We start from the raw sequence: 244,064 nt of genomic DNA on the forward strand, positions 1-244,064 counted from the left end.
AAACTGTCTGACCTCAGCTTGAGTTTCGAGAATCGCAAACCATTTTCCATTTCCTGTGGGTTTAAATGTAAGCAGCAAGCAAAGCTCGCAAAAGTAGCACAGCGCGGCGCTCGTTTAAAGGGTTTCACACACGTACCGGCACAAACACACGCACTCATCATAGCCACAGCCACATCCTTAGTGAAGAGGAGGCGAGAAGTTGGATTTTAATCATCTTTAGATTAACTGTAGCTTTAGCGTGTGTCAGTACCAGAGAAAACCCCAGTGTGTGACTCATGTGAGAGATGGGCTCTTTGATGAAAAAAAGATCACCTCCAAGCACTTTCTTGTGCACAGTAGCGAAAGAAGATCCCAGTGATTAGTTTTTGTTCTTATGTAAAACTGGTGAAACTGCAGATCGCACGAGTTCAACCCCCTAAATGCTGGGGGTTCTGTAAATCTAAAGAGTTTCACATTCAAAAGGTATCGTTTATCATGGATTCAAAATTCTGTCTCCAGTTTTCATTACATGTGCACCGCAGGGCATCTCTGCACAACTCTCCATAATATGTCATGACTTGAATTTCATTAGATATTTCTGTTTCCTCTTTTTCGATTTGCTTTCTCTTCTTTTTTTTTTTCTTTTTTTAGAGAGCCATGTTTCATGTAAATTCTGATTTCAATATCCCTCCTTGCGTATAATGTAACCCGGGGCACTAATGTTCTCACCGTCGGGGCTATAATTGGAATATAAAGGAGCACAAGCGCGGTCCAGGAAATTCAGCCAACAGACAGGTTACGCTTGTGGGAACTGGCTGCCAGGCTGCTGTGAGGGTGACGTCAATGAGCACCCAGGCTGGTGGTCAGCCAAGAATAGCTTTGAACTAAAAAAACAAACACTGAAAAAAAAAAAAGGAGGTTGACTTGGTTTACGGCCATAAGATAGAAAAATATATCCGTTTCTTCTTTTTATTCAAAGATTGAAGCTCTACTGTTCGCTTTTTTTTTGTTATGCCTGCTCTCATGTTGGTGGGTATTATTGCGGCCCGGTGGGAGGATTTCGGCCTTCACACCGAGGGAGTGAGTGCATTAACTCTCCTGGAGGGAGGGATGGATGGAAGGATAGAGGGATGGAGAGAGGGAGGGAGAACGCAGAGACGATATTTGGAGTTCAGGGAAGTATCGGATCCTTCTTAAGTGCTCGTTCAGAATGCGTGCAGCCGGTTGAACTTAAACAAGATGGTCTTTTATCAAGATTTTTCAAATCCTCTCAGGCACTCTGCTAAAAGCTTGAAACACTTTGCCATGACCAGTTTTTTCGAAGCCACGTAACGTTGACAGATTCGAGGTTATTCTCGATTAACCCTCGACTCGGTGAGGGGCACAGGTTTTTAGTTTTTTCCTCCAATTTCATTTTTCAACAATACACACATCTTTCATTTCCTCTCCCAAATGAAAACGCTAACACCAGGCTTGCTCGCATTTGGATTTCAGAGCAGATCAATATAAGCAGATTAAGTGCAACGTTTTATTGTACATCTCCGCTGCTCTTTAACTCTCTGGGGGGGGGATTGTTCGGTGGGTTTCAGCTTGGTTTGCAACAAGTGGGGTAGGTGGCAGGTCAAGTATTTTTTAGCTGCTGGGAGCAAATGGAAAGATTATATGCACCAATGACGGATATCCTCGAAATCCAACAAAAAAACACGGGTGCTATTTTCACAGCTGAGGCTAGTGAGGAGCTCAGGGTGGGCGGTTATGTAACAAGACATGCCCAGGGCCCCGTCTCAAAAGTTCTCCTCTGAAGATAAAAAGCATGTGTGCCATCTAAATCCCCCACACATGGTTCTCGTATTTTGGGCGCACTGTCAGCTTCAGGCACTGATCTGACTGATGGAGCTCCCAGCGTAAATCCACCATGTTTCCCCTTTTTTTTTTTTTCCTCTAATGTTATTTCACAAGTGCAGCAAGACCGGGCAGGACTCTGACTATTTCGTGTGCAGAAAATGTGAGACGTCCGTCGGGTTGTGTAATTACTGAATTCCTAAAAAGGATAATCCCTTTTTATACTGTGTGTAAGTTGTTTAGAGCAAACACGCAGAAAACCATTCAGGCTGGGGCTCATTCAGAACAGTATCCAGTTACCACACATTTCTCTTTCTCTGGCTTCATTATGACTTCAAATCTGTTCTTCTTTTATAATTAATCATTTCACTCTCTTAATAAATATTGCTGCTTTCCCTTTTTTTTGATTTATTAAGTTACCTCGCAATATATCAGTCTCATATAAGTCCTTATCTGAACCTGCTGTATGCTGATATGACCTCTCCTATCTCCAGTAATATTCCTGGATAGGGGAAAGTACACGCAGAGGTTGGGTGTCTAAAATTATATTAATTTGTGTAGATGTGGATGCACTTTGTTCCTCCAAGCCAAAGTACACTAATGAGGAGACGGGCTGTTATGTAATCTCAAAGAAAGTAGAAGTAATTTTGGCCTGAAATCCTACTAATGGGATGGGTTGGAATTCGCCATTGTCAACTTTCAAACTCGGAGGAAGGGCGTATTTGTACGGATTAAGGTGCAATTTATTACGACAAGTTAAGATGAATAATCAAAAAATGAATGCGAGCCAAACTAAACTCCACTGGGTGGCTGTCCGTGTACATCTCTTTTCTTCGCGTCTTATCCTTGTTTTGTTTTCTCAATTTTCCTTCCTGTGCTTTCCCTCCAGCGCCGCCGGTGGTGAAATCTTCAACCAGTGCGTGGCTGATAACGACGAGGCCTTCACAGAGAAAGACGTGATCCGGCTGGCCAAGCAGATCCTGAATGGGGTGGCCTTCCTGCATCGAAACAATGTGGTGCATCTGGATCTGAAAGTAAGCGCACTGAAACGTGATATGACGATGCAGGACAGTGTATTCCCCCCCGAGCGGCAGACTGGGGGAGATATGATTTCTGTTATGCAAGCACAGCTCACTCAGAGTATTGTGACCTTGTTCCCACGGGGAGTGAGTCTGTGAAGGGACCTCGCTGCCCTATCATGTTTTCTTTAATGGGCCCTGAGGTAACAAGGTCGTCATCATTGACGTTTTCTGTCTCGCAAAATGAACCGGGTTTCTCGTTACGTGTTATACAATTCTTTGTGCTCAAGATTAAATGTTCAGTTCAAACATTCCAAGCCGATGGTTTAGCAGGACTGACGCTTTAAAACACTTTGGTGTTTAATAACACAGTGTGAGGCTCCTGTGGTCTGATAGACTTTGTGGCCCAGGCCTGATAGTTAGCTTGTCTTATCTCATATGTTCCAACCAACTGAGGCTTCAAGCCAGTTTGACCCAGAAAGAAGCACAGTTAAAAGTATACCACAGTATTTGCACACAAAAATGCATTAGGCACTTACTTGGCAGGAACACCGGACTGTTTTTCAGTCTCGTCTGATATGCTTAGCGGCTGATCTTAGCCCTGAGGAGCAGCAAGAACGCTGACTGACCAAACAGACCCCAGATCCTCTTGAGACCAGTTACCTCAAGCGCTGTGATGACCTCACATGTCAGACCTCAGGCTTCTTGAATTATCATCAGTCACATTAGGTTACTAGCCTCTGTCTAACGGGTGCGTGTTTCCACCTCTCCAGCCCCAGAATGTCCTGCTGACCAGTGCCAGTCCTCTCGGGGACATTCGTATTGTGGACTTTGGCTTGTCCAGACGCATGGACAACATCACAGAAGTCAGGGAGATCCTGGGAACGCCAGAGTATGTGGGTAAGTCCTGCTTAATGCCCAGTGTCACCTGTGTCATTTCTCATTGAGTGTTATTCATCATGACTAATGGGAGCCATGTGCTTTGTTGCAGCACCAGAGATCCTGAACTATGAACCCATTAGCACTGCGACAGACATGTGGTAAGTGTACTGGCGTAGTTAATGACACTATTTCCACTCATTAAAATGGATGCAATGCAGAAATCCTTTTAGTTTGTGCTTTACATCTTGGAATAAAGACATATTCAGGACAGTGACATCATCCCTCTAACACGGAGGCAACACTTTTCCTGTCTAAACCTCTGACTATAAGCTCATTTTTGCTTCATGACAAACCGCAGCATAGTGGAAGTCCGACACATCTGTTGAGCCACAAAGTGTCGCAATTCACATTCTTCAACCATCAAAAAAGACAAATTGCCTCATTCCTTTTCCTCCTCTCTTTCTATCAGGAGTATCGGGGTCCTGACCTACGTCATGCTGACGGGCGAGTCTCCTTTTCTTGGTGAAGAGAAGCAGGAAACATTCCTCAACATCTCCCAAGTCAACGTAGACTACTCGCAAGACACGTTTGAAGGAATCTCCTCCCTGGCTGTCGACTTCATCAAGTCCTTGTTGGTTAAAAACCCCAGGTGAGGCTCTTTGTTAAATGAACAGTGAAGATGATGAGATGCTCTGATTACGGATAAAACGGTACACTGAGGATGTGAGTCAGATTCACATCAGCACGGAAGTACATCCGCATACGTCTGAGTGAGCATGTGTGGTAACAAGATTTACGTCACTTGGGCGATAAGACGTTTCCCTTTTTGCAAAAGGTGGTTGCAAGCTCACCTCATTTTGAAAAACACGCCATTATCATTTTTCTGACATTTCCCCAAACACTGATACATCAGCTTTAAGTGTCACCATGTAAGAAAAGGAGAAGGTAAACTAAGCTGATTTCCAAAGGAAGCTATGCAACCATACTTAATTCTAACCCTAATTCTCCAACACTGAGCTTTTAATTTGTCACCACAATTTGTTGATGAAGAGTAGCAGCAGCCTCTGTCTCCAGTCAGTATCATTTAAATGCCGCAGATTAGTGGTGTCACTGGAAAAAGATTGACGATTCCCCAGTGTCTGAGTAATCGGTGAGAAACTGAGGGGGGAAAAAATCTTGGGAGCAAAAAAGTGATTTTATTATTTGTGGTTTTCCAAACCAAATGTTGAAAAGTAATATGGCTGACGTCTGAGTGAATCAAGAGATCCAGGCGAACCATCGGTTACATAAACTCCTCGGGAATTTCCACTCATCCACACTGTTATTTTGTTTGTGTGTGCAGGAAGAGAGCCACGGCAGAAGAATGCCTCAAACACCTCTGGCTGAACCCACTCCCCCATCCCCACTCCCACCCGCATCTCCACACCAGGTCGGCCTCGTCTCTGGACGAGCCGGAGACGAGCCAGTCCGAGTCGGAGCCCGAGAGCCCGGCCCCCTCCCCGGAGCTGGACTTGATCGGCTCGTACCTGGGGTGCCCGGGCCAGGGGGGGCTGAAGGCGGGCCGCAACACCTTCTCCTTCAGCGAGGCCCCGTTCCTCACGCTGCCTGAAATACAGCAGGAGCTGATCTGCTGAGTGACGCTCCACAGGATGGAGGGAGAGAGAGAGAGAGAGAGACTGAACATATTCAATCTCGACGGACGCTGAGAGCGAGTCAGCCTGCAGCTTCTTGGACTGGATGTGACACAGCGCCGTGCTGTATGGATGCTGTACGCCTGCTGCTGCTGCTGGCTGCTTCCACTGCTGTGACGTCTGTGAGCTGGGCTGTTTGATACCTCTGAGTGTGTGTGTGTGTGTCTGTGTGTGTGCGTGAGAATAATCCCTGCTACCGCGTGCTGATTTATCATTGCACGGCAGGGATGTGAGAGGAGTGAAGATGTGGGAGAAAGACTCATAAGGAATGTGTCGCAGGACTGCACTGCTGCCTTAAAAGTGACAGAACTGCTCTCAGCTTCCCACTGAGGCTGGTTCACCCCCTGCACGCACACTGGTTTCTCGTTTTCCTTTTGAAGGAGGAGAGGCAGCCTCCTGCCTCCTTGGGAAATGACTTCACTCACCGTGCACTCTCATCAAAACATGTTATGCTTCAGCTGACCCAGACATACCTTCTGCGATGAGTTCTCTTGAAGGAAGTGAGGGGTTTTGACAGATGGTTCTTCTTAACAAAGGAATTAAAAAAGCCAGCGCACATTAACTTTTTCCACTGTTTGATATGTTTATTTATAATGATTTTCCTATACCACTTCAGCCCCTTGACTATACAAAAGCCCCGTCAATGCAACAGTTTTAGGTGGAGATGGAAGCATTCGTGTTTTTTAAGGACAATCGAGCACTTTTTCATTTCGTGTGTGTGTGTGTGTGTGTGTGTGTGTGTGTGTGTGTGTGTGTGTGTGTGTGTGTGTGTGTGTGTGTGTGTGTGTGTGTGTGTGTGTGTGTGTGTGTGTGTGTGTGTGTGTGTGTGTGTGTGTGTGTGTGTGTGTGTGTGTGTGTGTGTGTGTAATCATAAGAAACCAAAGGCTCATCAAGCACAGTCAGCTGTCACAATGTACTGTACATATTCATATGTATCCACTGTTTTTGTCACACAACCTTTTTTGCTCACAAAGTGCCACGGTGTCAACCTCAAGTCTGAGTTAATATAATAGTTTTACTTGCATTTTGTTTTATTTTGTTTGCTATTGCACAAGTTGCACAAGTTTGTTTTTTTTTGTACTTAACTGCGATGTTGCCACTTGTTTTCTTGCTCTTTAATAACTATTGTAAAAACATCAGTCAGGAATGGCAGGAAAGCAACAGTTCAGTTTGATGTTTAGGATTGTAATAGATAAGCAATGACATGGTCAACTGAAGAGCACAGATTTGAATTGATATGTGATATGTGACGCTCGGGAGCAGAGAAATAGTTTTTGAATTTCTCAAAAGTACTGAAATGTATATTGTGAGTTAGTATTAAAATTCATTTGTAAGGATAATTGATGTTTTTTGTTTTGTTTATTATTATTTTTTTTACCAGTGTATGAATGTTAACATCATTATATCAAGTCTTATTTTGTACGTTAACTTTTACTTATTATTGTCTGCTCATGAATTTCAGGCAGGTTTGCACTTGTCCTTGTGGACGTTATGTTAAAATTAATAAATGTTGATGGCATGTATTGCAAAATGTAACGAAGAAAATCAAATACATGTGCATTTTGTATCAAACTAACGTATGTGTGTGACTCTTTTTTTAAAGCACCATTAGTAATGAAATCAAACCTTTGGGACCATTCATTTATTTTCAAAACCGCTAAATGGATCCACACTTGAGACGTGTTCATATAAAGTCTATGAAAATGACGTAGAAGAAAAATCATAACAACTTTGTTGATTCCCTTGCTTTTACTCTTGTAGTAGCATCATTGGGACAAAACTTTAAATAAATACCTAAATATGTGCAAAATTCATGATTTTCCCATCAGCCTCAGCTACGCTTAGTGCTAATTAGGGAATGCTAGCATTCTAAAATGCTAAACTAAGCTATACACTCGCTAAGTACCAGTATGTTAGCATGTTGACTTTAGTGTTAAGCTCAAAGCACAGTTGCAAAACCTCTTGGATGTGTCAGGTTCACTCACTGTTTACAAATGAAACTACAACCGGAATCATTCGATTTCTGACTCAATGTATTGCTGACAAATAAGCTTCCTTACAGACTTTATTTAAAAATCCCAATAGAGAATAACAGTAAGCCTACTTCTTAACATTTTTATAAACCTATATTCAATAGAAGAAACTAATCTTAAATGAGATTATCCTAATCACAAAATTGAGTAAAAACACTCAACTTGAAGTGAGTACTTCTGACAGCCACAAAAAAACATTTGAAAAAGTTTAGATAACATTTTCAGATTTTCTACTTTAGACTCTGGACTATATCAATAGCATATCAATGACAACCCTTTGGAGTGTCCCGGGCCCTCAGACTGGAGAGCATTACTCACAAATCATCATAAACCCCCCTCATGATACCAAATTCTCACTTTGACTGATGATCAACAGTAATACCTTTCAGTGTTTCTGTTCTGACGTTGATAGTTAACCTGTGTGTGTGTGTGTGTGTGTGTGGAGAAGCAGGTCTCATAACAAAACAGATTACCAAAGTTTGGATCATTTTCCTGGTGAAGCATCTGCTTTTCCTCTCACTGAGTCTATTTACAGAAACCGAGTATCATAAAGAAAATAAAAGCATTCTCTTGAGCCAGTCGTCCATAAATATTCAGGAGGCTATCAGAACAGGAAATGCCAGCATCCTGTGAGGAGGAACACAAATGTTTTCCACCGTAGTTAAGTGTCTGTCTCTCTCGTGCTGACACTCTTGAACGTGTTTACTTGTGTCAGGTTAAACAATATCCCTGCCTTTCAATATCCTGAATTCTTGCTTTAATGCGCTCTTCCGCTTGTTGTCGGCAGCGAGCCAGTTCAGCTGTGCCGTGGCCAGCCAGGAGAAAGCGGGGCTCCCCGCAGGGTCCCGCTCTGGTGGCTCTTGGCCGGACCGGCTGTTTCCCCTAAAGAAAATCCTGCTGCTGCATGGAGCAAAGGAATGCCAGAAATGTCTAGAACTGGCCTCCTTCCTTTTTTCAAACCTTGTCCTTTATGCTTCTCTTCCCTTCTTTCCTCCTTATGGGTTTTCTTTGCAGGAGGTGGATTTGTTTCCAAACTGCCGCACAAACACACACACACAGACATGAACATACATGGTCGTGGATGATTAAGTGGCCGTGTCTCAGAGGGATTCTCGGAATCAGTACATTTGACTTTGATATTTAAGGTGACCATTAACGGATGATTCAAGACAGATGTGGACTTAGTTCACGTCGTCTGCTGACCCACAGTGCACTGCAAAATCTGGCTTTGTAGCAAAAGAACACTTGCCTCCCACAGATTCAAACAAACACAAAGAGCCGACCAAAACTTGTTGTGACGTCCAGATAACCTGCTCTCAACATGCATGTGGATTAAAACTATGAGGTCTGGCTTAATGGTTTTTGAAGCTAACAAATATTCCTGTTAAGCTCAACAATGAGGCGCATTTTGTTAAAAAATCAATTTGTCTCTCTTGAGTTCGTGTCAACAAAGACTTGTTTTCCTTGCAATATCTAAAAAACAAGGCTGATGTTTGCTACAGGCACTTGTTTCATCTCACACTGACCCACCGCACATCCTAAAGAAGACGTCTGGTTCCAGCCGCCGCACTTTGATCGCCTGGAGTTTGTTTGAATCCTGAACTGGTTTTTTTTTGGAATGTAACCACTTTGGAAGCTGGAAAAGCTGTAATATTCACTGTAAAGGTCAAAACTATCAGAACATAACCGCGGATTGTTTGACAGCAGGGAAACAGTTCGACCGTGGCTTTTCCATCTATTGTACGTGCCACTAAAAGTTCAGGAACATGCAGTAAAATGCTATCATGACTGAAATTGAATTTCTGTTTATGTAAAGAACTTAAATTACTTAAACGGTCTAAAATAGAATTGACAATGGAAGATGATGACTGGGCTTTAAATCTCATAAAGCACCACACAGAGCCAGATAGATAACAATGGCAGTAAGAACTACAAATGTGATTTTTTGCAAATACCTGATGCCTGTGTCCAACCATCTTTTTTATTTTTATTTCTTCAAATTGGACAATGTGCGTAAATTTCACAGACATAGACAAGCAGGCTGGAATATGATAATTTGTTCTAATTATGGTACTTTGAGGTGCTCTCAGATACTTTGTGTTTTGACCTTTTCGTGATAACTGAACTGGAATTCAACCGATTTACGTTCCACTGCACAGACGCTCCGGTAAAGCAGTTTGAGGGTCTGATGCCTTGCTCAAAAGCACTTCTTTGAAGCATACACTCATGGATTTCTATTAGAAGTTGATCTTCGAGGCCGGACCGCTGCCTCCCTGAATGGCCTATACTTCCATCACTACAAAGACTTAAAGGGAGCGTTCCCAGCTCCTCACAGATGCTCCCCTGTCTCTCTCTCTCTCCCCATCTGCCTGACCTCCTGCTATGGTTGTCCCTCTCCTTCTTCTCTCACTGTCTTGTTTTCCTCTCTCCCTGTCTCTCTCACTCTCACTATCTCTAGATCTTTCCCAGTAAACCAGTTTTTCTCAGAACTATAGTTCCCCTCACACCTTACATAATGGAGGAAATTCCTTTACGCTTGTGTTTCTGATTATACCGAGAGAGTACACAGAACTCAAGAAAGCGTCCGAAAAACACGATCTGTCCTCCTGGGGTCAGAAACCCTGCAACCTGTAGCAGTCACGTCTTTTAAACATTCATCGTATACTGTTGATTCTTTCGTAAACATGACCTCAGTTCATTTCAACGTATGGCTAATGGAATGATTTTCATCTCATCCTTTTAGGAATGTGCTCAATTGGCGTCCACAACACTCTGACCTCTCAGTCACTTCTGCCAAATGAGCTCACTCATGCTACATTCCAGGGTAAAGGTTTGAACCCAAACCTTCACATAGATCTTTTACATTTCCACACTTCCACAATAAGGTTAAGTGAGTGCAGCGCACGGTCCACTGAGGCTTGTCCACTAATCAGAAGGCCGATGGTTCGAACACTGACTCCTCTGTTTGTCTAAGTGTCCTTGGAAAACATACTGAACCCCAAGTTGCACCTGATAGTTGTACTGAGTGTGTGTGTGTGTGTGTGTGTGTGTGTGTGTGTGTGTGTGTGTGTGTGTGTGTGTGTGTGTGTGTGTGTGTGTGTGTGTGTGTGTGTGTGTGCACCATGCAGGTGAGTCTCCCTCCCTATATACACTTGTTACTGAGAAAAGAGAGAAAGGAGGAAGAAGTAAAACTGATCCTGTACAACTTTGAGCTACAGGTACTTTACATCAGATCATTTAAGGTGAAGTTCAAAATGGAGCTGAAGGTTAAAATGGAGAGAAAGGGTGGAGAGGAAAGAACTGAAGAAGAAAGAGAAGAAGGAGAGGATGAAGATGTTCCCCAGTTTTCTCTTTAAACGCCGGATCTTGTCCTAATCCCCTCTCTCGTCCTTCCTCTCCCTCAACCATCCCCTCATCCTGACTCCCCCCACTCCCAAGCCCCAACAGTGTCCTTATGAAACCACATTTAAATTCATTAGATCCACATTTTTATTTGGATCTGCACCAAATTTCAAACCCACTCATAAATATCAGTCCCCTAATCATCTGATTTTTTCCCCCTCAAGATTCATTAATTATTATCTGCGAAATCAGTGAAACACATCCTATCTCACAATGTTAAAGATGGTAAATAATAATTCCTGGATCCATCTCCAGATCCGGATCTGCAGCAAAGTTTAATAATTAATAATCTCTGTCTCTTTGAATATATCGGAAGTTAGGATGGGAGTGTGTTTTTACCCGTTATATGTATATCTGTGTCTTTCAGTCACTTATGAAGCTGGTTGCTGAGAATGATGCTCTGCAAAAGAAGGCTGCAAAGTTTGAAGAGAGAGCTGGAGTATACAGTATTCTGAGGAGGAAGGTGGATGATCACAATGCAGCTCTGATCGAAGAGAACACAGCTCTGAAGAAGGAGGCAGCACAAAACACCGCTCTGGCTGCAGAGAACACTGCACTGAAAAAGCAGGCTGCAGAAAACGCAGCTCCAGATGCAGTAAACGTTGCTCTGAAGAGGCCGCTGAAGGATGAAAACGTTGCTCTGAAGAAGCACATGGACTCTACTGCCTCACAGCTTTGTCAGGCCAGAGTGGACTTGGACAACATGATGAAGTCTGTGGACACAGCAAGAGCCAGCGAGGAAGAGTTGGAGAGGGAGCTTGAAGATCTGAATACGGCGATGAGAACGACTGGAATTTGAAATTTGAAGCTCTGGAGGAGAGCTGTGAGAATGGGCTGAGGTACAGCATCCTGGAACAGGAGGTCAGCTTCAAGCAGATAGTGGATCTGAAAAACCAGATCATGAAGACAGAGGAGAAGTTGTCTACTAAGCAGGAGGACAAAAAGAGAGAAAGATGGACAAAGAAGTAAAACTCCTGATCCGGCAGTACATTGAGCTTCAGGTACGTTACATCAGATCATTTTAGATTTGAATTATGTGGATTGTAGATTTCTTTCATGGTTAGATTTTGAAGAAAATGCTGAAACTTATGTTGTCTCTGTCTTTTCAGCCTGACGCCTAGAAGCTGAAGGTCAAAATGGAGAGAAAGGAGAAGAAAGAGAAGAAGAAGCAGGAAAAGAAAGAGAAACAGGAGAGAGAGAGGAGAAGAAGGAGAGGATAAATATGTTCCAATGTTTTCTCTAACCCCTAACCACTCTCTCATCCTTCCTCTCCCTCAACCATCCCCTCGTCTTGACTCCCCCCCACTCCTTTACCCCTTATCCTCCTCCCTCCTCCCCCTCTCCTCCTTACCCCCCTCCCCCTCCCTCCTCAGACCTGTACACAGTATATACTGTGTTTATTTCTCTGCGAATAGAAAATGAAAAAGAAATGACAATGACTTTAATCCCAGTTTTCTCTTTTATTCAAGATGCTGGTGAGTAAACATTTATCTCAGTGATGAAAACTAAACATGTACATGTAAATAATTACATATAACAAATGTTGTTACATACGAATGTTGAATGTTGTGATGTTATGATGCCCTGCCTAATATCTTAAACCAGAGTGTCACTCAGTAGAGCTCAAACCTCCAACAAGGCCCAACAGTCTCCTTATGAAACCACATTTAAATTCACTAGATCCACAGGTTTATTTGGATCAGGTGCTGTGATAATCTTATGAGTTGTTGTCTGTCATCTGAGTATTGAGGTAGGTGGTTGTGGATGAGGGGCTGGGACAGTCATTGGTGTAAAGAAATTACGTCGCCATCTTTGGACATGACGTGTCCAACTGTGTGTGTGTGTGTGTGTGTGTGTGAATGAGGGAATTGAGCACATGGCACATAGTGGAATGGCAGTAGTGTAAAACACATTGTGTCGTCCATTAGACTAGTACATTTTATTTTTTCATATTCTTTTCTTTCAAGTGAATCTTGAAAGGATGAAAACACACAACTCTGCTCACTGTTACATTGTCTGGCTGAAATTCTCCATATTTCCTGCTTGCTAAGTTGACTGGGACACCAAAGGAAAAAAAAAAGCTTTTTCCAGAAATCCTTGCAAAGGACAAACAAAAAGCAAGAGAGAATTTCCAGAAGAGGCAGAACACTCGTAACCACAGGTAATATGTTTCTCATGGTGGTGCGTTCAGCGAGAGAGGAAAATGCCTTTGGTCAAGCCGAGCTATTTATTCTGTGCCTGGAAACGGTTGAAGAACAACATACGCATTCTAAACAAAGGGTAGCACGACCTGATGCTGCTGCCTGTTTTCCTCTGTCTGTGGCGACCATATCCTCCCTCGACGTGGGGGCACAACTGGAGCTCAAAGAGCCACACAATAGGCACACTGAGCCCAGGGAGAACTTTTCAACTCAAAAGCTATGTAAGAAATCCAACCAAAACAAGGGACACGGCTAAGTTAATCCTTAAAAGTTTCAATTTCACTGTGGGTAAGCTCATGGAAAGAAACAAAAACACTGCCAGCTCTGTTGTTTGGATTTGCAGGACGCAGTGCACACGAATGCCCACTCGCATGTACTTAAACTGTAGTTTATCCACACACCCACACACCCACTTGCCAGAGTACCCACAGTGAACTCTGTCCGCTGACTCGCTTCAAGCTCGGGAGGAGGTCCAGGTTTTCGGACCGACAGGGAACAGATTCTGGTGGTCTGGATCTTTTCGACCGCTTGATTTTCAACCCACAGCACTCTCCTTGTTTACTATGGTACTGGATTAGAGGGTTATTACTGCGCGCACACACACATACACACGCACACAAATACACACGTGTACCTACATGGATTCAAACATGTGCTCAATTGCAGGGATAAGTTAGGCCTAATTTATTTTGTCCGCCCTCTTTCATTATTACCTCTCTCTCTTTCTCCAAATTGATACAATACGTTTATGAAATGACATAATCTCTACAGCTCCTCTTTAGACATCAACATGTTGACGCATTCTGCTTTACTGCAGCATGACGCACTTTCCTTAAAACCCAATCAGTTTGCTAAAATCAACTCTGGCGGACAAAAGGTTTAGGAATCACCACAACAACGAGGGAAAGAGTCCATAGCTACATTTAGCCCTGTTTAGCTTGTTAGCATTCAAATATTTGATAATCGGCAGTGAACAAGTGCAGCCGAGGACGATAAGTCAGAGCTGAGGGGGGCCGAGACAAAGTTTATGCAATGACGTTATATTAAATGAGAGAACAGCGGTGCAACATTCGTGGATTTACGATTATTTCGTGTGAGCAACAACATTTTGCTAGAGTTTTAGAGCATTTTACAAAACAACAGACAGCAAACTTGAACATCAGGCTGGCGCAGCCTAGTACCATACTCAGCTATGAACAGTTCACACAGAACACATGGTTTATCCATCAGCGCCAAATGTTATGTACGTCATGCTCTACATCAGTGCATCCGATTGGCTGATCAGAATGTACACTGTTCTAAAAATGAATTCAAATATAAGAAAAGCAATGCTACCAAGCTACTCTGATAACGTTTCTCTACCTGAAATCAAACTTTAGAGAAAAGAAGAAAAATCTGAGAATCACCAATGTCTGCTCTGAATCATATTGGCAATCCAACTCGTAATTGTCAAGACAACCTCACAGTGGCGCTGGAGGAAAAGTCAGGGAAACAGTCTGTAGGTCTGTAGGATTCATCCTCTGGGGACCACGAATTAGTTTCCCAAATTTCATAGCAAATCATCGAACAGATGAGATATTCCAGTGGTGGTCTGCACAGTGAATTCAAGCACTTGTCTCGCTGGAGAGGTTGTATTTAGGAAGAAGGATTTGTCTGACACCTCCCGTCTCTAAAGTGTTGGCGGACTGAGCTGCCATTTTTTTAATTCTTCAGCAGTTCTGCATGTGTGACTTAATCTTGACTGATGAAAGAAGGAAATGTATTTTTTCTGGAACTTGGAGACTTTTGTGTGGAACGTTTTGCCTCTAGGAAAGTTTCCCGGAGCCAGGAAGAAATAATTAGTCAAAAAGTCAACTGTCACATCGCTTTAAATGATTGTCGCTTGTTTTTCTCTCTCTCTCTCCTCCTGTTCCTCCTTTTTTCCCTGGCCTTATGTGTTACGTAACTTTCTTCCAGAGTTAGGGAGATTTGTGCATGTTTGTGTGTGGGTGTGTGTGAGAGGCATTGCTGTCATATTTTCATATTGTCTGAAGCTTCCTGATGTAATCGGCCAAATCGGTGTCTGAAAAAAAGAGCCTGGAAACAATTGGTAGGGGTCAGACAGGTTGAGGGAAAACCGTTTGAGAAACAATGTTATCAGCAGACCTGCTAATAAAACCCTGATGGTGTGGAAAGGTACAAGCCCTTTGAGTAAAGAGAGACTTCCGCTATCCCAGACTCACCTGAACTTTCTATTAGAAGAATATATTGACCTGTCACTCATGACTGCATGAACAGTTTTACCTTCTCTGTCTGTCAGCCTTGATAATTCCTGATGTGACGGCTTGTGGCAGTCTCCTGACAGGTTTTATTTCTGCTGCCTTGCAGGTGGATGTCAGGAGGGATCAAGACCAGCAAGTACACATTGTCTCCCTCCCTTTTTTTTTACCATGCAAAAATCAAACAAACTGCAAGTTGGGAAGTTTTATTTTTAGCCACCCTAGCGGTGTGGTGCAAGGCAATGTCAGTCCAGCAGCTGGTTAGCCCTCATTTTGGTTCAGAGTGTCTGATCTGAAAAATACTATTGGCCGGATTCGCATGATCTTTTAAAATTTTTATAAACGATGAAAGTTTCTACATAAGTAAAAGTTCCCACACGTTGAATCCCAAAGACTTTGGTTATCCCCTGATGTTTCCTCAAGCACCATCATACGGTCCAAATTCAATTAATTTGAGGGGTTGATGATTTAGCATCTTCTGACTTTTTAGCTTGGCCCATATGTCCCATCTGCTAACATGGAAGAGAGGCGATGACCATCTGCAGCCAGCCACCAGGAGGCGATCAAGATGTTGTGGTGATCGGGTAACGCTCACCTTGTCCATCTTAATTTGTCGCGCAGACTGATAAACATGTTGGCGGGATTCCCATAAAATTTTGTACAAAATTTGAATTATTGGGAAATTGCCTTCGACACGCCAAGTACATGAAGACAAAATGGATCTTAATTGTGCAGAAAGATTTGACGTTGCCTCCGGAGCAGCGGTTGCAGTTTATACGACCCGGTTTTCTGTGCCTGGATCAAGAAGACAGCAAGGCCCGCCGCCCTCGGACAGCTGCAAAAGCATCTCTGTTATCCCAAAGAAAAATCGAGTGTAACCTTACAAGACACACAACATTCCTTTGGGCCGTTTTGTGCCAAACTAAAGTGCATTTAATATTTGCGCTAGATAAAGGAGCAAAATAATAAACTTGATCTCATAGGGGTTTGGTGCTTTGAACTGCAGAGTAAAAAGTCTCTACGTGTGTAAACACAACAGGATTTCTGGAGCTTTTACGCAAGCTTGCCCTCACCCGTGGCCATAGTTGACAGACACGCTGGGACATATCAAATTAAATGAGCTTCTTAAAAAAAAAAAAAGAGATAAATAAACAGCTGTATTATTACTCAGGGCTGTTGTGGTTAATAGCAGACCCCCCCCCCCTCAAAAATATACAGTGAACTTGTTCATCATGGCAGAGCAGCTGAAGGTTTTTATAGTCAGGCCCCCCATGGTGTCACCAGGATGAGGCGACTTTTTAAATTTTGGCTGTGTCCGAAATCACTTACTAATCACTATATAGTGAGTTCGTCATTTCGTAGCGGTGTCCGAATGCTGAGTGAACTTTTTTTATACCCTATATAGTGTTCTCATTGTTTCCCATAATGCATCATGAAAAATAGTGTACAGCCAATGGTCACTAACCGAGCAATATATACCATCATGCATTGCAAGGGCAGCAGGAGCAGTCTGACACATCTTACAAATGTAAATACAAAGAACATCACAGCACAAACTAGTTTATTTCTACATTTAAAGATGATAATTTAACATGTTTTTAACTCAAATACTAAGTGTAAATTAAACATTTAAAATGTACTGTGGGATTTTTCCACCAGCCAACATTGTTGAAGGTCATAATCCTGCGACAATGACATTACGTAGTGTCCAAAAGAGTTTTTTACTTTTCCCAATGAGCTCACTTTATCGTGCTCTATATAGAAGTCACTGTACAGTTAAAGTTTAGTTAAAGTTAGTTAAGTAGGTATGTGATTACAGACATAACCTTTGTGTTGGCAGTGACACCTCAAACAAATATGTACACATGCGTTGTATGTTTTTTCCATTGAACAAACATTTACTCTGTACTTAAGTGTGAGCCCAGGTGATAAAAGAAATAAACCGGAACCAGAGATTGCTGTACCAAAATAAATTTATTTACAATGCATGGAATTAAAGCCTTGCAATAGGGGGCTTAAATGCAGGTCAGAGTAAAAGAGGGATGTAGGCAAATTGCACAAATAACACAAAGAAATGAACAAACTTGCAGAATAGACAATATAGCCAGGTGACATGGTATGAAAATATGTCGGCAAATTATGAATAAACCACCAGTACATCCATAACGTGAAACAATTCAAAGCTAAACTTGAAACTAAAAAAACAGAATCACCATAATATACAAATGAAAACTTTTCAAACATAATCCATGTTAAATAAATAACTTGCTAAACAAAAAGGAACACAGTCCTTTTCCCTAGTTAAAGACATACAGGGGTGGGTATGAATCTATATTGATAAAATAGCCATGGTACATTAAAAGTGGCTGACAGGTTAAATTTGCAGGTGAGACTGCATAGAAGCATTTATGGCAAGTACAAAATTACCAGAAGACAAAGCATCATCATCGTAATAAATACAATCAGGGCTCACAGGATTTTATATACCGTAACATTTGTTCATAAAAATATAGGCCATCACAGGAAAAGTAATAATCAACACCATTCATACATCAAAACATGGACCTCCATGTCCATCCCAACATGTAAATGCACACATTCAAAAAAATACAAGGGACTGAAATCTGTTTAAAAGTGTTTCCATTATGTTTAAGCTCCTTTTTATGGCTGAAGGGCCTAAACAACCGCTTCAAGCCTTAGTCCCCCACTGAACATGGGAACTCTTAACAAACACATTTTGGATCATTTAACAAATCTTTTATTTCTACACTTTCACTTTAAGTCTTGCTTTTAAACACAGTTATTAAAAAAAGAGGGATCCTACCAAATCAAACACCAAACCAACGCTGACCTCATGTGTGCTCGATGCAGGAAAAAAGGCCAGGTGAGGTTCCCACCCCCTTTTATAGACCCCTCCCCTTTACCTGGTTTGCTGGACTTCCTGTTACCTCTCATTCCACTCAAGTGTCTACTACTACTACTCCATTACCATCGGATAACTTTACTAGTTACCTTACAATTTCAGATTGTTCTACAAAACATAATCACCAAACAAATTGTCCTCTTTAATTTTATGTAAAGATTATTTATTTCATTTGATTTTTTCATTTATTTGTTTATTTGACAGGGACAATGCTCATTAATCAACAGCCAAATGACTGTAAATGAGCTCAACAGGCTAATCTTCAGGCAGTCGGTAGTCTAATGTGCACATATCTGATTATCAACAAGCCATTTCTTCAGCTGACCAATAAAAGAACGATAAGGACTTTATTAGACTTTTGAAATCCCCATGGAGAGATTTCACAAGCTATTAAAATTCAATTTGAGTAAAAGTAATTAAAATTGATTTAGCCCCACCTTTACCAGCTTCAGTAATCAGATACATAATAAAACATTTATAATTTACATTGTTAGCAAAATACAACATCCTGCATATTGAATACTTTTAGTTTTGGCTCTTTCCATGCCAATACTTTTGAAAGAATAACCCTTAGAATAACCTGTGTTTACACTGTGCTATTCCCTTGAGTAATTCTTCCATCACTGCTGAATCATAAAAAAATAATACTGCGTGGAGCTGAACCAAACCCTTTCAAAATAGGTGGAGAGACAAATGGACACTTCTGTTGGGGTGTATAACTCAGCGGCCTGGCGACTGTGAGACTGAGGGAACCCAGGCAATTACAGCCATGTTAAAGAAAAGGACCATTATGTACAAAATATATAGCAGTCAGTGGTGTTACGGGTTATGTCCTCTTGGGTTGCCAAATAAATCTCCAATATCCAATTTCAGGCACAAATACCAGTAGAGCAGGTAATCAAAATACTTCAACCGTGGAGGACTGAAACACTGTACGTGCTTTTATTACAACTGGTGACATACAAGGGGGACTTTCATTTCGGTTATTTCTCATGGAGCGGTCACATATGCAGTACAACCTATTCAACAGTGCCACCAAGAGGAGAAATAAAACTGTGAAACACATGGTCCTCACCACACAGCAGCTGACTCACTCATTGCATTGGATCATGTAAGTGATGTGTTGATTCAACTCTGGAATTTACATATAATAAATATATAAACTATTTTAGTGCTTGTTGAATTTTAGCTCACAATAAATGATCCACTGCTGCATCTGAAGTGAACAAGGTTCTTGTTAATTCTACTCCAACACATGACAGTTCATTCTTACACTTTTTACTTGGAAAGACGTTATGTACGGTACAAAACAAATTTTGAAATACAATTTATCGAATAAAAAAAAAAAAATCATCTTTTCAATTTACTTGTCATTAATTGAGCATTAAATCTGGCAGCACTGTGAGGATTTTGACTTTTCTATTTATAAATTTACTTTTATTTCATTAGTTTTAAAATTAAGTAAAATTTTTAGTATTCTTTTTAATATATTTTTTGTCATTCTAATGCAGGTTTTTACAATAAGCCTGTTTAAATTCAAAAGAAAATATATTTCTTGCTGTGGGATTTTTTTGCACTTGTTTCAAGGAAATAGTTTTCAAGACCCAATTACATTATGTAACATGTATAAACAGCATTTAAGCTGCTTTTTCCTATGTAATGAGTATTTCTACTTTTGATGATGCGAGTACATTTTGCTGATAAAACTTCTGTAATTACACTTCAGAAAGATAACAGGACTTTTACTTTTTGCTTTAGTACATATGTTTGACCAAAAAATCAAACCAACACCAAAACTTTAACCAGCTATTTCTACTTTATTGACAAAGAGATGCACAATGACTGCCGGTGCTCGTTCATTTCTGGGGAATGATTTCTACTTGGTCATGACTCCTGTGTGTCGCTCTTACTCCCTTTCAAGCAGAGGAAAACACTTCAAACTTTGACATATGAGTGGAATTGAGAAGTAGGAACAAAAATCACTAGTGCTGACATAGTCAAATCCCTTCATTGTGTTCCGTTGTTGGAGGACAACCACCGACAGATTCCAGTTTATTCAGATTACTCAGCACAAAGGGCATCGACATCAGAGCACAACACAAGAGATGCAACTGTGAAAGAATCAACCGACATCCTGGTGTTTTGTTTTCCCTTTAGACCTTTAAAGCTCGATATGCGAGGTCAGTATACACTTTAATAGAGTTGTACTTGTATACCAAGAGAAAGAGACAATCTGCATACACCAACGTGGAAAAGAGTTCTAGCTTTTATCGGCATCATCAGTCAAGAAATTTACACATAGCTTCGTTTGTAATAATCAGTATTGCAACACTCCCACGTAGGAAAAATGCAGGCTTTATAAAGAATTTTGCATAAATAATAATAAACTAAATAAAACACAGGTAAAACAAAATGACTTCACTGAGACGAGACACATGACAGATTACAGCTAATGCTATATTTTTTTTCCTCTGGAATGAATGTATGGTAATTTCTGAGTAGGTGTTCCAGATTCTGCTACTGATTCTGAAAATGACGCGAGGTTCAAAACAAACGAAAGTCTGACAGATAATCTTGGCTCAAAAGTTGGGGAAACTGCTTCACTCAAAAATCACTGTTCAACACCACACAGATTCTCAGATGAGAGATATTAATTGAAGAAGAAGAAGAAGAAGAAGAGGCGTCAGGTCTCAGTCTTCAATCCTCCCGTCCAAGATGCTTTCGAAGGTGAAGGGGAGGAATTTGAAGCCCTGGCCTGAGTAAAACTTGTTCTGGAACTCCACCCTGCAGAGAAAATAAAGATCTGATTAAAAAACAATGCCCAGGAAGCCTGTCACACAATAACACAGTCAGGCAGTGATGACTTTCAGGTTGGGAATTGCTGAGTACAGGGATTGTAGCCGATGACCCTTGCTCCTCATTCCACAGTCTGCACCCACCTGCACCCTCTCATGTCTACAGCTCTGCTCCTGGACCCAGATACCTAAGCCTCTTCCACTCTGGAAAGTGATCGGGCTCTATTTTTAAAAAGGCCAATGCTAAGTGATGGCTGGTTGACCTTTTAACTGAGGAGCCACAGATACCTGCCATTCCATAGCCTGTCAGTTCTGTACATAACTTCCTGTGCGTTTCCTTGCAAAAAAGCTCAGATGGTGCCAGTGTTCAAAATGACAAATAAGTAATTCGTAACATTAAGTTAATAATTTTCAAGTCTTATCCGTGTTTGTTTTTAATCCCATAGATATAATTACATTCTTTTAAAATTGTAAACACTAGCTTAGCAGAAATGATGCATACACTGCAAAATAGTACATTTGATGGTTAAGTTCTCCATGATTCCTCAGCTAGTGCTTAAATCTTTTCACGTTTTCGGACATGAACTATGAAAAATGTCCATAAAAACACCTCTTCTTCCAGTTTTGCATCCCTTGTGTGTTAGAAACATCATCACCGCGCCAACTCGATAGCTGTGAATTTTCCTGCTGTATTCTCACATGGGCTAACTAAGATATTTTGTGGACATTTTACTAGTGGGTGGCAAGAAAACTTTGAGGAAATGTGCGGAGTAACTGACACTGAAGTTTGTGTTCTCACATACAGCCCTTCTGGAAAATGTCTGGACTTCATTGCTGTCTGAAAGCAGCTTAATAGAGATGAGCACTTAAAAGTGGAGAGATTTGTCCTTTGACTAATGAAAACTTAAGTGTTGTCCACCTCATCGGCAAACAGATTCTAAAAATCCTGCACAAATCATGCATCCAATCATCAAATTATTTCAAGAGCCATATAAAAGCTATGATGGGTTATTATTTCAGCTTCCCTGTGCTCAAAATTACATCCAATTGTCCTTGAAGCCCATTTGGTGAAAGCTGAATCACCCAGCATTCTTGTATAAAGGACAATTATAGAGGAGTGGCTGCAGCACAGGCATGCTCTGTAAATGTGCCAGTGGATTATGAACCCAGGATGACATTCAACAAAGCCAGACAAAGACAGTTATGAGGGGACAACAAAGACTTGTCTGTGCTACACTGAGGAGACTGCAAACACAACATAAATGGAAAAGACAACACTGACATGAGCCAAACATGTTCCAGGTCCCCAGCCAGGAAAGAGTTTGAGTGATGGGCAATGGGCAATGGGAGTTTTTGATTTCTAAATAGGACACAGCTAAATTGACTGGCAGACGATTAGAAAATGATAATTGACATCGGTCTCTAAAAATCCAAATTGGTCCAGCTCTACTGGATATTAGAACTACACAATCTATATTTTCTAAGTTCGAAAGTTGAAAGACAGAAGATTAAATGGTGACCAATTTTATTAATTCACTCATAAACAGAACAGGTTACCTCTCATTTGTATTATATCCATTTCTGTGCACCCTGGGATGCTCCACTGAGAACCAGTAAAGTTAAAAAACCTCTTGCCTGCAGATGGCGCTACAGCTCTGCAGTTTGCAGTGCTTACAGTCATGCAGCTCATCTTTAACAAGTTACAACAGAACAACTCCACAGATGTCGCACATGGAACTGTGATTGAAGTTTATATTAAATATGAAAATATATAATATACACATATAAAAAACTATTTGAGGACAAATGCAAAAGCTTACCAGTGCAGTCGCAGTGCATGCAGGAAGGCTGACAGACCCTCCATAATGAGGAGGATGGCAACTGTGAGAACAGCAAAGAAGTAAAAGACTATGGCCAGGAGGATGAAACCTGCAAGGTTGTTGGAAGAAAGGCCAATGTGCATCACCATGGTCCACAGCACCTCCGACAGCTCTGCACATGAGAGAACACACAGATGTCACTGCTCAGATAAACTTGGAGGTGCATGCATTTCATTTGAATGCAGACAGAGTTTATTTCCCTTCATAAAATGTCTGTGTATTGCCTCTTTAATTAAGCAAGGATAAAGGATGTGTACTTACGTGCATGAGCCAGACTGAGGGCCCAGAGCCTCAGATAGGAAGCGGTGTTTGAGATGCAGCCCAGGCAGTACTCTATGGTATGGATCGCCTGATGTACTGCGACATCCGCAAAGTTAAACTATGGGACATAACAAGACATCAAATCAAAACATTACTGTATGTCAGCATGAAACTCTGGAAAACAACATCTCTGGGTCCTGAGGTCCATACAGAAGGAGCCGCTTCATTGTATTTACATGATCATTCAGGTAATTGAAGCTAAATTAGAAGATGCACCGTCGTCTTAACACCCTGTGAACCCAAAGAACCAGCCGCTACCAAACACCGACTAATACAGACAGCAGAAACAGCTAAGAGCAGAAGACAGTGGAGGACAAAATACGAAGCGAGGGACAGAAAGGGACAGAATTGGCTCCACATGCACTTTGACAAGACAAGGGGATAGGTTGCAGGGTGGGGGTGTAGCACGGGCTCCTGTCCTACCTCTTCCTCTTCACGGGCCTTGAAAGCAGGTGACAAAAGGCAACTCTTGGTTATTGGCAGCACACAGACACACACAGATGGAGAGAAAGACATGAGTAAATAGAACAGTGATGAGAGAAATCCGTTACACACATTTAAATAGAAACAAGAGGAACCAAACATTAAAGAATGACACGTCTGCTCACACTTTAAGTCAGCGCATTTGGAGTTACACTAGAAGGGCATACCTCCATTATGGCTAAAACACCCTGTCTCGCAATGTTAAAGAAAAGTCGATTTATCCAGATCTGCTCCAAAATGTAACGGGTTCTTCATCGGGCCATGAAATTTCATCAGGTAATTACAGCACTTACACCTTACACTTACAAAAGTGTCAACAAATGTGAATGGATGGAAGAAACTATGAAACCACGTAAACATCAAAGACAGCATTTGAAATGACTAAGGAAGGAGTGAACCATATTTTAAAAACTGACACACATTGGAGCTCGTTAAACCTTCTCTTGTCAGACCAGACTTTAATCCATAATTGATGTTTTGGATTGATTTGACACAGTGGAAGTGGAGACGTGAGGTATCGATTTCTGTTTCCGACCATGTCTGAGTGACTGAATCATTCAAAGACGTGAGTAGATCGTATAACCTCAGTAAGTGTCGTTACTCCTGCCTTGTGGCCGAGAAAAGGAGACAATTTCCAAGGAGACGGCATTACAGACGAGTCTTTATTTATTAATCTTTTTACCTCAGGTTCTTCGTCAGAGTGCTGCGAGAGCTGGTCATGCTGGATGATTTCAGCCTCGTCCTCAGTGGGCCCGTTGCCCACCCTGATCCCTCCAAAGTTCTGGGTACCCTGTCACACAAGATGGGTAAAGTAATATCTTTTTTTTTTTTATTGTTTACTATATATTAAAATATTTTAAGTCGATGCAGGTCTGTTTCATCTTACCAAATTTTTCCGCCACAAGTACTGCCTCCGCAGAATCAGAGTTTTCACTATTAACATGCAGGGAACACATGCCAGGGCGATAACCAGTAAGAGTGATTGTACAACCGCCTACACAAAAAGAAAAAAAAGGACAGTGATTTTTCTGTGGTTCATTTGAGGACAAAAGAATGGATGGAACGTAACCAACATGTGTATCCAACCTGTCCGCTGTAGAGTGGTTTGTTACTGGGGTCGTTGTAGTTGAAGAGGAACATGTTGATAAAGGCAATGAGGAGACTGGGAGCATCCCTGGATGTGTGTACGTTGTATGCGATCCACTTATAGAAGATCAGTATCACGAGGTAGCCAAACAAACTGGACATGAAGACGATCTCCGGGATGAATCCCAAGTAGATGTTCAGGGGCTTCTGGAAATAACTGAAGAAAAACACAGACAGCCATGGCAATTATGCACTTCTTCAAACAGGAACAAACAACAAGGATTCATGTTGATGGAAAAACTCACAGGTGGTTGAAGAGACTGAGAGAGATTCCAAAGAGCATGTGAAATACTCCCAGGATCACAGACATCTTCATCTTGAAGGAATTCAGGAATGTCAGCTTGTTGGTCGCAATGTTCCATATCTGAGATGATCAAGTTACATAAAATGGCACAATTAGCAATACCAACAATTGTTAGATCACCATGATGTTACATGGCTTGTCTGTACAAAGCAGAATTATTGGAAAACATATTTAAATAATCACCGGATCGATGCCGATGGGGTATGGCCCCCTGAACACTCCATCTATCGATGGGTCCAGCTGCAAAACTTTATTGCCTTCAAGTGTTTCAACCCTGAACAGATGAAAACACAAATCAGATATCTGACTTGAACGGCCGCACAGCTACAACAGTCACTGGGTAATAGCACCAGTCAGTCATCGTCAGGGACACTTACGTCCAGTTGCCTCCTACTCGAGCGTCAAACATTGGCCTGACGCTCCAGCCAGAGCCGAACACGTTGAGGGACTTGGAGAAGCAGTCGTTGTAAATGATGCCCGTGTAGACAGAGAAGATTCCCATCAGCAGGATTATGTAGCGCCCTGCAAACACCATGCTGAACATCTGCCCCAAAGCAGAAGAAAGATACATCAACATATACAGTACATAAGTACTGAGATTGAAAAAAAGCTCTATCTCTGCAATCATGAGCATAAATCCAAAGAAGCACCAGGTCTTTCACAGCTCGGGGGGGGGGGTTAGTCTTTCACCTGTAAAGATGGTGTATGACTGGTGAGATGGGAATGACGGGATCCATACCTCATTATCGTTCTTATCGGCCATTAGCCTGCGCTCTCTCAACACAAGGTACAGGGCGGCACAGGTCATGAGCACCCCGTGGCCAAGGTCACCAAACATGACCGCAAAAAGGAAAGGGAAGGTGATGATGGTGTATGGCGCTGGAGACGAGGCGGCAGGGAGGCAGGCATCACATGAGAGGGAGGTGGTGTGGGGAGTGAAAACAACAAATGAGTGACACGCATTATGAAACACGTCACAACAAGGTGATAATGGATGAGGCGGCAGCTGAGGCCAGAAAGCCTGTCAGTGACTGGAGTTTAATACTGCAGGCAGCTGAGTAAACAGACCTTTTCATGAACAAAAACCTGCCTCAGACGACAAGGATAACGCTGAGGATCTAAATATGACCGGAATGACAGTGTGGCACGTTCTCACCAGGGTTGATCTCTCGGTAGCTGCCAATCCCATAGGCATCGACAATGTTTTGAAAGCCGGAGGTGAACTTGTTCGTCTTGTTAAAGGTGGGTGGGGTCTGCTTAGACTGCATTCTGTTGAGAATGGAAGGCACAGTGGAGCCGCTTTTTTCCTGCAGTGCAGAAAACAATGTCGCAAAAAGGCGTGGTTATGTCAGACATACATTTTATTTTAACAGAAATCTTCTTCCGTTCCTTTTTAATCTCATGCAACAAACAGCAATTTCAAGAGTGAGGAAGTTATGTGATCGGCACAACATATGATGGAGATATATTAAAATGATGCTCTGAGAATACTGACATCTAACTGCACAGAAATAAGAGATATCCTGCTTCTTTCTCACTTCATATGATTTAGGGTTTTACAGCCCATTGTTCCTTGGAACCAGTACCAGTGCACCCCCTCATGGCAACAGTATTTCCTGATGGTAGTTGCCTCTGCCACAGTCCAAAATTTATTTACCACACGTTTGAGAACCATGACTTTAGAGTTTCAATGTACTGCCTTGGCCTCTCCACTCCTCAATCAAGCACGTGCTAGAAAAACAAGCTCTTCAGTCTGGTTCTGTTTTATTTAAGTTAGACACAGCGAAGCTTGAATCTGTCTGAATGAATTATCATTATATTATAATTATTATCTAAGAAAAAAAACAGCCCTTTGTGTGACTGTGTCAATAAACTATGAGTTAAACTTAGTAAAGGGAGGAAAGTCTCTATTTACTGCTGCTCAGTTACTCACCGTCCCCCTGCGCAGGGCAAACTGGATGGAGTCCATGTCAGAGACGGGACACCACACCTCAGCGATCAGACACTTCTGAGTGACGTCGATGTTGCAGAGGTTGAGGGTGTGGTAGACGGCCTTCATCTTCCTCACCTTGATGAACCACACTCTGACTGTCTTGGCTGCAGCCTGCAGGACCCTCTGCCTGTGATCCTCTGTCTGGTTCAGCACCTTTAGGGACAGACAAGAGCCAAGTTGGTCAATGTCTGAAAAAATACTTTACATGGTTGTATTATAAGTTTGTATTATCAGATTTTGTAGCTTATTTTGTTGCATGACTTATGTGGATGTGTCTTTAAGGTGTTATTAAACATGAACTCCGGAACTTCCAGGGCTCAGCACATATCTGAAAGATCATTGTTATTGCTGCCTATCAGGGTCATCAGATCATTTTGATTTTAACAAATCAAATCATTAAACATTTGTCATCTAAGAATCTTTTTAAATAGAGTCACAGCTGTGCAGATTGTAATGTATACGACGACCAAAAAAGGCTATCATAAGAAGAAAACTAAAAATAGCAGCAATGAATAACACATTCCTCGATATTCATAGAAAGGGTTTACATTTACTGGCATGATTAGGAAACAGTAACAGGCCACTTGAACTGTGCTGTCTGCCCACAGGCACTGTTTTCCCTGCTGTCGAGAGGCTTAATGGGCCACACACATTGCTGACCGCTGGCCAAATAGCTCCACTTTCTTCATCTTCAATGCCATTCTGTCATTCCACGTAGCCCACGTAGCGACAAGCATAACACTGCATCCACAAACACCAAGACACATACATACATGCATACAGGAGGCATGCCAAGCACCATGTAACTGAGTCATACAAGCTGTTACGGAAATGGTCGGTGATCTCACAATATTTGAGGATATCCTACTTGAACAAACCTGACACAGCTGGTTGACTGAGTTTAGGAGCATATGAGAGACTTGGGCCAAAAACAGCCAATTTAAAGTCCCATAAATCATACAATCTAATATTTTCTATGGAGGTATCATTTGTGCAACATATATCTAATAAATGTACTTCTTATGAGAAGCATATCTGGCTTAGACGTTTGTCTGAGAGCAAAATTAAAAGAGCAGATCACTTCCTGTCTTATGTAACTTCCTCTACCGACTCACTGTGATGTAAAAAAACAAGCAGAAGCAAAAACAGTGTGTGGGTGTTTTCCCTGACAGTGCATTTACCATTTGCAGGTCATCAATGCGAGCATTCACTCCTGCTAACATCTCTTTCCTCTCCTGCGGTGTTTCTGGGCAAGGGTACAAAGTGGCTCTGAAGCTAAGGACAGATGAAGGATTACAGATGAGGATATGTTGGCTGAGAACACTTGATAAACTTGTTTTGTACAGGTGTAAAATGTTGCTGATTCACTCACCCCTCACAGATCTTCTTGACTCTATTCTTCAGCTGGTCTCCCTGGAAGAAGATGATGAAGACAGACTTGTGGACCTGGTCGCCCTGTGGGGAAAAGAAATTGGAGTTTGGTATCAGAACAGTGAAGCATGTACCATATCTGACCACGCTTACAGGCTACAAATCATTTTGTTTATTAAATGAACTGACCGTGGTCGGGTCCTCCAGAGGTTCTTCAATGTCTGCCTGCTTCAGGAAGACGTTTCCTCTGCAAACTCTCCAGAGCATCCTCTCAAATGTGGGGATACGTTCTCTGCCAATGACTCCAGCTACAAATCTATAACAAACCAAACATCACTTGTTACTAGTTCCCTTGGCTGGTATGGATAAAATACAACTTAAAGGCCCCATTAAATGAAAAAGTTCTAATCCTGTGTCTCTGTTTTTATTGTTATCGCTTATCAAAAAATATATCATCCCCATCTTTACTCTTCCACGATTTCAACAGTTTTTTAATTTCCATTAAAATTCCATCTATATCTTGTGTATTTTTACACAAAAATATGTGCAATATGTCCTCTGACATCCATCCAAAAATATTTTACATGGATGAAAATGTATTATATATATATATTAACCAGGTCATTGCGGTTTTCCCGACATTAAAAGACAGGTTGGGTTTGTTTTATCTGTCTACTAAAGGACGCTCTTCTTTATTCTGTGAATGTTCTGAAACGATTTTCACTTCAGGTGACCTTTGTTGTCTGTCTAAGCTTTCTGGCATGAGCTGGTGTGTGGGAGTTGATTGGCTGGTTCTAACAGTTTAGACACAGATGGCACAGAATGGAAATCACAAACAGAAAAGCTTAATCTTTTACATGACAAAATTCCACATAAGTGGACTCACCCCAGTCTGAGAGGAGTCCCTCTGATAACCTCACTGGGATCCAGGGGGGAGGCTGATTCCTCCAGTAAACTGGGATCCTCCATCTGGATGAAAGTCAGTTAAATCATCAGCTAGGATGGCAACATATTCACTTATGCCACAGCATTGCCAGACACACATACACATGAACAGTGCTAATATAATACATCTAATATACCTCAGACATTTCTCACATAAAGGTAATGAGATTTGGACAGAAGGAAGATAATGAGCCAGGGTTTGTTTACAGCAAAGACAGTGAACTTCACCGGTTAATGGCTGAACAGACACAGCGCGTTATTGGATTAATGATTCACCTCATTCTAAGCTCATAACAACTTGTAAAAGACCATTTGGCATTGTAAGTTCACACAGGTTTGCTTGTGAAGGCAGTGAAGTGGAATTGAAGTGGGGCAAAGGTGGAAAGGAAGGAATTTTACTTAAAAGACAAATGAACAGAGTACACTGTGCTGAGCCTTAATAAAGTGCTATACAGCAGTGCTATTACAGCTTAATAAGTGATGTGAATAGATTTGGTCATGTGAGCAAATAAAGAATCATGAGAACTAAAACCCTTTGCCAAATCAAGCAGCAATAAATGTCCCTTTGTGTGCGTGTTAATCAGCATAGACATCAGCAGGTATGCAAAACTGAGATGAGTTTCGGTTGAAATTTGTACCCGTAACCATAGATAACTAGACAAATCTCACTTCTCTTTCAGGCGACCACAACATTAAACAACTCTCATTGAAGCTGACCTCGTCGAAGAACTGTTGCGTGCGACGCAGAATGTGTTTGAGCTCTGTCAGTTCCAAGTAGTTCTTTTTTAGGGCCTCTTGGTTGGTGTTTATTTCCTTCAGCTCATTCTCGAGCTTCTCGTATGTGGCCTGTGGAGAGACGTTCAGAGAGGTGAGTAGCAGGAAGCAGTGGATGATAGAGATCACTGTTTATCTTGTAGAGAGATTGAGAGCAGTCACCTCCATGTCGATCATGTCCCTCGGAAAGGGGACTTCTGGGTTTTCTCCAGTGTCAATGATTTCGATGTTTGCCTTCTTTATTTCTTTCTCCACAAATCCTGTAAGTGAGAATTAAAAAGGTGAAAAGAAGGGTACAGGCGTGCATAGAGTTGTTTTATGCTGAATAAAGAATCTCTCCTTATAAGCATAAGGGGCTGCCTTTATGAGTGGCAGCAATTTTTTATGTCCACCCACGAATTCAAGCAAAAACACAGAAGCTTCTGACTGACAGGGGTTGGGGCTGGAGATGGGACTGACAGGGCTGGTAAAAACATAATTTATATCATGACTGTCCAGTGGCCCACCAGGATTTGTCTCTATATATCCATTTTGATCATTACCTTTAAGATACAAGCTACATCGCAAAGTTTCATACAGCTGCCAGGCTCAGGATGCGTCTAATCCTCCTCGCCTTGACATTTTTTATCCTTTCAGATCTATACTGACTTTATGTACGGCCTCTATGGAAACCACCTGAAGGAAATCTGTCAGTGATTGAGAGCTTAAATCTCAGTGCAAAGGCAAGTGCTCTAAGTTCACTTACTCAGTTTGCGATCCATCTCTTCACATCGTCGCACTTCATTAACAAACTTTCTCTGGAACACGTTCACATCAGGATTTAGCTGCGAGGAAAAAGAACGTAATTCAAGGTCAAGCAACACAACATGGACTGTCATGTTTGCAAAGAAATGACAGTTAAGAAATACTATAATTGTGCTCCAGTAACATTTGTATCAGAGTAGGTGTTAGACCAAGTACACACACTTTCATTAACAACCTAAACGGCTCCAGACCCTGTGACTAAATAATACAATAAAACAACCTTTCCATTGATGTTAGAGTATAACAATAAACTTTAAAAAAGGTTTAAAAAAACAAATTCTTTCTTAAGATTTAATACTGTTTTTTTTTTTCATTGGTGAAGTGTAACATTGATCATATGAATAAAACACCACTGTGGATGCACGGACCTACTCTTGTTAAAGCCAAACCTATACTCTAGCACAAAGCTTCTCTCAGGGCTCGTCAGGAATGGGCTTTCTCATGCGTGGAATGAGGGGTCAGCTGTGAGCACATGATGAACATGGTGCAGAAGGCATGCACTTTCTCAACAGTTTTACTGATGTGATCATCTCTACATAACCACAAAGACGTTACGCTTTATGCGTTTTATTCGGTAGAAAATGTCAAGCAGAATCTGAAGTAAATAATGTTTACACTAGTCAATATTACGCTATTTTTTACATTTTTAAAGATTCATTTTACCCCAATGTATTAGTGCGTTCTACTTATTCAAAATGTAAGTAGTCAAAAATCTACACTCAAAAAATATATTGAATGTCTAAAGATGTGTCTGTGGCCATTTTTTGTTAGTGGCCATGTGAGTGAAAGTAGAGGCCAATGACCAATATCGACTGGAATAATCAGCCGACTGATTTGTTGGTCTGTTTCACAAGTAAATAACTAAGGCGTTATGAAACAAGGCGTGACAGGACGGGATAGAGGTGGACTTACATCACGGAACTGCACCATCCCAATCTCTCCCAGTTCACTGACACAACAGTAGGCCGCTTCGGACTGGAGGAAGAGCTGAGCCAGCGTCATCTCCTCACTTCTGAAGAGTTCCCCCATGTTGCTGAAGGATGTGAGCCCTGCGCCGCCCTCGAATCAAGCAGCACCTCTAGAAAACATAATGTTTTACCGTTAGTGGTGAGAATAGAAACCAAACTCTCTTTTCAGTTTCGTTCAACATTCAACACTTTTCTCTATTTGGCACACGAGTGTCACAACCACTAATGAGGGAGGCCTGTGTCAGTTCTGTGTTAGTTTCGCACAAGTGTGAGAAGATGGCATGTGACTTTAAAAAAAAGAAAAGAAAAATAGAAAAACTGTATTTTAGCCTTCCCCATGCTGATCCCATGATTAGTACAGGAATGTTCTTATGCTTAGGAAGAGTTTGATCTCTGACATCAAAAGACCTGTGTGTACAGTGGATTTTTAATGTGGAAGTAAAGCACAAGTTAGTGATCCTGGTAGGCAGAATGTTTTTTTTATTTGAGGTAATACGGTGAAGTTTTCCCAGGATATCCAGCAACATAACCTCCTACTGTAAAAACCACCACACTGGGCTTATCTGTGGATCTGTGGATTACAAGGTAGCATGTGACCTGTAGCTCTCGTAAGCCCCGAGCACATCACGACTGAGTGCACGTCCACTGACCTGGCGCTATAACACAGGTTTACATTACCACACCATTACATGCAAGTAATGTAAAATGTAATGTTGGGAAGAACACATTTTGTTAACTGTAAATCTATAAACTGACACATCAGACAGCTACTGACGAGCTCAGCTCACTGACTGCTGCAGCTTCGCCTGTCAAAGCTGGAGGTGCTACAGAGCTAACAGCTACTGACACATCTACTGACACATTGATGCAACAACACTATGACACATCATGCTAATAACGTAGCATGGCAGAGACAGGGAGTGTTGGCTAATTAGCAGGCGTTAACGTTATTTATCTATAGTAACACACCATTGGGAGTTAGCCCCTGGTTAGCATCCTGGTGGAGCTTCAACATGGAGAACAAGATAAAATGCGACACAACTGGATTTTACTTAATGTGATGTTATTGTGAGATGTTGGTGGTGTCGGTTAGCTAAATTAGCTCACTTAAAGGCGTGAGTTGGCAGTGTAATGAGCTAACATGACGGCTAATGCTAACTTAGCGCACCTGCTCTGTAATATTAGACTGAACCCATTTCATAGCATGAAAGCGACGGTTTCTAGTGTCAGTTAATTGAATTGTTATTCAGCCATATTCTTCTTTTTTTTTTTTACCTCTGTGTTGTTGCTGTCTGGGTGCAGATCCTCTCTCTCCTCGTCTCTGTCACACTCCGACTTCCGCCCTGGTTTCCTCTTCTGTTTGTTGTGGACTGCTCGGTAGTCTGAAGAAAGAGGAAGTGAGGCAGACGCAGAATCACATTGAACACCAGCAGCTCCAGCCCACTTCCGCCGCTTTTATTTTGAAGGTCTGCACCGGAAACATCTATGTGTTTTTATTATGTCCGCCTTGATGCCTGCAGAGGTTCATCGTTTAACAGTGATCACGGGCATTTAGCGCCTCCCAGTGGATTAAGTGCGCAAAACAACCGTAAAAGTATCTATTCGGTTATATGCGTTTGGCATGATGAGTTGTTTTAGAGATTTAGGTGAAAGGGATATATTGGCAGAAATTGAATATAAAGAATTCCAGTGACATGTGTGTAATCATCTAAATTGTACAAATTGTTTCCTTAGAATGGGCCCTTTATATTTATTTTTCGAGCGGGTCCTCTATACGGAGGCCGCCATGTTTTTTACAATGTTTTTATGACGGCTGCCAGTGGTTCTCTTTCATGTTCGGAAGGGGAGGTTGAGGTGAGGGGTATTCAGCGGCAACATGCAACTTCACCACTAGATGTCACTAAATTCTACACACTGAACCTTTAACAGCTGAAAGAAAGAATAAGATGATCTTATATGATTCACACATACACACACAGCAGTACACATCCGCTAACCCTAGGACTTCAATCAACTTCCATCCATACTAAAAACGGAAGAAGGATCTCAGAGGGAATGGAAAAATATATATAATAGAATGATAATAGTTGCTTATCAATATCAAATCATCTTTATCATATTTGGTATATTGCACAGTCTTGGCTTGGTGTTAATTGTTTAGATTGTCATGTCATGTTATGACATATTTGAAATGAATTGGTTGAAATGTTTCTCAGGTAAAAACAAGTCCCTTGGTGTTTTAATTCTCTGGTTTTTGCTCTCACAATTTGAGCTGTCATAAATCACTTGTTAAACAAAGCACTGATATATGGAGGATTGCCTTCCATCACAACTTCTCTTTTCACATTTATATTTACAAATAAATAAATGTTTGAAGAAGCCTATGGTCAAACACTGTCACAAGTCAGGAAAAAAGTGAAAGAAAGAAAGATGACTATGAACGTTTAAGAGAGAACTTGTTACACTCACTCTTCAAAATGTGTTTTCCATGTAAAACTTTATCGCCTGGTTAATTTATTTTCTTTGATTATGATTATGAGACTTTTTTTTGGGACTGGAGCTCACCCCCTCACCGCTCCCTGTAAAAGAGTTGTGTCACGTATAGGGGGAGTCTGGAGATATGCTGCCCTGCGCATGGAGACACAATTGGGTGGAGCCCCTGCAGCAAGGGAAGCCGGGGAAGGGGGCGGGTGTAGGGAGGGAAAAGTTTGAAGGGGTGGTTACACAGGGAGCAGAGGCATTTGAGTCAGGGCACACATGCCTCAGCTGTGAGAGGCCCTTCTCCCCTTGGCTGGCTGGCATCCCAGAGCAGAGGCAGAGAGAGACAGAGAGGGTAGAGTGTGAGAGACGGAGGGTGAAGAGAAAGTTAAAGTGGAAATTAGACTAGGAAAAGGCAAACAAGTGGAACTGAAAATTGAAAAAGCGTCAGGGACTGAGTTTCTGTGCAGAGTGGCTCCTGCAGGTTGTTTTTCAGTTGTGTATTTTTATCTGTAGTTGGCGTGCAAGCGATTTGACAGCCATGGCAGGCACAAGTGTCATGAAGGAGCACACAGCCCTGGCAGAGGTGGCTTACGACGATGAGGAGGTAGCTCTGGTGAGTGCCGCCACGGAGCCGGCAGTAGATGATGATGATGATGACGACGTCCCCTCAGAGGACGGGAACCTGGTGCTGGTCTCCGGAGGCCCGAGTGAAGCCCAGATGAATGGGGTCATGGTCCTGTCCCTGCTCGACAAGATCATCGGCGTGGTCGACCAGATCCAGCAGACCCAGAATGGCCTCGAGGCCCGGCAGGAGTCCATGGAGAAGTCTGTGTCGACCATCCAGGGGGAGCTGACCAAGTTGTCCAAGAACCACGTGGGGACCGCCAACGCGGTCAACAAAATGCTGGAGAAGGTACGCAAGGTCAGCGTCAACGTCAAGACGGTGCGCTCCAACCTGGAGAAGCAGGCGGGCCAGATCAAGAAGCTGGAGAGCAACGAGAACGAGCTGCTGAAGAGACGCAACTTCAAAGTCCTCATCTACCAGGTGATTGGGGGAGAAATTACTGTGTGTGTGTTCCTGTACTTATATATTTGTGAGGACCATTTTAAGCATAGAACCTACAGAGTGAGGATATTTTTTGTAAAGTAAGGACATTTTTGCCAGTCCTCACTTTTTCAATGTGATTTTTGAGGGTTAAGACTTGGTTTTAGGCTTAGGGTTAGAATGAGGTTTAGGTTTAGGGTTAGGGTTAGGCATTTGTTTTGGATGGTTAAGGTTAGGGTTAGGGGCCAGGGAATGCATTATGTCAATGAGTGTCCTCACTAAGATAGAAGTACAAGCGTTTGTGTGTATTATATGTCTCATCATGTAATAGCAAATATTTGTTTGAGAATGTGATCATCAGTTTACATGTGGTAATTAATGTTAATGCGCTACAATGACACTCACAGTCCTGGCCGCATTCCCCACATTACAAAAGAAAGTTTTGAGTAAGTGTGAAATGCACCTGAAAAGCCATCGGACCCTGAGTGCAAGAATTTGACATCATCTCACCAGAGAGAGTCTGAGTCACACAGTCGCTGTGACACGAGTTGGCCTTCAAATAAAAAGAAGTCAATGAATCCTACCCTTGATGAATCTAAACTGCTAAATAGCATCACACAGAAAGAGGCTTGTGTACGTCAGCACAAAGTGTAGCCTCCAAAATGACCGTAAAGTTAAATCACCACAAACTGAGCTGCTGTGGAGCTTTGATTAATGCTTTGACTGCTGCATTCGTTTTAGCCTGGTGTTCCAAATAAACTGGCACCTGAGTGTATTTTCCCAGTGGTTCCACCTCGGCGGTTTCCATGACATAAATGCCGGGATCACTTTTTCCTGAAACTTGAATGAGGCTGTGATATTTGCGAGGCGTCCGACACTGCGCTCCTCTATTTAGAAGCTGTTGTGTAATCTGTGCTAATGCTCGCAATGGAGAGCCAGACTTCCATGGGGGAAAAAAACAAGGCAGGTATAGTGACCTCTCTCACTCCACAGGACTTCATGATTACCCGATGAAACTAAAGAAAGGCCTGTGGGCGTAAATAAAAATACAAGCCTCATAAACACTGGCATGATGGGGCCACTCGAGACAGAACCAACGCCCCAACCTCCGAGTGGCCAGAGGGCAGATAGTTGGCAGGCCCGCTCACTTGTAAGATGAAGATGGAGTTTTCATTATGAAGATTTCTCAGAAGTGGGACACATTTAAAACTCATACATGCGAGGAGCTCAGATCTGCACTTGAATAGCTAAAAGCATGCGTGTTCATATTGGGAGAATTCAACGGTAGTTAAAGAAGCAGTTCAGTCAATGAATGTCTTGGGTGGGCGGGGTAAGCAGGACACATGATTAAACTTGAGAGGAGTGGTAGGTTTAAGTACCACTGTGCATTTGAGCCTTGTTGAAGTGCTGTCATGTCTGGCTGCTAAACCTGCACAGCAGCAGGTATGCTTCGGTTTATTTTGCGCGTGAAAAGGTCACGTGTCGTTTGATCTGAAATTTGCCGGCATGAATCAAAGAAAATGCCTGTTCGTCAGCGTTTGCACATCACATCATAACATTTGCCATCTTTGCTGGCTGGTAAAGGGAAAAGATTTTCTTTAAAAGCGTTCGTAACAGTGAATCTTAGAGTTGCAAGCCTCTCGTGAGTCGAGCTTTTCTCGGTCTACACTGGCAGGCAGAAACTTTTTCACTTCCCCCTCCAGGGAGGTCCACAGTGGGAGCAGGTTTCACTATCGGCATCTAGCAGAAATCCAATCATCGACACTAAATTACTAAATTACTATTTAAGCAGGTGCTTCCTGCTGTTTAAGCCTCTGTACAGTATAAACCCTTTCACACGAAGGTCTGCAAGCAGTTGTCAGTGCAGGACTCTGAACATTAATGTAGTAAACAGTCTGCAGATTCGGATGTTGTTTCCAGATCTTGCGCTATTTATGAAGTTTGACATTTGAAGGCTTTTATTCTGAGTTTGGATTGTATTACAACCGGCAGAGAGCCGGCATAAACCAGTCCCTGTTTGTGTTATTGCAACTTGAATGCTCTTATCTCTGTCTAAAGTTGGTCTCTGTCACGTTTACGAAGCAGTTGTAAGAGCGGTGCACAGCTTCCATTCCACAGTTGCCGTTTTGGGCTCCCACGGTCTATATTTACTGCCAGAGGATGGCTGCGCCGTGTCCGGTTTAATTGAATGACAGACGGGCTGCTTCAATATTGGCAGCATTGCAAATCAACACTGGCTCACCGACAGGTTTCACCACTTTCCGCAGTCTGTTTGTGTGCTAATGTGTTAGAGTGGGATAAGTTTAGAATTAGGTTAAGGATGAGATCAGGGTTAGGCTTCTATATGGTTAGGGAAATAATGCAAGCTAGTTCAGTGTCCTCACAAGTTTAATTATACCAGTGTGTGTGTGGGTGTGTGGCCATTCCTCACCAGTACTTGCTTTCAACCACAAATTTAGTGTCAACTGAGGTCGAATTTGAGTAAGACAAGTGACTTTGTGAAGCCAACACTGCCTCTCACTACAGGTGCCATATTTTTTCTCTACTGTCACTCCGACTGCGAACTCTGAGAATAACCGCATACTTCAGGATTCTAGCAGGAAAGATTTTGACAGTGGTGCTTTATAATTAACTCTGCGATGTTGGTGGCACACAAGACCCCCCGGCAACAGCAGGGTGTGGCAGTCAACATGTATCAGCAGGGGTGGAAGTATTCATAACCTTTACCTAAGTAAAGTAACAACACCACAGTGTCGAAAATACTACACAAGTAGTATTACAGGTAAATAGATTTTTTACTTAAATAAAAGTGGATATTAGCAGCATGTCTAAAAAGTAAACGTGCAGAATGGACCGTGTCAGAATCATTTATATTATATTATGGGATCATAACTATTGATCATAGACTGTGTACGAAGATGTAGTCTGTTCAGTAGTGATCGTGGTGTGTTACCATGGTATCGAGACTCCACTGATACACGCGCTCGACCAATCGCAAGTCAGTCTCAGCTGTCAATCATGACCTGTCCCATCATTTCAATAGCCTCAAATAACGAATTAAAAGTAAGCTTATCGAAACATGAACACCTGAACAAACATCAGTGTGATAAGAGCAAACTAAAATGACAGAAAATGTATTTAACGTGTAGTTTGGCCACTGTTCCATCCTCTGCTGCACTTTTGAGGAGCTATCATGTCGTCCATCTTTACATACAGGCTATGTTATTGGTCAGTTTGAAGGTATCACCATTACTAGCTGGTAAAGGGGCTAATTTGAACTATTACTGTTGGGAAGCTTAATTAAATAATAATACATCCTGTTTCATTAGTGGATTATATTTGGTTAATGATTAAAATTTGTCTGCAAAGTAACTAGTAAAGCTTTTAAGTAAATGTGGTGGAGTTAAAAGTACAATATTAGCCTCCAAGTCTGAGAATAAATAAAATAAATATATTTGAGTAAAGTAACTTAAAATTATAATTAAAAGTACAGAACTTGAGTAAAGGTACTTAGGTAATAGTCGCATTTCCCCACTGCATTTCAGACATGCATGACAATATGTGGTTTCTCATGAACCAGCCTCCCTGTGATCCCACTTACACAGAGAACATTCTCACTAGAACCCTAAATGTGCTTCCTCTTGTTACAGTTAAAGGATTGTAATTACATTTTGGGAGTTTAGAATTTGAAAAGTGTGTGAGATACAACTGGGTGGTGTCTCTCTGCAGCTGTGACGCTGATCTTTTAGAATAACAAACCTCTGACTGTGAGTGTCCGGCTGCATGAGGCACCACCGGCCTGTCATCGCAGCTCAAATGGCGAGCGAGTCCTGTGTTGTTCACATCCCCTCTCATTGTGTTTCATATGGTATTCTTGTCCTTAATAGACCAATCCTTTCTTCATGAGAATCAAACCCAGCCATTCCAATTGAGCGCAAGTTTATTTCCTTATTTAGTCTCACTTTGGCACGCATGTGACTATTTTAGCCTCTGAGGCCTCATTGCCTGTTGTAGTGTTTGTTGACAGCAGAAATTGTCAGGAAATGAACCGAGATGGAAGCTGATAACAATAACAAGACTCAGTTCTGGTGAAACGGTTTATAGATGATACCGAGGCTTTTATGATGTTTGATTGTGGTAATGTAGGGAATATATATGTGTCGCTCAAGAGTTTTTTTTGTTTCCGCAGCAGCCCTATATTCCACTAAGGATGTTGAGTTTGTCTTTAGGGACAGCTAAAAGGTGTTGATTAAAATTAACTAATACATTTTCTTTTGTGGATTATTTTCTCAATTAATAAAAAAATATTGTTTTGTCAATAAAATGTTGGAAAATAATTAAATATCAATTCCCAGTAAATGTTTTCACGTTTTCTTATAGTTGTCCAACAGTCCACTTTGTTGTGAAACATCTTAAACATTGACCACCAAATCCACATTGCTATATCAGATAACAAATTATAAAATTATAAAAGAAGATGTAAGATCATTTTGTGTTTATCGATACTCGATTAATAATCAGTATTGTTATTTGCGACTTCAAACTGTGACTAAAAGCGACAGGGGTCACGTGTGTGTTTCATAATGCTCATTAACTGTTGGATTATGCAAATGAGTCCCGTTTGTGCAACGTGATAGTGTTTATCCATCCGAGTGTGAGACGGTTCTGCTCTGTGTCTGGAAACAGAGCGTTTGGCTGCCGCTCAAGGACATTGATATAGCCATGTGCTCAACTCTATCAGGAAGATGTAAGACTTCTCACTTTCAGTCTACTTATTCCACACCGACTTCACAGACCTTCCAGAGCTCAGGTTGCAGCCAACAAGCCACAGCCCCAGCCCAGGTTTCTTTAATGGCTACAGCCCAGCCCAGACTATGTGTAATAACTCACTTCCACTTTCTGCAGACACAGTGATCCAGCTAAAGCTTCTGGCCGCTCCAGCTCTCTGAATATTTGTTTCTAGGCACAAATCAGATCTGGGCCTCAGTACAGAGAAGGTCTAATCATGAAGTGCTTTGCCGACCCCTTGCAGGCGAGAGTGAGCAGCTGGGGAGCAGCAGAAGCACACGCCTGTAGCAGCACCAACTTAGAGTTGTGATTCATCCCGTTGGCATCTCTGTGCTTATCCTGCCATCATGCCCACTTGTTCCTCTCCCCTCTTCTCAGTTGACTCCCACTATCGACTAAGCCCACAACCCCCACTTAGGAGCGACGGTCACAGCTCATTCAGTACTTGCTTGCTTACGGTACTTGTTCACTATGTTGCCCTCCTCTAGTCTCCCCTCTCTCTCTCTCTCTCTCACCTCTGCTGCTCTCCTCTTTTACCAGGCCACTGGAAAGATATCTGGAAGGCTCCACATTTCACTATTGCATGTCAGCTGCTATGTCGAGCTAGCCAGTCCATTTCCAGTGCTCAGTGGTGTGTGTGAGAGCCACTGCGTGAAAAAAGTTGTCTAAAGGTTGTGCTCAGATAAAGGCATACATGATACAGAGAGACATTTCAGATATACAGTGTGTATTACAGTAAAGACTTTGTTGGAAGTAAAGATTGTGTACTATTACTTTCAGCCAACAATCATTCAGGACCAGGTATCAGAGAAAACAGCCAAGAGACCACAACCCAAGATTCTTCTGAAGTTTGTTTAAGGAATAGTTTGTCATTTTGGGAAATCTGGTTGTTAATTTCCTTGTCAAGAGTTTGATTAGAAGGGTGATACCACTCTACGGTAAATAGGAAGGTACCACAGGCAGATGTTCACATAGCATTATATTTTGTTAAAAATCTGTTAGACGACAGAAGAAATCATACTGCTCTTGTCCTGATATATGCCGTGTAACATAAATGGCTGAATTTAAAAAAGAGAATAGCTCAGTTTAAAGACATTTAACTTTGTCCAAACATTTTGTCTTGTTTGTTTTACACTTTTGCCCCAAAAGCATGAAAATGACCCTCATCTATCTTCATAATTACAGTGCAGATTTGATCTTCTTATCTAACTTATCTAATTGTATTTCTCGAAATGTTGAGCTATTCCTTTAAAATCAATCTTTTATTTCCTCTGAGCGTCCCATCCCTCTCATCTCATTTCATTCAACGGGGTTCAGCGACATCTTGGAGCCAGAACTACGTTTCTTTCGGCACAACTTGTCAAATCCTGATTCTCTGATCCTATCTCTTTCTCGTCCCCTTTTCTTTTTTTTTTGCAAAGTCCCACACTTTTCATTCATGGAATAAGGAACCAGTGAGTTCAACCCATTGCAAAAACAAAAAGTTTTAGGGGTTTGTTTGTATATCTTTTATATTTTGGAAAGATCCAAACCATTGTCCTTTCATTAAAAACTCATGTACCGACCAGCTTCCTCTGCCATTGTTCACTTTGCGTTTGTAATGCAAAGATGAATTTTCAAGCTGATCATAATAAAAATGTGTTTATACTAAAAACACCGACAGTTTTGAACAGTTATGGCTGTTGTAAGGATTGCTGTGGCCTTTCTGGTCTGGTTTATATTCACTTATAACACATGTGCACAGTGACTCACTTTTCCACATGGAGTGTGTTTGTGTTAGTGTGTGCGTCTGAGATATTGGAAGTGGATTTACTGATAGTGTTACTGTAGCCTTTCCCGTGCTGCTGTCATAAGGCTATAGAGCGTGTACAGCAGAAAGAAGATCCCTGCTGTTCCAGCACATGAAAACACTGCATGTGTCTGCGTACAATTTTTATTATTGACTATAAATAGATTTATATGATATGTCTGCTGTATTCGTTTTGATGGACCTGTAGCAAAAAGGCTTCTTGCTTCATTAATTTGTAATCTTTTTTTTTTACATAATAAGGAAATACAGATTTTAGCCCAAACTAAAACAAACTTGATTTAATGGGCCTTTTCACACTAGACATTTTCGACGTGTCGCAGTAGAAAAAGTACAAGTGTAAATAATAAAATGAGCAATGGCTGAATTCCATTTAGCTGCTTCATCTTCAGGGTCCTGGTGTTTTTCATGCCGGCTCAGTGACTCATGGTCATGTGTTAATGGGACAGAGCCAGTGTGAACGTTATGAGTAACCCCTGTACTTTTTCTACTGAGACCTATTCATACTTTTTCATATCAGCATGTCATGTTGGGTCTATTGGTTTTCCATGATACTTTCATACGTTTGGGTGAAATGACCGTGACACATTCTATGTGGTATTAAAAAGTTGTTCAAGATTTTAATTTAACTTGGATTGATGTTGGTTTATTGGTCTGTGTTGCACTTAAAAAACCCAAACTAGCACCAAGTGAGTCACCATCAAAACCCGCTTGTTGTTGGCATACACAAGCACATCTGCATGTATCCAACAGTCCAGCTGTTTTGCTGTGAGCCGTTTCTCCTGCTCCTCTATATTACATGTTCCTACCACTCCTATCAGAATAACTACATTTACATTCCCCGACGCCTGATCTCAGGTCGCAGCTGCCCTCCCCTCTCACCGCACATCCCCATCCCACCAGAGCAGACAGGATTTACCAGCTGGGACACCGATCAGATCGCCGTCTCGATTTTGAACGGTTGTAGTTTTCATCCAACTTCTTGGCAGGCAAACAGAAATGTGTCCTCATCCCTCACCACAACTCAGTGGAAGCTGCTGATTCTAAAAATTTGCAGGCACGCCCTTCATCTACAAGGCCGTCGCCAAAATAAAAAGTTGGCCTAATTATCTGAGTGGCTTTACTGTATTAAGATACGCTACTACTATTTTGCTTTTGATTATAAATACACCCTCAGCAGTGCAGTGGAATGGTGCAGTGTCCTGTTTCATTGAGTGGGTGTGCATTTAGGAATCAGCAGCACCAATTAACTGACTAATTGCATTTACACATATTTCCTGATAAATGTGTGTTTGACCATGTAGTGTCAGTTTTTGGATGCATGCTGTACTTTCCATACCACAGGTATCTTGTAATTTTTCAGTTTTTACCGAAAGTGAAAAGATTTCACAAGGAAATTCAGTTCCCAAAACAGTTCCCAGCTCAGTCTTTGCACAGTTTTTAACACCTGAAAACTGGAGGTGAACATTTAAAAACTGCTATCTTCGTACCACCTTCTTGAAAAGGGTTTGTTTATTTTAATAATAAAAAAAGTTGCTGTTAAAGCAGAATCCATACATGTTTCTATTAATATTCCTCACTTTTATTCCTGTAACCTAATACGTTGCGTGCGAAAGTGCAGTTTGGTGCTGCTCACTGCTCCTCTGGCAGCTCGCTGTTCTTGTCACTGACATGTGAGTTATAGGCTGTCACAGGGAGCGTGTCGGCGTGGAAACACCTCAGGATTAGATTTTGCATGCACAGGGATGTTTAGGATGTTTAAACTATTAATAATACAAATAGTACTTAAGTAATCTGTGGGTTAGGGTTAGAGAGGCGAAAGTTGAGGATAAATGTTTGACTATATTTGAAAAACGTATCCTCGTTTTTATATCGTGCACATTTTCTCTGGGAAGGCTGGAGTTCTTTTTATTGCAAGTTGATAATGAGGCTCCAGTCTTATGTTACAGTGAAACTATTTACACACCTGATAAACAAACACAGAATAAAACCTCTAAACAACCAGTCAGTTTTTCCATCTAGAATATCTCGGCCTCATTTTTCAATCCCACACAGACAACTGCTTATTTCAGAGCAAAGCATTGTGGGTGATTGGCTGCACGCCTTCTTTCCCATTCCAGGTGTTATTTGGCAGGAGTTATCAGTCATTTATCATTACATCGGCTTAATGTTACTCAGTAGTTAAAGTTTCCTAAAGCTGGGCCCAGTGCTCTGCTCACTTGAGCCACGTATCACATTACCCTTTAAAGCGATTATTTGTATTTCGCACGGTTTAAAAAAACATATACAATATCTGCAACATACCACTACGACTGTACTACTTTTTCTTTCTTATAATTAAATCAATCCAAAAATTGTATAAATCTTTATGCTCAGCGCAGTAGGACGTGCAAACTTGAGTGTCTGATTTGGCTGAAACTTCCTGTACCTCTCTAGTGTCAATATGGACGGGCCCTTCAGTGAAAAAAAAGGGATTAGTCACTACTGTGTATAATATGTTCCAGCTCTGCGGCTGCCGCTTCACACAGAGACGTCAGTGGAAAAGCTCATTTTCTATCTTTGCATGAGACTGACCCAGGGATTCCAGCGGTTTCAGAGGCATGGATGTGGGAAGGGTGAGCTGTGGAAAAAGGGCTTCCCCCTCGGGGTTCCTGTGTGTGAAATCACACATCACTGTGACAGAGAAGCCAAGGAACTCTCTTCCTGTGGCGTGCCCCTAACATGACATCGCCATGGTGGCTATGTGGTGTATACAGAGGCCTTCTCTTTGAAGGAATCTGTGGATAGACAGCGGGATTGGTTAATATTTCCGTCGCCCACGGGACATTTAATAATGTAGAATACGAGAGCTTCGTGAAACAGAAATTTGCTTTGTGTAAACTCCAATCTGCCTGAGGTTGTAGGCGGCTGGTGCAGTCCTCTGTGAATTGTGTGAGGGGGTGGGAGGCTTCAATATTAATGACCAGAGCACATTAGCGTCCTTATTTTAGCCTCCGAGCTCTCGTCAGAGAGCAGAGCATCCGGATTCTGGCCTGCATGCACAGGACTCGAACACGCAAACCTCCACCTCCGTTTCATTTCAATCTCTCAACCTGGCCTTGCACCCATCCCGGACTGGCACACGGGTCAGTGATATAACTCATTGTGAAGCTAAGTGCACAGCTGCAGAGCACTGGACAGGATAAGGCAGCTGCTCCTGTGACTCACCGACAGGCCTTTCATCACACTGCCTCAGAAGGAACGGTGTGTGTGTGCTTGGTCTACACACGCACAATCCTGTAGGTGGATTTAGGTTGTGAATGTTGTGTCGATAAGATTTCTTACTTAGACAAGAATCAGCATTGATACATTTCCTAGCTGCTGCCAATATTAGTTATTGATGAGCAGTAATTTGGGGAATAATCTGTTTATCGCCAAGGAGGTTAGGTTTTCATCTGTTTGTTAGTTAGCATGACGGACGATTACCATGAAACTTGTTGGAAGGATGTAGCATGGGTCAGGTAAAAACACATTCAATTGGTGCAGATGGGGATCAGGGGGCGGATCCAGGATAATTTTTTCTCTCTTTCTTTAACATTGTGGGAGTTTTTCTAATATTTCACTAATTTCATTGAGAATAATTCTTAAGAAAGATTTATGAAATAAATCAGACATGTTTAGGGGAGTGATATTTGTGTGTGTGCGCAATTAGGTGCAGATCCAAATAAAAATCCGGTGCTATTAATGTGGTTTGATAGGGGGACTGTTGGGCTCTTTTTTATGATAATTGCCTGTATTTTTTAAACCTTATATGGCTTCATATATAGAATGTGTTTAAGTCTGATTACTATAACGTGAACAGATTGTTATTTTAATGCAAGGGTTATTCATATATATTTGTATTACTGCACACAAACTGTGACCCACAAAACCAACTTACAATGAGTCGTGATGATAAAAGAAACACCCAGAGCAGAAAACATGGTAATTTGTGTGCAATCAGGAAACTGCCTTCTTCTGACATCTTTTTAATCTGGCTCAATAAAGTTACCTGCTGAAACAGCCACTTCATTCATCTATTGATGCGTATGGCTCTCATTGTGCATGAGGACATTTTTCATTATAAGAAACAATATTGAACCAGGTGGATTAATGGAAGCCTTGTAACTGATATAGAGACAGAGAATGTGATAGGGGAAAAAAGTGAAATGCCAGTGGCTTTAGTCAAAGCCGCTGTGTTCTATACACTGTGCTCTGTTGTCCATGGTTACAGCAAAGTCCTTTTAGGCAGGACTCCTCATTCTACTGCCGTCTTCACAGTTATTTCAGGATAAGGCCAGGTTCCTGTCAGGATGAATGGAGAGAGAGACATAGCTGCTCCTCCAATGGTCACCAGCGCATAAAACATAAATGTAAATCCAATACTGTCTCTGGTTAAAGCCTGAGCCCTTGTATGAGTCAGATAGAACATTTTGCAATTGATAATATTTCGACAACAGAAAAACAATGCTGTTTTACACAAACACTTTAAATCCAAGGATTCTTGAAGGATTGTTCTTCACTGTAGACTAACAAAATTATTTTGATTATTTTGATTATTCTCAATTCTGAGATGATGTCTCTTTACTTCTTGACCTGCTTCCTGCATCTTTTCCCTAATTATACATTTCTGGCTCTCTCGATAATAGCTGTTGTCGAAGCTGTTTACCAAACTCTCTCTCTCTTATCTGCTGGGACTTTTTAATTGCATCTCCTGTGTTGTGCCTCCTTCTGAGAGACTGCTCAGACAGGCGGCTCAGTGGAGAGACGGCTTGTCTGAACAAATAGAACAAATAGAGAGGTAGAGTCCCTGATTATCAGAAGCTTTTCCATGAGGTATGTATGATTCACGCTATTTGGAGGAAAGAAACATTAGCAACAGACCCTCTCATTGAGGAGAGCACACACACACTCACTGAGTTCTGACTTTTCCACTGCTGGTAAATGGAAGGAGAGAGGAAGGCAGCACAGAGACGCTAATGGACCCGACCATTCCTCACAAGGTTCTCTTGGTTTGTAATCAGTCAGGGAAACCCAAACAGGGTTTGCTGATATAATCACAATTTCCCCAAATACAGTAAAGTTTTAAGAATGTAAACAGCAAAATGTTCCAACAAGCAGCGTCTCTGTTTTCAGTTACACGTTCCCACGAGCCATGAGAGCCTAATAAAAGACTGTAAGGTTTTGAAATGTAACTAAAAAGTATTAGCTCATTACAGAGAGTAGTATTATATAACGAACATGATGCTGGAACATGTCGTAATTTCCCTGTGTTGTATGACTTCACTGCTGTTTCTCCGTTGGCTGTGGAAGTTTCCTGCTCCGGGATCAGAGCTGCCACTTCTTATGAAAGGTGTTCACAGTCTGGCTTCATGGAAAAAACTGTGTTTATGTGCGTGAGGTCGGACGAATACGCGTTGACATGAATACTCATACTTGTGCATTTAATGGTTACTTTCTCCACGAACATAACAGATGCATTTGTATATAAATATATTTTTAAAATGTAAAAGTAACACATTGGCTTTCCATTTTAGCCCTCCAGCCAAATTTACCCCAGAGCAGAAAACAAGCTTTGCCAGGGACATATGAGTTCACTTGAACAGCTTCCTACACAGCTATGGAGTACACAGTAGTTTTTTTATGTATGTCATTCTGCTGTGGGTACACATGTTTACTATGTGGGGCTTATCTTTGAAATCTTTTAAGTTTTAGGAAAATATCAGGTCACTTTTCAGGGCTTTTTGTATTTGCCCATTTCCATTTTTATGAGTCTACATTGTTCTGGTCATACATATGGAAAAATGTTGCTCACAGATTCCAAAATATCTCTCATCAATGCTACTGTTACACATCATGTCTGCAAAGCAGGTGCAGCATTTGTAATACGCTCAGAACAACTGACAGCCTCCTGTCGGGATATTGTTGTTGAGTTGTCAGCTGTTTATCCGGCTAAACTTCACCCGCCCATCAGAGACGGCGTGAGGAGGTGGTCGCCATGGTGACCGAGCGCTGTGTTTATCTGTTGCTGTGCAGGGAGAGGGGAGGGGTGTTGTGTGGCCGGGCTGAATGCTGCGGTGGCTGGTAGCCAGAGAATGGTAGATGGTATCCAGAGAGAGGGAAAGGCCAGCCCAAAATAAACCTATAGAGAGCAGGTCCACACCGCACGCAGCACCAGATAAGGAGGCACAATCTGTATCATGACAGGACTGTATGGCAATATTTGAACTGGCCAGGGAGATTTGCCACTCATGTGACCTGACAGGTGTCTGTCTGTCATGAATCAGATATCAGGATTAAAATCCTATTTGTTGTGTATTTTTCAACACTGCACATTACTGATGTCTTAATACAACAAACCGCACTCTAACAAGTTATTTATTGTTGTAGATTTAGCACATGAGCACAGCTGCCCTGATCAGTGAGGCCCCCAGTTTCCGTCTTGCATGGCCGTCCATACCATTTACTGCAAGTCATTCCCCTGATCTCTTTCCCAGCAATCAGTGTCTGTCCTCGTTGTAACTATCAAATAAGTGCCCTAACTAGAATGGCACTAGAGTACATACCTCTACCCTTCACAGTCCCCTTATGAATTCACTAGATATAGATTTTTATTTGGATCTGCACCAAATTTACACACACACACACTCATAAATATCAGTCCATTAGCTTGCATGATTTTCTCATCAGGATCCATGAATTATTCTCTGAGAAATCAAAGAAAATGTTGCAAAACGCCCTATCACACAATGTTTGAGAAAGTGGAAAAAAATATCCTGGACCTCCTCATCGCAAATAAAAATACTAAAACAAATAAACATTCTTGATATATAATCCTACATTGGAAACAGATTTTTATCAACTATAACCGAAGTATTTTCACCTGCGTTTTCTTCACATTTATCTCTTTCTTCACATTATAAGTCTTGATATCCCCAAAACTCAGACGTACACTGACTACCTCTATCTGTGTTGGCTCTGAGTGATGTGAATCTAATCTTTATCCTCAATGTCCTGCATGTTTAAATGGCAAATACCTCTATGGCCGGAGTCTCAGCATTTCAGGTTTTCATTTAAAAGTGGATACAGTCATCGTCTGTGTGACACACGAGATGATGAAACGAAGGCGAGGTGTTTAAATACAAAACAAACAATACAGCCACATAAATTAGAACCCGAAATGATTTCATCTGAAGAGACAGCTAGGCGTGGGGAAGGAAGAGTGATTAAATGAGACTGGATGATGAAGACGTGCGCTTGTGTCAGAGGTGGTGCGTTAATTCAAACTGTTGATGTGGCGATGGTGATTAATTTGACGGCATAGTGCTGCTTTATGAGGCTGTTTGTTTTTACAATCTGCCCAATGAATAGGTTGGAGACAAACAGACATGTGCAATGAGCCAGTACTGTAGATCTATTTCAACTGAGCATACTGTATGTGGCTCCGGTCTATATGAGGCAACAGGCACAGAGTGTAACCACATTAAGCCACGTAAGGTCAATACTGGATAAAAAGAAGTAGAGAGATAATCCTAACATTGGGAACCGTCTACCTGCTAATAAAGACACAGACATCGATCCAAGATATTTTCTTCCTTTTTTTATTTTAGAATGTTTTAGGTTATTTGCATTGAAGACCTGCTGTCTCTTAATATTTTAGTCAAACATTTTACTTATCAAACAAGTCTGAATACTGTTTTAAAATTATCTTCTACCAGGATAAGACTGAAAAAAATAATTTAATTAAACAAAAAGACCAATAACATTAATTCAGGATATCAGTATCATCAAACATTCACCAGTATAACTGTAGTTCATACTGTACAATGACATGGGCAGCTCCTGGTTACAAGGCGTTGGTGACTCAAACTCTATACTCTCTATAAAATCCAAAGAGAAGCAGTGAGGTGTGGCACCGAGGTGCAGCAGGGTGGGGCCACTAATCCCTTCAGGGGGGGTCACAGACATCCCGTTCCGAGGGATCACATTCTTTGCCTCGAACCTCTCCTCCCTGAGTGGATATCTGGTGCCACAGTGTGGAAATATGGTTGCTGCAGTGCTGATTGATTGGCAGCTGTCAGCGTTACAGCAGTGTAGTGCTGTGTGAACGAATCATGTTGTAAAGTCATGGAAAACATGTCATGGAAAAGCCTCTGTGTGAGAATTCAAATGTAAATTTGGCAAATTGGTTTGACAACATAGGGAAACGTTTCTATATCGCTGTATCTAGGTTTTTCATAATTAACTCAAAAATCCCCTTGTTTTAAAAAAGCCCTATTTAAATTAAGTTTATTATTATTATTATCATTATTATTATATTTGAACAATTGTGAAGTTGCTGTACTGCTTTGCTGTGTATTCTCAGCCTAAATTATATACTGTTCTAACCACAAAGTCCTTACAGACAAGTGAGAGCATTATAAATTATCGAACCTTTGTAATTCATAGATAATCTATGTTTTATTCGGACGAATAACCTAAAAGAACCTGAGAATCTTCTTTAGTTATCTTTTAGACTGGATGGAAGATTGTGTGATTTAAGATGGTGTAGAGAAGATAACAGCACCGTGGCAGGAAATGCACCTGTGGGCTTTAGTTTCAATATGACTGTGGAGCTGCAGATAGTATAGTTTTTCTTTGAAATCATATCATTTGGGAGATGTGTCATAAAATGCACACAAAACAGAGCTGTTGTGTTTCTTATTATTGTAAGTGTAAAATAAATGGTGATGTGACATTATTGGCACGTGGTAAACACCACTAGATGGCACTCTACACCAGCTAGTCTCACAGACTGTATCGATGACATCAATCTTTGAGCCAACATGCTCATATTTTCTATTTCATTTCTCACCCAAAGGCCATTGACTTCACTTTCTCAAGCTGATAATTTTCACATGACATATTAAATGAAATGCCATGATTTACATGAATCATTCAATACAATCTGTTTAGCATCATAAATGTTCATTTTGTAGTAAATGTCAAAGTGGAAACGTGATTCATTTCACACATTGTGATCTAACGTTTTCCTGTTTCCCTCCTAATTTTCTCCTGCAGGACCAAGTGAAGGCACCAAAGGCAACCAAGGGCAAGACAGCAGAGACAGCAGAGGCCAACGCAGTGGAGGGCCTTGAGCAGATACCCGAGGAGGGACAAGAGGGAGTCCAGGCCAATCTCAATTCAGACGAGGAGGTGGAGATTGAGGAGATTATTGAAGAGTCTCGTACCAAGCGCCTCCAACGCACCACCAAGCAGCAAGTGGACAACATAAAGAAAGCCTTCTCCAAAGAGAAAATGGAGAAGACCAAACTAAAGACCAAGGAGAACTTAGAGAAGACCCGGCAGAGAACCCGTGACAACCTGGAGAAGACAAGACAGAGAACCCGTGACAACCTGGAGAAAACTAAGCACAGCCTGGAGAAGAAGATCGGCAAACTCGGGACCCGCATGACGCCCAACCAGGAGCGCCGGGCGAAGATGAAGACCTCCAAAGATAAGGTCAGCAAGTCCCTAACCCCTGACCACAAGGTCTATGCTCGCTCCAAGACCACTGTGTACCGTGTGCCCCCATTCACCTTCCACGTTAAGAAGATCCGAGATGGGGAGGAGGAGGAGGAGGTGATGCATAACACGGAGATGGAGGAGGTGGCTGAGTCTGAGGGCCACCTGGGGGAAGAGGAGAACGGGCTGGGCGTGCACGTGGAGGTGGAGGAAGGGGAGCTGGTACGTGTGGACAGCCCAGAGATGGATACTCTGTTGGAGGTGACTGAGGATCTGGTCCTCGTCGAGACAGACCACCTCAAGAAGGCACAACGCGAGTAGAGAGATCCACCTGTGCAGGAAAAGACGAAATTACGAGGAAAGGAAAGAAGCCCTCATGAAGGAATGAATGAAGAAAGGAAAGAAGTCTCAATGAGTGAAAGAATGAAGAAAGGAAAGAAATCTCGATAAATTAGTCGAATTACATGGACACAATATTAGTTGTAGAGACATTCTAGACGTGATCACAATCTATGACATGTCATTTTTGTTTTCTGTTCTCTTTTTATTGTACCCAAAATGGATGACTTTCATATTTGCTCCTCTTTGGCATATAAATAAAAAAATCTATTAAAAAACAAAGCTTTCGAAACATGCCCCAGGCTGACTGGATATCTTAGACTTGTATGTTTAGAATATTTGCTGTTTGTTGTTGGTTTGATAAATTGAGGAGCGATACAGAAAAAAAAGTTATAAATAGTCTTTGCTATTGAGATGTAATGTATAATATAATATTAATCATGTATGATATGCACATTAATAGGAAGGCTAGCAGGAAGTTGTTGGCAAGATTTACACAGATCTGTGTATTTTTGACTTGGTCAAGCCAGAAAGGCATGGGAAATACCTTGAACTACAAAATAAGTTTTAAATCCTGATGGTTCAGAGTGAACAGATATACACCAAACACACACAACAATAAAACCAGGCACAGTTTAAATGTTGTGGCTGAGCGGTCGACATTCTTGTGATAGATTATTTGAATGATGTAATGTGCATGTGTGAAACTATTAAACTGAACACAAAGGCAAGGATTAGGACTGAGAAATAAAGAACTGAGAAGACGGGCTGAGAGGGAATGAGTTTATAAGAACATTACCCAAGATAATGCACAATGCCTCAGGGCAAAATATACTTATCCAGGCATCGTGTCAAATGTTAGAAAGTAATGTTTTGCTTTTACATTCTTTGTAATGTAAATTATAAATGTAATGTACTGAAAATGGAAGTGTAATATCTCTTAAATTGTATCAGAAATACTACATATTATGTAGGGAAATATCTCATGCTACTCTATCCAGGGTCAATATTTGGTCGCTCATTTCAGCAGTGATTTAACAAAATACTAAAAGCGTATAATTATGACATTCAGAATGTAACCATTGCTGTGATTTATCTTTACAATGCATGCTTGAAAACACTGTTCGATCATCTTTTACTGTAGCTCACTCATTCACCATGTCAAATTTCTAAGTTTCACAAAGCACATCGCTGCACAGGGAGGCACAGGAGAGAGAAAAAACAATTGCATTGCCATGGTTACAGCTCATCATAGTACATTTGCACAGCCCTATAAAAATGTCCCAAGGTAATTGCAGGCAGAAAAAAATATGGCCTGAAGAGCAAGATGACAGTTTAATGGCTGATTACGTAGCTGGAGATGGAAATGTCATTCTAAATGTAGTTGAAGGCAGACAGCACGCTGCCAGGTATTTATGAATGGCTCGGTACTTGAACAAATGTCAGACCAGCGCAACGGCACGGTCCAGTCCACAAATGTTTTCACAGAGACCAGGTGCAATCCTGTGTGTCTCCTCGGAATTATTAAAGGAATGTCCACTGTGACAGATAGCCCATGATTCACAAAATGAGGTTATTGAGGAGAAGGCGGCAGTGGAGGATTAGAAGAAGCTATGCGTTAATAGGGTTGTGATTATTCTGAACCCGATGATGGCAGTGCTCTATCGTTGCCACTTTTGAGCGTGTACATTAAACATGCAGGGCTACAGATGGAAACAAGGTGGTGGTACAGCCTCCATTTCCCCTTCTTAGAGACTGTGTGACCTTGATGTGGTGTAGGCCCACTGTGCAGCAGGGAACTCCATTAAAATAATCGATAGGCTGGGGGATGCAATTAAGGAGAGTGCTCCTTCTGAGCACTGAGCAGGGTATGAACTGGGCGGAGGACATTTTGTATGTGTGTAATTTTGTGATTGTGAAAGGTTGTGTGCATACTATATACCCACACTGATGCGGTTGTGAAACTCTCAAGTTCGTCTGCATTGAATTGTCGCCGGCCCGTGACATCACATAGGCTTATAATTGTAGCACATTTTTATTGATTTCTTTTTGACAAGGATGTGCACACTGTCTTGCACATCAAACATTGAAACACTTGTAAGATATCGGTGTGCCTCTTGTGTGTTTTTGCCACCTTGTACCTTTTTATAAGCTGCCAGTGTGCTGCTAGTGGGATGTAGGCGATGCTGAGCTAATACAGAAACATTTGAAAAAAAGATTATAGTCATTTAAATGAATGTTACATAATAATTACTATAGGTAGGTGTGATTAATTAAACCAGACGCTGGAGCTTGCCTTTTGCTGTTGTGTTTAATAAAAAATAAAAGCTTGCTGAATAATAAATACTGCCTTTTACTTTATGGGTCTTTTACCTGCCTGTGTACACACTACTTCAATGTGAGTTGTTATATTTACCCACTGAGAGAGGAGATATAGGTTATTGACCTGTGATTGAAGGGTGATCAGGGAAGATCAGCTCTGGTGTTATTAAAGTCTTGATGACGTCAGCGCTGCCAGTAACTCAGATGACTTCCAGGCTGGCTGTTCCGCGGAAGCACTCCTCCTCCCCCCGCGTGCTGCTCTTCTACCTCGCAGCCGCAGGGAGGGCGCGTCCGGCGGGAACAGCGCTACTGCGACGGCAGTAAACACCGCGTTCTCAACCAACCCCGTAGCGAAGCTCCGCCTCTCGTGCCCGAAAGAAAGATTTTGATTGGCCACACTAGAGTTCCGCACTACCATTAGCTGTCGGAGGTGTCAATAACCCGAGCTGGTCTGGTTTGTGTGGCCGGAAGGACTGCAATGTAGAGGACTGGTGTGAAGGTTCATGCGCGTGTGAGAGAAGTGTTTCCCGAGCAGGGGAGGAGAGGAAAATAGTTTTCGCCATTTTATCTGCGACTTTATCTTCAGTTTGTGCGCGTTCGCTCTTTGGAAAAGTCTCCTCGGTCGTCGGTGTTTTTTGAAGCGGAGCGGGTCGCAGTTTTCCCACGAAGAAACTTTGAAGGAGTCACACCGAGCCAGGTAAGCGAAGAATAAAAACCACTTCTGCTTTCTCGTCACTTGTTTCCCTCAACACCGAGGCCAGCTGCTTTTCATAGGGATGTCACAACGGACCATAGTAATTACATGGGAGTGCTGGGGTACAATTACAGCTTTGTGATTAGGTTATGAGTTATTCATGAGAGCCCGTCCTATGTCCTGTTTGTTGTACAAAGCGACAAAAGCTAATCGCTCTGCTTGCACGTCATAAACCTGCTAATGTCACAACCTCGTTCCTGGACAGTGGTTTTCTGCTTTGCACGAGTGATCTTGAACTTCCAGTTTGCTGATGCTCAGTTGTCTGTCTGTTGTCGTTGAACAGGACTGACGCCTCGCAATTATCACGTCACGTTGCATTGTGTTAGTTTTTACTCAGTGAAAACCAGGCCATTGTTTTGTGTTTGCCTGGAATTGTCACGCCCATCTCCCTCCTGCCAGCTGCAGGTCAACGTGTCTGACACTCAACACCTTTTCCAGGCTCACCTGCACTGAAGCCTCGTGTTTGGGATAAAAAACCGTGTTGACTGCAGTCACTACAGCTGTGGAGTCATAGTGATGTAACTCATAGCTCCTGTTTATTACATGTACACACCATGTGGAACGATCATTGCAACAAAAAAAAAAGGTAAATTTAAAGCTTTGGAAGCCAAACACAGCCTCATTTGAATACTTTGTTTATTGAGCTTTTTAGTATATTACATACAGAGAGAATTGGATATGGTATGATGGACATAAATCTGATCATCTTGCTCAATCTAACTTGAGTTCATGTCCAGCAAAAAAATGCTGTGCCTTCCACCTTCAATGCTTCAGTGAAGCAGTGTTATTTATTATTTTAATTCGTCTACGCCCTGTTTTGTTTTCATCTTTTGGTTGTTTTTGTGCCATGTTGTTGGGGGAAAAAAGTCAATAAATATGCAAAATAAATCAATTTCATATACAAAGCATGGCTGACATTGAATACAGACATTATAAATTATTAAGTATGCTTATTCATATTTTTTGTGGTGTGTTTACAGAGGCCACAAAACCTGATAAGTCAGCTTTCTTTTGTTTGCTCCAGGAAGTACTTACTGGAATATCAGTGATTTACATCTATGGAATCACTCATTGTCTTTGATGATTGGCAACCATTGGAACATCTGGTTTGCCCTGCACATGCAATGATGTTGTCCAAGTCTGTTTTTTAAACGATCTAATGGCAGTGGCGTTTGGTCAAACCGCTTATCTTGGCACATAGAGTAGTATTTGTCATTTATAATGCATGTGTGTCACCCAGACAAGTCAACATCAAAGAATGGGAACATCACGCTCATTCAGTAAAACATCTTCTGATGGGTTCTGGATCAACAAAACATGACAAAACATTTGTTTTTGGAGAAGTCTGAGGTTGAGCTATGTGCCATCCCAACCCTCACTGGCAAATATATCCTTTATCCAAAGCTTTTAGTACAGATATTCTCTTTTTCATATGTTTTGTGACACAGACAAGTTGTCATCGAAATTTTGCCTTTGTCATTTCATAAAAAAACTAGTTGTTTAGCTGTCACTGTGCATCATTAGTTCAATGCCAGATGTTATTTAAAGTAATTGCTGATTAACATGAATATCGTTATATCACTGATATGATTGTATGCACTGGGTCATTGGTGATCCTCCAGATTTTTCACAGAGATTTCATGAGCATATGTTGGAGAAGTCCAGACACTTGATGCAGGTGCTGAGTTTACTGGAAAGCAATTTTGTAATTCAATACGATACATGAAAAGACTTCAAATGAAACCAATGAGGATAGGCTATATAGTAAAAGTCACATTGTATCAAGAAGGTTTCAGATTAAAGTGAATTGACCCTGATTCCTTTTTTTTTTTTTATTGGCTTGTGTGGTTTCTTTGTGTGTCAGAGAAATGTAAAATGAAACTTAAAAAATCTACTCAAATCACTAACGCATAAAGCAGTTGAAGCCCAATTGAGATGATGAAATAATGAAAGGAATTCTCACAGTACTACAGTGACTGCTCAGTGATGAACCACCCAGTGTTTTCATGTGCCCAGAAATTCACACGCTGCTTTCATATGTCAGTGAAAGAAGAACTCAGTGCGTTTTGAAAGTGTTACTTTTATGGAACAATTTCAGTTATGTGTCTTGCATGCTCAAGAAAAACTTAACTTTGAATGTCAGTGTGTATAACTGAACTGAACCCTGACACTGAGTTCCCAGGTCAATCCTCTCAACAATCTTTTAGAGGATGGCTTTATATCGAGAGGAGTTCGTATTACTCTGCCCCACTTTATATACTCACTCTCCTGAGTGAGTATATAAAGTAATGGAATGAAAAGTGTGGTACATCTATCTGCGCTTTCTGTTAGCAAAAGCAACACCTTAGCTCCTGGAAACAGAAAGCACATTCTGGTTTATTGTCAAGAACACATCTGAGTCATCATCAACACAGGATCAGAGCTTTGGTTAAACTTGTGTGTCGGTCTTTGATTCTCCATAGCATCAGACATTGGATGACAATGCAGAAGTATCCAAGGTTATATAAGGGGCTCAAACAAAGGCTTCAGTTCATCATCTACTGGAAAGACAACTTTCCTTTGGATTTACTCACTGTCTGGGTATGTTTACTGTAGTCTCCAGCCCTCCAGAGAACAGTGGAGCCTGCTGTTGGTAAAATGAGAAGGCCAGAGGAGCCTGCCAGGTGGAACTGATGGATAATAGTCATTGTATTGACAATGCATGTTTCTCTTGTTACAAATCCATCTCAACCATAGCTTTTCAACACTTTAGACAAGGAAATGTGTTTTTCACTGGGGCAAAACCTCGGTGAAAGATCATTAACTCCCATCTGCTAAGGGAGTTGACAGCTGTTCGTGTAGGCCTCCATTTCTCGGTGAAGGTTTAGTGTTTCACTGAACAGGAAGTGACTGCACTGGGAGGGATTCTTTTCATTTTCAAAGAAAATACCAACCTAGCTATTTCTCCATCGGTATGTGTCCTCTTGCTTAATTTACAGTATGTTCTTACCCGTATCTGTTTTTATGTAGGTTTGAGGAGGTATATGTCAAGATGGCACAGTGGAACCAGTTGCAGCAGCTGGAGACCAGATATCTGGAGCAGCTCTACCACTTATACAGTGACAGCTTCCCCATGGAGCTCCGGCAGTTTCTTGCCCCCTGGATTGAGAGCCAAGACTGGTGAGAAATAATTGAATTCCTGTGATCTGTTATGCCCATTTCATTTCTCCTGTTTGTTATCATATGCTGCTGTTGTTTTATCTTCCACTCCCTCCAGATTGGCTGGTGGCCACTCACCGTGACTTGCTATTACGTAGAAAGCTATCATGTTTTAGAATCAATTGTCAGCCTCTTCCTTATCATGCCTTCGTCTAATCTAGCGACTCCATTACAGGGAGCTCATGCATATTATGTATAACAGTGCACCTGCATGATTCTGTTTAGAGTTGAGCTTTCTTCTGAGAATTTATCGGTTCAATGTTTTGAGCTATAGGGGATATGGGTATTTAGGTTGAGTGCATCTCGTACCAGCTCATAGCACAAACTATAAATCATCATACCCTGATTATCTTCTCCTCTCCTTTGACAAGGGCGTACGCTGCCAATAAGGAGTCGCACGCTACACTGGTGTTCCACAACCTCCTGGGAGAGATAGATCAGCAGTATAGCCGTTTCCTGCAGGAGAACAACGTGCTCTACCAGCATAACCTGCGCAGGATCAAACAGCATCTGCAGAGCAAGTACTTGGAGAAGCCGATGGATATTGCCCGCATTGTTGCCCGCTGCTTGTGGGAGGAGCAAAGGCTCCTGCAGACTGCCACAACTGCTGCACAGGTAGAGAAAGCCACACAAACCAAGCTTATTCTTTGTTATTTTTTGATAATAAAGTCATTAAATGTATTCTGAATGTTGTGTATCTTCTTCTTGCAGGATGGCCAAGCAGCTCATCCCACTGGTACAGTAGTGACAGAGAAGCAGCAGATCCTGGAGCATAACCTTCAAGACATTAGGAAACGAGTGCAGGTGAGTTTCCATCAGAAAATCACTGATTAGAATATTCGAATATGCAATATAAATAATTCTGAACACACTCTTAACTTGAAGTCTTGTCATTAATAAACAAATCATCATTTGTCTCTCAACAGGATATGGAACAGAAGATGAAAATGCTTGAGAACTTGCAGGATGATTTCGACTTCAATTATAAGACACTGAAAAGCCAAGGAGGTATATTCTACTTAATAGTTTTTTAGCTTTATCCTTGACATTAAACTGTAGGAAATGTCTCAATACTGTCTTAAATTAAGATTCATTAAAATGCCTTGATCAGCATCATCGTATACTGTAAAATAAATGCATCTTAATTTGTAACTGACCAGCTACATGCTCCCGCCTCATTCCAGAGTTGTCCCAGGACCTTAATGGAAATAGCCAGGCAGCTGCTACAAGACAGAAGATGGCCCAGCTTGAACAGATGCTGAGTGCTTTGGACCAGCTCAGGAGGGTGGGTCCCTATCACTTACAATGTATTGAGATATGTCAAAAATACATGAGAAAGAATTAAAACAGTTTGGATTGTCTTAAATGCCTTAAGTTTAACCAAGAAGACATCAACTGATAAACAAAAGAATAACAAGGGATCAAAAAAGTATCATAAAGAGGCTTTGTCCTTGTATGTTTGTGTAAAAGTTAATAATTGGCATTTTAGGTGTTAGGCCACCAATTACTTAAAGGAACAAACCTGAAGGAGGGGTCTGGACTCTGCACTGGTTGATTTCATATTTTAAAATGGTTTTTTTTGTCATCGTCTTTGCAAAAGGACTCTGTGATGATTAATGAAGAACGAGTTAGAGTTTGAGAATCAATATCATGCTTTTCAGAGGTAATGCCACCACTCACATTGCCCAGATAAATTATGCCACTGCTTAAATGGGCTGTCCTTCGTATCTTTTAGCAAATCGTGACAGAGATGGGAGGCTTGCTGACTGCCATGGATTATGTGCAGAAGAACCTGACAGATGAAGAACTAGCAGACTGGAAGAGACGACAGCAAATTGCTTGTATTGGAGGTCCGCCGAACATCTGCCTGGATCGCCTCGAGACATGGTAACCATGAATGCAGATTTAAAGCAATTTCCTAAGCCAGACGTCGGTCACTTCAATTATCAACAATCCATTAGTATTTTTATATATTTAAAAAAAATTAACAATACAAAAATGTGCGTTGATGAAAGCTTTATTTTGTTTTTTGAGCAATAACAAGTATACAACAGCTCAACATCTGTCTAGCATCTGGAAACATGAGAGTTGACTGAACTGAACTCTGGTTATTTTCTAACCAGGATCACATCCTTGGCTGAGTCCCAGCTCCAGATTCGTCAACAGATCAAGAAGTTGGAGGAGCTTCAGCAGAAAGTGTCCTACAAGGGAGACCCCATCATTCAGCACCGACCCGCCCTGGAGGAGAAGATTGTGGACTTGTTCCGAAACCTAATGAAGAGGTACTGCATTTGGTGTAGCTTCACTAAAAATGTTCACAGACAATGTTTCCTTTGTGTTACTATGAATGGAGGTTGCTTCTTTGGGAACCTAAAGAAGAATCAAAGTTTAAGGTTCCACTTTTTAATGATGCTGAGCTTTCAGCCACATCTCTCAGTCTGAATTCCCACGAATGAACTGGTTTAGATCAAGTTTACATTGTGACCATATGATGAATGTGATACACAGTCGACAGCTCAGGATCATTAGTATGTGGACCTTATATTCTCGACAACATGTGGTAAATCTCCTCTGAAACATGATCCACTCTGTCTTCTAGTGCTTTTGTGGTGGAAAGACAGCCCTGTATGCCCATGCACCCAGACAGACCTCTGGTTATTAAAACAGGAGTGCAGTTCACAAATAAAGTCAGGTAAGGATGCAGACTTGAAACACAGAAATATCAGAGACTGTGTCTTTATCTTTTAATGGAGAAAGATATTTTATATTTGAATATTTTATAAATACTTCCTTTGCTTTTTTTCCAGGTTACTTGTTAAGTTTCCTGAACTAAATTACCAGCTGAAAATTAAAGTTTGCATTGACAAGTGAGTTTTTTTCTTAAGTCTTTATCAGTACGACACTTTCATGATTGAAGATAAAGAATAATTTCTGCTTCACTGACTTGAACTGTTTATTTTCAGGGAATCTGGTGATGTGGCTGCAATCCGAGGGTAAGACTTTTAAGAACATTTGCTTTTTAAAGCCTGGTCATTTGCTTTATATTAGTTTAGAAAAGAGTCTCACTTTCTTCTGCCCCTTGAATTTTCTCAGGTCACGAAAGTTTAACATCCTCGGCACCAACACAAAAGTTATGAACATGGAGGAATCGAACAATGGCAGCCTGTCAGCAGAGTTTAAACACTTGGTGAGTTATGGAGGCAAAACTCTACATCCTCGGCAGTGATGAAGTTTTCTCACAATGGCCTGCTATGGAGATCTGACTTCCTGTTTTTTTTTTTATAGACCCTGAGAGAACAGAGGTGCGGTAATGGTGGCCGGACCAATAGTGATGTAGGTACTCTTCCTAACACTATTGTAACAATAGTGTAATTCAAAGCTAATTATTTTTGATTCAACTAAAATGTTGTGAGCATAGATGCATATGAACAGTCCACACAGTTTATTTTTCATACACTAGAGGTTCAAATGTTCTGTTTTCTCCAGGCCTCTCTGATCGTCACAGAGGAGCTGCATCTTATCACCTTTGATACAGAAGTCTATCACCAAGGTCTGAAGATCGATCTGGAGGTGAGTAGCCTTTCCGGTTTGTCATTCTAACTTCCACACAAAACTAGAAGTAAACTCAAAAAACTCTCAAAGAATAATGCAGTGCTCTGTTCTCTGACACATCATAGAGAAAGTCCTCAGACAAATGAGTCATCCCCAAAGTCTTCAGAGACTGTCATCGCCCAAGTTTCTAAATGAGCTGTTACTGAAAGATGCAATTGTTGCTCCTGACCCCAGTTACCCCACTGAGGGCGGAGTAACGGCACTGAATATTTATGCTGAAGCAACGTTTTATTCATTTATCCTTTTCAACATAATAATTTCTCTTATGGCGAGTTTCCCTGTTGGGATTAATAAAGGATTATCTTAAAACTAAATTCTCCCACAGACAAATGGTATATTTGTTGTGAATAGGGGCTCAACAATAAACTGCATCTTGAGCCATCTTCAAATAATGAATTTGACACATTATGATTTTATTTCAGTGCATTATGTCATTATCATTGTATTTGTTCTTGAGGGACCCATCATACTCGCAGATGTGATCCCAGAGCTCCAGATGCAAAATCATTTGTGGGTCGCTTAACAAAGCAACCCTTTCATAATAAAACATTTTGCACTAAGAACAGCTACATGCCTTGTACGAGTAAGAGCAGCATTAATGAGTGGATGATCTACTGAAATAGAAGTAAGAACATTTTAGTGTCATTGTGCAGTACTAAATGTTAGCTAGCAAATATTATAATTTTTTTTAAAGAAGGTTTACTGAAATAATTGTTTTCCTTCATATGTGCAGACCCATTCTCTCCCTGTGGTAGTCATTTCAAACATCTGCCAGATGCCCAACGCCTGGGCCTCCATCCTGTGGTACAACATGCTCACTAACCACCCAAAGGTAAGACGGCACCCTCTGGTGGAAAGGGGCTGAACTCTGTTGGTGGAGAATGTTACCTGGGCAGGATGTTTTGTCAAAGTACTCTGCGTTTTCTGGCGCACCTTAAAACGTATTCGGAGAATGTTGTGTTTTTATAATAAGCTGGCTTGGCTATGTCTGCACAGAACGTAAACTTCTTCACCAAGCCTCCAGTGGGAACATGGGACCAGGTTGCTGAAGTGCTGAGCTGGCAATTCTCCTCCACCACCAAGAGAGGCCTGACCATTGAACAGCTCACCACACTGGCTGAGAAATTACTAGGTCAGTTGACATGACTTAGACTCTCTCTAAAAACTTCACACATTGCACTGTTTCATATACTAATGTGATTTTCGCTTGTCCATTTAGGGCCTTGTGTCAACTTCTCTGGCTGTCAGATCACTTGGGCCAAGTTCTGTAAGGTACTTCACCTTCCAGCCACATATGCCTCAGTCCACCATATTGCCATTGTATTGAGTCGGTGCAAGTAATTTTTTCCCCTTCCTCCGTGTAGGAAAACATGGCTGGTAAAGGCTTCTCCTTCTGGGTGTGGCTGGACAACATCATTGACCTGGTGAAGAAGTACATCCTGGCACTGTGGAATGAGGGGTGAGAGGTCGTCCTTTGTTTACAAGTCAAGTCCCCGAGCACCTGCTGGAATCTGGCGTTTTTCATTGTATAGAAAGTGTTTTGGCATGCAGCAGTCAACACCTTTAGAATAAATGTACTATTTAAAATATTGATGTGTATTATTTGCCTTCCTGTTTCCCTCTACAGATATATCATGGGATTCATCAGTAAGGAGAGGGAGAGGGCCATTCTGAGTCCAAAACCTCCTGGCACTTTTCTGCTGCGCTTCAGCGAGAGCAGCAAGGAGGGGGGCATAACATTCACATGGGTGGAGAAAGACATCAGTGGTGGGAATTTCAATCCTTCTTTTACAATTTAATGATAAATATTTAAGACGTTTGGTTGTGACACTTGCTCTTCGTGGTGCGGCTACAGGAAAGACCCAGATCCAGTCGGTGGAGCCCTACACCAAGCAGCAGCTCAACAATATGTCCTTCGCCGACATCATCATGGGCTACAAGATTATGGATGCCACCAACATCCTGGTTTCACCTCTCGTCTACCTCCACCCCGACATCCCCAAAGAGGAAGCGTTCGGGAAGTACTGCAGGCCGGAGACAGCTCCTGAACCTGAGATAGGAGGAGACTCAACAAGCAGTAAGTCACTCTGACCTCTGTGACCTCTATGCATCTTACGAGACACAAGACACATGGATGTTATTTTTTTCATTACAAATGTATGTTTTCTTTTCCCTGACAGCTATTCAGCCATACTTGAAGACAAAGTTCATCTGTGTCACACCGTAAGTATCTGTCCCTCCTTTATCTTCAAGATTAGAATATGATAATATGGTCTGTAATGAGCACCTTGATAATAGGACAAGATAGTACAAATGTACATATAAGATCATAATGTCACAAAGTAACAAAGATGAAGGTTTGGCTGCTGTCTAGTCTGTGACGTGCCAAAGTAGAAATGTGTTCCAAAAAACGTTCTTATTTGTTACTGATATTAAAGAGACGGAATGTTCCTGCTCAAGATCTACACTTCCTTCTTTAAACTTACACTTCATTTACGACAAGTGTTGTCAAATGTTCAAAGAAAAGAGAACAAAGCTGTTTTCGCTTTCACTGTGAGTCACCACCATCATTAGAGGAACCATCCCCCCATTCATGTGAACCTAGATATATGCAGATTCTGTTCAGTTTCTGTTTAAGTCGATTGACGTTGGCACCTGGTATCAGGTTAGTGCCTTAGGGAGTCAGATGGGAATTTATTTCCATGCTGAGTGTGCAAATAGTCAAATCTTTATTTCTGTGGACCAGGGATGCGATCAAAATACAAACAGCAGTAGAAGAGTAGAAGACCATCTTATACCCTTAGCTTCTAACTGACACCCACTTTAAATTATGTTTCTATTATTTGTTGTGTGCTTTCAGTTGTAATCACATTTAAATTCAATTACATTGGTTTGGTCAGGGTCAATATGGCAAAATCATGAAAGGGCACAGAGGCTAAAACCGAACTTCATTAACAGTAAGAAAAAAGGTTTTGAATATGTAAATATAAAATATATAGACATTTTCAATTAAACGTATTTACGGATGCCAACATTTAGAAATATTTAAATGTAAGTTGTTAAACTACACATTGCTTTTCTTAGAATCATATAGTAGAGGGTATCTTCAGATGGATATTCATTGAGTAGCTGAGCTTGAATAAGAACTTGAATGTCACTCATTAGAGCCTATACCTTCAGCAAGGCCAAACACCCCTTAAATTCAGTCAAGCTTCACCAAATTGCACACACTTATAAATATCAGTCCCCTAAATGTACAGGAGTTGTTTTTTATCAAGATCCATGGATTATTCCCTGGAAAATAAGTGAAAACGTAAAAAAAAAAAACACAGCCCCCTGATCTGGATCCACACCAAAATGTATTGGGTTCATCCCTGACCCATATGACATCGTTCCACCAAGTTTTGCGGTAATCCGTCTGGTAGACAAACCTTCTTGGTGGAGGTACTAATAACTGAGGTGGGAGGAGGAGAGGGGGGTCAAATTGATAGTGCAAAGTTGACCGAGGTCAGAGGAGTGTGTACACACAGGCCAGTCAGCCATGTGTGCTCTGGTTGGTTTGGTAGAGGGTGTGGTAGGGTGGTAGGGTGGTGGCAGGTTGTGAGGTTTGCTCAGCGAGATCCTGACCTCTCTCCGTAGGTGTCCCTCCGTGTTCATGGACTTGCCGGACAGTGAGCTGCTTGGGAACGGATTCCCATGGTAGGAACCGAGGGGGGAAAGATGGCATGTAGGGCTGTGTGTGCATCATGTCACTTTGTCTGTGTGTCTGATGGGTGGGTTTCAGGGATATCGGCGCCGAACCCGCCATTTACATAATTACTGTCTGTGTCTCACAGCTTCTTGTCTCCTGGTTCTAATACAAATGCACCTCCCTACCATTCATTTTTATTTGTTTCAGGTCCCATTTTTCATAATTCCTCAATTAAATCCATCTGTATGGATTAAACATATAAATTCTGTGATTGTATCTTATTAGAGAATTCAGATATTTGTAGTGTTTTTGATCCAAATATTCAAAAATCAATTAATAATTTCCTAAGAAAGTAGACAAAGCAAAAAAAGCCATTTGAAAGAGGAAGGAAATAAAAAAAAAAAAAAGGGAAATTGCTCTTGAAAAAACGATTGAGTAATGGCCTGTTAAATCCACTTAACCCACCGCGCTAACCATCAACTGACATCGTAGAGTAGTCGTCATTAACATTAACGTGCAGTACCATTAAAACCTTGTTTGTCTTTGTGCTTCCCTCTTTTTAAAGCAGAAAACATCCTCAACATCTGCCAAGTGTTTCTTAGTTTTGTTGTTTGTCAGAGCCATCCCAGCTTTAATCTACTTTCTTTTCTTGGCATTGACTTTGCACACTGATGCTGAACTATCTTTCAGAGTAGGATGAGACTGATGGATTATATATACATATTATATGTGTATTATCGCAGCCTTTTGACTTAAGGTAGCCCTGCAGTCAGTGTGATGAAGACAAACACTAACAATCGTGTTGACTAACATGAAATCTGTGGCCAGAATCCACATGGAAGTGTGTGTGTGTGTGTGGTCATTGGTTCACCTTTTTTACATTTGTCCTCTTTTCATGTTTTTACAGCACAAATTCTGGAAACACCAGTGACCTGTTCCCCATGTCGCCACGCACCCTCGACTCTCTGATGCACAATGAAGTTGAAGCTAATCCAGGACATATGGGTGAGTCACTTACACACGTTACAAACATTTTTATTTATATACACGTGAGAAGCTACACTTACTACATGTCGAAACCCTTCAATCGAGAAAACTAACGGAGCGGAGAGGTATTCTGTTTTTTGTGTCGGAATCTGATCCAAGCCTGATGTTTTCCCCGTTTTATAAGCCCAGCCAATTGGACCCGACCTGAAACTGATTCATCCAAAACTTTCTTATCCACACTCTAGTTCAGACAAGTTTTTCAGATTGCTGTGCAGTTCACACTCTTAAGACTTGCTGTCTTGTTATCAGGAGTCTTTCAGATGTTATGAGTTCATACTACACTGATTGACTGGTGACAGGTGGCCACACATTACACAATCTTTTACCAGGAGAAACCCCCTGACTTGTAGGTCTGGTTTCTACCTCTTTATACCCTCTTCACCCCTTCCTGCATTCTGACTGGCTGTAGTTGCCTCAGATTCATTGAGGTGTTTAATCTGCTAGTCATCTAGTAGAAGGTCTTTGAAGACTTTGCACAGAGCGAATGGCGACTGGCTTTTGTCGACTAGTGAAAAATCGGGCCAGAGTGAACTTGTGGCATAAACAAATTTGAATCTTAATGTTAAAACCAAACAGCACTTCGATAAAGATGGACCAACCAAAACCAAAATTGTCCTCACTGTCCCCTCGGATGGGTCTTCAAGTGGGCTACAAGAACACACAGTACAACATTTCTAATGAATATTAATAGCTCATATTTTTATTATTTTTTATTTTTATTTTCACAGATTCGCTGACTTTGGACATGGATGTGGCGTCACCTATGTGAAAGATTTCTTTCATTGTTAGGAGTTGACGATTTCTCTTCCCTCCCTCTGTACACTTGTCCTGCCTGTACAGTTTGTTTCTTGTTTCTGTGTAAACTTTCACACAGTAGGGAATTTGAAGATCCTTTTAAAAAGGCATTGCCATTTTTCTTTAGCCTTTGACTGTATGTAGTGTGTGGAACTCTTGATCGATACTGACCCACTCACTGACCTTCCATTCAGTACTTCCCTCCCTCTTCACAGATATCTGGAATTGTATTTTTTTAAAACATCATACTGTGTGTGTCATTGACTCTTGAAGATGGTTATGAAATCAAGTGTTTTCTTTTCTTTGAATAAGAAATGTAATGAGACTAATTGTTGTATAAGCTATGCCGCTTTAGAAATGTATGTAGATGAATTTATTTTTGATGCATTTAATGGGTCTCTTTTACTTTGTCGTGTTGCGTTTTTGATCCCTGCCAAATGTAATATGTCACAGTTGTTCCAAAAGACCTTGGTTGCACTTAAAACTTAAAACAAAATTTAAAATTTGTTCTATTTCTCAGAGCAGTTTGAAGCGTTTTACATTTGTTCCCAGAAGGAAAGACGAGGAGTTCAGATACTTCATTAGTTGTTTAGTCGTGTGTTTCTTCCACCGTATTATATCGTGAGAAATTACATGATATGCCTCATAAAGTTGGTGCTCTGAAAACAAGTTTTTTTGTCATTCCCACTCAAATACTTTAATTTGTGATCCAGTGGACTGTACTTGCTTTTGAAATGAGCATTCTTGTCTTTTTTTTGTTTGGTTAAATTCACCTGATATGACCAGATATGTAAAGCAAATGATTTTACAAAGGGTTTATTTTAAAACCTATCATCAAAAGTAATCGTGGATAAGTGAGAACAATTTTTCACTTTATCAAAGTGTACACAGTAGTGTTTTTCACACAGTTGATTAAATCCACACCACGATTCCCTATTCAACCAAGAAATGTCAAGAGGTTTTCTGGAAACTACGCTGTAACTCTTCATGATTTGACAGATGGCAATAAAAACAAGTTGGACCTGAAAGTTTTGTCCCCTGTTATAATAGGGGTTTTTCTGGTAATTTTTTCTCACTCTTTCCCGGTTGAGGACAGCGGTTGTCACACATTGTTAACCCCTATGAGACAAATTGTGATTTGTGAATATGGGCTATATAAATAAAATTTGATTGATGATTGAAAGTATTCTAGTAATCTGTTGGTGTGATTATTGTCTCACTAAAAAAGAAATTGTTTAACAGTAAATTTTTTAACATGAAGATAATATACAAATTATTGTATTATCTATAAGGACCAAAAACTAAACTTATTAAACAGCCAGTTACAAACATCAAATTTGGCTGAACTCCGTTTACGCTCCACAGTCATGTGCAGGAAGAAGTACGATTTAAATGTGATGGAAAATGAAGTTCAAGTGAAGCAGAAAAAATAAAGAGGAAAAAGTTGTTTATTTTATTCTTGCAATCTGGAGCCAATCCCAGCTGACATTGAGTAAGAGGTCGGTGTGCACCGTGGGTAAGTCGCCAGCGAATCACAGAGCCGACATACAGATACAAGCAACCATTCAGGCTCATACTCACTGGTCAATTTAGAGTAAATCAGCTTTTAAACCCCTTTTCTTGAAGGATTTACCCACTGAGCCCAACACTATCATTATGAAACTATTATTTTGAAAAGGGGCTTTTTAACTAATATCATTTTGACATCTTACTATAGGATACATCTTTTTTAAGATGTAAATAAATGGATCTAATCAGTTTATTTTTCATTCATAACAGCAGAAATCACTTTCAGAATGGCACTTCATATTCAAACTGTTAAAGAATAATTACTCCTGTGATTTGTATGATTATTATTGTACCATCTATTAATTTGCATATGTATTTCAGGTTTGAGTGCACAGCTGCTTCTGAATGTTCCAGATTTATAAAGATAGAACTGAGAGATCATATGTATTAGATATGAAAAATGCTGCTAAATTGACTGGATGAGAAGTGACAAACTGAAGTGGTCAAACCTATTGCTCTAAAAAAAACAGACACTACAGAACTCTACCATAAATCAAACCAGAGGAAGTCTTTAATAATTGGTAAAAGGAATAGTTCAGCGTTTTGACAGGAAATGTTTTGAAATCACCAGTGTTGGCAGGAAACCAGTAACAACAAAGAGGAACGGTAAAGATTTAGGTCAAGCAATATGCGATAAATAATGTGAGAGCAGTAAAGGTCTCATCTCTATGAGGAACTGAGGGCCGATGTTCATTTGGTGTAACCTGCTGGAAAAGAAAGCTGAAGTTTAGTCCAGGAAATAAGACATTTGCTTAAATATCAATGTTAAAAAACTGACTTGATATGATGATCTCTGGGTCGTTTTCACATCCACATGATGGAAAATATATATTCGATACACACACGGCAAAAAAAATCAAATATAAATAAACTAGAGGTCCCATTTCTCTCTCTATGGTGGGTATGAACAGCAATTGAGCAGTGCAGAAATCAACCACATGTTCCTTTTATTCAACAATATAAAAGTAAAACTCATAAGTTGAATGGGAGCATGTGAAATGTAAAATCAGTGGGGGTAATTATTTGAAACAAGCTGATGTTACAGGTTGTTTCCCGTGGAAGTATTAATCACTGCAGTTTCTCGGATTTGAAACGTTACTGTATTTATCGATACATATGAGGTCATCTGTCATTCTACTTCCTGTTTTATCTCTGGTTTCTCACTGCCTTTGAGGACAGAACTCTCGACACATGATCCCTGGACTTCCCTGACTGGAAACCCCACATTACACATCTTCAGCTGTAACGTGCCACTGATAGGAACAGCAGCAGCCTGACTGCTGGGATTCCCATGAGCCCGTTTAGTGACAGCTGAGATAAAGCAGCTAAACAAACATGGGCAGCAAAGGAGGCACTTTCTGCACCGCTGGGTCTCTGCCTTGCTCTACACCCAGTCAGCCCGGCCTCTGTCTACTGTGTGTGTGTGTTTGTCTCGGTGACAGGAAATAAACACAGACGGGTTTGAGGGGATGAGTGGGTGTGGAGAAGATGTGCATCTATTACCATCAGCAGCTGCTGACTCAGCTGTCTGAGGAGGCAACTGTCACCCTTCAGCCCTGGCCCGCAGCCAATCAATCTGGAGAATCAATGAAACTGTGAGTGTGTGCGTGTATGTGTGTTTGTGTACGTGTGTGTGTGTGTGTGTGTGTGTGTGTGTGTGTGTGTGTGTGTGTGTGTGTGTGTGTGTGTGTATGCGTGTGTATGAGTGTTGGACAGAGAGAGAGGAAAAAGCTGATATAAAAGAGGGCCCTTCTGACATGGATGACATTTATTTCTCAGATTTCGGTCACCATCATTCAAAAGATACTCTGGACTTTGACCCTTTTCTGTTTCTTTGTGACAAATCAATAGTCACAGGTCAAAAACAACCCAAGTCCATGACTGCGTGTAATTCGGGTTATTCCCATTCTATGAGTCAGATAGGTTTACTTGCTATGAGCAATTACAAGTAACCTGTCTATTATGTGGTTTTTAATTCCACTACGTGTGATAAATAAGGGGACACAACAGGGACAACAAACAGGAAACAATCAACATGAGGTCACATGGTGTCTGTTGCCCTTTTACTTGTTTATTTGTTTTGTCCCCGGCAGCAATATCTGACTCTTTATTTAATTTGCTGGACGTGCTTCAGGCGCACAATGTCCTCTAGTTTATTTTGGCAGCTTTATCTTTAGTCCCTGCCACCTCAACCACCCCCTACACCCCCCACCCCCTCCCTCCCTCTCTCCCCCCCCCTTTTCATCTCACCTGATAAGGGTTAGACTGAAAGGAAATTGAAAAAACATTAATTACATCTCGTTTAAAAATAAACATTTTTCCTGTGCCCCATTAAGCGTTGTTTTTCATTAAACCAGAGGGTGTCGCTGTTGTCCAGATTGAGGGCGACAGATATGGGGATATAGTTGGAGATTCAATTGAATTGAATCGACCTGAGTGCACAGAATCAGAATTAGAAAAAGAATTGGGTCTTATTTCCAAGCAGGTTTACACATACAAGGAATTTTCTGTGGTGTATTTGTGCAAGTATAAGTATAAAGAATATAAAGAATATAAAAATAGGAAACAAAATTAAATGTAAAAAATACTATAAGCACCAGGGGATTGTGCAATACGTTGTAAGTAAACACTAGAGACTGAGCGCAGCAGACACGAGGCTCTGCAACAAGGGAGCAATTTCAATCTGATATGTATGTATATGTATTGATCATATCACATTATTGATTTATCTAAAGCAGCAGTGGTGAACGAAGTTTATTTTTAGTGACTGTGGTTCTTCTTGCCTGTGTGGCAACTTAGTAACCTATTGCTCAAAACAAAGTCAGATTCAACAATAAAGATAAAATATAATAAAATAAAACAAAATAGATCAAATAAATTAAGTTAAGTTAAGTTAAGGAAAGTTACGTTAAGTTAGGTAAAGTGCAGTAAAATGAATTAAATTAAATTGAAACAACAAAATGAAAAAATTAATTAAATCAATTAAATTAGTAAAGTAAAATAAAGTAACGTAACGTAACGTAACGTAAAGTAATGTAAAGTAAAACAAAATAAAAATAGAATTGTTTTTGCACTAAGCCTACAGAAATGTTGTCAGGGCTGTAAGTTGTTGCTGTATCTGATAGAAGGATGTAAAATGTAGATATTGGTCAAAAGTAAATCAGCAGAAAGTGTTTCTGACAGAGAGAGAGAGAGATAGAGAGAGAGAGAGAGACGCCGGAAGTGGGCGGTTTGTCAGAGAGAGAGAGAGAGAGAGCAGAGAGAGAGAGAGAGAGAGAGAGAGAGCAGTGAACTGCTGGAAAACTGACTGACAGAGAGAGAGAGAGGTAGAGATAGAGAGAGAGAGAGGTTCCTGTCGTAGGTCGCTATCGTCGCTGCAGCCTCTGCCCTCGTTTTATGAGAAAAGCACCGCAGCTCCCGTCGCTCCACAGAGGTAAGCGTGACATGCTGTGTGCGTGTGAGTGCGTGTGTGTGCGTGTGTGTGTATATATGTCTTTGCGTGTGCGTGCGTGTGTGAGTAAGTGAGCGTCTCTCGTCTCGTCCCACTCACTGTCCCTCCACCGGTTGCGAAAGAATATTCTGACAGCGCTTTGTAAACAAACTGCGAGTGTGTGTGTGTGTGGGGCTCCTGCGCAGCGTGCGCAGGAGCCCCACACACACACACAGGCTCACACACAGGCTCACACACACATGTATAAACCCATCTGTGTAGACATGTAGTTTCTTCCTCCTGTGGTGTCATGAAACGCTGCTGGATCAACAGGCAGCTCCACATGCAGCGGGACCCGTCGGACGCTCACAGGCTGCTGGCTGGTTGTAGCTGCAGAAGTTTGGCAGGTGATTGTGTGACTTGTGTTTTTCTGCTGTGGTCGCACACGAGCTGCTGCTGCTGCTGCACCTGAGCTGCTGCCCCCTGTGTGGATGCAGACACCTTTCCCCTCAACACTGCAGCGAGGAGTCCTGCACTTTGTACTCCCATGACATCTGTCTGACTGCGATGTTACCTCGAAGATAAAGACTTCACATGCAAATGATATCTTGCAGTTTGGAAAGTGGTGCCATGCCTGTTGGACCCGGCTAAAGCATTTCAAATGTCCTGTATGTGTCAGCATAAACACACTCTTTTTGGATTTGAATTAGAATTTACTACAGCCTGACTGACAGGGATTCTTTTGGGCTGATACTGATATTAAGGAGTAAAAAAAATACAGATATATCTATTTAAAAAAAAATGATTTCAGGATTTGTAAGATGTCATTATCACACTCTAATGACAAAGAAATGTTATTGAGGTTTGATATTTTACAGTAAAACCATAAACCTTATTAGTAACTGTAAATCAATAAATAAACATAGATACAACCAGATATGAAGAACTTGATTGAAGAGAGTAAACAGAAAAAAAGAAATAAAAAAACCACGATTTTTTTCTAAACACTGATACCGATATGTTGGTGAAAAGCTCATATCGCCTGCCTTTTACCGGTCAACCGATAAATTCCATCGGGCTCCACAATTTACCAATGACACTTCTCGAATTTATACAAGTACATTTAGTTTCGTTCCAGTAAATATATTTGTACACGACAAACAGCAGCTACAGTGATAATATACATTTTACGGTAATAATAAACAGATTTCTTAGAAAAAGGATGAACATTATAAGGAAGTGGGAATGATACAGAAAAAAAAAAAACCCACTTAAAATACAATAAGATGCTTTCAGGCACGTCAGGCTGCCGACACCGTCGTGAAGGATACAGTTGAACGAGTATCGGTGGCACGCTGTTTCATCGCGATCAGCTTGGTTCCATCTAACTTCATCGAGTCTAACTGTGCGTTACTGCGAAACAGAAGATTTCATTGTTTGTTTGCATGTGCCCTGTTGACGTGTGGTATGAAGAAGCATGAAGGGGAAGGTTCATGGAGGTCAGTGCAAAGCCGGCTCTCAAACACTCCAGAATCAAGACCCCGGAGTGGGCATCCCCTGTCATTTGCTGAACGCTCAGTTGCTCTGATGAGACTTTGGTTGTTTACCTTTGGAAGATTGCGTCTCGACGCCCACAGTCCAGCTGGCAGTGACTTGGCACCCCCGTTGCTCCTGGTAATGGAGAACTACATGTTGTGACAATAATGTCCTCCGCCTACTGTGATAATTTTCCCCCTTGAGGCTGCAGTGTGAAAAGTTTGGATGTGTTCTGCGGCTACACCCCGAGTCCTTTCCTCTCCACACGGCAATGGAAATGATTTGTTTGCGACACCTTTGTGTTTTGCTCTCAGCGGTGCTGCAGATAGTAGGTCAAAAGTCAACAATAATTTTTGATAATTGACTCATCAGTTGCTGCTGCAGTTTCATATGTTCGGAAATCCAGCAGCTGGGTTTTGGGACGAAGTCATTCCAAGACATCACAGTGAGCGAGGAGGCGACAGGGATTTTTCTTGACATTTTGGTTTCAGATTCTCTTCTTCACATCTCTTTGCTCAAGATGCTTCCTTCTCTATTTATCTTGTATTTCTTCTGTATTTACTGCACATCTGCTCTCTCTATCAGCAAAACATTTCAGACAGGAAACAATGGTCGGAGTCAGCATTTAACCCTGTTGGCAAGCCACCATGTTACCCTGCATACTCCCTCTGTCACCGCTGTGCAGGGTGCACTTGAAGGGAGCATTTTCCCAGGTTTCTGTGAAAAAGAGGTTCTCTGGTGTTGGCAAGGGAACATGGTGCTGCTGGCCCTGGCATGAATTGGTTGGCACAGTGTGTCCCTGTCACAAAGGCCCCCGATGCAGGGGGTACAGCAGCAGGGGAGACCGGGGAAAGCAATGTTTTCTCCAGGGTTCCTGCAGCTTAGGACAGATTTAAGATGTTTTAAAGTTGCTTTCAGTGCCACTTGGAGTAGAATGTACGACTTTCCGGAGCATTGCATGGACTAAGCCTCCTAGTCCGTCACTTAATTTGACACTGTGATCAAACACCACCACCAGTGTCTAAGCGCACACCCAGATCGGAATCAGCTTCTCCTGTTGCTGGTGTTGAAGTTGGTGTTGAGACTTGGTGGAGACTTCGCAGTTTCTCACTCTGCATGCAGGATTCCACTGCCTTGATTCCCATTGTGCAGAGTCTGAAAAACTTCCTGTACAGAATGCACAGTGTCTTGTATCCTGCACATTTCCTGGTGCTGGTTTCAGCCATCTTGCAGTGTATCGGTTGACTTGCCAACCTGCCTAGAAGCCAAGATACAAGAGTTTATTGTCATATGCACAACAATTACATTTAGCAGTTGCTGGCAATGAAATGCTTGGGTCACAGGCTCTCTTCTAGCAATGTAAACCATTTGCCATTGCCACGTGGTCACCTGCGCCCTGCGGGAATACAAGTTTACCTGATTTCTGTTCACGTAATTCACTCATGTTTTTTATTTTTTTTACTGCGAAACAGAAAGACTGTGCTGCTTCATTCTTTAATCAGAGCTGTAAACACTGACACCCACTGAGACACAAGGGGAAGGCAGAGTTCTTGCATAATTTGCGGAGCTCTATGCAACTTGCGTAGCGGGCATGTTGCGTGAGCTTAACATCACTAGCTAGCTGGCAGTGCAATTGCTCTGAGTATCCCGGCCACAAACCCAACACGAGTGTTGTTGGTTCCACTATCCTGATCTGTGGGACCTTAATGTTAAAGGCTTTCGGAAAATGTATTTACAATTTGAGATTTCAAATTTCAAAAATTTCAAATTTCTAAAATTTCTAAAAATACAAAAAGATTCCTAAAAATCTGACTTGCCATGTCTCGCAAAGACTGATTCAAGACCTTTTAAATACCAATTCAGTCCAATGCCTATTTTTAGATCCATGAATTAAATGGATCCGCAGGAACACTGTTATTCGACAAGCCCGCGGTGCCATGTGCTCACAGCATGGCATGTCCTTAAGCTTGTCTGTGCGTCTCACGTTTTCACTCGCCGCTGCCAGACGTAGGTGTAGGGTTCACTGAGCTGGGAAAGGCTGATGAGAAAGTTTGAGTACTGTAAGTATGGGGTGCAGGGGGGGAGGTTAGTATGGAAAAACCGCACAGGAGACATGTTCTTGACATCATGCAGCGATTAGAGTGGTGGTTTTGATATGAGTGAGCTGTGAGTCAAAGGTGTCAGCATCACCTACACACTAATGACTGTGCTTATCACAGGGCTTCCTGTCGCTCTGCACAGAGGAGGAGGGCATGAATGGATGAAAGAAGTTAACAGTAAGGAAAGAAAGAATATCCTCTGATTGCTTTCTGGTGCAAATAACCGTATAAAAATCATAAGTGTGAAAAGCAAACGGGGGCAAGTGACAGGAGGGACAGAAAAAGGGAAACAAATTCAAAGGGAAGTGATCAGGAAGCATGTGGTGACATGCACCCTAACCTCCTCCCCCTGTCAGTTGGGCTAACGCTAATCCACCGGTCACGTGACCATGAGCTTTCAGCCTGGTCTTGGCCAGTAGCTCTCTGATCCATCTGTCGAATAGCGTTGCTGATTGTTGGCATCCACAGCGTTTACTTCTGTCCCATGATCACTGCCTGCTTCACACAAGACTCAAATTTGATTGCCATCAGCGAGTTACCCCTGCAGGGTTTCATCTGCAGTTTCATGACGCGTTCCCCTTTCTGTGGCTGTATATTTCCCATGATCCTTTCTTTTGCCTCTGTCTCTCTCATTGTCTTTTATCAAATTTCCCTTCTCGTCATTGCTGTGAGTAAGTGGGAGCGCGCGCGCGCTCGGGGGGGAGCTTTGCCAACACTGAGAAGCATGATAAGTCCTTGGGTTATTATCTCAGTGACACAACAAGAATGGCCAGAAGACTCGAGGGCAAGTTTGCGCTGAGCCATATGAAGGAAGTTACAAATCAAGAGAGGAGAGTATACGCTTGAAATCCGATTGATGTTGCCAAGGGTGCTTCCCTTTTTTCCGTTGCTGTGATTTTAACTTGTGTACGGAGCCATCGGACAGAGGTCAGCGCAGAATAGGCTAAGAATTGAAATACGTGATCCGGATTAATCATTTTCTCATGTTGACACAATACTCCCCTGCAGGACTAAACACACAGCTGTTACATTTTGCCGCTGAGGGAAGGTTGCACCAAGCCTGACCCATAAAGCTCGAAATACCATACTTTATTTCACATCTGGAGGCTGCTTTCTATTATTCAGAAGCATGCATGACCTCGAATGGCGCTAAGTCTCAGCGATATTAATAATCTGCGCATCGTTATCTTGTTAATTCGTGAAAAACGGATTTCGGGAGCTCTCTTTGTCATTTAGATGACAGCAACTTATATCTCAAGACCTCAACTTTAGCTCCCAACCTGTGGCTGCGCTCAGTCCCAGCCGAGGGTCGGCAGCTCATAGGTTACTGAAAGCCAGCTTGTGAGCCACTGGCAGGTCGCCCTTTCTTTTCAATCCCTGGAGAAGTTCTGGGAGTGTGAGTGAGACGAGCAGTTTTTCTTCCTCCACGCTGAAGTAGCATCAGTGTACCGGAATCCTAACCTCTGAATTACTCCAAGAGAAGCTCAGTGACCGACAACCTTGGCCGTGCCTTCAAACTCAGGAATGTGGTGATATTTATGAGAGTTTAATAAAAGTATGGCTTAGCGTAGAATCTTGGATTTGTCATTCGGTGAGTTATTGATCTCCGACTTCCTTTTTAATAGTCGTGTTGGAAAGTTACACCTCGCCACTGCTTATATTTTTTATTAATGCCTCAGGCCGTGAGTCATGCTTGATCTCTCATGCATGAATTATGTGAATGAATGGCTTCATCGAGGCCTTGAAGGACATTTAATCATGTGAAGTCGTGAATTTAAAAAAATGTGGGAAACATATTAAGTTTGTTAAGTACAGAAAATGTGTAGGACATATCTTTGGCAGTTGTGCAGTTATCAGTCCCCGTATGACACCTATAGACATTATTGCAGCTGCAAGACGTACAAGCTGGAGCTTATTGTTTCCTGGGGATTTGGGACATGTTAGCTTTGGCATATCTATAGCACTCGACTCTTTGGGGTTCATCTTTGCAGATTTTGGAAGTTATTCGAGGGTTTTTCCACATTTTGCTGACATTGTTTTTACCATTAAGCCTGTGACGTGTCTCTGTCCCAGTGTCAGTGCATCATTCATAATTACATGTGTCAGCAAGATTAAATCTCCATGCCTGAGAGTACGTTCTTTCCAAAAAACGACCTCATGTTAGTTATTGTAAGTATTGTACATAAAGAATGGGCCCTTAGAGACAGGGTTATAACAACAGGTTTCAATGTGACACCAAAGTCTAACCTTGTATAACCTGACCTGCTGGCCTACTTATGAAGTCAGTGCACTTCGTCACCCAAGGAATGACCTGGGTGATGCATTAAGAGAGCGCTGCAATCAGCAGTCAGTTTCAGTTTGACGGCAGCCTTTACAGTAACACACACACACTGTGGCATTAAGCACGTTCCAAGCAATAGCACCATTTAAAGCAATTAAGAAAGTATTTCATCTTTTGTCTTATCATAAAGCTGCAAACTCTGCAGCTGAAAACATTATGCACTTGTCCTTAAATGTTCCCTCTGAACCCCTATAGGTTGCTTAAATGAAGTAAGGAATGTGATACTGTGCATGTGATTTATTTACATTCCCAAATGTAAGGTTTACACTGCGGCTATTTCAAGCACAAACAGTCTGTGTTCCAATGTATTTCATATATATATATTTATTTAAAACCAAAGTTTGCACATAATGTACTACAGCTGACAGTATGAATCAAGTATATAACTCAAGCTCCTCTTTGTGGCTGTGCACACCATAGTGCATAGTTCCCAGGAAGGGAAGGGCTGTTTTGGGTGGAGACTGGTGTCGACCCAGCATGAACCGACTGAAACAGTATGTCCTGGCAACACAGATACAGATGTATCAGCAGCAGGTAGAGAGGTGGGATCCCATAGCTTTAGTCTCCATCTGTTTGACAGCCTAACACATTCAATCAGAATGTGAGTGTAACCTGAGGATAGTAACCGTTTCCACTACTGCAGGTGGAGGAGAAGCCGAGAGCAGACAGGACAGTGGCCCACAAATCTGCCAGTTCTCACTTTGTTGTCAAACAAGATTTTGAATCACATTTTTGCTTTTTTTTTGTCACATCAATGTCTCTTTAAGAACTCTAACTCGGCTCATCGTGGGCTAGTTCCTATGTAGGTGCATGCAACACGAAACAGACCCAACATGTATCCTACAAGACTCCGCAGGAATACAAAGTGTCGAGGCAGTTCTCGTTGTCAGTGCTCTGCTTTACAGCAGATAAGGTGAAAGACTTAATGTCTAATGAGGGGTGTGCAGGCAGGGGACTCATCAGGAAGAAACTCATGTGATCAGAGGAGGAAAACTCACAGACGATGAGCGAGTTAAACTAATAGAACACAATCCCATAATGTGAAATATTAACGAGGGTCCTCGGCAGGATTAGTCCCCTAATATGACCAACGAGAAGGGCACTCGAAAAGCATATACCTCCATCTCCGCATTTTAAAGAAAGAGAAAAACTATTCCTTGATGGGGCCTGTTATCCAGATCTGCTCCAATATTTAATGGCTTCTTCCTTGGGTCATGCCCCACCCCTCTACAACATTTTATTGAAATCAGTTTTGGTAATTTTTGCGAACATAAACCTTCACGCTGCAGGTAAATATGCAGGCAGGCATGGTTCTTTACCTATTGTATGACCTGTGACATTTTTACTTCAATACCTAAGATATTTTTTACTTCACCTCTACCATCTCCTCCACCTCAGCATCACCTCCTCCTGCCCATCGCAGATCTTCTTAAGATGGAAGGTGAAGGGGGGCACAAGGTACACGGTGGTCTTGGAGCCAGTGTAGAATGCGTGGTCAGGGTTGAGGGTATTCTTCATCTTATCTTTGAAAGTCTTCCTCTTTGCCTGGCGCTCCTGGTTGGGCGTCATGCAGGTCCTGAGTTTGCAGCTCTACTCCAGGCTGTATTTAGTTTTCTCCAGGGTCTCATGGGTTCTGTGTCGCGCATGAACAATTGGTAAACTACAATAGCAGGAAGGTGTTTCTCCGCCAAGGCCCGACAGTCTCATTAAATTGAATCAAGCTGTGCTAAATAATACACACTTATAGATATCAGTCCCTTAAATACGCCTGCTTTTTTCATCAACATCCATGAATTATTCCCATGGAAATTGGTGAAAACGTAAAAAAATGTCCTATCTCACAATGTTACTGACAGTGGGAGAACGTGTTCTTCTTTAACCATATCCTTCGATCTAAGTTTTTTTTATCCATCCTGTAGTTTTTTTCCTTAATCCTGCCAACATAAAACAACTAAAGAAAACATAACCTCCATGTTGGAGGGAAATGTACAATAACACATTATAAACAACTGAGAAACAATGGTCCAGGTTGATGTTAAATCTCACCATATAATACATATGTAATGCTCTGTGATTAACAACATATCTAAGCTGCTTACAAAACCCAAACATGGGGTTTATGCCAGGCTAGTATTATTTCTATGCAGTGCCTTTTTTTATGTTTTACTTTGACGGGATAAATCCTACTGTGTATATATACTGATGAATGTAACAATACATTTCCTCAAGAGTCTAAAAATTACTGGATATCTGAGGCCAATATTGTTTTATTATCTTTTTTGTCTAATGAGTTTGAACATGAAATACCTCACAATTTATTCCATGCAGGACACTTTACATTTTGAATCGTAAACTTGTAAGTCAACCAACAATCGTGACACTGTTTCCTGAATGACCTTGAGCGTATCTTTGGCATTTCAGTACTTCAGATATTGTATCGTGTCAGAGTCTGTGACCTCCCTCCACCCTCCTGCTGACCTGTGCTCACTTACACTTTGCCAGTAAACACTAATCACAAGTTATTAGGATCTGAGCAGGACTGACGTTTGTTTGATTCGCTCCAGGGTTTATGTTATGATGAGTATGTGTTATTTAAACACATTGAAAAGAAAGTTCAACTTTTAGTGCGCACCCAACACACACAACACGAGATGCGCACATCCAGGACACCAGTGTTTAAGTGACCGGAAAGATCCGGATTCTTGATTCGACATCGTCGATTGATAACTTAATAAATGTGATCATCGGTTTTGTGTTTGAAGAGTGACAGAGATGGGTAGAAACACACACACACACACACACACACACACACACACACACACACACACTAATAGAGGAAACACAAGAATACTAACCTAATACAATCCAAAGCTGAAAGCTCTTCTAAATCATAACAGTCCCATCCTGTTTACTAAGCTGGTCAAATATATCCTGTGCCAAAAGTTTAATATTTATTCAAGGATACTGTATGTGAACTGTCAAAAGGCGCAGTGAAAAATTGTATGTGCACCTAGTGTATATTATGTGCTGCTGCACCTAAATGAAAAAGTTAGGTGCACCAGTGCGACCAAAGTTAATGCGGAGCCCTGCAGCCTTGTTGAAGCTGAGCACGTCAGCCCTGCTGACTTATTGGTCAGGATCTAATTTCCTCAAATGCAATGTAATTTTGCATGAACTTCTTTTTGGAGAAGAATTTGTAAGATTGTTTGAAGACAGAGATGACGAGGGCCGGGGAGACACAGGGTCACGCACAAGGTTAACACGATTATCAAGTTCTGTTCATTGTTATTTACATGGAGGACAGGAGAGTTATATGATACTGAGTGTAGATGTAAGTTTAGGCCCTTTAACCAACACCAGTTCCTCTGTTATTTTTGCATAACAGCACTGTGGCTAAAAGCAGTTTTTGATGTAGAGTCTGCATAGAGACACTTTAATTGAGCCGGATGAGAGGTAGCTGCTGCACGCTCCCACTGCTGTGCTCAAGCCTATTACAGGCTTACAGCGAACGAGACGGGCTGGAAATGGATAGCTCACCGATAAATAAATATTTCTGTTTGCAGAGAGAGATCGGGGTAAAGATAGTTGCTCTAAAAACAGACAAACATGCTGTCAGTAAATGAAATAATGCCGCTAAATGTACATACACTACAGGGAGCTCTGTGTATGCACATGGGACGGGGAACATAAACAACGTAGCTCATTTGTTTGTGCCGCCATTATTCATGACCCTTGTTTCAAATGCATGTGTGTGTGTGTAACATGTAAGAATGTGTTTTGTTCAGCTGGATTTAGGTCATGGATGCTCCTTTGTGTCTGGTGAACATCTGTGTAAGATTAATGTAAGGAGCATGTGATGAAAAAATAATCATGAAGACATACAATTCTCAATTATTGATCCTTATGTCTCTGCTGTTTGGTTGTATGCTGGATTACACTGCACTGGATTAGAGAGGAAATAGGGCTGGAGGAGCAAATGCACAAACAAGCGCCTTATTTCTCCCTGCGTTGATATTTTAGAAGTGTGTGTGACGTTTTGCACGCTTCATCCTCTCCAGTAAAAGAACACCACAGGGACGCGGTGCTCTCTATCTGTCTCCTGCTTGCTCACAGGGGCACTGGCGGATTAATGCGGAGTCAGTGTTTGGATTTGTGGAGCTGTTCTCCCGTATCGATCCAGAGAGCTCATCTGTGCCCGCAGCAGCGTTTCAAAACCAGCCCACCACTCCCACAACAAAACAACAAAACCCTTATTTTGTTTTGCTTTGTTTTAATAGAAATACAATAGTTGCAAGAATGGTGTTTTATATATTTTTTTAGGTAGCCACATTCAGTGTGTTCTAGATGGTTGTATATGCATTTTCAAAATGTTTGTGCCTCAGTGCAAACGTGTGCACGTGCTTGTTTAGCGTCCCTATAATAAAGCACATGTTAATACACAGGTCTATGATGAGGTCTGAGTGTTATAAGCATGTGTCAGACATACAGTTACATTAGGGATCCCTCTCTGCATCTTTGACAATTAGATCCCATCTGTTGCTCCCTTCACTGCCTCCTGCTTACCGCTGTGAGGCATTGGGCCACGTGAAGCCGTATTCAGACATGACCTGCGGGTAAACTCCGAAGAATTGGCTGCAGAGTTTGCCTTTCACACATGCACAGCACAGCGGGTCCTCTGCACAGACGCGTTCACAACAGCAACAAATCCTCTGGCGAGAGGTGGAGCAGCCATCTGCAGCAGGAAGAGGCAGCAAGTGACGTATCAACTCCGCTGCAGAGGTCATGTGATCTTCTTGACAACACAGACACCGGTGCCTGCTTTTATCACCACAAACTCTCTCGACATCGTCGTCAGTGTCTTCTACATGTATGACGCCACTTTTCCCCCCCGGGAGATATTTGTTTTCTTTTTGTTTTTGTTCGCGGCGAATCCAGTTGGGGATCCCCTGTTGTGTTCACACATCATCTTCTCCTGGATTTCTATGGACATTATACTAGGAGGCCAGGCAGAGACAGTCTGCAGAGTTCAATGCATGTCTGAAAGCAGCTTGTGTCAATCACATGTTCAGTTAAATATATGCTGAGAGAGCGAGAGAGAGGAGGGGGTGTCCAACATTGTGTGCATTTGTTGTTGTGTGAATACACTGTGCAACATCTTCATGGCTCCGTGGTGTGTTGGATTACCATCAAACCTCATTAGACACATTTTCCACTTTCACATGATCTGATGCTGCTTCTCTTTGTTTTGCTCACAGCAAGACATGAGGCAGCATGTGTATAGACTGGTGAATAATAAATGGATTGAAATTGAAGTAAAAAGCACAGTATGGTTTGTATTGTTGTTTCTCATGGGAAGCATCGTTTGTTGAGCTGCAAACTAGAAAAGCGTATGGAAGTATCGTTACAAATAGGATGGATATTAAACATTTTTGGGGCGGAGGTTGTTAGCAGCGTCACCTCACAGCAAGAAGGCTCCCGGTACCGTTCCCAGTACGGCTCTGGTCTCTCTGTGTAGAGTTTGCAGTCTCTGTAGTGTAGGCTGTATCTGCCCCTGCAATATACTGGTGACCTGACTCTTCCTGTGACCCTAAAGAGGAGAGATGGATTTCGATTTTTGAATAAAAGAATATCTCTTTTTCTCTGATGTAATATTTTATTCCTCTTCCTATTCCCTTTCCTATCTCTTGTCTAAAAACGTTGCCAACTCTTGTTGTGTCCCAAATCAGGGTTTGCGTCCGTCGGATGGACTAATGAAATGAGACGGTCTGGTCTAGGGTTTCCTATTTGTATCACCAGCTTGTGGTGCACTTACTCGGCTTCTACTCTTTTCTATTCTATTCTACTCTTTTCTATTCTATTCTGTTCTATTCTTTACATGAGGATTCAATTGTATTTTGTCTTTTAGCAACTAAAAGAGTACTACCAGCTGGATTTTATTGCTGTTATATTTCTGCAAAGTGGACTCTCCACTTAAGTTATTTCCTGATTATTAGTGAATGTACGAATCTGTGATTAGATTGTGTCTGAGGAGCTATCGAGGAGGCGGGCAACTTCAGAGCAGCCTTTTCATTTTGCATTACCTGACCCCCGATCCTCAGCAGCAATTCATGGATTTCACATGAATACACAGTGAATCAGGAAAGCATCTCAAGAAGGGAGAATTAGGGACGAGGCTGTAGCACGCTGTGTTACTTTAGTGTTTCAGGCTCAGTTTATCCCTGTGCTACTGCCATAACTACACACTCTACCATGCACTATCATAAGGTCAATGCCTTTGTTTTCCTTGCTTTGGTGTGGCAGTTTCTGAAGGATGGCCCCTCTATCATGATCAGCTCCGCCACACCCAGCAGCCAACCTAGCAACAGTATGACATTCAGATCAATGCTCGATCATGTATTAGCATTATGTTTAAAATTAATATTATTTAATCTTGACTTTGTTTACTGTGTAAACTGTGTTACTGATACACTGTATATGCTAATTTGTCATTTGTATTCTGTTGGTCCATTAGAACTGAGGGCTCAACAAACTGACATCCAGAAAACAGTGGACAATTTGTCTGTGGATCAAATTAATTTCAGTGGAATATCTGAGATCAATGGATTTTGTATGGCAATAAGGCAAAACCAAATCAAAACACTTGTAAATAAAAACATCCACAAAGCAGGAGGGAGACAATACTTTGCATGTGCTCATAGCGATGTAAGCTCCGACACTTCCTGTTTCTCATATTACTGTACATGTGCTGTACTGTACATTCCACCACTTTGCCTTTTTGGTAAAATGGTGCTTTCCGATACCACCCACCACTGTAAACAGAGACAAGGTCCCTGACTGACGTCATGTCAGCAAACCACTGTGGTGCTATCGTGTCCAACAAAGACGACTTGGTTTGGTTTTTCAATCTGACTTTGGTTTTCTCATAAACACAAGTTAATTGAAGAAATCAATTTGCCATTGAGAAAAAAAAAAAAGAAAAAAATGATTTCCATGAAACTTAGTGGAAGGATGTGGTATTTGTCAGGGAGGAACCCAGTTACATGCTGGTGTGGATCAGCGGGCGGATCCAAGATTGCTTTCACTTTCTTCAACATAGCAAGATTTTTTAAATTTTTATTAAAAACATCATTATAGTTTTCCCACAGAATAATGCCTAAAGAATTATGCATATCCAGGGAACTTATGTCTATGAGTGTGTGAAATTTGGTGCAGCTTGATTGAATTGAAGGGGACTGGCCTTGGCGCGGGTATGTGCTCCACAGAGTTAGATTTTGCTTTTATTTTGAATATATTTTTACTCTGAAGCAACTGTTGATAATCCTGCTTATGACATATCATATAGTCTCTTCTTTGTTTATTGAACTTTCTATGGCTTCAAGCCACAATGGGGAGTTTCTGTAATGCCCATGAAGGAAATGAAAGAGAAAATAACTTGTATGAAAAAAACCCGGGGATGATTTCGTTATAAGCCACAGAAATGACTAGAACAGTCAGATAGTTTAATCAAGGTTACTTGATGCTCTAAGTTAAAGGTTCTTTTATTCTAAAATAATTATTTCCCCATTGAAACCGTGAAAAGATGCTTTTACCCAGGTTCCCAGCACTCAGCTCTGGACACTGTTAAAGGGGACATAGCATGCCCATTTTACCACAAGTTGATATGGTTCCTTGGGGTCTTAATGAAATGTCTGTACATACTTGGTCAAAATACCACAAGGATCATTTAAAACAGCACCCTTTTACTTCCTGTATAAAACAGCCCTCCACAGAGCGACCTGTTTTGACTGCCTGTTCCTTTAAATGCTAATGAGCCAGCTCCCCTCCCCCTCTCCCCATGATTTTAAACGATATAAATTACATATTTTATATGATATAAATTATCAAATATGCATCCCATACTTTGTATTCCCTTGTTGTCCTGGAGTTTTAATTTTCCCAATCACATAATTAATGCCCTCTCTGCCCATCTCACTACAAGCACACAAGCAGACAGACAGAGAGAGAAAGAGAGGTGGGGGCTATGAAGACCATCATTTACCCCGAACCCCGACATTCAACGGGTACAACAACAAGCGGAGAAAGCAGAATCGCGGGGATGACCTTATATGTACAGTCTATGGGGCTGACCAGCGGAGAAATGCTCGCCCTGCGGTGTGAACAGCCAGGCGGCTGGGGCGCGGCTGGAGAACGGGCGCTGCGCTGCCTCGCAGCGGCACTTCCGCTACCGGTGTACCCCGGCGAATCATTTTGTAACCTCGGGCGGAACTACTGTAACCCGCGGAACTACTGTAACCCGGCGGAACTACTGTAACCCGCATACAGTAGAGCTGAACATCATGGAAGTCTTCCACACAGCTGGCAGTGGAAGATCACAGAATAGCGCAGCGCTGCTTCAAGCTGCAAGAGTCGCTTGTTGTTCACACGGACGAAAGCATTTCTCCGCGCTGGTCAGCCCATAGACTGTACATATAAGGTCAGCCCGCGATTCTGCTTTCTCCATTTTGTTGTACCCTTCCGTTGAATGTCGGGGTTCGGGGTTACAGTAGCGCTTGAACACTGCGGAAGTCCTCCACACTGTTGGCTGTGTGGCGCTGACACAAATTCCCCCAGCTCACTTGACGTGGGAGAGCGAGCGGTCGCTCCCGAGCAGCTGCTGCAGCCTCCCAGTCCCAACGATCCAGACAAATGCCACATGCGAATCTCGGCTGACCAGCTGGAGAAATGCTCGCCCCGTGTGAACAGCCCGGGCTGCGTGCTTGGGAACGGGCGTTGCGCTGCTCGCAGCCTCCGGTGTAAACCCGGAAGTACCAGTGTGGGGGACGGGACGGGACGGACGGGGTGGGCCAAGACCTGTAGGAGACTTCCAGTGTATTGTTACGACAATACCCAGGAAGCGACCGAGTCGCCAAGCATGACGCTTGACTTAGGAGGAACTATAAATAAACGCCATGAGTGTTTTTTCCCCAGAGTTTTTGGGTTGGTAGACATGCCAGATACCCACATTAACCTGTAGAAGCACTAACAAAGTGGAATTTGATGCTATGTCCCCTTTAACAAAATCAAAATCAACCCCCGTCCGTCAGAAGGGTGGGTGGTGCCGTTTTCTAAAGGTGGAGTTGACCTTTTGCTAGAAGCACTGAGCTGGCCATGATGGGAGGGGGAGACATGGAAAGGGGAGCAGGGAGCAGGGAGCAGGGTGCAGGGGGGAGGTGGGTCCAGAGCTCCAGTGACTGTGTTAGAGACTTGTGTGTGAGAAACTGCAGCTTTCTGACCTCTGACACACGACAAGCTGGGAAGATCAAAAGGGCGTAGCTCTCAAACGCGACCTGCATTGGTGTCAGGAGCAATGTCGAGGCAAAAGAAGGAAAGAGAGACATTGAAAGAGAGGAACAGTAAAGTGACGCTAAATTCAAATGAACAGGAATAAAAATGATACGTGAAATTCCTTCCACTTTGTAGCAATGTAACGTGAAGGACACTCGGAGAGCGCTCGCCTCCACCAACAGTCCCCTTATGAAAGCACATTTAAATTCACTAGCTCTATTTGGATCTGCGCCAAATTGCAGACACTGATAAATATCAATCTACAAAACATGTTTCTTCATCAAGATCCATTATTAATCGTTTGTGAGATCAAAGAAAATGTTGAAAAATGCCCTATCTCACAATGTTAAAGAAAAAAAGAAACGATCCTTATCTGGATCTGCACCAAAATGTTATGTGTTATTTCGCTGACCCAACAAATAAACAAATGAAGACAAAACCCAAACCTCCTTGGCGGCAGTAACAACACTGCTCTTCCACTTAACTAATGTCATAAGACCGGTTTAAAGATGTTGAAACAATACATAACCCATATTTGCCAGAGCACCGTCCTTTCCATTGACACGTACGAAACACAAACACGCACACACACACACACACACACACACACATACACACTCAACAACACACACAACTCTCCTTACAGTCTCACACCATGTTGTGCCTGAGTCTGAGAGGAAATGGATGAGTCCTTTAGATTACGGTTAATAGCGTTATGACATTCTAATAAACGTGAATTAGGTGTAACTTTGAATCGATTTCTCAGGATAACTGTGTTAGAGTTAGGCTAATTCATGTAATCACATGTACACAAGTGTCTGGCGCTGGTTTGACTAATATAGCTGCACATCCCGTCTCTTTCCAGCTGATGAAAGGCATTGATTGGACGGCCTGAATGTGATCGTTCTTCTCATGGGTGTGAGCTCACGCAGCGCATAGTCGACTCCTCCCGACTCCTGCACACAGCAGGGCGACCAATGTCCACAGCAGCCAGGGGTACATGCAGCCAGATCCTCTTACCATACATCTGCAGTGAGGTTGACTGTTGCTTTAACTTCCTGACACTAAGATAAAAAGAGCAGAAAGAATATGACCTGCCAGATGAATGAGATTAGAAAGGAGCGACCTAGTCAGAACCTCCTGACCTCCTGACATTTGAAATACAGTAACATTGCGTTCTGTCAGCCGGCAGATCAATAATGATCCGTCTTTTCATCCTCAGTGAGCAGTGTGAGGGTTTTTTTATTAGATCCACCACAGGACAGGCAAAGTCTTGCTCTGAAACCTGCCCCCGGCTCTTTCTTCAGCCTCTGCCGGCCCGGCTCCTCTGAAGCTCAGTGAACTGGGCTTAAGGTCGGTTTGTAGCCGTTTCTGCTCAAACTGAGTTACTATTGAAAACCCTTCAGGAGTTGTGTTCTGCTGTGATTGGACAAGTTGTGAACATGAAGACGTGGGAAGTGTGCAGTGTCTTTAGGATTACACAAAATTATTTAAATGTTAATCAGTAATGAAAAAGAAAATTATGATAATTAATGAATTTATTAATTGTATTAATAATTTGAATGCTAACTGATTTTTGTATCTATTCAAGTTGTGTTTGAACTGAACCTTATCAAACCTTTTAACAGTGATTTGGGGATTTTGGGATATATATATATATATGTATGTATGTATGTAAGATGTTATTATCCTTATATAATATATTAAAATATATTTGAGGCTTGAAAGTTTACAGTTTAACCATAAACGTTATTATGAATAACACAAATACAACCAATAAGACTTAATAATAATACACTTCAATAAGAAAATTAACATAATATTATGCATTGTTTATTCTGTCCTTACTCCAGTCAGGCTCTAACATACATAGACATATTCACATAAAGCCTATATGTGTTCTATATAATTGTCACTAAGCAGCGACACATTCTGAGCAGCTGTGATAGTGGTGCACATGAGTGGACACAACACTGTCGTGTAAATCCCACAGGACCCTCTCGTTTAAGTAAGATCACAAGGCTTGGCTTTTTTTCAGAAATATTGCCACAGTAGTCACAAATTTGTTATTAAATATTGTCCTTATTTCCCAAAATCAAAATTATGCATTTAGTGTACATGCATATAGCTTTTTACACTGGACTTCCAGAGGCCCACCCATGAAGGTTCATGTCTGCCTGCTTACTTTCAGACCTGGTCCAGTAGTAGGTTTCATCTCCTCCTCTCTCTTACAGCTTTTGAAAAATCCAGGCTCTACATTCTGAAAGCCCAGCGTTTTTTTTTAGGACCTCCACGTTTGCGCCTCACACAGAAATATGTAAACAACCCCCTCATCCGGGGGCCTCATTACAACTGCTTATTGCCTGCCCCCAGAGACCCCCGACATCCCCTCCTATGCAGCTTCTGTGTGGTGTCTCCCCCCAGCCCGATGGTCTCGGCTGGAGACACGGGAGGCCCCTGTGATGTTTGTTCACTTGTCAGATGTCGTTTAACACGCTGTTTGGTGAGACAGCGAGGACGGCGTTAGAGCGATGGGGTGAAGTGACGGGGGAAAAGCAGGGAGGTCCGATGGTTCGGGATCAATGAGGATGTTTTCAAAATGAAATGAACCCAAGAAGGTCAATACATCCACACTCTCTAAGGAGACCAGACTATAATTCATCATTTAATCAATATCGTATATAACAAAACGTAGTGTAGAGTGATTCTGTGTGTCAGGCGTTAACTCAAACACTTGCTTTAACCGCAGGAGTTAAGGAGCATATACATTACGTCAGCTTATATTCAACCTCACAGGCAATGGTCGCACAAGATTGAGTTGACCACATTCTTCATGTTCTCTGGTCAGCCCTGACAAAAGGTACCATAGGCAGAAGTGGTGCACCATGAAAGGCTATAGGTGCTGCTCACATGTTGGTAATGAGGCGGTTTACCAGAAAGACACTTACTGCTGGGTAAGGTCTAACTATGTGTGTACTATAAAAATGAACTATTATCAAGGGATGTGATGTTGAACAATTCTGCCTTGTCCCTCTCATGTGACGAGCCTCCATATCGGTTCAAACTGACCATCAGGATTCTTTAATTCTTTAATTCAGGGCAGATTTTTGTATTAATTAGCATTAATCCAATAAATTGTGTTTGGAATGTTTTAAAATGATTCTAGACTCAATACCTATAGAAACAAGTGTGGTAACGGATTATTTAGCAATGTTATGTTGTTGTATGAATTAGTTTGGTACAATTGGCATCTTATACTCTTGTTTGGATTTGCACATTATTATGTACCCAGACACATAAAGATATCAGGCGCACTTCTTTAAGAGTCCTATTTTTATATGAATTACTAGACACGGAACCTTTATGACCTTCTGATTTCTCAAAATCTTTCCTTCAAATGATTTTCACAAAGCCGGTGTAATGTTTTTGCGAGGAATCTGACGATATCCCATATTTTACGACAAAGGAATGGAAGTGTTTTTCTTCTGTGTGTCCTCTGCTGCAGCAAATGGGCTGAGCTGAAATGTTTACCTGTGTTTGTGTGTGTGTTTTTGTGTGTGTGTGTGTGTATGTGTGTGTGTGTGTGCGCCAGGTACCAATTTCTCTTGGTGAGTGGTGGCAGGGGGCCGTGGGGTCCCTGTGGCAGGGCCTGACTCTGAACAATAGCTTCAGTGCTAATGCTTTGCTCTGCTTCACTAGCTCATGAAAATAATTTCAGCCCCATTAAAGATAAACATGTGTGATCTGGCATAAATAATATTGCTGAAGATTTTCTGCTTTGTCTTCCCGTGTCGACTGTGAAGATTCAACGATCATATGGTCAGGCAAAATGCGAAATGCAGACTTTTCTTGTGGCATCAGGGATCATCCATTCCACCGAGAGTGGCTTGATGATATTGAGTGAAATTCTAATGCTGAGGGATATGTATGGATTATCTAATCTTTGCAGAGGACGTGCAGAAACACCCAGTCATGCTGCATGTGGAGAGGACACAGCAGATGAGGTTTAAAACCATCGTGTTGCCAAAGGTCTGTGCAGATTAGAGTTCCCACTGCATGTGTTTGGTTAAGAAGAGAGAGGGACGGGATGTCACGACAGTTACCCCAAATGCCCTCAACTAACACATGGACTGGTGAACTTATCTGTCTGGCTCCGTCGCATGTTCTTTGTTTCCAATTCATGCCGTATGTAGGTTAAGCTTCTTGTCGGGTGATTATTTTGCGAGTTCACGAGCCTCAAGCCTTCTGATTGTTGCACGTTGTCATCCCAGAGTTTGTTATTCGGACAGGGGGAGTTTTTTTCTGCTGGTTATTTATTACACAACAACAAAGAACAATAAATGCTTTGTCAATTAACAAGCATCGAGATGTTTGACTGGAAAGCAGTCGTTTAGGATCACAGCAGCCAGATGAATCCGAAGTCTTTTAGGGCCAACGTTTAGATGTGATGGTGTGACGTCTTCAGAGACATATTTTTTTTTAATTGATTTCACGACTCTGGCAGCAGTTTCACACTCAGAATCAAGGAGAGTGGTGCTTTTATCAGTTCAGGTGTCAGATGGTTTCATGACGATGTTTCTGTGAAGGAGAGCACTGTTAATCATTCATCAGGCAGGCCGAGGGCTGGCTCTTTGTTTGTTGTTGTTACCACCGCAAAACCGATGTGGCGGAAGTACGACAGCAGAAACGATATGAAATTAATCAATCTGTGGGATTAAAAATCTAAGAATCTGCTGCTCTCTGTGGTTTTAGCTCAGAGATAAACTGAATGTCACTGGGTTTTTGGGCTGTTGGTTTAACAAAGTCAGGCGTTTGACGTCATGTTGGACACTTTTTTTTGCTGTTTAAGAGCCAATGATTAATCAAGAAAAGAGGTGGAAGATGAATTATCACAAGTTTAGAGGAAAGTGTCTCTGTGCTGCAGTGATGGGAGAGTCATCAGATGTCTGTTATTAACGTGCGGGGAATTGTTAAACCTATTATGTGGTACTGCACTGCAATGGGCACTTATGTAATATGGAGAGAAATTATGTATATCATCATTATTAATTTGACTTTAGAGAAATTTACTTTTTACCTCTGCCGAGGACCTTGGTGGGAGGGTGGGACATGGGCCAGGGGAAGTTTGGGGCGGAACCAGACAAACGGGCCGATCCCAGTCATTTTCTTTTCACTTTCATTAGCGTTGTTTTAAAAAAAAAAATTCAGATAATCATGCATGGACCTTGTTTGCTCTTTGGTGCAGCTTGATTGAATTTACAGAGACTTTCCCTGTTGGCCCTTGGTGGAAGGTATATTACGTACATGCGCTCTACTGATTGTTGTCTGGTTATCTTTAGGTCATGGTTGAAAATACAGGAAATGTGTACAACCTCTTTAATCACTGGTGTCTTGAGATGCATCTTTCGCTTTGGATAAAAGCGTCACTCCTTCTTTCCAGTATTAGGTTGATTATTTTAAAATCAAACACTGTGCATTTTGATTAAGAAGATGAAAATGCATCCTGACAGTTCATCCTGACTGAGCACATGGCTGCTGTCTGGTGGTTGCACACTAAAAGGTAGCAGGTTGAGCTTAAGTCTGTTTTTACAAGTGGACTAACACTATCTTGAGCTGATGTCTGATTATAGCAGACTGCCGGACAGTGACAACTGGCTACCCGGTCGTCCTCCCAGTGTGTATCTCTGGTCGGTGGGTTGTTCTGGCTGCAGGCCTGTGCCCCATAGTGGCTTCACTCCAGCAAGCCGGCATTCCTGCTGCCGCGGACTTGAGCTTGCAGGCCATATCCACATTTAACACTCCCTCTGGGCCCCCACATTATATAATGTCACCCACTGGTCCTCTGTAGTTGACACCAACACGCACGGATGCACATCTACATGTGGAAGCACATTATCAAATACACACACACACAGACGTGCACTGTCGTCTAATCCTTGTGCATGCATGAATGCAGATATGTGTCATAGGCCAAATTCTATATCCAGAAGCGAACAGAGAAGCTCAGTGTGTCGTCAGTGTTACCGACAAGTTAGACAGAGATGAGACAAATACAGAAGTCAATTATTTTTGGGGATTTGTCACCAATCATGGATTTCACCAGATATATGGGGCTTTTAATGTCTGCAGCTTCAATTGATAAAAAGAAAGAAGTTAAACTGTTTTTTTTTCCTGCTCAGTCCTGAGGGGAAGTGGGGAAAAACTGGTTGAAGCAAACCATTAGTGCTGCCTTTGTGTTTTTCATTTATGCCAACATGAAAAGTCAAAAACCCACTGGAGATAATAAGTCTGCTCTATTTTCCTTCTTAATTACAAATTCTGATTGATAACTCTTTTTGTGGTGCGTTTTAGGACACTATCTGAATTTTTAACGGAGGAAGCAGCCAGAAGAAATGACAATAACATAATTTGACAAAACCAGCGTTGATTGAAGTGTGAGTCGCTTGTGTCACCTGTTTGGATGATTTCTGCGTCTGTTGCTTTATGGTAAACAAAAAAATCCCACAAACACAGTGATTGGTTGCTATTCTACTTTTGTGTGCTTATGTTTATTTATGTCAATATGTTTGCAGACAAAATCAAAAAAGATGTGCATTCACTGTAGCCAGGCTTATTTGTAGTAGTACAGCTGTGCACCTCCTGTACAATATGAATGTTGCGCTGCACTTGAACAAAGAAGAGATCCAGCCTCACATCTGAAAGTATTTTAAAAAACTGCATGGTTTCCTCTTCACATATAGGCTGCAGCCTTTTTCTCACCTCAAATAGCCCGACTTTCTCGCAGGCGTCTGTCCAGATGGTTGGAGAGCGTGAGCCGCGGGAATAAAGCAGATCATTGGCTGGTCGAGCTCTGGCTGGAAGAGGTTTAGGGCGGGGTGGTTCGGAGGCTAGCAGGCCAGCTGAGCACAATGAGGTCACACTGCCAGGGACTCAGCGAGTGCACAGAGTACAGCAATAGCGATCTGCAAGCGGCATTAATTCCCTCCTCCCTGCGAGGCGCTGAATGACACTGCACAGTGTGTTTATCTAACCATGTTGTGAATTAATCAGACAGTTGAGTGCAACGTTCTCAGGAATACTTACTCATAATGCTGTTTTATTCAAAACTACCTTAACAAAAGTGGCACATTTCCTGAAGTATTCTTGGTATGTGTGTGTGTTATAAATGAATAAGGATGTTTTGAGTGATTCTTCTAGACTTAAAAAGTCACTTGGTGGGTTTAAAAAAAATAATCAAAAGATATTTCCACCTCTCTCTACCAGGCCAGCTCCTTTAAATAGGCTGTTGCTCCCACAAGGTTGTAAAAGGCCACCATTGCGACATGTCATCACCAGTGAACTAAGGTGTCTCTGTTACCTAAATAACACTGAAATTACTTCTGCAGAAAGTTGCATGAAGGGACGGCCGCGTGCTATCATGTCCGACTTGTGAGTCCCGAGCTGTGGCGCACCAGAGCGCTTGTCAGCGATGACACACAAATGGTTGTTTTTCAGGCTGGGCAGCAGCGGCGGGCGGGGGGGTGCTGTCACCTGCAGTATATTATGACTCCCTGATTGATCCCACCTCATACTGACTGCAGCTCAATTGCTCACGCAGACAGCTCCAGCCAGTGACGCAGAAAATAGAAGATTGTTACGGGGGAAGCGAGGGGAGGTACAATAGGAGGAAAGCGGAGGCTCCGCAGTTGGTCCACTGTGATCGAGACAAAGATTTTCCAATTCAACCTAAGTAACTTCAACCTCAGCCTTTTTTTTTCATTTCACCCTCCCCCCTCAGTGTAGTTTACTCCCCCATAGAATGAAAACAAAGATGGACGATGCGTCTCCACTTCCTCCCACTATCCAGAAATAAAAGCCAAAATATCCCGGATACAAATTCATTGTGCTGATGGTGTCATTTAGAACCAGAGCTTGCACATGGAGACGGAGCCGCGGAATCGAAGTCCCGCAGATACATGCGCTCGAACAGCTGCGCATCAGTCTCAGCTGTCAAACATGAAGTTTCCCCAAGTTTTTATAGCAGCAACTAAGGAACTAAAATGACTCTCAAAAGATAATTCAGTAATAATAATTTAACTCTATAAAAAATACTTTAATCATCTTTGCTATTATTATGAATTATTTGTCTTGTCTCCTTAGTTACTGTTTTTAAAGCATGAGAGCAAGCAGCACGTTTCAAAAGTGTTCACATCAAAGATTTTGTTTTCTTATTTCATAGTTTCTTCCTCACACCGTGTACAGATGGTTCATTTCCATTGGTCGCATCGTACAAGAAAGTAAACAAAAGCAGGAGTTCCCTCTCGGTGTTTTGTTTGTGCGCTCCCTCTGACAGTTTTAGCAGCCTCACCATAATAACGTGCAAGTCCCACAACCCCAGGGATGTTACTGTGAGGTTGTGATTGATAATGATTATCTCTCAGGAATGGGCTACTAGCTTTGCACTGCTGACTTTTTAACTGTGTGCCGCTCACACATTTGTACGTGCGCGGAATGTAATCATCTGCGTTCATATCTCCCTGACCATCAGCTCCTCCTCTCGTCTGTCACTACCTGGTCACTGCGGTGCAGAGGTTTTCAAACTGTGACGCCCACTCATTTGTCTCACTCATCAAAACATGGTACGCAGTTGCAGCTGCAGTGACGGCTGCAACAAGTACCTTTAGCACCTTGTTGCCACAACGTGCACATATATTTGTACTCCTGACACATATCTCGTAAAAAACTGTTGTTTGCAAATGAACATCCACTAGTGCAGTGTTTGTTCTAAACATGCCTGTTTGGAATGGTCCATTTGCTCGGCCTGTGCTAATGCTGGTTGCGGCCATCTTTCATAAACTGCAAACGTGCAAGCTGCAGAAAAAGACTTGGCTGAGAGTTTTACTTCCACCTTGGAGGTCATGTTTTTTTTAAAGCCCCCTTCTATTGGTTTGTTTGCATGTTTGTCAGCAGGATGACGCAAAAAGTACCAAACAGATTTCCACGGAATCTGGTGGAAGGATGGGACATGGGCCAAGAAAAGACCTCATTTACATTTTCTCCTGCATCCAGCATTTTTTCTTAGATTTCATTTTTCGCCAATTTCCAAATAATTCATGGTTCTTGATGAAAACAATCAGGCATATTTAGAGGTCTGATATCAACGCGTGTGTGCAATTTGGTGCAACTTGATTGAATTTAAAGTGACTTTTGAGCCTCGGCGGAGGTACAGTATGTGCTCGACAATTCTGGTTAAGTTTGTTTTCCTCAGAATCAGAGCAATCCAGGGATGGTAATCTCTATATCAGTTGGAACGTTGCAAACCGTAATAGTTTATCTGCAATAAATTAAAAGTCCCTTTTGGCAAAAACAAGCTAAAAGGGTTCAGCACACTGCTCCTTTCGCTTTGAGTGATTTAAGGTGAAGGAAATACTCTGGTGAGTGTTTTGAGACTTTCAGACATTCATTCGACGTTTCAGAGAGTTGTGTACAATATCAACACAACAACCCCCCACAGGCCTTTTATCACCTGTGTGAAAACGGCCTTATAATGCCTGTCCGAGACGGTCTACTTCTTTTATTTGCAGGGGCTCATCATCACAGCCAGAAAACAAACAGTAACCTCTCGCCCCCGCTGCAGCGCCGCGGGTAACTGGCTCCCTGGAGGCCACTCTTACGTCTCTGGACAATTACATTTGGTCTGTCAGTCTGAAGAGTGTCTCGGGGTCTTTTTATGTGTGTGTCTAAGAGAAGAACACAAACGGCTAAATTAGAGCTCTACTATAGTGAGATTGCCACGGTTGCTGGGACTGACTGAGGTGTGCTGTTCAGTCTGCAACAACAAGGGGTGATCATTATCCAGTTAATTGTTATTTAAAAAAAGACGTTGACATTTCAAAGCATTAACAGCTGCTGATGATGTTAATATGTGGGGCACAAATTAGTTTTTGATTTCAGTCACTTATCATTTTGGTTGCGGCCTGCGCTTTTAATTTGAAAGAACTTGCATCACGTCAAAAGTTGCCAATGTAAAGGTTGACTCAATTAATGGATATTTAGCTTGTTATCGATATTTCTTTGGTTTTATTTTTCATTTTCATTATTAGAAATATATATATATTGACTGGCATCCATACTGCTACGGCTGAAATGGAAGATATAGTTATCTTTGTTAAATGTGAGGCGAGTGACTCATTTCGGGTTGACAGTGGCTCTCGTGCTACACGGTTTTGTCATGCATCAAACTGACAAGCAACACTCTCTGTCCATTTACACCCCCAGCCCTCTGGCCCTGGTCCTTTTTAACACATTTTTTCTGTTTGCTTTCCAAAAAACATTAATAACAAGACACTTAGAAAATATACCGTAGCTGTAGGCAGATGTTCTGTTTCATTAAATGTGTTTGTTTTTTTCAAGTGTCTAATTTTCATTCATTTATCTCACTGCCACTTCTCTTTTTATTCCCCTTGGTCATTTTCCTGTTTTATTGGCGTGTGAATGTGCACATGCAAACATGTTTTTTTTTTCTGACTTGCCTTGAGCATTGGCAGTCTGTCTGCTGTGAAAAAATATGCACTCTCAAGTCAACACTGGACTTTAGCATTGAATCAGTGACGTGTGGTGCACCAGTTTCCCCTCAGTTTGTTTTGTCAAGTTCAGTTAGAGATTTCCTGAATGTTTCAGAATTGCTTCAGTCCAATTGACATTATATTTCTTACACATTTGCAAGTTAATTTTTTTTATTTGTGATTAAAAATAATATTTGTAATTCTAACTTTGTAGCTTCAAAAACCCATGTAAATCCTTAGATCACTGCACGTGACAATATCTGTAACAATGTTTGACTGTCATACGGTGGATTTTCCCTTTTTTAAAGAATCACTCACGCTCTCAAACGTCACATGTCACATGTTTGTCATGTAGATTCTTTTAAGAGCAGGGAAAAATCAAGAGGCCCCGTAACTCCATTAGCTCACAAGCTGTGTCTAACACGACCAAACACACCCAGACGGACACAAACACACACTCACACAGTCGGTGCTCCTGACTCCGGCACAGTTTGCCTGATGGTCAGCCTGCACAGTCTTGATCGATTTTGTCCTTTCATGACAGTGGTGGCTGGAGAAGTAGCTCATCTTTCTCATGTGAGGACGTGGTGGTGACAGCCACTCCGTGTTTGGCGTGCTGTGCAGAGAAATGACGACAGGAGCTGACGCTGATCGCAGAGGCCTGCAGGGCAGAGTTCAGCTCTCAATGCGATTTCGCCATCAAATGTGTTCCTTTTTTTCTTCGTGTTAATTTAGTCTTGTGAGCCATATTTAATTAAAGTTTTTCCACATTAGTACGTGAGGCACGATGCGAGCCGTGCGGCACCACCTGCACACGCCAACATGTGCATATGCGCACACACACATACACACAGGAACACATTACTGGACTAATGAGCGATCTTCCTCACGTTGACAGCGTGATGGGATGTGGGCTGGAGCATAGCAACAGGACCTCCGGGCAGGTTTGAAAGCACAAAGCCCCTCTTGTAGCCGTCTGTCCCTCCCTATTAGCTCCTGGCACATTCGCTTGTCATGCGCTCCTCTGTGACAACGAGTCTCCCCTGTCTTTTTTTTTCTTTTCGATCATTCTTCGATTTCATGTATTCAACGTGAATCGTTTGTCACATTTGCTCGACTGTCTCCTCTGTGCCAGCATGTTCTCCACGTCGACGCCTGAGGAGCAGGTCAGTAAAGACTCCGACCTTTGTGTGCGGTCAGAGACAAACTGAAGTGCAGGTAGATGTTGCACAACTGGTCCAGCTGCTTTTTAATACACATAGAATCTGCTGTGAAAATATTCAAGTGAATGTAAATGTGGAATTCAAACAATCCCATGTGTGATTCTCTAGTGGAGAAGTTGACGAGTTGTCGATGTACCCGGCCTGTAGTGTTTGCATGCAGGGGGGGGGCGGGACAGTTGTCCAGATCAGTGGTGGTGATGTAATGTGGATGTTTGTCCTGTCTGGGAAAATGTATTGCGTCCCGACTGCTGCTCTGCATTTCCAGGTTTGTTTGTACCCATGTTCCTGCCGGGCCTCTTGACCCCAACTCGTCTTTCCCGACCCCCCGTCCTGATGTTTAAACCCTTCTCACACATGGTCCCTGTCTCGTTCCTGCTGCTTGGGGGTTGGTGTATTTTTCTCTCTGCGGAATTTTTTTTTTTTTTTTTGGATGCCACCACGTGGGCATGGACATAACACAGGAAGTGAGATATGGGCTTGATTTTACACTGAGATGTTATTTATATATGCTGCCTCAGAGTGGGTGTGATAATGCATTGCCTCTGTCATGGAGCAGCTGGACTGTGAGAGAGAGACAGGGGGCATGGAAGTGTAATAGCTGGGAGACAGGGGAGAGGGCAGACAGTGGAGTCACTTGTTTATTTTCGGCGCCCTTTATTTAGACAAAATTACGCTATAATTCGCAAATTGTTTTTTTTCCCTGCTGCCGATCTTCTCGCTGGGCAGCATCAAGAGTCAAACTCCTGTTTCTTAGTCAATCTTCTCATTTCTTTCCAAACCATTTTTCAAAATAAATTATTCCAAAATACAACAATTAGCCCTGGGACTTGGATCATTAACACCGTGAACTAATCAGAATGAGGTCAAGCTTCAGGCTCCAACTTATTCAATTTCAGATAAACAAACACGACTGAGTCACAAAATATACAAAATGTGTCTTTATACAGATTTTTGGAATAGATTATGCGGCTATAACTGATTTTCATCCAGTTTTAAAAAATCTGGAAACTATGTTTTTTTTATCAAGTTATTGTTGATTGCACAATCTTCTTATAATTTACAGGAAGAAAAAAGTAACTAAAATAAACAACCTAAAATGTCAATGAGCTGCCTCACACCAGTAACAACTTTCTCATTTGATCAATTATTTTGCATGTCATTGACGTCATTTTTATGACACTCTGTCTATACGTGATATTTCTACCGATCATATAGCACTAAAGATTGAACTCAAAGATTATTGTAAGCTTTGATAGTTGGACACCCCACACAGAATATATTGACAGCCATAAACAAGCACAGACAGTATCTTATGAACAACACGCAATCACAGAGGTTGCCAACTTCCTGAACACAAACTATAATGTTGGACTGCACCAAAACACAAAAGAGGATCTGCCCAGCTCTTTGTCATCCTTGTTTATCCTGTATTACATGGACAGACTAAATTGGTGAAATTGATGGAAGGAGAGATAAAGACAATAAACAAAAATAGAAAAAATACCAGGATGAACAGGTCCCATTTCCAGTCACACACATTCAGTGAGAACAACAGGAGGCGACCGAATCTGAGGATAAATTGTGAATCACCACTCCCCACAGTTTTATCTCTTGACTGTCAACAGCAGCTGGCTCGGACTAGAATAGACTTGAAGTGACTCAATACAAAATAAATAAATAACTTATGTCTGATTTAACTCAAGAAAACAATGGGCCAAACGGTTGTCGTGTGGAATGCAGATGTTTTAACAGCCACTGGCTTCACTTCATGTCAGTATAATGTGAAAATCCACCGTCACAGAATGGATCCATGTTTCATGTGTGAAATTAAGTTATGAGAAAAAGCTCTGAATCTTCCAGATGATTCACCAGTTGTCAGTTGACAGTTATCACGTCCACAAGCCACCAGAAAAAAAACCTGTTCGTGAATTGTAACGCTAGTCTGCACAGTTACTGCAGCACTTCATTATAACTTCAACAAGACCTCACAGTGACAAAATGTTTGCAGTGGTACGTTTTGTCTATTTCAAGTAAAGTTTAAAGAAGTACAATTCTACCTCAATTCAACCAAAATGCCAAACACAAGGTTAAAGCCAGGTTTTTACTATCCAATTGATTGGCAGATCTGTTGATTTAGTCTAATTTATTAGTCTAAATTCATGTCAGTAATGTTCTTAAACATAGGATTAATAGTATTTTCAGTTTAAAAGAAACAGCTGTTGATCAATGAATGACCGGTGAATGACAGATAAAATCTATCAGCCTTTCACCGACATATGGATATCAGTGTTTGTGTTTCTTGATATGAAAACATTTATTTTTCAAAATTAACAAAGGTGTGCAAAACGAAATCTCGTGTTAATGTTTTCTTTTTAATTATAGTTATTTGTAATCAAGATGGTGGTTTACTTGTAAAATATCCGGCCTGATATATCAGTTCAGACATGTTTTTCTCGAAGGCCATCGGCATCGGCCCCCTGAACATCCATATTAGTTGAGCTCTATAAATGACTGTCTTTGATTTACTGTGATGTTAAAAGGCTGCGGTCATCTGCGGTGTTATGCAAAAATTTGAATGAAACACGCAAAGACACAATGAAACCATAGCTGCAGCATCACATGGCGTGTTGTTTATGAGCGCCCTTTTGATTCTGGTGTTGACAGGGCTTTGGTTTGAAGGGGACCGGGGAAGTTGGTTTGAATGGTGGGTGGCACTTGAGTTTCCTGCTTACGTTGATGAATGACAGTTTTGGTTTTTTTTCTCAGAGGAAAGAGTGGGTGACACGCGTTTGTGTTTAATCTGCTTTGCTCGTGTAGTAGAACGCGCCTGGATATTTTGAGACCGAGCTGGGCTTTAAAACACACTCGTCACAGGCTGCTAATACCAAGTTGTGATTGCTGCAAGGTAAATGAAGACAACAGAGACAGTGATTGGACAGAGTTCCTGCGCACGCACACACACACACACACACACACACACACACACACACACACACACACACACACACACACACACACACACACACACACACACTCCATGTCTCGATGACCTCAGAGAACATTACAATGACTTACATTGACCCCCTGGAGATTTACTCTAACCCTAACCATATAGTTACTACTGATTTACCCTAATCCTCCTTACCCTAATCCTAACCATAATGTAACCCTAACCTAAATTTGACCTTAACCTAACCATAAAACATGGCTTCACCGTAACCATTTCATGATTTATGTTATGGGGACTTCTATTCTTATTGAGGACAAAAAGCAAGTCCTGTAAACAGGTTTAGGTCTCCACGACATGAGTAATACCTGGACCACACATACACGCCCACACACAAACACACACGTACACATCCTCTCCCTGTTTCATAGTTCACTGAATTCTCTGTATCTTTCACATGCAGAATAATCCACTGAGGGTTGAAAAAAAGTGATTTCTTCATGTCCATTTCTCCAACTTTCAGCGCAGGAGGTCTTGTTCTTATCCTCAAAGATTGGACTCGTAGAAAAAGTGCTATTCAATCCTTTCCAGGAACCAATGAGATGACAGATGTGTGTCGGTGTATCAAAGCTTGTTCGGAGTAGAGTCACAGTTTGCAAACTCATCCCCCAAGTTGCTCAACAATTGCATAAAATGATTTTTGGTGCTTTTTAAGGATGACGACAGCGCGTGAACCGCTCGAGATGAAGGTTCGAGTCACCGCCTGTCAACCGCCTGTCACCGCGTCAACTGCACAGGCACAGAGAATGTTACAGATAGGCTGCATTTTTGAAGCCGTGCCATTGATAACATTGAGGAATTTGTGTTTTCTCAAGAAAGCGAGTTTACTTGGTGTGAACTGGTTTGGACCTTCCCCATTGACGTTATGTTTTCATCTGTGATTTATTTGTTTGTCTGTTATTTAGCAGGATTATGCACAAAAATACTCATGGACAGATTGGCATGGAGCTTGGGGGAAGGGTGTGGTTTGGGTCAGGAGAGAACCCCATTACATTTTGCAGCAGTTCCAGGATTTCTTTTACACTTTCTTCAACATTGTGAGAAAGTTCTCTTTTTTCTTTATGATATTTATGAGTGTGTGCAATTTGCTGCAGATCCAAATCAATATCGGGTTCTTGTGGTTACATATGGGGACCGTTGTTGGGCCTGGGCGGAGGTATGTGCTCTTCTGAGTGCCATTTAGCATAGTTTTGTTAGGTTTCGTAAGCTTTAGCTTGGGAAGAGTGAAAATGAAGCAATCAGGCTTTACTTTCACTCTCTGGGATGGTAACCCTGTGCAGCCTGAATTAGGACAGGGGTTTTGATTTGTTTTGTTTTTAACTGTTGCGTAATGCTAGCTGGAACCCACTCTCCTGTTTTCCTTCCCAGACGTTCTCCACTCATAAATATGCCATCATCCTGCACAGTGGGCGAAAAAGAAAACCAGCGCAGTTGTTCCCCTCATCTCTGCCAACGCTGGGTAAAAGGGGGCCGAGGGGAGAAAACAATTTTTTACGATTTTTTTATTTAACCTAATGTTGAACTGTGTGTTGTTCGGCAGTTGAGAAAATCTGAGTCAAACACAACGTGGATTCATTTCTTTAAATGGCAATTTTATCAGTTGAAGTGAGTGAGTGAAGTGACTGAGTGACTGACTGACTGACTGACTGACTGACTGACTGACTGACTGAGTGAGTGAGTGAGAGACTGACTGACTGACTGACTGACTGACTGACTGACTGACGACTGAGTGGTGAGAGACTGACTGAGCTGAGAGACTGACTGACTGACTGAGTGACTGAGTGAGAGACTGAGACTGACTCACTGACTGAGTGAGTGACTGAGTGAGAGACTGACTGACTCACTGACTCACTGACTGAGTGAGTGAGTGAGTGAGTGACTGACTGACTGACTGACTGACTGACTGACTGACTGATGTGTTGGCAGTACATATGCGAGTGTGAGAACAGCTTTGGAGATGCAGCCAAGGTCTTCTCTCCCTCTTTTGGAAAAGAATGGCAATAAAGATAAAGGAGAACAACAGCTGATGATCTCTGAAGGGTGAGTCGAGGTAAAAGTCAAAGTTTGTGTGTGAGAGACAGAGAGTGGACAAAATACCAGCAACACCTTCCAGTTCTGTGGTCCGACCAGAAACGAAGGTCTGACAAACAACCACAGAGTTGAGTCATCACCTCCTTGACACCTGAACAATATAAACTTCACAAATGCAGCGTTAACAGGAGGGCAGTTGTATTTAATTGCGTTATATTGCGTCATTATTCCGCCCATCTTCGTCCTCCTTTTCCTTTCAAGTATCATCACTCTGTTTCCCGAAAGCTGAGCCTAACAGTTTGAGTTGTAGGAAGAGAAACACATTAGGCATCAGTAAACCTCAGTGAGGATGGTGCACTTCTGTTTGGTTGTGTGTGTCATGGCTTTTTATAGACACTTTCACTGCTGATATCAACTATAGCCCGACCCATTTATCGGTTGGCTGATAGGAATCGGATGAGGTGAGCCTTTTACAGATTTATCGTTATCGGCGTTTATGTTTAGCAATATGCGCTTTTTATGTAAAAATAATTTGTATTTATGTTTACATTTACACAACAGAATATGCTTATTTTATGATTTTTCATGTTCTCTATATTAAATTGTATTTGGGATTTCTTTTTATTCATTTTTTATTGACAATAAGACTTATTTTCCTATCTGTGTTGTAAAATATCAAGCCTCAATTACATTTCTTAGTCATAACTGTTTAACCATAAAGAAAACACAAGTACAATCAAATGTGTACAACTTGAATTAAGAAAATAAACAAACATCCATATCAGGCCCATATCGGATGATATTATCAGCCAACTGGTATATCTATATATATTGACTGAAATATTATTGGACATTTTTACTCCTAATATTGATATTGGCATCGGCCTCCAAAAATCTATTTTGCCCGAGCTCTGGTATCAACAAATGTTTTGATCTACTGACTAGTAGCTTCCACATTTTTCCTTTCCCCGTATTATGTGTTTTCTATCTATTTGTTTTGTGAAAGTGGAGTCACAATATCATCAAGCAGGTCAGTATTTTGGTTTGAAATGAGCCGTGGGCTGATGTGGGCTCTATAGAAGCAGTGTGACCTTGGGGCTGCTGCGGAGGTCATAGGCAGCGAGTCACAGACAGGACCTTGACAAATTCCAGACACAACCTCTAAACTTTTAGATTAAATTCTTTCCCTGTTTGGGATTTGCTGCGGAAAACGAGGCAGCGCCGAGCTCATCAGTTTTTTTTCAGGTAGCGAAAGAGTTAAACTGAACAAACACAGCGGCATGGCAGAGAAAAGTAGGATTGAGCCAAGGAAGATGGATCCAGACAGCAAAATAAAGATACTCACATATTTGTCTGGAGACTCCTGCCAGCATGTGGGATCCTGATGTTCAGTTCCTCCGGAGTCCAGCCAAAGATGAGAGCTCTCTCAATGACGATAAGCCTAACTTCATAGACTTTGTGTGCGTCAGGATGAAAGCGATGGCGTTCTGTCAGGCTGTTCAAACCATGACACTTTCCAGTCTCTCCATCCAGCCAAACACTTTCTGTGTCCTGAAAACAAGCATGGGAAGCAGAGCAGGAGGAATTAGTGGAACAAAACACACATTTTCACTTGATACAGACCTCTGCTTTTATTTGGACATTCCTTTTACCCCACACATGTTTTTCTCAGATAAATTATGAGAAAGAGATACAAAACAAGGCTTTTCTTATTTAAGCTCTCTTGTTTGTGCCAATACTGTACTCACCAAGAGGTCATGTGGTTACTTTGCTAATGGAATAAGAAACATGGGCAACCATGATTGTCATCCCCTTCTCTCAAACTTATTTAAAAGAAAAATCTGGGTTTTTTTTTACCCAAATTGTTTGTTATTAGCCTTCACCACAGTTGGATGGTTCAACTTAGGATCTGTTTCTATTAAAACTCCACTTTTTTTACACGAAAAATCAATGTATTTGTTCTCTAACAATAGAAAGGAGTATGAAATAATGATTTAATAGCTGTGGTCCAAATGATACCCGTTAATCAGGGGTCATTCCCCATTTGCCATGTTCATAAAAGCATTTTTTATTGTTTATGCCTGAATCAAGATAAATACAGGGTGTTTAAAAGGAGATGGGCTGTGTGATTTAAAAAAAAAAGCGGTTGATTAGAGTAGGCTGGAGATTGCAGAGGGTTTTTTCCTAACGGCTCCCACTCAGCCTCGGTCCCTCACTGGGCAGGAAGTGTGAACATCTGTAACAAGGTCTGTAAGTAAAGATGGACGACACATCTCCTCTTCCTCCCATTGTATAAAATTGTACAATATATCCCAGATACGCGTGTTGCCAACTCGCGCTGGTGATGTCATTTGAGGCCAGAGTTTCATGACCTTTCAGGTTGTTTTTATAGCACCAAATAACAAATTAAAACCACACTTACCATAAAAATGAATATATATCGGTGTGATTAGAACCTAAAATGTATCTGTCACATACTTTGACTTTTTAAATTGGTCCATCTGCTAACATGGAAGAGGGTTTAGGACCTATACTGCAGCCAGCCAGTAGGAGGCGATTAAGATGTTTTGGCTTCCCGTTTAGGGAGCTTCCATGTTTTCCATCTTTATGTTCGTGTCTATGATTAAAAACAACAAGCCGGCGTTTCATGAATTATTATCTCTTCCACTTTGGATAAGCTTTGATTAATGGTGAGAGAGGACACAGGGCTGAAACAGATACAAATTTAATTGCAGCTAACCCAATATGAATTCAACTTTTGACCCTCAGTACTTGCTGTAATTTTACACAATCACATCTTTGTGTTCCTTCAGTTTTTGTTTTTTTTAACGAAAGTGTGTAGAATATCTGTTCAGGTATTTATAGCTTTTAGGATCCTGACATCAGTTCTTTTCCCACAAATGGCTTTTTAATTGCAGCACTTCCCAGATCCCTTCATATCATCACTAAGAGAGCGTTGCCTATTTACTAATCAGTGAGGAACCAAAGGTTCATGAGTATTTGTCCATTCTCATGAATCATGTTATTTTTTATTGACGTGTCCAAAACTAACGGAATAAAGAGAAATCTGTTCAGTGGACTTTCCCTTTCACCCTTTTTCAGCTCGCCTTCAATCTCTCATGCTTTTTGTCAATGCACCGGTCTTGGGGGGAAAAAAGAAAGCTTCCTCAGAAGCACCAAAGTTTGACTCACTTCCTCCTTCTGCTTTCTCCCTCATGCTTTCTCTCTCTCTCTCTCTCTCTCTCTCTCTCTCTCTCTCTCTCTCTCTCTCTCTCTCTCTCTGTCTGTCTGTCTCAGGTTTGTGGTGCTCCTCTTTAGAGTTTCCTGCTGTTACATGGTAACACAGAGCTGAAAACAAGAGGTAAGCTGGATTTTTTTTTTGAGTTGGCAGTAATGTTGGTAAAATGGATTACGTGGAGAAGAGAGAAAAGATAAGGGGACTCTTTAGTTGTCACGGCATTTCTCAGGTTCATGCCAGGATGTTTGGATGTTGTGGTTAGTGACAGTGAAGCAGATGCTGGGAAGCATCTCGTTCTCCCGGTGGAGGTGAGAACAGAGGTGTTAATGACGGCCAGCCTGGATCCTTCACCCTTGAGAGCTGTTAAAGAGACAGACAGATTTGATAGCACACAGTTTCTCCGTCTGTCTTTTGGCTGCACAACATAGTCTTTAGCTCCCAGCATGCTCTGCATTAAAGGGGGATGGCACTGACAGACAATCTGCCACCCGCCGTGGGTGTCGCAGAAAGAGGTTTCATGCTCATCCTGTTTAGTTCCTCCTCCAATCAGCTGACAGTTTGGGCGATGATGCCCTCGCAGATAATGTGCTGGTGAAAAACACTCAATTTATTACTTTGTTATTTTGTTTGTAAGCAAAATTACATAGAAACAAACAGACAAGGTTTCCACAAAACTTGGTGGAAGGATGTGGTATGGGTCAGGGAACAACCCGTTAGATTTTGGTGTGGTTTGATTGGGGTTAGATCCAGGGATTAATTTTTTTCACTTTCTCAAACATTGCGAGATTGCGTTTTTCAACATTTGTTAATTTCTCAGAGAATAATTCATGGCTCTGAATGAATACAATCAGTGGATTGAGGGGAGGGGAGTGTGTGAAATTCCAAATGGCAATTTACAGGCACTGTTTGGCCATGGCAGAATATGCGCTCTAGTTGTCTTTTGAAAATATATAGTGAGTTTGTCGTCTTATGTCTGTAATTTTACTCATTCTAAAAACAACTCAAAGATAAATGAGCATTAAATGTTGTTTATGTGATTTTTCAGTTTGCCAACTAGGTAACTAATTTACTAATGTGATTAAATTATAGCCTTAACGAATGGCTTTCTCAACACAAGATGCTCAATGACCATTACTGTGCAAAGTGACTTTTTACTTATGACCGTTAAGAGTCCCTTAAAGTCATCGGCCAGGCAGTCAACAAACAGTTTACCAGAACAATCTGTCAGGATTTATGGAGCAAAGCTTGTTGTCTGTGGAGAAGTGAGCCACTCGTACAACTACTAGCAGCTCACTGAAGTCTGCGCTTTAGTTCCTCAGTGGATAAGATGAAGCTGGAAGGTCAAAGGCTGACGTTAACACTCAGGGTGATAGTACAGGGGCATTAGCAGAGGCTGACAGGATTCAGTGTCTAAGGACGTGAATACCGTAAGGAGTGGAATTATCTTTCTGAGCTCATCTCACCTAGACACACACTTATGTAACTCAGTAGAGCGCATATCTCCGCCAAGGCCCAACAGTGCCCTTTAATTCAATCAAGCTCCACCAAATTGTGCATGCAACTAGATAGTCTATGCTCGATATGCCACATTTTTCTTATCAAGATCCATGAATTAAAAAAAATTTAAATTGTGAAACAAAACAACAACCCTGTTTTGCAATGTTAAAGAAAGTGAAAGAAATATCCTCAGGCCAAAAGTTCTTTCCTGACCCAAACCACATCCTTCCACCAGGTTTGTGATAATCTGTTTCATCCCTCTAACTAACAAGAAAAAAGAAAAAAAACAGCCCCCTCATGAAACAGCATTTAAATTCACAAAATCTACATTTTCATTTGGATCTGCACCAAATTGCACACACTCATAAATATCAGTCACCAAAACATGATGCCTGAATTTTCATCAAGGTCCATGAATTATTTTCTGAGAAATAAATGAGAATGTAAAAAAATTAAAGTCTATCTCTGAATGTTAAAGAAAATTGAAGCAAAACAACCTGGATCTGCTCCACTGTTCCTGGAACACACAACACACCTTTCCATGAAGTCTCTTGGAAATCCATCTAGTTGTTTTTGCGTAATCTTGCTAATTAGCAAACAAACACGAACAAAGGCAGATGAAAACATAAGCTCCTTGGCGGAGGAGAATACAGTGGATGTACCCACATGCACGCAGCTATGAGGTTATGTGATTTATGCCAAGACATGCACACATGCATATGGTCTGCCTGGTGACCAGATGAGAAGAAAGGTTAATGACAAGGTTTGAGGTTTTCATTCAATTGATTTATTGTCCAGTATCATTAGACTGATAACTAAAGCTTATCTTTGCAACTCATGGGATCCTCATCGATTTGATGCAGTTTCATTCTGAGTAGGGAAGCAGCTTCCTGTTTTCTCTTTTTATGCAAGACCCATGACAATGTCCCAAATTACTGTAAACTGCAGTTACTGACTAGCTCAGAGAGGAAATGCACGTTTAAAGTAGGAAAAGGAAACATCCCTCCGAGATTGGCATTAGCAATGTACAGAATGCCTTGTGGGTATTGTGGATATTATGAACTGGAGTTATGATGAGTGAATGAAATGAGCCACAGAGAGAGAGAGAGAGAATGAGAGATGAAATGAGACACAGACAAACGAGATAAAGTAGATCAACTTTCTGTTCTGCTATGTGTTCACACACAAAAGATACACACACAGAACAATGTACACAAGCGCCTACAATTACACTCCATGCACGCGCACATACACTAACCACACACACACACACACACATATATAAACACATTCACCACAAACTTCCCGCGTACTCATTTTACTCAGTCTTTTACTGACAGTGACTGTGCCCCTTTTGAGAAGGGGTGAGTGGGTGTGTTGACTGGAAACCGGCAGCAGTGACCCAACAACACCAAGTCCTACCAACCAACACACAGCCACACACAATGTAGAGCAGTTGTGTGACATGTTGAGAGGAAAGACGATCACGACCGGCTCAACCGCTGCAGTCATGGAGGCGAAACCTTAAACATCCGTATGTTGTAGGTTTCGTTTCCCCAAAGTGTGTATTCTGTGTGCGCCTGTAGTGGTTTGTCACAGAGTCGGCTTCGGTTATTTGTGGATTCATTGTTGATTTGTCAATTCAAAGTAGATTTCCTTAAAGTTAAAATGGCAGTAACTTCTGTTTTTTTTTTTTATTGTAACATTTCTCACAGTGAATCAGTTGACTGTTCGCTGAGTTCTGCTTCCCCTGTCACGCTTCCCATGCTCACACAAATTCAGTTTACCAGATCAGCAGTCCCCTCATTGATAGAAGTCCCCTTCACATACTAGATTTTTTTTCACAAGATGCATTACATTATTCTCTGAGAAGATTTAATGGGTTCTTCCACCAAGTTTCGTGATAACCCGTCCAGTAATTTGGTCATATTTTTAAAAACAATATCACACAGATGCAGACAAAGAAAAAAACGCTGTCAAACTGAGTATTGTATTTTATAATAAGCATGTTTGGATGTCTTTGCTTGTGGTCTGTGGTCTCTTTTAACTTTGCAAGAGAAAAAGCTTGAGTTAGGAGGACTAACCAAAGTGTTTGTACGGTAACGCATTGGCACGCTTAACATTGGCTGCGGTTGCTGGAGTATAAACTTACCCCAGTCTAATAAAGATCAGGCCAGAGCTGCTAATGTTACCCCAGACTCTCACACCATCCAGGACTGGCCTCCAATATCAAAAAAAATCATGCACTCTTCTTCATGTTTTAAATTTTAGAATCGTCATCTCTTCAACTATACAATTACATTGTGCTTTTAAAAAAAAAATGGGGTAAGTGTTGAAAAAACATGAAGGCGTTGAAGTGTCACGCAGGTCCGCTCAGTACTGGGATATAGTCGAAGGGTTGCCAAATTTAAACCTACTTTCTTTCCCTGACATCTCATATTGGGTTTTCTCCATATATAACAACCCAGTATATAAAGTACTGGAGAGCTCTGTGAGCCAGATTTAAAAAAAAAAACATGGGGACATCTCTTTATTCCAGACCTTAAGAATGACCATCTTTGTAATGATCATTCCATACTGTATCGATTTTAAAGTTTCTAACTGTTGTGAACAGCCTGGAATGGCTGTTTCTGGATTGGGAGGAAGATCGTCCCCATAGACATCTGAGTAGTAATGGAAAACGTCTGACCAGAACTTGTGGAGTCTGCTGCAAACCCAGACATGTGAGCCAGGGTTCCATTAGATTGTTTGCATTTGATGCAGAGTAGAGATAAGGATGTGTAGAATGAGTGTAAGTCAACCTGTGAATAATGTAGTCTGTGTTTGACCTTACATTGAATTAACTGATGTCTCGAGTGTATGCTAAGAAGACAATTAGCCCATACACCCTCTGAGACTTCCACTCGCATGTCACTCTCCCAGGACGTCCTCAGATGCTGTCAGTCGCGACTGAAGTTCATCAGGAGAATTATAAGTTTCCAAGTTTGAAATATTTCCTCTGACTTAGTTCCTGATTTGCAGATACCTGATACATTGTTCGTATACAAGTCATCTACGGTAGCGAGACCTTTCCTCCTCCAGATTAAAAACAACAGCATCTAGTTGTGAACGGAGAAATGCATAATTATAACAAATGAGGGATAAAGTAATAGTGTTTGGTAAATTGAAAACTTTCTTTATTTGATTGGGCTTCTTTTTTTGTTCTAATCTAAATTGTTATTCTAAACATTAATTCAATTGAAAAAGCATGTGTTCCCTATGATTTGATGCTTGAGCAAGCTAGTTTTTAAACCATTCTGCATACTCATACCCACAAAACTCTTTGGACACCAGGCGTCTCTCTTTCTTCATCTCCATGTAAGTGGCCTTGACAGGTGGAGAAATCTCAGTCTGTGAAACTTACAGAATTATTTCACATTCTGGGGCTTTGGTTGTCTTCTCCTCATCCCCTTTCATTGCATCATCTCTTCAAACTCCATTCCCTGCTCTCTGATTTACAGCCAACCCCCTTTTTTCCGCCCTCAGGGTGTTGAAGATGGCAGTGTGGATCCAGGCCCAGCAGCTCCAGGGAGATGCTCTGCACCAGATGCAGTCTCTCTATGGTCAGCACTTCCCCATCGAGGTGCGGCATTATCTGTCCCAGTGGATAGAGGGCCAGCTCTGGTGAGTTGCTCATCAGTGCAAACAGAACGTGCACGTCTGCACAGTTATGCCAGCGTATGCCCCAACAAATATTTGTGTTGCGTGTTTGCCCGTGATAGCGTATTCGGCGTATTCGTCCCATTTCTTTTCTCTTCCACTTCTGTTTGTTCTTTTCAACACATCAGAGTCACTAACTATGTGCATGCATTTATACACGTCTGCTTGGCTTGTATGTGTCTCTTAGGGATGTCATAGACCTGGAGAACCCGCAGGAGGAGTTAAAGGCCAAGCGCCTGCTGGACAGTCTGATACAGGAGCTGCAGAACAAGGCTGAGCACCAGGTGGGAGAAGACGGCTTCCTCCTCAAAATCAAACTGGGACACTACGCCAACCAGCTCAAGGTGTGTCTCTTGGAAATATGTCTCAACCGCCATCAGAACTAAACTGCACAACAATATTTATAGCACCTTGCTAGATTTATCCTTTGACTCGATGCCATTGGCCAACGAGCAGAAAAAGTGCCAGCGTGTCCTGTTCATACACGGTGTTTCACTGAGAGGCTCTTTACCTTTGGTTTGCAGTCAGACAGGACAACTCTATTGGGCTCATATGGCCAAAGTTAGAACAAAAAGCAAACCATGCTCTCAGGTTTTGTCAGATTTATCAGTGAAGGATAAATTTCCCTGGAAACATGAAAAACAAATCTGACATTAAAAAATGTTGCCATAAAAATATCTTTGATGTTTGATGGGTCTTTGAAAAATGAAGAAAAAAAAAAAAATGCAACATCACGCACCTAGAGTTTATAAACCAGAAGCAACTCCAGAGGGACATTTAAAGAAATGAGATCATCTCTGGCTGTTGTCGTGTTTTCAGCAAAACACTTTTGATTGTTTACAACGTGACAAGATGTTAAGCAAGTGGTTGGAAGGCACAGCTGCTCGGCTCAGACGCCTCCCTTGTCATGGTCCTGAGGAAGAGCACACACAGTGAGCAAAATGTTTTAAGAACAGGTTGTATCCACCAGGAGAAAAACAAGAGGACAGCTCAAGTGAGGGCTTTGGTAGCCGGCCAGCGCTGCTATTTATGATCGAGGCTCCTTGCTCGCAGATCTGTTTGTTTTCTCCCATCTGCCCGAAAGCCAGCCAGAGAAACAGGGTGAGAGGGCTGCTGAGCACAATGAAACTGCAATCCTGAATTCCTACCACACAGCTTTTTCTTGTTTTCATCTGTGGTGGCTTATATCACTTTCCAAATGCTGGCGCTCCAATCTAGCCTTAAAGAGTCCTAATAATGCAGGCGAGCTAAATACTGTTGACGCCCAGTCATCTTTGTCTCATAACTTGTGGTGTCACCTCGAAAAACGTTGTGATTTATAGACTTAAAATGCAACTTCATTTTTTTTACTTGAAGCAGGAAACAACAACAATAACTGACACCAACGGTATTTTTTTTAACTGAAAGTGAAACTGCAATTTAAACTATGTTACTATAACACATAAACCACTCGACTTTGGTTCTGTGTGTGTGTGCGCTTGTGTGAGAGAGACAATGTGTGTGTATGCTAATGAGTCATGTCTCTATATAAAGTGTTGAGCTTCAGAGATGGGTCTCATTAGGCTCATCTAATGGGTTTTAGTGTGTCTGCGCCGCTGGCCCCAGAACTCAGCGAGCTTCCTTGATGCGACTAAATTGGCGAGTGCTGTCTGCACCGGCCGCTCCACTCTTCAGGGGCTAACCGGCCTTAACACGGCACATGTGCTCCTTGTCTTTCAGAGCACGTATGACCGCTGTCCTCTGGAGTTGGTCCGATGCATCAAACACATCCTCTACACGGAGCAGAGGCTCGTCAGAGAGGCCACAAACGTGAGTACGGTGCATGTGTGCGCTGTAAAATAAAGGCTGACACCTGCGTGCACACTTCTGCAGATCGGTCCCCCGCGCAGACATCCTCACCGAAATATGAACTTGCAAACACCTTTGACTTCTCCGTGCATTATTCATTTCATAACCTGCACAAGGCCTGCAAACACAAACACAAGCACCACCACGTGGTGACTGATTCAGATAGTGGGTGAATGTGTAACTAGCCTCCGTTTCCCCCGTTTATCTCCCAATGTCGGCAGATTCCGTCGGATTATTATAAATGTGATATCTACAGACACTCCCACTTATTCAATCATGCCGGAAAATGGCCTTGTAAAAGCGGCCCTTTGTATTTCTCCACTGCAAACGCTGCAATATGGAGGGCAGTCAAAAAATGGAGGTTGAATATTTCATGGTTATAACAAGCACTGGGTTATAAAACCATAAAGCCAGCAGTGCGTAAAACATCTGACTCTCAGCAGCTCCTGGGGTGAATTGATTTCCAGTCACAACATGCCTTTTCTATTAGTGGAATGCATATTTGGGCTGATTGAATTCCACCCTGTTAACTCTGAACCTTAAGACACCATAGTGCTCTTGTTCAGAGCTTTAACTGACCATGCAGGCTGCCTCAGTATGATAAGCAAATGCATTTCCTCCCTCTCTATTTGCAGTGTTCCCACTTTGCTTGTGGCCACTGGGGATTTTCACAGTCAAATAGCACCACCGCCACGCACAGGGGTCAATGCATCATGTCCAGCTAAATTTTGTTTCCCTGCTCCATCCCCCAGAGACGAGCTCAGCTTTCTCCTCAACAGCCATTTCGCTTAACAACCATCATAAAAATAGGATGACAGACAATTCAAGCAATTTACAGCTGACGCACCGTCTGATGGAAAAACCAACCTTATCAATTTCTGTTCCCTAACTCGTCATTTCCTCCACCTCTCCCCCTCCGCTCGCTTGTCTCTCAATCACGTTTTTTGTAATTGACAGTCGAGCTCTCCTGTGGGCGGGATGATGGACAGCATGTCTCAGAAATACCAGCAGATAAACCAGGCCTTCGAGGAGCTTCGCCTGATGACCCAGGACACGGAGAATGATCTGCGCAAGCTCCAGCACAACCAAGAGTATTTCATCATCCAGTACCAGGAGAGCCTCCGCATTCAGGGTGAGACCATCGAATAGTCCACAGACAGACGATTTGTCATCAACAGTTTTTATATTTTCATATCTATCAAAGTCATTTACCACACATGCCAAACGATTTCTGCTTGACCCTTTTAAATGTGCACATTTGTGCCTTTTCTGATTTTTTGTGTTTTGTGTATGTGTTTTGCTTCAATATAACTTGAACAAAAACAGCACTATCATCTGGGCAGTTTTCAGTATTGTGAGCTAGATTGAATAATTGATTGATATAAAAGATAATCAAGGCCCAACAGTTCCTTTAATTCAATCCAAATTTTTTTTCTTCATCAAGTACCATGAAGTACTCCCTGGGATATGAAGAAAATATTCCTATCTTGCAATCCTTATGAAAGGGAAAAACTAAATTTCCGGACTCACCCACTGATCCAGATCCACACTTGAATTGCATTGGTTCTTCCCTGACTCAAACCATATCTTTTCATCAAGTTACATGGAGATCTGTTTTATTGATTTTGTGTTATCCCGCTTACAAACAAGCAAACCAATCAACAAACAGATAGGGGTGAAAGCATAACCTCCTTGGCGAAAAATGTTGGTAAGTCCTAAGTAATTGGTGTACAGCTCACTGACACTGTGACAGTGTCATGCTGCTTCAAGCAAAAATATTTTTTGAATAAATCTATGAGATATCAAAGTGTGAAATTGTATATCCATTTGACAGCTCTCTCTCCGCAATAGAGAACAGAAGAGCTGGAGCTTCTATAACACAGCAACCAGCATCATATGTGTCATCACTCAGAACACGGCACCTCGCTGTCGGCTGCATTATCCTAAAAAAATGTTATCCTGAGGAAATCATTCTTCTAACTGTCTAACTTTTCCCCACTCGTTCCCCCCCTTTGGGTGGCATGAACCCCACCCCCCAACCCCTCCACAGCTCAGCTGACCAGCCTGACCACACTGCCCCCTGCTGACCGACAGCTACGGGAGCCCGCCCTCCTCAGCAAGAGAGCCACTGTGGAGGCATGGCTGACCAGAGAAGCCAACACACTACAGAAATACAGACTGGTACGACGTGAATCTCATTGTGTATAAGTGCATGTGTATAATGGCAGTTTTTGATTGTATGTCAGCCGCTCCACAGAGTACAAGTAAATACTCCACAGTGATTCCGAGGCGTTTCTTTGTCGCTCTGGGCGCAGGACCTTGCAGAGAAGCACCAGAAAACGCTGCAGCTGTTGAGGAAGCAGCAGACCATCATTCTGGATGACGAGCTAATCCAGTGGAAGAGACGGCAACAGCTGGCGGGCAACGGGGGCCCGCCGGAGGGAGGCCTGGACATCCTGCAGTCCTGGTGAGTTTCTTTTCCACCTCCCACCAAGATCACAGCCACAAGACTCCCCTCACAATACAAAAGGTCACAGGTTTACAAGCTTGAAATTGACTACCACTGGGTTTATTTGGCTCCTAATAAGAGAGAGACAGGCAGGCATGCGATGACATCTTGTAATCCCTTATTATCCAACTGGCTGTGTTCTGTGTTCATCTGCCTATTTGTCGGAGCAAAAACACTCCCTGAACACACATTCAGGGATTTCATTGGTTCTTTAAACTATCCTGAGCTGTTTTCTGACATGAACTCCGGGGAATGTCCGCGCAATTTGGTCCGGACTTTCTCCGGAGTTTGCCTTTCATAGATGATCAACGCAGCATGAGATTCTCTGCTCATACGCGTTCACAGCAAGTATTCCGAGTATTCAGATGAGGGGTGGTGCAGCATGACGGATGCAGGACGTAACGTATTAATTCCGCTGCGGCGATCATGTGTTTTTCTTTACAGGACATCGACAGCGGCAGCAGCCTCTATCACCAAAAGCTCTCGAATCTCAATGTCTGTCCCAGTTGACATCTTCGTTGGTGTCTTCTACGTGTATAGCGTTGCTTTTTCAACCTTAGATATGAATATTATTTTTGTTATTTTTACTTTTGCATCTGTAGCGTGTTTGCATGCCCACTTGCTGAATCCTGCGGAGAGTCTTGCACTGTTTTCTCACATGGGCTCATTCAGACATTCTCCAGAGTTTTTACTAGGGGGCTGGCTGGAGAAACTCCAGAAGAAGTACGGAGCCTACGCTGCTGTGCTCCGTTGTAATTGATACTGTTATTATGGACCTTCTGCTGTAAAAAATCTGTCTTTTGGCCTAATTCCTATGTGTGTGTGTGTGTGTGTGTGTGTGTGTGTGTGTGTGTGTGTGTGTGTGTGTGTGTGTGTGTGTGTGTGTGTGTGTGTGTGTGTGTGTGTGTGTGTGTGTGTGTGTGTGTGTGTGTGTGTGTGTGTGTGTGTCTCAGGTGTGAGAAGCTGGCAGAAACTATCTGGCAGAACAGGCAGCAGATCCGGAGAGCAGAGCACCTTAGACAACAGCTGCCCATTCCTGGCCCCATTGAAGAGCTGCTCAACGAACTCAACAGCACTATCACAGATATCATTTCAGCATTGGTTACCAGGTATGTGTGTGTGTCTGTGTGTGAGTGAGTGAGTGTGTTTGGAGTCAGTCTCAGCCGTCAATCATGACATATCACTCCGTTTTTACAACAACAAATAACTAATTAAAACCAAACTTACCAGAACATTTTTTATTTAAACATATGTATCGGTATTTTTGTGATGAGAACTACCAAAAATGACAGAAGCCGTCTTTGAGAAAAGGTTATTTGACGCGTACTTTGACCTTTTATTTGGACCATGTCCCATTCTCTAACAGGGAGTAGGCAGGGTTCATGACCTATACTAGAGTCAGTCACCAGGGGGCGATTGAGACCCTTTGGCTTCATTTTTGGGGAGCTGTCATGTCATTCATCTTTATAAACAATCCATGTTTGAACTCAACAGAAAAAGGTTCCCCCAACTCCCTCAGAAGCTCCACCCCTGAAATGTATGGATGCTTATTGCCATGGCAACACCACTGGGCTACCTGGAAAAAAAAAGGGAGAACTATGTCGGAATCTTATACGCTGTGGTGTTGGAGCTGAACCGAAACATATAAGCACAACATCTAAAACACAACGTAACAATAATTCAACTATGCTAGCAAACTTGTGTATCTCTCCTTCTTGACAATGCGATTACACCTCAGCATGTTAGCATGATTTCCTTTCTCTTGCTCACATTCCCACATCTTCCCTCTTTGCCCGTTTCTTTCCCTTGTCCTGTGCATGAGCATGAACACTGATTGGCTGAGATTGAGTTTTTCAGCTCAGTCCAAGGCACTTTGTCTGTTTCCCTATTCACAGAGACAGGGCTGTATAGGGAAAATGTATTTTTCCTCAGCACAGACACAGAATGGACAGAATTTGACACAAAGGTGTATTGGATTGTAATCACTGTCAATACGTATGTGTGAGTGGGGGGCGTTGTGTATATTGAGGCATCGCCCTTTCCTGCAATCAGTGCTGGCCTTTATGGAAGCAAGTCTGACTTACACAACTTTTGGTTGCGTTTGGAGGCAACAGAGCGAGAGATATGATCTGTTGCTAAAATTAAATGACTCAAGCATCAAATTTATCCATTTCTGGATTAAGTCCACATTAGGGGAGCAACAGGATGTGGGGCTGTTTGTTTGTCTTCTCTGGATTCAACGCTTCACTGAATGAGCAGCGGGGAACATTGAATAAGTCCCTTTCGAGAACGAGCCGTCAAAGTTTCAAGAAATTTCAGTCCTGCTTGATTTGGTGGTAACAGAAAGCGCAGGTTATTACTCACTCAGTGTCTGTTGACTGTGCAGCCAAACAAACATTGCTTCTGTTGAAATCAGTCAGAAATAATGGCGAGCACAATCTGTGCGTGGTGTGAGTAATTTTCCATGCAGCAGCAGCAGTGCACATGAAAGTTTGCTGAGGACTGGAAGGTGCGCCTGCAGCTCTTCATCTAACAGCTGGATGTGGCTGATCCTTCTTTTTTCTTGGCCCCCTTTTATATTTCTCTATCTTTTGCAGATACAGTTTTCATTAACAATATCTTATACATTGTTGTTTTCTGTGTTCTATATAACGAAAGCTTGTCGTTTTGGCTGATTTTATGTGAATCCTTGGCCGCAGGATATGTTTGGTTTGCATTAGCAGTGATTGAGTGAAGTTCTGATCCAGTGTTTAGTATAAACCATAAAGAGTGAGGCTGTTATTAATGAAGTACGCTGCATTTCATGCTGCATCGCTTCCTGTGCGTGTCAATGCAGTTATTATCCAGCACGCGAATGGCTTTCCCCACCACTAACACTGAAACCTACCACTACTTTAGAGAGATATTATACAGAATATAAACACTGTCCTTCTTTGTCCTTGGTCTGCGTTAATGCTCTTGAGCTACTTTAGAATTATTCCTTGTCATTAGCGACCCCTCTTCAAACAGTTCTACAATATACTGTCTCTTTGTGTGCTGGGCCCTGTGTGCAGAGCTTTTCATGAAGTTAAAACACTTTCTGTTGATTCTACCTGGTTCATCTGCAATGTAGATTTTATTTTTAAAAAAAAGGAAAGATGAAACTGAATTTTCTATATTATTGTTCACTTAAATGGTTCATTTGTAAATTTAAATGATTTCCGGCGAGTTCAGAGGTTTGTTAAGCAATCGACACAATATTCAGACCCAAGTTCACATTTTTTCAAAATAAAAGCTCTGCCATTCAGCTCAATATGAAGCATTGCAGCAATAAAACAAATGTTGTGGTTTTACTGTCCGTGTGGTTTTACTGTCCGTGTCAGTCCGATATGGTGAAAAATAAATAATCATATTATCAAAATGATCCGTAAGAGATTCTGACCTGAGGTTTGACCCAGTCGTCAACCACTGCTGTAGTTTGTCACCAACCTCTGCACTGCACTTCTCTGGGCCTTTTACAATACACATGCCAATTGTGAAGACAGACTTTAGTGGAATTACTAGGTAGATTATAACTTTGATTATGTTGGCTTTGTGTTTATTAAGATGCAGGTGAGAACTACCATAGTATGAATGTGTCGAAATACCCTTCAAGCAAGTTTAGTTGCAGTATATTAAGTTAAAATGTGTCCTGTCTAAATGTGTTGAAGTCTGAGCCCTTGTGTTAAACCAAAGCAATTCCTTCTGGGTCACCAGACATCACATTTAAGACATTGCGTCATCCAGCCATCATTCAAAATCTGCAGAGAAGGATGAGGAGGGTGAAGGAGATGAGTCAGGACTGAATGTAAATGTGCCCCCGAAGCAAAGGATGGTGGTTTAATGCACCTAGAGAAATGTGCAGAGACGCAGAACATGCTGTGTGCCAGAGATTAAAATAAAGTGAAGCAGGCCCGTCCAACATCTAACATGCAGTTGTCTCACTGCATCATTTCTGGACCCAGCGGCACATCTGCCAGGGTCTTTAAGCCTTCCACCGTCTCTGAGCAGGAAGTAATCTGAGGTTTCTGACAGCCTCCCCTCCCACTCTCCAAGAGGATTGCCCCTCTGTGGACCCATAACATATTGAGAAGCAGTGTCGCTGTCACAGCGATTTGTTATTGACTGCAGACGGGCCTGTGACCAGACCGTAATGCACCGCTATCACGCACCGAACTAACACAGGTTTTCTCAACAACATCCTCCATATATTCTGCTGAAGCTCGGCAGGTTTCAGGCAGGGAATGTGAGGGTTTTGTCTCCTCGACACCACTTAGTCCAGCTGCAGACGAGAGGGCTTGAAGGGCTCATAACAACAGAGTGTGTTTGTTTCTGAGCTCCCTCTGAGCCCGCAGGCTTAATTATTAGGTTGTGTCTGCTGTTACCTCGCTTTGTGCTCTTTGTGGGCTAATGTGGAAATCAGGAGACGGTAAAGCAAACTAACATCATCAGAATTAAATAGCTGTTTACTCTGGTAGTTTGCTGAACAGTGACTACTTTCATGACCTTCCGCTAATGCACATGGTTAAAGTCATTTTATAAGGCAAATGTTCAAAGACCTAAATGTGCTGGTGCGGAGACCTTAAAGGAACCCTGGGTTTTTCATCTCTAGCAAGCGGGACATTTTTCATTCAACATTTCACAGCAAAATGACTCCATCTCAATGGTGTCGGTTTTTTTTCTATATTGTAAACATACATTGTTTGCATTCAGTTTGCAGCCTTTTGTTGCTGGGCTGTAATAAAACAATATAAATAATTATCGCAATGAAATTCTCATCAAGTCCAAAATATCGATATAATGCTAATGTATTGTTGCACGGTGAGGAAGTATGACACAAAATTGATCGACCTCATATTTGTAAAGTCTCATTCTCTGCTCACAAAGAAGAGATTAAAACCACAAACTTCACTCAGGAGCAAAGATGAGTCTTTACACTTAAAATTCAATTTGTTGTGATTTATTATCGATATGGACCAATATTAAATATTTTATCTTAGTCTTTAATAAGATACAGTCCTTATTGAAACAGAGGTTTTATTTGGAAATGTGTGCAACATTGTCTTTAGCTAATATCTACCACAAAAAGGAATGAAATGAGCTATTAACAATACTATTTTGCATATTTTAAGCTGCATTCATTCGTTTCTGAAATACGGGGTTTCATGGTGAGACTTCAACTTACCATGTAATATGATGTGCACTTGAACTAAATGACTTTCTTCTGTCTTCTTCTTCGTGTCTCCACAGCACCTTTATTATCGAGAAACAGCCTCCACAGGTGTTAAAAACCCAAACCAAGTTTGCGGCCACAGTACGACTCTTGGTGGGGGGGAAGTTGAACGTGCACATGAACCCTCCCCAGGTCAAAGCCACCATCATCAGTGAACAGCAAGCCAAGGCCCTGCTGAAGAACGAGAACACAAGGAAGTAAGTCCACTGCTTTGAAAACAAAAAAAACACAAACGATTACAAAGGACACTAGATTTTCGGAGTCATTCATCTGCTACTTGGCAATATTAACAACGTGGTTTATTTGATACAGAAAATCAATTCTGTAGCTGATGTTTCGGGGAGTCACGCATGTCCTTTCACATTGTAGAGGCAGCATGTGATCCGTCTGTTTCCCTTTTTTTTTTTGAATGAATATTTCTTTTTTAGTATCCCCACTTCCTTTAGTTGGGACACTGCATTGATCTCCCATGGCGCCATTAAGACAAGAAGTCTAGGTTTTCTGCAAAGATGATTGGATCCCAGGATGAACTCTGGTCCAGTGCGTTTCCAAACCTCACCGCAGAGACATTGCTGGAACTTGAACAGTTCCTCCGAGGAATCTATGGTGTGGATGCAGAATCCACATTTAGCCTGTTCCGCAGCCTCGGTCCACATTCCTCCTGGCTAATAGAAACCTTCCAAGACTGTAGGTCAATCTGACAGCAAGTAGTAAAATGAGGGAGCAATTCAACAGCTCTGCCATCATCTGCTGTTTGTCATCTGAAGCACTTGGTGCGGCACAGATCCACAGCCCAGGCACATCTGCTCGCTGTTTTGTCATGTAGAGAAGATACAAAAGGTGGTTGTTAAACTCTCCACTTATATGAAAAGAGGAGTATGAACATCATTTCTGTGCCGAGTGTGGTTTTTCATTCCGCTCCTGGCGTCTAAATGAGAATCACTTTTGTTTTAATTAGTTCTGGAAAGAATGTAATTCTCAGCACAGGGAGTGTGTCACAGCAGCAGCTTATTGACTATTTGATCTTCTTTCTCTTTCAGTGACAGCAGCGGGGAGATTCTCAACAATAACTGTGTGATGGAGTACCATCAGACCACAGGCACTCTCAGCGCCCACTTCAGGAACATGGTGAGTGTCTGCAGCGAGCAGAGGGGTTTACTCTTCCAGAAGCTACAGGAAATGAATTGACTATTATGTCCTTCATACAGCAGAAAGTGGCTAAAGAATTCATTTGAAATTATATCAAAGCATACATTTTATATTACAGCCTTGTCCCCGTGTAACAGAGTTTTAGAACACCTCAATTTGTCTCGTTTTCTTTTAGATTTAAAGTTTAAGAATTACAGGTCCACTGAATAATCTTGAACTGGGGTTTAATAAAAATGTTTAGGTCACCAAAATCTGAACAATCATACATTTCAGAGAATTTGGGGAATAAAGATATGATCACACAGCTTTTCTCAATTCTTTCTCAAAATGAGTGCAAACAATTCAGACAGGTTATCAAGACAAACTCTGTCAGTTCCTATAGATGCACTATTAGGACAGTATATGGTGCAGGACTTAGTACTATTGCTATCAGAATGGTGAGAAAAAGGTAGTAAAAGGAAGACAGGTCAGGGGTTCGCGTATCCTGGAACTTCTGCAACAGCATTTGGACACAACAGCATTTGATTTTAGTATTTATTGCCAAGTAGGTTTACACCTACCTGGAATTTGCCTTGGTATATAGGTGCATACAAAGAACATAACACATAAAAACACAATAAGTACTACACATAAGAAAAAAATATATACATTATATTATAGAAAATATACATTATAGAAAGGACGTCACCAATGTATTTGGCTGCTCAATCATTTAAATTAAATTTATACCAAAAAACGAAGAGTCAGTGATTCCTTTATTTAAAATCTCCAATCATTTATTTGCTCTATGCTTTAATTTCAGAAATACTGAGACATTGAATTGTGCAAAATTTAATAAAAACTGTTAAATTTTCTTCGGCATGCAAGATGTAAAGTAGGTCGCTTTTAAGTGAGGTAATTACTGATCATTATGTTCTTCAGTGTTATGGAAATGTATGGTAAAATGCTCATATAGTTACAATTTATATATAATGCAATAAACTAGAATGGCTCTGAGGAGAGCGTATCCCACTATCAAGGCCCAACTGTCCCCTTATGAAACACAGTTTAATTCACTCCATTCAGATTTTTATTTGGATCTGCACTAAATTGCACAAGCTCATAAATATCTGTACCCTAAATGTGCCTGATTTTTTTTTTTTAATCAAGATCCATGGATTATTCTATCGGAAATAAACAAAATGTTGTCAAAGAAAGAAAAAATAAATAAAATGTCCTGGATTCTGCCCCCTGATGTGGATTCACACCAAAATGTAAAGGGTTCTTTCCGGACCCATACTACATCCTTCCACCAAAGTTAGTGGTAATCCGTCCAGTAGTTTAATACATAATCCTGCTGACTGACAAACAAACGCAGATGAAATCGTAGCCTCCTTGGCAGAGGTTATAAAAATGTATCCACTTGGGCTGAAATATCTGTACTTGTAAATGCAGTAAAAAGTAATAGTAATCTACAGGGATCTTGTAGGATTCAGAAGCAAGACAGTTAAGATGCACTGCACCACCCAGGGTCATTATCTCGTGATAGTGCAGTGTGGGTAATTCAGTACAGTATGTGGTGCACATACATTGTAACTCAGCGGTTCTTTTAGAGGATCAGTGTATCTGTAGAGCATCCCTGTACATCCCACAACTTGTTTACAACAATCCCCTGAGCCCTCCATGGATTATTTACATTTCAGCCCTGTTCTGTGACTCAAAAGTGAATTATGCATGTGCGTACCATACTGTATCTATGATGTGTGTTTTGTCAGCCTCACTACACAGGCAAAATGTGCAGCATATACCTGATTGTTATACACCTTTCATGTAGTCTTTGAAGAGGATCAAGCGATCGGACAGGCGAGGGGCCGAATCTGTCACAGAGGAGAAGTTCACCATCCTGTTCGAGTCCCAGTTTAGTGTTGGAGGCAATGAGCTTGTCTTTCAAGTGAAGGTAAGAGGGTCCAGACAGACTGGGTGGGAGAAACAACTACCTCAGTCTTGACACACACACACACACACACACACACACACACACACACACACACACACACACACACACACACACACACACACACACACACGTACAATCCATTTGTGCTCCTGCAGTAACAGGAATGTGTACGTTTGTAAACCCTGAGTCAGGAGACCTTGAGCGTCCACTGTTGTTCCGCCACTGCTTTTATAATGATGTTATAAAGAGCTCCCCAATGAAGGCCATGTCATTTATGTTCAGTATTTATAGATCCTATAGCTTTCTTGCACTGATGCCCCCCCTCTCTTTCTCTGAACAGACGTTATCACTTCCTGTGGTGGTAATAGTTCATGGTAGCCAAGACAATAACGCCACGGCAACAGTGTTGTGGGACAACGCTTTTGCAGAGCCGGTGAGTAAATAATTGCTTAATTGTGTCTGTGTTCACAATTTTTATTTCGACATGTGTCTAATGTATCCTAATTATGTTGTTGTGCATGGCTTTATACATGAATATTGTACATTAAAAAAAATATATGTGTAGTGCTGAGCTACAATGATAAACAATTAATTACTTAATTTATCAAATATAAATTCCAAATATTTATATGTTCCTGTTTCTCAATGTTTTTTAGGTACTACATTTCCCCATCAAATATATAATAATAAAACATTTTTAATATAGCAATATATTTGTTTTACATTTATCCAAAAAAGTTACAAAGTGCTTCACTAATAAATACACAGTCGTAAAAGAATAAAAACACTAAACGTGTGACTGAAATTTTAGCATGACCTCCCATAAGAATAAAAAACACTAGCATTAGGTCGAATCAGTGAATGCAGATATGATAAAAGTACCTTTTAAGCTTTGATTTAAAGGAAGCAACTAACTCAGCCTGCTGGATCTCCCCTCGGAGTTCTGTCCCCCTTATTCTTCAGTCGAGAGCCTGGAACAGTTCAAACTTCCAGAGGATCTCAAAGTACGAGCAGGATTGTATGGGGATAAAAGATCAAGGATAGAATGAGGACTTCTCATTCTATCCTTGATCTTTTATCCCCATACAATCCTGATACCCCATACAGACCCTTGAGAGCCCTGTAAGTGTTTAAAAGAATATTAAAATATATTCTAAAAGGTCTTGAAAGCCAGTGTAAAGAGGCTTAAAACGGGTAAATGTGTTTAAAAAGCCTGGCAGCTGAGCTCTGTACTGTCTGGAACCGCTCTTCAGATGATTTGTACATGATTCTGCAGAGTGAAGCTCAAAGTTAGAATAACACAATAGTGAGAGAAGGTAAATATGTAGTAATCCCTGCAGAATCAATGAAGCGATATAAAAAACATTGCTACTGTGGGAATAGCTGTGTTCACTATGTGCTCGTCTTTGCACGGTTTATCTCTGACAGTGTTTTCGCCTTCTGCTGCTCCCTTGCTCCCGTCCCTGAAGCTCGTGTAAATCCTCCGCTGTCTCCCTTGTGTCCGCAGGGACGGGTGCCTTTCCTCGTGCCAGACAAGGTGCTCTGGCCTCAGCTGTGTGATGCCATCAACATGAAGTACAAGGCTGAGGTGCAGAGCAACCGAGGCCTGTCCGAGGAGAACCTGGTCTTCCTGGCTCAGAAGGCCTTCAGCAGCTCGAGCAACAACCCTGACGACTACCGCAGCATAACTATGACCTGGTCACAGTTTAACAGGGTCAGTTCCAGTGTCTTCTTCTCCCGTGGCTCTCCACAGCCTCTCCTCCGTGAATGCAAACACACAGCTCCTATAAGGATCATTCTATTTGCAATCATCACGTTTTTATCATGCTGCACTTAGAATGTGGTTTTCTCCTCTTTGCATTTTTTAAAAGGCCCACAGGCCAGTTTTAGTAAGCCATTTTCACCGCTGCGCATGTTCTCGACAGAATAATTTACTATCGGTGGATTATTCACACATAGAGATATTTCTTGCTCCATTTGCGGCGTCCCCGCTTCCCTATTCTGCAGATTCTGCAGTCGAATTGAGTGAGAACGCCTCATTGGCAGCCAGGTCTTTATCTTAATGGACCTGTTTGTCCACACACTGAAAGGCTGGAGGCCTCGTTTTCTGGCTCGAAGCAGCTGGCGATGGCGGAAAACGCACTCACATTCACCACACACCATCGGTCTCATTAGATTACAGGGACATCAAGTTTCAAGCGCTTCACAGACTTGTGTACAGGCTACACACACACACACACACACACACACACACACACACACACACACACACACACACACACACACACACACACACACACACACACACACACACACACACACACGTTCGCTCGGTTAAACCATAAATACAACTAGGATGAGGACATTTTTGTTTTTCTCTGTATTTCTGGACTGGGTGGACATGATATCGTCTGAACACGTCTGTGCACTTTTTAAATAATATTTTTTCCCCTTTTCTTCTACAGGAAAGCTTGCCAGGGAGGAACTTCACATTTTGGCAGTGGTTTGATGGTGTGATGGAACTCACAAAAAAGCATCTTAAACCACACTGGAATGACGGGTAAGGAAACTGCAGAGGGATTTTTTTTCTTCCTTTTTCTTGTCAGCTTCAGTATTTGGCTGAAATGTGAGTCAGAACAGAAAAGTAAAAGCACTACCTCTCTTTTTTCATTTTGACAGCTGGAGTGAATGCTCCATGAAAGTATTTTTTTTCTCCTGTCCCCATTTTGTCAGTCTCGAAAACGCAGGCAATGTTTCACTTGCATGATTTTCCACGGCACCCTGGGGAGCCGCCTGGCCACTCTCGCCAGTAAACTTGGAGTGAAACGCGCTGAGGGGGAAGCACAAGGCAAATTTTCTATATGTCTCTCCCCTCTCCTTTTTCAGGGCCATCTTGGGCTTCGTGAACAAGCAGCAGGCTCAGGATATGCTGATGTCCAAACCCAACGGTACTTTCCTTCTGCGCTTTAGTGACTCTGAGATCGGAGGAATTACAATAGCCTGGGTGGCAGAAAATCCTAATAAAGCAGGTATGATGTGCAAATGCTTCTTACGAATTTAAAACAAGTCAAGTTTATTTATGAAACGAAATAAGACAAAATAAAAATAATGCTGTAATGTACAAGGTAAGGAGACTCAAAAGCCTGTGATAACATGAGGGTCTTCAATTTAGTCTTAAACAAGTTTACAATAGGGAGCTCTTACTTGTAAAATGCTGTAAAAGTTATTGGGCAGCTTCAGCGAACTTGAGATGTAATTTTCTAACTAAATCAACTGTCACTATCTGTCAACCATCTTTTGGCTAAATTAAAGCTGCATTAAGCGATTTATGGCCACTAGAGGGCAGTGAGATAAACTGTAAAATGAGTATGGCAGATGTTGCCCTGTGTTTATCTTATTGAACTCATCTCTTTTACATCTGAAGAAAATACCTGTAATAAATCCTCACCTTCAGCTCTGATTCTGGTTGCCAAAAATGTGTAGTTCTCGTTAGCTTGGTGCTTACGATGAGCTTAAAGCGACATAATGGACGTCAAATACAGAAATGTAACCCTCTGCCAATTGACATCTGGCTAAGTGGCAAATCTGGCAAAAATTATTGTGTTATTTCTTGGTCCATTTCTCATCCTTCCACTCGTTTTTTTGGAAATCTGCAGTGTAATTTTGGCAAACAAACAGACAGGGGTGAAAACATAACCTCCTCGGAGATTAAAACCACTGCAGTAAAACTTAAGAAACAATTTGCTGGAGGAAAAAAAGATTGTACTACTATTATTGTAATTATACTGACTCTGCGGTGGGGGCGCTGTGTTTCTCCAGGTGAGAGAATGGTTTGGAACCTCATGCCCTACACAACCAAAGACTTCTCCATTCGCTCTCTGGCCGACCGCATCAGCGATCTCAATCACCTCCTGTTCCTCTACCCCGACAGACCCAAGGATGAGGTGTTCTCCAAATATTACACCCCGCCCCTCTGTAAGCAACCCTCTGTTTGCATTGGCTGTATTACTCTCAAAATGTCATATAACGGCTGCAAAGCCCCCACGGTGAAGAGATGTCTTCACTGCTGTAGAATAACTGCTCCGAGCCGCCAGTCATTCTCTCTCCCTGTGCTTGTTTGTTTTAAAGCTAAAGCTGTGGACGGCTACGTGAAGCCGCAGATCAAACAAGTGGTGCCCGAGTGAGTATAAAGCTTCCTGTTCATCTTTCCTCTAGCTCTCACTCCCCCCCTAACCGCCAGTGGGGGTTTTTTCCCCCCTCTGTGGCAACATTTAGAGTTAATCACTAAATATTGGAGCCTGAATTCAGATCAGCTATTAGTCAGCTGTTACAGTTGGAGGAGGCCAATTAAGGAGGGCCAGGGTTCCTGAGAGAGCTCGTCTTCCGCTCATCATTAGAGTTAGGCTTGTTAGTTAGCGAGCCCTGCTCCGTGCCTTTCTCCGTGGTTGCTTCATCCGCACCACGGAGAACGGCCATAATGATGCAGCAGGGCCTGGAAAACACGCTGAGGTTAGTTGCTTAGGCAACTGATGAACATAGCCTTTTATCGTGTGTGTGTGTGTGCGTGTGTGTGTGTGTGTGCAGGTTTGCAACAGCCAATCCAGACCCATCAAGTGGGAACCAAACCTACATGGATCACGGCGCATCGCCAGCACCTGTCAGTCACCCTCACACCTATGGCATATACCCACCTATGTGAGTCCTTCTATGAGCTGCTCCGAGTGAGCGTCTTTGTGTCATTTGTCCCGGTAAAGAGTGTATTGTTGCTTCTGCTCTTTTTTTTTTGGTGATGTGCTGCCAGCGTGTCTGAATGTGGGTGACTCCTATCTGTGTCCTGTGTCAGGAGCGACTCGATGCTGGACGCGGACGGAGACTTTGACCTGGACGACACCATGGACGTGGCGAGGCACGTGGAGGAGCTCCTCCGGCGGCCCGTAGAGAGCCAGTGGGGCGGCCAACAGTCATGACCCTCGGACCCTTTTAACCTGCGACAACACCAAACGAACCCTGCCTCCCAACTTGCCCCACTCGCATTGACATCTCTCATGGTTTAATTCCATCCACTGCTCTTTTGTTTCTGATAGCTATAATGTGAAATGTTAATAATGGTTGTGATCTTTTTTTTTTTTCTTTCCAGCATGAGAGCATGCACGTCAGTGACTTCTCTTAGTTTTGTTTGTGTCTTTTAGTGTTTGTAAAACAGACTAGGTATAAATGCAAAACCTACAATGTTACAGTATTGTGAAAACAGAAGAAGAAGAAATAATGTTCATTCACATCGTGCATGCATCTCCGGTTGATTTTGAACAGATTTAAACAATATGCTACTGTATGAAGTCCTTTTAACAGCTGAATGTTTTTATTTTGTTATATTCTCTTCTTTGTAAATGGGTTATCAGTATTTTTAAAGTGACACGGAGCTTGCCCTTTGACAAAAAAGAAACTAGTGAAGAAGTTTCACTCTAAACAACACGATCTGAGTCACTGCTCTGCAGAGTTAGTCGGTTTTTCAAGTCTGTGTACACTAACCTAAAGGCAGAGTCACTCTCATTGCGACTGACAGCACACACATCAGCACAGCACAGCACAACACGGTGCACACAGACACACACACACACGCAGTTGGGTCGAGTGTACAATGTATTTGTTCTGATTTTTTCACCAGCTGAAATGCAGCAGGGGGGGGGGGGTCTACGCTCCTCCCTCGCTCTCACAGGGCTATCTATCTTCTGTTTGTACACAGAAATGCATATTGAAGCATTTACCCGCCGCTGCCTGCTCGTCCTCTCAGGTCCCTCCGTCCCCCTCATCAACGCTACCTCGCATCATTCTACTGACAGTCATTGTTACTTTCCGTTGTTGTTATCTGCCACCACATCCACACCAGCAGGTACGGTCATCGTTTTTTTGGGGGTTCTTGTAATTTGCGTTGGCCGTGCGTGAAGACGTCCCCCTCACTGACTCTGTTGGCTGGTTGTTGTTTTTGTTTGTTCGTTTTTTTAATGCTTGAAACCACTCACCTGAAGAAAGTGTCATGTCCGGTCGGCGTGTTTGACTATCAGCAGGCAGGGCTGCTCCCTTCTGACTTATCCGCCTCTCTGTAGTTGAGTCACGGCGTCAGCAGCTGAAGACGCGGGGACATAGATAGATAGATGGATGGATGGGCGCAGGCTTTGGATGCTTGCACACTCTCACTAGTCGCCGGGCCGCATTTAGAACACGAGCCTGTGGAGTTGAGTCAGTCCACCTCTTCGTCTGGCTTTTGGTTTTGTTCGAGATTTCAAGATTAGTGTTTCATTGTGCGTCACCTGTTTGCGCTAGTAGAAAATGCTGAGACTATTACCCCCCACTGCCTCCACTTGACACAAACACACTCGCACACAAGAACACTCACTAGATTGCGTGTCATTGATAAAAAAAAAAAAAAGCCTTGCACCTCAGGAAGAAATCGCTTTGCTCAGCTGATGTATAAGCCAAATAGAAAATGATCTATGTGCACAGAATATATATATACACATTTATTTTCTCTATCATAATTCTACGTTGTTCTAATGAATGTAACCCCTCCGCATGACCCTGTTGAGGATTTGCATACAGACAACTACCCCCCCCGGGTCTGAGCAGAAGTTTCATGTTGCCAGAAGCACCAGTTGAAAACAGGACAAAGAGCAACTGGAATTTAGAGAAGAATTGACGACGTACTTTGGGTTTGTCCGACAGACATTACATCACAGTATTTAAAACACATCCCCCCCCCCATTTATTTTCTTCTTCTGTCTCCTACTTCCTTCACTAGTTTTTGAAATCTCAGCCTACACTTCTTGTGATATATCCTTCATTAACATAATCCGTCATTCATTTTTTTTTTTTCTTTCGAGCTTTGTTCCACTGTAGACTGTGTACTTTCTTTCGATGACGTAGATGGCGCTGTGTGCTGTTTGATGTATGTACCATGTTTCGTGGTTCGGGTTTATCACTTGGGAGTTTTTTCCAAGAGAAACAGCTGTTGAGTTGAAAAAGAAGAAAATAAAGTTTTTATAAATAATTTCAACTAAGCCTGTAGAAGTACGGACGATCTTGATGTCACTACAAAATAAATGCTTCTTTTTTTTTTTGTATGTGTGCAGTCACCATCCACAGAGTGAAGGGCTTGTGTGTGTAGTAGAGATTTACATTATAAAGGCATACTTGAGTTTCACCATATATACAACTACACAAGGATTTTGTGTTTTAACATATCACCTATTTTTCCCTTATGGTAAAATGTACTATATGAGGGTTTTCATATCATAAATGTTGTGCTTTGGGTTGAAGGAAATGTCTTTTACAGTTGCTCATCTTGCAGAGAACCCCTCTGTACCATCCCCAGTTATACTTGATGTGGAATTTAACATTATAGGGTTACCTTAAAGGAATATGTCACAATTTTTTTTTTCATCGCTTATCTTTTAAAGTCGTGCCACTTGATATCTCCTCTGGTGTCAGTCGCTGGTTTCCTGCCACCTTTGCACAACATGAAGACCAACTTGCAGACTACGGATGTCTCGTGACAGGTAATGGGTAGGAAATAATAGAAATGATTGCCAAGCAAAGTAATATTTTGTCAAAGTTAGTTATTTTCTCAGAGTTGCAGGTGTTCGTGTGCAAATTGAAAACTGACATTTGAGACTGGGGTTTTGTTTTAAGATACAAATGTGACATTCACTTCTGAACACTTCACTCTCTAATCTATGCATTTGCACACAAAGCCACTGCAATTATTTTGCATCAGACAATAATGATTCGAGTGGATTTGCATAGTGCACTAACGTAAATGTAAGTCAAGGGTTGTACAAGGATCATGGAAACTGAGTCTGACTCTGCTCGAGGTTTCTTCCAGTTAATGAGGTTTTTTTTTCTCTCCACAGTCGCCAAAGTGCTGCTCATTGTTGGAACTGTTTGGTTTCTCTATAAATTTTACCGACCTTGATACGTTATGATTTGGCTCTTAAAATTGAACTGAATTCAATACCTTTTTATTTTAGTAAATCCATTGCCATGGAGTTTGTAAAGCACTTTGTAACCTTGTTTCGATAAGTGCTATACAAATAAAGTGATTATTCATTATTATAAAAACACATAAGATCACGGTATAATTGATATCACATGTAGTAAATGATACAAGCTGAACATTCACAACCAAATCTTTGTTCAAACCTGGCAACTGTAATATTTAAGTGTAAGAGAAGAATTTGAAGCAAACCTGCATATTAATAATACTTATTTATGAGGAAAGGCCAAAAGAGGGAGCACGTCTGTTTGGAAATATGTTTTTAAAATGCCTCAATGTGCTCCTTGGCGCAGGGCTGATACATTTAGATCTTTTTTCTGCTTCTTACCACATCATAGCAGCACTCTTCACTTAGTTACGAATTGTCTTACTCAGCTCATTTCTGCCATCTAGTGGAGATAAGAAATACCACAGATTTGTTTTGTTTTTTTAACGTGTGTTTATTTGAGCTGTGGTTTAAAGTGACTGCCACTGATCTGCTCCGTGTCATGCCAGGGAAAGGTGACAAGAAAATCTAATTTGCATGGAATTCAACAGTCATTCCTTATATGATTTTCATTATCAGATCATACCTCAAGAAATCCATTGGCTGAGAAAAAAAAGATTTGCAGTTGAGTTAAATGTACTTCATACTCACAAGTCAATGATTGTAATCCAGCATATTCCTGTAGGGTGCTTTTTTGAAGAGCTTTGTTTTGTAACACGAGCATTAAACCTGCATTGAAGCTTTGATGTGAAGCATGACCAAGTGATGGCTGCTGCAATTACTGTGGATGTATGTAATTAAAGTGAAGAGAACCATGGAAGAAAAGCTATAAAAGGGATTTTGAAGATCACTGCAATTTGTGTTATACATTAAAATGTTTCAGTGTCGAACATTTCCTTTTACTTGGCTGTAATCTGGATGATCCACACTGTGTAAAGGCTATGATGAGGCTTTGTATTGTTTGAGCGCAAACGCAGCCTGATCACCACCACATTTATTTCTCCAGCATCTCCTCTCCCTAACACAGAGCTGTGTGGTGGTGAGAGCTGGTCAGTAGTTTAAGGATCTTATTTATCTTTTTGGATCCTTATTTAAGGCAGAAATCAACATAATTTATTAAAATTTTGAAGTTTAAAGATCCCAATCCCTGTCAGGAGAATGCTACAATCAAAAACCCTATTTATTTCATACTGAGCAATGCTAACAGGCCATTATTTTTGAAAAATATGTCCTCCATCCTCACTATAACCCGATGATTATGTTTCCAGCTAAAAGATGCCCCCATGCCTTCAGTATCTTTTTTGTATTTTATCTAACCTATTTCACCACCAGGTGTCAGTGAAGTCCAATGGATCAGACTGACAGCTCGTACTAAGTGGGCAGACATACTAATGGTTTACACATTATGAAAGAAAAAAAGCTCAAAGAATTGAGAATGTAAAGTAAGTTGTTAAATGGTGTAAATATAAAAAAATGAAGTTATAAAAGGCACTTTTTTGATTTCCAACTTGCAGCACGTTGCTTACACATGTAAAACACAATTGCCTGAGGTGCCATGGTGTCCTGCTTTCGCATGAACAGAAAAGAGCTGCACATTGATGAAATATGTTAAATATGTATGTGTAAAATGTAAAACCATACATTAAGTCTGCGAACCATTTAATAACTGCAGGAAATAAAAATTTGCCAATCAAATCGATTGGAGTTAAACCATTCTGTAAACTGGGGTCTAATGGAATAAGGTATGGATGCAAAATCAGCATCATGCAGTGATACACATCTTTTTTAGTTATAAACTCAAAATGTAGGCTGAGAACAAATCTTCCACAGCATCACAAAACATTTATTAGATCCCGTTTGTGCTAAAACTTGGTCCTTGCATTATAGGAAAGCTGTCAGTCAATAGGACTGTGACTTTAATAAAGAGCAACAAAAGCAGAAAGGTTCTCGTGGGGAAGGATTTAATCCACGGTTTCTGTTCCTGTTGGGCCGATGATCACATGGGGCAGCACAGGAAGTGCGGTGGCAGATCTCAGGAAGACACACCCATCTGCTCCCCAGCTGTGAGCAGCAGGAACTTCCTTTACAGATATCGTCATTCAGATTCAAATCATTCACACATGAATCAGTCAGATGCACAATCGGGTTCTCGTGGTTTTAACAGTTTTTGTAACTGTATCTGTTGGACACTTTAAATGAGGAATCAAGGTGTGAGTGAACAAATCCACTAATATTTAGCTTTCTATGCAAATCTATTGGGGTAACAAATTCTGAACCTTTGACCGGTTGACCCTCTCTTCCTTTTTCCCCCCTGCGGCCAACCGGGATTTGGTGACTTGATCAATTGGCAGCAGTCAACACAATGACCTGGCTTCTGTTGATGCACCCTGCATGGTGGGAGGAAGGAGCCGCCAGAGGCCTGAAAGTGTGCCGACGCAGATCTGTTGGCCTCAGACCGTCGGTTCCTGCAGCAGGAGGGAGCGGTGCCTCACTCTACATAGACATCCTGCCACTGGAAACTATAGCAGACCTCAATGAGAAAACAAGGTTGTTATTTAAGAGCGGCGTTGCCGTTCCAGTGCTCGAGAGCCTCGGATGCAGCCCACACTCTCTCTCTCTCTCTCGCTCGCTGTTCTATTTTAGCTGTTTTTAGCCACAACAAAAGTTGTGTTTATGTTGTTACATCAGTGGGGATCCAGTGACTCATCAGGCCCTAATTTCGTTGCCGAGCGAAGAAAAGTTCTAGAGTGCAGCAGATCACACAGTGTATGTGGGTGCATCGTGGAGAGGCCCCTTTAATGAGGCAGACTGCGGTCACATCTTGTGTCCTAATGTGAACTAGTCTGAGCCCCCCCCTGCCGCCTCTCTCTCTTCAGTTTAAGTCCACATGGAGCCGATGTTTGAGTCTGGCTGTCGGATGGCTTTTCACATTAAAGCGAGACAGCTTGGCCGATCGAGGAGGCTTTTAAACACAGAACTTTTGCTAAATTATTTCTGAGAATGCATAATGCATGACCCTGAGAGATCATGGGACGAAGAGGAAGAGGAAGAGGAGGGGGAGTGTTCATCTCTCCAGCCTCCTTTTTCTGGACATTTACTGTCGTCCATTCCCATGTCCCCTTTCGCCTCTGTCCCAACAAACATACAGAGATTTCTGTCACTTCTCTGTCCACCCACGTGTCCGTAAGCTCCTCTCATTCATAAGTTCGGATGCGATTAAGAGACGCTGTGTTTTGTCTGCAGATTAAGCCAATTATCACCACCAAGGTCTGTGAAAACATCCCCACATGGCAACACCGGCCCCCTCCAATAAGACCCCGAACTTCTGTCCTGCTATCACACACACAGTGTACAGTAGATTGCTGTGTGCGCCATGTGGGTGTTTGGATTAAGAATATCCTCGTTGTTTGCAGGATTTACATGAGGGGTAAAAACAATCCAATAATAGAATCAAGTCTGTGATGTAAATACAATGCTGTGGCTCTTATTAGTCTGACTATACTTGACCATTATAAAGAGACGCTGCACACGATCTGTACAAATTGACGGTGATTTAATTTGCCTCCTCGTTGGGTTATAAATGTGGTTGCATTATCCCAGTTTATTGGCCATGTCCTGTCTAATGATGTGAGTTGATCTGACTTCGAATGTTTCGCCCTCAGAGGCACAAGCAGATGCTGAGGTTTATGGTGAATGAAACGGGGGGGGGGTCAGGTGCCACGCACTGATGTGGCACGAGTGCAGTCTTTCTACTTTACTCTGAATGCAAGGATTTATATTTTGCAGACTCTTTCTTTTTTATCTTTCCTCCCGTTGATTGTCTTCAAATCAATACCTAAGCAGAGGGGTGGTGAGGTGGAGGAAGAGCTTCCCTGCATCTTTGACGAAGATGGATACTGAGACAATACAGTGTCAGTTTATCTGCTCTCCTTTGGGTTGCAACTTCTCCTCTGAGCACATTTGGCAGATGAAAATATTCTCCTGACAGATACATGCTTAATTGTAAGCATTTGTCTCTTCTGTGCCCATTGAGGTCGAACAAAGATGAAGTTGCGGCTAAGGTTACCATTACAAGAGATGTGCTCTCTCAAATGTCAAGGATAAAGCTACTGAGTGTGTACTGTGAGCTTTTTAACGTTCTGTACAATTCTGCTTCAAATCACCTGGAGGGAACAAGGACACACTGGCAGATTGCTGCATAGCACCTGCCAACGTGCAGCTTCAGACCTGCAAACACAGACAGGCATGTTCCAGTCCAGCCTGCGGTGACTATAAGTAACAGCTGCAGCAAGCTTGACACTTGTGCTGCTTCCAGGCAAAAACTCGTACAACTTGGAAGTTTTTTTTTAGCTCATTTCTTTTTGTGGATTTTGGTTTTAAGTTGTAGGTAACCATATTCACCTTAGCTGAGTGCAAACCATATGTCTTAAAATACAAGGGGTGCACAAGCCAGGGGCAAAAGAATGCAATGGATGAATAAGTGAAATACAAACACACACATATCTGTTGTTTATTGGTTTATTGATTGGTTTGGACATGTGGCCTCCAATTAAGATGATTAATCATATAATTGCTTGTATGATGGTCAGAGGGGTTGTGTCGGGTCCTATTATTTTAGAAAGTGAAAAGCTAAACTTAGCTAGAATAGCACACATAAATGCATAAAGGCCTGATCTAACAATGTTAAACAAAGTTTAAAAGAAATTCTCCATCTGCCCCCTGATTTGGATCTGGACTGAAATGTAATGGGTTCCTCTCCGATCCGTACAACATCCTTCCATCAAGTTTCATGGTAATCCATCTTGTAGTTAATTCTGTGTAATGCTGGTAAGTAACGAACAACTAAATAAAATACTGATTAAAATGACTGTAGTGAGTTGACACAAGATGCAGCTGTAACACACTTTACCTGCAGGTGGCGCCGCATCAGTCTGTACTTGACGGTAGGGGGATGCAGAGCTTAACTACTGCTGCTGTTAGTGGGTTTTTTACAAGCAAAAGTCAAAGATTCAAGTTTTGCAACGATTTTAAGCGAGTTAAACGGACTCTTAGTAACATTTTGTGAAAAGTGGTTTCTTCCCAGGAGGGCACTAGATTTGGTCTTAGTTGTAAAACTAGTTGAATCTAACCTAACCCCTAATCCTAACCCTAACAACAGAAAAAACCCAATAAAAAGCCTCCATAGTGCTTGTGTGGTGTCATCCAAGTGTCAGTAAGCCCCGGCATTCAAATTCGACTCGAAACGGCGTTTTTAGCCTAAATGTCTGTTATCCCGCACACAAGCTCTAGCAAGACCGCTAGCATCGAATGTCGGAGCTTATGGACACTTCGATGACACCACAGGAGCAGTAGGGAGGCATTCGTTTTTTTTTCTGTTTATTTGTTTGAACGAGTCACCCAGTTACTTCAATTGTATGGGATTTGGCTGAAACACTGTTTACCCCTGAAACTCCAAAAGTGTATCGTGGACTCAAACACTTCCCCCCCCTCCATCGGCAGAGTGGTGAGTTGATAATGAGAACGAATTTGGAGTTTCTCAGACTTTAAAAAACTCTTTTTGGAGGCCTGCTTGAGCTCCCTCTTGTGGGGAGCCCGCTGTCAGCTGAGCAGTTCATGAGCTTTACTTTACATTAAAGATGATGTTGATGTCTTCTATAGTAAAACTGCATAGGCAAAAAAATATATAGGTGAAATATTTGACGTGAACTCACTGACACTTCCAAATATAGTAGGTTTGCGTGGGATTGCGTGGGTAGTGGTTTTGATTGTGCACGCACGCGCTTGCGGATTCATTGCGATTGCGCCCTCACAGTCTTGAATTTGTGCCGCGGATGCACGAGAGAGAGAGAGAGAGAGAGAGAGAGAGAGGGAGAGAGAGAGGAGAGAGAGAGGAAGCTCTGCAAAAGTGTTGGAGACGCGGGGCGATGCGCGCAGCGGAGAGTCCACAGAGGAGGACGCGGTGAGACAAACACCTTTCTGAGGGACGAGGAGACGGCAGCTCGACCAGCAAACCTTCATCTCAACTCAGCATTTCCACAGTTTCTTCTCCGCGCTCCGAGCTCACGGCTCCAGAGAAGCTCCTCGGAGAAGGTGGGACGCCCCAACGTGACCGACGGCTGCCCGGCTCCAGACGCGACCAGTCCGTGCGCTCCCCCGGCGGTGATGGACAAACTGTGGTGAATCCGGCGAATCCCGCGAGTCCGCCGTGCCGCGCCGTGTCGAAATGGGCTGTTTTTACCCCGCGGCGGGGAGGGCTTTGCTGTAACACCGGCGGAAACATGGCAGGGGTACACACTTCAGATGCCGTGTCGGGACATTTTTTGGACCATGCCCCGTCAGCTCAGGGCGCGACCAACGCGGCGGGGATCACCGGCGACGCGGCCGCGCTTCCTGCCGCCGGTGCCCGCGCGTACTTGGAGGTGTCTGCCGCTGCCCAGGGCTGCGGGGCCGAGGGAGTTTACACCAACGGACGGTACCGGGAGCTCGGCAGTCCGCGGGTCGGGAGCGGCAGCCGCGATCCTTCCGCCGACAGGAGTCAGGGAGCTGGGAACGCACCTTGCGGCATCATGAAGGTTGGTTGATTGAAAACACTTAATTCTCCCTGTCACCGGTTCTCAAGGTGACACGAGACTGAGCCACAACACAGCAGCGATGAGCTGTAAATAAAACCCGCAGGGACCCCAACCACGCTCCAGACACTTTCCTCCGAGTTCCAACCCCAGAAATATGACAATAAATCTGCTTTTTATTCTAACAACTCTCCACAGAACTTTATAAGAGAATTACCCAGGATTAGACTTGATGAGTCCACAGTAACAGAAATAGACCGTAATACACTAATCAAGTAATGAAGGATTCAGCAAATCCACTTTATTTGGGCTTCACATGTGGACCATCCCGTGTGTGTGTGTGTGTGTGTGTGTGTGTGTGTGTGTGTGTGTGTGGAACTGACTGATGAGCTGAACACTTTGGCATGAGGTGAACCAGATGTGCTGCAACAATCACCCAGAAGACTCCGAGTTATTAAAGTTCCTTAACTCCGCAGACAAGCGCTTCTACTGCCAGTGTAACACCAGTGTGGTTCAATGGAGCCTGGCAGGCTGCATAATAATACAGTTATGCCACAGCACAGGAGAGTAACACACCAATGTTTGTAGAGAGTTGTCCTGTTTTCTTTTGCTCTTAAAGTGACATTTTAAAGGGACAAATGTCATCAGTTAAAGTAGTTTTTATAGATCTCGTGACATTGGCTGTGGTATGTGTTGAGTTGAAACACCCAGAGTCACATTTTTAACTCTAAAAGAAGAAGTAGGTCTTGGTGAAGCAGTGAAAACAGAATTGGGTGTGTGCTTTGACACTCAAGCTTCATATAAACCTGATTTGTGGACCGTCAGTAATGGCCAGTATGATTTTTCAAGCCCCAATTATGGCCCCCATTAGTGGAGGTCAAGTGACTGGTCTTCCACACACTGACACGAGGGGAAATGGCAAAGTTGTCATTGTTTTTTGTGCTTTGTGATGCACAAGAACGCCTTGTTTTTTTACAGCCCGCTGTGCAATCTGTCAGCGTTACTGCCTGCATCATGGGGTCCTTGGATGGAGACAGAAGTGTTGCGTAGGTGCGACGCACTGGAGACCTGCGTTGTGTCATATCAGAACCTAGTTTGCTTAGCAACTGACACAAAACACTGGCTAAACCCCCCCACCCCCCATTATTGGATTCCCTGTGGATGTGGGCAAAAGCACTGCACTCTGCCACAAACAACGTTTACATACATGGATGCACAGTCTGCTGCTGCAGTGTTGACAGCTCAGTGGAATCCCCATTCACTGTGTTCATCCCGAGGCTTCTCCGTGGCATTTACTAATACGACCAACATTTGCTCTTCATATTTAAAGAAAAAACAACAACAACTTTGAAATATCATATGGTCTGAAAGCTATAACGCCCCCCCCCCACAAAAACAATCAGTCCAGCTCTGCCAGGCTCATGAGCAGAACATGACAAGGGGGCTGGAGGGGATTGTTCTGTCTAAATGTGATTGATAACAAGTGTTCGAAAGGCTGCTCCTCAGAACACCGTGTTCATACGCTGTTAGAAAGTGATCCCGCTGAGCTTCGCCCGCATTGTGCGAGCAAATTCTAACGTCTCTTCTCCTTGAGTAACCAGAGACTGGCTCAGCTCCAAACATGCATTCATCAGTCTAAGTCCACAAAGAAAACCCCTGTGCTGTACCTGCGGCTGTGTAGTTTCTGTAGGTGATCGTAACACACTGGAGGGAAATCACCTGTGAGATATATTTGGAAATTCTGCGAAATCCGCCTCCTGCAGGTATTTGAGTGTCTTCTCACCTCATGGCTCCCGAGTGTGTCTCTCTACACTTGCATGTGGTGGTGAGACGTTATTCTTTCTACCGAGAGGTGCTACGACATCCGCGAGGTTTTCCAACTCTGTGCACGTCTGTTGAGGCGCAGAAAAACTTGACTGTGCACAGTTTGTCGAATTCTCTTCTTTTATGTTTATAGCTGAGTGCTATAGAAAAACTTTTTAACTGCCAGTTTTTGTTTGAAATTTGAATCCACTCCTCGACATCCCTCCCTTCTCAGTGCAGCTTATGTGGAGAAAACAACCCCCGAAGAAATACATGATATTATTCCAATCCCAGCTAGCCCACAGCAATTGCTGTGGGCTAGCACAAGCTGCTCTCTGACTTGCACTTAACTCTGGATAATCTTTGGACTTTCTCCAGAGTTTCTCCTCCGGATTATGTCCTAGTGAGCTCTTGTGAGAAAACAGAAGGGGGTGTTCTCCAGAGGCCTTACCGTGAGCGGGTGGGCGTTTTGTTGACGTTTCCAACACGTGACAGATGCAAAACTGAAAAAACCCCAGAAAGAATATGAATAATTCTGTGCCAAACACATGGAAGACACCCACCAAGATGTCAAGAGGGCTTTTGGTGATCAGGGCCGAGGCAGGTGTTGATGTGCTGTTAACAAAAACATGTGAACTCCATGACAGAATTTATAGATCCTGCCTCTGCCTGCTGCGCCTCCCCGGAGATTTCTGTGTCGTTATGAACGCGTCTGACCAGAGAATCCCCTGCTGCACTTTACATATGTGACAAACTCCGGAGAAACTCCACTCTGGGCCCCGTTGTTCAGACATTCTCTGGAGTAAATGTCTGAAAACAGCTATAATCAGCCGTTATTTGGTAATAGTCTGCTTTGTCCACCCTGTTGCAACGTCCCTGCATGCTCTAGCTCCAGTACAACCACCCACCTACCCTTGAGCGGCACTTTGCAGTGTGTGTGTGTGTTTTGAGTGGAGCTCTAAAAGGTGAAGGGGCTAAGGGTCCAAGGGATTGGGGAAGCAAAGGAGCAATTACACCGCTGCATTACCTCATTAGCTTGGCCCCTCAAATCTTACAAGAGACGAGTTTGTGTGTCCGTCCCTTCAGCGGCCATCCAACTGCGTCCTCTAGTCTTTTCCTCGTCGGGGTTGACAGTGTCGTGATGGAGCGCCCGCAGAGTGGCTAAAGGGGGGGTTGTTTGCGATGCAGCCTTGTTATGTAATGCTGGACTGTGGACAGCTGCAAGGCCGGCTCCAGCCTGGCTGCTGGGTGGAGAGAAGTGACAACCGGCACAACTAGAGAAGCCGGAGCAAACTGAATTTTTAACACTTTCCCACCTAAACAGATTCTCCAAGGATTTCCTTGCATTTCTCCTTTTTCTCCTTTGTCGTCTTTGTTCTGTGTAGTCCTTCACCTCAGCTGCAGTTAAAAAGCTTTTATTTTCAGAGCTCTGCAAAAAAAATAAAATAAAAAGAGTTCATGGTTGGGTTCAAATGAATTTTAAAATTCAGTGTTGCATCAGCGATATAACACTGTTAATGGCCATTGGGGACAATGATCAATAAAGATCACATGCTTATTCCTGTCTTTAATTCACCTCTGCACTCCTCCTCAGTGATTGGCACAATATCAATTCACCCTCCCGTTCATGACCTCATATAATAGATTTGAGCCAATCTGACCCAGTGTGACCCCTTCATCAGCTCAAGACTGTGCAGCGATGCTTAATAATATGGCTGACATATACGACTGCCTCTTTGAGCCAGTGACAATGAGAACATCCGAGAGGAGGGAATTAGTAGAGGTGATACTTTGACTTTTCAAGTTTTGCTCTTCAGGTTTTCCCTCTTAGATTTAGTTCAGAGTTTGTGAGGCCGGTCCCGTTTCCTGGTGGACAGAACAAATCCTGGCTTAAATAGAAGGAGTCAGACTTGATTGTGGTTCACTTGCATCTTCTGGTCTGCATCTGGTAACATGAGGCGTTCTCCCACATCCAAACTGGCCACAAACAGTGATGTCAGAATAGCCCAGGCACTGAACTGCTTCCAATCTGATAGTCATCCTCCTCCACCCTCTGACCATATAAATAGAAAAAGCAGCTCAGTACTATGACCACCTCTGGCCCTGATAACAGCAGCAACACAGAGGACCTACAGTGTCCCTCTGTTAAAGCTGACCAGTGACCACACACACACCACTGACATCCCATAACAGCCCAAGGTTAATGGGTGAATAGTCCTTTTTATGGCGGATTCAAGTTCATCCCACATTTGGTTCATAAAGTTTGATATCTGGGATGATGGCCAGGTCATTAATGTCTTTTTATCGGAATGTTCCCGGGATCATTCCAGGACGGCTCTTGCACCGTGACAAGGTTCATTGTCTTCTTGGGAATATCTGTCCCCCTGAGGGTCCACTTTCTCATCAAGCCACCCATTTGTATCATGATGTTAACTGTCATAGCAATCGTGCCTTTTTCTGTTGGTTTTTCACATGCAAAACAAGTATGCAAACTGCCTGCGTCTGTGTATGTACTCACACACAGACACAAGCAAACAGAAGCTGAGAGCCCACTTCTTCTGCAGGGCATGTTGTTTGACTTTCGATGCAGAGTCCAAATCTCCTTCATGAGCCCCTGAGTGTAGTGGAAACCGCTCACAGGGATCACGTCTGTGCCGGTCACATTGATCACTGAAAGCATAAGATTACAGCTCTGCTCGCTGCTGTGAGCGAGCAGGGACGATAGTTATGTGCTGTTAAATTCTTAAAATGAGGAAAATAATAGCTCCGAAATAACTCACTTAGCCACACTGAGCGCTGGGAGGAAAGTCACATGCGTCGTACACACACACACACACACACGCGCACGCACAAACACAGTCAACGTGGAGAGCAGGCAGGGACAGTCGTTACTGACTGTGACAGTCAAGAAACCTTGTGCAAATAAGAGGCTAAGCGTGTTACAGCTTGTCGTAGTAGGCTTAAAGCCATTGTCAAATTTTTTCCCCCCTTATGTTGTCGTGCATGAAAATATCCCAAATGAACACTGTGAGCAAGTATTTAAACTGCATGTACACAGGAATGATTCTGTCCCAGGCTTTTTGTTCACTCTGATATTTGTTACTTTCGCTAAAGAACACATAAGCTGATGATTTGGTTCATTTTGCTCGGAAAGATCTGCAGATGTTCAGAATCTGAAACATCCATCATTGACAGCCTCTAAATTCTGCCCAACACAAGATCCTAGAGCACAATGTGGCACCATCACGTCTTGTTTTAGTTGACAAACACATCAACCCCCCCCCCCCCAATATATTAAATTTACTGTAATTTAAGACCAATAAAACCTGGAATTATTTTGGGCATATTTGCTTGAAAATGACTGTTGATTATTCAAGTAGTTTTTTTTTAATTTAAGATATGTCTAAAAATAGTCACCAATCTATTTCAAAAAATACTTTTCTGGTACACACGCTGGTTTGTACTTCTAGGCCTTCTGTTCAAAAGTGCTAATTTGCAGTGCTTCTCTGTGGCATTTCAAAAGTTTGCTTGAAACCTGTCTGACACCTGGATAGAGACTTGGCTTCAGGGGATCTTTCAGACAGAAGCGCAGTGTCTTAGATTTCTGCCCCCTGACGGGTCCCACTGTCAGGCTGCCTCTGCTCCTGGCTGTTGTTTCCCTTATGTGAGATTTGCCTGATCCCCTTGAGGACTGGGGACGCTGCAGTACAAGCCCGAACAAATAACACTGATTACATGTTGTGGGATCATCAGAGATGATGATGTGGTGGTGATGAGAATTGGAATAAGAGCCTATCCACGCCTCACTGCTCTTATCACCGGCTTTATGTAAAGTAAGAGCTCCCTCCAGAAATTGAATTTAAGGTAATGGAATTTGGGTCGAGATCCCAGAAGTTTGACTAAATTGCACTTCTATTTTAAGGATTTTTAAGAACGCGAGTAATTCCCATTTGTCCTGCAGCAGCACCCCGCACCGCATGCTCGGATATTTTTGGAAAACAGAGATCTGCACTGCGTTGAAAAGGAGGCAGCAGAAGATGTGAAGTGGTGATTACAGGCATCTGGGGCTGCTGAATCATCGCCTGCTCTCATGGCTGGCTCTCTCAAAGCAGCAATCTGCAAAATACAAACATCTCGAAGAGGCCTCGTTGTGTTTGAATCCACAGCTCAACGTCGAGCGGAAGGCAAAAACCATCGGCTCTTTTATTGAGGTCAATCACCCAAAGAGAAACACTAAGCTCAAGAGCCCCAAAAGCATTCATAGAACAACTGATCAGCATCTAAATAAGGAAGAGCTGTGAACTTTGCATTTTTCAAATGTATTTATTTTGCTTTTTATTTCAAGGTTATTTTATAGACTCTCTCTTGTCTCCCGAAAAATGTGTTTTAACTCGAGGCTGAATCACAGATGGAAAAGACAAAGAATCTGGGGAGAGGGAAAAGTGAAAAAGTGCAGAATCGTAGTTTATTGGAGAAATGGAAAATCTGAGTTTTTGAGAGATGGATTTAAAAAAACATTCTGCAACAATAGACAAGTAACAGAATTTTCTCTCTTTATTCTACATCAGGTACAATATCAGTCATCAAAATCAGAATACAATAATAGAAGCACAATGACAATAGAAATAGTACTAATAAAACAATAAGACAATAAAGCACTGTATGCATTGGGGCATGGATACCATGTGATTGACAGCTAGTGCCGTCCAATGGGTGTAGGTCGCAGGTGTAGGTGGGAGTGCAGCATCCTCGAGCTCTCAGTCAGGCTCCACCCCTCGGCTCCTCAAAAGATGGTTACCTCTGTTTTCAAAACTCTAAAATGGTGCGTGGCCAAAATTTCAAACCCGAGGTTTCAAAACAGCTTTTCACAAACCAATCTGAGACGTTATGGTTGGTTGCCATTTGTTCAGGGCCAGAATATTAAGTTTGAGTGCGAAAAGTCTAAAAGCAGTTCTTCCTAGATCCTCTTTATTCTAGCAGCTATTGATTCCAGCCAGTCCACAGTGCAGGGTTGTATAGAGAGTTTAAATATAAGACCAATAGTTGGAGAAACATTAGCAAACAGCAAAGTAAGTACTCCTGCAGCTCTGAAAAGGATTTGGTGTAATTGACTTTCCCCACAGACCAATACAGTTTACTTTGTCCTTGCAGCCTTCAGTCTTCTGTTTCATGGGGGGGTGGGGTTGTCCAATGCTGCCTCCAAGTCCTTCATCCTGCTTTATTCCCTTAAAGGATAACGACTTGAGCTGGAACCTCAATTAGCCATGTGTCAAATTGGGCCCCAGTCAAAAAAGAGTTCCTTGAAACAAGAACAATTGATTTGATTGGACAACACCAGGGTGTATTTTGGGTAATGCCTTATCTTGATGATCCTTGCGGGAGGGGCGCAGCAGTGATGGCAACCACAGCGGCTGCAGGGTGCTGATGTTTACTGTGTGTGTGTGTGTGTGTGTGTGTGTGTGTGTGTGTGTGTGTGTGTGTTCCTCGTGACAGGGAAAAATCTTTGGGCACAAGAGCCTGGGCTGGACTTTGGATTGAACAAAAATGGCCCAGAAGAGCTATTGTCATCTCAAGGACATAAGAAAGGATGAGTAATATTCAGATTTGTCGGGCTGGATGTTTCCCAGGTTCATGTCGGCTGTCAACAGGGGCCTGATGGATGAACAGAACAATATGTCAGTGAGAGCTGCTTCACCTGGCTTTGCTCGGACTTTACTGTCATTTTCTCTCGATCACATTTTCTCCACTTTATCGATGCGCGGTGAGACAGGAAATGGTTTTAACCGTTCACCCAGAGGAGCACTGTGTTACTAAGGGTGATGAAACAGTTTGAAATGATGTCAACGTTTCTTGTACATTTGAATTCAGTGTCACAGCTCGAGAATACATCATGTCTGAATGACACAGGATGGAAACTATTATCATTTGTTTCCTGACCACTCCAAATTTGGGGTGTGCAATTTTCACAAGCCTTTCCTCAACTTCAGACAGTCTCATTTGAAATAATAGCTTATTATTAAAATCATCCAATACTATAGTATCCCTATCTGAGGTGCATCAGCACATCCAATAGAGTGACGAGAATCTTAAGCTTGAGCGTCAGAAAACTGTACCTGAGTCAGCTAATCAGTTCTTTTGTAAACTCGGGGCATACACGACCGTATTGGTAAAACCTCCAGTAATACAAGATAATCTTCAGTACACTCACTGAATGTTTTCCAGCGTGACAGATAACAGATTATATCTCAGCAACATGAACTTGCAGTCCTTTCAGAGACTGTTAGCTCCTCTCCAAACTCACTCACCGTACGTGTACAGAATCTGTAAACATCAGAACAAATGAATCATCAGCAGCAGCAAACATTACATTCTTCGCTTCTGCACACTCATATTCGTGTTCATCTTGCAATCGTCTTGTACGGGAACAAAATATTTTTTGTTAGCAGATTGACTCATCCGGTGTGGAAAACGGCCCCACAAGAAAACGTGCGAGTCACTCAATCGGAAACTCTCTCTGCTTCATGTTCTGCTCTTCGTGTCCTTTTTCTCTGGAGCACTTCTCAAGTCACAGTCTCACCTATTGACTTTAGTGTGTGAACATATATTTTCCCCTATAGGCTGCAGTTGTGTCAGTGGGTTGTATATGATGGGGTATAGGCACGGTCGCATTACAGCAAGAAGGTTTCTGGTTCAAATCCCGGCTCGGCTGTTTGCATATCCTGTGTTTGTGTGGGTTTTCTCTGGGTAATCTGACTTCCTCCTACATGTAGCTTGGGGTGAGGTCAATTGGATATAGTCTTAAGGTGTGAATGTGAGCTTGAATGGTTGTTTCTCTTAAATGTCAGACCTGTTATATGCTGGTGACCTGTCCAGGGTGTGCACCCCCTCTCACCCAATGTCAGCTGGGATTGGCTCCAACTCCCCCATGGCCCTTAAAGGATAGACGCTATCGATAATGGATGGATGGTATAAAGTGGGATTGGAAGCTCTTTCTCTGAGCCTCAGGTTTCAAATCTTGATGCATTACAGACGTAATAGTGAATCCCTTGTCTTCCCAAGGTGATCCCACAGAAAGAAAGGAGCCACGTTTATTTCTTTAAAAATGCATCTTAAATCAAAAGAGTAGAAAAGGCAGGAAGACCCGTGCCATGTCCTCAATGGTCTTTTGTTATTTCCTCAAACAGCCAATCTGTTGGTCTTGACCCTGCAGAAGGGAGCACACTGTCTTCATGTCCGTATCATTTCTTTCTTCTGTTCCTCCTCCCGCTGCCCAGGGTGGTCTGGTGCAGTTATCTCTGTGCCTGAGATCTGAACAAGGAGAGAACAATTAGAAGAGGGAACAGTGTGATGGATGGATAAGGACAATTTTGTGTGTGTGTGTGTGTGTGTGTGTGTGTGTGTGTGTGTGTGTGTGTGTGTGTGTGTGTGTGTGTGTGTGTGTGTGTGTGTGTGTGTGTGTGTGTGTGTGTGTGTGTGTGTGTGTGTGTGTGTGTGTGTATATGTCTCTGGCTTTCCCTGAATGTGTGTGGTCATTTTCCGTTGAGCCTCTCCGGTATAGAAAGTGACAGTAGTGAATGTTAATGCTGAATACAGCAGCCTCCATTGGACATTACTACAGCAGCTCTCCTCACTGAATCCCCTTGACAACTGCGTCCTGGGAGAATATGAGGCCAGAGAACCGCCGGACGAAAGGAAGGAGTGGATGCAGCTTCTGGCCATCTGACCTCGTGCGTAGATTTGCATCGAGGTATGTCAGAGCTGGTGAGATGTTAACACATCACAGATATTATAAGGTGATGCAGTATGCTGTGTTTGTGCGTGTTGCATTAGCCAAGGTTTGCTCTGTAACTGAACACACATACTGCTGCACTCTTTGGTCGTATCTCACCACGGGTCCAAACGCAGCGGTTATGCAAGAGTGTATAAGGTTGTGTTTGGAGGTTTGAATTCCCATAGGCTGGAGCAGAGACTTTTTCTTGTGGAGCTACTGGAGAAAAAAACCCTCTGGTTTTCTTGCACTGTGTGGTTTCTTCATTTTTCCTCCCTTGCCAGAGTGGATGCCAGTGTTGTTTCAGGGCTCTTGCTGCTCCCGCTTTGCTTTCATCTTTTCACGGCGTGCTTTCCACGCTTGCGTTCCGTCTAACCTTGCACTGCGTCAGGATGCTGTCATCCACCGAGCTCAGCCTATTTATACTTTTTGTAATCGTGGGCTCGATTCGTCGTTCGCCCACTCTGAATGAGGCATTCACCCGCTCTAAATGACAAACTACACACTATTCTGTTTTTTTGGGGTCTAAAAATCTGAAAAGGCAGCATTTTCACGTTGCTGTTGATGTTGATCTCATGAGATTAAATTAGGATCACGTTGCAGTTTCTAGTCACATAACAAGCAGGGCTTCATATTTTGTAACTGTAACACAGTCCACTAAAATTAGCCAAATATTATTGTCAGCATTGAATGTCTGCTTTTATTTGTCATCATGTTTTTATTATAGTTTGATCAGTTTTAAATTGAAGTGAAATTGGTCGGGCTCCCTCTAGCTCACCTGGTAGTGTCCCGCATATAGAGGCTCAAGTTGAGGTTTGGTGATGACCCACTCTTTGTTCTGTGTCTTCCCCTATTCTCTCTTCCTGTTTCGTGCTTAATCTGTCCTGTCAATAAAAGCAAAATAATATCTTTAAACAAGTTGGTGATTGTGGTCTTGTATTGTCAGTTAAATCTAAGCTTTTTAAGTCATAATCCGCAGAAAGAACGAGCTAGCTCATGAGGACTATTATCTTTTTAGTCAAGGTTTTTGTATATCCGAATGCTCATGCTAAACTAAGATGGTGAGCACAGTAAAACACAAGTTTGTTAGCATGTTACCAGGCTGACTTCATCTTTTGGCTCCGAGCGTTGCTGTGCTGAAGTGAAGCCTCACAAAGACACAAGCTGGGCTCGGTTGTAACTGTGAAACTCGATGCATTGCAAACGGATGCAAAGTGCATGATGCATCGTGTAGAAGTCATACTGAGAAATCTTGCTGCTAAAATGTGATGACACCATTTCTAATGTGCGGATGCAGCAGTAAGGTCTGATTGACTATATCCTGTTTTTTTTAAGTTTTATTGTGACAGATACAGTAGATCATGGATATTTATAAACGCCTTGGGCCAGTGTGCATGAAGGAGCTTGTTGTCTGCAGGGCTATTCTGTATTTCTTTTTGCCACTATGGTTGATTGTCGCCAATGAGGATTCACAGATGGTGCCATTTTTCTTCTTGGCCTGGCACAGATGGCAGGAGATGAGGAAACGTTGGGCTTTTAGCTCATGAGCCGAGTATGTAGCCTAACTGATTAGAGCGGGATTTGATGAGCAATTCAATTGTCTTGACGGATTCAACGAGTGACTGGTACTGTTTTACTAATAATATAATTCATGCATTTGGTTTTATTTTAAAATTTCAGTTGTTACTGATGTCCTCCAGACAGCAGCCACTAGTCGCAGGTTTGCTGGTCCATCATCCTCTCGGACGTGAATGCCCCGCAGGGTTGTCAGTTTGGCGGTTAGCTCCGGTGGCTGCACACACCTGATGCACCTTTATCGATGAGCCAGTCTTAAACCACGACAACCGTACAACCTGACCATGACACGGAATCAAACAGAGCCCAGACCTCTCACTTTCTGCCTCCATACTAGCAACTGTTGATCTCACATCCTGCACAGATGTTACTGAGGCCATGTGCTTGTTTTAAAGATGTCGAGCTGCTTGTTGTGCCACCATGTCCTCGTTCATACTGCGTGTGACCTTGTGTGCATTGCCGCCGGGTGTCTTTCTGCAGGTTACAGTGCAAGCACGGACATGTCACTCACACATTCCACTAATGCTGTAAACTAATGCACACATACTCACTGCTTCACAGAGAATGCTTTGTGTGCATGTGTCAGTGTCATTTGTGTGTTCATCTCCTCTGGACGGTGCACGTGTCTACATGGTCTTTGTGCTGTATGTTTGCTGCACAGCACAGTACGTGTAGTAACTGACAAAGAGCGGCTTCACTCAGCTTTAAAAATATATAGGATCTGCGTTTTTGGGGTCTGGAGGATTTGGTGCACGGGTCTCATGCAATCCCAGTTTTCTATCTGCTCTGGGCCTCTGCTCTGCCAGAGCTCAGCAAGTTGAATGTTCTGTCTATCAGTTTGTATATTTATGTTTTCTCTGAAGGTGTCGGGGGGGACCAGGCTGGGCTTTGCTGTGACTTTGAAATGAGGGATTTCACGTGTGTTCTTTGTGGGGTCTTGAGGGAGACAGAACCTGACTTTACACTGTGGAATGTGATACTGTGCTATCAGCTCTGCCCGGGGCTAGGAAAATAAGGGAGGGATAAATGCATGAGGTCGTGATGACAGATGTGGAGGTCACGGATGTCATTCTTCTTTAAGTATAGTTAAAGAAGATTCAAATAAAAACATTTATTTGAACCATTCCAAGTTTGGAAATACCCATCTTCTTCAAGTTCAACCTTCATCATATTTCACCTAATCTTTTTTACAGAGCAAAGCAAATGTTACTTTCATGTAGAAGCTTAGTTAAATAGCAAATATGGAATAAAATCAAAAGTCACAAACAAAAACAAAAGTTTTGCCCTCCATACAACTGCATCTGCAATAAGTGATATAATAATGAAAGCAAACATTTTAAAATGGGCATACACCAGAGTTTACTACGAAAAACTGAAATGTAAGATTTGCAACAAGTGCTACATAAAAAAAAAAACTCCCCAACTCCGGCCCCTGCAACCATAGCAACTTTGTATGTTGAGCAACCCAGAGTGACAGTTGATTCTGGCTAATGCTGAACTATTAATGCACATTATTTCCACCAACTCATGTTAATTTCTGCTTCTATGGCGGTTGCAGCTCCAGCTGAGCCTCTCAGCGAGAAGAAAGCACCTTCAACACAAAGACGGATGGAAAATAAGTCACGAATAGAGTTAATAAAAGTCGAGCAGTGACAAAACAAGCGCCGAAAAGAACCACATCCTCTCAGCACGGTAGAATCCCTGTGGTTCAACTCGCCATACCTTCGAAAAAACACAACTATTCATTTTTTCATATTTTGTTGGTACTAGACTGCCAGACATTTTTGATAAATGTTGACTCCAAGTTTGGTTGTCATCCGGTGGTAATAAGTGAGGACTGGATGTTCAGCTGAAGCCCTAACCCACAAAATAAAAAAAAGATTCACAAACACATGGTGGCACTCAGAGAAAGCATCAACCTCTATTTCTACATTCACCTCTACCAAGGCCTGACTGTCCCCTCATGAAACCACACTGAAGTTCACTTAATCCAGATTTATATTTGGATCTACACCACATTGCACACACTCATAAATCTCTAATTCCATCAATGACAATACTGACATCTCTGACTGAATTTTATTTCTATGAATTATTGATACATTTTTTAAGGACTTATCTATTTATGTTTAATGTTTGGTTTTGTACCTTGTATGTTGTTTGTTCTGCTGCTTGTATTCTTTGTTTCTCAAGTGGTTAATGTCGTCAGAAATAATTATTTTAACAAATATCAGTCTTCTAAACATGCCTAATTTTCAAGGTAATCCGTCCAGTAGTTTTTGCATAATCCTGCCGACAAACAAACAAAAGCAGACTAAAACATAACCGCCTTGGTGGTAATAAAAATATTCTGTGAATCAAACAAGGAGGATTGGTCCTTATAAAGAAAATGTGGTGGCAAACAACAAGCTTTGTCTTGAGATTTTTTCAATCTAATTGGCAGCTGATATACTTTCATATTTAAAAAAAAAAAGCCACAGACACAACTCAATCTGGAATCAAAAAAACATTAAAAGCAAGTTTTTTATTATTAATAATAATAATAATAATAACTTTATTTGTATAGCCCTTTTCAAAACAAGTAACAATGTGCTTTACAACCAACAATATGACACAAACAACAATCAGAACAAAAAATACATATTATTATTATTATAGAAATAAAGATACAGATTATAAAAGCAAGAGACATCACATGGCCAAATCTTTTATAAAAAAGATATGTCTTTACAAGTGGGATAAAACGGGTAAGCCATTCTGCAAGTCCAATAATAAGTCCCTATCATGTCAAGGTGTCCTTTCTATTTGACCACCTTATTCCTTATTAATGGCACTGTATGTATAATGGCGGATTCCAATTAGCCTGAACAGACAGAGCAGGTCAGTCTGAGTAAGCGGGTACAGCTTCTGAGCCCAGGGTGACCCAGTAGTCAACACCTCTGACAGCGTGTGGGAGAGGAGCACTCGTTATCATGAGCCCTTTTTTTAGATGGAGGCAGAGGTGTGTTCACTCACAGTCTGTAAAACTGGAATCCAATTTCGTTTTTTTTCTCTTGATGTGTGAGATTGTTTTTTTAAATCCTGGTGGCTGAATGCACACTAACCCAATTGGGGACAAGATTTACGTCCCCACGGGCCCAGGGTTTGAGGATTTAGGTTACATTTAGAGGAGGGTTAAGAGTTAAAATTAGACGTTTAGCTTAGTTGGTTGTCCACATGGGGATAGTGGGAAAATTGTGCGTGTCTGTGTGCATGCTTGTCTCTGACCAGTAGTCCTGACTCTGAGTGCATGATTTGTATGAATGTGTGAAAAGGTTAGACATGCGACAGGGAGGTTTGGTAATCAAGGAGAATCGAGGTCAGTGTGTGCAGCTCTGATTGTCAGCAGGTTGGCGGTTGCTAAGAGGTGTGGGTGGCACACAGCATGCGCCCAAAATAAACACAAGAAACTCAATTAAACTAAATCAGAGCGCGTAACAGTGGATTCCGAAAGCGTCACATCTGAAACACTTATAGCTGTTAAAGTTGGATTGTGTTACACTGGGAACTTCAAATTAATTCTTGGTAGAGGACAGCTTGTTTATAAACAAGTCTCGTAAATTGTCTTTGAAAGAATTAAATGTAGCCATATCTTTTCAAAGGAGAAGATATTGTTGAGCGGACATTAAGGTGTTCTTTTAAATAGGGAAAACTGATTCAGATAATTGAGAAGAGAAGGTGTCTTTAGTTTGGATATTTTTGGGAAACTAGCTTGTTTATTGCGAGTTACAGGAGAACAATGATTTCACAAACATTTTGCTTACCACTGAATATGAAAAACTCAGCACTTATATCATAGATCACGTCCCTAGGACATTCATGGTCACAAAAGTGACTTATTGATTGTTTAGACCCTGCGGGGGATAAGGGATGTGGATTGTTGGGGGCAGATAAAATAATGATAAATTGGCAATTATTCCTAAGATGTCACTATCAAACCCTTATGACAAAGAAATTTGATAAAATGTAGCAGTTTAACAATGAACAATGAGATAGGGCGTTCTTCAACATTTCATGGATTTTAATAAATATCAGGCATATTTAGGTGACATTTATGAGCCAAATAAAAATCTCGTTCTTGTAAATTTAAAAGTTGTTTTATAAAGGGGACTGCTGGGCCTTGGCGGAGGTATGCGCTCTACTTAGTGGCATACTTGTTAAAAATAATTATTTTAAGAAAACTTAAATAATTTGACTTTATTTAAATAAACATTTCAAAATGTCATATTGTTTTTATATTGGGTTATTTATCTATTTTAAAAAAAATTATCTCATGCATATATTTTCAACCCTATACACATTTTTATCACCCAGACAAAATCTCTAGCCCTTGCAGCAAATGGACATACATCTCAATAAACACCGCCTATTGGCCATGTCCTGGATGTTAAATGCCCCGTGCTGGACCAGCAGTTTGGGAATAACACACAGATCAATGTCCATGTAGCTCATCAGTGGAAAGATAAGAAGAGTGAGAGAAGAGGAGAAAATCAGCCCGAGAGGGTGAGAAGTCTGAAAAGGCAGAGCTGGACAAAGATGGCGAAATTAGCCGAAGTGAGAGGACACTGTCTGTTCCGCAGCTACACACCATTAGCACCTTCAGCTGGCTGTAATGCTGAACAGTCTTCTCCCACCGGCTCAGTCACGAAGCAGGGAGGATGCAGGCAGAGTCAGGGAAGTGAGGCGCAGATGAAGGGAGAGAGAGAGAGAGAGAGAGAGAGAGAGAGAGCGAAACCATACATTTGCATGCACATGCTTCAGTGAAGCCACGAGGGTGCTCCTCTTCCTGCCTGCCTGGCCTCGTTTCAGGCCTCGTCTCTTCATCCATGAGAGGTTTGAAATGACAGAGGCGGATTTTCCACCAGATGTTTTCAGACTGAAAAATAGTACTTGTGTAAGGACTGGGTGGATCCTGTTTGCCTTGACTGTGTGTGTGTGTGTGTGTGTGTGTGTGTGTGTGTGTGTGTGTGTGTGTGTGTGTGTGTGTGTGTGTGTGTGTGTGTGCGTGTGCGTGCGTGCGTAAGCAGTTGTTATGTGCCATCTTGAAGCTACATGTAATAAGTGGTTCGTCAGACAAAACAAAACTGTGTCTGTCCATCTGATTGAGATCAGTTACAGGGATTGTTTAGAGCCGTGCATGTGGGTGTGTGTTTTATTTTCTTAATTAAGTGACACTCTCTCACTCGACTGATGATTGCTTTTATTATCAATTAAAGTGTCAATCATTTTCTTGATTAATTTATTGAATAATTGCTGCTTCCAGAGTTCCAGAGACCAAGATGACATCAAATCTAATGGATTGATCTGTCTACCAAGTCAAAAAAAGAAAAGTTTAAGTTTATATAAAGACAAGTTAGTAAGACATTAATTAAATAGTATTAATTGATTTAAAAAAATTGGCTGATTCAATTTTTATCGATTGACTACCTATTTGACAAATTGAGTTTGAAGCAGTGAAGTCTGTGTTCTTGTGCTTTCAGGAATCCTAGTCTCACTTCTCTTTTTTTCCCCCTCATTTGAGTTTCTGTTTTATTCCAGTCACACGCTTTACCCTCATTGTTTACCCAACAGGCAGAGTGAATATCCACAACCAATTAGAAGCCAGATCAGCAGAACTCCCCTTCCCTCCATGGACTCTATGAATTCACACGCAGACCATTGCTGAAAGGACTCGATCTTAATGAAATAGGCCGTTGTGGCATAATCTTATTCTACAGCATAGTGCAAACAGCAGTGCAGGAGAGCTGTGAATGTATTAAGAAACATTTTAGCTATAAAAAATGATAGGCAGAGATCTGGACAGAGTAAACACAGTAGGCTGTGAGTGCACCCTTATCTCTCTATATCAGCCATTTTCTAAGAATTTCTATAAATGCATCAGGTGTTCGTGTTCATGTTTATCTAATAAAAATGTATTTATTCAGTTCAGAGTGTGTGTGAGTGTGTGTGTGTTTGCAGATGAGCCAAATAATCACAACTGTTGTTACCGATTGAAGTTCAGGGTTCTGTGAAAAATAGGGGATATTTCCAGGAAACTGCTGAATCTGGTAAACACAGAAAAACAGATCAGGCTCATCTAATGCATGTCAGTCATCTCCGTCACCCCGGGGAGTCGGTATTCACACTGTATTCAGACACCTCATGCTGAGACTGATAAAACTCCCTTAGGTTGTGCATATGTGTGTGTGTGTTAAAGGGCTGGAAACAGGTGCACATCTCCTGTTTTGTTCATCTTTGTTTACATTGCTTGTGGCTGTGTGCGTGTGTGCGTGTGTGTGTGTGTGTTTATTATTGTTTATACTGGGGAAGAAGTGTGGTGCTGGCGACAATGTCGGCCCCCATAGTGCATCCTCTCTCTTACCTGCCACTTAACACCGCAGACTCCAAAGACCCATAGACCCGTAATGTGTGCCTGTGTGCTTGCTTCGCGGAGCGGAGCCACCTGCTATCACAGACAGAGCAGATGACGAAAAACAGTGGAGATGAAAGGATGAGAAACAGAGGTCTGGTTATGGATGCAGGGGAGGAGGAGGAGGAGGAGGAGGGGGAGCTGGAGCAGGTGATGGCGAAGATAGAGAAGCGAAGAGAGAGAGAGATAGCTGTCATAAGCCTGGAGAGGTCAAGGTGAAAGCTGGAGGGAGTGAGGGGTGTTTACGTGGCAGAGCCTGATACAGTTGGATGGTGGGGGAAGACTTCGGGGAGGAGTAGGACGGTTGACGTGATGGTCAGCTAAATCTTGAGGCCGGCCGGGTGCCATTAGATAAGCAGTTAACTGCACAGCAATCCAATTAGAAGCTAGTTTATCAAACCGTGATGCTTGAAGCACTGGAGTGGAACATAGGTGAAGGCCAAACCTGCACATCCCAGGGCAATTTCACAGGCATACATTCAGCCACACACACACGCACATGCACGTGCACTGTTTGCTAATGTGGTCGAATGCATGTCCTTGTAACAGGATGTGCCACTCCTCCCTCTTCTCCTGCTCAGCCCCTCCCAGCCTCGCCGCCAGACAAGAGAGAGACAGATAGAGGGGGGAGAGGAGAGAGAGGATCACATTTCCTACAGTCAACGCTGCATAGGTGATGTAGGAACCTGGCAGCCGGCTATCAGTCATGAGCATCTTCCAGCCCGGCCCACACCAGTCACCTCCACAATCTTCTCCTCTACCTCAAGTATTGATTCTCAGACTGACAGGAGTTGTGATCGCCAGCTGAGAGATGCAGTGGCGTGGTTTTCCTGCCCTGCCTGGTGATATACGTCTGTATGTTATGGCTGTCATGTATGTAGGGCCATTAGCGTGCTTGTGGTATCAGGTCAATTGCTACATCTCTTGTTGATGGAGCCCTTGACTGGAAATAAATTGAAACAGATGCCTGCACTGTGGAAATTTCATTGACCGAGCCGGGGCCGTATACTTAAGTATATCCCTGCAGCCCCTGTATTGGGGGTGGTGGTGGTGGGGGCATGCACACCTACGGGACCCCAGCTTTTAGCAATGCAAAAATAACAGCACGACAAACCCTGTGTGACTGATGTGAAATTGTGCTCGACACATCACGCAGTACACGTACACTGTGTATGCCAGCAACAGACACCACTACACAGAAAAACAGGTTGAAAAAACACTAGTTATTCCCAGAAATGACACAATAAACAATTAACAGTAGAATTTACGGCCAAAGCTCCTAAAAATAACAACAATGTCTGGAATGGAAAATCCTGCAAGCTGTGAAAATTGCAGGCCATCACATGATAACAGGTCACTATTAGCTTAATAGCCCGCTCACAGCTGAATAAGTGGGTCCTTGCCGTCTTCGAAAATATAAACCTGCGGCACCTGGCAGCTTGAAATCTATCGTTCGCTTATAACCTTTCCCTCGGTGATGCTGCATCTGTGCAGATGATGCAGTTTACTGTGATAATGTTGGCGAATTTGTAATTTTTAAAACAATTAGTCTGGCAGCAGTTGATGAAAGCAGGCTTCTCACGTCTCACAAGCGACCGTTTGCCAGCTGAGACGACAACTGTTGGTGGCAGACTTTTAGTAGCTTGTTAATTAAGCTTTAGAGTTTCTTTTCTAATTTAATTTTGTTTTTTTCTTTCTGGCATTTTAATCTTTTACTAGTGGAGTGCCTGTTATAAACGTGCCTGTTTGGAATGGGCTGTTTGCTGGTTGCAGGCTTTTCTCTCTGAAACTAAAAAAGTGACCGGCAGTAATTGAGCCGTGGCGAATGCACACTCAGTCCACAGATTCCCGAAGCTGCACCTTTGCTGCTACACAAAGAGCAGCTCACTCCTGAAATGGAGAATCAGCTGTGGTTTGTTGTCTTGAGCAACAACATCACTTTTGAGATTTTTTTCAAAATGCATTAATAATGAATGTAACAATACATGTGTTCTACAACAGACAGACAGTGATTTCTGGAAATAGTAGATAAAAACAGGAGACCATTCAGGCCCATGGTTGGACTTGACTTTGTCTTAAAACGATAATCTTACACAAGGGATCATGTGTAGTAGCGACTTGAAAGCAGCTGCACTTACTGTCTTGTGTATGTGTTGGTCTGAATGACACCCACGGGTAAATCTGAGGGCACCTTCTCGCCTGCTGCATATCAATGAGAGTCATCTCTCTTCACTTTCTTCACATTTGCAAGGTGTTTGATGGAGGAGACACATAATTTCATGCCTCTGGTCAAACACCCAGTGTGTGTCAATATTAGCATCAACCCCCAAAAAAAACTATTCTGATTCATTCCCAGAAGGCAGACTGGCACTGCCACCTGACTGCTTCACCCAGTGACTTTCCACTTTAGTCATCCATCAAAATCCATCACACCGCCGATTGAAGCATCTGCATCAAGCATCAGCTGCAAGCGTACGTGTGCTCTACTGTATCGTCGCTCATATCTGCGGTGAAAAATGAACCTGTAACGATACCCCTGAGCTTTGTCAGGCCTCAACCAGTCATACTTGCAGAGCGACTCCCACACGCTCTTAATAACGGGGAACAGGCCATTACATTAAAAATAGCGTTGTGGAGTCAGGCTCTCCTGAAACTAGAGATCTACAAGCTAAGGGTATCATGCATTTCAATAAATAGTGTGTGTTTTTAAGAAATGTAATAAGTGTAAAAATTCACTTTTCAATTGAAGTTTGTTTGTTCGGCAGAGTGCGTGGTACCAGCTAGAATGCTGGATAGATTCATAAGAATGAACAATCAGAACAGTCACCACAATAGCTTTCAATTTATTTTGGGCTGTTTTGTGTAACTACAGAGTCACGGCTTTGTCTGCTTCAAGAGCATATGACGGAAAGTGAAAGAGGATGTGCGACTGAAAATTGTCTTTAGAAAAGCAGAAGCCGAAAGACAAACAATCAGCCGGAAAAAGTGTCGAGTCGGCCGTATTTGCTTGTGCATGCTTTGTCTGAGCCGAACAGAAGGCGGGACATCTGTGAGGTGATGCCTCATGAGGCTTTCTCCCTGCATCTGGTTTTATTTTGGAGGGATGAGGGACACTGCTTGGAAGGGAGGGAAAAAACTAAGGGACAGGTGGACCTGCGACCCATGTCTTTAAGTGAAGAGAGTTTGCATGTTCTCCCTTTGTCTTTGTTGGTTTTCTGTGGGTACTCGGGCAGACAAGATAATCTCTGATGTTAATGTGACAAGCAAATGTCCGAGTTAGAGGTCAGAGGTACATTCTCCCGAGTTTCTCCTGCCGGCCCCCTAGTAAAGACTCTGGATAATGTCCGGGTGATGTCATGTCTGTCTTGTTCTGAATGTGTCTGAGTGGAGAACCCCCTGCTGCGCTCTTCCTGTTCTTCATGCAACCTGATGGAGAAAGTCTGGACCCAATTGTGCGAAACATTTTCCAGACTTCATGCCTGAAAACTGCTCCTGTCAGTTCTGCGATACACTGACGACCTGTACCTGTCACCTAATGTCAACTGGGATTGGCTCCAGCATCCGGTGACCCTCAAAGAATTAGCGCTGTAGATGACGAAATGTTTTTTTTTTTACCAACTTTTGTAATATGGTGCAGGCTTTGGTGAATATTTTCACCTTGCATGCTCACATCACGCTGACTCAGCATTCGGAGAGAGACACAGAGAGAAACAGAGACGCTCTGTAAGTGCACTAATGGTGGCTCCTTCCTACCCTGGATCCTCACTCATACAACAGATAGAATTTGAAATGGATCTTGACAGACTGTCGAGAACATCAAGTGAGTGAGGGAAAAAGGTGCGATTTCAAAAGATTATTTTATTCCTTTTCTATCTCTGCTCCGGCTATGACCCCTCAGCACTCTCATCATCTGCCCTTCCACTCACGTCTGAATTAGCGACTGTTACACAACACAGAGGCAAAAACACCCACAGCTTCACCTACCTTCTCTCACACTCCCATCAACCTTTTGTATTGATTCCCCTCTGCATGTTCGCTCAGTTTGTTCAGAGTTAAAGCAGGATGATTCATGTCCATTGTTTTCTTTCATGCATCGCTGGTGCACACTGACACCGGTGTCCTTCAGGCCACCTCTGCACTGCTCAGGAACTGAATGTACGAGAATCAGTGAGTGGTGAGCCGGGCCTCGGTCTCACCCACATCTTTTTTACCTGATCATGATCATCATATATCTAGCTCATAGAGACTGTAGAACAAATGTTTAATTCTGAATAAAAAATGTTAATTAACTATCTTATAAAACGTTCAAGGCTATTAATTAAGAATTTTTATACTAATTTTGTGAATAACTGAATTCCAGTTCTGCTTAAAGCCTGTGCCAACTATTAAAACATTTTTACTTTACATTTTCCTCTCAGTGACACTTTAAACTGGTATAATAGATAGACAATAAAAGAAACCTTAGTAACCATTAATCTCTTCATTATCTATACAGACAGTCCCAGCTGACCTTGGGTCAGTCCATCACAGGCCCGACACACAGAGACAAACAACCATTCATGCTCACATTCACACCTAGAGATATTTTAGAGTCTCCAATTAAACTGCATGTGTGTGGACTGTGGCCCAGAAGCCCAGGAAAAACAAGAGACTTCACACAGAGGCGCGTTGTTCGGCCGTCAGGTTCAAACTCAGAACGTTCTTTGCTGTGAGGCGACAGCGCGACCCACTATACCTCCATGCCGCCGCCCCAGTGTCAAGCAATATAATTCAGTCGGACCAGAGACTACAAACTATTGTGCAGGTGCACATATATGCAGATATGTACATAAAATATGCTTGTCAATATTTGCTTGGTCACAGATCTGATAAAACATGTATTAGTGTCATTTAAGTGTTACAGACCTGGACCAGCAGTGGTTGCTACTAGCAACAGGGTGTTCAGTTGACTCATCACTCCCCCGTTCTCTGCACCCTATATAACAGACACTCAAAAGTGAGAAGTAAATTACAATTGTATTATCATTTGGTGACAGCTGCAGAGGCACAGCAGTTTCAACATGTTTCCACACACTCACATTAAATGTTGGACAGTAAATTTAATGCACCATGTCGTAAATAAGATGTGATTTCAAACGCACCCCAGCTCATGATGGACAAATAAACCAGCTCTTATAATGTTCACTTCTGTCTTGTAATACATTTTACCGGCCGTAACTGCAAAATGCATTCATTTAGCAAGATGGCAATATACTGTGTATATACAGCATACAAATGTATGTGCAGTATATATAGCATAAATTGATGTATGTTAAAGTCCTTTTTTTTTTACAATTTAAACCAAATATGATTCATCCCTCTCATCCCTAGAGTCTATCATTATTATTTACTAGTTTGATTAATAATACAATTTTTTTTCTTTTTTTCCTTATATTTAACTAGTGATATGATTATTTTATACTTTTTAATAGATATGATTATTATTTTTTTATATATATATTTTAATATATGTATATATTTATTTATTCTTATTCACATGTTGGCGAATGGCTACTTCTTCTGTGCTCAGAATTGGTGGACGAGCTCTACGTTGCTGCTCCTTCATTTATTTGTTTTTCCCCTCAGCAGAAAAACCCTCAGTTTGGACAACAAGTGTATTTAATTAAAAGCATCTATACGGCATCAGCAGGGTTTTTCAGATGAGTCGGTCTTTTCATTTCTCGTTCTGAGTCACTGTTTCAACAGACCACCTACTGTAGCACAGTATGCAAACGTTACGGCTGCTTCAGCTTCACAGACCTCAACTAAATTGAATCAGCTGCTGTTGTAACCTTAGTCATGGCCTATAAAACTGCAAAGGAGCTGTACATTGCAGGTTCTGACATTACCATCTTCAGCTCAGCCATAGACTGTAAACAAAGATGGACATCGCGTCTCCACTTCCTCCCACTGTAGCCAAAGGAAGCCAGAATAATGCAAATATGGGTGCTGCCATCTTGCGATACATGTGCTTAACCTGTGGCGATTCAGATCAGCCGTCAATAATGAAGTTTCTCCCCCTTTTTTTATCGCATTAAATAAGTAATTAAAAGAAGAACAACCTAAACTGAAAGAAAGCGTCATTTATTTGACTTCTACTTTGACTTGTTAGTTTGGTCCACTCCCCATCCATCAACATGGAGGAGGCAGGGTTTATGACATATACTGCAGCCAGCCACCAGGGGGGATTGAGATATTTTGGCTTGACTTTTATGTCGTCTATCTTTATGCAAATTTGCAAATCAACATTCATTACCCAGATGTTGCTCTAGGCTCTAAAGAGAAAAGTGAAATATTGACTTAAGGTGAATAAAAGGATGCTGAATCCAGTTTCACATTATTTGGGAAGAGGTGGGGGTGTCATCTTAGCCTGCACAGAACATGCATTGTATGAGCATCAATAGGCTGGGCTTCCTTGAGAAAGAAAGGACAAAAGCTTTATCTCGACAGGCTTCTCTCTTCTTGTGACAGAAAAAAGCAGACCGAGCCACTTCAGTGCCTTCTTGACCCCTCTTCTTACCTCATCTCCTGTTTCCTAAAGGTTCACGGCCAGTTAGCATGTATTGTGTATTGGACTCTGCCTTGTGATGTCTGAATTCAGGCTGTGATGGGTTTAGCAAGATGCAGGGATTCTCCAATTTGAGGCTCCCTGCCATTTGTGTGACCTTGTAGTCTGTGGAGCCAAAGGAATAACCCTCATACGCGGCATATTCGATTAAGTTGTCCCAGTCTGTCTCTTTTGTGAAATATATTTTAAAACGCTCTCTTGTCTGAAACATCACTTTTCCATGAGATTGAAACCTTGTAATACCAACACACAGCCTGTCGACACACCTGCCTTATTGTATGCATCAAAGCGTTTTTATACGTCACCTGATGAGTTCTGCTATCTGCTGCACCTCTGAACTCCATCAGCCAAGAAAATCATGTCGGAATCTCCCTCTATTTCTGACATTATCCTTTAATGAATGTGTTGACATCATGCAAAAGAGAGAAAGAGAGAGATAGAGAGAGAGAGAGCCTTCTGTATTAGGTTTGTCTCGTTCCCTTTTCCTTGCTCATAATTTCCCTCTTATCGGTCACAGACAGGTTTGTGAATAAGATAAAACGCTGGATTTCAGCTCTGCCCAGTTTCCCCAAGGAAAGGTCACCGATGATTAATTTCAATTACTGGCAGTTGATTGTAATCTCGGTTCAAACATAGTCAGCCGCATTTTCATTGATAGCATTAGGTGCTCGTGAGAAAACAAAAAACCAGGGTGTGAAGGACAGGGGTCAGAGGGAGCTGGTTAGGGTGTGAGCACAGCTCAGTAGGCCTCTCTGAGTGGGGCGAAGATTTATATGAAGTGAATCTGTATGTGGTATTTTGCTTCCTGTTTATCTTCACAGAGTCATGCTTTGACATAATGTTTGCTCACTGATGACAATCTTATAGGATTATACAGATGGTTGTTTTTTTTCTGGCGTCTTTATGTTTGATCAGATTAGCTGCTGAGCATTTGCATTATGTGTGTGTGTGTGTGTGTGTGTGTGTGTGTGCGTGTGTGTGCGTGCGTGTGCGTGTGTGTGATCTAGGTGTAACTCATGTTGTGGGGACCTAAATCTGTTAACACAGTCACTTTATGGAGACTTGTCTTCTCCAGAATGTTTTCTTTCCACACAAGAGCCTTTTAATTAGATCATTCAATTGTAAGGTAAAGTCTAAAGTAAAGGTGTGTCGCTCAAATAGTTCGGTTAAAGGAGCCATGATGCTTTATTAGTTATATAGGTTTCTTATGTATGTAAAAGTTCCACAAAACTAAAAGCAATGGTAAGTCTTAGGGAAAATCAATGTAATCCTCTGAAGTCCCAAATCTGCCGCTTGTCTGTCAGATGCCCTCGCGATGCAAACCTAAAGGGAAGCAGAGAAATAACAGAAGAGCATACGAAGGAGGCCTTGCGTACTTCCTCCTCAGGTTCACTGCAACCGTCATGTTGTAAAACTTGGTGTGGTATTATAATCACCACCTCGCTGCAGTGTTACAATACTGTTAAATCCCTGCTGCACACTAAGCACACTGTATAGTACAATAGTGCAGAGCTGGTGTTCTCGTAAATGAGTGTAGTAAATCAGCAGGGATGCTCACAGATGCAGCATGTTAAATCGCAATAAGCCCTCTGTACAGGAAGTGACAAAGGAGCCTTTACGTGTACGGCCCTGTAATTGAACAACTTATATTAAAAAGTGCGTCTGAAGAGAAATAACGTGAACACAAGAATGATAACAGTCATATTTAGAAGAGCCTGACTGATACTGATGTTTGGGAGTAAAGAAATTCCAATACTGATAAATCTGCCGATTCATATATATAAAAAATATATTCTTAAAATGTAATTAAGGCCAAATGTACAGAACTTGCATTAGGAAAATATACATTTTTGTGTAAAATGTGTAAAGCATACAGTATATTCACACCCTTTGTGCAAGGTTTATTCTGAAAAGTAAAAATTTGCTGTATTTCTGCATATAAACAAACGTAAACTCCGATTTGTCTGTTAGAAGGCTCAGAACTGCTGATAGTTTGGGCTCTAAGCATCCTTCACATGGGTCCATTTAAATCTAGACAAGAAATGCCAAAAGGACAGAAGGAAAGGAAGAAGGAGGGAACGTCAAGGGTGAGTAGCAGATGGATGAAGAGAGGAGTGATCTCACTAGCTGTGGTTGTATCACCACTGTATGAGCGGTCAGCAACTCTAAAAACCCTCCGCACTCTACGACTTTAAGGTTTTTCATTCACAGTGTGTGTGAGCATACATTATATTTATATTTTTTTTTATGGCAAAAGAATTTCCGCCCATTGTTAAATGCAAAATTGATGTTCTCAGCCATAATTGAGCTTGTCACTGCAGAGAGGAAATAGTTTATTCTAATGAATGGAGCTTTATGTTGTGTGTCTCTGTATCGCTGCATCCACTGAACCCACTCCCCCCACCCCCAAGCCCCGAGCAGCTGTTCTGACCCCGGTTCTCCTCCTCTATGCCCTTGTAACTCCCTCACACACCCACACCATCATCCACTCTCTATTGGAATTTTTTTTCCCTTTTTGTAGGACACTGAGAACCATTTTCTACACTTCCCCCCTCTCTCCATAATTAAGCAGATGCCCAACAAAAGTCGTTTTTGTCCTTGAGAGATGTGGGTAATGCTTTCACTTTGGGCAACGTTTTTTACCACTGAAATAAGGCCTCTGTCTACGTGCTGCATTGGATTTCACGTTCCATCTCTAAAGAGACTCAACGTAAATGTTGGTGCAGAATGGCAGAGGGGTGCAGGGCAGCTTGGGAAGTGATGGTGGTTGGTGCTAAAGTTGTCCTCCAGGCAGTATCTGGTCAACAGGTCGTATTGCTCCCTACAGAGAACGGTAATGATGGCTGCTGAGGGCTCTGCACTGCCAGGTCCTCCTTTTAAAACATTGATGTGGTTCTGCTGTTCAAACTACTGCTTCTGTGGCTGCTGCCAGAATGCGCGCAACGATTTTTGGGCTCCGCAGGGAGCTGTAAAGTCAACCACATGAGGAGATAACACAACAGAGAACCAAAATAGCCTAATGGCGCTCCGCTCACTTATCAAACTTATGAAACTCGTTAGGTGCTTCCTCCCTTTGACACAGACTTCAGCTTCTCTCTGAAGCAGTCATGTCGAGTTGATCATTTCCAAGACAGTTCTCCAACTCAGAATGCAGACAAACATGCAACTGTTATAAATAACCTCAATCTGACACTGACTCTATTTGACACAGCCAAAAAAAAGGCAATAAACAGTTATTTTCCAAAAAGAGACTGCATGGTGAATTTTAGATAACAAAGTCTCTCTGACTCTTTGAACAGAACCCTGAGATGGTGGATCTGATGGAGCCCAGTCCAGAGAGGATTGTGGCTGAGACAGTCCGCAGATTGGATTCTACATCCCTGAAAGCCCCGATAAGTGCCTGTTGCAGTTTTTTTTTTTTTGTGGTTGTTGTTATTATTAGGTAACCACTGAATCATCGGTCCTCAACTGTGGTTTTGTTGTGAGGTTTGAAGTAAACTCTCACTTATTTTTTTTATATATAGGCTATAAGCAAAGTGCAATTGATCTGCATCTAAGGATGAAAGGCTGTTCTTGTTCTTCAAAGCAAAGGTCCGCCTCGCAATTCATTGAACTGGGCAATAGGAAAACAAAAACGTGAGTGATGTTGCTTGTTTATCTGCTCTTAAGTTGAATTTCTACCAGAGTGAGGGGATTGATTTTTCAGCCTATAATGCGTTCATAGCGCTTCTGCAAATATATGAGGCGCCCCAAGTGCCCAATTCATGAGGTCCTTGCGGTGTGCAAAACGCCTACTGCCTATAGAAAACAAAAGATGCCTCCCGCTGCAAAAACTAAACTGCATTCTGTCGAGGCCTTAAAAAGCAATTTTTATACCAAAGAACTGTGGATCATGTTGCATAAGATTATATGTTCTGGTTGTTTTCTGCTTACAGCATCCCCACAAGCTGAGAATAACAATCTGACCTGAGGAAAAGAAAAGAAAGAATGAGACACTGTACAGAACTTGCTTTAGAGCAAAACAGCAGAAGAGTTAATACCACAGATTAATGGGAGGATGATCCCTCCGCTTGTCCTCGATCTTCTTCTCTTTGTCACCTTCACATGACCTTTGGCACAAGAACACATTCTCGCCAGGAGAGATGAGTCCATGTCTAACATGCTGCTCTTGGCTTTTTTTGTTAAAACTGGGTCAGCTTGTATCAAGGCCTGGATATCAAGCAAGGTTTTCTTACGCATCCTCATCAGATTCACCTCCCCTCCTGCTGTGCAGTTCTCTCCTAGGGAATCCTCACCCCCTCTTCTCAGGGAAGGAGTGTGGCCAGACCTAAAAATAGGAACTGCTGTTCTCCTTCCTCTTACCCTGCATGCCAACCGCCTTCTTTCTTCCTGATGCATGTGACCCCCCCAGTTTTGTTCCCATTTTATTCCTCTGCCAATCCATCATCAGTATCAGTCCACCATGCCAGTGCAAGATGGAGCTGATTCTCGTCACTGCAGCGCTGCCAGTCAGGATTTCCATGCAAACGCCAAGGTCACCTTCAACCAGAGCTCTTGTGCAGAGTGAAGCACTCTGCTCCTGTGTCCTCCACCCTCCACCCTCCCTTCACTTTGCATTTACACAAACACACCCACTTCCTCCGTGTCCTACATTTGTCATCAGTACTGCAAGAAAAGAGCTAATGAAACTCATCGCAGCAGCAGTTCTGCCCGTTTCCAATCTCCACTCATGCTAATTATTGCTAGTCAGCGTTAACCGGTGCTGTAAGGCGTGTTTAAATCAAATGTGTAGAACAATTACACGTCACAGAAATACATTATTCAAATCCTGCATTCAAAGTACACATTGTGCAAAGTGGCACATGGTACTGTTGACTTCGTTATTTTACATGACATAAATAGATTGTTATTACTGATGCATAAATGGGTAAGCAGCATTTTAGTGTGTAGTATAGCAAGTGGAGGTGGAGCTAATTCTATCTATTGGTCTATCTATAATGGTGGATACTATACATGCTAATTGTGGGTTTTTACATTTTAATTAGTATTGAACATGTGATCACCAAATTAATAGTATAAAATTCAAAAAAGGATTTCGCCAAAACTACTCTATTCATTTTCACGAAACTTGATGGAAGGATGGAACATGGGCCGAGAAAGACCCCATACAATTTTTGCAGTGATCATTTTCCTTGAACATTGAAAAATAATTTTTTGATATTTTCAGTTTTACTAGGGAATAATTCTTTAATCTTAATGAAAAACAGTCATGTCTAGGAGACTGATACTTAAAATGCAGTGCAGATTAAAATAAAAGTCAGAATCTGGCAGATTTTAACTATTGGGCTTCTTTTGGAGGTATGCACTCTACTGAGTGTCATTCTAGTTCTATCTGAAACACAGTGTAGAAATTTAAAATGCTGTAAAGTGGATATACTCAAGTAAAGTACAACTCAGAGAACTGATGTACTCAGTTACCTTCCACAAGAAGGTAATTTGGTCCAAATATACTAAGACAGTGAACCTATTGATAAATGCTTATCTAATAGTAAAGCAGAGGAAAGGAGCTGCATAAGAAGGTTCATAATGCTGCAGATCAGAGCGGGTGCAGATACCACGCACGAGTTCTCCTTTCTTTTTTCGTCCACTGGCACTGGATCAGCCAACGAGTCGGTTTGCCAACCTCTTGACGAGACAGAAGGAGCCCAGCCAACGATCGGGCTCACAGGGATTATTTATAGAGTTGAGTGGGCTTCGCGGACACAGTCGTGGAATGTGTCAGAGAGAAAATGCATCATTGATCGAAAACCTGCTCAGAGATGTTAGCCTTATTTTTGCCAAATGCAGAGCGAACACGGGGGTTTGGGAGAAAACAATCGCCTTAAAGCGAAGGCTCTGTGTGTGCTGTGCTATAGTAAGCTCGCCTGCTCTTCTACCCACACACAGTCCTCTGCACAAACACAGGTGACTGGACTGAACGCTTGCCAATTTGATCCTCCTTCTGTTTCTCTACTCCAGCTTTTTCATAGTTTCTCAGCTCTGGGCATTGAAAATACTTACATGGTAGGTGTATGGAAAGTGAGTGTGCTGCACATGGAGGCAGGTGTGTACCTTCACAAAATTATTTGGGCAAAGCGGTGGGTGTGTAGGTGCACACAAGGAGGCGTTGAATAACGTAAAAAATAACCTCTTCTTTTAGATCTTGAAACTAGAGGTGTGGGTGTCGATTACAGTTGTGAATTAATGTACACCTTTGAGGAGACAAAGACGGACACAGTATCACATTCAAGGACAGGTTGTGGTTGTGGTTGTGTATTTGTGTTTGCGTGATGGTCTGTGAATGGGCACATCTGTCAGAGGACAGTGCAGAATCTCCCCCTCTCTCTGGTCCCATTGAGGGAGTCTAGCGGAGAGGTGAGGTGTAGCCTTGGTGGAGGAGGGGAGGGGAGTGCAGCAGAGGTGTCCTGTACTGCAGCAGCAGCACAGCTCTCTGGTGGCACGCACAGGCACACGTCTCTCCCCCGCCATTCACTGCAATGCAGACGGCAGTCAAGGTTATGCCTGTGCAGCCCCACATTGTAGGAATGAAGTATTGAGGATTCTGGAGCCGGCGATCCGAGAGACGGCAATTAAGCTTCAGGAAAGTTGTGGCCTCTATGTCTGGTAATGATTTTATTCATAGCCAATGAACCTTAATGCATAGACTTGCAAACAAGTCCGTCAATAGTACCTGATGCTTGTGGGGCTTTAAAGACTGCATTATGTTTCTTTTAAACTGCACAGATGATAGGGCTGGGAAGAAAAATTGATTTACAATATTTTCTAACGATTTCTGAATCAACTTTTTTCTTCCTGAATCGATAAAATTCAAACAAAGTTGCTTCATTTGCTTCCTATTGCATAGGCAAAGTGGAAAGAGCTGTTTTGCTATGTGACATCTTACGTCATCATGTTTCAGGAAAATAAAAAGCAGATGCAAGAAAGGAGAAAAGGGCGGACACTAGTTTGATAAGCAGGAACACCTAAATATAAATCAAACTCAGAAGACTGACTGTCATCTGATGTGCATTGTTTTTGCAAATATAACTCATGATATACAGTCGCAATTTATCGTAATATTGATCGCAATACATTTAGGATCACCCAAGTATCGTAATAGTATCAAAAAAGGAGTTAAGCATAACATCCCAGTAACATCTGGCGTTTATTGCTCCTGTATTTTCTTGTGTGAAGCACCTTGTAAGGTTCAATAGAAATAAAGTTTATATTTATCATAACTGATAACATCACTCATATTTCCCTCATTGTAACAAAGTTACCTTGTACTCTTGTGGCAAGCTGTTATTTCCTACAATCATTGTGTCTGAGGCTGGGGTTCAGCACTGCAGAGACGTGTGGCACGGGACCAGCATGGTGACATTTGTTGTTAACCAGCCTCCCGCTCATCCTCAGCTTCCTCCGCCTGGCTGTAATAAATATGTCAGTCTCAGCCACTCTGCGGGCCACAGGCTGTAAATATGGTCAGTGCTTCGGAGACGTCCCATGCAAAGTTTTTGGTGGGAAGGATCGGAGATAGGTCACATCTGGCAGCGCTGCCGCTGAGACATTCTCACGTCTTGTTCAAAGTGAGCTGCAGTCTTAAGCAGACATATTGAGAAGAAACCAAAGAGGAATGCCAAACTCCCACATCCTGTACATGTCCGTGTGTGTGTATGCTTGTGTACTTCAACAAATTCCTCTGGCTTCTCCTTTTGTTGCGCCTGACGCTCAGGCAGACCATTCATTGTGGGCAGGTTCAAAGCAGGCTGCCTCTGTCAGATGTTATTGAGGAAGTGATAGATCATTTCCCACAGGGTGGAAACGTCCAGCACGCTGCTAGTCAGACCTTAATTGTTTCCCAGTATCAATCTCATCTCTTTATTAGTGTTGTATGAAGGCATATATGTCAAGAAAGAGACAGAGAGAGAGAGAGCAAGGGGGGGGAGAAAAAATAAATTATTTCAGGAGCCGAGAGACGCAAAGGTTGAGTGACAGAGAGGGAGACAAAGTCGGAGAGCAAACAATAGCAAGAGAGTAAAAGAACAAGCAATACAGAGAGAGGAGAGGAGTGATGACGAGACCCCGGTGTCAATGTGCCATTGTCAACGCTTATCCTTCCACCAGTCATCGGTTCTGCAAACACACTGTCCCCCAACATCCTTCATATCTTTGTTAAACACGGCCAAGATCCAGTGCCTGTGGCTGGAGACCATTTTGGGGAAATGAGACAACACTGTGGTAATGAATGTAATGAGAGAAATGCTCTGAGACGAGACAGCGCTGTTTAATTAAAGCAATGCAGACCATGGTGGAGTATTAAACGTAGTTATGTCTCAATGAGTGCCTCCAGCAGTGATGGCTGTGAGAGGCTTGGCACAGGGCTGTCAGCTTGTTAGCATACGGCCGTTATCAGATAAAAAAAAACCCTGCATCTCAAATTTAAATAATTTTTTTTGATTTGATTTGATTTGGAAGGTAACACAGCTGTGTGTGTGCTGTGAGATTCAGTCAGTCTTTGGCTCAGGGAAAGCAGCACGCTCGGCTTGGCTTTAGGAAAGACGACGGATACCCTTAAGTAAGAGCTACCTAAAAGCATTTCTTATTAGGCTACTTTGCCTTATCTTCAATTATGGAGAAGTTTGATATTCCTCCATATCTGTCGTACTTGACATATGTCTTATATTTTAAGAGTTATTATAAGAGTCTTAAATTTAACTTGTTGAAACCTGGAGCAACCCTGATTGTATGATGTTGAAAATGCAAACCAGCCTCACTTATCTACCACAGGCGACTTATGCCCAGTCTCAATTCCTCTCCCTTGGCCCTAACCCTAAAATATGAAGAACCACTTTGCTGGGAGTGTCCCCTCCAAACGGAGCCACAAGGGAGAGGACTAGAAAATCTTCCCTTAGGAATTGGGACATCAATCGATGCATCTTCAGCAACCAGCCAACGTTATTACCGTGTCAAAGAATATCAACCAACATTATAATAGTGACACATCTGACAACTGCAGGACAGAGGGGACAAATTGATCTATTGATCAATACAAGGTCAGTCGCGTGTTTACATCGATTATTTCAATGCAACATTAGTCCTGTCTATAGAAACTTCGGCCCCGCACTGAAAACGTTATAATATGAGCAGGAAATGCTTTTCATATACGGGACAGGGGAGTAACGAACGTCTATTTTGCAAGATAATACTTTTGGATTTTACCCAAAGCGGCCGGCATGTTGATTTGCTTCTTTGTTCATAAAGCATTGGGGAATTTCCATCTGGACTTTAGTTTTTAGGGGGGTCCTGAATACACTACGGTTGAAGGGGTGTTTGAAGGGCTAGATGGCCACTACCCCTAAATCACAAAGAGAAATGGGACAACACTACCCCTTCAATGGGTTTCATGTTTGCCCAGATAAAATGAAGCTGTCCCTTTTTCATGTTCAAGAAGTGACTAATCCAACAAAAAAATAAACAATTTCATCCACAGAAGCAAAGCAAATACTCTCTTGTCCCTTTTTTTGTGCCTTCAGTATAAAGTGATCAAGGAACAGCTAATCTGCTTGTTATGAGGTTTTTTCTTCCAAAACGCTCAAGCTTTTTCTCCATCACTCAGAGACCGAAACACCACGGTGCAGTGGTTCAGATTGCAGCTTTGATGCTTTAAGAGATAAAGATTTTTCATTTGACAGCAGTAGCAAGGGATGCCATTTTGTGAAGGGTCTTATGCAATGTGTCTGAGCAGCTGCGTGCCTTTTTAGATGTCCGGGTGCCCCGAGTGAGAACTGAACCCTGTCGTCTCAGGGGGCGCTGGAGTCTTTAGAGAGCTGGAATCACAGACCATATAAAAAGATGGATGATATAACAGATCCCAAAGGTGAAGCCAAATCATCTTCTGGATCATCTTAAAGGAATAGGTCACAAACCTTGCCTCCTCCATATTAGTGGATCTGACTTGGGCTAAACAAAACAAAATTCAAAGATTATCATTTTTCAGTGGAACCACAATACCATGGCTCCATACCATTTTTGGCAAAATTTCTTTACAGTGAGAGGAAGTGAATATTCATTGTCCATCTTTGTATACATTCTATGGTTGGATAAGTCAGAAGAGGAGATGTAAGGTAGAAATCCTGTAGATGAAAGAACCTTCAAACATCCTCAGTTAACCCCGGGAAAACAATCGTCAGGAGATTTTAAGGAATCCGAGGACAGACAACCCCTTCTTGCCTCCCCCTCTGGATACAAGGATTATTTGGCTCTAATTTACCACCAGCTTCTACAGAATTACCAACATGACCTGACAGGAACACAATCACCCAGAGTGATTGGAGGCTGAGATTAACAGTTGACTCCTTGCTCGATGGAAGAGCATGGCCACCGGCTGATAAGAGAGCAAGCTCACTTGAAGTGGATGTGACTTGACCGTGCAAAAGAATCTCTCCGTCACCAAGCATGCACGCGAGCACACATGAGCCCAACCTGCAGAAACTCACCTGAACAGAGCTCTCGAAATAGGATGTGCGAGAAATAATTGGCCCCATTGGTGACATGAGGTTATGGAAAGCATGAGGAGAGCAGCCGGGGACAATGAGGTTAGCGTGATAGAGAGGCCACAGGAGAGCCTGCCATTTGTGCCTGACAAGTGTGTGTGCATTTGTGCATGCAAATGTGTATTGACCTCAGGTAGATTAGTGATTTGATTTATGACCAAATTCCTAGATACTGAACGTATTGATCGTATTCCATGATTGATTTTCTAAATAAATGTACTTTAAACATAAATGCTTTGTGACTGAAGTATCTAAACTGGAGGGTAGCACTCTGTGTTTTTTTTTTCTGTGGTTCCATAGCTCGATAGCATTGACCTCCCTTCTCTGTGGGCCAGTAATTAGTGAGAGTGTTTGGTGCTCTTTGGTTTTTGCAGAGTTCTCTCAGGGATTTCCACTTATAATATGAGCGCAGAAAGCGAGTTAACACCCGAGCCGGGGCTTTATGTTTGAGGCCCGGTGATTGTTGTGCACAATGCACCACCTGGATGAAAATGTAAATGCGCTCGTTCGCCGGACACACACTCAATTCACGCATCTCACATTCCCTCTCAGACCTTCGATTTTCTCGCCTATTCACACATTATGTTCGTGTTCTGCAAAACCCGCACTAAGATGGTGCGATGAGTTGCACGATATGCGGCTGAGACGAGTGCTGTGGGAATTTAAGCAGTCGCCCACATGAGAGATTACTGTGACAAACGATGACAGGCCCAGCTTCTCTCCCCCTCTGACTCTCTTTCCCTTGTCTGCCTCACTTTATTCTCTACATCCCTCCCTCGGCTCCCCTATTTCCAAAATCTGCATTCACTTTGAAGATGCTTTATTGGCTTGACAGATAACAATGCCATGTTGCCAAGGCGAAATGAAACTGGCATCGCATTTATCTCTCCATCCCTCTTTCCCATATGTAAATTTAGTTCCTCAATTCAATTTAATTTGCTTTATTGGCATTAAGGTTGCACAGCATTGCCAAATCCTCTAAACAAATTAGGGCAACATTAAGCTCATTAAATATAACCTCTTTTTCAAGTTCTATCAATCGTGCCTTCTATCTTTCTTTATGAGACTGTAAAACCTTAGCATAGATCCACTTTACCCCTTTCTCTCCCTTTCTTTTTCTCCAGATGTATCCCTCCGTGCAGTTTTGGGTAGGAGAGTCTGTTAGAGACCGAATGACGTCTGCCCTGAGCTGTGTGTGGCAGGATTCAGATGTCAGTTTGTGTAACCATCTTGGATGCGGGAAGGACGAGGCAGTGTCGTGCCTCTGGGCAGTGGTGGGCAGCCTAGACTTTTGGAGGGGAGGCGGGTGGGGGGTGGGTTGTTCTGATGGTGACCTCACACATACCTCATCCTCATGTAGACCGGAGCTCACTGAGCTATGACGTCCTTCAAGGCAAAAGCCAGAGTTCTCAGATTAGTCACGTCGGGGGCTTCTGCGGAGAATGGTGTTCAGTGCATCTTCACTTGACCTTCACTTGAATCTTGCCCTACCTTGTTTGAGAAGATTAAGGAAAGCAAAGCACACTGATGTGTAATAAAACTGTCATTTCTTTAGAGGGATGGAAATCTAAATTGCAGAAATGATCTAACATTGGCAAAGTAAATTATTGCTCCATTTTGTATCCAAGTAGACCACATTTACAGTACAGCCTTCATCATAATGTTATTCCTTCTGCCAAGAAAGAAAGAAAGAGTTTCACTGCTGTTAGCAAGATTACGCCAAATTTACAGAACCGATTTTATTGAAACCTGGTGGAAGGGTGAGGTATGGGCCAAGCAAGAACCCATTCACTTTAAGAGAGGATTTAATAAAGGGGGCAGATCCAGGGAATTTAGGAGGGAGTGATCTTTATTTATTACTGTACGGTAACAAATATTTAATCTATATCAGGGAATGGATATTGTCTTTAATGTCAGTAGTTTGCAGAAAAGCTCTGTGTACATGAGTTTCCTTCTAGTTAGTGAGACAGAGTAACACCTCACCATCAAAACAAAGTAAACACGGCTCTGTTACTGTGTGGTTTGATTTCTCTGTGTTTTTCATGTCAACATGTGCATTGATGTGGCTTAGCTGTCTGCCAGGATGTTCTGTGTGTTTGTTGACATTGATCCTATGATCCTCCAGGACACATACAGGCAAACAACAACACACACACACACACACTATGACTCATATTTTGGAAAGTTGGTCATCAAGAGGGCCTCGGTTTGTTCTGCTCTGTTCTGTTCTGTCTTCGCTCCCCATTACCCATGGTCCCCGGTTGCCTTATTCACCGTTTCACATTGCACACACACACACAAATGAAACAGTAGCTCTGTGGGCGAGAGCAACTGAGCCGTGCCTGAACTACTTTCTGCAGACCTGTTTTAGAGTTGAGATATGATAGGAGCAAGGAGTAGCTAGTGGCAGGCGGCCAGCAGCACAGCCGTGACATGGAGGTGGGTGGGTTGGAGATTTTGGTGGAATGGGGAGGAAGTGGGTCAGGGTAGTGAGAGAGGCAGTATGTCGAGGGTCCCACAGGAAGACCTCCAGGGGAGAGAGAGTCATCCTCCATGTGTTCAAAATCAGGTTGAGTAGCTCTGCACTCTGGTCATACTAACATTTGACAGTCCTGTGAGACACACACACACACTCTTTTTAGCCCTGAAATGTTGTGCTGCAGTATAACGTTGTGTTTGTCAGTGTGTGTTACAAAAAGGCAACTTGTCACGCCACCACATTAGCAGCCAGAGCAAGACTTTTTCTTGTGTTTCCTGACATAACAAGAGATCAGGCTGCTGAGTAAGCCCCTGGGGTTTTTGGTCGGGGTTACACATACATACTCACACACACACACACTAATGAGATGATAGACATTATTCTTTCTAAGACTGCTGTATTCCAGGACACACTTGGGTAGTACAGGAAAAGCCAAGAGGACACACTTCCTATTTACATTGCTTTAAGAGGTGACCATCCATTGTCTATCCCACTTATCTTTATACCGCAGGGAGCTGGAGCCAATCCCAGCTGACATTTGGGCAACAGGCGGGTCACACCCTGGACAGATCACCAGTGAATCGCAGCGCAAACATATAGAGACAAACAATGATTCACGCTCACATTCACTCCTACAGTCGTTTTAGAGTCTCCAATTAACCTTACCCCAGTTTCCATGTATTTGGACTGTGAGGAAGCCGGAGTAAACCCAGAGTAAACCCACACAGACACTGGGAGAACATGCAAACTCCACACAGAAAACCACTGCACCACTGTGCTGCCTAGATTTAACCATCTGATTGGAAATATAATTATCCTAGAACTATACAAAATTGGAAGTCTATAAAAAGAAGCCATGCCCTTACCATTTTAAAGCATTATTGTTTTTGCATACTCCAGTCAGTGGTGCACTGCAGTGCAACAGGCAACCTGAGAGCTCATGTTGCATTAATTGCCTCCCCAGAGTTGAGTTCTTCACGTCTTGCGTTGAGTTCGTCCCGTTGCCCAGCCTCTGGTGTGACAACAGTGATGGGAGGTAGAGTGTGTTTGACATACCTCTGCCCTTTAGAGGATGTTGGGGGCCTCGTTTCACAGCCTGCCTTGCCCCAGCAGTTTCACCTTTCCATCAGGGAGTGTTTGACCCAGCCTGGGGCAGCCACTTGTACGACAGGAAAGAGGATGGGGGTAGGTGTGGAGGATCACCAAAATACCCTCACATCATCGCGGCAACAGCAGCAACAGGCAGCCGAGCCAGAAGCGCACACACACACACACACACACACACACACACACACACACACACACACACACACACACACACACACACACACACACACACAGGAATACTGACATCTCTACCAGGAAAGACCCCAGGGGCTGTAAAAAAGTGGTGAGCGTGTGACCCAACCATGCTCAATCAAGGGAAAAGTGACGGCTGCATGTAGGAAAATATAGACTCTATATTTTTTTAAATAAGCCAGAAAGATGTGTAACAGAAAAGATTTAACTGAAATAATCATCATGACTAATTCATTTTTTAACCTCTAGGTCACCGGTGTTATGATTTTAAATTTAAATTTCAATAGTGTGTGAAATGAGCCCTATCAAACCCACAGTTTGCCTGCTTGGTTATGATGAAGAGGCTGAGGATAGCAGCATTTTGTCTTGCCTGGTGGTCCAATTAATTGTAACAGCATGCTAATGGGACATGAGATTACCCCTCACACACTTTGACCCTCTGTGGCTTCTACTTCCCTAAAGAAGGCCTGGAATCAACACACAGACCTGAACAGACCCCCATTCTTACCACTGCAGTGTCTGCAGAGTCAGCTGAGCTTTCTACACATATCCCCAATATCCCAGTCAGTGTTCATGTCCATCTGGCTGATTTTGCAAATCAGAGGATAGATCAAATGTGTTTTTGTTCTGTTTTTAAAAAAATAGACCTCTTTGTTACCTCGGTTTCTAGGTTACCTCTATTCTCACACATAGGGAGCAACCCAGGTAGTCCCAGCACCATTGGACACAAAACAGCATCTGTTGCAAGATCAGTAAAGGCACTAGCTGAAAATTTCAGAAGGTATTTTCAACCATATTTATCTCTGAAGAATTATGTGGATTACGTGATGTGGAAAATATCATGATGAGTACTTATGTGTGAGGTAAAGAGATAGAGGTCGTAAAACAAGGGCAAAAAGCAGAGAGTGATGATCATGTCTTTTCTTCAGCTTTGCATGAAGTGGCGCTCATTAATTGTGATGAGGTGCCAGGCGTCATCTGCCTCTGACCGTCAGGTGGAAGACAGATGGCTCTGAGGTGTTTCACTGTGGCTAGTGTTGAACCACGCACTGGGGAGATCCATCAAACCTGTACAGGCAGTCACTGTCTACGGGGGAAGACATACTCTCTCCTTCATAGCCTTGGAGGCCCTTTGCTCTTTGTATCTTTCTTTTTCTTTGAAACTGAAAAAAGACCAAGAGGTGTGGAACAAGAAAGAGTATAGAGATTACTCTGCTTTACTTACATTTATTTTGTATTATAATCTAACATCACCACTGTCATGTCACCATTGTAATAGTTGTTCACAAAGAGAATATGTGATCCCTCTGAGTTTCAACAATGGCAGTCTACAGTCATTTGTGGAAAGGTTTAGATTTGATTTTAATGTAGTGTTCTCTGTGGTATGCATTCAACAAGCCCATTTTCAAAGCCTATAACCAGGGCATCTGCATTTATGCTATCCAGCTAACCACAGACTTGTGTGGAAATAGGACAGCACTGTCTTTCTGCTTTCTGCCAGCACGGCTCACAGACCTAAAAGCTGCAGAAGTTCAGCCATGTCATGGCATGTGGTGTTTTGAGCATCTATTTTAATACTTTCACCAGTTTGGCTCTCGTCTGGGTCGTTGTAGAGCGACGGTCTCCTCTGAGTTTCAACAAACACTTCAATGACCTCGGAATTGGCTGGCCACCAATGCATGTTTCCCACATGGGTCTCCCACATGGTGAATATTTATCCAGAAAATCTCATTTGCAATTATGAGGTAACATGAAACCGGTTTTAAAGTTCCTAAAACTGTTTTAGAGAGATCACATCGATGTGAGTTCAGCCAAACCGAGACAGAATCTCTAGTTTTGTACACCAAAATTTCCGGCAGAAGTCCAGTTTTAAAATGAAACAGGCCTCGTGCAGTATACTATGATTTGTCCCAAGGGAATACCCCAGAAGGTCTCTGCCTTTAAATGAAGTTATGCAAGTTTAACTATAAGCAGAATAATTAGACAAGGAGAAGCAATTTTTAAATGAGCATAAAATTATTCCTGAGGCCATCGGCCTGTGATGAATATATTATGGGAAAAATCGGATCATCTTTACAATTTCAATAGTCAAATATCACAGAAGACACCATATGGTGCCCACTCACCACTGTAATAACACTGCTAATGGTAATAATATAGCACCTTTCAAAACAGTATTGCAATGCTTAACAAAGGCAAAATGAAATAAAAACAAAGCCACACCACCATTAAACCATCCAGCAAATATAGGACAAAAGCAGGAAAATAAACAAATAAAACATAGTGCAAGATGAAACATAAACATTTATAAAAGGCCTTTTTTAAAAAGGAATTCATTTTTTAAATGTTACTGATTCTGTGAGTCTCACAGCCTCAGACTGGGAGCTCCAGAGCTCAGGGCCCCTGAGTGCCAAAGCCTGGTCACCTTTAATCTTTTGCACTTGAGAACATCCAGAAGGCCTCTTCCTGAAGACACAAGGATGCACACTAGCTCATAAGAGAGCAGCAGTTCAGCGATACAGTCTGTCAGTATTGATTTAAGACAGCTAAAACAGGAGTGATATGATGTATGATAAGCCAAGCAGTTGCATTTTGTAAAAACACCACTAGCTGTTTGCTCTAGCTATATATTTGTATTTATTGCAATAGTCTTTTAGCAGCATAATAGCTTGTATTTGTATGTAGGGTTTTTCTATAACAATTGAATGTATCTGTCTTTGTGTAAAGCTGCTCTCTAATCTATCTCCCTCCCCTTCTATACACAATTGTTTTAGCTGCTATTTCTTGAATTCAGATAAAATCTTAGTCTAATCAAGAACTATTTCTCTTCTCCATCACCCCCATTCTTTTGTTTCCAGGATGGTTCCAAACAGAGGCAGGTGAGGAAGAAGACGGTGTCCTTTAGTTCAATGCCAAATGACCGCAAGATCAACAGCACAGCTGCTTGCATGGCCTTCATGATGGAGGGTTGTGAGATGAAGAAGGTGCGCTCCAACTCACGCATGTACAACCGATACTTCCTGCTGGACCCAGACATGCACTGGCTCCGCTGGGAGCCATCCAAGAAGGATTCAGAGAAAGCCAAACTGGAGATCAAGAGCATTAAGGAGGTCCGTTTGGGGAAGAAAACTCCTGTTTTGCGCAGCAATGGTCTCTCAGATCAGTTCCCTGATGAATGCGCCTTCTCAATCATCTATGGGGATAACTATGAGTCGTTAGATTTGGTAGCCAGTACGGCAGACGTTGTCAGCACCTGGGTTATGGGCCTGAGGTATCTGGTGTCTTATGGCCGACACACTGTGAACATGGTGGAGCCCAGCCAACCGAGTCTGAGAACCTCATGGATTGGCTCAGTATTTGAGCTAGCAGATATGGAAAAGGAAGGACACATAGACATGTTTAGGGCCACCCAGATAATCAAAGGACTCAACCCTGGAATGAAAGAGTCTAGGATAGAGCTGAAGTTCAAGGAACTCCAGAAAGCTAAAGACCAATACGGAGAGGCAATAAACATGGACACCTTTGTGGAGGCCTACTGTGAGCTCTGCACACGGCCAGAGATTTTCTTCTTACTGGTGCAGTTCTCAAGTAACAAGGAGTATCTGGACAGTAAAGATCTGATGCTATTTGTTGAGGTGGAGCAGGGTGTAGAAGCTGTAACGGAGGACATGTGCAGGGATATTGTTCATAAATTTGAGCCATCCGCTGAAGGCAGGGAAAGGAGCTACCTCTCCATTGATGGCTTTACACACTACCTCCTCTCCTCCGAATGCCACATCTTTGACCCCCAGCACAAACGTGTGTGCCAGGATATGACCCAACCTCTGTCCCATTACTACATCAACTCCTCGCATAATGCCTCCCTTTTGGAAGACCATTTCTGGGGTTCATCAGACATCAGCAGCTACATCCGAGCTCTGAGGATGGGCTGTCGCAGCATTGAGGTCATTGTATGGGATGGCCCAGATAATGAACCCGTGGTGTATGTAGGTAGTTCGGTTGCCTCACAGCTTGCTTTCTCTAAAGTCCTGGACATTATAAACCAATACGCTTTTGAGACCTCTGAGTATGCCCTAATTCTCTGCCTGGTTGCCCACTGCTGCATCCCCCAGCAGAAGGTCATGGCACAGCATGTGAAGAAGATTCTTGGTGATAAGCTGTATGTTGAACCCCCCAACAAGGAGGAAAACTACCTACCCTCCCCTGAGAAACTCAAAGGTAAAATTCTACTCAAGGGTAAGAGGCTACCGGCCAGCAGCACTGATGCTGAAGGGGATGTGACAGATGAGGAGGAGGGTCTGGAAATGTCTCGAAGACTTGGGTCTGATGAGAGGAACCATATAAATGGCTTGGGCTTCAAGAGACTCAGACTGTGCAGGGAGCTGTCTGATCTTGTATCTCTCTGCAAGTCTGTCCAGTTCAGGGACTTTGAGTTCTCTAAGAGGGACCAAAAATACTGGGAGATTTGTTCCTTCAATGAGGTAGATGCAAACAGGTTTGCCAATGAGTTCCCAGAGGAATTTGTCTGTTATAACAAGCGCTTTCTCTCCAGGGTGTATCCCACACCTATGAGAATTGATGCCAGCAACATGAACCCCCAGGATTTCTGGAAGTGTGGCTGCCAGATTGTGGCCATGAACTACCAAACCCCAGGCTTAATGATGGACCTCAACCTTGGTTGGTTTCGGCAAAATGGCAACTGTGGGTATGTTTTGCGACCAGCGATCATGAGAGAGGAGGTGTCCTACTTCAGTGCCAATGCCCGAGACTCCCTTCCTGGGGTGTCTGCCCAGCTTCTTCACATTAAGGTCATCAGTGGGCAGAATCTGCCCAAGCCTCGCGGCTCTGCTGCAAAGGGTGATGTGGTGGAACCCTACATATATGTGGAGATCCATGGCATCCCAGCTGACTGTGCTGAGCAAAGAACCAAGACTGTGTCCCAGAATGGCGATAATCCTATTTTTGATGAGAGCTTTGAATTCCAGATCAATTTACCAGAACTTGCAGTACTGCGCTTTGTGGTGCTTGATGACGACTACATTGGAGACGAGTTCATTGGCCAGTACACCATCCCATTTGAGTGCCTACAGCCAGGCTACAGACATGTCCCTCTACAGTCTCTTACGGGAGAGTTCCTACCTAACACCACCCTGTTTGTCCATGTAGCCATCACCAACAGGAGAGGTGGAGGAAAGGCACATAAGAGGGGTCTGTCTGTCAGGAAAGGTAGAAAGGCGCGGGAGTACACCACCACCAAGACCACAGGGATCAAAGTAGTAGATGAGCTCTTCAGGGCATCCACCCAGCCCCTCAGGGAGGCCACAGACCTCAGAGAGAATGTGCAGGTAAGGAACTACAGACTTACAGTATTTATGAGAGATTGACTCAAAATCATTGATGATATTTTTTCTGTTACACTGGGTTATATGGAATAGGATTTTTCATTTAACCTTTTTCCTTTTGATTGCCTTAAACTGCTTTTTGATGATGGGGTTTATCTTGGCATAACTGGCCTGCTCTATTCAGCTGTCGTCGATACCCATTTCCTAAATTTGTGTATTTTGTTGGATGTTTGTATGTGAAAAAGTTGTTTCTTTAAGAGTTCCAAACTGATGTAACTGTTTCTGATTGGACTAATTTCACTTGCTCTTGTGGATAGGGGCTTGTCTCTAATTGTGCTCTATTAATGTTGCAGAAGAGAGCTGTAATAAAGTGACATTGCTGTACAATTATAAGGTTTATGAATAGTGTAATCATTAATGAGGGACAATTACTGCCCCGGGGAGATGACTGGGTTGCTAGGTACTTAGTGCTCTACTCCTCTACATGAACAAATGAAGATAAGTAACCATGGAGAATTTTTGGCACATTAAAAGAATCAGAAGTCTTTCAGTGCAGTTTATTATTTAGTTTGTGATGACTGAAGGGTGTGATGCAAAGCTTTTCTCATTTTCTCGCCCTTCAAATTAGGGTTAGGGAGCGTTTTTCATTCGCCGTTGTGTTTCTTGGTTGTCAGAGTGGCAGGCTTGGTCTTGCTCTGATAGTTTTCTAAATAAAATAAATCTTGCTGTGTTCATTTTGAACTGTTGACAACAATGCTCTGTCTACTCGGAAAAATGTGTCAACATAATCGCGTTACATGTAAAAGAGATCAAAAGTAAGTAGTATGTAAATCTGCTTTGATCTAACAGTCAAACCCCCAAACAAGCTTTTTTTCTTACTTATTTAAGAATATACTTTAAACAGTCCTCATATAACATTTCAAAATACATAATTGCTACTGTGCAAGTATTAAAAAAATGAGGCAGTAATGTAAAAGAATGAAGGAAGAGATCATTATTTATTTTACCTAAAGACTGTTATAAATACAATAGTAGAATATAAAAAAGTAACTTGTCACAGTTGAGTAGACAAATTTACATGAGCATCACATGAAGTGATTTCTCATTAATGTAACAAAAACCTTTTATGTATTTATAGTTTGCTTATAAACACATGTCTCACTTAAATATGTGTGCTAATGAGTAGTTGACAAACCCCTGATATCTCACCAGTCCCCTGCTGTCTTGTGAATGATTGACTGACACAGGCGTAAAATCAAACAAATGTTAATGTCTCATGTAAGGAGACATCAAGAAGCCACATATAACTCTCCTTTTCATTAATGTAAGTCATAAATACCAAGCTCTGTCCATCTGTCTTTATTGAGCGGTAACTTCAGTCTAATGGCACAGCAAACAAAAGACCAGACCAAACTCAATGAGATGTGATAAGAGCTTCTGCGGCTTTTTGTAAAGCATTTTTCAGTCGTAGAACTGGGCATGTTATGATCATTTTACTCCCCAATGCCCCAAGAAAGAGAGAAACATCTTAGTGTTCTTATGGGGAAAGTGATCCTATAAAATTCATTAGAGTAACATTTTCAAATTACAGCCTGATTAGACTCTAAGAAGAAGCCAATTTCAGGAAAACTGTTGGAAATAAAAGTGTGAATACGAGCAACTAATGAACAATCATTATGAAAGATAATGCTGTGGTACTTTCTGGCCGAGCCAAAATTCTTCTTGTTGGATTATGCCTAGTTTGTGACAAATGGACACCATAGCAGTTTGATATCAGATCCCAATCTTTGCTCGGATGTGATAAGCACAGAAACATTTAATGAAACATGGCTCACTGTGAAGACAGCCCTGTAAATCTGACACAGACTAATCAAATACATCTTAAACGTCTGTAAAACGCTTATTTAAAATGGAAATAATCAGACATGTCATGTGTCACAGGCTTTGAATCGTCTCATAATAAATGGCTTTAGAATTCAATGCATAGGCCTTGATGAAAAATGTCATTGGGTGGACAGATGATTAAATGTGAATCAGTGTTTTCAACCTGATCAAACAGCGTTGAATCCAAACCACACCACCCTCGTGTTTGAAATGGAAATGTTTCTTTTTGAAATGAAGAGATCAAAGTTGAAGGAATAAATGAAAGACGTGAAGTTAAGAGGAAGGCTATGAAAGGGATAAATAAAGGTGGAATAAGGCCTTTGCCTTTTAAATGTAAAAAGTGTTGTGAAAGCTTTGTGGAGGCTATTTGTGTGGAGCCTGGTGTCGTGGATCCAGAGGGCAGCAACACGGCCTGGGGCCAACCTCCCACAAGGTAGCAACCAGACCGGAAACCTCTGAATCTCTTGACTTGAAGCTAAGACTCTGCATTAACAAGAGATAGACATATCTTTCATACCCAGCCATCCATTCATCCATCCATCCATCCTTTATCTTAACAGCTTAAACTTTGAGGGTTCGGGTGGGAAGGAGCCAATGCGAGCTGATAGTGGGCAAGAGGCAGGGCAGGACAGGTCGCCAGCATATTCCAGGGTTGACTATATTTATACTGACTAGCAACCATTCACACCTACAGGCAATAGAGTCTCCAGGGACAAATGTTGCCATATTGTGCATTTGGAGCCAGATTCTGCGCATCGAGGGGTTTGAACAGTGATGTCCTATCAATACACAGACTTAACCAGTCATGAGTCAGTCTCTGCTGCCAATCATGACATTTCAGCCCCTTTTTTATAGCATTAAATAACACCAATTAAAACCAATTAATGAAGTGCTCAATGAACACTTGGACATGTGAGAAGAACTACCTATAGTTGAGTAACATTTATTTGACATGTATGGTTCGAGCCTGGAGCCGTTGTGTTGTTAGGCGACAGTGCTAACCATATGCCACCCATCTTTTGTACCCTTGGTAACTTAAATCTATCCATCCTGAGCCAGGAAAGCTGTACGTACACACACACAGACACACACGCACACACTTTAGATGTTGCCGTCAAAAGCATTATTTCACCTCAGCGAGCTCTTTTATGATTCCTTTTATCCTCAAGCAGCAAAGCATCCAGGTGGCATGCTTTGAATAACCACTGAAAGAAGAAGTCCATTTGATTGTTAAAAACACTGAGGAAATCCATGAACACTGAATAGTGGGCAGACATGATTGGTTGCCATGCCTCGTATGTAGAACTCCACAACAAATCAATTATTTCTGCAGGAGAGTGTGTGCTGCTGCCCGTGGACCTCATAAAGTGTTGATGGAGCTAGAGGAGAGTTGCCCGCCTGGAATTTATTTTTTATTTGCTGTAATGTGTGAGTGTGCCATCATGGGTCCATTGAGCACGACTCAACGCTGCAGGGAGAGAGAGAGGTGCACAGATAGAAGAGAGAGAGGGGCAAAGAGAAACAAAAGCAGTGTTGTAACCGGACACAGAGCTCTCATTTGGGAATGTTGGAAGGGGAGTAAAGTGGGGGGAAGGGAGTAATTAAAAACACAAGCCTCTCATTGGCTTTTGTAACGCCATGGGTTGGAAACAATATGGCTTTTATGCCGCAAAAACATTTATGCATGTGGTCCCTCACACACATGCATGCAATTATACGAGGCACAATGAATGCTAATGACTTCAGCTCAGACCACACCGAGACATAAACACGTACGTGCTCACAATTCGCACACGGCCATAGTCACACACCGGCACGTATTCCAGAGCCTCAGAGCTGTCCCGCTTCCACCATTGTGTTCCTCCGCGGCCGTGCTCAACTGCCCCAAGAGGTGTTAGCTGTAGCTGAGGTTCAGCATACAGATGACGACCGTATCCCCTGGCCACCCTCTCGGCCTACAGGAAGGTCAAGCCTCGCAGTGACATCCTCTCAGGTAGAGAGAGGGCGGTTGAGGGGGATTTTCCTGCCGAGCTGGAGGTCTAGCCCCGGGAGACAGCTGGTTCCCACACTGCAGAGTGTGTGGACTGATTCCCAAAAACCAACAATGGCTTGTTCTCTCTCTTGTACTGTCCCCTTTCTTCTCTTTTTATGCTTTCTTACCTGACCCCATGTTTCCTCATCATCACACTCACTCTTCTCCATGTCCTTGCAGTTCTGGCTCATCCCAGATTTCTCTTTTCCACTGCTTTTTATTTTTTTGTCTTTCTCCGTCCCTTTCTCGTCTCCCAGCCTCCCTCTGTCACACTCGCTTTTTCATGCTGTCACTTAACCAAAGGGTGCTGTGTGAAAAACCAGCTTAAATTCCCATGCTGGCAGAAGAATGAAACGCTGTGTGGGACAGTTGCCTGGTTGCTGGAGCAGCGGACTTTGAACTCAGACGTGCAGAGACTGGTCGTGTTGGGGCTGGAAAACAGACAGCAAAGGCGGAGACTGAGCCAGAGACAGAGAGGAAAACTGAGGCTGGCAGAACAGTTGAGATTAAATTGAGTTGCAGCTGCTCTTGAATATGGTGAACTGACAGTACAGTCATTTAAGTTGATGGTCAAATAGCCATGTTACCGTGGAGTTTGCAGGCAGATGCAGTTAAAAGAAATTCTTAAATTGGGGGGAGACAATTGGTTGTGAACCAACTTCAGCTTGTTACACGGCAGTGATGACATTGAATATATTACTGGACTGGAATAAATGGAAGACATAAACAATTGGCACATATATAAGATGAGATAATGGTTTCTGTCAGGGCTCCAAACCTGAAATCCACTGCCTTTTTTTTCTTTGAATTTCAAAACGTACCTACCACCCCTGTCTGTTTGTTGGTATGTTAGTTGTTGGTTTATTTGTTAGCAGAGTTACACAAACCGATTTTCTTGGTGGAGGGATGAGGTCTTGTCCAAGAAAGAATCCATTCAATTTTGGAGCAGATGCAGATTAATGGGTGGATCCAAGAGTATATTTATGTATTTTTGAATTCTTTACTTGGTGTTATGACAAGTAAAACATTTAGGTTATCAGGCCCGTCCCTTATTACTTTTATATTTCTGCTAAAAGAACTAGACAATCATGTGTATTGTTCAGCCTTAGGTTCAACTCAGTGCCATTCTAGTTTTATTCTCTGTAAAATGTTCAGTTGTCCATGTAGAAACTGGAACATATTAAGAAGAATGCTTTGTACTTACTTAATATTTAATGAATGAATGAATAATATAAGGTGAATGCAGTCATTAGGTAGGAAAAAGTGTGAAAGAAAGGTGAGAAAAGAGAAGGGGAAAGTAAGAAAGTGAAGGATGAGTGGAATTACATTGTGGGAAACTGATTTTGACCAATTTTACTGTCGCCAAGAGAAACACTCTCTGCGATCTTATCTTGTTTTTGGTCTGAGGGGAGTATCATGAGCACTCTGATTAAATCTCCTCACTCAAGGTCACAATACGTGTCGTTCCTTTAGGACCACAATCACTTCATTTGCCAAGTACAATAACTTTACGGGGACAACAGACACATTTATAATATTTATGTCAATATAAGCTTTCCGCAGGAACTAGGATCCTTTGCAGGAACTAGGCATTTCCACCTCAGGGACCAGAGTCTAAATTTAGTTCCAGGGAAATCTTTTTATCCACAGAAAAAAGTCCCTGCTCAGTGGGTTGTAGTTTACGAAAGTACAGGAACCTTTGGGGTTGGACCTGGAGCACTGAAGATGCCTGGTTGGTCGAGTGCTCCAGTGTTTATCTCAGCCGATCAATCTCTGCAATAGCTCGTAAAATCTGTTTCCTTCCTTTAAGTCTTGCATGTCAGGTGTTTAGACTGCACTTTGTTACTGGTGCTCATCTCTTTTCTGATCAACAACAGCCCAATTTACATCACCTCCATGTTTACAGTTGTTGTAGTTATTTATTTAAACTGGAATATTTGAATTGTCTTTTTTTATTTGTGCATTTTTTTCACTGCTCGTGTTTTCTTCCCAGAATGCCATGGTGTCCTTCAAGGAGCTGTGTGGCCTGACCCCCGCGGCCAACATGAAGCAGTGCATCCTCACAGTGTCGAGCTGGCTGATGAACAGTGAGCGGTCACTGAGGGTAACGGTGGACCTGAGCGAGACCTACCCCACCATGGAGGCTCAGGGTCCTGTACCTGAGCTGCTGCGTAAAGTGCTCACTGCCTATGACATGGTAAGTGACCTGCACACACAAGAGAGGGTTGTACCAGTATGTTGAAATGTTCATACCACAGTTGAACCCAAAGGTTTGTGTCGCTAAATATGAATTTTGGAGTTGACATGAATAGACCTTGAACAATATGTTTTTTTTGGGGCCGATGCTGGTACCTATAGTAAAATAAAATAAAAATTGATACACTAATATACATTTTATTACTTGAAATTTTAAAGTTTAACCATGTATTTTTTATTATAAAAAAATACTATAAAGAAAAAGAAAACTCGAATACAACCAAATTTATCTAACTTTTAAATAACATAGAAAACTAGAATGACTCTCAGAGATTGCATATCTCCGCCTAACAGTCCCCTTATGAAACCAGATTTAAATTAACTAGACCTGGATTTTCTTTTATTATCTGCACCAAGTGGTACACACTCATAAATATCAGTCCCCTAAACATGCCTGTCTTCATCAAGATCCATGAATTTTATCCCTGGGAAACTGGTGCAAATGTTGAAAAACTTCAATGTTAAAGAAAGTGAAACAAAACATTCGTGAATCCGACCCCTGATCTGGATTTGCACCAAAATTCAATGGGTTCTTCCTTGAACCATACGTCGTACCACCAAGTTTCCTGTCCAATAGTTTTTGTGTTTAAATCAGTAGTAAAGTATAAGTAAATGCAGTACACATACTGCTGAGGTTGAATAGGAACCAAGTGCAGACACACAGGGAGGCTGGTGAAACAAAGTCAGATTCATTGAATGTATGATAAAGAGCGGGCTTAAAGGAGGCGTGTGGGTATGCACGCAGGCAGCAGGTAACAAACAGCAGACAAGTAGCAAGCAAGGTACTAGGGAGGAGAGGTTACAGCATGAAGAGCACACAGGGGACATTAGCAAATGAGACAAATGAGAAACGGTTCCGGTGATCGGGAATCAGGTAAGCAGGTGGGTCTGGGAACAGAAAGACAGGCTGGGGACATGTGGTGCGTGGGTGGAGCATGACAAAAGACAGAACTGTGACAGGAATCATGAATATTACACAGGTCTTCCTTTGAGACAATAACACTCTTGTTATACTGCGTAGCATCTCACTAAATATCTACTTCAGATAAAGATTTAAAAAAAGCACTCAGCCTTTCAAGTATGATATCGGAGGCTGTCCTGTCCCATGATGCTGCGATAAGCACTTCCTGCTCTGTGCAGATTTCTGTAGGTGCTGTGCTTACTAAAATAAAACAGAAAAAAAGCCCACAAGGCAGATGGTTATCTTGCTCCCTCCCTTAATGGTGGATTGTTTAACATTTGATTTGCTGGATGTGTTTTTAAAGGCGTCTCAAACCACCTATTTGATCAGTCAGATTGTCAGCTGAGGCTTCTCATTGTATAATTCACACGTCCCTCTCCATCCTGCCTCCTCTCCTACATGAACACTGCATTTTTCACCACTTGACATTGGCACGGCCCAAAAGGGCCTTGGAGGACTCTGTCTGTAATTAGTTATCACCCGCTGTTTCTACTCGCCTCTCCTCCTCCTTTGTGAGGCTTTGTGGGAGCTGAGGGAGTGGGTCACTAGCGAGGGCACGAGGTTGCTGCGCCCGCGCTCCTCCTCCTGCCGCCGACACCTACAGAGGTGCGTGACATCAGCGGCGGCGCAGCGCGCGGCTCCCAAAACGGACCTGCTCGGGCTTTTATGAAGCCCTAACCATGCAGGAGGCTTCCTGGCGCTGTCAGAGCAACTCTCACGCTTCAGTCCACAGTACACGCTTTCTGGGGACAAACTGAACTTCACGCCCAGAAATGAGAACATCCCATTCTACCCACATTCACACCCCCTAATCCCCCCCCCCAAATAACACTTGTCGTCCATTTTACCCTGATTGGGTGTTTGGTAGTTATTGATAAGGATGATTAATAGGGACATCACAAAAATGTCAGAAATAAATTCTTTCAAGTCTTGTCGCTCTCCCCTGTCTGTTCATTTTCCAGTGCATAATAATATTCCTGCACCTTGTTCTCTCTCTATAAAAGGATGCACGTACATTAAACCATAGTCCTGTCCTGAGGCTCGGGTATGTTTGGGTTCGTGGGTTTGTGTTTGCTTCCCAAAGACTGGCTTTGTTGGCATGCTCCCCACTCTAGAACAGATGACCCAGTGTGTGTGTGTGTGTGTGTGTGTGTGTGTGTGTGTGTGTGTGTGTGTGTGTGTGTGTGTGTGTGTGTGTGTGTGTGTGTGTGTGTGTGTGTGTGTGTGTGTGTGTGTGTGTGTGTGTGTGTGTGTGTGTGTGTGTGTGTGTGTGTGTGGATGCTTGTGACCTCATAGCAACATTGCTGCCAACACCAGGCCATTTACTGTAGCGTATCAGTGTGCAATGTGTGTCCTTACTCCCTTTCATGTGGCTGTTATAAGGCTGAGCTGAACATAAGGCCAGTGAAGCTCATGTGCACAAATACACGAAATGCGCACAGACACTGATGTTGTGTGTTTGAATTACAATCGTACCATGATCTTTAAATACAAATGTACCAAAAATGCTTGAACATAAAACAGCAGTTGTTCATGTACATAAGAATTCTGTGTCCATTTTGTACATACACTTGTGGTAATCTTCACTGTAGTTTTTTTGTAACCCTGCTAACAAACACACAAACAAACAAACCGAGACAAAAATATAACGTCCTTGTCGGAGGTAAAAAGAGCTTGGACTTCTTTTTAAACTCATCATTTGCAGCAGCCACAAAGGAAGAAATCCTCTACAGTAGAGGCAGACGTGACCAGAATGCAGCGTCGCTTCAAGACAAGCTGCATTCAAGACTATTCTCTTTTTTCAATGGAAATATATGTTGTTTGTCTTACTTCCACTACTGTTACCACAACGCCCACCTACGCATTCATCTCACAGTTCTGACGTCTATTCTGCGGAGGTTAGGGAAGAGATTCATGGGAATGTAGATTCATCAGATACTTAATGCATTAAACATCAGAGCTTCTGCATTTTTATGATTTTACTTGAGGTTTCAAACGTCCCCTTGAGGAAGGGACCGTCTAAACTGAGCTCACTTTACAAAACTGTCTGCACTGAGACCAACTCTCATTAGGATAGCAGAACAAGAAAAGGCATGCACACGCACGAACACACACTCACACACACACACACACACACACACACACACAGTTTGTGCAGAGTCCACTTCCTGTCTCCCTGCAAACAGGAGTGTGAAACTTCATTAGCTTCCTCCTCGGCGCTGAAGGGCTGGTCCAGCTGCTTCTCCTCAGCCTGTGGGACGATGTTTAGGGCTCAAACTACACCACAGCGTGATGGTCAGATGCAAATGTGGGGGTGAAAATAGGAGGCAGCATCTCTCCCATGCTTCCCTTTTTTCATTGGTGGTACCAATACACATGTCAATTCACTGCAGATATGCCTGGAGTTAGCTATAAATCTCCATCACACCATGTCGAGCAGAGAAGAGAGAGATACAGACATGCACATGTACAGACACATGCATATATAAACAGACTCAAACATAGAGATTTGATATGCAGGGAGGAGCTGGAAAGCAATCAGGCCAGATTGTTACACTATACTGGTATGTCCAGGCTTGTGGTACAAGTTGTACAAGAGAGTGAGGATGCTGGAATAAATATTGAATGAATAAGAACATACTGTACATAGAGAAGTGGTTTTATGTCCATACACTGAGAGCACATGTTCTAGAGCCAACTGATTTATCGACCTATATGAGCCTTTTACATATAAAGCATTTATGTTTGCCTATATCAAATTGTTTTACAGAATAAATGTTCATGTTTATGTTCATCTACTTCAAGTTGTATATATATATGGTTGACTTTGTGTTTTATTTCTATTCATAGTTAATTATAATAAGTTTATGGTTAAACCCTAAAATATATAAAGCCTTAATTACATGTCTTTGTCATAAGGATTCTATAATAAAAAATGAAACATTGCCAATTTTCCTCTGATATATTGGTATTGGTAAAAAAAATTGTCCTATTTTAATATCTGTATCAGTATTGGCATCGGCCCCAACAATCCATATTGGTTGAGCTTTAATATGTTCAGTATATATTATCAGTTAATACAAATTTAAGGCCTAATTTCCATTTTGCAAACCCATAATGTTAAACACTATAAACTGACTGCTTTGGTTTTCCCTATGAACATGGCAAAATAAATCCCTGCTATGTTGTTTGCACGCTGGCTTAATTGGATTAAGAAATCAGATAAAGACATTTACATGACAATACCGTTTCCTTAAACCTGTGTAGGATTAATTGTTAATGTGTCTGTAAACATAGCAGCTAAGATCTCGGCTCAAATGGGCCAAAATGAGGCCTGGCTGTCGAAGGGATCAAATCTGTTGGGTTCTACGGGAAAAACGCGACAAAAGAAACACCTCTGATTATTGTATGCGAAATAACTTTGCCCTGTGTTTGGCTGGGCCTCTGCTTTGCTCTCCGGGATGACTGGTGCAATGCTGAGATGCAAACTAATCCAATGCAAACCTGTTTTTTATAGATGATCCAAACCAGCAGAACACTGATCGAGTCGGCTGACGTGGTCCACGCCAAACTCACCCAAGCACAACGGGCAGGTACGTTTCCTCACAAAACACCAACGCTCCTCCGCTGCAACTTCCCATCCATCACTAGTGTCATTCATAACTGGATGCGTAATCCAAGCTGATAATCTTTGGTATTTATTTGAATGATATATAGGTCTGAGCTTATTCTGTTTTAGAATCTCTCATGACATTTCAGAAAATCAGCAGCAGCATCAGTGTGGAACAAGGCAGGGTAATCTAGATCTGTCTGCTACTGTGCACAAGATGACTCACAATTCAAGGACAAGATTTGTGTCATTCAAATTCCATTATCTCCCTCACTGGCATTTCTTACTTATTTGTTTAAGAGAGAAATAAGATCCTAATACACAAAGCAACCTTAAATCAGTTGAGGAGTCAAATATTTTCAGCTCCTCTCTTTTAAGATTAGAGTGGCTCGGGTGCTATTGTGCGTAAATCTGCGTGTAACACATCTTCTTGCCCTAATAGAGTGAGTGTAGTGTATCCGCTCCTTCAGCATCTCCATCAAAAACAGTGGCTGCTGGTGATAAAGCAGGCCATCATCATTGAGTTTGCACTGTGTCGTTATCATGTCAGTGGGAAGGTTAAAAAAAAAGAGGCTTCATCCACACTGCTACGTTTTTCGTTTGAAAATGCATCGACAACAGGCATTAGCCTCGGCTACCAGTGCAGAACCCAACACAGGGAGAGGTGGGGATGAGAAAGAGGGATCAAATTGAAAAGGCGTTTCGTCATTGTTTCAGAGATTTTTTTTAAAGGCCGTTTGGTGTAAAGGGTCTGACCTTTTAGTTGAAACTGTAAGATTCACTATAATAAGATCATCAATAAGAGAGAGAGAATCACGGAGTCCTGTGGCTTGTCTTCCCGAGCCTCTTTTGCATTCAGCACTAATTGTCCCTCATTTGCTTTGCTTCTCTGCCACACATCAGTGCCTCCGCTGAAGAACTCCTCAAATAGGAGCACATAAGTTGAATACCGACATCTTCATTTTGCATGTTTGTGCCTCATTGTAATGCTGTAGGCACATAGTATGAAACTGACAGATTCAGGCCTATAATAGACCTCACAGCAGTGTGTGTAAACGCGGGAAGCCATTTGTAGTTTGTGTGTGTTGTTGCTTTGCATGATAAACCCAAAGTAGGCAGGGGAGGCTCGCTCTGTGGCACATGCCAACCCAATATCCTGAGGCTGATAAGCCAATTTAAAACCACTATACCCAGCTTTGCTCCCTGGCTTCCCACAGAGGCCGGCATATGCACTGCTCCCCCTCCACCCCACCACAACCATCCTAGTTGATATTTGTGCTGTGCGGTTACCCGGGGATGTGGGTTGAGCCGTAGGAGCCTCAATCACAAAGCTGTCCCCCTGGCTCCAAGGTTCCCGAGCTCGGAGCTGGAGGCATCTTCAAACGCGTCGAATGCAGAGTTATGCTTAAACCCCACACACAGCCGCGACCACACGCTCAGCAGCGGCAGTAGCTGGATACCAGAAGGCAGTTGCTTGGCTAACTGCTGCCGTCAGGTGAAAACCTATCAAAATGTCAACAATTAAGGAACCACAGTTGGAAAATCTAAGTACGAGCTGTAATTAAATGTCTTTTGAAAGGGCTTCAAAAGCCCGAGGGGTTGAAGTATTTTCTTCAGGGGCATGTCATCCTCCAACAGAAGTGAAAACATAGCAATTCCTAAATCTCGAGTTACCGTAAGAGCAGCAGCCTTATGTAAGAGCGATACAATGAGACGGAGGGCTGCAGCGACAGCCCTGAGGGGCCTCAGCTGCAGGCCAAACATAGCACTTTCCCTATCGCCTACTCCCACTCCCCTGCCCCTGGCACTAACACGCACGCCTCGGTCCAAACCACCGCCATTCTCAAATATACATAACTTGGATGTCCGCTCATTCATGTGTCCAGACATCCGCTGTACGTTTGATAGTGATAAGTGAGGCAGAAGAAAATAATGAAATTAAAAATAGGATGCACAGATAGCAGCCGTTTCTCTGCCATAATGTCGCGTTACAGCCGACTGCCAGAAGAGCAGATGCCCCAACGCTGTTTGCCAAATTCCAATTACTTACCTCTTCATGTATAAAAGAGCTATGAAATGTGACCTATCGCCTCAAATAAAAATTGGGAAATAACATTTTTAAACTTTAAATTAAATGTAACCTTGTAGGCCTCAGGGAATATAAGTTCTGAATTAATATTGGCTCATAATACAGAACAGAGTGACTCTGACAGCAGTTCTTCATAATTACACTGCGTTTTCAGGCTCATGCACAGTTGTCACATCTCAGAACTGCCATCATTTTACCTCGCTAATATATAACAACTACATCATCACACAGAGCACTAAGTATAAAATACTGTCCATTTACGAAGCACATATAAATTGGTATCTGTGCTTGTGATGCATGAATCCAATTTAAGAGGAATTTCAAGATGGAAGAATTGCTTGATGGAGGAAATATGTCAACATTTTTAGATCTGCGATAATAATAATCTCCCTCCAGCTCTAATAGACCAATTGTTTTTCGATATGAATTCAGACACTTGTGTCCTGCTTCTCCTCTCAGCGTGCTTTCTGTCCTCTCCATCTGCTTCCTGTCTCCTCAGGTCCCTGTTGGTCTGCGTATGTGCTGCTGCTTTTCCTTGCATATATATATTTCACAATTGTCCATCGAGATTCAATTGTAGTTATTTACTGCAAATGGAAAACCTCCATCTAGCAGTCAGTATGTTTATTGAGTTATGTAAGTTTTAAAAAACTGCTAAGCTGCTAGAGACCGGGAATTATTCATTGTGACAGCGCTTCAACTTGACCTCCATGTTGCTGAATGTGTGACAGATAGAAAGGTTGAGAGGGTTGAGGAAAGCCACTTCAATCTAATTTTACGATGACAAAGTCAGTGGATCTAATAAAACGTTTCACCTGTCTCCCTGCACAAAGGCTACAGCGCGAGCCGTCCTCCCTAAATAGGTTTTCTCCCTTCTTTTCTGTCGTCTCTGTCTTGTTTAGCCTGTGTCTCAGTTCATTATGAGCGTTTCTCATCCTCTGGAGAACGGGACCAAAAAGCCACGAGGACATTTGGATGAACTCGTAGCTCCCCGACCAAACACTGCATCGTTCTCGGCGGCTCGGAAGGCACGAGTTTACCTCTTTTGACAGACTGACAAGCTCTGAATGCTCCCATCAGAAGGCGACTCGCAAGCCCCACGAATTTGTACAAACTGACGTTGACAAAAGCAAAAAGGCTGAATCGCAGACAGATGATCGGCGAGTGGGGAAAAAAATATGAGGCGCGAGATGGAGGATTTTGCATGGATTTTAGGGTTTTGTCTTTATGATTGATCTGAAAGCCAAAAGGTATAATTTTGATGTAATGGCAGTGTGAGAAGTGGGAAAAGGTGCTATTAGAGGACGGGCTGTCAGTATCAGAGAGGGAATGTGGGATAGTGCGTGTGAGGCCTTTGATTGAACTTGACACTTTAGCCCCAGTCATTAAAAGTGTGCTGTGCTCATCAGCTAAATGCTGTTGTGACAAATCCATAATCAAAATGACACGCTGGTGGCGGTTCTGAAACGAGGGACCTGAACTAACCTCTTACCTCCTCACTTGCCTCTAATTCTCAATATGAGCAACAGGAAATTGACTGGCACGTCGGCAGATTCATCGCTCGTAGCATTGCCAGAAAATGTGGATGGACAGTTTCGGACCGCTGTGTTTTTTTCATTTCCCAGCTGCCCCCGCCTCTGTTTCCTCGTTTCCTTCCCGTGTTTAGTATATGCCCAGTCATTATTGCAGCTAATCAGTTTAATTTGGGCAGTGAGGCTGACGTGTTGATGAGGATGGAGAGGTGCTTGATGATCCCCCCCCCTGGGCACTATTGATAGCTCTGCATCACACACACCACAAATAGGGGACCAGATAGACAGCTGGGATGCACACACTGGCACCTCCAGATGCTACCACTGTGTGTATGAGTGTGTGTGTGTGTGTGTGTGTGTGTGTGTGTACAGTACACTCGACACTGGCTTATGTGTATACACAGATCGAATCTATTTGTGCATGGAGAGCACAACTCCCACTCCATCTCTTAACCAGCCTCTGCCGCACTGGCTTCTACAGCGTTCAGTGGATTTCCTTAAGGAAGTCTGTCATCAGAAAGCTTCACAGAAAGACTGAGGCTATAGTGCCTCAGAGACGAGCAATGACTCAATTAAGCCATTTATACGACATCTCTGTGCTCCTGCGCATCTTTAAGCATTTCTCTGTGTTCAGTATGCGGTGAGGAGGGTTGGGTACCGAAATCTTTTCCTACACGGCCGGTACCTACTGGACCGGATCACAATGCAGATTTCTGTGCCTGAGCTGTTCCCTGCTTACATGCAACATAAACCTTACAGCATGTGCATAGTTAACAAGACACTCTCTACATGGCTCCGGCAGCACGAAACATTAGCCTCCAGTTACCTAGTAGCTACCTGAAACTCGAGTCGAACACAACAGCAAAAGCCTGAAGCTAAAGGGTCAAAAGTGCGGCTGAACTTCGTGCGAAAGAATTCCAATGGCCGAGAGCGGGGAGCACCAGCTTGTAGAGTTGGTTGGCGGTATGCACCTTGTTGTTTGCGATCTGCCGGTAATTTGAGAGAAGAAGAAGAAGAAGGAGGAAGGGAGGAGCACAACAAACTTAATGAAGAAACTGGTGATGCACATCAACCACAGTGGGGTGTCCCTGGTCCCAGCAGTTGGGAGACAATTGAGTATCAAGAAACTAAAAACTGTTATTCAGGGGTCATTTATTGTAGTTGGGGTAGTTTTTTATATTGATTGTGTGAATTTGCTATTTAAAGTTGTTAAGAGTTTTGCACTTATTTGTATATTCAAATGACGTATACTATAAACTATTAAAAGTAAATATGTTCAATTTCAGCTTCCAATTCGCCATAGCAATAAAAGACCCATTCTTATCGTTGACCATTTGTTTTGAGGCTGTTTTGAAAGGAAACATTTTTTGGGGGGCCGTTAAGGCACCGGAACCGTTTTGAAAGTAACTTTTTAGCATCGGTATCGTAATAAACCCAAACGATGCCCCACCCAACTGTGAGGCGTTCAGGTGTCCGGTCTGAACGTGGCCCTGCATCCAGCCATGTTAAAACAAAGAGGCAGATCCACTGGGTTTCGGAGCTGCTGCCTCCCTGCAAACCTGACTGTGCTTATTTATTGATGCACAGACTCCCTGACCGACCACTGTGTTAGGTATATGGTTTGAGGCCACGCCGCTCCATCACCATGGAGATTCAGGGGATGAAGACACCTCCCTCCCTTCGTTCCTCCTTGGCTTTGTGCAGTAATTGTTGCCCGGGCTCACTGGCAGCTTGAAAATCCCCCTCTCTCTTTGCAGCTATGATATTCTGCTTGGGCTTTGCAGTGTGTATGACTCGACATATATCAATGAAACACTGATCCGACTGTATCTCCCTCTCACCCTTTCTCTCGTCTTTGGTTTCATCATTCCTTTCCATCAGATCCAGCTTTGAGATTCTGTTTGATTTTGATTTTGATTTTGATTTTGATTTTTCATTTATTTACCTTTCTCTCTCCCTTTATCTGAGCATTGTGTGTTTGGAGTACAAGAGTTGCAGCGGCAGCTGTCATTACAAAGCCAAAGCCCCTCTCTGCTCTATGCAGAGACTGTAAGCCCTAACTGGGGCTTTGTGTGTGAGTGTATACTCACAGGGGACATATTGTTGTCCCCTTCGTCTTTTTGTCGATCTAAGCACCAATTTTTTCTCTCTCCCTGTTGTTGTTGAATGTGCTACGGGGGCTGCATTCAGTTTTTTCAGTTTATTAACTCAAAGTTCACTTTTAGTGACAGTAAAGAAAAGCAACCGTGGAGGGAGGAAATGCTTAATAATTGGGAAATGAAATGCTTGAAGAGGCTGTATTGCGACAGTCCGCCTCTAGCTAATTTCATCCCTCATTCAGCTTTGTGCCGGCCTCACTCCCCAAGTCCTGTGATCACAAACCCGCCTTGACTCGGCTCTGCACCAGCAGAGGCCCATACACCAGATTACAAGATCAAATCAGCCCTAAACCCTGTTAACACAACTTCCAGCCTTAGAAACAGACATTCTGCACTGGCTCCACATCATCATTTATATGGAAATGAGAGAACAACAGGGGCCCGGGCACTGATGCGCACTGGGGGCCAGGGAGGATGTTTTCTGAATTTACTGGTTGACCTCTTGATCCTTTTTAATTGCTCTGCAGATTATTGGGGGAAATTAGTTTCGCGTAGTGTCAAACATACAGTTATGTTGAGGTCAAGTTCCGGAGGGGGGGTGAGCTGCGGAACATGTATGAAGCACACTCTCACGCACATAATAAATAACAGGCACACAAAGAGACCCGGTAAAGAGATTGGCAGAGGTAGGCGTCATTCTAGTTATGTATGAAACTGCTAATCAGCAACAGCCGTCCTGATCATTCTACTTAAGCCCTTGGTTTTGTTGAGTAGGAGACAGTGTGACTGCACTGGTAAACAGAGAGAGCATGGCGTACTTTTACAGCAAAAAAAAAGCGGAGCATTAAATATTAAACCAAGAATTTGTTTTGTTCAGTATAATATAGCTATTATGTAAGGATCTTGAAGTATTTTTTCACAAAAGCAAGCTAGACAGTCTGCCCCTGGACTGAGGTCATTCTCCGGCTCCCCAATGAAAATCAGTTTAATTAAAGACTTGACTGAAGTTGAGGTGCAGTAAAGTGAAGTTCATCTGCGAGTGTGTGCAATTGAGTGTGGCTTGATTGAATTCAAGGGGACTCTTAAGCCTTGTCGGGGGGGTATACAATCAACTGAGAACCATTAATTATTTTAGAGTTCTTGATTCAACTGTGTGATCGTTTCTGAGGCTGCGCTTGTGTTGCTGTTGAGCCGTGTTGCATTGTACAGAGGTGGCAGACACACGCTGAGTTCTAAAGAGCGGTGGTGCTTTTTGTAAATGACTGCGTATCGTGTTTTGTCGGTTTCTGCAGTCATTCAGTGCTGCGGTGGCGTCAGGTCAGTTGTCAGGGACGGACTGACAAGCGGGCAGATACTTACAGCTTTAGGAGGAGTGTGTTCTTAAAGCCCTGAGGATTAGTAATGGTCTAAATAAATGAAGCCAGACCTACACATAGATTAATTAGAGGTTCCCCTGCGTTGCACTTCCTCAATCTGACCCCCTTATAGTAATTCAACCTATTGAATTGCGGGACATTCACCTGAGGAGTTGGCTCAATGCCTTTTGTTCTGCTGGCTTTTGTGTTGCAATTCATTGCTATTTAATGATTAACTACTGTAGTTAATGTACTGGAAGTAGAATAAGACTGGTCTGCAATCATTTATGTTTTATGTCTCTGCATTTTCGATTTTATGAAATGGCAAATATCAATGACCTCTGTAGACCTCTATTTGACTTTTTACTTACAACAAGAACAGCAACTCTTAAAAGATCATATCAATTCCTAACTCTTCTAATAAGGTTCAAATTGAGTGCTTTTCCCTCTGTATGCTTTGTTTTTCCTCGATGAAATTATCATATTCCATAGTCCAATTTATTTATGTGACATTGAAAGACACGATGACTTTCCGAAATATATTTTCTATTAAAGTTCTGTTTTACACATATATGTCACGTGTGTCTGTGTCCAGGTCTGGATTTCCATGAGGACCTGCATCGCATCGGAGCAAAGGAGGGTCTGAAAGGCCGCAAACTCCAGAAAGCCATGGAGAGCTACGCGTGGAACATCACTGTGCTCAAGGTGAGACCAACTGAACCGTGCACTCACAGGAGGTCTTCATCACAACAAATACCCCCCATAACTGCACTTTATCTCCAGTGTGTGTAATAATACCTTTGATTGATGTCAACATGTGCGATTGTATCGGAGACTATAACGAGCTGGATAAGCAATCCTCAACCCTGAGATTAAACTACATGGTGTCTTAAGAAAGCTCCCTGGGCTAATAGTGTTTTCCTCCTCTGTAATCCCTAAATCTCTTAATTAATTGCTGCTGATTCCAAGAACTGTTTTATTTATTTGCTTATGTAACCATCTTGACAAGATACGATAGGATTGCTCACACAGACGATGCTCAGCAGGATGCATTCTTGTCTCTGCCTGTCCCATGACACGGGAGATAAGGTTGCCTAATGCCTTCATCTTATTGGTCCAATGTAGTGAGACCCGTGCTGCGCTGTGGGCCTGTTTGGCTAAGTAAGGACAGAGCAGCTGGGGTATTTTTATCTCATCTCATCACCCTGAAATCATTTGGTATTGAGTGAGGAAGCTCCCAATTGGCTGAGCTTTCCACTGGAGTGTCAGCTCAGGTACACATCTGATTGCTTTGTTCCTGTTTCATGTCAGCCTCATCAAAAAGCACCTAAAGCTAAGATTAAGGGAGCACCTTGCCGTTTCTGTCAATAACAATTACTCTGTTCTATTGCTAACCTCTCCTGTTTTGATTACACGATTAATAGTTTAAATATTTGGGAAGCTGTAAATGACAAATACCCAATATATTAGTTTTTAAATTGTATGGCCATTCTACTTGTAGATCAGTGTTAAAATATAAATATAAAATACTCTCCTCTTGTTATTCTGGAACTATTAGAGTCGCTTTGTGTGCACCAGCCAGATTAATTTGAATTAAGTAGCATAACAGGTGGACACCAGGACCTAATCCCAATGTCACCCCAACTCCCATCACTCCTAAACCCACGCCACTCCTCCCACCCCTCCCTTGTGTCCAAAAACACACATGTCCCTCTGTTGTGCTTCTCATTTTTTCAACTCTCTACATGAAGGCATCTTGGCGTCCACATAACTCCTCCTCCTCCTCTTCCTTCTGCCGTTCCTTAGTTGTAATCTGTGTCTCATAGTGAACATTTGGTGGGAGCCTGTTGCCTGTTTGCCAAGACTGGCAGTCGTGCCCAGTTATTTCACCGGTTAGTGTCTCCGGGTCCTCAGCGGGTGGGGAAGCGCTTGCTGCTGTGATAGTGGGGAACTGAGAGGAAGAGAATCTGAGAGTCTTCTCTCTGTCACCAGACGCCTTCTCTGTCCGTACGTTGACAGTTACAGTTACAGATCTGAGCTGCCATGGTGAATGAGGGTGTTTTGCCCAGTGATACCGCCCCGTCGGCACATTGAGCCTTCCTGTCATGAGAAAAACACAAGTCAGATCAACAGGAAGAGGCTTTGAAGCAAATGTCAACCAGAACAGTAACAGGCATCAAAAATATTTGCTGTATCCCAAATCAACCCCAGTGTGGTTTATATTTTAATCCGAACGAGTACAAACCCCTTCAATTGAATCAATCTGCACCAAATTGCACATACTCATATCAGTCCCTTTAATATGTCCTCTTTTTTTTTTTTTTTCATCAAGACCCATGATTTATTTTTGGGTAAATTGGGGAAAATTACAAAAACAGTGCAATGTTTAAAGAAAATCTAAATTTACTTGGTTCCTTCTTGACCCATGTCCCATCATTCCACCAAGTTTCGTGGAAATCCATTCTTTAGTTTTTGCGTAAGTTGAAAAACAAACAATCACACGACCAACAAACAGACGTGTGTGAAAACATGACCTTGGCAAAGGTAGTTAACAGTTGTTTGGGGCACATAATTAATTCCACATAATGAATCATCTCCTGAAATAGCTCAGATTTTGCTGTGGGAACTGTTTGCATCACATTGTTATAGGTGGCCGAAGCCTTGCAAAGGGACCTCTGGCCTCATTTTGTTTTGCCATCTCTCATTTTCTGAGAACCATTCATAAAAATGTCAGGTGGAGATGCATAGTTCTCAGTTTCACTCATGATCCACCGTCACACATCTTTCTCTGTCTACATCCTTAAAATAATCTGCTCAAGGAAGGTTATTGACAATCCAATTTCTACCCCAAGGATTGTCAGACTAGTTCTGATAAACAAGGCATGGGATTATAGCCTCGAGTTTAATGAGGTTATAGTGGTGGGATTTGGCCAGTCGTAGGGGTAAATATACTTGAATTGAAGTCCCGTCCCGATTTTTCGGCTCGGGAAGCAAAAAACATGCTTCTCCTGATTTTATTTTATGCCTGGTGAGTCATGACTTACATAATTTATTTTTTTCATTTCTGTTCGTGGCTTGCGTTCTGGAGTGGCTCAGGTAAAAAGGCCACTTGCAGCTTATTAACAATCACCAGGGGGTAGAGCGTTGAGTGTTTTGAGCAGGGCAGCACCTCCGCTCATCACGCAGTATGTCAGACACGTTGTGCCTATCTCGCCGCTCCGAGATTTCGCCCCCTTGCACCGCGTACACTTCGGTCTGGTGCAGTACAGGTCAGCCTGTGCCTCTTCTCGGGGGAATGTTGGCCCAATGAGCTGTCACAGCGGGTCACAGAGAGTCCAGAGAGGAGTTCGGTGGGAGGGAGGGAAAAGTATGCAGATGCACAGATGTGAAGGCAACTGCTGTCAAGTTGCTTTGGGAACAGATGTTGGAGGAGTGCTGGTGTACAGAAAGTGTTGGAGCTGAAGCGCTGGAGAAGAGGCCTGAGAGAGTTTGTAAAAGCATGTGGTCGCATTTCTTCTTTTTTCTTTTTCTTTTAACAGTTCTAATAATATAAGTACCTCACACATTGAAATAACTGCCACGTTCCCACATGGCAGAGACAGCAAGCCTGAGGGTGGGGGGGGGGCATGGCAGCCATGGCAGCCATGGCAGCCGCCCAGAAGGACTTGACAGTGCTGTATAGCGGGATGCCTGCCCCGACCACTTCCTCCACATATGGCAGGGATTCATCTCTTAGTGCTCCCAAATAAATTACAGAAATGTAGTATAACATTATCACCATATGAAAGCACTATTCGCCAGCAGAGTGAAGCAGTTGGAAGAGCTGGCAGGCAACCAAAGGCCTTCATTCAGTGGCTTTATACTGCCCCCTTCTGCCACGTATTAGGTAATGCTCTGAGGACAAAATAGTCCTCAATCACTTTTTATCAGTGTTTTTCGCTGCTTCATCTTTAACTTGGTAAAGGTAGTTTTTTGGATGAAGATTTCTTGGCATTACAATTGCACTGAATAGAGTGCAAACATCTGCCCAACAGTCTCCATATAAAACCAGATGTATATTGACTGGATCCAGCCGTTTACACCAAATCACACACACTTATAAATGTCAGTTCCTTAAATTTGTCTGATTCTTTTTTTCTATTATTACCTTGGAAAATGGAGCAATTGTTGAAAAACATCCTATCTCTCAATTTTATAGAAAGGGGAAAATGAAATCCTGTGTCCGCACCAAAATTGAATGGGCTCTTCCCTGACCCATACAACATCCTACCACCAAGTTTAATTAAAATCCTTTCAGCTGTTTTTGTGTAATCCTGCTTACGGACAAACAAACAAGTGGACAGGAGTGAAAACATATTGTCCTTGGCGAAGGTACAAAGTAGGACAGAGCTGGAAATCAGACACATGACCTGATGCTTTCGCTGCCTTAAAATCCGATATGGTTGTGTGTTATTCACCAAGCTGTCCCTCTCTTTCTTTATGTCTCCCTCTGTCTCAACCTCAGGGCCAGGCCGACCTGCTGAAACACGCTAAGAGCGAGGCCCTGGACAACCTGCGTCAGATCCACTGTGCAGCTCAGTCCTGCGGCCTCAGTAAAAACGGAGCATCCTCCCCCCAGCTCCAGCATCCTCCTCACCACCACCCACTTCAGCAGGTCCAGATACAGCAGCAGCCTCAGGCCAAGCCCCACCCACAGCCTCCACCACTGCACCAGCCCCAAACCCAGCCCCAGGTTGCACCTCCGGCTTACCTCCATCCCCTTCCCCAGCCACACCCCCAGCCGCCAGCCCTCCCTTTGGTTCAAACTGTTTCAAAACCGCCGGCTTACCCTCAACCCCCGCCCATACCTCAGCATCCGTATCAGTTCCAGTGCCAGCAGCAGAAGGTGGCAGGACCTCTCGAAGCCACCCCCGAGAAAGAGACGGCCGGCGGCGATCCCGTGGGATCCTGCTGACCCGCAGCCTGTGCCCACAGAGAATCTTTCCCAAAGAGAGACAGAGAGGGTGAGACCGAGGCGGAGATGCAGAAGGGTGTAGAAGAAAAGCAGGAGGCCAGTAACAAAAGGGAGATGGAGGAAGTAATGGAAAGGGTTAAAGAGATGATGATGATGACGAGGAAGACTCGTCGTGTTAGGAGCGAGACACAAGTCTGAGAGGAGGGGGGGGGAGAAGAGACCTGACACTGGAAAGGTGATTTCATAAAGGTTTATTTTTCTTTTCCATCTGAGCCAGATGGTTTTGGTCTCTTCTGCTTTCCTCTCTTGTCAAAAGGTTTGTGTTCCGACTTTGGAATGCGTTCAGTAGATGGATCAGAAGGTTGGATATCCTTGTCTCTCTCTGGGCAGTGCTAGTTACATGCCCCTCCACTATGTACTCTAGCTCTGTGGGTACAGGCTTTACCTCACATTGGCGTTTTAATGCCACAAATTTGCCTTTTTTCATTTCTGGAGACTCCTCGGCTTGTCTTTCAGCTTTTTGTTTCTTCATGCTCTTCCTCCTCCATCCTAGACACAAAGCTGCAAGCGATCCCTCACTCCCTGTCAATGAAGAGGATGCCGTTTTCATTTTAAGTGCACAAAGTAGAGCAGCTTGTCTAGGCCGAGCTCTGTAGGAGTCACAGATGACTGTTTCAGCACAACCCAGGGAGCTGTTGAGCTAAAATAGAAAAAAAAACTACATGCAGCTGTGTAGATGCTCCGCTCACGTCCCCTTGCTGGTGTAAACCTCCATAAGTCCCCACACATCTCCAGTGTCATTCCTTAGGATTTTAATTTTCATTTAATCGCTGGACTCTCACCCCCCGACAGGGTCTCCTCGTCTTCTCCCCAGGGGCTGTGTGTGTGTGTGTGTGTGTGACGTTATGTGAGTTGGTGTTTTGGTCCCCGGGGTGGAGCTAGCCCGCATCCTTGAGCCAATCACAACTGGAATATGTGACCCTTGCCTGTTAGAGGTCAAAGGTCAACAGCAACATGGTACTGCTGTTAATAACAACACAAGATAAAGTGAATATAGATGTAAACTGTATGTAAAATGTACGAAGGGAAAAATATATTGCTATAATAATTCTCGCAGACACAGCCATTAATGATTGATATTATAATAATTGTTGTTAGTTCTATTGATATGCTGATTCTTTTGTAACATTACCTCCACATATACAGTGATTTGACACATGCTGTTGTGTGGTGCACAGTAGGACAGCCGGTGCATGTGGGACTGGAACGAGGGATTACGGGTCAGTGCCACATCACCAGGGTCAAACGGTAACCTGACATGTGTGTCACTGCAAAGTGAGTGTGGATTCTGTAAGAGTTCCTTTGAGTGGCCCATTAAAACTGGCTTCATTGTTTATCCCGTCTCCTCTCGTTCATTACTAATGGGAACACACTCAAATGTTTTATACACGGGGATGTTCAATAATTCACTTAAATTTGAGCAATGTATCAATCTACTCAATCCACAAATGTTTCCCGGAAATTGTTGTTGAGAGTGACATTTATCTGGACATCACTTGATCTCGAGTGCCTTTTGAAAGCAGCTTTCACAGTGAATGCAAAGCAATCAATAGGGCTTTGGAAATGGTCATTGATTGCTTCTGATGCACTGTTAATTCAATCGATATAAAATTCCCTTTCCTATCAATAAACAAGGAGTAGGCCCTTTCTTAGTAGGATTCAGTTTGTCTATTTATAGCAGTGCTTCCTTTTGGCTGGGAGGATGGAAAGATGAAAACAGGAAACTTACGTCAGGCAGTAGCTGCTTTCAAGGGATTTTTGTTGTTAAGTCCTCTTTACTTATGATAGTATTTTCCGGTTAATAAAGCAGATCATGGGTGTAGCTGGGGGCTGCTAGCTTCCTGGATTCATATTAACAAGGGCATCTCTCTTTTCAGTGAATGTCTTGCGGTCATTCCTAGCTGTGGGTCTGTATATATTCATCCATCCATTATCTAAACGACTTATCCCTTGAGGGTCGTGGGGGACTAGAGCCAATCCCAGCTGACGTTGGGCAAGAGGTGGGGTACACCCTGGACGGGTCGCCAGTCCATCACAGGACTGAACTATAGAGAAAAACAACCATTCACAACTGCAGGCAACTGACCTGTCTTTGCATGTCTTTGAATTGTGGAAGAAAACCACAGACAGACACATGGGGAACATGCAAACTGTTCAGGTTCAAACCCAGAACCTTCTTGCTGTGTGGCGACGGTTCCGACTGGGCCCCGTATGTTCCTCAACTTCTTTGCATAAGAGCAAGAATTCACAAAACTGTTGATGTGTGAATGCGTCAGAATGGCACCTTTTGTATATGAGAGAATAAAGCCCATAGTAGGAGCTCATTAGCATGACTTTTGAATGAGCTTGTCATTAGAACTGAGAAAAAGGCACCGGGGCATTTTCTGTATTTGTATGATATTTTAAAGCTCATTGGTCGCATTAGCTAATTGACTTCGATCCCTCACTACTCGCTGTAATGGCATGTCTTAATAAACCTTTGGTACGCGGCCACAAAGACATACCTGTTGTTCATCGGAGGTCCGGAGATGTGCCCTGGAGATGAGACTAATTAATGCCAGCGAGCTAGACAGCAGCCCTCGAAATGAACCGGCTGAAACAAGGGAATTGGTGGGTTTTGTGTCATGTTTTGTGTTCGGCCCGAATGACGTCCATACCGGGAATGACGACTTGGACTAAACAGAGCAATATAAGAGACACGTGTTCTTCCCCTTGGGGTGATAAGTAGATCAGATGACTCCCCTTCACACAAACCAGAAGATGCCGTGGTCTCCAGTCAACGTCCAGAAAGCTGCTGGGATGCACACGTCGAACAGGGTAAGACGGCGGAGATTTTTTCACTTTTGTCTGAAATAGAAGAGAATAGGTTGCTGTGTTGATCGTGGTGTGGAAAGTTGCATCAGAGTTTTTTCCTCACTTACCAAGGGACATTTTAAAAAGTGGAAACAGTTTCTGGGAAGATGTCATGGTAATCAATGTCTTAAATATAATGGTTGCAATTTACCACATGTGCCTCTATTCTCATGCATCTGTTCATTCCAAAAAAATTATAATATAAATGAAATAAATATTTAAATAAAAATATTTAATCAAGGACATAGGCAATTTGTTAAGCAATGACTGTAATCACCATATGCTGATAGAAACTTTACAAGATAAAATGCATTCCATTAGATTTTATTATTTTATTTATGTAATATAATTTTATGTAACCACATCTATTCATTTGCAGGTCAATCCTGAATATACTGTCAAGTACTGGGGTTATTCTTTCTTATGCCCACACTGCATATTTGCACCTATGCCTACATTTTGCCCACTGTAGCTGCTGCTGGACAGAAGTACCCAAGGAACCACCATCACAACACCCCTCCCTGTATGAAGGCATACTTATACCTCATGGTATAAATATACTGGGACACTGTTCAAATGTAGGAAGTAAAATCACACTTATTTTGTGAGTGGTATTTAATAAAAATGTATATTTTTTTGCTCATGGGGGAACTTGATTTTTTGCACTTTCCGTTTGAATGTGATATGACTTGCATTTGCCTTTAAGAGAACAATAAGGCGTTGTACAATAAAAAAAAACAAAGCTGAAAACATGTCTTTAGTCCTTATTTTAACCACCAGATGTTAGGTTGAGTCACCAAAAGATAAAGCATGCACAGAGATAGCCTAACCTTTAAATAACAAATTTCATTATAAACTAATACTTTGGTTAACTTTTCAATCAAACAAAAGGATTTAAGAATGTGTTTGTGGTCAGAAAACTGATGCACTCAGTGAGAGAGAGAGAGAGAACATAGCAGCCCGGTGTAACATGGTCGGCACAGCAAGCAGGTGAGTACTTTGCTCACCTGAGATTTAACAATTTCATAAGAGCATTCTCCAGAATTTTCTAATATGACTCCAATGATAGTTTTCCCAGGACCAAAGCAGAAGGTACTTATGTATGAATTAAGATATTTTTTGTTCTACTGTTACTTACAAATCTGTCCGACATACACTCTTTCTATCTAAAGAAAGAAACAGCTCGGATTGAAATAACTCCAGAATCATGGGAACAGTATTATTAAATTCCTCTTTCTAAAAAACATTATCGGTGTGAATAAATATTCACATTGTCCATCTAACTAAAATGGAAAAACCATCTCGCTACATCAGGATTTACTGCACAAGTGAGGAGAACACAGATTATCTGATGTATTCTTTTGTTTCAAACAGCATGACGCTGGGAAAAAGAAACCCACTGACTTGTCCTACTCTCTACTTTTTTCATGATATGCACTTAGGAGCACATCAAAGTGCAGGAATAAAGAAGGCCACAAGATGGTGCTGATGTTTTTCAAAAAGAGAATAAAGATAGAGGCGATACCACTGAAGAATGCAAATATCCAATAGGATGACTCAAAGCATTGAAGTCCACTATGACTTCGGTTTGCCTTGATGAAAATGTGAGTCTTTGATGCAGTGAAACGCTGCATGAATTAAAAAAATATATACGATATATGTTTTAGACACTTTAAATGGCCTATTGAAATATTGGGAGTATTCAGATTTACTGATATCTATCAGGGACAATTGAATAGATCCAAAGTCCCGCCCCTCTCTGACACCAGCTTTTCTCCCCCTTGCCTCTGCTTGTGCACAGTGTGGAAATAATGTCCACATTTCCTGTCTGTCCTCTTTCTAAGGTAAAAACTTTGTGATCACTATATCAGTATTTAACACCCACACCTTCTTTGACTTCCTTAGAAATGTCTGTGTGTGGGATTGCTGTTGCCATTGGAGACATATATCATTGGCCCATTAACCTTGGCAAACACTGATATGCACACACACGCACACACACACCCATATATATATAAATACAGGTTGTTTGATTACATTGATTGTTTGATTTTATTGATTTGCCTTTTCTTCGTCTTCACCAACTGTTTGAAATTGCAGTGTGCACAGAGCGGGGGGAAAGCAGCTGTGTGATCAGTCATTCATTTGGCACCTGAGACTAGTTTGACACATGGCGGAGCAACCGATGAGAGAAAAGGAGGAAACAGTAAAGAACAAATGCTGCTCATGCACTTGAATTGTTCTCCCACCATTAGTTTCCTGCTTGTGTGGTTTATTAAAGATAAGCTCAATCTTATAAAATGGTGCTTGGCTGGTTAAATATTGTATATATTTGCAAGCTGACCATATTTAAAATACCATTTGATATTAAAACCCAACGTCGATTTTTTAATTGGCTGTATTGCTTTTTGACCTTTTCATGGATAAGATGGGAGGCAATAATGAAATGTCAGGTCTCATTGGGTTAGCGATTATCCACAGCAGCTTTACTATATGAAGACAAACTATACAAAGAACCAGGGTATGTTCAGAAATACATGTTGGTTTGTATTGGTTTACTGTATAACAGCAACTATGTGTGTATAGGGTGCCTGTTCGTGTACATGTTGTAAACACAACGTGATACAGCTTCAGGTGATTCAGACGACACCCTGATAGATCCTCCATTGTGGCGTCGGTGAATCATCCGGAGCTGTGCTTTATTCAGCGTGACCTCTGACCTCCATGTGTCCACACAATGGTCGGAGCCCAAAACAAAAGCTCAATACAGACACCAAATAAGTGGGATCACCGTCTCGTCCTCTCATGCTGCAGAACATCCACAACAGCCGACGCATGCTGAGGCTTTCAATGTGTGTGCCTGTGTGTGATCTGTAATCGCAAGCACACAAAACAGCATTTCCTAACTGCCAAAACTGATTTTCAGAAAAGGCACAGTGGAGAGCTAGAGCGAGAGCAGAAAGATAAAGAAAGTGATTTCTAATAACTTCCCTGGGGAGTAAGAAGTAGGAGGACGCAGGTTCTGTGAGGGAGAGAGAGAGAGAGAGAGAGAGAGAGAGAGAGAGAGAGAGAGAGAGAGAGAGAGAGAGAGAAAACTGATATATTGACAGCGTGTGGAAGAGGAAGAGGGAGGGACGGAGAGAGAAAGGAAGGGGAGTCAGGGGCTGTAGGAACCATGGTGAGTGGAGTTAGACTGTGTGAAGAGAAGCTGAGGCTCCACTGTGACACTGGAAGCAGAGCTGAGAGCAGAGCTGGGAGCAGAGGGACCTGCAGCTGAACCTGAAAGCTCCTGAATCAATACCGAGACAGAAGCTTTGGAGAGAAGTCCTGCAACAAGAAAAAAAAAGATGTCAGTGGTCTCCTCTGGACCGCAGAGGATAGAAAGAACACACTGCACTCACACACTCCGATAGAACCTCACAGAAGAGGCACTGTGGTTCTCTTTGGGGAATGGTGACAAACTACTGTCTCTTAGTACAAGATGCCTGTGATGAAGGGCCTCCTCGCCCCACAAAACACCTTCCTGGATAGCATTGCGAACCACTTTGATGGCACGCGTAAGTATATTATGGATATTTCTATTATAGCTCTTTATTTGGTGATATTAATCTCAGAATGCCTTTTATTACTTGTAAGTGTACATGAACGCTATGTTGCTTGTGCAATGGCCATTGTTGGACTTCTTTGGAATACTGTGCTACAATCAGTGTGTGTCCAACTTTTCTCTGGGGACGCATGTATTCAAATTTTGTAACTGTGTTGCCTGCAAATGTTTTCGTCTCAGTTCTAAGGATGCAACTCCACCAGCTACGCCTCCATCATCAAGGCTACATAGCCTGTGGCATTTCTTCAACCCACTTTAAAGTTGTGACTGACACTGAAAAACACTGCTTTGGACAAATGTGCCCAACAGTCGCGACATCCAATTATAATGCTGCGAGTTACGGCGGCAAACCAGAGCTCGAAATGGAGAAGGACAGTGCAAAGCCGAGGAGCCGCTGGTTGGGCCATTGTGTTGCTTGTTAGGATTATTCGACGCTGAAATGTATGCATTGCACAGTCAAGGGGATCCTTGCACCTTGCTCTCCGTGCTAATTGAAATCCTTCAACAGTAACATCAAGGCTGCGTAGCTCGTGCTCATCATTCTTCTATAATGTATTCTTTTCAATTTAAAACAGTGGATTCAGGGCTCTGTTGTCATGGCACAGACGGCCTATTGTGACATATGTCTGCATTTACCCCGACCCCAACCTTGATCATTTCTTTGCACATCATTTTCTTTCTCTTTCGAGTCAAGCGGAGGGGTAAAGGTTGCAGGAGAGGTGCAATAAAATCAGAGTTAAATGCTGATAGGCTAAGGAGACGTTAATGTTTTGGTGAAATTTAGCTTTTTGATGCTGCTGAATGTTTGATATCTCAGCGGTCACATTATATCTTTCGTTTAACAACAGGTCCTTTGAAAATAACTGGTGGGATTGTGCAGAAGCTTTGGTATTATGTTGATGGGTAGAAAAATAACCTAATGATCTGCAATCAGTTGAAACATGACTGACAAAATGACACTTTTGGGGATTTTGATTCTTAATTTTCTTATTTTCTTTTTTCCATTTATTGAGTTCAAACTTTAATGTTAAATCGTACACATCTAAAACATGATGTGTTTTAAACCCTGAGAAAGAAAGTATCTCATGAGCTATTTTTAGCTACAACACGGAGACCAGTAACTAGTGAAGGCTGGTTTTTACAGTATCTCATGCCCCTCACGTCCTTTTTTGCATAAAACACGCTGCACCTGGAGGACATGAATGAAATGTAGTAGATGCACCGCTCACTTATGCACATGGAGTTTGCTGGTGTTTGCTTTTGCATTATTAAAATACAGAGGGTTGGTTGTTTGTTTTTCATGCTTAGACAATGATGTTCCTCCTCGTTCCATCCATTATGGACCATTGTATTATTGTATCCTGCTCTACTAGTCCATGTCTCCATTATTGAGCCATACAGAATTGAAAGTCATCAGCAGACTCCAGAACATAATGTGACAGGCTGTGAATGGGTCGGACTGTCCATCACAGCTTAGCAAATTCACAAGTTCACTGCGATGACACTTTCTCCGTCTGGATCTCCCGATCACACACATGCATCCTCCAGTGCCCTTTTTCACATCACCCTGCCCTTTCTTTCACACACACACACACACACCCACCCACCCACCCACCCACACACACACACACACACACACACACACACACACACACACACACACACACACACACACACACACACAGGCCCAATACCCCAGTATCAGATGTGGAAGTGAACCGATTGACCGAGCAGCTGGGAGGTGAAGCCTCTAACTGTCAACATGTTGCTTCGGAGCACGATTCTAGTCCGAGAACTGCCTCGAATGTGTCTCAGTGGACTCGAAAGCTTTTTCTGTGTGAGGACGTCTCTTTTGAGGACGAGAGGGTAACTGCAGAGCTAAAAGTCTTATTTTCAACTCAGGTCTCTGAAGAGATAATAAATACAGTACAAATGCCCCCCGGTGTGACTGTGCACAGAGGCCGGGCTCAGGGGAATGGAGCTGGTATTCACATGACCCTGATATGTGAGCAGGGAAATTAATTGAGATAAATTATGCAGAGGGGTAATCAAATATCATCAGGGGTCCTGCTCAGTCACCCTCTTTGGAATCTGAGACATCACTATTCATCTAATCGATCACCATCTACAAATATAGGTAATTAACGAAAAATTATATTTGCACTCTGTAGACATCAGGATCTAGAGAATCATTAATCTAGATATTAAATGTTTTTACTGGCATAACTTTACAGTCGCAGGCATTGAAAGCTTTTTTTGTATTCCTCTCTGTCGACAGTCTCTTCTGCTAATTGCTCGAGTAGGTGTTTAAATAGCACGTTTCTCCTCTTCACACTTCTGTCGTTGATAATTGGGGATAATCATTGCTTTAGAGTGATTGCAGTTTAAACTAAAGGAATCCAATGCATGGGGTGATTGACAAATGGAAGGGAAGAAGCAACGATAAGAAATTACAAACCTCCTGTAATTGCCCACCTCACATGCGCCCCCATTTTCTAATCTTCGACGTGAACGTTTCTTGACAAGAAATCCCTTTGAGTGAGTTTCACTTCCAGTCAGACTCAGGCAGACTGAGAGGGGAGACATAGACTAAAGGGAGCTAGACTAGATACCATTTTCCAGATCTCAGGGAGTGCCATCACAACAACTGTCAAACAATAAAGTATCTTGAATCTCTTGAAGTGGGAGAGTTTGATTCAACCCAGATTAAACTTTGTTCCTGAGGATTACACTTGACAATAATCTGCCTGATTAACTGGTGAGTCCGAACAGTTTATATTGAAAGACAATCAGGCACAGGGGGTTTCAGAGACTGGGCATTTTATCTTTACAGAATCCTCCACTATATCTGAAGCTATTAATGCTGATCCTTCACTGGATACATCTGTGTTTCAGGGGGGCACAGTATCTCGGTAGCCTTACAAACTGCAGCCATTTGTTCGCCGCAAATTGCTATGGCAACACAAGCATGGAAAAATCTTAATTTAGTTTCTTGTGAGACTAACTGTAAACATATCAGGAATAATACATCATGTCTCTAATTGCATTTCTTTGCCTCAGGAACAATTAAAATACATCAGGTGAGACTATAGCTGCGTGCACCTGAACAAACCATCCGTCTGTGTTTGCTCTCTGAGCTTTGGAGGAGAGCACAAAGCATCACTCATTAAAACTCGCCGCAGCACAGATGTCCGGCATTGTCCTCTCACTTATAACATCATCATTGTATTGTATCATTGTGTTGGGCGGTATGTTTAAACAAATATTTTAGTTTGACATTTAATCTGCTTGCGCTCCATGTGCACCAGAATGAACAAGTGAAAGGAAACACCCTTCATTGGACACGACCTGTCTCTTGTGAAGTGAAAGTAAACCTGCACTAGTCAGAGAACGATGATTATCGTTATTTCGCTTTACAGTCGACAAGAAGGGGAGTGGACCTGTATCGTTTAGGATTTTTACACATCACTCTGCAGCACATAAGCAGGTTTAAAAAAGGGACTGAAGATGGACTACTTTATTTCTCTATACATAGAGTATGTGTAGTTTCAATAGACAGAAATGTACATCAGTCTGCTCTCTGTGCACTAACAGTTCTCATACTACATGATTTCAGAGGTAGATTCTTTCTATTCACATTTCTTACAGCCATCCTAGTGTTGCTATTTGACTATTCTGTGTTTTAGTGAATACAAATTTTACACCAAGCCTCAGTTTGAATAAATGCTTTCTTCAAACGCAGGGTTTCATGATTATTCGTTTCGCCACCTACACATCCTGCCCTAAAATGACTCCTCAATGTTCCAGCAGTTAGCAGTAATACTCACAGTTCTTTTTTAATGCCCAAAGGATTTCACTGTCATGTATCTGACTGAATTGTTTTCACAGAGATCTTCACCTCGACCATTAAAACCATTCTTAAGACCTAGAAGCTCTCTCCTGTTATATAAACACTGCATATTAAAGTTTTAATTCAACTGTGATTGGAAGCTGTGTTAGAGAGAAAAAGATTTTCTGCCACATGGTGGGCATTGTTAAATTAAGCAATCTTCTGTGGAAGTAATAGCCTTTTGACTTCCCAAATCAATGTCCCAAACTATTTTGAATATAGATGTATCACAAATAAATACATTTAAAAAATAAAACTTGTGTAGAACAACTTTTCTTCGGGCATCTGTTTGAATTGGATTGAAGACCAAGGACAAGACAAAACCAAGTAAAGACCATGAAGAGACAAGACCAAGAAGAGACAGGAGAGGACCGAGACGAGACAATGAAGAGGCAAGACAAGACCAAGGACAAGACAAAACCAAGTCGAGGCCATGAAGAGACAAGACCAAGATGAGGACAAGTAAAAGATGAGCCCAAGACCAAGGACAAGATAAGACCAGGTATAATTGTAAGACCAAGACCGTGGACAAGATCAATGAGAAGACCAAAACCAAGGAGAAGACCAAGGACAAGACAACGAGACAAGAGTCCCCCCCCCCCCTATTTTCATTGCTGCAACTGTGTCAAACTGCATCACAGCTGTGCAGGCAGAAAACAATATTGCCACTTGCTCACCTGTCTTCGTGTTTCCTCAATTAAATTATGAATTTGTTTCACCTCCATCCTTGTTTTTTATTTAACTTGCAGACAGTAACTTTCTACTGGGAAATGCTCAGGGTCGCCACGGTTACCCCATTGTGTACTGCTCTGATGGGTTCTGCGAGCTGACCGGCTTTGTGCGGATTGAGGTGATGCAGAAAACCTGTACCTGCATTTTCCTTCACGGGGTCGAGACCAATGAAAGTGCAATCCAGCAGCTGGACAAAGCTCTGGAGGGACAGCGGGAGTACCAGGCAGAAGTCTGCTTTTACCGGAAAAATGGTGAGGAGGACTCATCTGTTCACCCAGATTGGCCGTGCATTCTGGAGCGCAGACTTTGATTGATCTAACCTGACCTGAAGAGTGTTTGGTTGTGGTTTTTTTCCAGCCATTTCCCTGGTCTTCACACAGACACAAAATTTAAAAAAACAATGTTACTCCAGAATCAATAGGAATGCAATCATTTTTTGGGGGTATAAACTGTAGAGATGTATTGTTGGATAACAAGATTAATAACTTTTTTGATATCCTCAGGAAACCCATTTTGGTGCCTCCTGGATATTGTTCCAATTAAAAATGAGAAAAGTGAGGTGGTGCTGTTCCTGTTATCCTTCAAAGATGTCAGTGAATCGCATGAGAAAAGCTGTCTCTACGCCCAAGGAGAAGGTGAGGCCTGCACGTCTTAGCAGTTAGCAGTCCTATTTTAATTGACTACTTCAACTTCAAAATGTCATATTGCCACTGCTTGTTTTTTAAATCGTTCAAAGATAAATGGAATACGTCTCAATTTACATTTATTCTTGGGCCGTTATGGTTTTCGCCCACAGGTACGTCGGAGGCTGCTTACCAAGGCAGGAAAAGCAACCAATCTCACTTCTCACAAGCTCGGGAGAGAGGAAGGACAATTCTGCACCACCTGACCAACCTGTTCACCAAGAGGGGCAACAGGAAACTGACTGATGTGAGTGAAAGCCATAGCTTCAAGATAATTAAAGCTACAATATACAGTCTCAATATTTCATTATTCATTCTTACCAAGGGATGTGTGGGTGCTTTTCTTTAAATAGTATTTGCTAAGTATTTGCTGAACCTTTAAGTAAGTTAAATATACTTAAAGTATTCAAATTAAAAGTGCTGTAGCCTTTCCCATAATACAATGGTCTACTACATCATTATGGCTGAGTTTACATCTGCTGCTGCAGGCGCACTTGCTCTCATCAAAGGAGGCAGAATCTAATGTTTCCTGCCCACTCTGATTGGATCAGTGGCCCAATTGGACTCTATTTATTAATTTTACTTTTTAAAATATAAAAATAAAGTTAACATGTAACACAATCCTTTGCAAAAAGTGTAGTGGAGCAAACAGTACACATATTTCCTGATTTATGTAGTGAAGTAAAACTGAAAAGTACCTGGTATTAAATCTAAATTGGTACAGTAATGAAGTAATTGTACTTTGTTAACCCCATCACTGGTGTATGGTGAGTGTTAATCTCACATATGATTTTAATGTTACTAACACGAGACATTCAAAAACCCTCTTTAAACCACTGGTGTCCAATCAACAATCACGTGCCTATAATTTCCTTATTCAAGTTCACTCGAAATTGATTACAAATCTTTTGAAGTTAATGAAAATGGTTGATCATTGGCTGTTTAACCAGCCGCGCTCAGTGCTTCATGCTGAGCTTATTAATATATGCAGACACAGGGGGAAATGAATTTATTCATCCTGTTTCATTTTCAGATTTGGTTTCATTTATCCAAAGGATTCATTATTCCTCTGGGTTTAAGGTGGCCGTAAACATAATGCAGGCAGTAAGTTCATCAAACAAGCTTCCTCTCTCCAACTGAGGACCACTACTCTCCCACCTCACCAGGATGTCAATGAAATACACATTTTGATCTCATGACTTCCACCTCCCGCAGAGTCAATTTTCTCGTGGTCCTTTCAGAGTGTGTTCCAGAAGCCGTCTCTACCTGAGTACAAGGTTGCGGCCGTGAAGAAGTCACGCTTCATCCTGCTGCACTACAGCATCTCCAAGGCCCTGTGGGATTGGCTCATTCTACTGGCGACCTTCTACGTCGCTGTCACCGTGCCTTACGACGTCTGCTTTGCCAGTCATGACCAGGACAGCGACCACCACTCGCTCATCAATCAAAGCACTAAAGGCAGTGACATAGCTGTGGAGGTGCTCTTCATACTTGGTAATGATTCGTTTGATAAAACTATTGCAATCAACAATTTTAGGACCTTGAAAAAAAATAGATTTCATTCATTTTGAATATTTCTTCTTCTTTCAGTAAGATAATTGGTAGATCGAACCCCTATAATTTTAGAGCAACATCTTTTAAAGTGATTGCATGCTGTGCACCAGCTGACCTCTGTGGTGAAGCATCTTGAGCGGCGTTATGAAGCGACAACAATGCGCTTCATAACTGTATATTCCAGTGCATCTGCAGTGGTTACCTTGGCAATAGCTACCACATGAACCCCCTACCTTTCCTCGCCCACTCAGGGCGTCTCTGTTGCCCCCGGTTACGAATAATAATTAGATTTCTCTCACTTCCTTCCATTTTTCCTCCAAAGGAAGTGTGATAGCACATCTGTCGCGAGGCTCTGTAACTTCTCTTTCTCTCTCTTAACACGTTTGAGGACAGACAGTCTGTGATATATGTGCTCAAATTAACTCACCTGGCATCACATGCTGTCGCTCACTCTTTCACCTACTTACTTTTTGTGAAAGTGAATCATTTTCCTGCAATTCTCACTGGAGATATCGAGTGTTCAACGGCCATCAAACATTGGAATATGTCTCCAGCTGAGCTTAAAACTTGCACAGACTTTCACTCTATCTCCCGTGGAGTAAACATTAATCTGACCATGATTCCGATTTTGAATTGTGTTGAATTGCAATTTTTCCGATATATTGAATGAATGTGCTGATATATGTTGATGTGTACTCGTGGATTTGTCTGCATAACTGTTTGTGTTTGTTTGTTGAGTCTTTGATGGTGTTGTATGTAAATTTATGTTTTTGTACTTGGTGTGTTTTAGATTTAGTGTGTACCTGCCCAAGGACTGCAGATGGAAATTAGCTGATAGATAAATCATCACTTCTCTTTTGGAGACTAATGTTTTTGTGCATTGTCCTTGTTTGATAAAATACAATTTAAAAAATGTGGCGCAATGCTCAATGTTGAAGACCTGTCCCTGAACCAGTTTCATTTAGCTTCACAAACACTCTCTCCATTGAGCCTCGCTGCAAGAAACAACTCTCTCCAAGTGAAAATAAATTGCCAAGGATGTGTCATGTAAATTATCACAGTATTGCAATTCTCCTTGTATTAATTTGCACAAACAAGTAAAAAGAAATGTCCATAATATCAGCCCTCAATCAACTGTGTTGTCTAATCATTAATGTCCAGCTGGTATGGACCTAACCTAACTTGCCTTAGCTGTTAACAGTATAGTATTTATAAAGTGTTTCTTCCTGGTCTCCCTTTATTACAGATTTTGAAAACTTGTATAACGAGTATACTGTAATATTAAAACTAATATTAACAGTTAATTTTATACTGCTTATGGATGAAGTGGTTTAAAAGGTGTACTTGGCCCTCTTTTATAAATAGTCTTACTAAACTGTTTAACTAAAAAACACAGTTTCATGGATTTGTGAATATTTTTTGGACGATTTAGAAATTGGTAATTTTTTTTCTGCCTGAACAACAATCCCAGTAAACTTCCAAACTGCTTATATTACACCTTAAATGTGTCTTACAATCATGAATTTTTTTTTTTTTATGTATTACTTTGCGCCTCAGATATTATCCTGAATTTCCGCACCACCTACGTGAGTCAGTCGGGACAGGTGGTGTACGACGCCCGCTCCATCTACCTCCATTACTGCACCACCTGGTTCTTCGTGGATCTGATCGCAGCTTTGCCCTTCGACCTCCTCTACGCTTTCAACATCACTGTGGTAATAAGATGACCGGCACCACTCTGTCGGCCCCCAGGGTTTTATAACTGTCTGTCTCTGTAAATGCACAAACTTTAAGACTAGCAATGTTTTTGTGTTGTTCCTCCAGAGCAGTGGACTGGAGGTGATTATCCACATTCACTTCACTGAGCTTTCTCGCTTTAGTTATATCCTCTAAGAGGAACACTGGTACTTCCTGCGGATTAGTCGTACTTTGCCAGAGGCCTTAGCTGACTCATAAAGACATCTCTCTGACTCTGGTTAAAAAAAAACTAATGCTATTATTAACAATAAACTCATGCTTCACAATAGATGCTATTATAAGATAGCACATTTTGGTTAGCTGAGAGGTTGGGACACACCATATGTTATACTAATGAATACTTACGCAGATTATGTCATTATATTAATTTCTTATCCTTAAGCTTCTATTGCCCCTCCGTTAAATTGTATAGATATATCTGGCTCATTTTCAGGATTGAGAATAAATTGGGCAAAGACTGAATTTATACCTCTATTACAAATGGTAGACAAGACATTCCTGGAGACTACCCCATTCAATATTGTCCTAGATAAATTTGCGAGTTTGGTTATTGTAACTAAAAGTAAGCTGCAGTTATTCAAGTGTATTTTGGACAAAAAGATGAAACAATTGAAAAATAACATAGAGTTTTGGAAAACGTTAACTATTTTTACTGTGAGATGTATTAATGCCATAAAGATGGTAACATTGTTTTTTTAATTTATTTTTCAGTAAATCCCAGTGAGCGGTTATGCCGTTGTTGCCCCCCATCGCAGCAACCTGGAAGAAATGCATCCTTGATAACCGGTTGAGCAGCCCTCCTGCAAGCATTCATGTCTCCCAGCTCTCCTTAATAGCGCAACAAAAATTAAAAAGACATCAACGAGAACAATTACCCCATAATCCAGAACTCCTTAAAGGTTTGGTATATGGTGTTGTCTATAATGAAAGCCCCTAAAATGTATCTGGAAACTGATTCCACACAGTTTTCACAACATAAAGAAAGAAGGGTATAATCTAGTTGCATCAGTTTTCTTCAACTGCGACATTTTTAAGGCCTCATGTCCCAAATGAATGATCAGCACCCAGATCCTAATGCTGTGGACAATCTTTAAACTGTATTGAACCATATACTAAAGGCGCTGTTTCTTGTTGCGAAATTGACATATTCTATTATCAGATTCATTCAGGGAGGACTGAAGGAGGTAGTTCACAGTAGTTCTATGAATGCCAAGCAAGCTTTGATTCAGTTCAACATTGTGCACAGATTGCACTTGTGTCCTACAAGACTGCAGAAGATATTCAAGGATATTCGACCCCCCTTTTGTCGAATGATCAAGGGACTTGATTATATATCCTGTTCTCCCTTTCCTCAACTTTAGACCTCGCTTGTGCATTTGTTGAAGACGGTCCGTCTGCTGCGTCTGCTGCGCCTCTTGCAAAAATTGGATCGTTACTCTCAGTACAGCGCCGTGGTCCTGACCCTGCTCATGTCTGTGTTTGCGCTGCTGGCTCACTGGATGGCTTGTGTCTGGTACGTCATCGGACGCAAGGAGATAGAGAGCAGTGACCCTGTTACCTGGGACATAGGTGAGCCACATGTGTATGTTTGATAGGTCTCACAAAAAATGATTCAAGAGTGTAATGTTGTTCCTCACTTGTTTGGCATTGCTCAACCGTTTTTAATGCCTCCCCCAGTGGGTTAGTTCTGCACATCTCTTGTCATGCTTGAATGCCTGAAAGCTGCAGCATCATTACAACATCTATCCTGTCTTGTCTGTGCAGAGGAAGTGTAGGTCACGGAGTAATACCATTATATCACCAGTATGAATTATACAACTTCCCATTATATCACCTACCGATGAAGAGAGGGTCATCTGTTGAAGCAGATTTCTAAAATACATGATAACTTTTCATTCAATTTGTATAGTATAGCGGCAATTTTTTCCTGACTCTTGCTGACGGTTACAGGCAGAGTATGTCGCAACTTGTTGGGAATATGGGCTATACCATACAAATTGTATTGTAACCAACCAATCAATCAATTGTATTGTATTGTATTGTATTGTATTGTATTGTATTGTATTGTATTGATTGATTTATTGATTGATTGATTGATTGGTTGATTGGTTGATTGGTTGATTGGTTGATTGGTTGATTGATTGATTGATTAAAATCATAACATACAAAATCTCAAGGCTCTTTACATAATAATATGAGACCCTAAAAATCATAGAGTAAAAACCAACAATTTTACAATGAGCATGCACTTTTGTGACTGTGGCCACTTGAAGACACCTCTCTGAGAACTGGGCGGCCATCTGCCTCGACCGGTTGGGGTGAGCGGAGTAAAATGGGGGAGAAAGGAGAGGTGGGTGAAAAAGAGGGGAGAGAAGAGAGACTAGAAACAGTTGTGCAACCGTCATATTTAAGCTGTCAGAATGGTTGAATTTAGTTTAGTCGCCTGAGATCCAACCATGTTCTGACCTCATCCACCAGGCTGGCTTCAGGAGTTGGGAAAGCGTCTGGAGACCCCATACATCAACAGCACCATGGGTGGTCCCTCCATGCCGAGTGCCTATATCGCCTCTCTCTACTTCACCCTCAGCAGCCTCACCAGTGTCGGTTTTGGCAACGTCTGTGCCAATACGGACGCAGAGAAAATCTTCTCCATCTGCATCATGCTCATGGGTGGTGGGTTCACAGAAAATTCACCAAGTTATGATAAATGTTCTGAGAAAACACCATGAACGTCAGCCGCTCTCCCTCCCTCCTGCAGCCCTGATGCATGCAGTGGTCTTCGGCAACGTGACAGCCATCATCCAGCGCATGTACTCGCGGCGCTCGCTCTATCACACCCGAATGAAGGACCTGAAGGACTTCATCCGTGTGCATCGGCTACCTCAGCAGCTGAAGCAAAGGATGCTGGAGTACTTTCAGGCCACCTGGTCGGTCAACAATGGCATCAACGCCAATGAGGTGGGTGACAGATCAGAAATTAGCAGTTTAGTGTGGTTCATTTGGTTAAAGTAACCTTTTACCTCAGATTTAATCAAATATTAGTTTAATAACTTTTTAATAAGTAACTCTAAATGAGCTTATGACTGAGTAGGTTGCAGTAATGTATTTTTGTGCGGGTGCTAGATTCATGAAATGTGGGTCATCTCCAAAATTCTCCGGAGTCTTAATCCATTTCCTTAAGTAGATGACACATCAGTTACAATACCAGCACCGATCTAGGAGGAGTACCCTGTAATTACAAGGGTAGGAGTTGAAATATAGAGAGTACTCATTAACACCCTCGCCATTGCCATCTGTAGGTAATTTATTCACTGTTGAAGGTAGCAGACACTGTGGCTGGTTTCTGAGAACTTGTTGGCTTTAACACTTCTGTTTTTACTCAGCGGCTTGACACGTCACACGCGTGCATCAAACCACCATGGATCTTTTTTTTGGTGCATGTGTTTAGGGGCAGGGGAAGTATTCAAGTATGCAGTGGACCTGTTGGTACTGTCAGAAGCTGTATACAGACTTGACACCTTCTTTTTCCTGTGTTGTGTTTCAGTTGCTGCATGACTTCCCGGACGAGCTGCGAGCTGACATCGCCATGCATCTGAACAAAGACATCCTGCAGCTGCCTGTGTTTGAGCGAGCAAGCAGAGGGTGTCTGCGCTCCCTCTCCCTGCACATCAAGACCTCCTTCTGCGCACCAGGAGAATATCTCATCCGCCACGGAGATGCCCTACAAGCCAACTATTTCGTCTGCTCGGGTTCCCTGGAGGTTCTGAAAGACACCATGGTCTTAGCCATTCTGGGTCAGTGTGCAACCAAATGTGGAATATTTCCTCTGTTGCTTGTTTTTGCTTCTTTTGCCTTGTTGTATCCCCTCCGCTTAACCCCACATTCTCTGCAGGCAAAGGTGACCTCATCGGGGCTGATCTCCCGGAACGTGATCAGGTGATCAAGACAAACGCAGATGTGAAGGCACTGACCTACTGCGACTTGCAGTACATCAGTGTCAAGGCTTTGATGGAGGTCCTCAGGCTGTACCCAGAGTACGGCAGCCGCTTCAGCTCTGACATCCACCACAACCTCACCTACAACTTGAGAGAGGGCAGCGAAACTGATGTAAGACATCTGATATTTTGTGGAGATCACTGCAGACAGAGACAGAATTCAATTTTCTAGTACCCGCTCTACTGGAAAAATGCCTATAGGCTACTCTACCTCATAGAATATAAAGGTGTAATTCATTGTTAATTTTATCATCTATATCTCCAGGGAGCAGCACGGTTTCCATGGACACCGAGATTGTCTCAGGTATGTGTTCCTCACTAAGCTAATTATTTCAGCTTTGATCTGCCTGATACATCTGGCAGTCAGTTTCAGTACGATCTGTGTTCACATCATAAAACATCGGTCTGCTTCACTGAAAGCCTGTTATGATTAATATTGAAAACAGCACATTAAACTGCCTGGACTCACACACACAGCTGAGATAAAAGAGAAAAAAGCAAGTGAAAGACACGGCACAGAGGCCACAGGTGTTATGGAAGTTTTCTGGAAGCTGGTGAAAGGAGAACTCCGGCAGCAGCTGATGTCTTATGCAGAAGATTTTAATGTAGACTTGATGCATCAAGGAGACCAGAAGGTGGAACAATATACAAACACTAACAGAGTAACATGAGTAATTGTCACCCCCATGTCTGAAGATGTCTCCCACAGCATCCGCATATATCTTCCTCTACTTGCGTCACCCATTCTAAAAATTCAGGTACATGAGCTATACAGGCAACATATTGAACTGAAAGTAAGAGCACAAGCTGAGTATGGGATTCTACAAGAGGAAATCTTTGCAACCGTTGTTACCTCTTCCAACGAGGTTATGTTTTCATCCCTGTCCGTTTGTTTGTTGGTTGGTTTGTTTGTAGGATTACGCAAAAACTACAAGACCGATTTCCACAAAACTTAGTGAAAGGATGTGGTATGGAAGAAGTCATTCAATTTTGGAGCTGATCACGAACATTAATGGATCTTGATGGGCTCTACTGAGTGACTTTCTAGTTAATTCTGGTTTTTGTTCACACTTCATTATGCACCAGGTATGAGAGATCTTACTGTAGCCCCCAGTGAGATTGTTTTTCAGAAACTTCACATTGCTTGGTAGCTTGAATTCTGATATAAAGAGAGTAGAAATGACCGAATGTAGCTAGCAGATTTTAAAGGACTCTGTACCTACAAATATCTGCCAATTTACACTAGAGATTCATTTCGTCAACACTAAATGTGATGCCACTTTATGTTGAAGCCCTGTTTGTACAGTGACATGATGGTTGTGTTACCCATGAAGAAGACTCCAGGAGCTTCAAATAATTTCAACATATATTCAACTTCCCCCTCTCCTCAGAGTCATGTTTCTGTGGACCACAAGCTGCCATTTATCATTGAGGCAGACTATGCAGAACACGAGGACGACATGAGACACTCTCAGCAGAGAAGAGGGCCTCTGCTGCAGGGAATGGGCAGCCCCGTCCATCAGCGCTGTCTCAGCAGCCTGTTGGGGGAGGAGCTCCACCACATCAACGCACTCCACCTCTGTCGGTCACCTGTCCAAGGCAGCAGAGGCTGCAGCCCCTCTCCTCAGGCATTCAGAGAGAGAGAGGAGCTCTCTCTCTCCCCCTTGCCCAGTCTTACCACTGACACAGACTCGAACCATCGGCCTGCCAAGCTGCTCATGCCATTCTTACCTTGTGTTAGTCCACTGGACCTTAGCCCCAGGTAACCTTGTCATCCTGCTTCATCCAAATATATATCAATATTCAATTTGCATCTATTCAAAGTGATGTGACATTAATTTGTGTCTGTGCAGAGTCGTGGATGGAATTGAGGACAATAGTCTCGCATTTCAGTTTAATGTCGAGCAGAGCGAAGCCAAGACTAATTTAACAGGTAAAGTCTCTGCACAGCGAATGAAAAGTGAACTACACACTTTAATATTTTTTAATAAAGTACAAACTCATATTTATGCTTTTTCAGAACGGTTACAAGTGAGTGCTAACCTGCTTTTGGAAACAGAGGAAGTGAGACAAAACATAAGCAAGCTGAACAAAGAGGTAAGTTCAAAATTAAAACACTGGGTGGAAGGATGTGGTATGGGTAAGGGAAGAATCCATTATATTTTAGTGTGTATCCAGGAATTTCTTTTCACTTAATGTTGCATTTTTCAACATTTCTGTTGATTTGTAAGAATAATATACGTATCTTAATGAAACATCAGGCATGTTTATAGGGGACTGATATTTATGAGTCTGAGAAAAGTGGATCATATCCCAACAAAATCCAAGATATAGCTAATTTAAATGTGGCATCATAAGTGGACTGACACTCAAATCAACTCCAACACGTGAACATAATCTAATTTAAACTGTATGTTTTTAACAACTAGACTTTTATCTTTTCCTTTGAGGTACATATCTGTTTATATATTTGAGAAACTACATGAAAACATTAAACTTCACATATGCTCCAAGACAACTTTCTACTACTTCTGCTTTTTAGGTGAATAACTTGAACCAAGATGTCTCCAACCTCGCCAAGGAGCTCCATGACATAATGCATTGCCTACAGTCTCATATGGCCATGCTCCATTACAACTCTCCAGGTTCTTCATATTCCTGTGGAATACAGATGGCTCCCAGTCCTAATGTTACTGCTTCCAGTGACTGGCCGGCCCACGTCCCTTTAAACATGGCCACTGGACTGCACCTCCATCATGAAGCCATTAGCCACCCTGCCAGAAACGTGTGTGGCTGCACTGGGATGGCCTCCCAGGGCAGAAGTCCCACCGTGCTGCACTCATCGAGCCCCATGTCGTCCTGTCTACACGTGTGCTGCTCTGACAGAGAAGCGGCCTCAGCTAACAGGCTGCAGAGCCAGTGTGGCCCCTACCCAACCTCCAGAACAACTCCAAACTCTCCTTACATGACCCACTCACATGGTCAGAGGTGTCCATCCCTGTTGGGCCTCAGCTCTGCCTTCAGTAGCTTCCCGGTGGTTTGTCAGGCCCCACAGGTGGCCTACAATGCCTCTGTTCCCACAATGAGCAACACTCTTCCCATATGTTCCCCAGTAAATACTGGCTACACCCATCCTTCTCTGGGTGTTCAAACCAACTCTGACCCTACACATAATCAGACCAGGTCCCAGACACCCATCCATTCCTCTGTCACCCCCTCAAGTCAGCCACAGTATCACACTGCTTTCAGCTCTCTCAACCCTTCAGGAGTCCACACGTCAATATGCACAGGCCACATCCTGGGCCGACAGAGCTCTGTCGATAGTTCCAGACCAAATGAGCCAGTAGGATCCGTCCACCACACACAGGACTTTGCATGTTCTCTGCTGAACCAGGTAGCTGACAGGACTGACAATGTAGAAACACAGCACATGAGTTCTCCAGCTCTAGAAGTTCAACCACTTCTCTTAGAAATGGAGGGAATACAAAACCCACACTGATGACGTCAGTATCTTGTTGTGTTATTGTGTGACAATGATAACTTTATTGTACCTTTCAGTGTAAAGTTCCCATTCAATGAATACACCCACATGCATGAACAACTGTTGAAAGTCTCTGTCACAACTGAATAAAAAAATGTCTTAATGGTTTTTACCATAATAACATTATTTGTGAATTTTGGTTGTGATTACTGGTCTGCAGGATCACAAGATGGATAATGCTTTAACTATCCACAAACATGTAAACCTCTCTATCTCTCTATAGCATTTCATCGCATATGTGCATTTGTATTATCAGACTCACTGCAAGACGTTAGTATGCGTACATGTACAGTTAATATTTCCACTTCTGTTATGATACTTTTACAAGTAGAGTATCTGGGTCTGTCAAGCAAACTATGGGTATGCAGCACCACCTAGTGTTGATAAGTGGTTGCAAAATGAAAGGCTGATAATTCACTCTGAACAGAGAGGAACAAACTTGGTTAACTGGAATAGTTGTACTTTTTACTCCATTGCATCTTTTATTATTATTATTAGTAGTAGTAGTCGTAGTTTGTACTATAAACATCGTTTTAGATTAATACTCACATTATGTGATTAATCACACAATGCTTTGCTAGAGTTTAAACCAGTTGTTCCCAAATATTTAGATTTGTGTCCCCCATTAGAATTGTTTTAATTATAACCAAACAAACCAAAGAGTGATTTTCCTTTTAATTGTCTGATTGTTTCATGTCCGAGGCCTAAATTGGCAAATATTACGAAGTTAAAACCTTTTTCAAAAATGTGAAAATATGAAGAAAAGAATTACAGTAACTTTATGTGGCAGAACTTTGTATCTTCTTATTTCAAGCCCTCATATTATTTTCAGGGCCCCTCAGATTTATCATGTGACCCTTTGAAGGGGCCGGCCCCTCTACGTTGGGAACAACTGAACCAAGTTACCTGAATGTACATAAAGTACTTAATACTAGCTCCAACTCAATAAAGCTACAATAAAGAAATGTTTAATGGTTAGTAATACATCAACACTAATGATATAACATGTCATAGAATAATTTAGCCTACACTAACTGGAGCCATTTACTCAATCACTTTATTTTAGATACTTTTACTTGACTTTGAGGGGTTCTTCTAAAAACATCCTTTCAGCATCTTCGGGGAAAAAATTACCCCGAACTTTCAATTACCTGACTTTTAACCAAAATCTGTCCTGAGTCATTTCTATGTAATTTAACCCTTTAAATGCCAGTTTTTAAAAATGATGCGGCCGTCTTTGTTTGTAACCTGCCTCGGGACAACATATGTAAATGAGCATTCTTGCTATGCTAGTTGTATTTAAACTGATGTTCATAAACATGCTCTGTCCCTATAAAATAAATAAATATATCAAATGTAATACCACAATTATTTTCCATATACCACATGATAATGGTATTTCTTATGGTTAACAAAGCCTTACATATGCCATTGATTGGCAGCAACACTGACTTTAACTATGTTTGTGTAGTACTTCCCTCTTACCATCTTCGGGACAAAACCTGCAAAAAACATTATGTTTAATAATATTATTTCACTTTTAATGACTTAATTTTTCCATACAAACAACTGTCTTGATCATAAATACCAAATATTCATTCATTTTTAGGATTTTACCTCTTTAAATTACCAGTTTGTTTGCATTATATTACAACCATTTGTATATAAAAAATAACATGAAAAATTGATTACTTCACTGGGAAATGTCACTGATAAGCAACAACATTAATACTTTTGCGTGATCATTTTTTGTGTTGTGTGACATTCAAACAAAAAAAGAACTTTCCTCTCAGCAGGGACAAAAATATACCCTCCCTAAAACTAAAGCTACAAAACACTATATATATTATGGCAGTTTTATTTGTAAAGACAGATAGATAGATAGATAGATAGATAGATAGATAGATAGATAGATAGATAGATAGATAGATTGATTGATTGTTTTTTTATTGTCTCTCCCATCAGTGGTAGATTCAAAGCTATGTACAGGGACATTAAAAACAAAGAGAAAAATTAAAAAAAATAAAAAATTCAAAGAAGCAGAAAAAAACAGGTAAACAAAAGTAAAAGGATTACTGTGAAAGAAAGTTTATAAGTTGAAAGACAATGATGAACAGTACAAATAAACTGATAAAATATTACTTTTCAATCTCAATTATTCATTTTTAACCAACATCAGGCCTGATCATATAACAAATATCCTTTCATGTTCAGTGTTCTACCCTTTATGGGGGGTGTTGAGCACAAGACGTGACGTGAACACGTGATTTGTATTAGAATCTATTCAGTAAATGATCTGAGTGTTTTTGTCCCACAGAGGTAAATTACTTCCAGAGCTGCTGTGCTGCAGAGTGGATGATCGTGGTGTTTCTGTGCAGAATGCAGCTTTCTCATTGGTCACACAGCTGCTGACAAAGAGTGGGAGGTTCCCGGAAAAATTGCTAACCGGAAGGGAAGGCCAGAGCCCAAGAAGAAGAAGAGGAGGAGGGAGAACAGTAAGAAGAAGAAGAAGAAAAAGAAAACGAGAAAGAGAAAGAGAAGGACAAGGACAGTCGCCGCCGACGCCGATGAGACCAGCAACAGAAGAGAAAGTATTGTAAGTAAGTCAGACAAGTTGTAGTGATGAAACATGGGGGCAAAGAGGAACTCTGGACGTGTGTTCGTCCTTTCGGTCGACGAGCTGTTTACCGTATTCACGTCCCCTCTGTCAAATTTCACCCTGAACCGATCAGCCGAGTCCGGGCTCAGCCTGGACCGAGAGAGGCACCGAGCTCCTGGCTCTGTGAGACCGCAGGGACATGTCCCAAAAAGCAGCCGCGGCAGGAAGATGACCGAGGAGCCGTTTTACAGCCGCAGCGGACACCACAACAAGCCCGTGTCCCCGAGTTTGTCAAACGTCAAACAGCTGACGACGTTCGGGGGAGAAAAGGAAAGTTACCCTCTGACGTTTGGGACTCTTGGCTATAGATGCTAACTTAGCTAATGCTACCACAATTCTATCAAATCTCATTTCCACAGCTAAGCAGTTCTCAAGTTATGCTAACAAGCTAGTGCTAGTGCTAGGTGTCTGTAATTGCTATTACCTGCTGATGCGGTGTGGTCGAGGCTAATGTAGTTAGCCGACTGCCCTGTGCAACTAAGTTAATGTCATGCTAGCTTGACTTAATGATACTGACCGGCTATCATAACTAATCAGACCTTACCTTTACTAGCCTAGATAGTTAGCTACATTGTGGTTAGCTACCGTGTCAGTTCAATAATATTCTCACCGTGAAGCAGCCACTGTGTTAGCATGTCACTCTGTTCAAGCTAGCTGCACCCAGACAGATAAACTTACCTTCTAGTTAGCATCTTTTTTTTTCATGACCCAAATAATACTGATAACATTTGCAGAGTTGCATAATCCTCAGTAATCATCATATATTTTTTATATATTAGACCTTGAAGCTTCCGGGACTCACAGATCATTTAGCCACTTGATAGTTTCCAGTAGATGTACTTTTACAATTTAAACGCACCCAGCAGGTCTCCTGACAGCTTTTATATCTCCTCTGTTCATAACAAACACAGACTCACACTTTGACATGGACTTGAAGCTTTGACAGAAAAACTAATCTGAGGGAGTTCATATGTTTGAGTAAAGGCCTGCACGCTGGTGCTTTCTGTGTCCTGTCATCACATTCCCTGTCACAAAGGAGTCATCACTCCTGACAGCACATGTGTCGTTATCCTGTCAGTTTACACTTTGAAGCCATTGTAATCCCAAATATTAGCTCGCATGCACGTCTCCTCACACCTCCCTAATAGTGACGTATTAAGGGCAGCCGAGATTGGACCTTTGAGCCGGAGAGGGATCGTTACAGTTAACGTACTGGAGCCCTTTTTATGTTTATGATGTGTGAACCTTGTCCTGCTAAAGTGATGACACATCCTGACAAACCTTTCCCTGAAAGAGGTAACGGTGAATTTAATCCCCACACAGTATCCACGCTGTTTGTGTTTATGTTCATTTAGGATGCTCCTCACCTATCAGACTGTTTCAGCGCTGTCTGAATTTGAAGGTCAGTGCTGCTGAACTTGGCCTGGTAGTTACAGTTTCCTCTTTCCATCAACAATACTTTAACTTACATTTTAGTGTTTTTTTTAATCTTCTGTCATATTCCTGCTGAAGGGAGCTTTTGTTTTGACGGTTTACAAAAAAACTCTGAGCAAAACTTGACCAGGATAAAGTGTGTTTTATGTGTGTTGATGAGTTGTGAGGTGCAAGAAAGGTTTTTATTACACCAGTGGGTGCATTGTGATCAGTGGCGTCTGTCTGTATGTCACAGCAATAACTCAGGTTGTTTTAATCAAATTTGGATCAAACTCTGCAAGTTGTTTTGTGGGTAGGGTTCAGGATCACTGTTTAAGATGTCTTCAATTTTTTTTTATTTTTTATTAAAGGTCAAGGCCACAGCATGGGATACAAATTTTAGCCCATTGCATGGAAAGTACATTTAAGCACATATAAATACACATACAATTTGAAATAGTCTTTAATTCAAAAGATACAAAATACAAAAGATTGTATTATAAATATATATACACATGTTCTACAGTGATAATAAGTAACTTGTGACTGAAAATATGGGAAAGAATGGAAAAAAACAGCGTAGGTGGAGCATCTCTCTGTGGGCATTTTAGTTTTGTTTGCATCTATTATGGAAACAAATATTTGTACAAGGCTCTTCATGCAAATACAAAGCAGCATAATGACTAATCTCACTTAGTGAATAATATACTGTAACTTGCTACCTGTAGAACTGCTGTTGCACATTTCATTTTTTATGTGATAAATGTTTTGATAATAATTACATCGTTTGAATGTAATTTTATTGGTTGGTGCTGATTTAAGATCTTGGTTTGGTCACTGAGCCTTCACACAGAAGGCCCAAGAAAAGGAAATGCCTGTGATTTCCATTTGACCTTGCTGACCAACAGTGATGGCTATCCTGTTCGTCTGTGGAGATTCTCAGCCCTGTAGGTCGGCGCATTTCTAGGTTTTTCTTCAGTTCTCAGAAGTGTAAAACCTTTCAGCCTTTCGGACGAACGGTTAAACATCTTCAACTTGCCTTCGTATGGAACTCAGTTTGTCCTTCGTTAGTTTCCCGTTTGCTTTTCCTGAGTTATGTCACCAGCTTCCCATCCAATCTGTCACCGTTTCCAAAGCCATTCTTTATTAGAGACCTGAGCTGAAGTAGGTTTTACCTTGGATAGAGAGTATTTCCTGTTTCATTTTAGAGATTGTTCTGCTTTTTTGTATATTTTTACCTACGAAAACTCTTTGCCAGCAACGTCTCGGTTTTGAAGTCATGCTTGCTGCTAGTGAGAGTCTGACTATTTGGCGTAATAGACAAAAGAGGATGGCACAGCACCCCCTCATATCAGACACCACCAGTTCTCCCAGGCCCCCACCCTTCACATGAAGTGAACAGCACAAGTCCCTGCTTGCTTCTTTGTAACCATTACAAACAGCCGTTAAGGTTGTTAGACTGCTACTTACATGGAATGTGACCGACTTCTGTGATTACCTGTTCACACACTCTTAAGTATACTACCATTTATTGGCTATATTTTGTGTAAACACTAACTGAGTGCTCAGTTAAAATCATCCTATAAATCTTATAAAACCTTAGAAAATCAAGCAGGTCATTTTCTCTTTTTTTGTGTAGTTATTTAGCAAAAATTAGGGGCTTAAACTGCCGTCCCTTTTGGCCAAAAACTGCCTTTAAACTTCCATATTTTTTCCATGTCAAGTATGAAAAGAAGTTTCCAAACTTTGACTTTATTTATGCCACAATAGTTTGACACTGATACTTACTACTTGAAAAAAACTGCACAAACTATCATATTGGACACTACACAAAATAAAATATAAAATGTTTTTTCTTAGAAACTTGGGAGCCATCAAATCCCTTGAGGAAACTGTTGATGGAAACTGAGACATGATCATTTTTACATAATTATTGTCATCATTGATTAAAAGAGTATCAGTATGAATTTATTTGCTTTTATGAAGGTAAACAGGCCACAACGCAGGAAGGGAAAAACTATTTGACTGTGGGAGACTAATGTGTATTGCTTTCATAGCAATTATTCATAGAAATAGCATCTGGTTTTTTTCAGTTTTTGACACTGGTTTTGTGTTTAAATAACATTATCATTAGTGAGGCCTGCTTTTCAATTTGTGCACACACTCTCACATTTAGGTTTTCTGTGCACTGCAATCCCTGAGCAGTGCTTGGATATCACGCTGGCAGCAGAGCATGCAGGAGGCCACGATGAATATTTCACAGGCCTTCCCTCCAGTCTGCTTCTGCCTTTTCTCCTCCCCCTTTCTCTGACCCATGTCCCACTGTCTCTCTCTGACCCACTTCCCTGTGGAGGTCTTCAGAGCCCATTAGGGATGCCAATCAAAGCATTTGTCACAGGCTGCTTAAGATGTGTGCAGCTCAGGTACAGTTTGCTGTAAATATGCATCTGTGTTATTGGTTTGGCAATAAACACTTAGTACGTTTTTAATTAGCAGGTAGCATGTTTTTTGCATAAAACTTGATGCAGTAATTGATTGTTTCCTGCTGATGCTCATAAAATCCTCAGCCTAAGACACAAATGGTTTTGGCTCCTAAGGTTTCCTTTTGTTTCTGAAACCTTTCCTCACCCTCCTGTGTAAATGGCAGCAGCTCCATATCTTTCATTCAGGCACTTATTTAAAACGTTTGTCATACATACAAACCAACCAACAAATATATGGATGAGGGTGATGATTTCCAGCAACTGTAATTGAAGGAAGCAGTTAACCAAAGTGCTGTTATTAGTATTCGTATAAACAGGCCAATGCAGGTGCTAGTGTAAGGGCAATGAGGAAGAGGAAGCCAGCAACATACTTGCTTTCATACATACATGTATGTGTATGCATCATGGCTGCCTCGCAAAGCCTGCGTCTGTTTGGTGCATCGGTTGTGCACTTCCTTAGAATTCAATGCCATGCGTCTGCAAGATTTAACACGTACAGGAACAGTACGTGACCTCCAGTGTCACTGTGTTTTTATTTATGTAATGCAAATCCAGAAGTTCTCTATGGTCTGAGTTCTGTGGTGTGCCCTCTAGTGGAATACTCCAGTAACATGCATAGTACACAGCAAGTATATGAACATTTGTGCTCACGATGCGTTTAGTTGTCTACGTGAAGACCTGACTAAAAAGGGAGTACATCTCTGGCCTTAGGAGAGAAGATAGTTAGCAGCTGGACCAATCTCTTTTGCTTTCAGCTTAATTTTTACAGAGTTAAATTCCTGGTTAGGGTTAAGACAGACATGGTAATCACCACTTTAATGTCAGGTCAGAGCAGGACTCCTGCACCAGGGTGCCTCATATTTGTAATGAGTTCCTAGTAATTCCAGCTATTTTTTCCAGAAATGTCCTCCCTCACATCCTCTGTTCAAGAAGCTTCGATCTTCTAACACCCTCAGTCCGTCTCTTCTCTTTGCCTCCTCCAGTGAGCAGTGCAAACAGGTGAGGGTTCAGATCTGCAGCTCGCAAACAAAATAAGTACAGGCCGACTATTTGACTCAGGGAACAGAGTGCTTTTATTCTGCTGCGAGGGACCCCGTGTGTGTGTGTGTGTGTGTGTGTGTGTGTGTGTGTGTGTGTGTGTGTGTGTGTGTGTGTGTGTGTGTGTGTGTGTGTGTGTGTGTGTGTGTGTGTGTGTGTGTGTGTGTGTGTGTGTGTGTGTGTGTGTGTGTGTGTGTGTGTGTGTGTGTGTGTGAGAAAGTCCAGAGACCTTTAGTTCACTGCTGACGATGTACCGGTTTTATATCTGTGCCGCTCCTTGAAATCTCCATCAAAGTTGAACATGGATAGTCTTTCTTAAATCTGAAACATGTAATGCCCCTGGGTTATTATAGCCAAATAATTTGTATGTATAAGTCAAAGGGGAAAACACGATATGCTTTGTGAGGGCTAAAAATGAACTACTGCTATAAAGCGTAATGGGAGAAATGTATGTTGCATAGTTTGTCCATTGTCAAATACAACATGTCACCTCTGAATATTTCACCACTAAGCCCAGATCCGCTACAACGTTAGGAGAAGATCAGCAGAGCCAAACTCTATCGACTATCAGCAGTGACATCTATATGTTGCTTTTCCTCATTCTTGACATATCCCGGCCTCTTTCTAAGGAATCGTCAAACCCACGCATTATGCGTCAAGTTTCCCAGTGACTGAGGCACATTCCATGTTTTTAATGTGCTCAGCAGTAAAATGTGTTCTGCAATCTTCACTTCCTGCTTTGAGCTTAGTTGTGTTTCCTGTCCTTTGACCAAGCAGAAGCTGGCTGACCTCATGTGCATCACTCGACTAAAAAACACGATTAGGAAGGTTTACTTACTCAGTACATATCGCTGTTTTGGTTTGCAATTATCGCCTGTAGCGGTTCGGTTTATATTTGACGATTAATGCTGGCTTAATTATATTCAAAAACTTAGATTTCTTTCCTTTTTTTTAAGTCAAACTCTGTGTTACAATTTCCTCTTGGTACAGATCATCCACTGCCTGGATGCTACAAGAAGACTGAGTGAAGAAACCTGGTTTACCTTTTTAACTTTGCTGTTTGATCCTGGAAAAACAAAATGTTGTTGCAGGTAGTTGTGAAATAATGTTTTGTTTTTGACTTGCTGATTTATCTTAATGTTCAATATTGAATTCATTATCTGATAATTTGTTTGTGTATCGCTTCATAAAAGTTGCCTCAAAGATCTTTTATGGTTTTGACGAAGGTGAGACATCAGTTAAGAGATGAGTCACAGGAACAAATGTGTTGTTAATGCATGGGAGGGTGTCTGGATGGGACAATGTTATATTTATACACGTGTGTGTGTGTGTGTATATATGTATATGTTCATATTTTGCATATATATGATTTTATGTTTGGATTCGTTAACTTGAAACCTTCCTCTGTACATGTGCCATCATTTCTCTACGTCATCATTTTATTTGTTAATTTATTCTGTGTATTCTCAGTTAAATTAAAGCAAAGCAGAATCAAGAATTTCATTCTTTGGCATTCATATGACATCACGTTCATGCAAGGAAAAAAACGGTAGTTTGACATGCAGGAGCAAAACAGTGTTGTGTTTCAAATTATACTCTTTGTTCTCTCAAGTACCTGTTTATAGTTAACATGGTTTAATGAGAATAAGGAAGAGTGCCGCAGTGATGCACGTTCAGACTTTAGACTGTCTGATGATTATTTGATCTAAAAGAAAATAATTTAAGGTTCCGTGCTTTTTTTTTACATCTTTTTTTGCAATTACCAACAGGAACCTTTTTTTTTTTTCATTAACCACCTCACTGGATTTTGACAAAAATATTCCCAATGTTGTTGTTTAAATGTAAATTCTGGTTTGAGTTTGGAGTGGATCATAACCCACTGTATACTTTTGTGTTTTTCAGCTGCCACTGGTGAGGTGTCTACTTCCTCTGGCTCATCTACCTGCCTAACCTGAACTCACCCCACCCTCCGTCGAGCTCGGCCTCACCCAGCCCCCGCACCGAGCCCAAGCCTCAAGTCAGCCACGCTCCCTCCCTCTCCTCCCGGCTTCCTCTACTTCTTTCTCCTAAAGTTTTTTTAACGCTGCATTATGGCAGGGAGAGGCGGACAAGCACGGACCAACGGTACCGCGGCAAGCAACAAGATCTGCCAGTTTAAGCTCGTGCTTTTGGGGGAGTCGGCGGTGGGAAAGTCCAGCTTGGTGCTTCGCTTCGTCAAAGGCCAGTTCCACGAGTACCAGGAGAGCACCATCGGAGGTGAGGGCTTCTCTTTCGATTCCCAGAATTGTCTCTGCTCTGAGTCATGCTTTATTGGCTGATTATCACTTCAGGAAAATGATCTCAGTAAGTCAAGGATAAGACTGTCTTTTGCACTGTAGCTGTTTGTGTTTAATACTGTAGCCGTACAACTTTACATATCAAGGCTGATATTTACAGATTATGATATAAAAAACTATTTAAAACTTATTTTAATACACAATTAGTTTCTAACTTCTAACTGAAATAGAATTATTGCACAAATCCTACAATATTTCATCCTGGCTTTGGATTTAACAGAGGTATGACATGAGTGGTTGAGTAGAAGAAAACATGCCCTTGCCAGTACAGAGGAGCTGCTTGCTTGCTTGCAGGGCTTAATCTTTTCTGTTATGCATGTCGAGGAGGAGGAGCGGCAGAACCAATTCCATGCCGCTGATCACCTGACTCACCAAGCTCCTCACTTAGCGACGCAAATATCTTGACTCTGTGGAAAACAGATAACATTTCAGAACAGTTTTTCACAGCGATGAGAGTAAGATGTAAAAGAAAATAACTTGAGACAGGCTACTGTGAACAGCAGCTCTCAGACAGCAGAGGAGTGTGGTTACATTAAACAGGAAGGAATCGAGACAACAATGGGGATTTCCTGGACCTCCTGTAGATGAGTGAAGCTGATGGAAGAGATTTAAGTTTTAAAGAACAAGAATATGACACAGGGATTTGTGATCTGTCGGCAGAGTGCTGCGTTTTACATGTTGTTGCTGCATTGTGGTGTATTCAGCCTGAGGTAATCTGTGTGTTAAAAGTGCAGATCCTCAATCCAGCCAGAAAAACAACAGTGACAGGTTTCCTCTTTTGTCGGAATGCTGGGTTTAACAGGGGTGTAAATACACATGTTGAGTCGAAATGAAAACTACTTTACCAAAAATTAAAGGAATAGGTGTGAGATATTTGTGGTTCTATTTGTTTCATCCATGCATGTTTTTCAGCCGCTGTATCTATGTTGAACAGAGACATTTAGGCCACAGTGGATGCTGCTGCTCTTATCACTGCTCACTGCATTATCATCCTTTTGATCAACTTAACCACCAAATATGTATCATAGGATTTACAGCGAGTCGTATGTTGACTGGCACAGAGAAATGTGCCTCGATGCAGTGGTGCAGTTCCCCCCCCCCCCATTTTAAGGCTTCAGCACACAAGCCTAAACTGAATCAATGTCTATGTGGAGGGCATCAAAACTGTAGAGTAGTATCAATAAGAGTATCGAGAAGAATTGGTGTCGATAAAATCCTAACAATACTCCTCCCTACTCCTGAGTAACGTGGCTGGAGGATGTAGGGACAGGATGCTAAGTGCTTACGCTAACCAAAGACTCAGGACGAGTCAGCGTTTTTTGTTTCTACCGAGGCTGCGGTCAGCTGCACGCCTGGTCAAAGATTACTAAGCTTTAAAGTATGTGCGCTGCTCTTTTTTTCCCCCTCTGTCATGTGACACTCAGCTGAGTTGTGCCTCTTTCTGCAGAACACAGGATATGATTTTGTTTTCTTTTTGAGTGTAGTATTTTCCATTCTGACATGTTTTTTCAATTGAGTAATTCCAGTTCTGAAGGGGTAAAATTATTCCAGCACCGTATCTCACCAAAACTGATTTTAAATTTAAATCAAATGTGTTTGTCTTTTTATAATTCCAATGACTGTGAGTTTGTTTCAACTGAGCTTTAATCTTTTAAAGCCTAAATATTCAACTTTCTCCCTCCAGTTAACATATACCTCCTCCCAGTCCAAAAAAAAAGCTTGATAGCTATTATGTTTTTTTTTGTTTCCCAGCTGCCTTCCTCACACAGACGGTATGTTTGGATGACACAACAGTCAAGTTTGAGATCTGGGACACTGCAGGACAGGAACGGTATCACAGCTTGGCACCTATGTACTACAGGGGAGCCCAGGCCGCCATCGTGGTCTACGACATCACCAACACAGTGAGTTACCTGGACCATGGCAGGACGTCAGCCAAGACACTCACTCATCTTTTGTCATCTGTTCTGACCCTTTTCCTCCCACCAGAGTTGATGATTGTTTGATTCAGCAGACGGCTACAGACCTTTGCTCTTTTAACTCTTAAAGCAAAAATGTGACATTTAAAACCAGAGATTCAAAGTTTAAAAGATTTGTTTTGTTTTGTTTTTTTTCTTCAAGGATACATTCACACGTGCAAAGAACTGGGTGAAGGAGCTCCAGCGACAAGCCAGCCCGAATATTGTTATTGCACTGGCAGGGAACAAAGCAGACCTGGCCAACAAGAGGGCTGTAGATTTCCAGGTAAAAAACACCTTTGACACAGACGTTTTTAAATCTTTAATGAAAGTGTTGAATAAACGAATCTAAGCTGAATATGTGTGTTACATTTCCTTGTTTAGGAAGCACAAGCATATGCAGATGACAACAGTTTGCTCTTCATGGAGACGTCAGCCAAGACTGCTATGAATGTCAATGAGATTTTTATGGCTATAGGTAAGTGAACCCCAGCACTGACACAAGTTACTGTCACGCTGCAACAATTAGTTAATCAAATGGAAGGAAGATGAAGCTTAAGATCAGGGCAGCAGCTAACAATTGATTATTCGTTTAATCTTTTTAAATAAACCCCTGAATCAGTCAATTTATCTTTTTAGTTATTTCTTGCTAAAAATCTAAAAGAATGTTTTGTGGCTCCAGGTTCTCAAATGTGAGAATTTGCAGTTTTTTCTTTGGGCCGTTGGCACAAGACGTCTGGCGACGTCAACTGAGGCTGTAGAAAATCCAATTTGATTTAGTTGACAGAATTTTGAATAGCTTCAACTCACAGCCCTGTTGTCTCATAATCACAGTGCATTCATTAATGGATGATACTCTTACCCCCCAAACAGCCAAGAAGCTTCCTAAGAACGAGCCTCAGGGTGCAGCGGGCGCCGGTGGACGAACCAGAGGCGGCGTTGACTTGCAGGAAGCTGCCCCACAGGGCAGAAGTGGCCAGTGCTGTGGCGGCGGGAACTAACCAACACCACCGAGTCAGCTGATCCAACCAATCTAACAGCTCCGATCAACCAGACCAGATATTAGCCAGCTGTCAAACAATGTCCCAAAACCACAACCGACCAAAATCACAACTGTGTATTGAAAACATATTGCTGTATTTGTATCAGACTTTTCAAGTTTATAATCAATCTGTAGTTATTGTCAAAACAATATCTTCCCAATCTCTACATGATGTTTTGTCAACCTTAATTATTTTGTTTTTTTTTTTTAATTGTCTTAATTTTTTTTTTCTGAAGATCTATGGTATTAAATGCACTGGTTCTGTCTCATCATCTTTTCGTGAATTGAGATGTTGTCCCCATCCTTTGCTTTCTTTTTGTCTTTTCTTTCTTTCTTTTAACTCTTCATATCAGGGAGGGATTCCTTTTAACAGTGTTGTCATCCTACGATGACATCAACAACTAGCACAACGACACCTGCACAGCAGCCACCGCTGTTAGCAGGTGGGGGATAATGGGGGGGCTGGAAGCTCGGGCCAGGGGTCGAAAAGGAAGTGGGGAAAAACTGATAATTTTACGAATAAACAAAGGGAAGATATCTTTTTTTGTATTCCTGTTTTAATTAATCATTTAATTTTCAATTTAAAAATTAAGAATCAGCAGTGACTAGCAGCCAAAATATAATAGTGCAGCCAGCCACACCTTGGCCATTGTTGAATTCCAACATCCCTCTTAGTATTTCTAATCCATCAGAGGTTCATGTTCGGTAGGACTCCTTTTAAAAAATATGCCTTTAAAGCAAACTGGTTTCATTTTCTTGGCAAAGATTAACAACACCAGCCACATGTAGTTTCCTGGGAGATTTAGTGGTAATTTCTCAAATATTTTAAATATATTTATTACCAACTTGACCATGAAAATCTGTGAGCAATTTTCGTTTTTTACTGTAAAACATCTGGAAATTTAAAGTTATTGTTTCCTTTGTTCTTGTTCCTACTTTAAGTTAATGGGTACTTTTGAAATGTATATAAATAAATAAAATAGTGCTGACAAGTTTTCAATCTGAAGTTCAAAAACCTAAAATTAACTGATCCCAGCTCTTAAGTTCAAATGAATCAAATTCTCAACTATAAAATCTACATGTATCGTTTAAAATAAATGTACTACTTGAATTCAGGTTTTATTAGCGATCAACACTTAAATATTTTTCCGAATTAATACTGAATGTCAAAAAACACCTACATTGCCCATTATCACCATGGAGAAGGTGTGTTGTTTTCAAGTGCACTTGCTATGCTGGTGTACCCAAGGTGTTCCACACCTGTGTAACAGGTTGGGTCTTGTAACAAGGTTGTTGATGCTAGTTTTACAAGGGAGTTTACTGGAGGCAGATATACTGACACCTCTGATAATAACAATCACATTCAAAAAGACTCCATTATAGTGTTACAGTTTATTTGAAACCATTATGTGGTGAAAGGCAATCCGTTGTTTGATGAGAGAATGGACGTCACTAAAACAGAAATATTTTTTAGCACTAATTGATACCTGCAAAGAATGTAAATAATATCAGTCTATTATTCCCACTGAA

The 244,064-nt window shown here is 42.1% G+C and overlaps 8 protein-coding genes across 17 annotated transcripts in view; 7 read left to right on the top strand and 1 right to left on the bottom strand.

Moving 5' to 3' along the window:
* stk17al (serine/threonine kinase 17a like) overlaps positions 1–6,989 on the top strand; it is a 12,888-nt gene extending 5,899 nt beyond the window's left edge. The window contains exons 3-7 of the mRNA XM_035181372.2: positions 2,711–2,855; positions 3,614–3,740; positions 3,832–3,880; positions 4,192–4,371; positions 5,065–6,989. Of these exons, the coding sequence (XP_035037263.2) occupies positions 2,711–2,855; positions 3,614–3,740; positions 3,832–3,880; positions 4,192–4,371; positions 5,065–5,356 (793 nt within the window). The 3' untranslated portion in view covers positions 5,357–6,989. The remainder of the gene's footprint in view (positions 1–2,710; positions 2,856–3,613; positions 3,741–3,831; positions 3,881–4,191; positions 4,372–5,064) is intronic.
* A 13,038-nt stretch (positions 6,990–20,027) lies between these two features.
* Positions 20,028–33,439, bottom strand: atp6v0a1a (ATPase H+ transporting V0 subunit a1a). 3 transcript variants are annotated; one of them, XM_035180923.2, is made up of 22 exons: positions 33,290–33,439; positions 31,959–32,124; positions 30,988–31,066; positions 30,405–30,502; positions 30,186–30,314; positions 29,410–29,492; positions 28,713–28,839; positions 28,525–28,607; positions 28,334–28,427; positions 27,093–27,305; positions 26,316–26,466; positions 25,899–26,038; positions 25,537–25,703; positions 25,343–25,433; positions 25,101–25,219; positions 24,796–25,012; positions 24,596–24,703; positions 24,392–24,499; positions 23,650–23,667; positions 23,167–23,284; positions 22,846–23,017; positions 20,028–21,014 (listed from the first exon to the last, which is right to left on the bottom strand). In XM_035180923.2, exons 2-22 carry the CDS (start codon positions 32,073–32,075, stop codon positions 20,921–20,923), a joined length of 2,526 nt encoding a protein of 841 aa, XP_035036814.1. In that variant the 5' UTR covers positions 32,076–32,124; positions 33,290–33,439; the 3' UTR covers positions 20,028–20,920. The 3 variants fall into 3 exon arrangements, with proteins under 3 accessions (XP_035036814.1, XP_035036813.1, XP_035036815.1); XM_035180922.2 differs by having other exon boundaries at positions 23,650–23,694; XM_035180924.2 differs by lacking the exon at positions 23,650–23,667.
* Positions 33,440–34,742: 1,303 nt separating this feature from the next.
* cavin1a (caveolae associated protein 1a) lies at positions 34,743–54,340 on the top strand. The gene is made up of 2 exons (XM_035179792.2): positions 34,743–35,540; positions 51,214–54,340. Exons 1-2 carry the CDS (start codon positions 35,034–35,036, stop codon positions 51,976–51,978), a joined length of 1,272 nt encoding a protein of 423 aa, XP_035035683.1. The 5' UTR covers positions 34,743–35,033; the 3' UTR covers positions 51,979–54,340.
* Positions 54,341–54,764: 424 nt separating this feature from the next.
* stat3 (signal transducer and activator of transcription 3 (acute-phase response factor)) lies at positions 54,765–68,601 on the top strand. Of its 2 annotated transcripts, XM_035179789.2 has the most exons (24): positions 54,765–55,015; positions 58,082–58,231; positions 58,642–58,885; positions 58,982–59,074; positions 59,197–59,278; positions 59,455–59,555; positions 60,006–60,157; positions 60,394–60,552; positions 60,870–60,962; positions 61,078–61,137; positions 61,234–61,263; positions 61,364–61,457; positions 61,556–61,603; positions 61,757–61,840; positions 62,616–62,714; positions 62,879–63,014; positions 63,102–63,154; positions 63,247–63,341; positions 63,510–63,649; positions 63,738–63,959; positions 64,063–64,105; positions 65,522–65,581; positions 66,481–66,578; positions 67,349–68,601. In XM_035179789.2, exons 2-24 carry the CDS (start codon positions 58,104–58,106, stop codon positions 67,387–67,389), a joined length of 2,355 nt encoding a protein of 784 aa, XP_035035680.1. In that variant the 5' UTR covers positions 54,765–55,015; positions 58,082–58,103; the 3' UTR covers positions 67,390–68,601. The 2 variants fall into 2 exon arrangements, with proteins under 2 accessions (XP_035035680.1, XP_047199683.1); XM_047343727.1 differs by lacking the exon at positions 65,522–65,581.
* Positions 68,602–72,266: 3,665 nt separating this feature from the next.
* Positions 72,267–132,764, top strand: stat5a (signal transducer and activator of transcription 5a). Of its 4 annotated transcripts, XM_035179786.2 has the most exons (21): positions 72,268–72,417; positions 107,817–107,880; positions 111,207–111,239; positions 112,780–112,917; positions 113,141–113,297; positions 114,673–114,762; positions 115,759–115,933; positions 116,852–116,982; positions 117,117–117,268; positions 118,264–118,419; positions 122,579–122,758; positions 123,602–123,689; positions 125,524–125,646; positions 125,987–126,079; positions 127,154–127,360; positions 128,112–128,206; positions 128,533–128,675; positions 129,466–129,621; positions 129,775–129,826; positions 130,231–130,341; positions 130,490–132,764. In XM_035179786.2, exons 4-21 carry the CDS (start codon positions 112,790–112,792, stop codon positions 130,611–130,613), a joined length of 2,361 nt encoding a protein of 786 aa, XP_035035677.1. In that variant the 5' UTR covers positions 72,268–72,417; positions 107,817–107,880; positions 111,207–111,239; positions 112,780–112,789; the 3' UTR covers positions 130,614–132,764. The 4 variants fall into 4 exon arrangements, with proteins under 4 accessions (XP_035035679.1, XP_035035677.1, XP_035035676.1 ...); XM_035179788.2 differs by lacking the exon at positions 111,207–111,239 and having other exon boundaries at positions 72,267–72,417; positions 130,448–130,589; XM_035179785.2 differs by lacking the exon at positions 111,207–111,239.
* Positions 132,765–139,545: 6,781 nt separating this feature from the next.
* plcl5 (phospholipase C like 5) lies at positions 139,546–208,330 on the top strand. 2 transcript variants are annotated; one of them, XM_035180308.2, is made up of 6 exons: positions 139,546–140,254; positions 181,681–184,167; positions 190,074–190,277; positions 194,815–194,890; positions 202,578–202,687; positions 206,487–208,330. In XM_035180308.2, the coding sequence occupies exons 1-6, from the start codon at positions 139,961–139,963 to the stop codon at positions 206,934–206,936; spliced, it is 3,621 nt and encodes a 1,206-aa protein (XP_035036199.2). In that variant the 5' UTR covers positions 139,546–139,960; the 3' UTR covers positions 206,937–208,330. The 2 variants fall into 2 exon arrangements, with proteins under 2 accessions (XP_035036199.2, XP_035036200.2); XM_035180309.2 differs by lacking the exon at positions 139,546–140,254 and adding an exon at positions 177,527–177,613.
* A 4,662-nt stretch (positions 208,331–212,992) lies between these two features.
* On the top strand, positions 212,993–230,726 carry kcnh4a (potassium voltage-gated channel, subfamily H (eag-related), member 4a). The gene is made up of 16 exons (XM_035179702.2): positions 212,993–213,406; positions 218,092–218,325; positions 218,578–218,709; positions 218,871–219,004; positions 219,999–220,251; positions 221,869–222,026; positions 223,431–223,638; positions 224,548–224,742; positions 224,828–225,027; positions 225,614–225,863; positions 225,962–226,176; positions 226,330–226,368; positions 227,456–227,826; positions 227,918–227,997; positions 228,085–228,161; positions 228,607–230,726. Exons 1-16 carry the CDS (start codon positions 213,331–213,333, stop codon positions 229,561–229,563), a joined length of 3,579 nt encoding a protein of 1,192 aa, XP_035035593.1. The 5' UTR covers positions 212,993–213,330; the 3' UTR covers positions 229,564–230,726.
* A 1,304-nt stretch (positions 230,727–232,030) lies between these two features.
* On the top strand, positions 232,031–243,076 carry rab5c (RAB5C, member RAS oncogene family). Of its 3 annotated transcripts, none has more exons than XM_035181911.2 (6): positions 232,031–232,205; positions 239,101–239,454; positions 241,287–241,438; positions 241,656–241,778; positions 241,877–241,970; positions 242,366–243,076. In XM_035181911.2, the coding sequence occupies exons 2-6, from the start codon at positions 239,289–239,291 to the stop codon at positions 242,491–242,493; spliced, it is 663 nt and encodes a 220-aa protein (XP_035037802.1). In that variant the 5' UTR covers positions 232,031–232,205; positions 239,101–239,288; the 3' UTR covers positions 242,494–243,076. The 3 variants fall into 3 exon arrangements, with proteins under 3 accessions (XP_035037802.1, XP_035037800.1, XP_035037803.1); XM_035181909.2 differs by having other exon boundaries at positions 232,031–232,201; XM_035181912.2 differs by lacking the exon at positions 232,031–232,205 and adding an exon at positions 238,029–238,289.
* The last annotated feature ends 988 nt before the right edge of the window (positions 243,077–244,064 follow it).

This window comes from Hippoglossus stenolepis, chromosome 16 (genome assembly GCF_022539355.2).
Source record: "Hippoglossus stenolepis isolate QCI-W04-F060 chromosome 16, HSTE1.2, whole genome shotgun sequence".
Lineage (NCBI taxonomy): Eukaryota > Metazoa > Chordata > Actinopteri > Pleuronectiformes > Pleuronectidae > Hippoglossus > Hippoglossus stenolepis.

Bases quoted from the DNA above. Each gene is read 5' to 3' on its own strand.
- atp6v0a1a (XM_035180922.2), bottom strand. From the start codon at position 32,075: ATGGGGGAACTCTTCAGAAGTGAGGAGATGACGCTGGCTCAGCTCTTC. The intron at 25,220-25,342 runs GTGATTATTTAA...TGATCATCTCAG, and splicing joins ACCCCATCGGCATCGATCCG to ATATGGAACATTGCGACCAA. The intron at 24,500-24,595 runs GTAAGATGAAAC...CTTGTGTGACAG, and splicing joins ACTTGTGGCGGAAAAATTTG to GGTACCCAGAACTTTGGAGG.
- cavin1a (XM_035179792.2), top strand. From the start codon at position 35,034: ATGGCAGGCACAAGTGTCATGAAGGAGCACACAGCCCTGGCAGAGGTG. The intron at 35,541-51,213 runs GTGATTGGGGGA...TTTCTCCTGCAG, and splicing joins TCAAAGTCCTCATCTACCAG to GACCAAGTGAAGGCACCAAA.
- stat3 (XM_035179789.2), top strand. From the start codon at position 58,104: ATGGCACAGTGGAACCAGTTGCAGCAGCTGGAGACCAGATATCTGGAG. The intron at 63,650-63,737 runs GTGGGAATTTCA...GTGCGGCTACAG, and splicing joins GGTGGAGAAAGACATCAGTG to GAAAGACCCAGATCCAGTCG. The intron at 66,579-67,348 runs GTGAGTCACTTA...TTATTTTCACAG, and splicing joins AGCTAATCCAGGACATATGG to ATTCGCTGACTTTGGACATG.
- stat5a (XM_035179786.2), top strand. From the start codon at position 112,790: ATGGCAGTGTGGATCCAGGCCCAGCAGCTCCAGGGAGATGCTCTGCAC. The intron at 118,420-122,578 runs GTATGTGTGTGT...GTGTCTCCACAG, and splicing joins ATTTCAGCATTGGTTACCAG to CACCTTTATTATCGAGAAAC. The intron at 125,647-125,986 runs GTAAGAGGGTCC...TTCTCTGAACAG, and splicing joins AGCTTGTCTTTCAAGTGAAG to ACGTTATCACTTCCTGTGGT.
- plcl5 (XM_035180308.2), top strand. From the start codon at position 139,961: ATGGCAGGGGTACACACTTCAGATGCCGTGTCGGGACATTTTTTGGAC. The intron at 184,168-190,073 runs GTAAGGAACTAC...TTTTCTTCCCAG, and splicing joins ACCTCAGAGAGAATGTGCAG to AATGCCATGGTGTCCTTCAA. The intron at 202,688-206,486 runs GTGAGACCAACT...TCTCAACCTCAG, and splicing joins GGAACATCACTGTGCTCAAG to GGCCAGGCCGACCTGCTGAA.
- kcnh4a (XM_035179702.2), top strand. From the start codon at position 213,331: ATGCCTGTGATGAAGGGCCTCCTCGCCCCACAAAACACCTTCCTGGAT. The intron at 218,326-218,577 runs GTGAGGAGGACT...TGATATCCTCAG, and splicing joins CTGCTTTTACCGGAAAAATG to GAAACCCATTTTGGTGCCTC. The intron at 227,998-228,084 runs GTAAAGTCTCTG...ATGCTTTTTCAG, and splicing joins AGCCAAGACTAATTTAACAG to AACGGTTACAAGTGAGTGCT.
- rab5c (XM_035181911.2), top strand. From the start codon at position 239,289: ATGGCAGGGAGAGGCGGACAAGCACGGACCAACGGTACCGCGGCAAGC. The intron at 241,439-241,655 runs GTGAGTTACCTG...TTTTTCTTCAAG, and splicing joins TCTACGACATCACCAACACA to GATACATTCACACGTGCAAA. The intron at 241,779-241,876 runs GTAAAAAACACC...TTCCTTGTTTAG, and splicing joins AGAGGGCTGTAGATTTCCAG to GAAGCACAAGCATATGCAGA.